This window comes from Schistocerca gregaria, chromosome 3 (assembly GCF_023897955.1).
Source record: "Schistocerca gregaria isolate iqSchGreg1 chromosome 3, iqSchGreg1.2, whole genome shotgun sequence".
NCBI lineage: Eukaryota > Metazoa > Arthropoda > Insecta > Orthoptera > Acrididae > Schistocerca > Schistocerca gregaria.
In genome coordinates, this window is record NC_064922.1 from 260,568,779 (window position 1) to 260,854,877 (window position 286,099).

The 286,099-nt window shown below is 40.1% G+C and overlaps 2 protein-coding genes across 8 annotated transcripts; one reads left to right on the plus strand and one right to left on the minus strand.

The window, feature by feature from the left end:
- The first annotated feature begins 20,092 nt into the window (after positions 1–20,092).
- On the plus strand, positions 20,093–31,592 carry LOC126356150 (AN1-type zinc finger protein 1-like). The gene is made up of 3 exons (XM_050006889.1): positions 20,093–20,609; positions 23,289–23,667; positions 31,022–31,592. Exons 2-3 carry the CDS (start codon positions 23,305–23,307, stop codon positions 31,481–31,483), a joined length of 825 nt encoding a protein of 274 aa, XP_049862846.1. The 5' UTR covers positions 20,093–20,609; positions 23,289–23,304; the 3' UTR covers positions 31,484–31,592.
- A 26,074-nt stretch (positions 31,593–57,666) lies between these two features.
- On the minus strand, positions 57,667–210,059 carry LOC126356151 (dynactin subunit 1). Of its 7 annotated transcripts, none has more exons than XM_050006890.1 (28): positions 208,831–208,982; positions 208,218–208,396; positions 204,372–204,523; positions 176,593–176,619; positions 176,431–176,487; positions 174,807–174,830; positions 164,313–164,445; positions 146,330–146,440; positions 138,489–138,672; positions 138,139–138,383; positions 133,108–133,289; positions 127,955–128,114; positions 117,210–117,416; positions 116,637–116,810; positions 107,667–107,799; positions 100,580–100,770; positions 100,342–100,479; positions 99,924–100,112; positions 99,478–99,721; positions 89,636–89,835; positions 89,443–89,544; positions 89,177–89,302; positions 85,370–85,544; positions 83,733–83,926; positions 83,493–83,609; positions 72,350–72,505; positions 71,799–71,888; positions 57,667–60,771 (listed from the first exon to the last, which is right to left on the minus strand). In XM_050006890.1, exons 1-28 carry the CDS (start codon positions 208,892–208,894, stop codon positions 60,613–60,615), a joined length of 4,113 nt encoding a protein of 1,370 aa, XP_049862847.1. In that variant the 5' UTR covers positions 208,895–208,982; the 3' UTR covers positions 57,667–60,612. The 7 variants fall into 7 exon arrangements, with proteins under 7 accessions (XP_049862847.1, XP_049862850.1, XP_049862848.1 ...); XM_050006893.1 differs by lacking the exon at positions 208,831–208,982 and adding an exon at positions 208,588–208,732; XM_050006891.1 differs by lacking the exon at positions 174,807–174,830 and having other exon boundaries at positions 208,831–208,957.
- Positions 210,060–286,099: the final 76,040 nt, after the last annotated feature.

The window sequence follows — 286,099 nt, forward strand, 5'->3', positions numbered from 1 at the left end:
CTTGAGAGTTGATGAAATCCATATTGACTTGAAAGTGTGCAAGTGTGGAGGGAACATGACATTAAAGACTGGAACTCGGCCTCCAATGAACCATCAGTACATATCGACTACATCCACTGAAATAATCAAAAAGAACTGGTAGAGTTATTACTTTTCTTGTTAACAGCAAAAATGGAGGGCAATAATGTACATGGCAATGGAAATGAACAGGAATTTTGGGAAGTGGGAATTATTGCTTGAAGTTTAAGTTGTGAGAACAAGAATGGCTCCAGAAAATGAAGTAAAAGGCTAAAATTCAGAATGGAAAATTACATATGATAACGCCCTGTCACTTGAAACTCTGTCACAAGAGGTGTGATTTGCAAATCTGAAACATATGGAAACAGTACACAAAATTATTATGTGGGATTTCACTTATCACACAGTGTGCTTAGGAACCAAGGAATAGGTAGTAAAAGACTGTATGCGACTTAAAAGCAAGTTAGAACTTATAAACAGAGACGTAGATATGGTACTACAAACCCATCACAGAAGGTAATTGTCAGGTTTTGTTTGTTGTGTCAGGAGATGTGTGCTTTGTCTAAATGTGAGTTGGCTGCTGTGTGTCTGTCTTATCTTGCCAACGATTATCAGCTGAGCTGCTCGTGGATGCATGTCGACCTGTTGCTCCAATGTGCATAGCACCAGACAATTACACAATTTTCGTCGCCATGGGATGAAAACAATGTCATTTCTCACCCTGAAAATTTAACACATTTGTGGTTATGCTTCATGATAATGTAATTATAACCTACATGTTATAGATGCATTATGAAATTGAAAATTTAAGACTTGGTTGTAAATGTATAATGAAAATGTAACTCTATCACACTATTTATGCAACGATCTTTTATGAGAATATAACGAATAACTTCCACAACATATTATGAGCTAAATATCCCAGTGCTTTGCTTGTGATCTACACCTATCACACCTACTTGAACCTACAAGGTGGACACTTACACAACTGCCATCATCACTGGAAATTATGACGTCATGACCTGCCCATCTTTACCACAGAAAGTCTTCTGATTGCCTGTTTCATCTTCCATCTGAGCTCCGATTGCGAGATCTAAATATGTCCAACATAAATGGCTAAGAAGCTCCCTGATTCTCCTCTTTTGAAGAAATTTATGTGGCTTAGAGAAGACATTGCAAATTGTTGAAATTGTTGAAATAAGTGGTTCATATAATGTTAAAACAATAGCTGATTCCTCAAACTGGGGGGCTATCAAGTACGGGGTCCCACAGGGTTCTGTCTTAGGTCCTTTGCTGTTCTTGATATACATGAATGACTTACCATTCCACATTGACGAAGATGCAAAGTTAGTTCTTTCGGCTGATGATACAAGTATAGTAATAACATCCAAAAACCAAGAACTAAGTGATGTAATTGTAAATGATGTTTTTCACAAAATTATTAAGTGGTTGTCAGCAAACGGAATCTCTTTAAAGTTTCATAAAACACAGTATATACAGTTCCGTACAGTAAATGGCACAACTCTAGTAATAAATATAGACTTTGAACAAAAGTCTGTAGCTAAGGTAGAATTTTCAAAATTTTTAGGTGTGTCCATTGATGAAAGGTTAAACTGGAAGCAACACATTGATGGTCTGCCGAAACGTCTGAGTTCAGCTACGTATGCTATTAGGGTTATTGCAAAGTTTGGTGATAAGAATCTCAGTAAATTAGCTTACCATGCCTACTTTCATTCACTGCTTTCGTATGGCATCATTTTCTGGGGTAATTCGTCATTGAGTAGAAAAGTATTCATTGCTCAAAAACATGTAATTACAATAATTACTGGAGCCCACCCACGGTCATCCTGCAGACATCTATTTAAGGATCTAGGGATCCTCACAGTAACCTCACAGTATATATATTCACTTATGAAATTTGTTGTTAATAATCCAACCCAGTTCAAAAGTAATAGCGGTGTGCATAGCTATAACACCAGGAGAAAGGGTGATCTTCACTATGCAGTGTTTGGCATAGAAAGGGGTAAATTATGCTGCCACAAAAGTCTTTGGTCACCTACCAAACAGCATCAAAAGCCTGACAGATAGCCAACTAGCATTTAAAAATAAATTAACAGAATTTCTAGATGACAACTCCTTCTACTCATTGGCTGAATTTTTACATATAAATTAAGGGGAAAAAACAACGTAAACATTAGTGTCATGCAATATCTTGTTTAATGTAATATCTTGTACGACATCTTTTATTGACCTGACACGTTACACATCATTACGAAGTGTTGTATTCATGATCTATGGAACAAGTATAAACTAATCTAATCTGTGAGTCTGTGGACTAATATACGGCAGTAAAAAGCTGAGCTGTGATTAGAGGAGCTCTCTGGCTGGCCTGTTTCCAAGAAAGGAGCATGGTTTTCAAAAGATCTGAAAAAATGTGGTTGGATAGTAAAATACTAGTTTGTTTTGGGGGAGCTACATATGTGTGCTGACTTAGATACTCTCTGATTGTCCTACTTACAAGGAAGGAGAGTGGCTTGGTAGAGAAGATGAAAGGGGAAGGGGCATGACTGAGGAGTGAGAGAGGGAGGACAGGTGATGATAGGGAGAGGAAGGCAGAAGGAAGGGGAATTGGGGGTATTTGGAAAGGTATGAGGGGTGGGAGGGGTGTTCAAGGTCATAATTTACCCAAATTAGGCTCTGTTTTCCTAATGCCCCTCTATAGCTCACATATTATTATGTTTTAGGAGACTGAAATCTCCTCTGTCCCAGTCTGCATGAATTCCTCAAACAATGAGCCTTGAGACCCAGAAGGCAATAAGTGCATGAACTTAGGTTGATGTCACATGCCTTGACTTCCATAAAGCCTTTTATACAGTTCCACACTACCACCTAATGCACAAAATATGAGGGTACAGAATATCAGACCAGCTTTCTGATTGGATTTAAGAGTTCCAAACAAAAAAGATAGAGCATATCATTCTTAATGGAGAAAAATTTTCACATGTAAAAGTAACTACAGGCTTACTGCAAGTGAGTGCAAGCCCGTGTCATGAAAGAAGGTGCTTCGGCGCTTAGAGATGGAGTGATAGAGAAGTGGAGAGGAGATGAGATCTGCACATGAGTGGCATCAGAGAGAGGGCAAACAAAATCCGCGTTACGTAACTCTGTTGGAGAGAACAACAATCAGGTTCATTCACCATATTATACGTTCCAACAAATGAGGGGAATAATACATTTGAAGACGGAATTCGATCAATTGTCTACATGAGAGAACTTGTACTTCACGTCTTGACGTTGCATCACAGCTATAGTCCTTGTGACGTCAAAAGATTAGAATGGCTGCTGCAGCATTGTGAAGACGTCAAGTACAATTTTTCTCCAAATAATCATTGGCTAATGACAAGATCATCGAAGCTGGTTGTAATATTTATCATTAACTGCGATTTGGACTGTATTATAAGTTAAAATACAATACATAACAAAGTTACCATCAAATTCAAACAGAAAACATTGTAACTGCTTGACAGCTGCTTGAACTCCATATCTTTTTAAAATATGTATGTGTGCACGTTGATGTGGTTGACTGTAGTTAAATCACAGTGTGTAAAAAAACAATTACTGGTAGCAAAGACTATCGTAAATAATTGTGAGCATATTATCACATTGTTCTCCATCAATGGGCATTATGAGTCTAAACTAACTTATTCGACATTACAGTGAGTGACCGCAGTTAAGATCCATGGAACAAGTAAACAATTAACCACTTCTGTTAATAGGTAACCCTCCATGTTATTTTAAGGCATTTTCCAATTTGTGCATTGAAAATGGCGCGGGTTTACTTGGTCGAAATACCGGATGTTTTGGCGAATTTAGAGCATACAAGGCGTTGGGAAAAGATAAACTTCTTGGGTAATATGTAGACCATAATAGTCTGCATACTTCATATAATACAAATTCCTAATCAATAAGGGCTAGGGAGTTGTCATATCCTATGTATGCAATTGATATGTCAACAAACACGGTTTTTAATCCACAAGACTTTAAAACCAAAAAGTATTAGTACTTTGCTTTGTTCCAAAGACTACATCGTAATACCACCATTACTGCTATCTGAGTCTGTGTCTCTACCATCTGATTGTAAATTTGGGATGACAGGTTCATGGTTTATATCCATCTTCATCTCTCAATAAAAGGCTTCTTTCTGCAGCTATTCAGTGTGCAGCACACAATGTGCCCTCATTGATGGAGGGATGTCGTCTATTGCCTCATGCACAAGATATTCAGGGTCTGTTTATCTTAAATGTTTTTGGTTTACCGCCAAATATTCTTTAACTTGTGCCCAGATAAATTCTATCAGATTATACTGATAGTGATGTGTGGATAAATGCAAAACTGTGTGAACACATTCACGTGCTAGAAAGCCATATTTGTACATCATGTCACATGATTTTATAATTAACAAGCCACAAGAATTTGGCACGAGTCTGACTTGTACTGCGCATAATATTTTTATTTGTAAGCCATGGTACGACATCCGCTTTTCCAGTGTTTATGCTAGGTTTCTTCTATGTAGCAGTTGAATGATAAATGGCATGATAGACCAAATTACAATGACCGACTTATATGTGAGGTATAGCAAGAACTGCTCAGTGAACCATTTCATAAAACTTATGGCGTTCATTTTCGAATGGTAGTCACAACTGGTATCTAACACCCAAATACGAGTTTATTCGTAGGAACAGAACCAGTAGACAAGCAGCATGCAAAATAATCGTCCACAAACCTTTGTCTAAGGGAACTTTAAAACAGCCAGTATCATCAATCATTTTCCATTAGTTACTCATGGAATGATTCTGATTCACCCATGTTTCAACAACGTAATACATTGTTTAACTACTTCCTTCTGTGGTATCGTAGACCCTACACCTCTAAAATTCTTTGCATGGACGAAGCGCTACGTTTGTAGCCAATTTTCTCATGTGTACTTGTAACAAGTTTTTGTAATGTTGGGTATTCGCTAGTTATACATTTCAAACATGGAACTACGTAGAACACTATTGTCAAAACCGTCAATTTGTGTTGACGGTTTCTTGCGTTTTCGATGCTTTTCAGGCGACACAAAACAAAATTTTCTTGAGCTTTCTATAGCTGTGACACTTTCGTTCACTATTCTCTGTACAGTTCTCTTGCCGACACATGTTTCTGCAGTTTGTTCATGTCTCTTCAAAATGTCAAAAACAGGAGCCCCACTTTCAGATTCACGTTCGAAAAGTTATAAATGCAGTAAATAAATCTACTGCCCTGCTTCTGAAACACTTCTTGTTAATTTCTCTCAGGTGGCATATTTATTTGTAAATCGTGCTAACACATTTGCACATACACATTCACAGTTATATTGCTAGAATAAAATAACATCAACATTTGAACGAATAATTTGGTCCTTCTGTGAATGAAACTGCATTGTCGCGAAGCACGGCACCAGCACAGCATGAGATGACTGGGTGTTGTGTGTCCTTCAGCATCATTTCATCCACATTGACTCGCAAGTCACCGAAGTGGCGTCAACTAAAAAGTACTTGCAATAGAGAGACCAAACTCCCCGAATGGGGCATCGTGGCCAACAAGGTCATACGATCATTTCATTTAGCTCAGCACGAGGGTGAGGAATTCTCGTAGTCTCGTAGTAACTCGTAGCTATCTGCTCAGAGAGAGAATGAATCTTATTGGCTGCTGGCAATTAATGGAGGGAGGGTGCGCAGTGTGGCGTAAAATTGGGGCACCTTCCTATATGATGTGAACTATAAAGAACCATTATATTTCACTATATACATAAATGGCAAATGGACAATGGTAGGGGTCCCATGTTGTGCCGCAGAGATGACACAGAGAAGCTGCAAGCTAGAAAATTATAGCAGAATGCAGAAAGACTTGCAGAAGACATATGCTTAGTGCAGAGATTGTCAGCTGACATTTAACACAAATAAATGTAACCTACTGCACATAAATAGGCTGAAAGACCCATTATTGTATGGGATTGAAGTACAAGCCCTAGAAGTGGGCACACAGCTTAAATATCAGGGAGTATGCATATGGAGCAATTTAAGACAGAGTGACCACATGATCTTAATTTCAAGTAAGGCAGATAGCAGACTGAGACTTATTGGAAAACTCTTCAGGACATGTAGTCCACCCAAGAAGTAGGTAGCTTACAAAACCTTCATCCTACCGATTCTTGAGTATCGCTTATCAATCTGGAATCTGAGCCAGCTGGAAAATATACAAGAAATAGAGAAGATTCAAAGGAGAATATCATATGTAATCTTTCTAGTGTTAAGTTCATTAAACTAATATACTTCTAAAATAGCGAAGAACGTTTTCTAATTTATTTTATGACCATTACATGGACTCATAAGAGCAAGGGTGTACATGGCAAAATTCACCACTAAAGAATCGTCCATAAAGTAAGTTATAATGCGCCTAGTATGTCTATCTTACAGAATCTAATCATACACAACAATTATATATATATATATATATATATATATATATATATATATATATATAATTATTACTAAATGTACCAGTTTAATTACAGAATCGCTAATTATGTTTGAGTGTAAATGGTACAGTCGACTTCTAACAAAAAACCATGATTACTAATCAAGAAAAAAGATTTTAATCTTATCTGTAAGAATTTCCATTAGATGTAGTAGCCCAATAATTGCTGTATTTATTGCAACAACTCTACAAAAAAATTAATCAATGTCTGAGGAAAAAACTACCATTTAAAAATGGACTTGGTCCTGAAACTACAACTCAAATAGCCTCCCTTCTGGTTCTCTTGAATTTCTGTTAAGTTTTTTCGTTTATAATAGAGAAATCACACTAATTTTATCAATGTTAATCATTATAAAAACTTCAAATAGTATAATCTATATAGTATTCAAAATATTTTAACATGGTGCTTTTAGGAATGAAATTAAGTAGTTTTGTAATGACCGAAATGATGTTGATATTAATCGATCATTTTTACACTGCATGAGAAATGAGTAAGTAGAGTCAATTTCCACATTGAAATTTCATAAATACCTTTCAAATTTTCACACTTCTGCAGTGATGTTAACTGCAACAAGTCGATACTCTCAGTTATACTACATAGTAGTATTAAAATGGTAAGCCTATCCTGTGATACCTGTAATTTTGTGTAGCATGAAATCACAGAGTGAAATAAGCTCAGAGTTAAATAACAATTGCTCTTTATTAGAAACCAAATGTGACACAGTAACAATGCAACAAGGAAACCAAAGATACATGCTAAATAATGTCTTAGCATGAGTGCATGTAAGTGCCCTCTGACATATTCCTAATCGTCAACCGAGCATTCCTGTTTGATATGAATTTGATTCTAATTATAGGGGTTTCTAAAAAATCAAATCTGCCAATTCTTTACCAGAACAAATTAAAATACTTCAGTCTTATCATTTTCAATGTATTCACATATGTGATGGTATTTAATATCTAAGATTTTTGTGCATTTTAGAGTTCTCCATTTTTAATCAAGCAAATAGCACCTTGGCCATCAATACAGAGTGTGGTTGATATTTCTAACTGAAAATCCAATTGCGCTGAGTAAATTACACAACCAAAGAACTTCATTAGCAGCATCTCAAGCCACCATATATTCAGCCTTCACTGTTGATCTGGTTACAAATTCCTGCCATTGTAAACACCATGACACAGGCCCAGCTGCTAACAAACTCGCATAGCCTGATGGATGGATTTCATTGTCACTAGCAAAACTGGCATTAGAGTAGACCACCAGTTGATTGTGTCAGCTTTGTATCTTATGACCGGATCCTTGGTCCCCTATGGATACTTCATAATTCTTTTAACAGTGTGCCAGTGTTCAAGGCATTGAATATATAAAAACCTACTCAATGTGATCACAGTCAACCTGGCATCTACCTGTGAGACAGTTGCTGCAAACATTTAGCTATTGTCTGCCTGTCAATACAGGTTATCCATCCGCTTTACTTCATTCTGAACTTCTGAAGAAGGCACTAGATTTACTCTGGCTGACTTACTTAGATTTCTTTTGCAGAATGGTTGAGTTCAATTTCCATTCCACAGAAGTATTTTCCATTGTGCACAGTAACTTCAAAAGAAGAACTTAGTGTCACTAAGTTTCCTGTATTTCTGGAGACTTGCAAATGGATTACATCTACATGACTACTCTGCAATTCACATTTAAGTGCTTGCCAGAGGGTTCATCGAACCACAATCATACTATCTCTCTACTATTCCACTCCCGAACAGCCAGCGGGAAAAACGAACACCTAAACCTTTCTCTTCGAGCTCTGATTTCTCTTATTTTATTTTGATGGTCATTCCTACCTATGTAGGTTGGCCTCAACAAAATATTTTCGCATTCGGAAGAGAAAGTTGGTGACTGAAATTTCGTAAAAAGGTCTCGCCGCGACGAAAAACGTCTATGCTGTAATGACTTCCATCCCAACTCGTGTATCATATCTGCCACACTCTCTCCCCTATAACGCGATAATACAAAACGAGCTGCCCTTTTTTGCACCCTTTCGATGTCCTCCGTCAATCCCACCTGGTAAGGATCCCACACCGCGCAGCAATATTCTAACAGAGGACGAACGAGTGTAGTGTAAGCTGTCTCTTTAGTGGACTTGTTGCATCTTCTAAGTGTCCTGCCAATGAAACGCAACCTTTGGCTCGCCTTCCCGACAATATTATCTATGTGGTCCTTCCAACTGAAGTTGTTCGTAGTCCACATAAAGTGCGAAGTAGGTGTCCAGATCATCTGTTAATACACTGAAAATCCATTTGTCTGCATCAGTTGCTCAAATCCAGACACTGTCAGAAAATGTACAAATTTTTGATTCCTGCAATGCAGTGATGTTTTAGCTTGCGTAGACTCTTCTTCAAATGACAAACAAAATTTGAGTTCTCTAAAATAAACCATTTTAGGTGCTCTGTGTAAACTACTTTCAAATTCCTATTAAGGAATGCATTCTGAACATCAAATCACCTGATGTCCATATTGCCTGAAGTTGCTACTGCTGATAAAACTGTAATTGACTCATGTGGGACTACAGGAGAAACAGTCTTTTCATAAGCGATACTTTCTCTTGGGAATACTCTTTTGTAAATAATCGTGCTTTAAATCGATCAGCTTTCTTTTAGAATCTGCTTCATATGCTAGATCCATTTATATCGAACTGCCTTTCGATTATATAGTAAAGGTCATAGATGTTCACCGAGCCTGCACTGCCCAGCTGGTACTGCAGCCATGACTGCCGGGCGAGCTTGACTCGTGCTGCCCGGTCTGCCAGTGGAGCTGCACCAAGGCCTGTCATGCCACACTGTAGCCCACCACTGCCTGGATTCTCTCAAGTGGCCTATGTGGGTTAACTGCCAGATTGCTGTGAGCACAGGCACGAAACAAAATTTCTGAGGCCCATTTGCAAGTATTTTCTAACTTCGCCCAGTATATACCAGTACAGCACTTCAGAACTGATCTCTTGTACTGTGGGAGACTATATCGAATCTTTTATTAAAAATTTTGAAGCTTTAGAAATCTGTTTAAATTCCAGTCAATTTCAGTATTTCGACGCCTTCCGTTATTTCACAGTAGAAATTCATTTTACTTTGGACGAAACTGTCAAGAACATAATTAAAGAATATTTGAAGGGACTTGGAAAACTTTCAAAGATTATTTCCCTGATTTGTCTGCACATCATCTTCTTTAAATACGACCTCTAATTCAGTTCTGGGTGTTTAATATATTTAACAAAAATTTACATTTTGGTTGTCCATAAATACATCCTTTTGCATATGTGGGAGTGCTCACCTGATCCTCTGCCACAGTCTCAGCACAGGTTCCCTATAGCTGATACACCCATGTCACAAGCAACTGTCAGCTTCCATAGTCTTAAAATACTCCAAGAAGTTAAATTAATTTGTCAGCTGCCTGCTAATCCCTGTTATCAGACAAGTTTAAGTCATATAAAATGTTATCAATTTGTTTATACTGCATGGACATGGATTTTAGCATGACCCACAAAATATACCAGCAAGTCTCAATGTGTTGCCTTATGGTAAACTGCAACTCTGAGTCTTTCACATGCTCACTACTTTTTTAATAACTTATGACGTTTTTCATTGCTTCCAACGATGCACAAACATCAGGACAAGATTTTTGCAACTGGTGTGGCGAAGAACAGTGCTAAGTGATTTGTTGTTGCAGGGAATGTGACAATAGTTCTCAAGTGCCGTTTTCACTTTTTCCCCCTGATCGGTAATGAAAGTAACCCTTACAGATGACTTGTAAATATGCCTAACTCGTTCATGTTAGCTTCAGTTTCCTGCCATATGACGGGGTTAAAGCTGAAGTGGTGTAAGTCACGCTTTTAAAATTATTGACTTAAGTGCTGCCATACAATTTTGAAATATAGATCTGTTAAATGGAAGAATGGTGTAACTCACAGTTTTGTTCTTACTCCCATAGATGGAGTTAGCAGTTTCATTTGTGAATGAAATGGCCGCTTTGTTTACAGGCATTGCGGTGCAAGTCTGACTTACATCATTATTCCTCTAAGTGCTTCTAAGGCGTGCTTTCGTACTGTGTAGTTTACGTGTTTTGGTGAAGATGGATCCTCAATTTGATGAAGACACAAGTAGTGAACCCAATATATTGCAAAATGCAGGATCTAGTAATGATTATGATCCTTCAGAGAATGAAATGTTTGGTTCTTCAGGTAAGTTTAACTCACATAGTATCATTTGGCCAATTACATAACACATTATCATGTCTTTGAAGTTTAACAATGACTGGCCTATAAACGTAATTTCACTGAAAATAATAGCAAATGTGGTGCGCGAGCTAAACGATGTAGCATAATTTCTGCAAAACAATTCATAAAAATAATAACAGTCTTGAAACACAACCTCAAAACGTCGTAGCAAAAAATTCGTAAAATAATTGTGCGTGTTTGTTTGGTTGCAGAGGAAGAAGTGGAAATAACACAACATGAATTATCAAATCGAAGTAGAAAGAGGCAAGAAAGGGGGAGTACAAAGCAGGAAAGAAAGAAAAAAATAAATTTGGGTCAGGCATATGAAACTAACGAAGGGACAAAGGTTCCTGAAAAGACGTTCTCAAACATAAATTGTAACTGCAGATTAAAATGTATAGATAAGAAATCAGAAGTGGCACGCAGAAGTTCATTCGAAGCATTTTGGAATTTAGGTTCTTTTTCCTGTCAGAATACTTTTCTATGTGGGTTAATAAAGAAAATAAGTCCTCAACACAGGCGTCCTAGAGATAGGTCAAGATTGCCAAAGTCAACCAGCAATCAACTTCATATTCAAGTTGATGGAAACAGTGATAAAGTATGCAAAAAATATTTCCTTCAGACATTCAAAATATCAGATGGGCGGATGACCAGAGCTGTACAAAAGTTGGAAATGGGAGAGCAATCAGGATCGGACAAATGAGGAAGTGGGATACCCGTGAACAAAATCTCTGATGAAAGAATGGATATTGTCCAGAAGCATATTTCATCATTCCCCTCATACCAGTCTCATTATACAAGAGCTCAAAATCCAAACAGAAAATATTTATCCCCTGACCTTAATGTACGTCTTACGTATAACTTGTACAGAGAATACTGCAAAGAGAAAAAAATCTTACCTATTAAAGAGCCCATTTATTGCAGATGTTTCAGTCATGACTTCAACTTGCACTTTCATGCTCCACGTAAAGATACTTGTGTGAAGTGTGACAAGTACAAAATACAGATGTCTACTTTAGAAGATGCAATAGAAAGAAAGAACGTGTAAGTACAACACGAACTTCATCTTCGAAAGGTGGAGGCTGCTAGAATATCTATGGAATTAGATGAAGAAAAGTCACAGAAAGATAAATTGTATTATGCTTTCACTTTTGACTTGCAGAAAGCTCTACCATTCCCCAAACTCACCACTTCTGTGGCCTATTATAAAAGAAACATGTACTTATACAATATTGGCTGTCAAGAGCTGTCAACTGATATTGGCTTTATGTACACATGGGATGAGACAATGGCCTCACGTGGGTCACAAGAAATAGGTTCTTGTGTTACAAAACATATTACTACAAGAGCTTCAGCTTCAAAACATGTTGTCATGTATAGTGACACTTGTACAGGGCAAAATAGGAATTCGAAATTTGCATTGTGTCTCATGAAATTGCATCACACCAGTGTTAACATCGACATTATGGACCATAAATTTATTGTTAGTGGCCACTCCTATCTCCCTAATGATTCAGATTTTGGATCTATAGAATCGTATACAAGAGGTAAAACAGTTTATGTTCCTGCTGATTGGTGCTCCATAATCGCAAAATCAAGAAGAAAGAAAGCTTTTATTGTTATGCAAATGTCACGTGTAGACTTCAAGTCTACGAAGAATCTTGAACAAGCTATTACAAGGAGAAAACAAAATGTTGCTAAAAAACCAGTGTCATGGCTTAATATGCAGTGGATTCGTTTACTGAAGAATGAACTTTTATGCTCTATTACAAGGAGACTCTTAATGAGAATTTTCCATTCTCCGCTCTATGTCTAAAGCCAGCCAAACCAGGAAGACCAGTTTCACTTGGACATACTGCTATGGAAAACCTATACCATGGACCAAGACCTGTAATCAAGGAAAAGAAAAGGGACATGCTAGATCTTCTACCATAAATTCCACCCATCAATCATACTTACTTCCAGGTACTTACAACTGCTGAAGCAACAGTAGATGATACAGGCCTGCTGGATGTTGTTGATACTGAATGTGACTGAACATTGTCATAGCTAAGAAAGGATATTTCGTTATACTGCTCTTAGTTATTTCTGAAATATATCATTTGTCATTGAAAATAACTTTTGGTTTTATTTAAATTTACTGCAAATACAAGATTGGTTAAAGGCAAAATGGTGTAAGTCATTTGGGCCCTTCAAAAGAGACATACTTTTGTATTAAACTGTGTTCAATTATGAACGCATTGAAACAATGACACCTTTCTGTGATGTAAAACACAAAAACGTGGTATTGATTTCTTGTGGAAATTATTATAATACTTCTCACAAAACCTTCTGTTTCTCAAAATGCATGAAACATGACTTACACCACTTTGGTTTTAACCCCCTCATATATTTGCAGCACTTTTCTCCATATCAGTCAAGAACTCTGCAACAAATGGGAGCAGATTTTTCCAGTACAGTTCTTGTAAGATTGAATATATAATCAAATAATCTATCTTTTAGCATACAAAATTGTCCATATATCAGTTTTATGTATGCACTTGCCAACTTCCATGTTCTGGAACACTTGGGCAACCATAGCCACATAGTATTTGTCTCGCATGTGCAGATTTTTACAGCAATGGGCCAGGCCCTATGTGCGAAGTCAATGGGTTTTACTGTGCTTTTCACATATCAGCAAATTATAGTTGCATTCAATTTGGTGAAGAAATGAACCACTAACCACATCAAAAAACTTATAAAATTGTACCACAAAACACCTTGCTTGAGAAAAAAAACCAGGAACATTACACAAACAACAATATAAAAACTGAGGGTACAAAGAAATGGCTGAAACATTTCTAGACGATATTCCAACTGTGGATCAAAGTGTAATATAATCTTAGCTACAAAATTTGAATTCAAGATTCAGAAAAGAGCTCAGAAATATGGAGGCCTTAGAAGGAAGCAGAGATAGGGAAGAATGAATTGTGTAAACCAATCTATAGTTTCTTGTACTCTATTCATTATTTTGTTATGTATTATTGTGTTACATCCACTATTTTACATTATGAGTTGTTTCTCTTTGCAAGAGATCAAAAATGCGCTCTCCTATCATATCAAACCTTCATGATTCTCAAAGGAGTGCTGACGATTCAGATAGCTAATTCGCCTCTGTGTTGTCTCTCATTCCTGCCTTCCCAGTGCTGTCTGTTTTCCTGTTGCACCAAACCCTGTTAATGCTCAGGTATGGCCGGATACTCGAATGAGTCATGGGCCTCAGCAATGCTTTCCAGGTCAGTCTCTCAGTACCCAGTACAGTTGAGCTCTACTACCTACAGTGCAGAATGGAGCAGTCGGCTGCAGGCAGGATTAGGTGGGTAAATGTGGTGGAATGCGCAGTTCTGGTAATGGTACCAAATCTCGAGTTTCATTCTTCTTCAAAGACACCATTTTCTCTTTCATTGTTTGCTTCCACTTTGATGACACTTGTAACAGCATTACTTCCTCAAAAGTTGAGGTTCAAAGATAATGTCAGAGTGAGCTGCATCTAGGTCTTGAAAATGTACAGGTGCTTACAGACTAAATCGATCCTTCAGGTTCATCCTTTCATTTTTGACCTGTTTACCATTATCACACTCTTCAGTTTCTTGTTGAACATCTAAAATGCCCTGATCACCCAAGTAAGGCATGGGTTTCTTCTTCACTGAAAGAAGCATTGAAGCAGATCGTAATTTTGTTTGATTCAGGATTGTACTCCTAGAAGCGATAATTGCTATTACACTAATCACAGCCAACCATGATTAACTTCTTTAATATACTATCTCATTTTGATCTAAATTGATCAGGAATGTGTACATATGCTCTTATCCAAACTTCCTCGTGTGTTTTAAAGATGGAGGTATTCCAAACCATTTTTCATACACTGTAAGATTTTGTGTGCTTTACACAATCGTTCATTTAAGATACATGCTGTACAGTTTCCTGCCTCCGCCCACAATTCATGAGACAGGTCCGTAGTCAGCAACATGCTGCATGCAGACTCAACAATAAAAACATTCTGTCGCTCAGTATGGCCTTTTGTTGTGGTGTATAGTGTTCGTTTTCTCAGGTATTATTCCATTTTACTTGAAATAGTCTTCATATATTTTATTCATGATTATTACGAGTATCAGCAAGCTACGTTGCTCTTTAAATCTTTTTTATTTTATAAATCATTCACCATGACCACATTTTGGCATATTGCCACTATCATGTGCTCTCTCAACATATAAGTATGTGATGGTCTTAATATAATGGTTTGTAACTATGATGAAAAAAGATATAACACATCGTTAGGCATATTGGTGCTGCCATGTCCTGTCTTCTCTTAGAATTATTAATTTCTTTTTCTATTGACAGCTCGGATTATAGTGAATCAGCGATATTACATGTTTAAGTAGTTACTGTTGTTTTTTAATATTTGGTTCTAATTATTTTTTGGTCTGGACTTCTTTTTAGTTTTATTCGAGATTTTTTATTATATTTTTATTTTTTCGTAATAATTTTGTAATTGTGAATGATTTACGATATTTTCATGGTGTTATGTCTTTGTTTTATACCCTTCATCCTATCGCTGTTACTATGGATATGTGTTATTTAGTGTCTCTCATTTATTACCTTCCCCATTTTCTTGATTTATAATGTGAATAAAGTTTTCTATGCATTTTTTGTGCCTAGTTCAGTTTGTTCATTCTGTGTTTTCAGACTTGAGAAAACCATTTGACTTTGTGTCACATAAAACTATGTTACAAAAATTATCTTACTATGAGGTAAGAGAGAAATCATTGAGTATATTTAGAACCTGTCTAGTGACAGGCCAGAGGCAGTATATACAAATAATCAGGCATCACAGTTGTTGAAAATAAAATATGAAATATCACAGGAGGCTCAGTTCTCTGACTTTTCCCCTTTGTTGTTTACATAAATGATTTCTCAAGTCATGTATCATACGTGAATGTGCTCTGTGCTAACACCACACTGATAGCAACAGGTGAAAACTTACAAAATGTTCTAAATTTCAACAAAGAAGAAACCGAGATGCTCAGTTACTGGTGTCCGGCCAACCAGTTATCCATTAACAAAATAAAAATAGAAGAACTATATTTCAATCTCAGAGCAATGAAGTCTGTGAGTAGGAATGTGAAATTAATTGGACTCGTGACTAATAAAAGACTGCCATGAGATGGATGCGTAAATTACTTAAGGAGTAAAGTAGTAAGAGTATTATTTTTGTTATATGAATTAAGACAAAATGTCAGTAAGAATCTACTGCCATACTTTTATTATGCATTATTCCATTCACACCAGCGATATGGAATACTGTTGTTGGGAAATGCACAAGAGTAGACCTATATTCTTCAATGGCACACGAAAGCCATTAGATATAATCTAGGTTTGCCTCTCAGAGAGACTTGTAGAAGTCAGTTCACATCACTTACGATTTACTTGTATAGTTCTCTTATTTATGCCAAAGAAAATTCAAACAATCTGAGACTACGAAATAACATTCATTTGCAAAGTAGAAGAAAAAGCTGCACGATAAATTTACTATTCTCAAGACTTTATCACACAAACAGTAGCCGTAAACACATGAGCCTGAAATTCTTCAACAAACTGCCAAACACAGCTCACTTAACTCCCTTCCACAAGTTTAAAGAAAATTTAGAAGCTTTGCTAAAAGAGTGAGTTTTTTAACTTCATGGAAACTGATTTTCAAGAATTGTGCTTTGAGTAGGTATACTTTTCAATGAAATTGGATCTAATCATTCATTTATTTACCTGTGGATAAGCATACTGTTATCTTTGCTCCAGTAGCCATTGATGATTTTAAATGTAGATAATTAATATGTAAATGTATGTAATTAATATACAATCGTAATTAAGCATTTGTATGTGTGTGCAAACAAGTGTTTCTGTAACTACACAGCGTTGTTAATAAGTGTTCTGTTGTATTAATTATATTAACTTTACCTCGCATATTGCCAAGGCCAATTGTATCAAAGTGTATTGAAAGGCTGATAATAAACGTTCTGAACGATTCACTTACTCTTTAGCAAGATCTCGCCAAACTCAACACTATCACTTGCTGGTCACTTGTAGCGCCTCAGTTGCAGTGAGTAACAAAGACAGGACGGATTGTCACGACAGTTATTTTAGAGTGTGAGAATAACATTCATTACAAGAAGCTTATTTTTACAATATGTTATTCAGTGGTTAAAGGAAATTGTTGCAGGCTGGAATGAGATTCCCATTTCAGTGTTTCAGAATATTTACCGATTTAAAAAGTATTTATTTTCGCAGCTGAAAACAAACCTCAATTAATGCATTGACCTTAACTATTCCCTTACAAAACAAACGTCTCAAGCCCTGTGCTGTTGAACGCACTATTGCAGAGTAAAGTCAGCTGCTTAAGTTTTTGGACGGTGATAGAGGAGAGTGTATCTGCCCTGTACGTTAAACAGCCTGTTGAGGATAGGCATATGCTAAGATTGTTTTCTTTGTATGTGGAAACCAAGGAAGTTAGAATATCCTTGGTGGGTGGAGGTGGGAGTGCAGCTTAAGGCCCGTCCACACGCAACGATCTGTCTGCGCAAATGTCTGTGCACATCACATCTTCTCAGAGGCATCGTTGCATGTGGTCAGACGATTTGTACCAACCTGAAGTGTGTGCAAACCTGGAAGTTGGAGGTTTGAGCGAAACCTCTCAAATCTGTGGGTTCAAACCACATCTGCGCAGACAAATTGGAGCGTGTGGACAGGAGATCGCAGCAAATCTGGCGCGAAACAGCTGTTTGCTCAGTCTAGTGTTTGTATTTGTGCGCATAGGGCATTAAAATGGCTGATACTCGTCAGTGTTCCCGAGATTTTGTAAGTGAATTCATTGAAATATATACACTCCTGGAAATTGAAATAAGAACACCGTGAATTCATTGTCCCAGGAAGGGGAAACTTTATTGACACATTCCTGGGGTCAGATACATCACATGATCACACTGACAGAACCACAGGCACATAGACACAGGCAACAGAGCATGCACAATGTCGGCACTAGTACAGTGTATATCCACCTTTCGCAGCAATGCAGGCTGCTATTCTCCCATGGAGACGATCGTAGAGATGCTGGATGTAGTCCTGTGGAACGGCTTGCCATGCCATTTCCACCTGGCGCCTCAGCTGGACTAGCGTTCCTGCTGGACGTGCAGACCGCGTGAGACGACGCTTCATCAAGTCCCAAACATGCTCAATGGGGGACAGATCCGGAGATCTTGCTGGCCAGGGTAGTTGACTTACACCTTCTAGAGCACGTTGTGTGGCACGGGATACATGTGGACGTGCATTGTCCTGTTGGAACAGCAAGTTCCCTTGCCGGTCTAGGAATGGTAGAACGATGGGTTCGATGACGGTTTGGATGTACCGTGCACTATTCAGTGTCCCCTCGACGATCACCAAAGGTGTAAGGCCAGTGCAGGAGATCGCTCCCCACACCATGATGCCAGGTGCTGGACCTGTGTGCCTCGGTCGTATGCAGTTCTGATTGTGGCGCTCACCTGCACGGCGCCAAAAACGCATACGACCATCATTGGCACCAAGGCAGAAGCGACTCTTATCGCTGAAGACGACACGTCTCCATTCGTCCCTCCATACACGCCTGTCGCGACACCACTGGAGGCGGGCTGCACGATGTTGGGGCGTGAGCGGAAGACGGCCTAACGGTGTTCGGGACCGTAGCCCAGCTTCGTGGAGACGGTTGCGAATGGTCCTCGCCGATACCCCAGGAGCAACAGTGTCCCTAATTTGCTGGGAAGTGGCGGTGCGGTCCCCTACGGTACTGCGTAGGATCCTACGGTCTTGGCGTGCATCCGTGCGTCGCTGCGGTCCGGTCCCAGGTCGACGGGCACGTGCTCCTTCCGCCGACCACTGGCGACAACATCGATGTACTGTGGAGACCTCACGCCCCACATGCTGAGCAATTCGGCGGTACGTCCACCCGGCCCACTATACGCCACGCTCAAAGTCCGTCAACTGCACATACGGTTCACGTCCACGCTGTCGCGGCATGCTACCAGTGTTAAAGACTGCGATGGAGCTCCGTATGCCACGGCAAACTGGCTGACACTGACGGCGGCGGTGCACAAATGGTGCGCAGCTAGCGCCATTCGACGGCCAACACCGCGGTTCCTGGTGTGTCCGCTGTGCCGTGCGTGTGATCATTGCTTGTACAGCCCTCTCGCAGTGTCCGGAGCAAGTATGGTGGGTCTGACACACCGGTGTCAATGTGTTCTTTTTTCCATTTCCAGGAGTGTAGAAACCACCCATGTTTGTGGAAGATTAAAAAAAAGAATATAGTTATCGAGACAAAAAGACAGCAGCATACAATGCTCTAATTGAAAAATTGCGGGCAGTTGACGCCTCGGTAAACTGAGAAGCGGTAATAAAAAATAAAAAAAAAAATTCGTTGCGAACTGACGAAATTATTTGCGGATGGATGTCGAAACTTATAATTGTCTCTTAAAGCTTGTAACACCTCATATTATGAGAAAAAAATACTTCTATGAGAAGGGCAATTTCTCTTCATGAGCGGCTGGCGGCAACATTAAGATTTCTAGCAACAGGAAGGACCTACAAGGATTTGGAATTTTCAACTGCAATATCGAAACAAGCATTGAGTAAAATAATACCCAACACATGTGAAGCTATTTACGCTGACCTGAGGGATGAGTTCATGAAGGCAAATCAAGTGAATTAAGTCTGTCAGCGAACTGTTTACCGAAAAAGGTTATCCAGAGTGCAGAAATCTAGAAGATCTGGTGTAAGTGTAGGTCAAGTATACAAGCCAACATTATGGTATTTTGATCTGCTTGGTTTTCTTAGTGATCAAGAAACGCCAAGACCAAGCAGGAGTACAATTGAAGATGAAATTGGTGTGTCAATGTGCCAGGAAATGGAACACGAGGTAATGTAAAACACAACAGGTTCGCCCTGCAACTCTCGCAGTAAATGTACGTGAGAAAACTGCTTTCGCTTTAGCAGCCACTGTCTACACCATTTTCACCGCTTTCTCTGTTTCCTGCGGTTGGTCTGAATGTTGTTTGCAGCACAAGTTGCGAACACAGACCACAAAAGAACTTCCTCCATTTCTATATTTCAAAATAACTGAATTAAATTTTTGACTTTTACGGGGAGCGTAGTCGCTTGCCACTGATATTTCTTTACTACACCGACAGATGGCGGGCGAGTAGTAGATTGAGGTTTGTGTCGTGTGAACACAACACATTTGCAGCGATCTTTTGCATGTACAGACATCTGGGCCAATGTCTGCGCAGACAGATCGTTACGTGTGGACCGGGCTTTACATGGAAGTGGTAGCTTCACGCAAATCACTACACTAAAGTCACCTTTGGTGGCATAGAGAATCTTTGGACAGTATGTTTATTATTTTCGTTCGAAATTGTGGGATAATAACAGCTGTTAATGTTGTGTTCCCGTATATGTGATAAAATTACAGTTACATTTGCCGTGTAATAATGGATAGTCAGGTATCAATTGAAGGAAGATTTTTGGATATTGTTGATGACGCATGGCGTGAAGACAAACTTCCATGTGATGACATAGAAGTTCCGCCGTTTGAATTACCTGATCCCGAAGCAGACAACGGCGATTCACATCTTACACTGAAAGAACAAGAACAGAAGTGGACCGACCTTGGACTAACTGTACCAACCGAACATAGCCAAGGATTTCCAAATTAAAGCAAGTTTTGTACAATGCAGTAGCCTTATTCGAATGAGACGTAGCAATATTATTTTATCTTCTGCTCAGTTGAGTGAGTTGTTCTTAATGTCTACTAGGATTGCCGTCGCCCATGGATCAATTCGTGACTGGTTGATGTGCACAAATTTCATAGACGTTTACATAAAGCTAATGTCTTTCTGTCTGTTGGTTGCATAAACGTCTTAGTACATAGAGTACACATCTTTGTATCTTGTTGTTGTTACATACATACGGAGTGCTCTCCATTATGCAGCGATAGTTTGATTTATGCCAAGTAACTAACTAAAAACCATAGAGAACCTGTCACAGCAAGTGCCAACTGCAATAGAAATTAATGTTATGTAACCTTAACTAAAACTTCAGAATGAGGGAAGTGGCGTCAGCACATACAAGACACGAGTGTAATAAAATGAAGCGTAAACATTTGTTAGAATAATTCCTTTCAAAATAACACTCCTGATTTCCTTACCCATTCTGATCCTTTGCCCCCAGCTGAATGAAATTGTGCTCAATAACATGTTAAACTCCTTATTTCTCATCCTTGGCAGATTGCAGTTAAGAGAGATTAATGAATGTTATGAGCTGCATATCTTGCCCATCATAAAATATCATCCTCAAAAGAGACTATTAGAGCAGCCTTCTTGATAGATTCAGATCAGAATTGGAAACACTTGACAGTAATAGGACATGACAGGGTACATTATTCATAATGTTTGCTAGTATGTGAAGGGAGGGATGTAATTGAAAAAGTTGTCTTTATTTACAGAACAAGCTAAAGACAGTTTAAAATTTAATAAACTGCGTATAATGCTTATTAAAACATTTTCACCTTATTACTGCTTCATGGATCACTGGAAAACTTAATTGAAGGTAGCATTAATGGCTAAACATTTGGCACTTGTTTCATGAGCACTGTAGCAGGTGTTCGGATGGCTTAGTTGTTAATGATCTTGTTGTTGGTTGCAGTGATGATGCCGAATGTTTGTTGAGGCAGCAGGTATGTAAAGTTAGGGGAACTGTTGTCATGAAGCCACAAAAACCATGAGAAGACAATTGCCCAGTTATTCATTACACACAGTACAGTAGTTGGGATGACACCTTGCACAGTCAGCACCCACCGGTGCATTATGGCTCCAGCCATTGGTGTGTACTTGCTCTATACGTGCCCTCAGGTTTCAGCTGGCCCATGGAGTTGCTATGCTGGATATGCATACTGAAATGACGTTGTGATGCCAGCACCTTGGCAAGTGTAGATATGTGTCACACCTGTGCAGGCAACAGGCATACAGTGACAAGTTCTGCACAGATGCAGACCAGCCTGTGCTGGGCTCAGTGTAGAGAGTATGTGTACATTCTGAGAACCAAAGATCCCAGCATAGGATACAGTAGCCTGCGGACACCAATATGTGGTGCAGGCAAGGTAGGTAGCAGCAAGGCGCATTCAGGTGCAAACCCTGGACCCCTGGTAGGCGCCCTGTGGTCACTCGAAGTCAGCTAGCAGATGGCCCATAGCTGGAAGGCTCCAGTTTGGCTTTTAGTAGTTGTAGCCTGGATGACCAATATCGGTACTACTACTGTCATTGGGCAACTCGTGGAGCTGGCAGTAAAGAATGACAGGTACTGTGTGACTGGAGTGGGTGGTATTTGTGGTTGCTCGAACCCATCCTGTTTTAGCAGAACATCATTCTCGGTCACATAGGGGCCAGAAGCAGTGCAGTGCCAGGCTTGGTTACGGAATAACCTGAGTCACCACTGTGACAGCCTGGTCCCTGTACAACAGTGTTTCAGCCGTGCCAGAACCAACTTGGGCTGAACAAGTGGTAACTAACCTTGCTCTAGGTCCAAGGATGAGGCTTCTGTCATGTCAGCACGGCCTGTCTTTAGCTTCTTTCTCAAAATGCTGTGACTACTTTGTTTGCTTGGCCACAGGTTACAGCTGCCGAGCTGAAAGGCAGTGGTGTAACTTGATGTTTATCATACCTCCTGGCTAAGAATGTCAGCCTTTAATGTTAAGTGTATTTTGGAAGTACTCAAATAAGGCTGACATAACAACCAAGTAAACAAGAATAGTCAGGAGTCAAGAGGAATGTTCGATTTGAGTCATTGGGTATGGTGAGTGATGTAATAATAATGGCTGCTGTCACATCAACCTGTGTGTGTGTGTGTGTGTGTGTGTGTGTCCCCTTGGTCAGAGCAGATGACACATATTGAACATTCCTCTGTATCTGAATATTCATAGTCTGCAGTCTTTGCCACATATATGTGTCTATGAAACTATTGATTTTCTGCTACTTCATTCAGTTGTTGAGTAACTAGGTATGCTAAGCAGTGTACATTTTTGTAGTATCTGTGTGTAATGTGTCAAAATAACATGTAAGAAATGAACAAAGATAACAGTTTGTGAGCCATTAAGATCCAAGAATGCCCTTTTTATGACAGTTGAAAAGTTTAAAATACAGTGTGAGTTCATTTGAAAGTTCTCTGTTTTTAGTGACTTACAGTTTTTCCCAAGGACTGGGGCAGAGCAAATAAAGGCCCTCAGTGTTTGAGGTGGCAATTATATTGTCATTGGGAAAACATGTGAAATGGACCTTGGAATAGTGTCTACACTATTCTGAGAAGCAGTAATTTTACTTATGCAGGCTTTCTTTGTTTTAGGTAACTGCTGTACATTATGGAGTTGCCACACATAGGGAAGCAATGTGCTCATACAGACTGCAAACAGCTCGATTTTCTTCCATTCCAGTGTGAACACTGCAAGCAAATCTTTTGCAATGATCATTACCTGCCAGATAGACACAACTGCAGTGAGCAGTGTGGCACTGAAATTTCAGCAGTGCCTGTTATCTCGTACAAGTGCTCTATATGTGACCATTCCAGTGCTGTCCAGATGAACTGCCCAGTGTGTTGCCAACATTTCTGCCTGCAGCATCGTCATCACGGTTGTTTGGATGACGATGATGGAAAGTTAAGACAGAGGGATGTAAACATATGCAAAAAACAATATGAACTGGCAAAACAAGAAGCAGACATAGAGGTATTGCAAGATTTCATGTATTAGATACGTTTTTAATTTACTTATGTTTCTCATTTTTCTTCTTCTGTTTTTTCATGTGTTACTCCTTAATTTCAGCATTACATGAAACTGTATGAATAACACAGAAACTTGTCGCTTGGACCTGTGTCAGAATAATAAAGTGATTGGTAGCTAATTGTTTACAAGACAGCTAAAAACACAACTCAGAGAATGAACTTGATCATATCCTTGGTTCTTTTCATCTTGGTTGTATTTGCTCGAAATTTGGTAGAAAATCCGAAGAAATTCTGGTCGTATGTAAAGTACACAAGCGGCAAGACGCAGTCAATACCTTCGCTGCACAGTGCCGATGGTACTGTTACCGACGACTGTGCCGCTAAAGCGGAGTTATTGAACCCAGTTTTCCGAAATTCCTTCACCAGGGATGACGAATGGAATATTCCAGAATTTGAAACACGAACAACTGCTAGCATGAGTTTCTTAGAAGTAGATACCTTAGGGGCTGCGAAACAACTCAAATTGCTTGATACGGGCAAGTCTTCAGGTCCAGATTGTATACCGATCAGGTTCCTTTCAGATAACGCTGATACTGTAGCTCCCTACTTAGCACTCATATACAACCGCTCGCTCACCGATAGATCTGTACCTACAGATTGGAAAATTGCGCAGGTCGCACCAGTGTTTAAAAAGGGTAGTAGGAGTAATCCATTTAACTACAGACATATATCATTGACGTCAGTTTGCAGTAGGGTTTTGGAGCATATACTGTATTCAAACATTATGAATCACCTCGAAGGGAACGATCTATTGACATGTAATCAGCATTGCTTCAGAAAACATCGCTCTTGTGCAACGCAGCTAGCTCTTTATTCGCACAAAGTAATGGCCGCTATCGACAGGGGATCTCAAGTTGATTCCGTATTTCTAGATTTCAGGAAAGCTTTTGACACCGTTCCTCACAAGCGACTTCTAATCAAGCTGCGGACCTATGGGGTATTGTCTCAGTTGTGCGACTGGATTCGTGATTTCCTGTCAGGAAGGTCGCAGTTCGTAGTAATAGACGGCAAATCATCGAGTAAAACTGAAGTGATATCAGGTGTTCTCCAGGGAAGCGTCCTGGGACCTCTGCTGTTCCTGATCTATATAAATGACCTGGGTGACAATCTGAGCAGTTCTCTTAGATTGTTCGCAGATGATGCTGTAATTTACCTTCTAGTAAGGTCATCCGAAGACCAGTATCAGTGGCAAAGCGATTTAGAAAAGATTGCTGTATGGTGTGTCAGGTGGCAGTTGACACTAAATAACGAAAAGTGTGAGATGATCCACATGAGTTCCAAAAGAAATCAGTTGGAATTCGATTACTCGATAAATAGTACAATTCTCAAGGCTGTCAATTCAACTAAGTACCTGGGTGTTAAAATTACGAACAACTTCAGTTGGAAGGGCCACATAGATAATATTGTGGGGAAGGCGAGCCAAAGGTTGTGTTTCATTGGCAGGACACTTAGAAGATGCAACAAGTCCACTAAAGAGACAGCTTACACTACACTCGTTCGTCCTCTGTTGGAATATTGCTGCGCGGTGTGGGATCTTTACCAGGGGGGATTGACAGAGGACATCGAAAGGGTGCAAAAAAAGGGCAGCTCGTTTTGTATTATCACGTTATAGGGGAGAGAGTGTGGCAGATATGATACACGAGTTGGGATGGAAGACATTACAGCAAAGACGTTTTTCGTCGGGGCGAGACCTTTTTACGAAATTTCAGTCACCAACTTTCTCTTCCGAGTGCGAAAATATTTTGTTGAGCCCAACCTACATAGGTAGGAATGATCATCAAAATAAAATAAGAGAAATCAGAGCTCGAACAGAAAGGTTTAGGTGTTCGTTTTTCCCGCGCGCTGTTCGGGAGTGGAATAGTAGAGAGATAGTATGATTGTGGTTCGATGAACCCTCTGGCAAGCACTTAAATGTGAATTGCAGAGTAGTCATGTAGATGTAGAGTCTGTTGCCACTGGGAGTTGCAAATGACAGTTGCAGCCACCAGTGTACCCGTTGAGATTCATTTACATTTTTCCTTTGTTATATGTCAAACATGATAGCTGTGAAAGCAAACAAACAAAAGGTTATTTAAGTCCTGCAAATCATACTCCATACTGCACTTTTCAGGATAATGTTTTAACGGAAATACGGAAGCGTTCGATCCTGCCCGTCTGCTTTGACCCATGACGTCACAAATATGGCGGGAACGACCATAAACCACGACTCCAATATGGCACATATAAAGTCGTTACTTACGCATTATGAGGACGAGAATACATCAAAAAACAAACACACACACACACACTCCACAAAAAGCCTAATGACACTAGCGGGACAAGAGCGGGAAATAGGGGTTTTTTGGGTGGGGACAAGCTAAATATAAACAAATTTGGACACCCACCCCCATACAAAACCATGCAAAATGACGAAAAAAAAACAACATCACGAAACTCCCTAAATACCACTAAACACAATTTCACCTGGAATCGAACACTTCCCTTGACATATATAGCTCAAAAACATCTCCCGATACCAATACCAACATTCACAGCCGCACATTGGGATAGAGCACTTGCCTTGACCTGTTATCCTTACGATATCTCCACATACAGCCGTCCCTGGTCCGAGATGCTGGAACTTTAAGTAAGCCTCATTTCTTCACGACATACTGAACACTTCACGACTTCATCCAAAAATCCGAATAGTTGAAGAAATTTTATTAGAGACAACGCACTGGCCCCCATCGTAGCCGACAACTGAAAACTGTGGACCCTGTCAGTCATATCCATACCTACCAAAGACATAAAGAGCAATTTACAAATATTCACATACGCAAACTAAACCAACAACATCACCTAACACACCACCAGAGAGCACCATCGATCGCAACAAAACGACCCCTACAAACATGTCTTTCTCACAAACTAAATTCCACGCTGTCGTGACTTTACACACAACAACAGCCTTGCGTCACGGGTCAAAGCCGACGGGTGGGATCGGACGCTTCGGTTGACCCGTTTTAACATATTCAGCATGATGTCACATATCTCTTATTGGTACACCGGTACTGCGCCTATGGTTCTTCGTGATTGTCCTTCAGTTACTTTATTATTCTGATCAGTCAAAAATTGAAGTTTGAAAGTAACAGTTAATAATCAGCTATACTTACTGAAAACTTTGCTCTTCGTTTCATTTAGCATCAAACCTCTAGCATATAAAAGCAGAGGCTCCTTCACTGAGAGAAGAAGGGGAAAGGGAGAGAGAAAGAGACTCTTTCACAGAGAATGGAAGGAAAAAAAAGAAGGTGTAACAAAGGACAAGGTGTCTCTGACAGCAATGAATCTGAAAAAGTGCTAGGCACTGAAAGAGGAGATGGAAGGAAGGAAGACATACAGGTTAGAGCTCAATATCCTGCTGATCTGAGTTCATTTATAGAGCCATTCACTCAGTTGGATAAGAGAATGAAAGTACTGTGGTCTTCAAAAGTAGTCATTATAACATTTAATTAAAATGATTCATGAAGTCTTAATCTGCATAGCTCAGCAGAGATCAGAATTACACTGCCCTCAATTATTATTAATTTCTGTTCAACTTCATTAGGCTCACCACAAAGAGAAATTCAGTTCAGATAGTGCATTGCAACAGAGAAGATTAAAACCCACATATTCCGTAACAGAAAACAGTTGATTGGTTGAGAGACAGGAAGGAACACATCTATTCATTAGAGTGTTCATTACAGTCATAAGAAGACAGAAAATGGTGCTCAGCAGACACGAGAAATTTGGATCAAGGAGGAAGTGGAGAGAGGAAAAAGCAGAGGAAACAAAGAGTAAAGTGAGGTGTAGGGAATTAAATAGTAATTGAATATCTTGATGAGAGGGCATGAAAGCAGTTGTAAAGGGATATGTATCCCAAAGTGAGAAATTCACATACTGTCCAGATTCTGAATAATTAAAAACCTAGTGCAGACCAAGGGCCAGTAAAGTCTTTCCAGTTTCGTGAGGAAGCATTATTAACTGATTGTATCTGTGTGCTGTATTGTTAGTGATGCAGGTAAGGTAAATCAGAATGATTTTGTCTTGTTGGTCTCATGTTTTCCTGTATCTGTAGAAATTACATGTTCGTAGCAGTGTTTCTTCTTTGGGTCATAGTGAAGGATATTGAACTATTTAAGAAAATTCCAAAGGGTGTAGTACTACACTTCGGCTTTGACCTGTAACGTCATCAAGTTGGCAACTACCCAAATTGAAACTTGTGCAGTATGGCAACCGTGACATCACACATTAAGCACGTGCACCAGCACAAACAACATGAAAAATATTTAATTGCAGAAATAACATGAAACTCACAGGACAAGTGCATGGAATTGGGGGTTATGGATGGAGACAAACTCAATGCTCGACAACTCTAATAATGAAGACTCATCAAAACAAATATTAAAGTAAAAATCAACCATACAAAAACCTTGGCTATCAACAAAACCACAATAAAAAAAAATGAGTATTGGAAATTTTACTTGACCTAAACAACTCAAACGAAGCCCATAATCGTAAAGAATCACAACTAATAGAACTATTATCAAACCCTAACCAGACCAAAATAACTACAACAAACTCCCCATGATATCCACCCAATTCCATGGGATCCGTACCAGATAGGATTAATAGAAGAGGTAGTGAAGATCCAACAGAGAGCAGCGCGCTTCGTTACAGGATCATTTATTAATCGCAAAAGCGTTACGGAGATGATAGATAAACTCCAGTGGAAGACTCTACAAGAGAGACGCTCAGTAGCTCGGTATGGGCTTTTGTTAAAGTTTCGAGAACATACCTTCACTGAAGAGTCAAGCAGTATATTGCTCCCTCCTATGTATATCTTGCGAAGAGACCATGAGGATAAAATCAGAGAGATTAGAGCCCACACAGAAGCATACCAACAATCTTTCTTTCCACGAACAATACGAGACTGGAATAGAAGGGAGAACCGGTAGAGGTACTCAGGGTACCCTCCGCCTGGCTTGCGGAGTATGGATGTAGATGTAGATAAATTTTAAATATGAACTTCAACAACCAAGCCAAACCACAAAATCACAACAACAAAAAAAACTACTCCAACACAACTTTCGATACATTTCAAAGAAAATCGTATACATTATAAAAAAAAAACCAATACACTTTGTTCATTAAAAAAGAAAAAAAATTATAAAAAATGTACTAACCACCCAAAGTCAGCTGGCAGATAAATCTGCGCTGACACACGCCTGATGCCCCCACCCCCCCACCCCCCTCTCTACACACACACACACACACACACACACACACACACACACACACTAAAAAACAAATCACACTGATAACCACTGCATGTAGACTTTCCTGATTTGACAAGCAATGGCTTCAGTTAATTTCATGAATTTACTGCACTGCCATGAGGCTATATAACTGGAGAAATGTAATTGTATTAGCCATATTCTCACCTGTAGCAGCAAATAATGAATGGCTTGTAAATTTCATCATAAGAGCTACTCATAGTATCAAACCAAAAACACAAAAATTGCATTTCAAACCATTAACAGTATAATGAACTAGCAATTCCAAAGCCAGAACAAATCAGTAGCTGTTAACTGATGACATTAAAATAAAGGACTGACAAACCAACAAAAACGAACTCCCAAAACACCGAGTAATGTACAGCACTAAGTCCAATGCTGTCCTAACATCACTTGCAAACAATTTAGAAAATAAACATCTCACACTAGAGTGTGCCACCACTTCTTTCAGCTCACATTCTGCGAACACAATCTGCTTAAAAAATGCTGCACCGCAATGACATCACACAATACAGTTATGTGTATGGTACCTTAAATTTTAGTTGATCCCTGTTTACAGAGATGACTTTCTTTTTTGGTACCTCTGGTGAAGACCGAGTAAAACTTGGCAGATTGTATGGAAGACGCAAATGTTAGAAATTCCAGGGTGGCAACAACATACAAAAATTGAGGACAGGCAACTGATTATCTGTATGTGGCACACACAAGGAGACAAGATCCTGTATTTAATTGGGAGTGGAATGGTGCTGTGGTAAAACTGCATGTACAAGGAAGATTTTGCCTTGAATTCTAGTCCATTGTTACTAGCGTATGTGTCGAACCCTGTAAAGTGAAGATTTTGGCAGGTGCACAAATTATTACATCAGCTGTGGTGATGCATTGCTGATTTTTCAGTAATGATGCAGAATTTCTAGTGATATTATCCTAGAGCCCACTTCAAAACATCAATTCTCCTGGTTTGTATGTAGAGCAGTGGCTCCATGTATATCACCATTCTGAAGAATCACAATGAAGCCTCCAATTTTGATGTGTGCATTGGTGTCCCAATATTGGTACTTGGAAGCTGGTGTTGTATCTGTAAACAGCCTGACTGACTGTACCTTTTTTTAAAAGGCAGGGCACTTACACAGAAGACATGTAGGGATGCATACCATCACTCTGTGAGCTTTTTAATTCTTGATCATTGTGTGTGTGCCATCTGCATAAAGGTTGTGTGACAGTGTTGTTGCCTTCAATCGCATATTGCTTAAAAGCATTCTTGAGTGAACCAGTTGTATTGCTCCCTCCCTCCCTCCCTCCCTCCCTCCCTCCCTCCCTCCCTCCCATTCCAGAGAACTTAGATTAAGACTCTGAAAGCATTACAAGAAATATCAGGAACTGGTACAGTTGGCTGGGGAAGTGACCACATATAAGGACAGGAGGCAAATAACATCTGTGAGCTTATGAGATCATATCTCAAACTGGAGAATCAGCACTCAGCCTATAGCATCAGTAATGAGTACTGAGTAAGTCAGTCAGTACTGAAAATTTGGGTTACATGTCTAAAGCCCCAAAAATCTCCATTTCATGTACCTACCAACCTCAGAAGATTACTTTCTGCACCTCTCTCTTGCTTTGGAATCAGAACAGAAGCATCCTCAAAATTCTAAATCTTGGAACACACATTTGATACTGCTGTGATATATCAGTTTGTTGTAGCCATTTCTCTCAGGTGTATTGAGGTATCGTTGAGTGGCATATTTTGATGCATGCTGCTTGTTGACGAGCTGTGTTATGACAACTATCAAAATACTGTCACTTCAGAACTTAACTATAACTAGCTGAAACCAGTTATGTGTGTATTATACTGTTTGATGGTGACAAAATAAAAATATTTGTAACTGTATAGACTTGGCCATAGGCTTGAATTTTGATGAGTTCATCTTTTCACATTGCTTAGTAAATTCTTTATGATGTACAACAGTTACATGTCATCTTTATTTGCAGGTTGAGTGGAGACTTTCACTTGCAAAGAAAAAGAACAACAAGACAGCATTTAAAGTTCAGCTAATGAAATTGAAGAATAAAGCAGTGGGCAACAAGGGGATTCCGTCTGCAGACAGAGTTTACTTCATGATCTATCCACCACTGACTCTTTCAAAACAATCTGTTCCTGTTTTTGTTTCCAGCCATTGGACTGTTGGAAGAGCTATTGACTCCATTTCTGATTTGTGTGGTGTTCTTAATCGAAATAATGATGCTACAGCACCAAAGTTGAGGTTGTTTCATTATGAGGGTGGACAGCTACTTTGCGTGCAGGTGGATAAGAAACTTAATGATTTAATACAAGAAAATGATCTAGTGGATGGTGAATCTTTAATTTTGGAGTATGTGGATGATGTGAGTGATCCACATAAACATTTGGAAAATACAAAACATTACAAAGTTTCATATGCTCTCGAAAAGTAATACTGTTATGTTTTACACAGATGTATGAAGAAATGCATTCACCATTTTCTAGCATTGTTAATACTGAATTTTGTACTTATTAGCAATAAATTTATAATTGCTTACAGGATGGTGTGTAGTGCTTTTGTGCCACATCCAAGACTGTTAAATTACGTACCACAGACACTTGAAAGAAAATTTGATCAAGACTTTCCCAGAGTATTGAGTAAAACTATACTCTCTGTAGAAGGCACTTCATCTAGTGCTGTACTGCTCTGAGAATTTGGATCTATGATTATATTTACTGTACAGAGTATCCCAGTGGTGTATGTATAAGCACATTGTAGGATGGTGTGTTTAACTTAGCAGTAATATGTGCATCGTGGAATTGGGATATGGCCTGGCACAGCAGAGAATTCTCCATCTCTTTGTCTAGTCAGGAATAATAATCATACTTGCAGGGCTCTCATGATCAAATATAATAGCAAGGGAATTTCCAGACTTATACCCTTGTTAACAATATATCTGACAAGTATTAACGACAGTTTCTGAGAGAGAAAGAGAGATCTAGATATCTAAATCAATTGTAGGCCCAAAGCATCCAGGCCTCAGTTATAAATTGTACTCAATTCCAAGTGAATTTTTGGGGAGCTCTAATGTATATATGATGGACGACTCTTTTTTGCGATAAATGACATTTCTCGCGATGCTTATCCTTCTGCTTTTCTTAAAAAATGTCAGATATCCACTTTCCAAAAGAGAGTTTTCTTGGCCTTATGAATCCATGAATGACATTACTTGGTCCATCTACTACCTATTTGCGTGGATGAATGTTTAGTCTACCTCCATTTCATTCCATCACATTCATAATTGTCTCCTGCTCCAGCATATTTATTTTGTTTTCCTGTCTCTCCTAATAATTGCCAACAGGCATCTTACCATTGCAAGCTGAGAAGCACCTCAGTTTTTTAAATGGTTTTTCACATTAAACATCCACCTCTCCTTTCTATTATGTCGTAAATGGTAATACAGCCTGACTGTGAACTGGCAGTTTTAGACACACTGGCAACTTAGTTTTGAAAGCCTTAATTAGTTCAACAAAAGCAATCTTTACTCTTACATGTGTGTCTTGTGTTGTCCATCCTATTCTTTCCATCAACTGCCCCATACACAAAAAATCTATGAACTTAATTCTTTCACTACATCATTAATAATTTCTTTTTGATCTGTTGATTATACGTTATTTTAGTCAGTTTATGATTGATTTTCAGGTCTATGTGATCTGTCAGTTGTTAAATGTATATTATTCAGCATATTAACATCAGTAGAATCAAGGGCCACTACTTAGTTGATACGTGTGATCTGATACTGTACAGTGTGCTGTAGCAGTCAGACAAAATGTGTTATGTTTTTGATGATTTTAGTATTTGACATTAGGCTATGGTTCAAGATATATTTCTCTGCCCAATGTTTCATATTCCAGTACTAGAAGCATCATTTAAACATTGTCTAACATTGACTTACTTTCAGTGGGCCACAATTCATGAGTGAATTGATGGCTAGGCGAACTTACTCGTGCAGTTGTAGCGAATTTTTAGTAGAAGAAACTGGAAGTTGGGAAAGAAGAAACACTCTTGTTGGTTTTGGTACGTTGCTGATACTTTTGTTATATTGCACCCACAGAATATGTAAATTTTCAGAATGATAGTAATAATGATACAAGGTTCACTATGAAAAAAGAGATAGGTCAAATTTCATTTCTGAGCATACAGGTAATTATAAAACATGGCGCAACTTTAGGGCTTTAAGTCTACAGAAAGCTCACTCACACAGATAGATAACTCCGCAGAAATTATAATCAATGTACCAAGCAGAAAAGAGGAGTGCTCAAAATGCTGGTGCACAGTACTAGGAGGACGAGCTCAGTCATTTAAAAACTGCCTTCAGAAGAAATTGCTACTCTAGAAGGAGATTAACGGACACTATAGCATAAAAGATCTGGAGCTTCTAACAAAAAAGAACCAAACACAAAGGAAAGTTTTCCTCTCATTCATAAAAACTGTCAGAAATCACAGCAACAGAGTATTTGGAAGACACAGTATTGATACAGTGTTTAAACAAGAAAGGTGCACAAATACTTGAACAGTGCAAAGACATATGATCTCTGCGTGCCACAGCAGGAGCACGAAAAATCATTTGCATGTGCTGTCGAGTGTACATAGGAACTAAATTGACAGTAGCAAATCATGCCTTGGAACCACAAGACAACCAAATTTGTTTCTCTGCATGCCACAGCAGGAGCACGAAAAATCATTTGCATGTGCTGTCGAGTGTACATAGGAACTAAATTGACAGTAGCAAATCATGCATTGGGACCACAAGACAACCAAATTTGTTTCTTAAACACTATGGTTCTGTGAAGATCTAGTCATCTAGGACATTGAAAGGCCATAGAAATTCAAAAGCACAAAAATAACTTTAACAGAAGAGGAGGAGGATTGAGAGTAGACAAGTTGTTGGCCTTGGTGCTAAATAAAACAAACAGTGCCAACTGTTACTTACTACAAGCTCCTTAACATGTAGGTGTGACTCTGCAATTTTAGGGAGCAGTTTGATGACGTCACAAACTTACTGTTGCTTAGATACATCTAAACACTTTGGCTTGCTGACCAGGTTTCACATTGTAACTGTTTTATGAGCCACTATAGCATCTGATGGTGCCTCCAGCATTGGAAAGATGAAATGGTAAGCAGAGAGTGACCTGGTGAAGATAGCATCAGCAACGAAGCATACGAGTGTGGAATTTGTGTCTTGTATTGAGACGCCATGATCGTCGTCATTTGAACTCTTCTGTAGGGAGGGTGAACTTGGAGTTGGAGTGGCTGCTTAGGATGCATATAGGGTCCCATATTGGTTTGATTCCTGTGGATGCTATTGATAGGTGGGACTACACTAGGCATGGCCTTCACCTCAATAGGAAAGGGAAGGGAAAACTGTCTGGGTTGATTGCAGAAAACTTAAGGGGAGACACTGTCACAAGTGGTAAAATACCAGTGGTCACAGGTGTCAGAGGGATGCCTTTTTTAGGATAGGAAAGAGGGATAGAAAACGAGTTTTAGGAGAGATTGGCAGACACATTCAGTTTGAGAAAACAGATGAACAGGAGTCAGGTTTCAGCATACAGCCTCTGTTTAAACAATGTTTAACAGAAAGTAATCAGAAACTGCCAGTTCATCTTCACCAAAGCAGTTATAATCCCATTAGTATGCAGTATCAGTTATCTTTATTACACCAGAACATTTCGGGACTAAGAAATAAAGTTGATGAACTACTCATTTGTATTGATGAAATGAATTCATCTAACCAAATTGACATAATCTGCCTCTCTGAACATCAAGTGACCCCTTTTATAGATATGTTAGACATTTCAGGATTTAAGCTAGCTTCCTACTTCTGCAGAGTAGATATGGATGGAGGAGGAGTTGCCACATTTATTAAAAACTGCCATAAATTCAAGAACATTGACATTAATAAATTCTGTTTAGAGCAGCATCTAGAAGCATGTGCAACAGAAGTAGAGTTCCATAACAGATCCTACATAATAGTAACTATTTACCGAGCACCTGCAGGAAATTATAATCTATTCATAAATCATCTAGAAGCCCTTTTGGGGTTATTTAACAGGAAGAAACAAAGAAATTTTGATGGCTGGTGACTTTAATACAGATTTTCTGATTCAATCTTACAGTAAACATTTACTGCTGTTAGTAATGTTGTCTTTCAATCTAACTCACACTGTAAACTTTCCAACTAGGATCACTAAATCCTCAAGGGCAGCCATTGATAACATTTTTATAGACAAATCAAAAGAACAAAATCATATCATAAAACCTGTAATAAATGGACTATTAGATCATGACATGCAGCTCCTTGTTTTAGATGTAAACTCTAAGCAGATTATCAATACTGCTAAATCTGAGTACAGGAGAGTATTCAACCAACCAAAAATTGATTGTTTTAGAAAACTGCTCAAAGATATGAAGTGGAAAGATGTTTATAGTGCTCATGACATGAATGAAAAATATAACACATTCATAAACAATGTCAGTACCATGTTTGAAAACTGTTTTCCTCTAAAAGTTACTCAAATTAAGCAGAAATCTATAATAAAACCTTGGATCACACAAGGAATAAAGATTTCCTGTAAGACAAAAAGGAAAATGTATCTGTCAACCAAGAATATCTTCAATGCTGATGATTTAGCTAAATACAAGGAATACTGTAAAATATTAAAAAAAGTAATTCAGACATCTAAGCAAATGCACTACAAGAAGATAGCAATGTCAGGGAACAAAATAAAAACAACATGGGATATAGTGAAAGAGGAGACTGGTAGAACCAGAAAGGAACAGGAGCAAATAGCACTAAGGGTAGATGACACATTAGTAACCAATGGGCATAGTGTGGCAAATCTATTTAACAAGTACTTTATAGCCGTTACTGGTAGAATGGGATTGTTAGGATCAGTAAATAATGCCCTTGAATATCTGAAACTAGCCTTTACAAATTGCTTCAGGTACATGAATAGGTCACTCACTTCACCAAAAGAAATAACTTCCATAATAAAATCTTTAAAAACAAAGCATTCTAGTGGTTATGATGAAATATCAACAAAGTTAATTAAGGCATGTTCTTGAGAGTTTAGTACAATTCTAAGTTACTTGCGTAACCAGTCAATTATAACTAGGACATTTCCTGACTGACTGAAATATGCAGATGTTAAGCCTCTATTCACGAAAGGGGATAAAGAGATGCCATCAAACTACAGACCAATTTCACTTTTGCCACCATTCTCAAAAATTTTAGAAAAAGTAATGTACAGGCAGCTTCTCAACCATCTGACCACAAATAACATATTATCAAGAACACAGTTTGGATTTCTAAAGGGTTCTGATATCGAAAAGGCTATTTACACCTACAGTGAAAATGTTCTTAATTCATTAAATAACAAGTTACAAGCAGCAGGTATTTTCTGTGATTTGTCAAAGGCATTCGATTGTGTAAACCACAACATCCTTTTAAATAAATTAGAATTCTATGGTGTCACGGGCAGTGCTGCAAAATGGTTCAAGTCATACCTCGCTAACAGGAAACAAAGGGTGTCAGTGCAAGGGACTAGTGAATTAAATCATCAGTCATCATCAGAATGGGAAGAAATTACATGTGGTGTCCCACAAGGATCCATCTTAGGGCCATTGCTTTTTCTTGTGTACATTAATGATCTCTCATTAGTTACACTGCCAGAAGCAGAGTTTGTTTTGTTTGCACATGACACAAGTATTGCAATAAATAGTATGTCGAGTGTAGTTCTAGAAAGATCTGCTAATGATGTTTTCATGGATATTAATAAATGGTTTGAAGCCAACTCACTGACATCAAAATTCGAAAAGACTCACTATATGCAGTTCAGAACCTGTAAGAGATTTCCACCCAGCATATGCATAAAGTACGAAGAAGAGCAGATAGAAGAGGTGGACAGTCTTAAATTCCTGGTATTACAACTTGATAATAAATTCAGTTGGGAGGAGCACACCACAGAACTGCAGAAACGCCTTAACAAATCTGTATTTGCAATTCAAGTGTTAGCAGACATAGGCGACATAAAAATGAAAAAGCTTGCATACTTTGCCTACTTTCATTTCATAATGTCATATGGTATAATATTCTGGGGTAACTCTTCAAGTCAAACAAAAGTTTTCAGAGTCCAAAAGCGAGTAATACATATTATTTGTGGAGTAAACTCATGGACTTCTTGTAGAAACCTCTTCAAAGAACTGGGTATACTAACTACTGCCTCTCAGTATATTTACTCCTTAATGAAATTTGTCCTAAATAATATATCTCTTTTTCCAACAAACAGCTCAGTTCATACATACAGTACCAGGAACAAAAATGATCTGCACAAGGACTTAAAAGCACTAACTTTAGTTCAAAAAGGGGTCCATTGCTCAGGAACACTCATCTTCAATAATTTACGAGCAAACATAAAAAATTTAGTTACAAATAAAGATCAGTTTAAAAGGAGCCTGAAAGACTTACTAGTGGCCAACTCCTTCTACTCCATTGACGAATTTTTTAATAGAAACAAATGATGTATTGTATATATTCATACTATTAGTATTGTTATTTCAGCTTTGTTCCACATCCACGAGGATCTCCTCAACATGGATCTATGGAACGAAAAACTAATCTAATCTAATCTAGAAATATGTGATGGGCTAATGCCCACAAAATTGAAATCACTAAATATGTAAATTCCAGCCACGAAAGCCTGCATTGTAAAACATGCTACATGTGGTACATAATGGTTTATAGTACACTGCAACAGATTTAAATAACATTTACTTCACTGAATAGTTGATGTGTTGCGCTTTAATCATAACCAGCACAATTACTGTCCAAGGTATTTTTTTATAGAGAAAAATAGTGACATAGCAAATATCATGGCTTCACAAAACAGCATATTGTCTTCAAGAGACTTTTATTCTTTTAAGGTGCTAGTGAACAAATGAACACCCATGTGGAATGCTACCATTCTATGAAGTTGTGTATTGTCATGTAACACGTACTGGTTAATTTTTTTCTAGTGTAACATTTGTGACTTTTCACTATTTTTGTCTGCATTCGGTTGGCACTATCTTATTTTTTAAGAATTTCACAGTCCCAAGAATATATAATGCAGGCAGTCTTAGGATGTGGAGCTTTCTGAAAATGGGTTCACAAGAGCCAAATTTAGTTTCCATTATTGATCCTCATGGCTCTCTTCTGGGTTCTAAAAGTGCTAAGAGCAGCTGGAGAATCACCAGAGAATGTAACACCATATCTTAGGTGAGCTTTTATGTATAGTTGAATGCACTTTTTAACCGTGTTCTGCTTAGTGTGTGCTTGCAACATTCTTAAGGCATAGCAACCAGTACTTACCATTTGTAGATGAATAATAGATGCAGCCTACTTTTAAGGCAGGAAAGACAATATTGGCTTTATTTTTGTTTTATTTACAAAAAAAAATCATTCTAATATAATGATTCAATTCATCATCACTTTTGTCGTTGTCACTAGCGGAAGAATCGTTGTTGTTGCCATCTTCCAAAGAGCGTTGGCCTCGGTCCTGTCCAGTGAATTTGTAATACCACATATTTTGAAGAATTTTTCCGACAGTGGTAGTGGAATGGAGTCCTATGCGCATTTCACTCACTCACAAATCTAGCCACTGGATTTCTCCACTCCGAGTAAACTTAAAGGCTTTTGTCAGCCATTCATTAAGTGCAGCTTCGAATGCTGTTTCGGGAAGTGAAGAAACTGCACTGCAGTTCCTTAATCTACAATTTTTTATTGTTTATACGATGCTTGCAGCAAACTCGAGGCATTGTGTATACAATAAAAGACAGTGGATTAAGCAACTGCCCTGTGGTATCTTCGTTTTTAAAATATACTTGTACAGTTACAGCTGCCCTGTTAGAAGTCTGTGTCCAGCTTCGAATGGCAGATTTATACACCTGTCTAGTGGGTGTAGGATGGATGCTAGGCCTCCAGGGATAATTACCAAGTCAGTTTTTCCTTTTTCACTTGTCTTACACTTTCTTAGTTGAATGCCCACTGAACCTGTCCAGGACTAGCATGTTGTGTAAATTCAGTGCTGCCACTTTGCATCACGACACTTGATTCCCCTTTCCAGTTCATGGTATTGTCGAGTGGCATCTCACAATAGACTTGTGTTATTGAGCAACGATAGTTTTCCTCCTGGAAGCCTAATCCATTTCCTTTGAAAAATCATGATTGCCAGCCCTGGCTAGCTTTGAAACTGGTGATGCCTAGTTCTTTGGCTAAAGCCAATGCTTTGAGTTAGCACATTTCACTTGTCACTGTGAATTCATAATGTTGCTTCTCATCCACATAATCACAGAGCTTTTTTCCGAGGTCTGGATGCTTCACTTTTGGACCGTAAAATGCCTTGTGTTTACCATTCATTTCTTAAAGCCGCATTTTTGTTTTTTCACCCGTCATGAATACAACATTTGCTCACATTTTATTGCACAATTTTCTGTTTTCTCTACTTCTTCAGTAATTTTAAGTTTTTCTTTAGCTGTGTATGAACGATAATGAGAACTTGTGGCTGTAATTAAGAAGTTAAGAAGTGGTTAATTCTTCAATTTTGATATGCTGCTGATGCATCACAGACTGAGGCTGCAACGATGCTACAGTACAATAGAATTTATAGTTGAAGGTATAGCAGTACCAACCTTATTACAACTAATCCGTGCATCCCAGTTGTTTGTTCTTAAATTCAAGATAATATATGTGCAGATTTTTCCCATATATGAGGTAGTTTAGTGTTTACCTGATCAATACGTTTATTCCATTTCAGTTTATCTTGTGCTGTAAGCCCAGACACAGGAATTTAAATTCAGTGTTTATTTCAATTCGTTGCTTGTTTGGCATTCGTGTTCTGTGTTGTGTAGGAGTTCATGGAAAAAGTATGAAAGCACTGACTAGTCTGTTGTTTGTAGCCCAAGTTGCTGAGTTGTTCAGAAGCCAAGTTCACAGCTTGGTATGACAGCTCTGGGAGCATCTACATTCAGATTAAAGTCATTGGAGAATGCACACCTTTTTTGACTGTTTTGCTTCCAGGTAGCAATTAAGTTACTGAACTGAGTTGCTTGTCTGTGTAGAGCATGCTGATCCTCTGTAAACAGTAATTTAGAAATGATGCAAGCCATTTCTTTCCCAGTCTTCTAATACAATATTTTTCTATTCTTGTCAACAATATTTTGAGATTCATTCTACAAAGCCTTTTAACAGATGAAGAAATATGCCTATAGTAGGTTGCTTTGTACCCAAAAGATATAGTCTCCAACGAATGCACTCATAAACAGCTACCGTTTTTGTTTGTACAGGCTTTGTTGATATTGAGTCAAAAGCTTTTAGAACATTAGTGAAGATGATTTACATTATGGAGAGGAGGACTGGGAGATATATTTTTTAATGTTTTATCTGCCTACTTTCTTGTAAACTACAACAGGTACAGTGTTTGGAGAGCTGTCTTCTGCGGACATTCTGTGATTTTCTTTTCCGTCATTCTGCATCCAGCTACAACCATTTTTATTGAAGTACCGTCACTTGCAGATGATTCACATCACTTCTGAAATGTCATCTTTGCTTGTTGTAAGCATGCTCATCTGTTCACGATGGGAAGGTCAGCCAATGCTTTCAGAGGTATTTGTAACAAGATTATACTTCATTTTCTGGCTCATCCTTCAAACTACTACTGTTTTGATTTACTAGCAGACTCATGAGTTGCATTTGGCAGATACTATGGGAACTGGATGTACACTCATGTTCAGAAAAAACAGAACACCTTGAACGACTAGAGAGAGGACATTCAGCTTCACAGGGCATATACATTAGTATGTTCTGCAGAAATGATTAGCATTTGAACTATATTTTTACTCAGGGGTGAGGTTAACATTCATATCACAGTGCAACACCACCTACAAATAAAATGTACCTGTGGCTCTCATCACTATAAACTGAGGATAATGGGTCATTGTCACTGGAAGAGAGGTGCAGGATGCCTCGCAGATGTATCTGCGAACCGTACCGTCAAATTGGTGGGTTTGAAAGAGGCAGCATCATTGGCATGAGAGAAAGTGATACATCCATCCGGGAAATTGGTGCTCGTGTGGGACGAAGTGCAATGGGTTTGTGCAGAATGGTTCACGACGATGTGGGTCAGGTCACACCATCCAGATGATTCCCCCCCTCCCAGAGAAAACTGACACCTCATCTGAAATGCAGTACTGGACAGATCTGCATCCTCCTGTGGTTTAACAGTGTAACACAGCACACCGTTTATTACGGCACGAGTTAAGTGCATGTCGTCCACTTCTCCGTCTACCTTTGACAAAGGTGCAGAAACAGCTAGACGGCAATGGTGTATGGAACACCATCACTGGGGACAGTAATGGTAGTAAATAGTGTTTTCGGACATATCCAGGTTCTGTTGGAAAACAATGGCCATATTTTGGTTTGCCGCAGACAGGGGGAGCAGCATCACAGTGACTGCATTTGCACAAGACACAGTGCCAGCTCAAGGCCTTATGGTGTGGACTGCTATTGAGTGCAACCACAAATCACAGTGGGTGTGTGTCCAGGGCATTGTGAGCAGTGTGACCTGTAGCTGTACTCTTTCTGCACAATGCCATTTTTCAGCAAGACAGTGTACGATCACGTCTTCTTAGTTTCACAGGACGTCAGCCTTTTGCCCTGGCCTACCAGATCACCAGACTTGTTGCCAATTGAAAATGTGTGGAATATGGTTAAATGACAGGCGCAGCATTGTGACCCAATGCCAACCATCACAGTGGACTTTGGTACAAGGTGAATGCAGCATGGATGGCTATACAACAGGATGGCATTCGCACCTTATACATGTTGGTGCCATCAAGCATAGAACAAGTTATCAGGGCCAATGGCAAACCCTGTGCTTACTAGGCAACAGGACACATGCTGAAATGAGATGACTGCAATGCTAATCATTTTTGTGAGAAAATACTAATGTCCCTGTCCTGTGAATATGAACATCCTATCTCTAGACATTCAAGGTGTTCTGGTGCTTTATTTTTTATTTTATTTATTTATTTGTTTATTTTAACATTATATTACATCCTAAAAATCTCCCCCTGCCTCTCTCTCTCTCTCTCTCTCTCTCTCTCTCTCTCTCTCTCTCTGACCCTGAAATTTGTTTGTTGTTACTCCCTAGTAAACCTTAAAAGGGAATTGAAGTCACTGAAAATGAATATGTGTGTTGGGATCATTTGTTGGTACTGGGATATGAGACAGACACCTCCAGCTTCTGGATCTGTGACGATGTTAGTATACTTTTCATCTGCGAACAGTTTTGGATGATTCACATTGTGTAGTAGTATTCTAATCATAAGCCAGTAAGTCATAAACACACCATTCCTGTTTTCTGTAAAACTGACAGCAAGAAAGAAAATGAAATAGCACATTTTCTATGTAAAATTTTTGTTTAGAATTATATATAAGGAGAAAGAACATAAATGCGTGGAACAGTTTGTCTAATGATTTACATGCTTTGCTATCGTAGTTCAAACTGACAGCAAGAAAGAAATTGAAACCACACATCTTCACAGATCAGCACAGAACAGCATTTTCTTCTTCGTAGTAGTCAGTCAGAATGTGTATTGCTGTCGATGTAAAAATTTGAAGTACAGCAGAGTCCCGCCGGTTCAATTAATCCAAACATGTAAAATGTTAGTCTAAGTATGGAAAACTGTGCGGTTAACTGCTGTACATATTTTAATTTACACAATACAGTTAACATGTATTAGAAAAATTGGCAAGAAAATATTAGGTGTAAACAATGCATAACAATGAAAGAAACGCTGTCAATCTTTCTAAAATACAGCGGACATTTTATCCCTACTTTTTAGATGACAAAAACTAAGTCATTGTTTTTTGGCATATTAAAGACAGTCTGTTATATGATGCATAGTTGTGCCATCGTCTCATAAACATCAAATCAGCAGGTGTAGCAAAGGGCTGTTGCTTCCAATAACATAGCTCAAGGTCAAGGGCTTCTGCTGTGTCACCATCTCTCCTTTGTCAGTTTCAGGCTCATTGTCACTTCCATCACAGCCGTCCACTTCTTCCTGGGCTTGAGTCACAGTAGCAACTAAATCAACATCAGTAAGGTTCTCCACACATGCCCCATCCAATGCCATCCACCCATCTATGTCTCCTTCACTAGCTTCTTCACATCCAGGGATTGCCAGTATCATCTGTAGTAGATTTTGCTCTTCAATTTCAACTAGGTTGTCCTGAAATTCAAGAGATGTCCACAGTTTTCTCAGAGTATTTTCTGAAGTATTCTGCCTTGCCTCAGCAGCCCAATGAACATCCTTCACATTAGTCTTTTTTATTTTGTCCACTAAAGGTATGCTATCATCTTGGATCAGCGTTCTTAAAAATTGTTTTCTGTAAATCAGTTTTAATGTTTGCAGTGCGTCCTGGTCCATTGGCTGTAGAAGTGGTGTAACATTCAGCAGCAAAAAGTTTGCCACAATTTCTCCAACACATAATTCCTCAGTGCTGGGGTGAGATGGCGCTTTATCAATCGGAAGGATTGCACAGGGGGACAAACTGGCCAGGAAACAGCTTACCATCTATCCATCCATACTTTTTGCTGGTTGCGATAATGTATGGGCAGGGACTTCATGTTGCAGTTTTTAAAAGCTCTGGGCCTAGCAGATTTGTCTATCAGCATTAAAGGCAGCTTGTGATTACCAGCAGTATTGCTGCATGCGAATAAAGTCACACGATCTTTGCACATTCTGCTTTTGATGCCAGGCTGTGTGTTGGCGATGCCCTAAAATTAAGGCCAGTCTCGTCAGTGTTATAAATTTGTTGGGGAGACTACTTTCCCTCTCTTATCGTTTTTTCCAACTCACCCAAGTATTTCTTCGCTGCATCACGGACAGAAGAAAGCTTCTCTCCAGTAATTGTTAGCTGACGGATTCCATGATGTTTTCTGAATCTGTCCAACCAACCCGCACTCGCACTAAAAGATTCGTCACCATTCATTAACTCACCCTTCCTGGACCAGTGCTCCACTCAAAGGAGTTCACCTTTCTCTATCCTGTGTAAACCCAAGGAAAAACAGCTCCATCCACTTTATCGTACTGGGACTGTTTCAAAGTTTTCCCCGAAGATATTGCACAGGACTATTCAAGCTTCACTCGGTTCTTCTTCCAATCACAAATGGTTGCTTTACCAACACCTAGTTCCATTGCCAGTTCGGATATAGTCTCACCATTGTCTGTCTGCTTCAAATCATTCAGTTTTTCTTTGAGAGTTATCATAGGTTGCCGTTTGCTCATGATGAAAATACGTACATCACTACACCTGAATGAATACAACTGTTACGCATGCCAGCGATTGATAACATAACCAAGTGCTTTGACCCAACTGGCAGTGCACTGACCTCAGACAGTACGTAGGTCTCAACAACGCACAACAACAAGGGCAGGAAGTGAGAGCGAGTCATTGTTCCCACACTTGTTCCCTTGGTGTACCTACTCACCTGCTTGGTATACTTCATTCTAGACACTCGTCACCGTAATTCTGACTAATCCGAACAAATCGGTGATCCGAACATGGTCTGGTCCCAATTAGTTTGATTTAACAGGACTCTACTGTAAATCGGTTAACGATTTTTCCAGGTTTTTGGTAACACTTAACAAATACCTGTAACGTAAATGTAGATGAACTTTATTCACTTTTCCAATTGAGAATTTACTCTCAAACTTCCACATGTAATAGATGTACAGTTGTAATATTTGAAGGTATATTACTGGCCATTAAAATTGCTACACCACGAAGATGACGTGCTACAGACGCGAAATTTAACCGACAGGAAGAAGATGCTGTGATATGCAAATGATTTAGCTTTTCAGAGCATTCAGACAAGGTTGGTGCCGGTGGCGACACCTACAACATGCTTACATGAGGAAAGTTTCCAACCGATTTCTCAGACACAAACAGCAGTTGACCAGCATTGCCTGGTCAAACGTTGTTGTGATGCCTCCTGTAAGGAGGAGAAATGTGTACCATCATGTTTCTGACTTTAATAAAGGTCAGATTGTAGCCTATCGTGACTGCGGTTTATCGTATCGTGACATTGCTGCTCATGTTGGTTGAGATCCAATGACTGTTAGCAGAATATGGAATCGGAGGGTTTAGGAGAGTAATATAGAACGCCATCCCAATGGCCTCGTATCACTAGCAGTCGAGATGTCAAGCATCTTATTTGCATGGCTGTAATGGATCGTGCAGCCATGTCTCGATCCCTGTGTTAACAGATGGGGACATTTGCAAGGCAACAACCATCTGCATGAACAGTTCGATGACGTTTGCAGCAGCATGGACTATCAGCTCGGAGACCATGGCTGCGATTACCCTTGATGCTGCGTCACAGACAGGAGTGCCTGCGATGGTGTACTCAAAGACGAACCTGGGTGCACAAATGGCAAAACAGTTTTTTGGATGAATCCAGGTTCTGTTTACAGCGTCATAATGGTCGCACCCGTGTTTGGCGACATCGCGGTGAACGCACATTGGAAGCGTGTATTAGTCATCGCCATACTGACGTATCACCCTGCGTGATGGCATGGGATGCCTTTGGTTACACGTCTCGGCCACCTCTTGTTCACAAGGACGGCACTTTGAACAGTGGACGTTACATTTCAGATGTGTTACGACCCGTTGCTCTACCCTTCATTCGATCCCTGCTAAACCCTACATTTCACCAGGATAATGCACGACCTCATGTTGCCTTCCTGAATACAGAAAATGTTCTACTGCTGCCCTGGCCAGCACATTCTCCAGATCTCTCACCAATTGAAAACATCTGGTCAATGGTGGCCGAGCAACTGGCTCGTCACAATATGCCAGTCACTACTCTTGATGAACTGTGGCATCGTGTTGTAGCTGCATGGGCAGGTGTACCTGTACACGCTATGCAAGCACTGTTTGACTCAATGCCCAGGCGTATCAAGGCAAGTATTACGGCCAGAGGTGGTTTGTCTGGGTACTGATTTCTCCGGATCTATGCACCCAAATTGCGTGAAAATGTAATCACATAATCACATAGCAGTTCTAGTATAATATATTTGTCCAATGAATACCCATTTATGATCTGCATTTCTTCTTGGTGTAGCAATTTTAATGGCCAGTAGTGTAATATTTGAAGCCAAGAAGCTGAACTATACTGTTGGCTGGAAACTGACCTACCTTCCTGAGTTTCTTGTTTCATGTTTTAGAAATGTCTGGAATGGCAGAGGAAAGTAATTTTGAACTTTTTTTGTTTTCTTGGCTGGATAATGTGCTAGACTGCACAGAAGAAAAATTTTATACACCTGATTACTTGACATTTGTAACAGCAAAATATCATTAGTGAAAAGTTTATCAGAATCTAATTAGGAAGAGACAATGCCTTAAATGAATTAAGACCATTTTTACTGATTCCATTATAGAAAACATTTGTGGCCTAACAAATGTCTGTATCACACAAAGACACAAAATGATGGATCACAATGAGACACAGAGTACAGCAGATGAACAATCATTGCTGGTCACAACTTGATGGGAACACATGTTTTACCTGATCCAAGATAAACCAGTCCCTTTTTATGTATTAGTGCTGTAGCACAGTTCATATCAAAGACATGATTCATTTGCATTACAGCAATAATACAGAATTTGTCTCATGAAGCACAGTTAACTTACAGAGACATCTAATGGACTTCCTGATTATGTGAATTGAAAGTGGAGGGGGGAGAAAGGAAAGGAAATGGAAGAAACTGATGATATCAGCTGCATTGAGATTATGCAGAATTGGTGGTGATGAGTGAAAATGTCTGCAAGACCGGGAATCGAACCCAGGGTCTCCTGCTTACTAGACAGTTGGATTAACCACTGTGCCATCCGATCACAGCGTTAATCGCAAATGCAAGTGCTATCTTGGCATGCTCCCCACCTGGCGCCATGTATGCTAATTCCCGTCCATATCCTGCAAGTTTGCCAATTTTAGATTCCCAGAAAAGGTCGAATGAAGTTCAATACCCGCACTGAAGGTGGTAGTTTCATTGCCCATTGAGATGAATCAATTATCTGAATGTTTGGTGTCTGTTCTTTCAGACATATTCAAAACAACAGACACCATACATTCATGTAACAGATGAGTTGATTATTAGTCGGACTGTTAACAAGCCAGTGAAGTAGCCTATTCCAGCACCAGGCAAGTGGGTGCCCGAAGGCACAGGTTGGCAGGGGTGGACAAATGGCTAGTGTTTTCACAGGTGGGCAGGCAGGAACCAATGTGATGATTCTGCAGTGGCTGAGCATATGCAGGCAGGGTTGGCCAAAAGGTTGGTGCTTGTGCAGAGTGCATGTAATAGGGCCACTGGACGAGTAGCCTATACTAACTGTTTATGTCCACGAGTGAGCTGAGGGACACTCGGCAGTGCCCACACCCTATGGAGCAGTGTTTGAACAGCCTGTGGTGAAGGACACCTACACGTAAAATTTTTCTTCTCATTTTGATATTCACACCAGTAAAATTAGAGGACAATATGATAACTTACTTTATATATATTGCTAAGATTCTGGGGGACGTAAGTGAAGTCCCGCCACCTTGTTGCCTCTGACAGTTTCCTTACTTTTTGCCAGCCAGTGCTGTTTTCTGTAAGAATTTGGGTTTTACACCGTGTGCAGTCAGGCTGAATAAAATGGGACTTTATTTATACTACTATATAAAGAAAGGATGTTGTTTAACTTTGTTACCAAAAATCCCTAAGTTCTTGTCCAGTTTACTTCAGACACTTACATAATGCTGTAATAAATATTTAAGCAGACATAAGCTGTATATTCTTTAATACATATTATCTACACATTTATACAGGGTGTTCAAATTAATACAGGAATGGAGGACATGAAAACAAATATGCATTTAGTTATGGTACATATGGTCCCTGACGGCAATGTCTGATGCTAGTGATGATTTACACAGAAAGTAGTTAACATGCTAATTACAGCAGTGGCATTCACATGAACTGCTCAAATGTGTGATCATTGGCCTGTATGCACACAGTACGTCATTGGAGCATTAACTGTCATGTCCATTCGAAGATTCCTGGCACGTTCTCAATGGTAGCAACAGCAACAGCAATTCTAGTTACGAGGTCTTCTTGTGTTTCCACAACAGTTTCATACACCATCTGCTTCATATGCCCTTATATGTAGAAATCCATACACATTAAGTCAGGTGACCTTTATGACCAGGCCGTAGGGCCATCTAGGCTGATCAATCATTCTTCACAGCAATGCTGAAATGGGCTGGTGCCCCATTGTGCTGCAAGTACCCGTACGTCCTTTTTCTAACATTCAGGGATACATTCTCCAGCAGTTCTGGACACACTTTCGACAAAGATGTGATAAATCGGTCCGTTGAGACAGAATGGAATTATGTATGGTTCAAGCAGTCTATCACTGAGCATGTAGGACTACACCAAACTGCTGTTGATGAGCACGAGGTTGAATATCTTGTGGATAAACATGTGAATTGTGGGTATCAAAAACAGCCTTCACAGGAAAAGAAAAAGGGTTGGTGTTCAGGACCTTGCCCTGAAATAAGGGGTGCAGGGCATCTGTCTGCCATGGCCTGAAGATGCAAATGAAGAACCTTATGTGCTTGTAAATGGAGTGCCTTCAATGTCTCACAGAATGTTGTCTTTCATTTCAGGAGTCCACACTGATTGATTCTGACCAGCAACACACATACTTGCAAGGAAAGTGCCCATTTCACATTGCATATATTTTTTAAATACAAAAATTGTATACACAACTTTGCTGTTTTGTTTTATTCCTCGCATTCAGTTTTAATAGAAAACAGGAAAGTTGTATTTTTGGCTTATCAACAGCTGATTAGAGTACTACTATGGAATATGAACCATGTGAAATTTGGTAATGCTATCTGTTTGCAGATTAAAACTATGCAAAGTACTGTCATTGAAGCTACTATGGTCACAGATCCAGGAACTGGAGAGGTCTCCCATATTCTGTATGCCAATGATCCCAACTGATTTACCCATTTGCTTTAATGGACTTTCAGTTCCCAATCAACGTTTCATAAGAGAGAGAGAGAGAGAGAGAGAGAGAGAGAGAGAGAGAGAGAGAGAGAGAGAGAGAGAAGGGTGGCAGAGAAGGATCTGCTAGTCTTCTTACAAATGCCATGTGTGTACCATTTTATGAGAAGCTAAAAAAAAAAAACACCATTGATAGGGAGAAGGAAAAATGAGTATTTTGTAGCCAAATTCAGAGTTATTTTCTACCAATTTTGAAATTATTTACTGCCGAGTTTGGTACTGTATTCGTTTCTGAGGGATTATTTTTTTAAGCACTATTTTTTTGGCTTGCTGTATTATGGTGAAACGCTATCTAGCAATTACTTTATAGCGCGGCTACCCCCGTTGTAGGTTCGAGTCCTTGTAAGCCTAGGGACCGATGACCTTAGCAGTTTGGTCCCACAGGAACTTGCCACAAATTTCCAAAAATTACTTTATATTTATTTACATCACAGATCATATTTACATTGAACCCATTAAATCTAATTAAAGCAAAATAACTTTACAACAGTACACTGCTGAAAGTTTTTCAAAGGAAAGTATTATCATAACTCCAAAATTTTTTTCTGGAACTTTGCACCACTCATCTTTCGACACTTCACTGCAGTGTAGTAGGGCCAGAGACTAAATTTGAACACCAAAGGCAAACTGCCTTCAGCACGCCTCCAAATATTTAATGTCCTCATATCTTCCTGACAGGGAAAGTTGCATTTCAACTAAATTATGAAGGGATTTGCATCCCTTCAGAATAATTTTGTACACCTGAAGATGAGATTTTAAAATCTTGAAAGCATTCAAGGTTTGAATAAGTATTAATACAACTGAAGTGGATCCGTCTAAATTAATTTTTCATATCTCTCAGTTGTGGATACATACTAAATCTTGCAGTATAGGTCAGAGATACAAACCTGTGTTGGTTTATGAATCTGTCACTTTTGCCTTTTGTCAAAGGTTTTATAATATGAAGGGAAAAAAAGTTTCTTAATGATTCAGAGTCCTTGGTAAGCTGTAGGTTCCCTCACAGACTGGCCAAGGAGCCCCCTTGGCAATATGGTGTGTGTGTGTGTGTGTGTGTGTGTGTGTGTGTGTGTGTGTGTGTGTGTGTGTGTGTGTGTGTGTGCGCGTGCGTGCGTGTGTCCTGAAGCAGATCACTGTAACTTTCAAAAGTTCTTGAAGAAATTGACTGAAGTTTATCAGGATCTTTAATACTCTAAAGCATGTTCTATTTTTTGGACAGGCAGTGTGGATTGTGGAAAAATGCTCGCCTGCAATGTTGGGGGGCCTGGATTTGATTCTTGGGTGACAAATTTCTTAAACAAAGGTGCCTATTCTACAAACATTTCCATGAAATGGAAAATACAGGTGGGGGAGGGAGTGGGGAATCTGTGGCTGTAAAGTTGTAACCAAAGGACTGCTGATTTGAGTCTCCATTTGGTTTCTTTTTTCATCTTTTTCGATTCATGTATTTCATTTAAAGGAATGTACACATTCCACCACATAAATGCAAGAGATACTGAGACATCATGATGTGTGGCCCCGCATGGGAACGAAAGTTACGTCATTTAAATTTAAAATTTATTTAATATGTGCTAATTAACACATACTAAGTTGTCATTTTTAAGAAAAATGATTGACGACTTATTTCTGATTAAATATTGCACACAAAAATCCAGTTTTATTGGAAATATAAATTTGATTTCACTGACCTTAAAAGATTATTAACAAAAATCAATTTTTTTGTTTTACCATCCATGGAAATGCACCTTCGTTTAAAAATTTACCATGGCTGGAAATCGAACTTTGGCCACTCGTGTAGAAGGTGACCATCTACCACAAAGCCACACTTATTTTAGTGTATTAAAAGTGTGTGGAAAACTTCAAAGTTGATTTTCTTCAGAATTTTTTTTAATTTGATCAAACTGCTTCAAGAGCTCTGAACATCACGCGGCATAAATATATAAAAATATACAAAATTCTGATTTCTGTGTGACAATCTTAAATTCAGTCAGGTCAAAACAGTGAGGAAGGCAAAAGTACTTACAACCTCCAATAGGACCAAGCCTAGTAAAGCTCTCTAGTGATCAAACCAACCATTGTATTGAAAGCAACTTTACTTAAAGTATGGAACAAACAAAACAAAAAATATTGTTTCTCTCCATTTGAAGTTGAAAATGCTGACTCCTATGGCAACATTCCCATTTTTTTTTCTCTTCCTGTTCCACCAAAAACTTTCTGAATGCGCAATGTGTGTGTTGCATAGAGTGAATATAAAATATAAATCACTATTTGGAATATATTTAACTGATGCAAATGATCAGCATATTGCTGTATTTTCCACTGATTAAGTATATTATAACTCTAAAATAAAAGTCTTATTCTATATCAAAACTCTAGAAATTGTAATTCAGATCCATGGAACAAACAAATAACCCATTAACTGAACATACTTGAAATGTCACATTAGTTTAATTACACACCATGCATTAATATTTTTTGTGTCACATTTAATTTGGTTGCCATTCAAGTCCTGAACCTTCTAAGCCAGACCTTAGTTTATTAAGACACTAAAGACATTTGTTAAAGCCACCTTTACAAACCTGTAATAGTAATTCACTAATCCTATTACTACTACTATTATTACAACTGAAATATTAAGGGCTTAATATGTCCTTGTTCAAAATGGACTCTTAAATCTGTGTGGTCAAAACCTGTTCACACTAGCTGAAAACCAACAGCATGTAGTACCTTACACTGATAATATAAAGATTCACCTCACTCCATGCATAGGAGTGCATTTCTTCTGCTTTTAATGACAAATTTATGCACAGACTTGAATAACCTTTTGAAGTTCACCAGCATTAAGTAAAGTGGTCTTGGGAAAAGGAGGTGGGGGATATCTTCATTAGGATAGCAGCACCTTGTGTACCTTTTTTTCTCATGGAACTAAAAAAAACTTTGATACATACAATTTTTACTTGTTACAAGTCATATTACTGTGAAGATACATTGAGTCATACTCTAAAGTAACAGTACCTGTTGCACATTATCTTCCAATTTTATGTTAATTATGACATTAATAAAATGCAAGGTTCTACTTTTGTCACAATCTTATTTCTTTGCCTAAAAAATCTGTAATGAAAGATGCAACACATTCGCATGTAGATGTCCTTTTCCTTCTCACCAAAAAATATATCGCTAAATAGTGAAATTGTAACGTTCCAGAATCTGTTTAAAACGAGGAAAACTGGCCTAGGTTGCAGTCACTAACTGCACTTCTTGCATATCCACAGTAAATAAACAATACTTTTCCTGCATCAGTTGCCACTGCATAATGTGACATGGTGCATTGTCATCCACAAAAATTCTATCATTGTTTGGGAAGATGATGTTCATTAATGGCTGCGAATGATCTCCAATTAGCAGATCATAAACAAGCCCATCCCATGCTAAAATAGGGTACACCATTTATTCAGAAGCTTGCATGGCGTCTTGTTGGCTGCTTTGGTCCACAGTTTTGTGGCTTTAGCATCCACAAAATTTTCAATGGTGCTAACAGAACGAAGCATACAAATACACAAATGAGTTTAACTTGAATGTAAAGCCTTTTCACACAAAAATAAAAGTCCTAAAGAGTTCTGTGTTCTTCTGTAATTTGTTTGACATTCTTTATAAAGAAAACTCCATAAAAAGGATGATAATCTCTTGGAATAACTGATTTTACAGGCAGTAAATCATATTCTTTTGTGCAGAAATTGCAACTGGTCCAGTGTACAGATATTTTTATAATCCTTATGACTGCATTGGGGCACCATCAAAGTCACATTTATCTTTCTTTGGACAGAATAAAGCAATGTGACACACTTATTTCTTTTATAGGCGAGTCTTTTCCAGCTATTGGTTCAGTATTATGGCTAATGCAGTCTGTTTTTAAAAAACTGTACAGTATATTAAATTGTGAAAAATTTGGTTTGGACTCAAGCTTGGAAGCAGATGCTTGGCAAAAATGGGCTGGAAACTTGGGAGTTTGATCTAAACATTTCATGAACATTTTCTTGCAGTTCATTACTTTCTTCTCTCCATTCACTTCCCGCTTTGAAATATTATTGTCCTCTTTACTCTGTTTAATCCAACTGCTGTTTAACCAGTCACCTAAAGTTGAAAGGAAATGTCTTTACACATGTGTAACACACGTATTGTACTTTTAAATTTTACTAAAGACTACATTTTTCCCCTCATTTCTCCTACCTCCCCCCACCCCCTTTCCAGTGAACTAGAGTAACAGCATAAATTTTCTGTTCCTAATTCATATTTGTCTATAGTTATTCTCAGATACGGATGAACAAATTCTCCTGTTCCTTGATTTGCAACAGAATTTCAGTGATCATTGTGGACCCATTTTCCTAGGTTCTTTTTTTACTTCAATTTGTTCTCCTCTTCTCATACCCACAATGTTGTTATATTCTTTGCCTTTCATTCTAGAAAATTTGGCTTAATTTCTTTTCCATATAGAAGGATCTGCCGTACCTTTCTTAGCTTGTTATTTAGTTCTCTTCATTCATAGGTTCTGGCTCCCCAACATTATTCCAAATGTTTACTTGTACAGCTTGCCTTTTCCTTTGATTCTGATTATTTAATACCACTTTATTTTCAACAGCTGCAATTGACTGTAAATTTTAATTTTTTCTTTATTTTCTAGTTTCTTATGTATTTCTTCCCTTCCCCTGTTTTCTTGTTGGTTTTGGATCACCTACTTCTGTGTCTTCATATTTCTGTGCTGTAGTACATTCGTAACTTTCCTAAAATTCTCACAAGAAACCAAAGTCTACCATTCGCCTTCCCTAAGAGAATCCTTACATGCTCATTCCATTTCATATCACTTTGTAAGTTATACTCAGATATTTAAATGGTGTGACTGTTCCATTCTGAACATTACAAGTTTGTTTTTTCCTACTCATCCTCATTAACTTTTATTTTTCTACATTTATAGCCAGCAGCTATTCATGACAACAAGAAATTTTGTCCAGTTCATCTTGTACCATCCTGCAGTAAATCACCTGCAACTTCTTCCCATGCATGAGAGCATCAACAGCAAAGAACTGCATATTGCTGCCCACCTTTTCTGCCAGATCATATATGTATACAGGAAACAGCAATGGTCCTATCACACTTTCCTGGGGCCATCCTGTTGTTACTCTGTCTCCAATGAACACTTGCCGGCGAGGACAACATATTGGTTTCTGTTAATTAAGGAAGTCTTTGAGCCACTCTCATATCTGGGAACTCACATCGTTACCAGTCTACATTGGGGTAACATGTCAAATGCTTTCCAGCAATCTAGAAATATGGAATCTGCCTGTTGCCCTTCACATACAATTCGTAATATATCATGTGAGAACAGGACTAGCTGAGTTTCACATGAGCGATGCTTTCTGCCAGATTTCTGAACATAAACTTTTTGGTCTCTAGGAAATTCATTATATTTAAACTCAGAATATATTCCACAATTCTGCAGCAAACCAATGGTAGGGATTTTGTTCTGTAATTGGCAAGTCTGTTGTTTTACCCTTTTATATACAAGAGTCACATGCACTTGTTTCCAGTCATTTGGGGCTTTGTACTGGACCCCTATTCAGACTTGGTGACTTATTTTCAACTCTATTACATGTTTCTCTACGCCAGGGACACTTATTACTATGTCATCCATATGGGACTCTGTGCAATGGTCAAATGACAGTATGTTAGTACAATTTATCTGCATGAAAATTTTCTCAAATGCAAAATTTAAAACTTCGCCTTCCATTTTGACATCTTCAACTGCTACACCATACTGGTCAACAAGTGCCTGGACAGAAGCTATAGACCCACTTAACGGTTTTACATGTTGTTGTTGTTGTGGTCTTCAGTCCAGAGACTGGTTTGATGCAGTATTTTCATAGGACCAGAATTTTCTCCGGTTCTTTGCCAAGGTATGACAGTGGCAGTTATTTTATGCTTCGCACAGGGATATTGTCACAGGCGCACTAATCTCTAGTAGCTTTTGCCTGTCATTGCTATGAAATTCGAGTGCAACTGCCTTTCCTTCCTCAGCATTTTCCAGATTTCATTGCTAAACCACAATGGTACTTATCCAGCCTTAGTCCACTTGGCTTGGTACATAATTGTCCACAGTGCGACTTTCAACCTGTTTAAATTTTACCAAAAATTTCTACATGTCCATCGCAATGGAACTAAGTGATTGTAATTCATTGTCTAAGTGAGATGCTGGCAACTGCTTGTCTGGTCTTTGCCGTAAATACACTCCTAGCCTTCTTGATTGTTTGTTAACTTTCGTAACCACAGCCACTATGATACCATGATCACTAATCAACATTTGAAGCTACTAAGTTTGAGATACTTTCATTGAGTGTGGGCTGCGAAACTACCTGCTAAAGAGTTTTCATAAAATGTGTTCAAAACAACTTGACAAGACTTTCTGTTATAGCTCCTGCAATGAATCCATAAACATCCCAGTCTATATTCAGTAGATTGAAGTAAGTCACCTCCATCTAATATTGCATCACCTGGGTATCGTCCGCCCCGGGCCCCGGGTAGCTGAATGGCCAGCGCGACAAAGTCACTCCTAAGGGCCCGGGTTCGATTCCAGGCTGGGTCGGAGATTTTCTCCACTCAGGGACTGGGTGCTATGTTGTCCTAATCATCATCATCATCATCATCATCATCCCCATCGATGCACAAGTCCCTGAAGCAGCATCAAATCGAAAGACTTGCACCCGGCGAATGGTCTACCTGACGGGTGACCCTAGTCACACAACATTTTATTTTTATCTGTGTATTTATGCAATACTGACTGCAAACTTACTTTAAATAACTTTAGAACTGTCATAGTGGAATCAGGCAGTCAGTGAAAACATCAAAAAATTAACATGGTTTGATCTAGATCTGTCATATATGACCAGATAACTTCACTGACAAACACAGTTTCAACATCAATAGACAAAACTGTAATGAACACACTCCCTCCAATGGCATCTAACTGTGTTTCTGATAAACATTCCATAACTCACTAAACATTTCAAAGCTTTATACTTTGTGTTTTAGCCAGCTCTCACTTCCAAAAATAATCTGATTGTCAGCACTTTCCTGGAGGGCAGTAAATTTGGGAACTTTGTTATGAATACTTCGACAATTCACTGATAAAATTTTGTCATTTGAAGTGTTCTTACTCTTAAAGCATTCTCATTCCCTAACTGTGTATGAACTGTCAAGTGTTCATCAGTGCACTTCAAACTACCACCTGGCCTAAAAAACCCAATGTGCACTCCAGGAAATACTCTTCTACCTGAGTAGCTGCGCCAATGACCTACCAAGGTGAGTTATATACCTCCTCACCTGAAAACGCAGGTCCACAAATCTGCAACCAAGACTGTCACAGAGTAAATGAAGTATTTGGTCAAAAACATCCACTAAGCTCCAAATCGAAGGACCTCTATCAGGTCTGGGAACAACACTGCAAGTCACAAGCTCTGCTTCCACATCACATGAGGCCAGTAGCCTTCACCATCTCTGATATCTGCCAGAAAATTCACTTACTGCCTATAAAATTTATACAATACCTACTTCTCGGCCTCTCTGTATAATAATTATAGTCCTATAGTAGTATCATGCTGTCTTCCTACACAGGTACACTAGTGTCTGCAAAACTAAAGTTAAGCTTTGTCGCAGAAACAATACCACAAATGGAATCTAAGCTAAGCTTACTTTTGTTGGTGAATTTTGATTTACAATAGGCCTGCACTTGATTGTTCTCTTACTGAAAATAACATACTTCATTTTTGTGTACTTACCATTTTTTGGATAGTGTTTTTAATCTTCTGCACACATTAACTAATCTCTAAAACACTTAATAACTTGTTGGATATAAATGCCTACACTATTCCACAGTTAAATTACACAAAGAGTGTTACCTATGTCACCAAAAAACTCTAAATAATTGTTACATTGGCAGAACTCTACACATGTCACACAGTCAAACAGAAAGGTTTTCACCAGGCAGCCAAACAACCTCAATGGGATTTCCCAGCCAATAATGCCATACAATATTTTTCAATAGCACAACAATGAAAAAGTGCAGTTAATTTCCAAATGGAAACATTCTTCGAGATACTAGATTTCACTCCTTAAGATTTGAATGCCACAAGGTTGTGACACTTTTCTGTACAAGAACTAAGCATCAAAACTTACAATTTTTGAGTAACAAGATATTGCTATCTTAACAACGATATGCAGAAACTAAGTGCAGCAATGAACTATTGAGGGGTGCGAATGTAGTGTGCTGATTATATATTGATAAAATTGTGTTGCAAAATATTTGTTTTATTATTTGACTACTGCTTAAAGCTTTTTATACAATTATCATGCTATCCATTTAATAATAAACAATGATTAGTCAAGCATATATTTATTTGACTGTATTAATACTGTGGGAAAAATCATATAAGCATATGTATACATTTAACAGTCTGAGGCACCTTTTCTTATTTTACAGAATTTACAACAGCTCTATCAGTTCCATATGACTGAAGAAAGAGGTGAATTATTGTTCAACAAATAACCATTTTTCCCAAAGCTGGGAATAATCAAAATTTTATAAGAGGGAACTTTAAATCTTAGTGGTAGGCACAAAAGTTTTAAATAAATTCTCTGTTACCAACCACATTTTTTTTATATAAAATCTTCTATTATACAAGCAATACTGCAGAATATAAAAATATAACAGAAACACATGTTATCACATACCAGAAGAGTTTTCTTTTCTGTCCAACCTATACCTTAAACAATCAGTGTTTTGTATAATTATGAAATCTAGTAAACTGATTCTTCTTGGTACAGTTTCAGTGAGCCTCCTATGTTACTCATAGAGCACTCATGTGACCAGTTTCCCAAGTTACAATTTATCACTGTCACACAGTGCCCATCAAGTAACTTCCACAACCAAGGAAACTACATGTAAAATTATGTGGCCTGTTTCCTGCAAAAGACTGTTACAAATAGCCATCTTATTTATCTCATGCAGCAAGTTAAGATGTCAATATTATTGTGTGTAAGCATGTGGTGAACATTGCAGAAGCTCACCTCCACCTGGAAGAACTGCATTCCATTCTGGAATTATTTGAGATACAATATGAGCAGTGTGACAAAATGAAAATATGAGAGAAAAGAGAACAAGTAAGAATACTGACTGACTGGTTCTACTTTGTATTAGCCTCTGAAGCACCAAATATCACATTTCTAAGCAAAAACTTACTGTGAGCTATAGTATATTGATGATGGTCTGCAAACAACTGTGTACCACCAATGTTGCTCAAATATCATTTACAATTTTCTTTCTACTGGCATTAACTTAAGTACCCAAAAATGCTACTTCTCCTCTTACATGCGTTTCACAAAAATCTAGTGTTGACAAATACCAAATTCTATACCTGCACTGTAGAGATTGTTCTACACCAGAAAAAAATTATTAAACCTATTTCCCAATTTGCATTTAGCCCTTTATTTATTTCACTAGTCTTTCCTTCATGACTTATCAGTTTTTAGCATGAAACAGGTATCTGAATTATTCACAAATATGTACATGAACAGAGTTGTTAATAATAATATCACCTGTTGCATCTTAAATGCAACTGTTTAGAAATTGTAAGTTTCTAGTTATGATCACACACAAATTCTTCATAGTCTGACCTCTGTTTTTCATGAGGAACCAGAAGTACTTCATGTCTGACAAAAACAAACCAAATTAATTTCTCAAAGACAGATACCTCCCTCCACTCCTCCTGAAAAAGCAAGTCAACTACTGAAATATACATTAAATGTGAAATCCATCCTGGATTTTCCATTGTTTGATTAAATGTGAAATATTAATATTGCTCAATACTGACATGTTTCACTTCTCAAAATTTCTCTATAAAAGTGGAAAACAGTTGAAAATATTTACACTTCTGTTGATCAGTGTGTTTTTTTTTTTGCAGTTTTCCTCCAATGTGCTTCCCTTGGTGAAAAACACTATATTATAAAGACATCTTTAAAAATATTCATATATAGATTTTGACACAGAAGATTAGGTATTCCGTTCTTAAATTCTGAAACCATAAATATTCATAGTCTGCAGCTCAATGAAACAATGAGCAATACAAATTTGTAAAAATATTTTACTAATTTTTATGCCTGTGAAAGACTTCAGATAAGAGCAGAGGTAATGATCTTTATAAAATGTGTAGCATAGTAAGCAAACAAAAGATGTAATAAAATTAACTTTTTGCTATGTACTATAATCTTTACCATCACAGTAATTGCTAAGTGGAATCAATTCCTGAAATTCTCTTCCCATCCTCAGCCCTGAATGAAAATATCTCCAATTAATTCTTTGTACACTACTACATAATCTTCAAACATTTGATTTCACTTATAAAAACAACAGACAAAAATTAATGTGTCACATCCAAATAATGTTAAAAAACTACAGTTAAAAATACACAATCCTGAGTTTCCACAAGGAAAATAGGAATATAAGGAGTTAAGTAAATGAAACCACTCGGAACAACAATACGTAAAGGACAGATTACTACTCACCATATAGAGGAATCATTCAATCACAGACAGGCACAATGAAAGAGACTGCTAAGTATCTAAGCTTTCAAACAAAGAAGTAAGTCTTCCAAAATAGGACACACACACACACACACACACACACACACACACACACACACACACACACACACACACAGTGGCCATGTGTGTGTGAGTTGTGGCCATGTGTGTGTCCTTTTTCAGACGAAGGACTTTTCACTCCAAAAGCTTAAATATTAACAGGATTTTTCATGATGTCCATACGCGCCTCAACAGCTCCTCCATATGGTGAGCAGCAATGTCCTCCTCATAGTGCTGTTATTGCTTTCTGGACTCCATATTTTTTAAAACCATTCTGAACAGTTTCACAAAGAGAAGAAAAAAGTTGTAGTCATTGAAACACAAAGTAGAAAGATACTGTATCACAGGCAACAGTGTTAAATATGTATTCTAGCTGACCTGTTCTCCCACTACAACCTTTCCACCTGCCAACTTCCCACAACATGTTCTCTCATTCTACTACTGAAATGCAGTACTCCTGAGTTTTCTGGTATCCTTGTCACAACTCACTTTAATAGATTAATCTATTTTCAATAAAGTTTCATACTTTATACTTCCACTTGTTGAACTTTTGCAATAAATGCTAGTTTAAATAAATAAGTTAAGTTATTAAATTGATAGAGGCCACAATCAATTTAAAAATCTTATTTACAGAAAGCAATAAAGCTCAGTTTACTTCCATGTAAGTACTTTGTGCTTAGTGCGCTAACAAACACCTAATGGAATTAGCAACTTCTTGTGCAGAAGCTTCAATTGATCATCACTTAAGAAAAGTGAGATCTTATCTGGGACATCTTTATCAAGCTGTTTGTCTCTGGGTAGTTTCAGTTTTCCGATTACTACTGGCCGCGTCTCCTCGAGAGCCTATGAAAAAAAATTAAAAGATAGTTACATAGTGACAACAATGATATGAACAGAAAAAGCTTTTATTTGTACTACAAGTATTCTAATGGTTGTAAATAATGTAAATAACCTTCCTTATTTACTGAGAAAGCTGATATTTGACAAGAAAAAAAATTATTTAACAACATTATACCTTATAGTAACAACATTAATTTATGGACTCATAATTCAGTCTCTCAAACAGTTTATGAAATAAAAAACTTTTAATTTATTTTCTACTTCACAAGAATTTTCCCATTCATCTCTCCATGATTGTGAGAAAACAGAACACAGTAAAACTCCACTTTTAACAGTGGGCAATGATGCAAAATTAATGCAAAAATAATTAGTGTATTTTTGCTAGGTATATAACAGTTCATCTGAAACTACTACTTTATTAATCATATTTACAGTCTGCACTGCTTTCTGCTTCTAGCATGTTACACCTACTTTGCATGTCATCTGAAACTGACTATAATACTGGCAATAAATATAAAGAACAAATACACCTGAATGTAAGAGTAAAAACTCCAGGGCTCTCAAAGATGCCAACTAAAGTTACAAAGCTATCAAATTTATGCATTATTCTCATGAATATAAAATAAACAACCACACTTACAGTTAACCCCTTGACAACTTTTTTTCCAAATCATGTTCAAAATAAAATTTTTTTATCAATTAATTTCCTACAATTAATGACATTTCATATAGACATATAAAGGTGGCTTTGAAAGCTCAAAATTATGAGTTAAAAAAATTTTTAAGATCACCAACAATAAAATCCTGAGTATACTCCTGCACCGTCTGACTTAAATATCTTGGAACTGAAAGTCATTTTTTAGTTTCTGTGTAGCTATGAAGTCTAACATGTATTTCACAACGGTTTCCCTTGAACATAAATTTTGGAGGATCTGGCTGGTGCACAGTGTATGTACTTATCTCGTACCACTGGCGAACACTGGTCACTCAACTGATGAACTGTTGGTACTTTCAGTCTCTAAAGAGGTAACATCACATTCCTCTCCACTTTGTGAGCTGCTAAATCAATGTCAAATTCAGGATCACTATAATATTACTTTTTTGAAAGCACTGCCTAAACAATAATATAGGAGAGAGTCTAAAAGTATGCATTTTGTTTTCAAGTATTCAAAGCTGCACACAGTGAAGACAATATTTAGTGACAGCAACCTCAACCAAAACACAACAGCAAGGCTACCAGATGCTCTCTAGCGGCCAAACATGCACTGATCAGCCAAACATTAGGACCACCGACCTATTGACATAAAAACCGTCCAGGAGGTAGGAGCCTCACTGGGTGAGGAACGACTGCTAGTGTCTCTCTCTCTCACACACACAAACACACACACACACACACACACTCACTCACTCACACAACACACACACACTCACTCACTCACTCACACAACACACACACACTCACTCACTCACTCACACAACACAACACAACACAACACAACACAACACAACACAACACAACACAACACAACACAACACTCACTCAACACAACACAACACTCACTCAACACAACACAACACAACACAACACAACACTCACTCACTCACTCAACACAACACAACACAACACAACACAACACACACTCACAACACAACACAACACAACACACACTCACAACACAACACAACACACACTCACAACACAACACTCACAACACAACACAACACAACACACACTCACAACACAACACAACACAACACACACTCACAACACAACACACACTCACAACACAACACAACACAACACACACTCACAACACAACACAACACAACACACACTCACAACACAACACAACACACACTCACAACACAACACAACACAACACACACTCACAACACAACACAACACAACACACACTCACAACACAACACAACACACACTCACAACACACACTCACAACACAACGCAACACACACTCACAACACAACGCAACACAACACAACACACACACTCACAACACAACACACACACTCACAACACAACACACACACACTCACAACACAACACACACACTCACAACACAACACAACACACACACTCACAACACAACACAACACACACACTCACAACACAACACACACACACACACAACACAACACACACACACACACACACTCACAACACAACACACACACACACTCACAACACAACACACACACACACTCACAACACAACACACACACACACTCACAACACAACACACACACACACACTCACAACACAACACACACACACACACTCACAACACAACACACACACACACACTCACAACACACAACACAACACACACACACACACACACACCACACACACACACACACACACACACACACACACACACACACACACACACACACACACACACACAGCTTGCTGTCCGGAAGACCCACAATCTATCCAAGTTTACATGAGGGTAGATTGTGATGGCCCGGAAGCTTGGCGTGAGCATTTCAGAAACTGTTCAAACTGTTGGGTGTTGAAGGAGTGCTGTGATAGTGTCTTCAACATGTGGCGAAACCAAGGCAAAACCACATCCAAAAGACATGGAGGTTGGGTGGACACCCCTCATTAAAGATGACAAATATCATAGGCTGAGCGGACAAGTAAAACAGTTTAGTCAGCAAACTGCGGCCAAACTAACATCATACGAACACATGATGCACCGAACACTCCAAACGACGGGCCTCAACAGCTGAGAACCCATGTATGTGCCACTGTTAATACCATGACATCGACAACTACAACAGAAATGGGCATGTGACCGTCAGCACTGGATGTTGGCACAGTGGCAGAGTGTTGCATGGTCTGATGACTCCCGATACGATCTTCATCATGCAGACGGGAAGGTGCGAATCCACGGCCTTCCAGAGGAACAAATCCTTGGCACATGTACTGTGAGATGGAGACAAGCTGGTGGTGTCTCCATTATATTCTGGGCAACATTCACCTTGGCATCCATGGGTCCAGTGGAGCTTGTGCAAGGCACACTGATGACCAACGAATATCGTACACTGCCTGCAGATCATGTATACCCCTTCACGACAATCATGTTTCCTGATGCCAATAACATGTTTTTCAACAAGATAATGCACAATGTCACAAGACTGAGAGTGTGATGGTGTGGTTCAAGAAACACAGTGACGAGTTCCAGTTGATGTGCTGGCCTCCTACTTCACCAGATCTGAACCTGATCAAATTCATCTGGGATGTGATCAAATGTGGCATCAGAGTTTATTCGCTGTGTGTAACTGTCAGTGCTGAAATGGATACAAACAGATTATTTTTTTTTTTTTTTTTTTTTTTTTTTTTTAAAGGTCTCTCCTTATGTCGCCCGAGTATGATCAGGATTTTTAAGTTTCTGTCAAAATAATAAAAATGAGATACCTCATTCAGTAACTTTACGAAAATATTCAAGCATCTTGCAGAAACACAGAATGTGCCATCAAATGCTTATGTACTTGAACCTATTCACTGGCAAGGGCATCCATACCTGGGGTCGAGCGACCCCAATCCCACCAGCTTTCAGGGAAAGGGAAAGGGAAAGGGAAAGGGAAAAAATTTAGTCTGTTCAGTGTTCCCCTTTCAAGAAAATTATTTAAAAGTCTATATTACACAGGTTTTTAGCAGGATCAGAACTGACACTTTTTATGGCTACTTAAAAGTCGCCATTTGTATATAGTGGAAAACAAAACTCCATGCCATCAACAAAGCACTATCTGTTGATTACCTTCTAGTGGATGGGAGCATAATAAATACATCCATAAACGTGATATAACCAGGTCTTGACAGTTCTTAGAAACTGCACCACTTACAGCAGTCAGTAGTCACTAGTACACCACATGGCATGGCAGGACGGGACATGAATACATGAATATCACAATCATTTTGTGTTAACCGAAGTTTATCACCCCCATATCATATTGTATTTGCTGATAGTAGAAGACTTTCTCCTTCATAAGCATAGGTATTTGTTACAGTACTCCCACTCTTGATAACTCTTATTGAACTATTTTTCAGTGAAAATGTTAAAATATTCATGAAGTGACAACTGCAAGACACTTCATAATAATAGGTAACAAAATAAATAAATAAATAAATAATAAAAATCAAGTTCTGTAAAAAGTGCTCTGCATAAAATTACTAAAACATATTAGCATCTTAATTAACTGTGAAGTTATATTAACTCTTTTTATAGATGTCATTATTAACAAAATTAACTTTACTTTCTACTGTTATTACCTAGTGCTAATCTTTGCAACACGTCAGTAAATGAATTATTCCTAAACTGTTAACTTAACAAAATTTTTAATCTCATTTCACAAAAAAACAACATATAATCAATAATGAGAGGATGTGCTACACATTATTGCGAATCTATTCATGGCATGTAGCTGAAGCCACGTCACGGCAGTCTTGAGTGAAGAGAAACCAATGCCCATCTGATTTACATCTTTTAACTGTTGTGAGTACATGAAAAAGTCTAATAAAATCATTATTTTAGGCAGAGTGCCACTACATTGTTTTCAGTCTATTCCAGCTAAAGTTCAAGCTGAAATTGTCAGCTTTACACATTTACTAAATTGCAACACATTGTTCCACTGTTGGCAGGTGTAAAGCAGTTGATGGGAGTCCATATTTTTTTTAAACTTTTCCTGAAGGTTGTTCAGCATTTTCAATACAAAGAATCAACAGTAACTAAAATACACAACACAGTGATTTTATAAAACTTTTTCATACTTTCATAAAAGTTGTATATATCAGGCTGACATAAGCTCCTCACAGCAAAAGTATGCTTCAGCCAATTACGTTAAATGTATTCACAATAAGATATGTATTTTCTCAATGCCAGTTACATGCCTTTTATGAAATAATTATAAACATTTTTTTAATTTACAGATTTAGATATGTTGCAAAGCTTTGCACTAGATAATACACTACAAATTCATTGATACTATGACACATAAATACACAAAGTTAAATTTCTTTTACAATGGCATGTATAAAAATAAAAATAAAAATTACTATGAGGTTACAGTGATTTAATAGATTCTGAAACTTTTCATCAATTTTCACGCAGAGTACTTTTTACAGAACTAATTTGCACAGTCTTACTACTGGGATTGTTTATAAACTGACAATGAAGAAATGATTTGCAGTTTTATAATTTTGTGAATTTTCTAAAAGTTCAGCCAAAAAATAGTTAAATATGAGTTATCAAGAATATAGGTGTGAGTACTGTAACAAATTTAGGCACATAAGCTGAAAGTCATCTATGATGAGCGAATAGAATACATAGTATATGTGCTGTAAACTTCTGTTGACCTGAACTATTGTGATATTGATATATCCAGAATGTGTAGTCCCATTCTTCCATGCAACAAAGACATGGAAATGCACAGATCGCAGTTTGTTCAAAGTCGAGTTAAACCAGTGTAAAACTGTGTGCCCGACCGAGACTCGAACTCGGGACCTTTGCCTTTCGTGGGCAAGTGCTCTAGCAACTGAGCTGCCAAAGCACATCTCACGCCCAGTCCTCACAGCTTTACTTCTGCCAGTATCTCGTCTCCTACCTTCCAAACTTTACAGAAGCTCTCCCGCGAACCTTGCACAAGAGCTCCTGTAAAGTTTGGAAGGTAGGAGACGAGACACTGGCAGAAGTAAAGCTGTGAGGACTGGGCGTGAGTTGTGCTTCGGTAGCTCACTTGCTACAGCACTTGCCCGCGAAAGGCAAAGGTCCCGAGTTCGAGTCTCGGTCGGGCGCACACTTTTAACCTGCCAGGAAGTTTCAAAATAGCTGATGATGGTTGAAGTAGGAAGAATATAAAATGTAGACTGGCAATGGCTCAAAAAGCATTTCTGAAGAAATAGATTTAAGTGTCAGGAAGTACTCTCTGAAAGTATTTGTATGGCGTGTAGCCATGTATGGAAGTGAAACAGAAGAGAATGGAAGCTTTTCAGACGTGGTGCTACAGAAGAAATCTGAAGATTAGATGGGTAGATCACATGACTAATGAGGAGGTACTGAAGAGAATTGGGGAGAAGAGAAATTTATGGTACAACCTGACTAGAAGAAGGGATTGGTTGGCAGGACACATTCTGAGGCATCAAGGGAACTGGAGGGAAACATGGGTGGTAAAAATCATAGGGAGACTAAGAGATGAATACAGTTACACAGATTCAGAAGGATGCAGGTTGCAGTTGTTACTCAGAGATGAAGAGGCCTGCACAGGATAGAGTAGCACGGAGAGCTGCATCAAACCAGTCTTTGGACTGAAGACCACAACAACAACAACAACAACAACAACAACAACAACAACATTTCCTTCCAGCAGAGATTGCATTGTCCAAATTACAAACATGAAGCTATATTCATTGTTTTTATTTCTCACTGCACACCTAGCACAAAGCAGTGGTCATTTTGACTGCTTAATGTTTCTTTATGCATCTATGTCACCTAAGAAATGGCAAATGAGCTGCACCTGATTGTGAAAATGTTGGAGAGTATGCCGAAGCCTTGCTAGACCTAAAAAGATTAGTTGGGTATAAGTCGTGAAACAAATATTGAAAATGACTTAAGTTATCAGACCAGCAAGCGATAGAATATTTAGAATATCTGCACCAAGTTTCAGAGCAAGAGTCCAAAGACACTGAAATAAAGACAAGAAGAAATAAGAGGTGATGATTATAATCTTATTCCCGACATTGCTGAATCAAGTAAAAGTTACGTTAATTAACAAGGTTACCCCCACAGGATAAACTTTTCTATCAAACTAGTATTTTATTCACAAACAGATGACATTCGATATAATAGAGGAAGAGGCAGGTGTGGGTTATCTTCTTCATTTTATGTGAGACATTCATAATTTGAAAAATACATGAAATTATGGGAAATTTTAGATCATATCTTGAAGGGAGATGGATGACTACGCAAGCAAAATGTTTCACACAAGACAGGACCATCAACGCCATCTGTGAAGAGAAACATGAACATTCATAGCACTGTCTGTGGATGATGCAATGCTTAACTGCATAATGCTGTGTAAAGAGGCAGAAGCACACTGACAACTTTGAAACAACAGTTCGAGTTACTGTTGATATTTGTTTTAGTGGCTTTAGACTGTGGGCCAAGACATAACTGTATGCCTAACATTTCGCTTTCCGAAGCTGGAGACACTGCCAGAGACTTTAGTGACTCCGAGTTACAATCTGAAACAAGATCAGCAACCTGAATTATTTACACATGCAACCATCAGTTCGTGACTTCATCACACCAATGCTTAATATCGTAGAGTCACGCTGACGTATATTACGGAGCTCATCATGGGGAAGAGTTGGAGGAGTTTGTTTTATTTCTCTCCCGCTACTTGCTCCAAAACATCCATTGGTGCGACTCAGCAATCTTAGGCAGCGTTCTGATGACGTCACAAACCAACTGTTGTGTAGATACACATAAATGGTTTGGCTTGTTGATACTGTTTAAGACTGCAGCTGCTTTCTGTGTCATTAAAGCCTCTGATGAGGTTGCCAGCACTGAAAGATGAAATGTTAGGTGGTGAATTATACCTTTGATCATGGGCCAACTCCATAAAACAAGTACCAGCAGTAATACAACTATTAGCCATAAATGCCAGCATTAGATTTACAGTTTTCAGTGCTTATCTTTCTGAACTAGATCCATTCAATGCACTTTTGTATGATTTTTTTACACTTTGATATCAGGTGATGTAGGTCAATAACAGATAAATCTGATTTAGTGTCAGAATTTCTTGAATGGTTGACTGAAAATTGTTCCTTGCTTTACAAACTAGGATAGGTAATCTTCAGTGATTGCTAGGTCTTTCCCACTACATCCAGATTGAGATTTACACAATACTTGGCTGGTAAGGTAGATAAATTCTGAATCAAATTTTGGTTAAAAGTAGGTAAATCAAATATTCATTCAGCATACCATAAAAAGGATAAGCATCCACCAGAGAATCAAAACTTCTTCACGTATGTTGTCCTGAAGCTTTTGGCATCATTTCTTAGAAGCAGAAGAATATAGTATGTTAAGAGGGGTGTTCAATATGTAATGCAACACTTTTTTTGGCCAATTTCAGTTAAAAATGTGGAACCTGTTGTGGGGCATTGCGGATTCAGCCCTACAGTTTCATGAAGTTCTGACAGCCTTTGAAATGGCATCTGTAATAAAGATGTGTTCCAAGCAGAGTGCTGTCATTTGAGTTTCTTTTGGCAGAAAACCAGAGCATCATAGGTGCTTGAAAATGTCTATGAAGACCTGGCAGTGAACAAAAGCACAGTGAGTCAAGGGTGAGCCATCTGTCATCGTCACAACAAAGTTGTGCAAACCTATCTGATCTCCCGCATGCTGATCAACTGCACACAGTTGCCATTCCTGCAATGTAAGAACACATTGGTTGCCACAAAAATGCAAACGAGCTTCTCCTTCCCCATGACAATGTACAGCCTTGCATAAGAACGGTCATCTGAGATGAACTCACAAAGCTCCTTATCCACCCTACAGCCCAGGTCTCACACCTTCCAACTTCCATCTGTTTGGTCCAATGAAGGATGTACTCTGTGGGAAGCAGTACACGAATTAGGGGAGGTTATTGATGCAGCAAGATGTTGGCTTCAATGTCAATCAAAATAGTGGTACCGTGCAGGTGCCTTTCACTTTTAGAGTCCTAATAGAAAAGAATGAACCAGTAACATAACTGGAAACATGAATGCTGCAGATAAATGTCCCTTCAGTGTCAAGGCCAAGAGAAATGCAGCAGAAGCTCTAACAACCAAGATTACACATATTAATAATAACTTTTGTTAAAGAATCAATAGGACATCCTGGTGAAAGCAGGCCTTTCAGATAAATATGGTCCCTGTAGCAAGCATAGTTGCAGTCCAGAGTGTTTAGTAAGAGTATGATAATGGAGAGACAAGCGCTTACCTATAGTGAACTTGTGATTGGAGCATAGAGACACACAACAGGAAACACTATTCATAGTAAATTTCAGGTTATTTTCCTTTTTCTAGAGAAAGTACAGACATAACTACACAGACACCCAAATGTACAATCCTGTAGCAACGGTGAGACTTCATTGATTATCAGTTATTGAAAGCAATTTTCTGGGCTCAAGAATATGGGGGGGGGGGGGGGGGGGTTAAGGGTAGGAAAGGCTACCAAGAAAGAGGTGTATTTCAGCAGAAGACTCTGCAGCCCTACAACAAGACAAAAGGAGTACAGAGGGTACAGCATAAAAGAAATATAGAAAGAGGGAGGGTAGTGGAAAAGGGAGAGGGAGAAGGAATCAAGATTTGGTGGGGGGGAAGAGAGAAAGCAGTACATGATGTGGATGGTGAAAGAGTGGTGTGGACAGAAGAGTTAAGGTACAATGAGACACTGTGAAACAGGTTGATGGATGTTTAGTCCAGGCAAATTGCAAGAGAGCAGGATATGCTGAAAAAGAGTTCCCACTTGCACAGTTCAGAGAAACTTGTGCTTGAAGGAAGTATCCATATGGCCTATGTAGTGAAGCAACAACATTTTCTTATCTTCCCTCTAACTTCCTACGTAGCTCTTTATATAGTACCTACAACTTTGATCATAAGTTTTCTCCTTCCATTTCACAACAGAAATAAGTTCAACAGCTGCTTCACTATGCAGCCCATTTTGATGTTCTTCCAGCACATGTTTCTCTGAAGCACACAGGTGGGAATTGTCTTTCCACCACAACCTGTGCTCGCACACTCACCCTCTCCCAAACCTCCATGAACCTGTCTGCCACCGCCTCACTTACCTTTTCCCTTCTCTCTTCTGTCCACACCACTCTTTGCCTGCCCCTGCCCCTCCCCCACCCCCCCCCCCCCCTCCCCAAATATCATGTACTGCCTTTTCCAACCAGTCCTCTCCCCTGCCCTCCACCCACACCATTTTGGCACTCCCCCCCTCCACCTCTTTTTATAGTTTTTTATGCTCTACCAACTATTCCTTTCGTCTTTGTAATAATCTATGATTCATCTCACCATGGCCATGGGAGTATGCATTTGGGTGTCTGGCTGGTTGTGTGCATACATGTTTGAAAGAAAATGTGAACAGTTTTATGTTTAATGTGAACAGTGTTTCCTGTTACATGTTTCTCAGATCTACACATCAGTCTGCTACAGATGAGTGGTTTTCTTTCACTTATTTTATGTATTGCTCCAACCAGGAATTTCCATCATTGTGTAATAAGAGTGCTGTTTTGTGGTTGTTTATCAGGCATGGTTTCACTACCAAGAGGATATGATGGTCTTTAATTTTTGAGGGTAGTAAGAGGCCTTCTGTAGATTAGGATGCACTTCGGTTAGCAAGACTGACGACTTTCCCATGCACAATGGGGTAACAACTGCATAAGATGATGTATTACTGACATATAGTTGGCTAACTATGCATAGGGGATCTTAAGGAGCCATCAGAAGGGTAGATGTCAAGGTCTAAGAAGGTGTTTTGCTGGGGAGAGGTGGTACAAGGAAATCAATTGGACTGAATATGCCACAGTTATTTAAAAACAACTTCTATGCAGGATTGAGATAAATCTGAAAACATATGAAAAACTTAACCATATATAATCCGCACACTTTTTATTTGTGCCTTTCAGAGATATGTGACTGAATGTATTAAAAAAGAAGAAGAAGAATGAAAGAAAAGAAAAGAAAGAAAGAAAGAAAAGGAAAGGAAAAAAAGGAAAAAAAAAACAAAACAAAAAGAAAAGAAAAGAAAAGAAAAAGAAAAACGATATGCAGTGCTACAAACAAAATTAGTCATTTAATAGCAACACTGCATTGTCTGATTACAGATTCTGGCAATTAAAGCATTTATGTAAGACATTTGATTTTTGCCATTTGAGGATTAGAGAGCTAGGATGTAAAGAAAGTCCAAGGACAGTAATTCAAAATTGTGCAATGATAAACATATAGGAAAACAGTAACTCACTTTCTTCATTTCAACTGTTGGAAACACCGCGAAATCTGCTTCTATTTTGCCACCTGTCTTACGCTTCACAAGGAACTTTGCAGCTTCAGACTGCAAAATAAATAAATACATGTATATTTAAAAAGTGCAGGATAATGATTATCACTTAAATTATGATGAAATGATGAAGAATGTAACTAACAATAGAACAAATCATTTGTTTTACTGTGTGAAATTTAATACTTTTACTTTGATTGCTCTTTAACAAGAAGTGAAAGATTATGATGAAACAACACAGGTCTATTTTTGCGGAATATTTACTTGGTCAATACCACAAGAATTGAAAGAAAATGTTTAATGCATTAAAAATAGTGTTTAACACTTAACAGTATGCCATCATTATGTACAAATAATTTTCTAACGTTGCACTGTCCCTCCCGCAAGCATTATGTAAGCTTCAGTCATAGGTTTGATTACTTTGAACATGTTATTACATACTAAATGTAACGGTCTATCCAGTAACTTTTTACACTTCATTACCATATTTTACAAATAGAATTATTAATATGTACCTCCAACTGTGCGACTTTTTCACGAAGATGTTTCAAACGGGCAGCTTCATTTGCCAAATGTTTAGCAGGAGCATTATGATCCAACCACTCTTTGCTGCCTGGAAATCTTTTACTGATATCCACTACTTTTGGTGTTGCTAAAGCAGTATATATCTCCTGCAAAAAATAAATTAAGTAAAATGCACAATGAGCAGTACAATAAATTACAACAAATATGCATTTCAATTGAACACACATTTTTTATCTTTTGTGGTATGTAAACTAAAATAATTATCTTACCGAAAAGTTTATCACCTCTGAATGGCATTATCTGAAGAATTATTAACAGTGGCAACACAGTGACAAATCGAGCAACCTGGTAATGAACGAGGTCTGTACGGAAAAGAGAAATGAAATCTGCCTCTGCACCACATCCATAAGATCCGTATCTGCATCTACATATATTAAAATTTTGTAAATAACCATTTTAACTTATTTGTTATGCCAGAGTTATAACAATATGACTGTCCCTAACCTAGATTTTCTTTTCCTGAATTCTGATCTCACAATTTACATTCCACTGACTAAGAACAAAGAAGCCAATCACGAGCATATTTCAGTACAACATAGCCTTTAAAATTCATGATATGTTTGCTCAGCTAAAATTTAGTCATTAATTAATGAAATGGATTTTGTGAAATTTCATATGGAATATTTCTGATGTTGGGAAGTCTCATTAAAACTGTCATCACATATTGCATACTGTTTGAAGTTAGTTATGTAGTTCATTTAGCAAATGTATATTAGGTCACCATAATGTTCCATCATATGGAGGATTCCAGTGAACTGCCCTTGAAAAACATTCAAGTCGCATTGTGGTAGCTTTCAGTAATTGCACAAGTCACCTCTATTACTGTAAACTAAATAGAAATAACTGATGTAAGGCAGCTGTTGGTATAATTGAAACAAGATGCACATTTAATTGTATGGAAAACAAGGAAGATGTGTCTTGTAGATGTCAACTATGCATGTATCCAACATTGTGCATTCAAGCCAATACAGTGCAGGTCCATCCCAAATGAATACAAATAGCAACTTAAAATAGATACCAATACTAATACTAATAGTGACTAAATTTTGTTTGTTTGCTATAGATGAGCTCTTTACATTCATCCGATTTTTAGAAAACTATTAGATGAAAATATTTAATTTTTGCGTATCTTACAGTCTGATATCTTCACTCGATAAAGAATTGAATTTGTTTTCATTATTCATCATACTTAACTGTAACTGCATCAAGTTAAGTAAAACATCACACGAAACTTTACAGAGTTGGAAAAGTCAAAAATGCACTGCATATACTTTAGATACAGTTGATTTTAGCTCGAAAGAAATGCAGGTAAGGTATCAATATTTTATTTAAAATTGAGAGCAGATAGATATCTTATTTCATTCTTGAGTTATTGGGTTTTATATACGAAGGATGGTCGTGTGTGACACTCCAGTTCACATCCTTGCACACGAATCATGTTGTCATAATGATAGTCATATACCACAAATGATTTAAGATAATGAAACAAGGTTTCCTGTAAACAACAGCACACAATCAGCCACATGTTGTATGACAAATACTAAAACACTTTTATTCATCAAGATATGGAAGTAACTCATCTGCAGCACAGAGGTCAGTCGCTCAGGAAGCATTCTGACATCCATAGTACCATAGGAAAACCCAAGCAGCATGCATGAACATGTCCACAACACCTGGGAATGGGGTAGCAGGTCAAGTCTACACATCCACAGCAGATAAAGTGTTAATACTGATACTGTCCTCCAATTGTTAATCACACAAGTTATTACTGTGGATATTCACAGATATACTTGTAGATATCCACATCAACACAGGCTTTTATCCACAAAGTAGTTATTACTGTCTAAATCCACAGATATATTCACAAATACAATAAAACTCACTCAAAATGGAATCTCATGGGACTATAATAATTTTACAAATTGGGCAAGTTTTCTGATTATGCAAAACTCAATAGGCTACATAAAATTTCTGGTATCATGCACAAAATATAAATTTGTAACTATGCACTTGTTTACATACGTTCACTCCCAAACTGTAGCAGTTAATTTACTGTATGTTGTACAACAAAACACCAGATTATTACACTAACTGATAAATAATACAGCATTTCTGTATTTTTACTCTAACTTTAAATTCATTTATTGTTGTTTGTACATAGAAGAATTCCCATGTTTATTTGCTTTACATTTCACGTTTTTCCACCACATATCAAAGAGGGTTACCCGTTTGAATTTCCTGTTCAAAATGGTTTAACATATGCAATTTTTTGCACTATACAATAGTTCCAACACCTTGGGGAATTTGTGTATGCTGAAAATTGCATAACATCTATTATGCATGCAACGGCTTCTTCAGGCGTATAAATTTTCCTACAGGCATCATTTTGCACCTTTCTGTCTTCCTTTATTTCTTCCTAATTATCATCTGTGTTGCAGATTCCTATTACATCTATTGCTGAACTAACAGTGGACCAAGTTGACACAGTCATCACTTTGAATATGGTCATCTGCACAACATAAAATTTTTCTGCATTTTAATTAATTCAGCAATTGCTGCTACATTTTCTTGAGTTTTGATTGCCACAGAAGAGTTTTATTATTGAGCTCCAAATCCTCTTTCAACAAAGCAGGATTTCAAGGTCAAGAGTTCTCTGCAAAGAGAAAGCTTTATTGAAGCAACCCTTATTGCCAAGCCAATCCAAATTAATGCACCCAGGAAGAAACTGACCATGGAAGAGCAAATGCGTCAACACTAAGAATTTGAGACAGCACTAATACATGACTATAATGGGACTTAAAAAGTGTACATAACCTCCTGATCCATGTGCAGTGTGAGGCTGGCTGAACCTGGCAGGAGCCAAGCCAGTTTCACATTTTATAACTTGACATTTGGGTGGCAAGTTTCATAGTCTAGGAAAGAGAGAACTTGGCGATTTCATTTTTTTCATTCTGACAATGAAAGGGGCCAGCTATTCTTTCATCAGACCTATCATCATCCACGCCTTTTTACTGCTTCACCCTGGGACTCGAAACTTACTGACATTATGTTTTTGGAACAATACAGTCTTGCAGCCGTTAGTCATGAGTGGCTTCCCCATTTCACCTAACATGTTTCTACACAGCACTAAAGCGAGTCCTTCCTTGGACATTTTCCTCCAGTTCACTTTTTCACCTCTGATTACTTCAGATTTTAAAGGCTGTGTGTGATAAAACAGTCCTGTTTCATTGGCACTGAATTTGTCGTATCAGTCAAAATTGATAATCGAGTTTTGTACTATAGTCTTCAATTCTGTTGCTACACTTCCCTCCACATTCTTAGCTTCCCCCACACCTTTTTCCACACAATGTTGTGGTTATCTTGAAACTGTCCAATCATCCTGTGGATGTCTTAATCACTGTATTTCCAAGCTCTTTAGAGACTTTCAGAGCTACACTCTACAACATGGATCCAGACAAGGTAAGTTTTTTACTCATGCACTTACGGATCACTCAGACAACATCTCGTTAATTTCTTCATTTCCCATTTTCTTCGTCTTTCTTTTCCTTTTCCCCCTTTCCCTTTCGCCCGTCCACCCTTTATCATAACCTTGTTTCTTAAAGTAACATAAATTTGTGTTTTACTGCATTTAAAAAGCAACATTATTTCCCACACAGAGTTTGCTTTCTCACTCACCTTGAATACCTTAATTTTTTCGTTAAGTGTTAGCGATGCACACTTTTTGTTCAACAGCATGTTATTACTTAAAGTGGTTCTAGTAAACTGAAACTGGCAGAAAATAATGCACGTAGTGCATTTCATTGGAAAGCTTGACATTGCTGGGTAAAACCACTGTTTAACGAAACAATGCCCACCTCTTTCACTGCAGAGGGTTCATATGTGCGCAACAATGTTCCAGAATGCATTCTGCGCATCAGTAATAATGGAAAATGAGAAACACCAACAAACAGAGCATTCATGAAGGAGCCATTTCTTCTGATGTACTGACACTGCACATTCTTATTCATCGTCGCACAGAGCAACATGGTTTGATGTCCACATATGCCGACAAACTTTTTTCTTGGTTTTATGCCTTTAACAGCATTTTCTGGGCTGTAAAGTCTTTTAGAGTTATGAATAATTTACTACAGCAATGCAGCAGTACTGTGTAAGCTCTTTCCCACATTACACAATGAATTATGAATTGACTCTTGAAATTTGCAATCCATTTCTGTTAGGCATGCTCCACCTTATGCAAAAAGTTAGCATATACAACTGCATTGAATGCGTTGGGACTGAAATGTGTGTACAGTTTGGGCTGATTTCCAAATTATGCACTTTCCACTTTATCAAGTTTTAATGTATTTGTATCTGCACAGATCTATACTAACGAAAGACAGTCACTTGCCAAAAGGAATGGGTATGGTCTGCAAGCAATACAGGGTAATTATAGTACACTATAATTACTGTTTAGCACAGAATCAATGGTTACTGCAGAAAGCAAGGCAATATAAAACGTTCAGTCAGGATTATCATTCACACATCACATTATGTAAATTCCATAATGAAGAAGAATCTGGAGAGGAATGGAAAAAAGTCAAGTCATACATTAACAGGCAGAATGAGCCACTGCAGGCTGCTCCTGTAAAATACATTTACAATAAATTAAAGCTAGTGCTAATCTACTTGCACTGATGAATGTAGGAATTTCTTCCACATTACTTTGGAGACATTAGGAGAAAAACAGCTACTCTGAAAAAAGCCACTGGTCTTATACTACTTAGATGCAGTTTTTTTTAATCTAACACTCCAAACAAAACATGTATCTAACATTACACACACCACTACCAGCTATCTATATACTGGCAAAGCCAATATCTGATTAGTATATACTTTGTAGTAACATTGAATTTATATTCTCAAGTCCAAATCTTGTTATCAATTTGTTGCGTGATGTGCACCAGCAACCTATTACTGACTTTTGCATCAAAGGATAAAATTACATTCTGAGTCATTGTTTATAAATGATTCATTAACAAACTTCTGGGACTGCTGTTATTCCTAGCATATAAGCAATGTCAGTGCAGTAACTAAAGTGATAGCTTGAACTACAACTGTAAACAACAGAATAAAACTACAATGAAATCCAGACCTTTAGCTGCTTACAGGCACTGATAAATATCAACGGCGACAGTTGAAAATGTGTGCCTCAATCAGGACTCGAAGCCGGGATCTCCTGCTTACATGGGAGACACTAACCGTCTGAGCCACCGAGGACACACAGGATAGTGCGACTGCGCGAACTTATCTCTGGCATGCTCCCCGTGAGACCCATATTCTTCGAGAGCTGCAAGACGCCAAGGGTATCTGTTCTTTCAGATATGTACCAAAGAACAGATACCATCTTCATATATGTGAACAACAGATGTGCATTCTACCAGCAGGTAGTAGTATGCAGTGATCGTGTAAGCACAGTATTCAGTTTTGTGATGCAAATCACAATGGAGCAACACCTCAAAATCAGATGTTCAAGACACTCTCCAGAATGTTTTGAGGAAGAGAGAGGTATGTGCAGAGTCTGCCCTGCAGACCTCAACCCCAGACAAAAATAACACACAGACAATACTCTTCTGGAAAAAGACATGTTGGTAACAAGACTTGGTCTTATCTACATGAACCTACCACAAAATGACAAATTGCAGAATGGTTTGTCAAGCCCGAAGAAAGTATGAATATGACATGTAGGGTCAACACGATTCCAAAGAGAGCTTTTTCTGACAGGTTCACATGGTTGCACGTGTGTTCTGTGTGTTGTACTCAAGTATAGGGCAGAGGGGAGGGGAGGGGAGATTACATATAACACATCGTCTTTTTTTTTATCATCTGGCCTGGAAAAGTTTTAGATTTGTGGGGCACGTAAAGTATTTTTACTTCTTGTATTGTAGTTGTGAAGTGCAGTGTTCATTTTCATTTCATTCTTGCTATTAACCACAAATACCATTAGGGGATATACATATTGATACGCAAGTGTAAGAATCTCCAGGCTCCCAAAGTGGGTTCTGCAACATGTCTGGTCATCAACTGTGCACATTATACTTACTGCTTGCTTCTGTAGAATAAATACTTTTTTCACTCTAGTTGCACTGCCCTGGAAGATTACGTCAAATGACAACACTGAGTGAAAGTATGCTAACAATCCTGCCAACACAATGGGAAAGCTTTATGTCATGTGGAAAACAGGCAGAACTGAGCTTTTTGGTTAACTTGATCATGTGAGGGTGACCCCTCAGTTTATTATCTATCTGGATGTCTAGCAACTTTACAAACATTGCCTCAAAGAGTATGCCTGGCCGAGCTCTACTGCTGGTACTTTTAAGTAATTATTTGTGTTTAGAATTTCGTGATGCAAGTTTGTGAGTTTACGTATGATTATGAGTTAAGCTGTTGGTTGTGGATCCGTTGTAATCTGTCCCACTATTCTCCTCACTGTAATTGATTTGGGCATGTTTGCACAATTCATCCATATCTGTGTCATAAGAACACACAATTTTTGATTTCATGTACTTGATACTCAGTATATAAGCCTTTTTATATATAACCCTAGCTGAACTGCTGTTACAAGGTTATTCTTAGATATGTAATAATTGATGCTAATGACTTACAAACAAATGATATGTATGCTTATTACTTACCTATTGTCAACATGAATTCAAATCCCCCAACCTCTCCAATTGTGACATCATTCCTATTTTAATAGGCAACAGTTCTTTCACTCTTTGGTAGTAAAAATCTTACATAACTGGTTACAAGTTTACGAAGTCTGTTTGCATATGCGTCTGTTTGTGTATCTACAAATTAACACCTATCACATCACAGGGCTAACAACATTATCTCTGCAATAAAGAATAATGTAAGTAACCATCTTCTATCTCACAGAATTTTTTCTGCAAAACAACAATGTGATATAAACACGTAAAACGGATTGCCGGACTGAGACTTTAATATGAGACCTTTGTCTTTCACGATCACATGGTGTATTATTCAAGCATGACTCACGACCCACCCACACAGCTTCTCTCCCAACAGTATGTCCCTCATAAATTCCAAACTTTAAGCTGCAATGCATTTCAAAAAAGATACTAACACATTTGTGCACTGTTGCACTGGCCTAGTGCTCCTGGTATCTGGCAGTCCTTAACTAGGCTGTAGCCTCCAAATCTCCCAAGTTCAATGCTTCCTTCAAAATTATTGACTGATCTGCAATATTTTACAGTTTATGGCACTGAAGCTGCCTGTATAACTGCAGGAAGAATGAACAGTGAGTAACCAGTCTTCTTCTTGTGTCCTTTGGTTGGCATGTCAAGAGAGAGACTTGGGAACCCACATAAGATGTAAATCCTGGTAATTCTCAATGTCTATCACTCACCCGCATGTAACTCAATGCGTGTCTGTTAAGCGATCTTCACTTATGCTTGTTTATATAATTCTTTATGGTGATTTACAAATTCTCATTTTTTTTTATTTGTAAGGAATCTCCAGTTCTCTTGTGGATACCTTCTCTGCTACTTTTTTATTTAACTCGTGCTACAGTGATTTCTCCTGTATTTACGATGTATACTGTTCCATTCCATATTCCAGCTCATCAAAATATGTAATGTGTGTGAAATGAATACAGCAATGAACAGTGTGGTCTGGCATTCCAATTTCTGTGGAATCACAGATACCAGTAGGCTGCCAAACTATTCTGTTTAAATGAATTGGATGAAGCTGACTGGGTAATAATAATAATAATAATAATAATAATAATAATAATAATAATAATAATAATAATAATAATAATAATAAGTGAACATATCCCTCAAGGCTAGAACATACAATGGAGTGCAGAATAGTACTGCCCCCCAAATTTTTTATGTGAAACTCTTAAAGCTTTTTTAATAAAACAAAGGTTATTGACATTCTGCATATTTGTTCTTCATGTCTACACATTTGCAACTCTCTGCCACTAGAGGGATGTGGATTATAGCACGTAACATGCCAGGGCTTAACATAACTATGGCAGCATGAGTGTAATTAAATTTTGAATTTCAAGGTTTGTCCACACGTGGAGCACTCTCTCCTTCAGCATGACAATGCCAGACTGCACATGCCGCAACATCGGCAACAATCCAAAACCTTGGGTGCACTGTCATTCATCACCCTCTATACACTTCCAACCTAACGTCATCCAATCTTCAATCTGCTCCAAAATTTCAAGAACACCTTTGAGGACTTCACTTTGATACTGATGAAGCAGTGCAAGCAGGCCTGAAATGGCTCCATCAACAAAGTTAAACACTCTACAGAGATGGTATCAACAAACCAGTCTCTCTTTGGAAGAAATGTGTTCACTGCCGGGGTGACAAAGTTAAGGAGTAAATATGTTAGTATGGAGAATAAAGATGCAGAATGTTGTTGAAACACAGGCACTGCATTAGCAAATTAGTAACACTTCTTTTATTTAAAAAGCTTTATGAGTTTTCATATTAAAAATCTGAAGGCATTAATTTTCAGAACACCTCTATATCTTATTTGAAGTTTTTCCTTCACAGTGGGAAAAAATTCCTTCACACAGTGTCCTTTTGTACCTCCTGCCCAGTTGTCCTGCCATTCTTGCATTGTGCAGATAATGTTTTCTTCTTTAGAGTTTGTTCTTTTCTCTAACACCTGTACCACATTTTTAATGTCTTTATTTCATAACTAGTATTTAGTTCTTTTTTTTCTAATTATCAGGTCCTAAGTATAATTTTCTTATGTTGTGAGAAGATCTTCTGCAGACGCGCTCTCAGTAGTATGCTCCCCTCCAACTCTGTGAATGGCTTGTTTAGTTTTAACCTGTCTTGCCCCATGTGTTCACACACTCTCTGTGTAATGTATTATGGAGGTAAATATAACATTGTTATACAATATGATGGTGCCTAGAAGTAGGGGAAACCTATTTTGACTATTCACTGCAATTTTGTTCATGAGACTAAAAGCTCACTGGTAGATAATTTCAATATGTTCGTGAAAATTTTACTTCTTTTCAATATACAACCTAAAGTATCTTGTTACTCGCCGTCTCTTGGTTGTATTCTCATTTTTCCTTATAGCGGATTTCTTGTCCATGACAATTTCCCCTTAAGCACCAAACATAATGTTTTCTTTGAAGTTATTATATGTTTATTTTCTGAACCCTGATGTCTGCAAGGTCTGTTACTATTATCATCAAATTACTGCTGCATGTTTCCTTTTGATTAGGGTAGTTCACCTATTTTCTGTATGAGACATTCCAGGAGGGGTTCTCAGAACTGTAGTTACGTTATTTTATCACTGTTTCCTGACAAATCAATTGTCTTCCTTTCTCTACATTATTCTTAGAGACTTAACTACGGGTTTCTTGGGCATCTTATTTGTCTCAGTCTTGAAACAGGCCACCATAGCTGGCCAAAAGCTCAGCCAATATTTATTGTAATGCCAAATGTATAGTTCTCCTCTAATGTGTTAATAATTTTTCAAACTTTATTTGCAATATCACCTGTGGATTCCCCTTCCTGAATCCAGGCTTAGAGTAATTCACACTGGCTAAGATACTATCTTATTTCAGCTTACTAAACAGTAGTTTCTCTATTATTCCTTTTGAAGCATTGAAGAAACGAATCATCCTTTAACAGTTTGTTTCCTTGGTGATCTCTGTCTTCTGCTTTGAGGGTAACTACCTCTGCTGTTGCCTCACAGTGGGCATTCATTTAGCACAACCATAAAGTAAAGCACTACTTGCTCAGTATTAGCAGTATCTCTGCATTTACTGAATCTAGATAAGCTGCATTCTGGTTTATTTATTTATTTATTTTATTAGAGCTGAACTACTATTTCAGCAAAGTGGTTTACCACTCTTGTTTCTGTAGGCACCTTTTGTTTCTTTATGTAGCTAGCACTACTTCCCTCTATCTCCTGCTTTGCTGTTATTGGGGAGATATGCATTTTACAACTCAGTCTCAGATTTCACTCACCAAAGTACCATGCACAGCACTCTATGATTTCCCATAGCAGACAAAGACCTATTATCTTAACAGGAGGGAATGTCTGTATCTATTGTTTGATCACATCCTATGTGAATGGACCAGGTAGGAACCATACTAACAAACTGGAATGTACACTCTCAGTGGTTTGCAGAGTATGGATGTAGATGCAGATATATATGTAGAACTATTATGGGCACCTGTTCTCTTGATATTCAATTGTAATTTGATATCGTTTTTGGTTTGTCGGTTTTTTGCATTCCTGGAAACTGATACTAGGTATTTAGCAAAGTCATTCAAATTAATTGAGTTTTTGGGTTTTGGTTGCAGGATTTGGTAACTCTAGTTTCCTAATGATAGACAAGGGCTTTCCTTCTAGGGTGGGTGTAATCTAAGGATTATACCATTCCATGCTAGATCTGTGTTTGACACTCGTCCAATGGCTGGAAAAATCTGTCACACTGTCAAGAGTTAGGATGTTCCTCACATTCCCTTAGAAATTTCTCATTCCTTGCTCTTCAACCAGGAATGTACTCTTTATGGTATTCTATAATGAAAGCAGAACTTCGGTTTACAAACCTATACTTCTAATTTGCTCAGCAATTTTCAATGGCTAATAGAGTGCATTAGTAGTGATATCACTGAACTGGTCAGGTAACATTTCTGGTAGACAACAAATCCTGAAGTCCAGGGTTCACCACACACTTAGTGCAGTGATTTTTTTCTGTCATTGCTTCTGGAAATAATGTCAAGCTCCATGATGGTTTGGAGTTTATGACAAAATGTAGTGATGGGGTAGAACTGCTGTAAGTCTGGAAGGAAGCAAGAGCACAATACTTTCCCACGGCGCCATGCCCACTAAAGTACTGTGGTATTCAAACCAGTCTTCAAGTTCAGGGCACCTTTACCTTACTCACATTTACAGTACAGCTCTGGAAAAATTGACACACAATGATGAAGTAAATGATGAATAACTGTTACAGTAATCTTATAAATGTAGAACCTATTTGTTGCCACCTTTGAATACTCAATTTAACAAAATTGTCACTATTACCTTTTGCAGCTCAACTGCCTTTTTAAGTATTGATTCAGCTGTCTTCAGTGACCAATTATCTGCTTCTTTCTCCCTCACCTTCTCCATAAGACTAGCTGTTGTTACCCTCTTAGGCACCTACAAAAAGAATACATTCAACTATCATATAACGAAAGTAGCTTGTAACAGATATCTATATCCACAGCTGTACTCCAAAACCAAGAAAACTCATGGAAGTATAAAACTTGAATAAATCAGAACCTTGAGAGGCTTCATGTCCAAAAAGCGCTTATATTTGATGGCTGCTTCTAGCTTCCACTTCTCTTCTAAGGCAACTGACAGGGCACGGCGAAGACTCTGAATCTGTTCCTGAAGAAGTAACTCGTTTCCACCAGCTCCAGCACTTGATATGATGCTAATAGGACCCATGAGTGAGTGTTCCTGAGTTGCAACTGCTGTAAGTCATATAACACAACTAGAATTAATGCCCACAAATACAGACTGTGAGTCAGATAGAACTTTACAAATTCAACAACCTATTAACTTTGCAGTCTTCACAGACTGAGCAGTAACAACTAATTAATAGTCCAACTCAAGTGAAATTCAAAATAAAAACTTCACAGTCAGTCATTCTTAAAACACGTAAAATTGTACCCTGCATTGCATTTAACAGATTCAATTACTTATGTGTAACACAGAGCACCAACTTTACTATCTTTGGACTCAGCATTTTATATTGCAGCTCTTTTACTGCTAATTTCCGATCTTAGCTACGCTTCTCATAGAAAATATGAATAGATCATTTTGGACTTTTTTCCGAAAGGCTGAAGCATCAGAAGCTTTCTGATCATATCCACGTAGCACAAGAATTTAAGCTCTGTTATATTACATGGCTGAGGAAACATTTAAGTGCTGGATTCTATTCCAACGAAATCTATGCATTATTACTAAACAGTATAAAAGTTGAACATTTATGATATATCATATGAGCTTAAGAATGTAAAACTGTTGCAACTCTATGAAGTTATTTTGAAGATCCAATTCGTACACAATGATCTACAACATATACATTTAAAAACGCTACATCACTGCTGTCTTGATGTGGGCTAGTGAGAGGAGGGGGGGGGGGGGGGCAGGGGGGGAGCAACACTGAATAAAATAACATTGCCACTGAAGTACAGCTGTGTAGCAGGCTGGAGAAGAGCATTTGTTACTGTCCAGAGCTATTCATGGCATGGCATTCAGAATAGTTAATTCTGCCATCTTCCGACATGACACTTATCTAAAGCTTCACTTTTCAACTGGGTATATTTTTTAATTAAATTAAATTCAGATGTATATATGAAAAGTTTTGACTAAATTGGCAGCAGAGAATATAATAGGAAGTCCCACAAACAATATCCTAAAAACCAATGGTCATTTCATCTAATAATAGACAGAAAAGAAAGGTGGGAATGAGATTCAACAGTGATTAGATACAGAATTCACCCATAAGTGTAAGACAAGTGAAAGATAGTAGGTCAGGATAAAAAATTACCAACAATGAAATGATAGCAACAAAGAAAACAGTAGAATGATTACCAAGACAAGTGAAAGATAGTAGGTCAGTATAAAAAATTACCAACAATGAAATGATAGCAACAAAGAAAACAGTAGAATGATTACCAAACTGATAATGCTATTTCATGTATCATAGCTGCTGCTGCATATGTGACACCCAATGCAATAGCTGCTTCCAGGAAAGGATAATGAATCGTCATGTGTTAGCAACATTTTCATAAACAATTATCAGTGCTCAATAATCTCGCTAAACATAAGTATGTAACCTAGAATTAGCAAGCAACAAAAGAGGAATTGAGATACAATATTACAATATTAACAGTGATAATAGAACGAACCTGTTTTCCTTGGAAATCCCTCATTAATAGCTTTCTTGTTCAAGCTCTTCAATTTGTCTTTTAACTCACGCCGTTCAGTCTCTAGTGAATCTATATCTGCTTGTAAATGGTCCATTGATGCTTCATGTTCCTTCTCCTTTCGTTTCAGAAGTTGTTGAAAATCATCTAATTTTCTCTGTGGAAAAGTTAATCATTACTATTAATATAACTGGTAAAAGACAGAATTTTAAAGTATAGTATTACCTTCTATACGAGAGTACAGCTTGCTTGGAAAAATTTCACAAAAAAGAAAAATTTGCTATAGGTCACTTGCAAAACACATGGCGGCCGATAATCAGGCCTCTAATGGCAACATGCTAGTTTTGGTGTATGTACTATTAACTTGAAAGGCAAACACTAAACCATGCATAATATATCAATTTTTCTCTTAGTAATCCCAAATCTTTACCATGTCATACTGTCATCTCATATATTCACAACTCTTCTTTATTCTATGTTTACTCGGTGCAATAAATTCTTGTGAAAACATTTTTCCTCCTTAATCACAAAACAAAAATCTTGGCCTCAGGTGCAATGATGTTCACTAAAACCATTTCTCTCCTACCAGTTTTTAATGATGTCCCTGGTTTGTATTTTCCACTGTTTCCAGGGTCCAGGGAAACTCGTGTTAATAATCCATATTTGGACTAACAGACTAAAGTAACTATAGACATGCATCAGGTGTTCCAAATCTCAGTCATTTGATAATTACGCCTCACTGAATCACCTCCAGACACAAGATGGCCAATATTTGCATTATTGTTGTTAAATTGCCTACCAGTCAGAACTATTATCTGTAAATAACACTTTACGCAGAGATTTTCAAGTACCAGTAGGTACCACTGCATTATCAAATATGAAATTACTTCTTTTACACCTAAAAATTTAGGTCTTATCCTTCTTCAACCAGTTTGTTCATGAACTTCTCCTAAAATGTCTTGTTACTATAGACATTTATTTGGTATATTTTGCTTTCCTATTCAGTCCTCCATCTGTTTTACTTGTGTTTCTCTAACACATGAAGAGTTTCATGAAACAAAATAATATAGTAATTAACACTGGAGCACACATCATAAGGAAGCAGGTATCAAGTTTTTCTTTCTAACAAAACACCATACATTACTCTTTCAGAGCACTGTATGGTAAAATTGCATTCACATCTAAAACACCTCAATTATCCAAAACATCAGCAACATCTGGTGACTTTGTAAACCCTTCATAGATATCTTGGCCCAGAGCTTTTTACAGCTCAATAACTGTCTCATTTATTTCCATACTGACTTCATAGTTAGGAACAACTCTCAGTACTTCGACTCCATCCTCTTAGCCATCTATTTTTTCCTCTAATGGAAATTACTTATTAAAAATGCTTTACTGGAGCATTTTAAGTAGTCAGTTACAAAGAAACAATATTTTGCCAGTGCCACAATACGCAGGACACATGACACTGTTGTTGTAGTGGTTTCAGTCCTGAGACTGGTTTGATGCAGCTCTCCATGCTACTCTATCCTGTGCAAGCTTCTTCATCTCCCAGTACCCACTGCAACTTACATCCTTCTGAATCTGCTTAGTGTATTCATCTCTTGGTCTCCCTCTACGATTTTTACCCTCCACGCTACCCTCCAATACTAAATTGGTGATCCCTTGATGCCTCAGAACATGTCCTAACAACCGATCCTTTCTTCTGGTCAAGTTGTGCCACAAACATCTCTTCTCCCCAATCCTATTCAATACTTCCTCATTAGTTATGTGATCTACCCATCTAATCTTCAGCATTCTTCTGTATCACAACATTTCCAAAGCTTCTATTCTCTTCTTGTCCAAACTATTTATCGTCCATGTTTCACTTCCATACATGGCTACACTCCATACAAATACTTTCAGAAACGACTTCCTGACCATTAAATCTATACTCTATGTTAACAAATTTCTCTTCTTCACAAACGCTTTCCTTGCCATTGCCAGTCTACATTTTATATCCTCTCTACTTCGACCGTCATCAGTTATTTTGCTCCTCGAATAGCAACACTCATTTACTACTTTAAGTGTCTCATTTCCTAATCTAATTCCCTCAGTATCACTCAACTTAATTTGACTATTTTCCATTATCCTCGTTTTGCTTTTGTTGATGTTCATCTTATATACTCCTCTCAAGACACTATCCATTCCATTCAACTGCTCTTCCAAGTCCTTTCCTGTCTCTGACAGAATTACAATGTCATCGGCGAACCTCAAATTTTTTACTTCTTCTCCATGGATTTTAATACCTACTCCGAATTTTTCTTTTGTTTCCTTTACTGCTAGCTCAATATACAGATTAAATAACATCGGGGACAGGCTACAACCCTGCCTCACTCCCTCCCCAACCACTGCTTCCCTTTCTGCCCCTCTACTCTTATAACTGACATCTGGTTTCTGTACAAAATGTAAATAGCCTTTCACTCCCATATTTTACCCCTGCCACCTTTAGAATTTGAAAGAGAGTATTCCAATCAACATTGTCAAAAGCTTTCGCTAAGTCTACAAATGCTAGAAATGTAGGTTTGCCTTTCCTTAATCTTTCTTCTAAGATAAGTCGTAAGGTCAGTATTGCCTCACGTGTTCCAGTATTTCTATGGAATCCAAACTGATCTTCCCAGAGGTAGGCTTCTACTAGTTTTTCCATTCGTCTGTAAAGAATTCGTGTTAGGATTTTGCAGCTGTGGCTTATTAAACTGATTGTTCGGTAATTTACACATCTGTCAACATCTGCTTTCTTTGGGATTGGAATTATTATATTCTTCTTGAAGTCTGAGGGTATTTCGCCTGTTTCATACATCTTGCTCACCAGATGGTAGAGTTTTGTCAAGACTGGCTCTCCCAAGGCCGTCAGTAGTTCTAATGGAATGTTGTCTACTCCTGGGGCCTTGTTTCGACTTAGGTCTTTCAGTGCTCTGCCACAGTCTTCACGCAGTATCGTATCTCCCATTTCATCTTCATCTACATCCTCTTCCATTTCCATAATATTGTCCTCAAGTACATCGCCCTTGTATAGACCCTCTATATACTCCTTCCACCTTTCTGCTTTCCCTTATTTGCTTAGAACTGGGTTTCCATCCGAGCTCTTGATGTTCATACACGTGGTTCTCTTCTCTCCAAAGGTCTCTTTAATTTTCCTGTAGGCAGTATCTATCTTACCCCTAGTGAGATAAGCCTCTACATCCTTACATTTGTCCTCTAGCCATCCCTGCTTAGCCATTTTGCACTTCCTGTCCATCTCATTTTTGAGACGTTTGTATTCCTTTTTGCCTGCTTCATGTACTGCATTTTTATATTCTCTCCTTTCATCAATTAAATTTAATATTTCTTCTGTTACCCAAGGATTTCTAGCAGCCCTCGTCTTTTTACCTAATTGATCCTCTGCTGCCTTCACTACTTCAACCCTTAAAGTGACCCATTCTTCTTCTACTGTATTTCTTTCTCCCATCCCTGTCAATTGTTCCCTTATGCTCTCCCTGAAACGTTGTACAACCGCTGGTTCTTTCAATTTATCCAGGTCCCATCTCCTTAAATTTCCACCTTTTTGCAGTTTCTTCAGTTTTAATCTACAGGTCATAACCAATAGATTGTGGTCAGAGTCCACATCTGTCCCTGGAAATGTCTTACAATTTAAAACCTGGTTCCTAAATCTCTGTCTTACCATTATATAATCTATCTGATACCTTTTAGTATCTCCAGGGTTCTTCCATGTATACAACACATGACACAACGGTCTAGAATTACACTCACCTGCAGCTTTTCAATTGTCATTTCATATTCTTTGGAAGAATTTCCTAATTTCTTCTCTGCAAATTCTTTTCGAACACTCATTTCACTAAATTCCTCTTGTTTCAGTTTTAGTGCTTTCTTCAGTTCCTGTTCAAATTAGTAAGAACTATCAGAGCTCAATTTTTTTGTGAAGGATGATATAAACTATATTTTAGACATTGTATTTCAAATAATGAAAATTCTACATTGATTAAAAAACTACCTGGATAAATAAAACTATTACATACTTTTATATCTGCATCTCTAGCCTCTAGTTTATGCTTTAGATTTTTAGTTTCCTCCAGTTCTTTTTTTATTGCTTGTGCCCTCAGTACAATAGGTGGGACAGGCTAAAATAAAATACACAAAAAGCAGTTACAAATTGGTATATCAATTTAATATTTGAATTTTACATTAGTTGTCATACTGTACTTAATATACCTTTTCTTCTGCCCCAGAACTTACTGCAAGCTCATACTCATTGTCCTGCAGAACCTTATTCAGTTTTGCTACTTCTCCTGATATTAGTCCCATAGATGCCTTCATACTCTCAATTGGCCCCCGATCATCTTCATAAACGGAATCAATTGCAACATATGCAAATTCTCTTATTTTTTCGTGTGGGACACCAAAATCAGGTTCTGCAAGAGGACGAGAGAATAATTAAATAGCAATACACCATAACAACCAAAACAAGGGAAACACTCTGTGGCAGTATTTCTCCCACTACTGTACAACTCTGAAGGGTCTAGACATTGTTTTGATGCAGAGTTAAAAGACTAAGGTATGAATAAAATCTATCTCAGTGGAAATGGGGCACATCACAAAATTTCATTATTGGTTAAAAAGCTATAAATCATCCATGAATCTAAAACATGCATCCTCTTACTTTTAGCTTTCATGATGAGCCTTCTATTGGGTTGGGGCGAGTTTTTGTTTTGCATTTTGGTATTCCAGTTGCTATGGGTTTCTTTATTGTTTATCATTTTTTATTTTTAGTCCACTGCTGCTACTTGAGTTTACATATTGTCATTTTATCATTTGGAGATAGTGAGTGGAGCTATGGACAGAAGAAAATGGAGTGCCACTTGGAGAAATGTGAACATTGACATATTCTTCTGTTTGAGTGCAATAGAGGGGGTGGGGGGAGGGGTGACAGCAGCAGAGAGAGCCTGAAACATTTGTGGCTTGTATGGGTATACTGGCACGGAACAGAGCACGGAAGAAAAATGGTTTCCTCTTTTTAAGGAGGATTGTCTTGACATTAATGACTTTTCACATACAGGGAGACCCTCAGTGTTTAATAAAGATTGTTTACATGCTTTAATCCACAATATTCCACATCAAATTACTCGAGAATTGGCAAATGAGACAAATGGTGATCTATCCACCATAGTGTAAAATATGCATGCAATAGGGAACGTTCAAAAATCAGGTATATGGGTTCCACAAGCTCTAAGCCAAAAATCATACGCGTATCTGCTTGCTCGTTGTCAACTTTGACCATTCCAAAACAAAAGAAGTTTGTTATAAAACCTGTTATTCACTTACTTATCTCTCTCTTGATTTGTCACTTGCAGAGTTTTTGTGAGTTGTAATCAGATATGTTGAGATTATAAATCAGTGTTCTGCTTGATTGACATTAAAAAGTTTACAAGAAATATTAAAATACAGAAGAATTATTGAAAATGTGGTTTGTGTGATTTCATAGATAGTCAACACAAAATATGAACTCCCTTGCAGCCTTCCACCCGCAGTAGGTGGAATGAAGTGAGCCTGAGCAATTTGTGGCCCTGTATAGCATGACCACTGCATCAAGAATTGACAAAACATCAACTGTACGAAGATATTCACGGTAATGGTCATTTCTATTAACATCAAGGTGACAGATCACTATATGGAATAGGTAATCTCATTAATGGAACTGCAGTCCAAGCAAGACGGTGACATTCCATTTTGCCACCCCAAAATGAGTAACTTTTTATGGTAAAAAGAAGAATTTTTGCATAGTATCAGAAGATAATATGATGTTGTCATGAGCAGCGTACAACAAGTAAACAAGTGAAGGAGAAATACAAGTGCACATGCTGTTGGGTTACTTCGAGTAATTACAATATTTAAGACAAAAAAAAATTTTTTGATTGCGTACCAATCAAATAAATTTGAATTGTCACAAAATGTGACAGAGGAAATCGGTTGACCACAGCAACCCGGTCAGGAACCAGGATTGTTTGTGCATTTCAATAACTTCTCTGCACATAAGTCACAAAGCACCAAGTCAATGTGATTAAAGATTTCTGCGTGTGGTTTCGAGGCTACGAGTGCAACTGCAGCTTCCTACAGCATCAATCCATCGCTACACATTTTCAGCAGTGGTGCAGCTAACTGGGGCAATGGCTACTTAGTCGCTGCATATCTGTATTGGCAGCAACCTGCAGCTATTTGAACAGCAAATTAGGTGTGCTGTACTCTGTACTGCCTACAGTTTTGTGTAGTGCATCATACTTTGTAAAGATTTGTGATAGCATTATTAAATATAATTGTGTAATGGTGCTAAAATGTTTGTGCTACATGGAAAATGCTACAGACTGTGTAGACTTTTAGATTTACTGTATGCTTATCACAACCCATAGCATGGATAGCTGCACTGTAACAGAAAAATTAGATGAAATGCTTAATTGTGTGATGACAATACTAACAATATGACTACACTTACAGCTAAGGTAATAAATTAGATTAAATTTACAATAGTATTATGATACTTCAATCCCTAGGGGAAAAGTGGGAACAATTAGGTGATAGTGTGACTAAAGTAAATAAAATTTCTAAAATGGAGGAAACCTCAGTGAATTTACCTAAGGAGTTCAAAACAGAAATAAAGAAGCACTGTGATTCAGCAAGGGAAGAAGCTGAAGAACAATTTAAAAATATAAATGAAATGATAGAACTAGAAGCGTCAACTAACTACCGAGTTGGTGCATACATTCATAGTGTTTTCCCACCAGTTTAATAAACACAACAGATACATATAATAGAGACTTTAGTCACCAACAATAGATTCTCCTTCAGTATTTACAACAGTCTGCCAACACTGGAGTAACTTTTCGATTCCATGACTGTAGAAATCATATGGTATTGAGGCAAAGAATTTATCATGCCACCTTCAGGGCTCATTTTTATCCAGAAAGCAAGTTCCTTGTAGGTTATTCAACAGAGAGCAGAGAAGGTGAAAAATCTGAAGGCTCAAGTTCAGCTGAATAAGGTGGGTGCAGAATGACTTCCCAACGAAACTACTGTATACTGCTACTACTACTACTACTGCTTTTTCTTCTTCTTCTTCTTCTTCTTCTTCTTTTTCGCATTCTGATCATGGACTAGCACCACTTCAAGCAAAAAAATAATAATTTCCAATAAATAAATAAACCGGTAACAACCAGAATACAAACATGCAAAACAAAAACACTATGAACTTTTAACCCAACTAATACAACTAATTTCAGAACTACAGGGTGAGTCACTAACTATTGCCAGCTAGAATAACTCCAAAAGTATGATAGCAGCTGAAAAGTTTGTGGCACAAAAGTTGAAGGGGACAATGGGGGCCACAATATGGCGTTGGTTTTTTAATGCTAGGTCTGGTCGCATCTGAGATACGAAGGTCAACCCTTTTTTTTTATTTATTTAAATGAGATGCTATAGTTTGGTACTTATTTTCTGATAGTGGCTTTTAACATGAATCCAATGTGATGTTTAACATTAAGGTCTTTGAAGGTCACGAATGTGGCATGAACATCCATTTACAGAAGGTGTTTGAAGTGATGACCATCGGTATCAATGCAGTGCTGTAATCTTATCACGGATTGAGTGGTGTTCCTGACCACATCAGCACTTACCGAAGCACATGCTCTGACAATTCTCTCTTGCATATCTTCAGGTGTAATTGGAATGTGTTTATAAACAATGTCTTTTATGAAGCTCCACAAGCCGTGCGTGACTTGTGTTCCTGCCATCATGTATTTTACACCCTGTTTTTAATGTACTTCCACCTCACTACATTAATTTGAATTACTACTGTCAGCGAGTTGCTGCTTTGCCTGACCGTGAGCGGCATTTGCAGCGCGTATATTGCCTCTCGTAGTATCTTTGCTTGACTGCTATTACTTCCTGGCCGTTGTCTGTCGTAGGCCAGTTCGGGTGTGAGGACGTTGTCGGCATTCTGAGGGTAGTCGGTTGGTTGCTGTGAACCAGGGAAGTTTACTCAGCACAGTGCAGTCGGCTGGGTCTGCTGGCAGTCCCTGCACAGAGTCTGAGTGTGTGTGGAGCTGTCTGATCACTACGAGCTTCATGGTTCACCGACCCAGGACGTCAAAGTTGAAGTAGTGGATTCAAGTACCCAAGCCACGTCCGTTCATGTTGTGTGGTTCGTTTCGGTGGTTTGCTGTTGGGGAGGTTTTCCTGTGAGCAACACTGAGGGTTTCTATTCCTGAAATTTAGACGCCATGCGGTGAAACTAACTATATTGGTTGATTACAATTCAAGTGCACCAGCAGAATTTTCTGCCTTGTGGCCGTTAGTGTTCCGGATACCTGCCCTGGCCACTAACGTAATTTCAGGCAGTGTCCTTTCCTCACCTGTTGTCGCTGTCCGACATGGTGTTTAGTTTTGACAGCTTAATAGATATACATAATTGATTGTGGATATTCACGCCCATAACATTGTGTGTTTGAATTCTTATGTACCAATTGGTGGCAAGTAAGTCATCGGTCGGTCTGTGGCTGTCCCTTGGTTGGGTTCTGATGGATCAAGTGTAGTTGGGCTCACCACCTTTCTCACTTAAGTGAACAAGGACAAACGGACCCCCTAGAGGCTTCTGAGTGCTGTTGTCTCTACTGTCTTTCTCATCGGTGTTTAATTGTCTGCATATAATCTATCATAGCCAACGATAAAAAAAAAATCTTGGTTTTACTGTGTTTTATGTAAGTACATTTGAATTCCGGCAAGTGGATATTTGCTGAAAGGTTATTGCCGTTGTGCTGTCTTTTCCTTTAGCCCGGTTTCAGCTACTTAAGGCTTATGGTACCATTTTTTTAAAATTATGGGCCTTCAGCCTTGGAACCTCCTTATTCTTAAAATTACCTTTCAAGCTTAAACATTGCAGCCTTCTGCCCTTGAAAGGTTATGGTAATTTATTTTAAAATCTTGAAAATTTTCTTGTTGATTTTTAAGATTTCTTGACTAGATGCCTTCGGCTGTGAAAGAATTTACACTCATAGTTGCAAAGGTTCGGCTATGTGCTGCTTTAGTTGTAAATGTGTATCAGATTACAATAAATTACAATTTTAAGATGAAACTGACCCCAACCTTATTTGTGTAGGGTGAGTATATCGAAGATATCTTTCAGCATTTAAGTCTGTAGCTCTCACTGAATTTCGTTGGCATTCTCCATAAACGAGGAGCTTATTGACTTGTTCTTCAAAGGGATACATCATTCACATTCGCTTGATTCGATGATACTGGCGTTATCGTTCCTATTGGTATTTTCTTGCAAAACCGTCAAATGGTGTTTACATGTCAATGGCACATTAGAGGGATACACCGTATTTGACAAATATTTACTATTCGCATGATATATGAGAGAGAATTGTTAGAGCATGTGCTTCAATAAGTGACGAAGTGATAAGGAATACCATTTAATCCATGATAAGAAGATTTCAGCACAGCATTGATACCAATGGTCATCACTTCAAACACCTTCTGTAAATGGATGTTCATGCCACCTTTCTGACCTACGTTGATATTCAAAGACCCTACCTGTTATACATCATTGGATTCATCTCGATAGCTGCTATCAGAAAATAAGTACCACACTATAGCACATCACATTTAAAAAAACAGCGTTTAGCTTCACATCATGGCGCCCGGTGTCCCACAAACTTTTCAGCTACTATCATACTTTCAAAGTTATTCTAGGTGGCAATAGTTAGTGACTCATCCTGTATAAGCAATCAAATCTCTGATACACAAAATCGAGTACAAGTATCATAACTAAGCAGAAGAATTACTGAAATTGCTAACGATTCAAATACTGTAATTAATTTGGAGAAGCATGTATGGGTGCAAGAGAAAGTAGTAACCATTAGTGCTACTATTAATTCTGTGGACAATACGGTTGATCATGAGAGTGAACTTCAGAAATTGTGCCAAGAATTAGAAGATACTATGCAGGAACTTAGAAATAATACAGCTGTATCTAGCCCTGGGTTATTTACTAAGCTGTTAGAAGGAAATTCAAAAGGGATTGAATTGGTCCATAAAGTTTCCGAAATTTAAGCCGGATTGTGAATGCATTCAATGTATTTTTTAAGAGTGCTTTCTAGTTCTATGCCCAAGAAATGGGAAGATTATAAGAAAATAAATTTTGCACTGGCTCATTTAGTAGTTGATGCTGCAGAATGGGAAACAGCCCATTCTGAAGAATTTAAATCATGGGAACATTTCCGGAAAAAATATAAGAGAAAATACTGGTCAGCTAGTACTCAAGAAAAATTACGATGAGAATTATTAATATTGAATGACACTAGCTACATCTAAATATTTGGACAACCCACTAGATAAAAAAGATTTAGTTCAGGTTCTTGATAGGTGATTCTTTTGTGCGAAAAGAAATGCTGTACAGTGGGCAGCCTAGTGTAGATCAGTTAGCAATTTTTACAGGTGGTTTAGTTACATTAAATAAAGAAAGAGGAGATTTCAATCCTGAAGACAATCAGAACCTAGCAAATAAGCATACAGAGAACACTGAAGGGTATCACTATAGAACAAAGTGTTGTAAGAGGAAAGAATATACTATTGTTATGTAGATAGGAGAACCAATAATGGATGCTGTAAGAAGAAAAGTAATAGGGATAAGAACATCTCACAAGTATTTGTATCTAGCAATATTCCAATGAGCATACAACAGAGGACAACGTATCTTGTTCTAAATGAAGTTCAGATACTAGTAATTATCCTCTAACAGTGATTGAAAATGGATCCAGGACGTAACAACTTTGTCATAGTCCCATGTACTGAAAGATTAATTTCTTCCACTCAATTTATACCTAAACGAGAAGAGGATAAAGTAGCAGAGGAAAAACAAACAAAACCAACATAATAGGAAACACATGGGGAAAGAGTGGTAGATATTTATATAGATTTGGAAAGCAAAATTTCATTTGTGTACCTAGAATTCCTATACACTATCAGTAATAAGAATGCTTGCCCTATATTACCTGTGACAGGAGTACACATTGTAGGAACAGCAGCAAAGAAAGAAACTCTAATTTGAGAAAAGACACAGTTACCCAAAGAAATGTGTAATTTTAAGTTTATGCAGACCATGTTGGTAGTGCCAAATGTAAAGTTACGTATGTTATTAGGCACGTATTGGTTTAGAAAGTATAAAGCCAGATTTTGATACTGGAGTATTGCACTGGAATAATGGAGGTACTAATTATGGTGCACCATTTAAGGTAAACTGCCTAGTAGATAATAATGACTACTGCACAAGTAATAAGTAAAGAGGAAGCAGTAGTAAAGCTTGAATTCAATAAGCAAATAAGGATCAAAGCCAAGGAATCTAGTATACAAACAAAACAACAACACTATTTATGTAAGATTTTATTGAACTATATAGACGTATTTTCTGATAAATCAGGAGTAATTGGTGAACACATTTGTCAGTTCAAGATAGAAGATAATGAACCATTCTTTTGCAAACCATTGGAATTCCAATAAGTATAACACCAGTCATAAGTGAGGAAATAAACAAAATGGTAGAAAATAAGGTAATAAAAAGGAGTGTAAGTGTATATAATGAACTTTTACTAGTATTTAGGAAACAATAAGAGGGAGGCACTTTGAGATACAAGGACGTTAAACTGATACACAGAAACAGGAAGAGAGAAACACCTATGAGTATTGATGACTCATTAGCCATGTTTGAGTAAGGGAAGTATTTTATCTCAATGGATCTGATGGACAGATACTGGCTGGTAAGATTATTCATGAAAAAACACTGCATGTGCATTTGATGGGAAATCTTATCAGTTTAGCGACTTGCCCTTTGGACAAGGATTAATTATTCATGTGAATGATATCTTACTTGTATCCAAAACATGGGACGAAAATCTGTTTTAGGGGTTTATTGTTTACATTTATTCAATCCTAAAACACCTATTCTTGTTCTTTATTTTCTTTCTTCTACAATAGAAATGGCGATTCCAGCCCCCCTCTTTCCACACGCAAATGTTACTATTACCCAGACTACATAATGGTAATGCAAACCTGTTTTCACAGGGCCCCATCATAAGAAACAGGTAAAACATGCGACACAAGGGCACAGATACTGCCACCTACTCCAGTCCAGTCACAACTGTCATCTATCCCATCAAATGCAGGGCTACCTGTGAAAGCAGTCATGTGATCAACAAACTAAGTTGCAATAACTGTGCTACATTCACCATGGCCCTGACAAGCAACATGCTGTCTGTCTGCATGAATGGCCACTGAGAAACTGTAGCCAATACACAGCTGGACCATCCAGTTGCTGAGCACGCTGCCGAACACAGCAATCTTCACTTCAATGGCAGTTTACAGGCTGCACAATCCTACCTACACCACCAACTTTTCTGAATTGCGCAGTTGTGAATTCTCCCTTTAATAGATCCTACTTTCTTGTAACCCTCCTGGCCTCAACTTTAGTTAGTTCCTGCCTTCACCCGCCTACCCCTTTCCCTGCTTCTATTCCAGCACTACACAGCCTTCCATTCCACCAATATACCCACAGTTTTCCTTCCCCTCCTCTACTTCTCTCCCTTACTGCTCCCTTTCCCCTCCACCTCCTCCCTTTGCCTAACCTCAACTGCACCTAGCTGCCCTTTCCTGTCTACACCATGGCCCTGCATGCTACTACAAGAAGGATTTTACTTCCCCACTCTTACTTTGTCACCCCTCTCCCTTCCCACACCAGCCTCCTGCTTACCTCCACCACCCTGATTGTTTCTCCCATCTTGCTGGTTTCGAAGAAGGTATTTCAGCCCAAAATTCACATGTTTAGCTGTCTTTTAGTTGCACCTGTCTGTGACTCAGCATTATTTGTATAGGGTGAATAACAATCTATCATGCTCATAATACTGTCATGCTCATAATACTGCCAGTGAACAATATAAATATACCGAAAAGGAAATAACATAGTTTAAATAATGGAAAATCCAGGATGGAATGTAACAATATTATGAAAAGGATAGCTGCTACTCACCATACAGTGGAGATGGTAGGTCACAGATAGGCCCAGCAGCAGGGTGGGGGTAAGGAGAAGGCTGGGGTGGGGAGGGAGAGGGATAGCAGGATGGTGGTGGGGGACAGTGAAGTGCTGCTAGTGAAAGTGTGCAGGGACGAGGTGGAGAGGGGGCAGGGCAGCTTGGTGCAATTGGGAGATTTTATGGAGAAAGGGAGGATGGGAAACGACGGGTACGATGGTGGGATAGAGGGCTATGTAATGTTGGAATCAGCACAGGGATGGAGCTAGATGGTTAAGGACAATGACTAATGAAGATTGGGGGCAGGATGGTTATGAGAACCTAGAATATATTGCAGGGAGAGTTCCCATTTGCGCAGTTTCTGTCAAAATTGTCAGAACTTTTGCAGTTTACATCAAGAATCAATATTTTAAAACAGTTGGCATGTTTATCTTTGCTTGGTTCTCATCTCTGGGATCAGTTATGCACTAAAAATGGGTTTACAAACCAAAACCTAGATCGTACAGTAATAACAAAGTTTGTGAAACAAGGCAGGTGTTTCATTTCCATTAATATAATATACAATGTTTCACCAAGAATCCACAGGTGAATCAATAACAAAGTTCTGTCATTTAATTCAGGGAAAAATCTATTAATGAATGCTTGCCAAAGCACTGCTATTCACAGAGTTAAATCACTTCATTGTAATTTATGGTATCAACATCAACATTATTACTATAGTCACATACTTATATTGTAAAGAAAATATAAATAAGCAAGAGAAAGTTTTTTCAACACTACATATTTTTTTAGATTATATTCAAACAAGTGGCTGTATTGTAACTGACAGGACAGCTGAGTCGTCATTCACTGAACATAGTGTTAATGAAGTTAATAGTCATTGTAAACTATTGTAACTATGAAATAAGCTTTCCTGATATGTCTGCAGTATGCATCAAAATTTTAAAACACACAGTATAATGTTAGTTTGGAACAGAGCATTACCTCCACTGATGGCTATTTGCTGAATTGCACCCTTCAGCACCTGCTGCAAAACCTTGCAGATACGTGTTGCGTGCTGACAACAGTGCATGAGAGTAACAGCAATTTCATCTGAGAAGCCTAGTTTTGACAAAGCATGATCCTGTGGTAAGCGTCGTCTAATCTGTTTCAAAAGTTGCAGCACATTCTCAGATGTTGAACTCAGGTGTTGCAACAGAAGATTCATTTCTCCTGTTTCTTGTCCACTCTATATATATATAAAAAAACAATTAAAAACATTTAAGAAATAAGTAATTATTCTTAATTCCTATAATGGCAATCTTACCTGCATCAACACTGCTTATTACTCAAGATTTCATTCGACTAGGTCCACCTACTTAATAATGATAAGATAAAAAGAAATCTATATTACTGATAAATGCAAACATGAAAGTTTAAGGGCATTTTACCTCCATAAGAGTTTTTATTGAAGTGGCATCTGTCAGAATTGCATCACAGGCACTTGATAAGGCTTTGCCAGCATCGGCTAGGAGATTTGTCTGGTTACTTTTCATCTCATCCCCCAAGAGCACAGGGAACATTGTGCTGAAGAATGTTACACATTTCTCAAGAGCGTCAAGCATGACATTTTCATCTAACTGCACAAGAACAGACATTCAAAGATTAATGGGCTTACACATACATGCACACTCCAAAACCAAGCACTATTTACAAATACAAAATAAATAATTTTTGGAATCAAGTCGGCAATGCATTAAGTATAAGCTAACTATGATCTGGTACTATAACTGGCAGAATTGCCATAATTATGTATGTAGACTGGAAACTACACTTTGAAGTGCTTTTTTTCTCTCTTATCAACATTACCTGATCTCGACGTAAGAGATCAACAAATGCATCTACAGCTTTTTCTTGTGCAGCCATTTCAGGATATGCTGTTCCTACTTTCAGGAATGTTTCTGGAGAGCAAGCATTGAGACTGTATGTGAACTGATGAAGTATCATCTGCAAAAATTATTAGATCTTAAACTTAAATAAAAGTGATCAACATTTAGGAAATGTAACGTAATTACAGAATTTTGTAACTGCATGTGGAAAGAAATACCTGGAGTGAATGCACGAAGTGGCTGAATCTTGATTTGAAGGAAAACTGTTCAACAGTGTGACCTTTTAGGATAGCTGCTCGATCAATCTTTTCCACATTTGGAAATTTGTCACGAACTTGAGATAGTAATATATCTGCCTTCCAAAGCATACGTGGGACAAGCAGTAGCACTAAAACTGCATCATGATCACCTATGGGGAAAACATCACATCAATGTTTTGAAGCAACAGTTATTCTGCTTTCCACACTATGATTTAATTACTTCAGTATGTGTGTACAGGAGTCAACAGTAATTTACACTGATGAGCCAAAACGTTATGACCACCTGCTTAATAGCTTGTTTGTTCATCTTTGGAAAGAAATAAGTCATTGATTCTGCATCTCATGGTCCTGACAGTTTGATAGTGGGTTTGTAGAGGTACGTGGCATTAGATGTCTATGCACAGGCCATGTAACTCATGTAAATAATGGGCTGCTGATTTGCATACACAGTTATGGCACCTGATAGCAACACAGATAGGTTCCACACGATTTATATCAGACAAATTTGGTCGCCGAGATATTAATGTGTGTTCACTATAATGTTCCTCAAGTCACTGCAGCATAGTTACAACTCTGAGACATGTACAATTATACCGCTGAAAGATGGCATCACCGTCGGGGAAGACGACAAACGTTAAAGGACACAGGTGGTTCGTGGTTGTCAGTTTGTCTCCTCTTACTACCACAGGTCCCATGCAACTACAGGAGAAGGTCTCCAGTAGCATAACAATTCTCTCTCCAACCTGCATCCATGGTGCACTGCGTGTCTGCAGCCATTGTTCACTTCAATAACAGCTTTTGTGGAGATGAACATTGACCTACTGTAGCAAAAATGTGATTAATCTGAAGAGTCTACACATTTCCATTGATCGATGGTTGAATCCTGATGGTCCCATGCCCATTGCACCTTAATTGATTATGTTGGGTCAACATGTGAACATGTAGGGGTCTGCTTGGAGCTCCATATTCAACAATGTGCAACGAACACTGTGCTCGAAAACACTTGTGCGTGCACCACCATTGTGCTTTTCTGGCAGAGATGCCACAGTTCACCATGTATCCTACTTTATAGAGCAAACAGGACTCCAAACCCCATGTCCTGTGCAATGTCATGGATGCCCAACCATTTGGCGCCTAGTGGTAGTTTCACTGTACTCATACTCCTTTCCGTAGATGTTCACAACACTCGTATGTGAACATTCAACCAGCTTTGACATTTTTGAAATGCTTGTTCACAGGCTTTGTGTAATAATAATCTGTCCTCTGACAAAATTGCTTATCTCAGTGGATTTCCCTACTTATAGCCTGTATCTTTGCCCTTATCTGTATCTCTGTTATGCTGACATACTTTCCATAGTGTGTCACATGCCCAAAATGTCAGCAGGCGGCATCCAACCTCACAGTGGGCAGTGGTCATAATGCTTTGGATTATCAGTGTATTTTTAATAACTACAACTGAGTGCTGGGAGCATACAACTAAAGAGCTTTGGTGTAAAGAATAGTTACATATTTCTTAATACTCTTCTTTATCAGCAAAAGAAGATAACTAACTTTGTATGTCGAGAAGGGATGTAATTTCATTTATCCCTTGGTATCACACTAAATGACTTCTAAGATATAATAAAAACAATTCAGCTGTCCACATTAGTCCCCTGCTTCATCAGTCTCACAGCAATAATACATTAACTACATGGTAACAAGTGTCCTTTTAACACATGGTGTTAACATCTTTTTCACGTCCTGCTGTGTCCACAATTAAATGAGGCATTATTCACTTTCCAAACCCGTGTTCATCACGCACGTGTATGTCACATAGGCCAAAATAAGTTGAGAGAAGAAGACCTGAGTAAAAAAAAAAAAAAAAAACTGTTTATTTCATATCTTTTAATTAACACTTAGTTGCACTTGACATCAAACTTTTAAAATCTGATATGATAATATAAGTACGTGCAGTCAGTCAACTAAGTAGTTAAGACAGCACGACGGTTCTCAATGAAGCACATTTGGATGCAAAGGCAGTTCAGTGATAGAAATACTGCAAAGATATTCTGTACAGAGTATTTAACAAAGTAGTGTGCAGGACTTAAGTGGGTAATTTGTGGAAAATGCTATCAAGAATTGTAAATATTTATCAATTTAAAAATGAGAGAATACTCTCACATTGCAATTAAGAGTGACTCATTAACTGTATGGTTGGACAAGATGTCCGTTCTCAAATATTAGCATTCCTTGCTAACCCAAGATGGTTTGATGACTGTTCGGTTAAATGACAAAGTCCACCAACTATCTTTCAACAGTGTATTTTACTTGTTAATATTCATTCACCTTCTTGACTCAAGATGGCAACTGAAAAGCCTACGTTTTGATATGTACAAGAAATACATGTGAATGGTGTACTGCTTCATTTAATACGAAATCAAAACATATACCAACACAGGCAATACTCTGTCCACAAAACGTAACAATAAAATAACTACTGTCACTGTTATCCGTTGTTTACAGGCACGCTGATGGAACAATGACGCAAGCCAAGTCATGATTAAACATTCAATGATCCTTAGTGAATAATTTTGGTAATACGAACAATAATGAGGCAACAGAACCACAGCAAGAATAAAAACAATCATTCATGCAAACCTGCAAAAACATGAATAATTATGCTGAATACCAAAATTCTCCAATTAAAAATAGCAAAGAAGATGGAGTGCGTTATTCTGGAGTGTATCGAAGAGTGCTAAGAAGAAAAGGCTGGTTGGGCACCAAAATTCATTCTGATTTCAGGCAGGTTTCAGCCAAATAGCAAGTAATGGTGCACTAGTTTCAGCACAAAGATTTCAGTGATGTAGCTTCTGGCCAGATCTAATACAATAAAAATGAAGCATCCAAAATATTAACACTCCCATCAGTCTGCACAAAATACAACTATAGTAAAGCTCCAAACAAACAGCCTCGATTTTCAGTGTCCAGCCCAGTTCCTTCATCACACCGAGTATCATCAGAACAGAAATTCTCTCTCTAAATTTACATCATCTCCTTTGCCCACAATCCCCATCCCTCACCTAACTTCACATTATGTTAGACAATGGAAAGGTCATGTTTATTAACCACATTGTGGAAAGGATAGACTTCTCACTGTAAATCCTTCTTCCCTACCCACCACCTTTTACATATTACAGGGATAGAATAGAGGGAGTTGTCAAAGAGACAATTTCTCAAACTTATCAAATTTTATTTTGCTGTCTGTCAGACAAGTTACATCACTGGCTAAGTGATCAAAAATTTTTGTTGCAGCAATGTGGACAACTTTTTGTACTAAAGACAACCTTAATTTGGAGTAATAAATTTCATTTTTCCTTTTGGTATTGTAATTGCACATGTACCTCATTGCTCCTTTTAACTGTAGTGGATTATTTACAACAAACTTCATGAGGGAATAAATAAACCGTGCAGCAGTAGTCAGAAGTCCTTAAACAGATGACCGGGGGTAAGCACCACATATTATTCCCACAACATAATTTTGCGCAATGAAGACTTTCTAAAAGATAGGTTACACCAGAACATTATTCCATATAACATTATTGAATGAAAATATGCAAAATATGTCAACTTACTGATTTGTCTCTCCCCAAGATTTGTAATTATCCTAAGTGCAAATCTGGCTGAACTAAGTTGTTTTAGGACTTCCAAAATGTGTTTTTCCAACTTAAATTCTCATCGATATTGGCCTCTAAGAACTTTTAAGTTTCCACCTTATTTATTATTTCTTCAGCATACATTACACTGTCATCGGTATAGTATCTCTAGATGTGCAGAACTGAATATGTTGTGTCTTTTGAAATAGAGGATGACGCCATTTGCAGAACTTTTCTGAATGTCGGTTACCATTCCTTCTGTTTCCATAAGTATACTTGGATTGATTACAATACTAGTGTCCTCTGCAAAAAGAACTATTCTACTATTCTGCTTGTTGTGTACTAGACGGAAGATCATTTACATATAGCTCATACACGATTTCTCCCCAATCACAAGTCTGTCCATGGACTATATTGCTTGGTTCACTAAGTACAATTTTCTGCATTTTTTGGTTATATATATGACATTATCAATTGTTTGGCTATGACATCAGTCCCATAAAACATCAATTTACCTAGGAGAATACTATGGTTCACACAGTCAATTGCTTTAGAAAGGTTGCAGAAAATACCAATTGGCGCTAATTTATTATTTAATGCTTGTAAAATCTGGCGAGTGAACATGTAAATGGCATTTTCAGTGGAGCAACCATTATGAAACCCAAATTGTGATTTGATAAGGATACTATTATTTCTACGGTGAGACACAATTCTAGACTAAATAATCATCTCAAAAACTTTGGAGAATGATGTCAGCAGTGAAACAGATCAGTAGTTCTTGATATCTCTCTCATTGTCTTTCCTATAGAGCGGTTTAACAACAGCATATTTTAGTCTCTCTGGAATAATACCTTGAGTTAATGATGTGTTACATATTTAAGATAAGACTGGACTTCTTATATTGAAACACATTTTAGTACTGTATCGGCAATGCCATCAAAACTAGATGAGCTTTTATTTTTAAGAGAAAGTATAATTTTCTTAATTTCAGAAGGAGAAGTTGGTGATACATTCACAATGATAAGAGTTTTATGAAAGTTACATTTGCAACACACTGCTGTGATTTTGTTCTTTAACTGTCTGTTCCTATACTTTCTACTACATTTAAGAAATGATTATTAAATGCTTTTGCTATCTGTAACTCATTGTTTATAGACCTTCCATAAATTTCAATAGTGATTATGTCTCATTCTGTGGCTTGCTTTCCCATCTCTTATGTCACTACATTCCATATAGCCTTAAGTATGATGTCTGAAACACTGATTTCTGATATTATGTGCACTTTCTTCGACTTTTTAATACCCTTTCTTAGTAATTTTGAGTATTTTTTGCAGTGTGCAACTACTGGAGGATCCCTACTTTTTCTTGCCAAAAGATACATCTTCATTTTCTTTACTGATACTTTAATCCCTCTACTGATCCATGGGTATTTCTTTTTTTACATGGCTGCTTAGTGTCATTTCTGATGAGCTTACCGAAAGCTATTTTCAAATCATGATATGAATTTATCATGGGCTAGATTAACTTTTATGTTAGCATTTGGTTCATCATAAATTATACCCTTGTCATCCCCCATAAACTATTCTTAGTAACATTTGTCCTGGAGTCATTAATTTTTCCAACTGATTTCCACTTAGGAGTATCTATACTGTAAGGTGCTGTATTATTTACCTAACTAACTGTGTATCATGACCAGAGAGACCATTTTTTACTGGGTACACAGTTATTTTCTAGGTTTGAGCTCCAGCAAAGAAAATATTATCAATTAGGGCCCTACTATCTTTATCCACCCATGTTGGAAAGATAATTACTGAGATCGAATTGTAGGATCCAAATAAGATTTCCAGATTATTTTTCCTATAAGAATCTCTTAGAATATCTACACTGATGTCACAGACTGCTTGCTGCTGCCTGACAGATAGCACAGTAAGGAATCTAGATTCCTCAAATAGCTGAAAGTTTCCCAGTGCGGATATGTATGCAGTTTCTATTAAGAGTGGACTATTTTTGAGCATTAATTCACAAGAACATACTTCCGTGCGCTTATCACAACAAAATCTGCTTGTCTCAATGTTTTTGAATTTGTGTTCTGTCTTAATACATGTAGCTACTCCTCCTCCTCCTCCTCCTCCTCCTCCTCCCATGTTGTTTCTGCACGAGTGAACTGCCATAGAGCAATCTTTTACATAATAACAAAAAAATCTGTTTGACAATATAATGTAATTTGATAGATAAAAAATCTACTCAACACACCAAGTGGCAGCAGAACACAGACATAAAAGAAGGTTATAATTAGGCAAACTTTCAGAGTCAGTGGCTCATTCTTCAGGCAGGAGGGCTGATGAGAAAGGAAGATGGTAAAGCACTGGAGGTGTCTCAGAAATACGGTAGATTTTGGAAAAGTCACCCAGAACTGCAGGTCAGAGAACACTTACTGGACAGGATGAGAAGGAAAGACTGATTGTTGTGGACTGCACCAGATGAGATTTGAAAATCTCAGAGCTTAAAGGTGGAAGAGGGTAATATGCATCTTTACACTCTCAGGTTTTCAAATCTTGTCTGGCACAGTCCCCAACAATCAGTCTTTCCTTCTCATCCCACTAGGTAAGCCTCCCGTAACCTGTGGTTCCTGTCAACTTTTCCGAAATCTATCCCCTTTCCTAGACCTCTCCAGTCCTTTTCCTTCAGCCCTCTTCCTTTCCCTGCACCCCTCCTGCCTGAAGGAGGAGCCACTGACTCCAAAAGCTTGCCTAATTATAACCTTTTCTTTGTGTGTGTGTGTGTGTGTGTGTGTGTGTGTGTGTGTGTGTGTGTGTGTTTTCTGCTGTTGCTGCTTGGTGAGTGAATTTTTATCCATCCAATCACATTGTAATCTTATTCATGTTTATCTAACCCTGTGGTTACGTGGTGTTCAGACAGGCACAAGATGTTTTCCGAGCTCTATAAATTTTTCAAACAGAGAAGAAGCTCTTCTACTTTATTACTCAAAATGTAAAACATACAAATTACACTATTTCCTTGTACAAAATTCTGAATCGGGTGAGAAAAATCTTATCCTGCATTACATTAAATACAATAATGCAGAACAGACCCTACCTCTTAGATTCTAAATAGGAAGTGTAATGCAGGAAAGAGGTGACTTACTGAACCACTAAGTATGTGTACATCTGTACTCTACAACTTATTGTTCCATATTTGGCTGCGTTTTGGTACGATACATTAATATTTCTTTCCATTCTATTCATAGAAGGAGCAGGAGTTAAAATATATAGCTTATATTTCTCTGGGTGAAATGTTGTTAGTATGTGTAAATGCTGTAAAAAGCAAATGGCAATGTTTTCATTTAATTTTTCTTCTTGTGTATCTAACATTTTTAGTTGTATAAATATGTATAGACCGTTTACTCATATTACCTCCTCGATTCATGAATGTATCGGGCATGTATGCAGCGAGATATTTGACATGCTGACTTGACTGTTGAACATCCATCTGACGAAGTTCCAGATCAATTGCTTTCGTATGAGCTTTTGTCTCTGTAAACATTTTCTGTGAACAAAACCATCAGAAAATAACAAAAAAATAAATGATGCAAATGTAATTGTCTTTCCTGGTATAAATTAAAACATCCTAGTGACATAAAACTTTAATGGCTTGGCAGGATTATACATTTCGCAAAACTTAATGGAAAAATAAATATGGTTTCCTCTCTTCGTAACCAATACCTGTCAGTGTCTGGAAATCAATAATTACTCTGTAATTAAAGGGGAGGACATTCTCATATTAAATAATGAGTAAAAAATGAACTGCAAATGTTTGTTTTGATGTTTATCACTTTTGGCTAACAAGGTTATTAGACTCTACAGTCTAGCAATTAGCACCACTGACTATTCACACAGAGGTCCTAGTTTTGTTTCCCAAAGACCACCTCAAGTATTTTTTCTTTTTCTTTTTATGAGAATGTCAAGAACAGGGACCCACCCACCTCGAAGTTAAATGGGAAGCCAATTAATATCATATGTAGCAAAACTGACAATCAGACTGTCAAAGGAGCATCAAATCAAAAGGCTTGTGGCAGGCTGGGAGGAACGCGACTTTTTTTTAATCAGATAATAAATGATTGTTGTCAAAACAATAGTGCACATGTAAACAATTCCAGCAAATATAAACTATAATAGATAATGGAAAACTTTCTCAGTGGCATTAACCTTGGAAACAAACTATAATTAAGCAGTAAACAAAAAATTGTAAGTTAAACATTATATAAAACTGAAAGATAGAACTAATCAGACTGCACATTAGAAACTGTGCTGGAACTAAAGTGCAGTTTTAGCTACCATCATGTTACCAATTTCACAACAGATATGAATGTCGGGAATAAGATAATTACAAACAATTAACACACATGAGCTGCTGAGAGTCAAAGTGGTATAACTCCATTTTTACCACTTATGAGAAATGAAAGGTTTTGCATTTCGTTTAATGTAAATTCAACCTTTACAATAATTCATGATTCATTTGATGAAATGCACAAATGAAATATTATAATTATATTTACTACAGACATTTTAGCTATTTGTACCTTAAATTCCTTTTTATGGTGCTTAAAAGTTGGAGTACCACTTTTCCCTTCAGAAATTTACTCATAGTGAAAGGCACAGTGGTATAAATTAAGAGTTTTACCACCTTTCTTATAGAGGTTTTGGTGAAGTTGAATACCTGAGAAGGCATAGGCTGTCTTTTAATCTCCACAATTGTAATTTATTTATAAACCATAAACATAAAGTTATACAGTAAATGTGAGTCAATGCTTATTGCTCCCATTATGCACTTTTCTCTCACAAACTGGGTTAAAATAATTCATTATTGTTGTTAATTACTAGAATGCTACCTAATGAAACTGTCTAATAGTACAGCAGTGCATTCATGTGTGGATTATTAATAACTTGTTTATATGTGTCAGGCTTCTCTGTTTATCTTTCCTTTGTCAAATGGTTGAAATGGCTCTTAGCACTATGGGATGTAACATCTATGGTCATCAGTCCCCTAGAACTTAGAACTACTTAAACCTAACTAACCTAAGGACAGCACACAACACCCAGTCATCACGAGGCAGAGAAAATCCCTGACCCTGCCGGGAATCGAACCCGGGAACCCGGGCATGGGAAGCGAGAATGCTACCGCACGACCACGAGCTGTAACTTGTTGTTTCTAAATTTCTCAAAATGTAATAATTGTCATTCTGCTATTTCAAGAGGCTTTATAATGGAGCATGCCTGTTTACTGATTTCACTGTCCACATCATCTTCCTCTGCCAAAGGATCACCATGTCCAGGTCAAATTCCTGAGCCAAACTTGCAGTTCTCAACTGGTTGAAGAAAGTGTGGTGCACCAGAAGGATGTACAGGAGGAATGTCATCATGTCTTTCCTTTCTGCCTCAGTGACAGGTTGCCCAGCATTGTTGAGAGAGGTGAGTTTTGTGGTTTATGTATTTAATGTGGGACATCACTGTTTGATTCGTGCAGGCTTAAACCTAGACTTTGACACTGAGTGCAAACTTCCTTATAATGACAATTTATGCTTTAAAAACATTTGGATATTACAAATCTAAAGAAAGGAAACAATGTTAATACATACTAGTGCTGTTGAGATGCCTTTTTGACTTTAGAGTGTAAATAAACACACAAAACAAGACCACATGACCTTTACACTTGTCTTATACCACTATTCCAACATATGAGCTTCACTCTGGCATGAAAGGAAGAATGCATTTGGAGCTCCCAAATGGCTCCAGTGGCAGTTACTGCCATACCACTTCTCCACAACAATTTTCTGTGCACTGTGAGTAAACAGAGTTTTACAGCTCAAAAGCTAATTTTTTTTTACTTAGACCACTCTGGTCCTCAGCAGCTCATAGATTTCAAGAAAACTTATAGACTTCTAATATGTACACATATTAAACACAGCAGTTACTTATACAAGAATATGATACTAAGAGACTTAGACAGAAGAGTGTGTAGGGCTAAGCTTTGTAGTGGGGACACAGTGACACAAAACGTATACTGAAAGAAACAGTACACAATCAACAAATTACAAATCATACAGGTATGGTGTATACTAATCAATCAATTATGAATATAAAGCAGTGTGGAACAAACAGTATGATAAGGTAAGATAAGCAGCTGAGGAGACTGGGCAAATCTCAGGAGAAAGCAGCTGCTAAATCATGACTGATCACATAAAAACAAATGAGTGTGCACCAGATGATTTGGAATTTCAACACACTCAATTAGCAGTCTTGGTTAACCAAGACTGCCTTTATTAACAGTAGCTTTCAATCTGCACATGTTCAGCAAATTTGAAGTTAGACTACAGGCATCTCAGATTCACCCAGTCTGACCACCACAGTACTGCACAATTAACCAATCTTATCACTGGACAGGAAAGTAACTCAGCACACCACAATGTTGTCCATTGGCCTCGTCATCACCAAAATAGTAACAGGCTATTGCGTCATTCATATAAAGTGAAAATTAACTGCAGCAGACTCTGAAGGTTTGTCAAAATGTTGCGATATTACAAGTGCATTGCCTGTAAGTATTGGTAGATAGCAGAGATAGCATACGGAAGGGCGAAATAGTCACGTTTTATTAAGGTATTGTCAATTAAGAAGCAGTAGCTACCATTGAGAATATAAATTCTAATATTTCTACTCCGAAAATCATTTTTAGACATGGCAACATATGTGTGAGTTTAAGCTTCTACATACAGTCTCATCTTCATTACAAATTTTCCAGCTTTGTAGCCACATCATCATGTTTTGTACACAATGTTTCACCCACTTGAAACAGTGGCCAAAATCTGCATACTAAACTTCTATCCCAGAATCCAGAACCCAGTACCAGTTGCAGGTTGTCTCTATATTAGCTTCCAGAGATAACATAAATGTGGTATTCATTATTTCACATGATTAATGACCAAATTTGATAATTTAAAATGTCATCATAATCTACTCAACAAACAAGTGTAATCTAACGTACCTGTTAGAAATTTACTTTGTTTCGAGGCAGTGTAACTGACGGTGCACAAACACCCGGACTACATTCCAATAAATTTCATATTTAATTTCTAAACTTTACAAATCTTTTTGTCCCCGACACCCTCCACAAAATGATCAAAGGAAAGAAGTTAACTGCCTACTACATTTTTGCTGTTCATACAGTCAAATGTCAGCATCACGCACGATGTTTTAAATTATTACTTCTTTATTACCCACTCTATTTGTAACATAGTTTCAAGACAGTATCGACATATACCACTGGCAAACAGTATCAACATATATCACTGAGTATACCTGTAAAATTACATCATTGTGAGACAACAGTTCAGGAGATATGATGTCAGACACCGAGATATGTGAAAAACGATAAGTCGTGCTGTTTACAATGCCCATGTTGCTAGGCGGAAGCCATATGTCAATCGTGTGTATCAGGTTTAATAATGATTATGATACATTAACTATAAATTATTTATAAATCAACCAAAACTGAGAAAGGTAATATAAATACTAAAATTTTGAGTAACCCTGATACAAAATGTACAATAAAGTTTCAGCTCTCTGTGACTGAGCGCGCGCGCGCGTGTGTGTGCGTGTGCGTGTGCGTGTGCGTGTGCGTGTGCGTGTGCGTGTGCGTGTGCGTGTGCGTGTGCGTGTGCGTGTGCGTGTGCGTGTGCGTGTTCGTGTTTTTTTTTCTTTTTTTCTAGGACTCACAACTACAATGGTCATTAGCGTCCAGACTAAATTAGGAATGGACCACGAGGCACAAGGTTAAAACAGCAACGAAAAGGGACAATACTATAAAAGACAGACAGGCAAAGGATTAAAAAAACAGCATAATCAAATGTCCTCAGAGAGGTTTGCAAATTGATAGAACAAAGAACGCGAGCAGCTGCTCCTGGGTCATCCGCTAAAATGGCATCAAGAGTACATGGCAGGCCAAGATCAACATGCAGTCTATTAAAATTAGGACAGGACGTTAAAATGTGGCGTACCAACAGCAATTGCCCACATGGGCAGAACGGTGCCGGCACAGCCGTCAGCAGATGGCGATGGCTGAACCGGCAGTGTCCAATTCGTAACCGGGCCAAAACGACCTCCTCCCGCCAAGAAGGGCGTGAAGAGGTCGTAAAAGCCGGGAGAAGAGGTTTCAAGGCCCGAAGCTTGTTGTCAGTAAGTGCAGCCCAATCGACATGCCACAGCGATAAAATGCGCTGACAAATGACCCTGCTACAATCTGATGAAGGGACACAACAAGTAGCTGTCCAAGGCCGGAGGATCGCAGCCTTGGCCGCGGCATCCGCAGCTTCGTTCCCAGGGATACCGACATGGCCAGGAACCCACATAAAGTTAACCGGAGAACCGTCATCCACCAGCTGCTGAAGAAAGCGTTGGATCCGGTGCACAAAAGGGTGAACCGGATACGGATCACTGAGGCTCTGGATGGCGCTCAGGGAATCGGAGCAGATGACATAAGCAGAATGTCAGTGGCGGCAGGTGTCAAGAACAGCCTGGTAGAGGGCAAATAGCTCAGCTGTGAAGACCGAACAATGGCCATGGAGCCGGTATTTGAAACTGTGTGTCCCGACAATAAAAGAACACCCGACACGGTCATTGGTCTTAGAGCCATCTGTATAAATGAAGATCATGTCAATGAACTTCGAACGAAGTTCGACAAAATGGGAGTGGTATACTGAACCAGGGGTAACCTCCTTTGGGAGCAAGCTGAGGTCAAAGTGAACGCAAACCTGAGCCTGGAGCCAAGGTGGAGTTTGGCTCTCGCCCAATCAAAAGGTTGCAGGGAGTGAAAAATCAAGGTGCTGAAGGAGGCGACGAAAGCGAACTCCAGGGGGTAGCAGGGCAGAGACATACAACCCGTATTGATGGTCGAGAGAGACGTCAAAAAAGGAACGGTAAGACGGGTGGTCAGGTAGGTTAGTGGCAATTCACTGGCTTCAGCATGAAGACTCTCGACGGGACTAGTATAAAACGCTCCGATCGCGAGACACAAATCCCAATGTTGTATGGAGTTGAGGTGGAGTAAGATGGACGGCCGTGCAGAGGAGTATATGAAGCTCCCATAATCCAGCTTGGAGCGGATGATCGATCGATATAGGCGAAGTAGGATGGTTCGATCGGCTCCCCACGACATACCACTGAGAATACGGAGGACATTTAGGGAACGGGTACAACAGGCAGCCAAATATGACATGTGGAGGCCAGCTAAGTTTCCTGTCAAATGTAAGACCTAAAAATTTTGTTGTCTCCACGAATGGGAGAGCAACGGGACCGAGTCGTAAGTACGGTGGGAGAAACTCTTTGCAGTGCCAGAAGTTAATACAGACCGTCTTCTCGGCAGAAAAACTGAAGCCACTGGTGACACTCCAGGAGTAAAGACGGTCAAGACAACACTGAAGACAGCGCTCCAGGAAAAAGGTACGCTGCGTGCTGCAATAGATGGTAAAATCGTCCACGAAAAGGGAGCCTGATACATCAGCTGGGAGGCAATCCATTATTGGACTGATCGCTATGGCGAAGAGAGCAACACTCAAAACTGTGCCCTGTGGCACCTCATTCTCCTGGCGAAAGGTGTCAGACAGGACAGAACCCACACGTACTCTGAACTGTCGATCCATTAAAAAGGCATGAATAAAAAGAGGGAGGTGACCGCGAAAGCCCCATGTATCCATGGTGCGGAGAATGCCCGCTCTCCGTGTGTGTGTGTGTGTGTGTGTGTGTGTGTGTGTGTGTGTGTGTGTGTGTGTGTGTGTACTTCTGACAAAGGCCTTAATGGCCGAAAGCTATGATTGTGTGAATCTCTTTATTGTGCCTATCACGATTCAGCATTTCTGCTGTATGGTGAGTAGCAACTTTTCTTCTCTGGTATTGATACATTCCATCCTGGATCTTCCTTCTTTCATATATTTTATTTCTTTCTTCATCTTACATCACACTTCCTGTACTCCTTTAATTGATCTCTGTTTTCAGTCTGGTTTGTATGTCTTGCAGTATTCTGGTTTTGTCTGTTTTGTTTTCGGTCATCTAACATAATTAAGATTTCTCTTATATCTTCCTTAATTTCTGTGATTTATTTACTGTTGCTCTACACTACTCCACAATTTTTCTGTGATTTTCGATTTAATTCTGTTTTCTGGTGTGCTCATCTCATGTCCAAAGAATGTGTTTCTTCCTGATCATTTTTTTTTAAACTGCTTCATTTGAAGCTATTCTGCAATGTCCATTTATTTGTTACTGTTTATTTATGTGTGACCAAATAATTCTTGTTCCTGACTTTAGTATTATGTCAATTTCTGCTGTATTAGTAGTTCTGAAGATGGTTTCCACTTTATGTGTCATTTCTGGTTGTGTAACTGTTTTATAATGTTTTAATTTTGCAGGTATAGATACGCTTTATTGTTGTATATGGTTTGGTAACTTAATTCTCCTTGTTAAGTTTTTTTTCCTACTTTGCCACATTGGTTTCTCATTTTGATTTTATGTAATGATTTCACCCAACTATTTAAGTTTATCAACAGTTGTGATTTCCTTTTTTTTTAAGAAAAGAATACTGTGATTCTGTTTGCAAGAGATGGATCAGTTGGCATGATCTCTTTTTTCATATGTTATTCTGTGGCCAATTTTCTGTGCTATTTCTTTTAGTCTGTGTCATCTTGTCCTATTTGTGGAATGTTGCTGGCTAGCAGAGCAAGATCAGTAAATTGCGATCAGTTTAAACTTACATCATTTTTCGCATTTCCAATTCTTACGTTCTTTGGGTTATTCATCCATTATTCTCTCATTACATATCCCAATGTACAGTTAAACAGTAATGGGGAAAGGAAGTCACTTTTTCTTTAGCCTGTGTGCAGAAGTGGTTCAGAAATTTCTCCTCGAAACTTTACTTTCAATTTGATGGTGGTTAGAGTAAGTGCCATTAGTTTATTCAGTTTTGGATAGAGCCCTGGATTCCTTAAAATTTTTAATAGTGAAAATCTATGGAAGCAGTCCTATCCCTGCTTAAACTCTACAAATGTTATTGCCAGAGGTTTGTTCTGTTTCCTATAGTATGCCACAATCAATTTTAAACTAATGATCTGCTCTGTACAGCTTCTCTGTCATCTAAAACCTCCCTGATATTCCCCTCAGTCCTCATCTATTCGTTCGTCAGTTCTTCCCAGTAGGGTCTTGGAAAAAGTCTTGTACGTACAGTCTGACAGAAAAATTCCCGTGTAGTTGTCCAGACTGCTTGTCCCCCTTCTTGTGTAATGGATGACTGTGATCCAATGTTTGGAGAAGTTTTGTTAGAGCCCTGTGTAAGGTCTTGATTGTGTCACTTGAATATTTCAACACTTTAACAAAAACCAAATCTTCTCTAAATGTATTATAACTTTTTTGTTCAAGTGTTTTTTCTACTTCTTGGAAAGTTGGAAGATCTAATTTGTTATGTTTTTTCTCTATTGGTGTATTCATTACGGTTTATAAGAGACCTTCTGGTTCTTTGCAAATCAGAAGTTTATTACATGCTTTTGGCACATTTTCATCATTTTCTTTGTTAGTGTGTGCCATTCTTCCATCTTCATTTTTCAGTATTAGATTAAAAGGTTCATACTACTGTTGTTGTTGTTATTGTCATTGTTTCATTGTTGCTGCTGTTGTTTCCCAAAGATTTTGCAGTAGTTCCTGGAATTGGTTTTGTGGTGATTACCTTTTACAGAGTTTATTCTGTGGCCATGGGGAAGATTACTGCCAGCACTGATATCTCCTCCTCACACATTAAATTATCGTGATACTCAAGTATTTTAAACTCATTAGCACTGTCCTTTCTGATAAGTTAAAAAAATTACTGTCATGTGTATACTGTAGACTGCCTTATATTCATTTAGGTTCTTGTTTTCATTTGTAAGTGTGGAAAAGCAAACACATTTAAAAATTTCCACAAGAATTTTGGATTATTTTCAATAATCGATGACTGAAAGCACGTCTACCTGCCCTAGAACTGAACAGGTTCAGAAATGGCTTTCATCAGCACTGCTGTTCAAAGTATGCATTTCAAAGAGCAAGATGTGTCAAAAAATTTAAGTCTCTGGAAAATTGTTCACAGCAGCAGTTAAACACTGCACATGCATTTCACATAGAAATTCCTACATTTCCCGTACTTTTCCAAAGCAGTCCTGACAGACAGTATGAAGTGGTACACTTCCACAAACATGTGGCAGAAGATGCAGATCAGAAATTTATTATTTTTTATAGAAAGAAAACAGAAATTGGAGAACCACTATAAAGTGCTTACAGGAGGCTTTCGAAATAGAATAAAATTAGTTTCCATACCTTAAAGTCAAGAATTTCAGGCATTGCTGTTACAGGTTTGCTGGATTCACGTTCCAGTCTTTGTTGTAATTCCACGCACTGTTCATGCTGTCGTTTTACAAGTTCCCTGAATTTAATTATTGTTTGTTCACGATCAGCAATTGTTTCAAATGCAGCCTCTTTTTCTCGAATGGCCTGAAATTCAAAGAAGTAATACTATTATAATGATGCTTCTACTGGTATACAGAATGCAAGTACCTAGCTTGTAAGAATGAATAAAAGTGATTTCAAAAAAGAAATTATGTAATAGTACATATTAATTCCAGATCTTATCTTCTAAACATACAGAGGATTTCAAGACAATCAATAATCTATGTTTACATATTGTGACACCAAGTGTAGAGCAACAGTTTAAACCATCTTAAGTATTATAAGACACAAATTAATAGCAATATTTTGTGTTTATTCGCCAGTAAAAATACTGCATTGTTCCTGTGCTTGACAGATCTGCAAATTTTAGACAAACAGCATTTGTTCCGACTTAAATTTTCATGTTTGAAATCAAATGTTTAATTTCTGTTAATATGAACGAACCTCTCGAGTTGCAGCACGAGCTAAGTCCAGTTCTTCTCTCAGTTCTACTTCCACTTCCCTGCTGTTTTCTTGCAACTGCTCATTCATGTCCTGTAACTCTTCCAAGTCAGCAACTGCTTCCTGTAGTTCCTTTACCTTTTCTTCAAGATTCATCTTTGCATCTACAAGCTGTTGCACCATTTCCTCTGCCCCCAGTGCTGCATCCACCTGACAATACAAAAAGAACAACAAAAAATTAAGTTCTGCCTCTTCCATATAAGACATGACATATACTCAATAACATAAAAATAAATATTTTAATCTGCTAAGAGAAACAAATACCAACAATATTTTTCATAAGCAGAAAGCCTTCAGAATCAGAGAGAGGGAGAGAGGAAAAAGTTGGAGGAAATCATACCAATGATGACAAATTCATCAGTAAATTTGGACAGATCTCAGCTCCAGAACAACACAGTGGGGTAATACAAAAGGAAGCTCAGTAATGGAATGACACCACCAGAAGAAATTTATAAAAGATGTAAAAAGTGACACAAAGATAGTGAAAACATCAAAACATGACAAGAAAAGAATAAAATAATCACAGTTATAGCATACAGTAACAGGCAGAGGAATACAGCCCATAGTACTGACATGGTCTATGGAAGACACAGCTGTTGTCATTCTCTCTCTCTCTCTCTCTCTCTCTCTCTCTCTCTCTCTCTCTCTCTCTCTCTCTCTCTCTCTGTGTGTGTGTGTGTGTGTGTGTGTGTGTGTGTGTGTGTGTGTGTGTGTGTGTGTGTGTGTGTGTGTGTGTGTGTGTGTGTGTGTGGGTGTGTGTCTGTGTTTTCACCCATTTCATTTGCACGAGTGGCCCAGGGTGTTCCGATATTAGTGTTCAGATTTCACAAAGACCCATAGCCAAGTGATTCTTGGAAGTTTTCCCAGCATACTGAATGTTCTATGAGGTTTTGGGATTGTTGCCAGATCATACTGACTTCTTGCCACAATATTTCAGCGGGCAACTGTCCAGTCATCTTCAGGTGAGTGTGTTTCAATGGAGACTGTTGGTTCATGATGTTGGGCTTTACAGCAAAAATTGGCACAGAAATGCATGCACATTGGCGCCTGTTACATGTGCATCCTCTATTGAAATCCGTGCCCACTGCAAATACTGTTCCATGTGTCATGTGCAGGCGCATGCATAAAGGTGAAACTACATGTCTACTCTCTGTCTGAATGCGCGCTCGTGTTGCCAAAAACAAACATAAGGTATTGGCAGACATGTCATTAGGAATAAATTTTTTTCTTTCAGAAGAAATTAGAGATATCACTGGGTCCCAAGACTTGTCCAGTTTAAATGGTTCAAATGGCTCTGAGCACTATGCGACATAACTTCTGAGGTCATCATCAGTCGCCTAGAACTTAGAACTAATTAAACCTAACTAACCTAAGGACATCACACACATCCATGCCCGAAGCAGGATTCGAACCTGCGACCGTAGCGTGTCCAGTTTAAAGCTTCTGTCACGATTTCTAAGATTTTGTGCTAGACATACTTCCACAGACTCTTAATTACTGAATCCCAAAAGGATCTCACCAGAGCCAAGATTTTTGCAGAAGAATAATTCTTTGTGTGTGCCGTGGTAATACAATGCTGAGCTCTGGCCGACTTCCTGGGCTGCGAAAAGCGAGTGTTGCCGTCATGTTCGTTCAACACACCTTCTATGTACTGTGCATATCGTCTGACCTATGTATGTTTTGCCACACTGACAAGGAATTTTGTAAATCCCAGCCATCTGCAGATCCAGATCGTCTGTTACTGAACCAAGGAGGACAATAATCTTTGCTGGTGGCTGGAAGATTACTTAAACTTTATGCTTCCTTAGGCTCCTGCCTACTTTAGACAAAAGGTTGCCGATGTCTTAAAGGAACACTCTGGACTTGAACAGCTGCTTATCTTCTTGATGTTGTTGACGGTCACGTTTCTTCCCCCTTAGTGTTGTACTAATCTGATGTGGAGAGTAACCATTATATTTAAACACCAACTGTAGTGTTCTAGCTCCTTTGTAGTGCTGCCTCCATCAGAAATAACATGAACCAGTAGTTAGTGAAAGGCGATGGCAGGTCGATGCTTGCAGATAGAGGTCCATATGTGTATGCTTATGGTAGACAGAATGCTCTAATGACCTACCCACTCTCCTAGAACCAGAATGTCCAAAAACATCCTCCTATTTGCATAAAAGCAGGGCATTCTTCTGGTTTGAATACAGATGTCGCAAGAAATGTGAGAGGAGTTCTTCACCATGGGGTCACACTACAAAAGTATCACCTACATATCGTCAGAAGACACTCGGTTTAAGTTCTGCTGAATTAAGTGCCCTTTCCTCAGTCTTCCATAAAGTTTGTTATCAGAGGAGTGAGAGGACAGCCCAAGGCAACATCATCAGTCTGCTCAAAATATTCGTTGCTAAATAAAAAGTAGGTCGAGGAAAGGACATGATTAAAATGTTGTTACATCGGCTGTGAACTTCTTGCTGAAGAGTGAAAAAGCCAGTAAGATGAACCTTATTGAAAATGAGATGACACTGAAGCTCACTTTTAAGTCAGTTTTACTGAGTTGAAGTGACTTCAGTCTGTTGATAAAGTCTGCAGAGCTGTGAATACAATGAGTGCACTTCTCTACGAAAGGTCTCAGTAGAGAGGTGAATTGTATCGGCAAATTATACGTGGGGGCATCGATATTAATGGTGATCGGCCGTAATGGAACCTCTTTTCTATGAACCTTCAGGAGACCGTGTACCCTGGGTAGCACAGAACTATGAGATCTTAAATCTTTTGGTCACTTCTTATGAAACAGAAGAATTGAGCAGAGCTGATTATTTCCTTTCCACTTTCCTTGTCAGGTCTATGTCAATCCTCCGATACATTGTTTCATTCATCAAGTTACAAATGTTCCGTTCATAGACCTTACATGGCAACAGCACGGAGGCATTTCCCTTATCCACTGGTAAGACCTCCTTGTAAGGATCTTATCATAGTTTTCGTAGTGCGGCTCTTTCCATGGCAGAAATGTAGCTCTACTGAAGTGGAGCTTTCATGAGTGCACAACAAGTTTCATGTCTTATTTCTTATGCAGCATCACTAGGAAGAGGTCTAACAGCTTCCTCAACTGCACTAATAAAATCAGTCAGAGGCGGGGCTCTCAGCATAGGGATGAAGTTCAAGCCTTTGCTTAGCGCTGAATATGAGCGCCTCGCTCGCCTTTCAGAGCCCATTAAGTCAGCCATAACTGAGCATTGTATTACAACAGGGCACTCCAGGGATTATGCTGCCACATAAACTTGGCCCCAGTGATGTCTTTTTGGTATTCAGTAATTAAAGAATCTGTAGAAATAAGCCTAGCACAAAATCTTAATCATGACTGTGGCTTTAAACTGGACAAGGCTTGGGACCCGGTGATCTCTCTAATTCCCTCCGAGAGAACACATTTGATTCATAATGACATCTGGCAACACCTGATGTTTGTTTTTAGTGATGCGAGTGTGCATTCTGCCAGAGGGCAGACATGTAGTTTCACCATTACACATATGCCTGCGCATCACACACAGAACGGTATTTGCAGAGGGTGTGGACCCACCTGTGATGGCTGCCAATGTGCATGCATTTCTTCACCAATTTTTGCTGTACAGCCAACACCATGAACCAGCAGTCTCCAGGAGAATGCTGGATGGTTGCTAGCTCAAATGTTGTGACGAGAAATCAGCATGATCTGGTTGCAATCCCAAAATCTGATAAAACACCCACAGACAAAGTCTGATGATAATGTAAGTTTCTCTCAGTTTCATGACATATTGAGGATGTGAGAAACAGCATGTTTGCTTTGATATTAAAAAATCCAAAACAATGTCACAGATTAGGAGTCAGTCTCCACCTAGTCCTGGTAATGATATTGTACAGAACTCTATGCAACAGTGTAAGATCCAAAGCACCATGACTCAATGAAATCTCTATTATATTAAGTACAGAATTTTTAGTTTGCAGCTGAGCAGGCCCCTCAATCATATTATATCATACATACATCACACAACACCAATACTCAGCAGTTGGAAGAAAACACCCATCTATATGAAGAGTAACAGAAGCAGTCCATGAAACCAAAATCCAGTATTATTTGCATCGTCATTCTTTGAATGCATCTGCAAGACATCTCAGTTGTTGGCAATAGCTGTCAGCAGTGATTATACCTCGGGGAAGCAATCCATAGTACATCACACCATTGCTGTTCAACCAGATGCATAACATTATCTTTTGTTGATGGATACAGATCTTTTTATGGGGAGTTGCTGCTTTCCTTGGGTTCAACTATCCCTTTATTTTCCTTATGCTCGCACAGTCACCATTTCTTGTCACCAGCAATAATACACAGTAGGAATCGTCAGTTTTGTTCACAAGTCAATTGATGGCGATCAAGCAGGAATGCACATATGGCCACCCATTGATTTTAGACTTAAAGTATACACTATTTTTGAACCTTCCCCGTTGCATGCAAATGATGTACGATTGTGTAATGATGATAGATCATCACATTTGTCAGTTATAGAGTATAGTGACATGGAATAATGCTTTAAACAATCTTCTTCAAACCTCAAAGGTCTTCCAGGGTGTGTAGAGTCATTAACGTCGAACTTATCCTCCTTAAAACAAGAAAACCATTTTATTGCCATGCTCTGTCAAATGGCATTATCTCCGTAGACGGTGCAAACATTTCTGGCTGTCTCTGCTTTTGTCACCCCTCTACTGAACTCAAAGAGAAGAAAATGTCAGATATGTTCAGATTTCTCCATGTGGCACTCCGTTTTCTATCATCCACAGCTCCATTCACTATGTCCAAATGAAAATATGTAAACTCAAATAGCAACAGTGAACAACAAATCAAAAATGACAATTGATGAATAAACCCATAGAAACAGGAATACAAAAATGCTACAAACTTATGCACCAACCTAATAATTCAAATCAACTTGACATGCTCTTCATGAATCTAAGATCGACTGCAACCATTGTGTCTATCCAAACTGATTTCTTCAAATGAAAACAGCTTTGTTCATCAATACCCAAATTCTGTGCTCAGATGTAATGTAACAAATACTTTTGGCCACTACACAAAATAGCTTAAAATTGTTGGCCCCTTTCCACATCAATATTTCTACTTATATTCACTTATCTTCCTTCTTATTTTTCAAGTCTTCATATTTGGTTTTGGTTTTAAAAACTACCCCAAACTTTACTAACATGTAATGGAAGTCAAAAACACCTCTTATTTGCAGTGACATAATAGTTTTTGTGGGGTATGGCTGCCCCTCAAATAACACTGCAAGGCCTGAAATTAGAATAAGACTCATTTTTGACACTCACTTGGAAAAACCTTTTGTAACAGTTAATATGCATCAATTGAAGCTGCAAGTCAAAATACCTTGATTCTGACAACTAGTTCCACTTAAAAGATGATGTTTCAATTACTATTAATTAATTAAAACACTGACAGCGATTTACCAATAACTTTCATAATATTTCATCTCAACAAAATCAAAGTTCAGTTCCATAATCCTCCTACCAAACACAATCATTTGATACACATTGCAGTAGCATTCTGTAGGATTTTTATTTTGGTATTTTTCTAGTGATTTTTGTTTTTGTATGTTTTTGCCCTTCCCACTCCTTCAGTACAGTATTATAAACACAATATCTAAGTGACTGGAACTGGTGATTTGGGATGGTTTGCCAATGTTATTTGAGTGCATTAACCTATATGTACAATTAGCCATCAATATAATGTTAAATTTAAATTATACCTAATTTAAATCATTATACATGTCATAATTCCGATGTAGGTCTGCCTGACACCATGGGAATGTCATCACTAGCCACCAGAATAAAAGCAATGACCTCAGAAGAGGGGAGGCATTTTTTGGGAGGGACATGTGGGGGCAGTAGCTGTGGTGGGGACTTTGCACACACTTTAGCAGATGTTACCACATAGCATTTGCTTAGGGTGAAGGTAGTAACACTGAGGAAGCAGGATACCAGTCCTCAGATCTCTTATTTTTGTGTATGTAAAGAACAATAATAAACAAACATTATTCAAAGTTACTGTTAGTCATTTAGGAAGTTAAAAGATCACCTCACGCATAAGTGAAGCTGTGAACCTGCAAACCTGGATAAAAAATGAATAAAAGATAAGTATATCAGTGAGAGTTGTTGATTCGGAGATCTACATTATAAGCTGGGGTTTGAATTAATACTATTAAAAATAAAACACTACATAGATCTCAATGTGAAACATAATGTGTGCTTTTCTCACATTAAATCCTGAATTGATACAATCACATGACACTATATTTCTTGAATTCTGATAAAAGCATTTGATTTGGTACCACACCAAAGCTTATTAATGACAGTACAATCATATAGAGTATCAAATGAAATCTGTGACAATCAAAATTTTCTTGGTAGGGAGACACTGTATCAGGGTATTATCTTGGATGCAAGATCACCAACAGATGTAGAAGTAACTTCATCAGACATGTTTCAGGGAATTGTGCTAGGATTCTTCCTGTTTATGGTGTCTGTGTGAATGATCTGGCAGGTATTGTTAATAGTGACCTCAGACTTTTTTCACATGATGAGGTAATCATAAAAATGTACAATTCAAAATTGTTGCACAAATGCAACGACTGCCAACTTGTATTATATGTTAGGAGATGTAAAATTATGTCCTTCATGAAGTGTAAAATTGTAATATACAAGGTCACCAATCCTTAACGCAACCATCTGGTAAGGATTTTGTTACCTGCCCAGCAGCCAGCTGGCTGTGGCACTGGCAGTGAGGCCTTTGTTTGTGTCATGTATGATTCATAAGTGCCTACATAATCAGTGGGTACAGCAAGAAGATTATTTAAACAGGAATTTCCTAATGTTCAGATTCCTAATTGTAGTATGATTCAAAGATTGATAAATACACTTTGCTAAACAGGAAGTGTTCTTGACAGGAAATATAGACAACCACATACAGCACTCACAGAAGAAACTCTGGATAACATTGGGCATGTTATGGAAACGTCTCTTAGAAAATCAGTTCAACATCTTTCAAGGCAAATGGTAACTTATTATGGCTGTGTTCACGTGGATATGAACTTACACAAGTTATGGCCCTATAAAATAACTGCAGTGGAAGAACTTTAACCAGGTGACTCTGCACAATATTTGCGTTTTGTGAATGGCTTTGGATAGGGTGAATATCAGAAAAACTGACCCTCTTTCTTTTCGGTTTAATCATGGTTCCACTTAAGTGGACATGTTTATTCACAAAATAAATGTAACTGCAGTTCAGGAAAGCCTAACATACTACATTAGGCACACCTGGCTGTTCAAAATGTAGGGGTCAGATTGTAGTGATACATCCCATTCTTTGAATGTATATCAGAAGAAAGATGTTTGTGACAGTTGGGAGGTATTTTAAATTGTAGGTGCTGATACCTGAGCTAACGATCCAGTGACTGCATGGAAGTGGGTAGCAGTCAGATGACCCTATCTGCTGGTGTGGAGACAAGAGTTCCACGGAGCAGGTGATACAGAAGAAAGAGCTCCTTGAAATCTAAGAACGAAAATGTCAAAGATAATAAATCTACTGTAAATGTTAATTATCAAGTTAAATATCAGATCAGTTATGTATGTAGTACAGAGAGCCACTATACGAGTTGGTAGCTATTCTCATTTATCATATATTGAGTTGTAATTTTGAAGATAATATACGAAGATGAATTGCAGTTCACTTCTTGTTTATGTGGTGGGGTGAATGAGAATGAGAATTTAATTTTCAGCAGTTTTATTTGCAGCCCGTAAGCAGACCAAGTCTGAGCCAAGTTGGAGGAAGAAGTCACACGGATACAGGGCACAGACTAGCTGGACCTTTATTAATAATACTTAACAGTGGCCAAATATTCAGTAAGCAACATCCATTGTATATAAAAGAAGTGTTCAGGTGGAAACTTATTTGAATGTTTGGTGCCTATGGTGAAGTATAACAAACCATCATGCACCGCAAGCCAACCTGTAACACTTAAAGATGTGCTATTTGCGGTGAGAGATTAAGAGGCCCCATTCTGTTTCCAGGAAACAGTTAACAGTGATAAATATGTGGAAAACATTTTGAGGCCTCTTTCTAGCTGATTAACAAAGAGAACATGCTTTCATAACCTTTCAGCAGGGCTCTGATGGAACACACAGCCAACTTCCCATTAATGGAAATTCGTGACGTTTCAAGATAAGAGTTATCACTAACAATACATGGCTTCCTGTGGTCCCCTGATTTAACCCCCTGTGATTCTATCTGAGGTGGTATTAAAAGGGAAAATGTAAAATCAAATCCACAAACTTTAGATGAACTTGAAACTAACATTTGTCAAGAAATTTCTACCATTTCTCAGAGGGAACTGCACAGTATAATGAGCAATTTCCAAAGCAGGTGTCAGAAATGCTCCGGGAGGCAATTCCAGCATCTCCTTGCTCAATGTAAGTGAGTAATTTAATTTTCTTTTGCAGTGTTTATGTTATGTATGTTAGAAATAAATGACACAGCATGAGTACTATATTTACTGGCGACAACATGTCACCCACACCGCAAGCACAGCAACCTGTCTCGTCAGCTGGTCGCACACTGTGAAAACTGTTGTGTTAACCATCGTTCAGTCTGGACAGTATCAAATAGTTTTAACTGGAATCAGTCAACTTGTACAAATACCTAATTGTAACAATTTCTGGGGATGTGTAATGGAAGATCAAAAAGACTCAGTCGTAGATACAAGAGGTGAAACACTTCATGTTGGTAGTGTCTCTGGGAAAATTCACTCTAGGAGCATGTATAAAAAAACTGAGTTGTTTCTTAAAAGCTATATATTTTCAAACTGTTTACATAACAATCTTATACCTTTCAAAAAGCTCTCCATTACGAATAATAAATATGTACCACTGGTGCTTCCACTGTTCAAAACATTTTTGTAGTTATATTTATAAATGGCTGACAGTTCCTCCCTGGTTTATTTCTTGACTTCTTCAATGTTGTCAAATCTGTGTCTTTTCCTGCCCCTTTTTTCATGCATGGAAATAAGAAAAAGTCACCCTGAGCCAGGTAAGGCGAGTAAGATGCGTGGGGCAGTGGAACCATGCCATTTTTAGCCAAAAACTGTCTAACAGAGATGGCTGTGTGTGCAGGTGCATTGTTATGGTGGAAGAACCAGTCTTCTGTCAGTCACAAATTGGGTCTTTTTTGATGAACACTGTTGTGCAATGTTCTTAAAACAGTCTGTGAGCACAAGCTCTCAAATTTTTTCAATATTTCCATCAATTTGCGCAGTTGATGGACACCCGAAAATAGATTTGTCATCAATCAACATGTCGCCATTTTTAAATCGATCAAACTACTCTTACACTTCAGTTCTGCCATAGTGTCATCTTGGCAAGATGTTTGCAACATTAAAACAGTTTCAGCAAAATTTTTACTAAGTAGAAAAGAAAATTTCACAGCTGCATGTTGTTCACTTAAACTTGCCACCATAAAAAACGAAACACGAATAAAACAGCACTAATAAAACCAATCATTGCAGATGAACAGAACACAGGTGGCACTGAACTGGCAACAAGTTGTGGTAGAAATGCATACTATACAAGCTTTGCCCACAGCAATGTTATACAGTTTTTTTGGGGTATCCCATCATACAAAGGAGATCAGTTACAAAACTCCCATGCGATCCACGCTGGAGCATTGGTCCAATGTATGGTACCTGTACACAATAGGAGTAATTGGGGATATTAAATGCATACAAAGAAGGGTAGGAAAAATGGTCACAGGTTTATCTGATACATGGTATAACATCATGGAAATGATGAAAAACCAGGGTTGCCAGGTGGCTGAAGAAAGAAGTAAACACTCATGAAAACCTACTCTCAAAATTTCAATTAACCAAAATTAAAGGAGGCATCTAGGAATATAATACAGTCTCATATGCATCGTTCCCACAGGGACAGCAAAGACATTAGACCAATTATAATGTCCACAGAGCACTTCATATGCAAATGGAGCAGGAAAAGAGCCTTAAATTTGGTACGATGGGAGATACCCTCTGCCAATGCACTTCAGTGATTTACAGAACAGAGATGCAGATGTAATACAGGTGTGTGTTTTGAAAAGCTCTTTATTTTAAGATTTATATTTCAAACAGTAGTGGCTAGTGACCTGCCCTGGCTGCACATGGGTAGCACCAAGTTACGGCTGGACAATTTGAATGGCACAGTGGTAATTATGTTTATGGGCCAGTGCATAAAGTTATGATTAAAATTCAGAAACCAGCATTAGGTGAATATTAACTTCAGAAGGCAATACAGAAAATGACTTAAGCAGTACAAGCCAGGGAAGTTTTCAGGAGTCACGACTTATCATCATCATCATCATCATCATAGTTCAGCCAATTTGCATAAATTTACATAAACAAACATTCCTCCCAGATCAGTCCATCTATTAGTGAAACCACATCAAAATTCTTACAGTAGTTCCTGAAATTTTTATACTTCACATACAGACATAAAAACACATTGGGGGACTTAATAATATGTAGTGATAACAGTGTTTTTAATCATTCCAAATACAGAAATATTAATTGAAATTCCAGTTTCATAACTATCTTTATTACTTTAAAATACAATAAGTTTACCTGCTCTTGAAGATCTGCAACTTGATTTTCCATTTCTTCTATTCTGGAACTCAATTTTTCTTTGGTACGAGCTAATTCTGCGACTTCCGATTTCTTTTGCTCAAATTCTTTCTGCAGCTTTTGAAATTCATGTTTTTCATGGGCAGACAGATCACGCATCCTGTGAATGAATCAATAAAAACACAAACAAAAAAAGTGGAATAAAGACAATAATGGAATTTTCAACTTAATGTAAGAATAAATGTGATAATTAAATCTCACTTTGAGAAACAAGTGTGACATAGTCCACACATGTAATCTTGCATTAAGTAAACAAGCGCAATACTATAAATCTGTTTGAATGTATTAGATTAAAGTCACATTATGGATGAGACACATTATCCTTACCATGTAAGCTTGAAAGATTTATAACTGACCAAAAAAGGCTAAAATTGTCCATGATTTCTACTAAGAAATAATTGACTCGCTTCAGAAAGGGAACCACACAAAAAATGAAGTGAGAGAATTGATGCATGGGAAGCCTTCCAGGCCAATGGAAAAGGAGAAAGTAGAATTAAATAGTGTGACTAAAGGAGACACTATACATAGCACTTACATCAACACAGATGTAAGGGAAAGAACAGGACGTCAATTAAAAATGATCATATCTGAAAGTCAGATTCAAATGAAGTGAACTTTAAAAAGAAAATTTGTTTCCAGAAAATAAAGAGGAACATAAGCAGATTTAGATGATTTTAGTGTTGCTAAATACAGAGGAGAATATCTTTGTCAGTTTCTTTATGGTAAAAGGTAAGTTATCCCACAACCTTAGGTCACTATTGATAAAACACAGTGGCTCAAGTTGTAAACTGAAACAGGATCCATTGCATTATACCATGAATGCACTGTCTCACAATAAGAAAAGATGTCTCTGATGTTGTCTAAAGAGTGAGGTCTCATGGTAAAGTTGGTACCTCAAGACAGAACCACAAGCTAAAGACAGTCACTGCCAGGCACAGCCATGAATGAAAGACATTGATGAAGATGTGTCCTCAAGAAGCTCTGTACACTGCTGTTGCATGGAAGTCTACTTACATCAGAGCACAGCACCACTAAACCACTCTGATATCAGCCTCATAATAATTCAGATCCAGCAGTGAGCTAGTGAGATTAGTCAGGAAGTGTAACAAGGGATATTTAACTCTTATGTTGGACTAACAAGATTTTTGTTTAGAACAACTGTCCAGTACAAGAACTATAAACAGTTCAGACAATTGCAGTATTATTCTTCAAAGTAAAGCACAGTTTGTCATTGAACGTGTTCTAAGATTGTATTATGTATTATAGTTCCACATGTAGACATGCTTGTTTTCTGAATGTAAGTATTTGTTGTTAATGTGTTTTACTGAAACTGATCAAATATATTTAAATCCTGAAGCTTCTTGACCTCCACTATAAGTTCGAACTGTAGAACCATCATTTAGGCTTGCTGCAACATGAAAAAATGTCAAAATGGATTAAAATCATTGTTGTTTTGTTTTAGGGCACAAAGACAACCGAGTCATATGCACCCAAGTAAAAACTATAGAACACAAAGACAGAAGGGAGTTGAAAAACGACTACACGTCAATGGCAGTCGATGTAAGAGGAGACAGCTAAAAACAGGGACATGGAGAATGGGCTATATAATACACCATAGAGAAATGGAGATAAAGAACTAAAAATTAAATGACCTTTGCCTTATTGCTACGACAGATAAAAAATAAAACACAGTTGACAATCCTTGCGACGTTCGCTAAAACGATGATAACTTGGACGGCAAACACAAACATGAAAGTAAACAGTTAAAGAAATAAGCATTCCGTTACGAAATGGTGGACAGTTAAAACTTGGGTACAATGTGCACAGTGGTGGGGGAGAGTCACTTAACAAATGGCAGGTAGAAAGGTAGTGCCCTATAAGCAACCTAGTTAAAATGACCTCCTCCCAGTGGGAGGGAAGAGAGGAGGTTGTCCAAGTTGCTGGGAGAGGCTTAATAATCTGGAGCTTATTCCCATGATGTGAGGACCAACGGTGATGCCAAAGTGACAACACCTCCTGGCAGACGACAACACAGAGATCATTGGAGGGGACATAGGAACTAGTGGGCTGAGGTACGAGAACTGCAGCCTTGGCAGCAGCGTAGAAGTCCCGTTCCCTGGCAGAGCGATGGGGACAGGAACCCACATAAACATCACAGTGGCTCATCAACAGCGAGTGACAGTTTTTCTGGATCTGCTGCACTACGGGATGGGCTGCATACAGTGCAGAAAGACAATGAAAGGCACAGAGAGTCAGAGCAGAGGACACAACTAAAAGGCCTGTGTCGCTGGATGTACTCCGTGTCCTGATACAGGGCAAAGAGCTGTGCTGTAAATATTGAGCAGTGTGCCGGAAGCCAATACCGAAAGATGTATAAAGATGGTAGGAGAAACCAACTGCGCCACCACAAATTCATACAAACTGTTTTGTCAGTGGAAAAATGAAAGCCATTGTCGATACTCCATGAGTAAGCACATTTGAGACATTGCTGAAGACACCATTAAGTGAGTGAGGTCTGTGGAGAATTGCAATAGATGGCAAAATCATCAACAAAAAGGGAGCCGGAGATGCCCAGTGAGAGTCAGGCCATTATAGGGTTAACGGCAATAAAGAGGACAACACTTAGGATGGAACCCTGAGGCACACTGTTTTCCTGGATAATGGTGTCAGACAAGGTAGAACCCACACGTATGTTAAAAACTCTGTCTTTTAAAAATGTCTCAAGGAAACAGGGCAGGCGGCCATGGACGCCCCACGTGTAGAGTGTACAGAGAATACCAGTTCTCCAGCAGGTGTAGTAGGCATTCTCCAAATCGAGAAACATGGCCATAGTCTGGGATTTCTGCAGAAAACCATTCATGACATAGGTGGACAAAGTGACGAGACGGTCAACTGCAGAACGGCACGCTCGAAATCCACACTGTGCAGTGGTCAGTAAATTGTTAGACTTGAGCCACCATATCAGATGAATATGAATCATATGTTCCATCACCTTGCAAACACAGCTGGTGAGAGAGTTGGGGCGGTAGCTAGAAGGAAGGTGTTTATCCTTACCGGGCTTTGGTATTGGTATGACGGTGGTGTCACACCAGCACCCAGGAAACGTGCACACTGCCCGTATGTGGTTGCACATGCTAAGCATAAAGTGCTTGCCTGCAAGAGAAAGGTGCTGCAACATCTGAATGTTGACAGCAGCTGGGCATGGGGCAGAAGATTGGGATGAACTAAGAGCATAATCTTGCTCCTTCATAGTAAAGGCGGTGTTGTAGCACTCTTCATTCTGAGAAGAGAAGAGTATTTCCCGAGCCTCCTCCACTTGTTTCCTATGGAGGAAGCTAGGGTGATAGTGAGAAGAGCTCAAAATTTCCACAAAATGGTGGCCCAATGTGTTGGAGATAGCAATAGGGTCCACAATGATGTTGTCTGCTACTGTTACACTGGAAACTGGTAAAGGGATATAGGTCCCACAGAACTGTTGGAGGTTGGCCCACATGACAGAGGACGGGATGGAACTGTTAAAAGAACTAGTGAATGAAACCCAGCTAGCATTTTTGCTATCCCAACAAACTCGATGACACTGTGCATGCATTTGTTAATAATGAATGCAGTTTGCCCTTGTAGGATGCTGGTAAAAAATTCAGAGAGCATGTCTCCGCACACTAATTGCATCGCGACATTCCTCAGTCCGCCAAGGGACTGGGACACGGCATAGTAAAGGGGAAGTGTGAGGAATGGAACATTCTGTAGCGGTAAAGACAATGATTTTAAGATATGGGTGGGCGCACAGGTGGGGTAGGAAGCAGCAAACGGATAGCACAAGGGGAATGGTTGCTCGAGTATGTGTCAGAAAGAACAGACCACTCAAGAGGATGGGCAAGCTGGGCAGTGCAGAAGGATAAGTAAAAACGGGAATAGGTGTGTCAGGAGTCTGAAAGGAATGTAGCTGCTCCTGTGTTAGGGCAGAAGCGGTTATGTCAATTAGGAAGGTCAGCCAAGAAGGCACCTCTCTGACAGGTTCTGGCAGAATCCCAAAGGGGATTGTGCGCATTAAAGTCACCAAGCAGCAGAAATGAGTGAGGTAACTGCCCAATAAGATGGAGCAAGTCTGCCCTGCTGACATCGGATGATGGAGGGATATAAATGGTACAAAGGAAAGAGTCAGGTAAGGGCGGAAAAAAAAACTGCAACAGCTTGAAGTTAGGTAGTCAGGGATATGGGTTAACTTTGAACGTCATCCTGTATGAGCAGCATGACTCCACCAAGAGATGGAATGCCGACCTCAAGGGAAAGCGGTCATGAGGACACAATTTTGTTTCCTGAAGGAAGAGTTACAAGGGGCCGCTGTGATTCTAAAAGCAGCTGTAAATCCTCTTTGTGGGATCAAAGACCACGAATGCTTCATTGGAGGAAAGTCATGCTGAGGAAAAAATGAAGGGGTGTCACCTGCCAGCTACCGAGAGCCAGCCTGCGGAGACTTGGTGCTGCATGGCACGCAGGCAGGAGGATCCTGCTCCATGAGATCCACAGGAGCATTGGCTTTCTTGTGATGTCTGTCTGTCTGGAGTCCAATGCAGAGAAACAGTTGGTGGTGCACATCGGCAACATTCAGGCCAGCTGGGCAAAAGTATCACGTATCGACAACGTCAATGAGGATCTTCGAGTTGGTGAAGGTGAAGACTGTTTGCCTTTCTTGGACTTCTTTGAGCCTTTTTCAGTTAGCAAAGGAAGACTCAGGTGTTGGGACGTAGGAAGTCTTTATGGGAGTACTCCTGTTCTTTCCAGCCTGCCGGATGTGTAGGTAGTGACTTCGCCTCTTGAGGCTGGAGCTGGACAAGGGGACGATCATGCTACCATAACACATCAGAGGTGAGGTAAAAGACTTTCAATGAACATAAAGCAGCAGTTCTATTTGTTGTACTGCCTGTCATCATATGCACCATGCGACAGTGAGCAGCTAGAGATATATACCCAAGAACTACATAAGCACTTATAGCATCAATAACAAGAAATAGGTGTTTCCAAGCAAGGTTGCCTCTTGAAGTTTGTGAGTAGGAATCTATCCTTTACCACAATTTACTGTATGAAATATTCACCTGACAAGTGTTTCCCTAAGCCTCAGATTCTGCTGTTCCAGCTGTTTCACTTCATAAGAGGACTTGCCACCCTCTTCACCACCAGATCTCTCTGACATCTCAGCCTTTAGTATTTCCAGATCCAGTGTCATTTCTTCTATCTTTTCTTTTGCCTGTTCCAGTTCCAACTGTAGAGTTTCAGCCTGTAAGCAAGTAATGCTTGTATCAAACATGAAAAGCCTTTGATGTTTTCTCTCAGATGGTACAGAAAGGAAAACTTACATTTCCCAAAACAAGCATAATAATGAAAAACAAAATACCACATAATTAGGGCTCATTTAAGTACTACGAGTACTATAACAACCATTTAATTAAACACTGATACTTCTGTAATCCGGAATGAACAGACTACGCAGCAACAGCATTCAAAATTTATAGAATTCTCCTCCCTCACCTCCACAACGTAAATTATCCACAAACAACTGTTTTAAAAACTGGCATGAGAAAGGGTCGCAAATTACAAATCCGTTCATGTAATGTATTTAAGTAACTGCCATAACCGTTAGTACATTTATCTCTCACTGTGAGACAAGATGGTCAATACTTCCATGGAAATATGCTTGCATTTGCCTATGGAACCATCACTGAACACAGTTGTACATCTCTTCATCCAAAGCAAATTGACAGCCATGAATGTCTTACTTCAGAGCTCCAAAAATACGGTTGCATGGGGAGAGATTGGGACCATATGAAGGTTGTGCAAGGGCTTCCCAGTGAAATTTCTGCAGCACAGTAAAAACGACCTCAGCAACATGTGGGCATGCATTATTCTGTAACAGAATGATGTCATCTGCCAACATTCCAGGGCATTTGGACTTTATGGCAAGCTTCAGTTAATACATGGCAGTACATGGACACTTTGCAAAAACTTGAGCAAACCTTCAAGTCCAAATGTCCAGGAATACTGATAGACAGCATCATTCTGTTAGAAGATAATGCCCACCCACATGTTGTCAAAGTTATTTTGACTATACTGAAAAAGGTTCACTGGAAAGCCTTTATACATTGTCCATACAGTTTTGATGTCTCCCCATAAGATATCCTTATTTTTGGAGTGCAGAAGAAACATTTGTTGCTGTCACTTTGATTTGGAGAGACGGAGGTTCGGGAGAGACGGAGGTTCGGGAGAGACGGAGGTTCGGGAGAGACGGAGGTTCGGGAGAGACGGAGGTTCGGGAGAGACGGAGGTTCGGGAGAGACGGAGGTTCGGGAGAGACGGAGGTTCGGGAGAGACGGAGGTTCGGGAGAGACGGAGGTTCGGGAGAGACGGAGGTTCGGGAGAGACGGAGGTTCGGGAGAGACGGAGGTTCGGGAGAGACGGAGGTTCGGGAGAGACGGAGGTTCGGGAGAGACGGAGGTTCGGGAGAGACGGAGGTTCGGGAGAGACGGAGGTTCGGGAGAGACGGAGGTTCGGGAGAGACGGAGGTTCGGGAGAGACGGAGGTTCGGGAGAGACGGAGGTTCGGGAGAGACGGAGGTTCGGGAGAGACGGAGGTTCGGGAGAGACGGAGGTTCGGGAGAGACGGAGGTTCGGGAGAGACGGAGGTTCGGGAGAGACGGAGGTTCGGGAGAGACGGAGGTTCGGGAGAGACGGAGGTTCGGGAGAGACGGAGGTTCGGGAGAGACGGAGGTTCGGGAGAGACGGAGGTTCGGGAGAGACGGAGGTTCGGGAGAGACGGAGGTTCGGGAGAGACGGAGGTTCGGGAGAGACGGAGGTTCGGGAGAGACGGAGGTTCGGGAGAGACGGAGGTTCGGGAGAGACGGAGGTTCGGGAGAGACGGAGGTTCGGGAGAGACGGAGGTTCGGGAGAGACGGAGGTTCGGGAGAGACGGAGGTTCGGGAGAGACGGAGGTTCGGGAGAGACGGAGGTTCGGGAGAGACGGAGGTTCGGGAGAGACGGAGGTTCGGGAGAGACGGAGGTTCGGGAGAGACGGAGGTTCGGGAGAGACGGAGGTTCGGGAGAGACGGAGGTTCGGGAGAGACGGAGGTTCGGGAGAGACGGAGGTTCGGGAGAGACGGAGGTTCGGGAGAGACGGAGGTTCGGGAGAGACGGAGGTTCGGGAGAGACGGAGGTTCGGGAGAGACGGAGGTTCGGGAGAGACGGAGGTTCGGGAGAGACGGAGGTTCGGGAGAGACGGAGGTTCGGGAGAGACGGAGGTTCGGGAGAGACGGAGGTTCGGGAGAGACGGAGGTTCGGGAGAGACGGAGGTTCGGGAGAGACGGAGGTTCGGGAGAGACGGAGGTTCGGGAGAGACGGAGGTTCGGGAGAGACGGAGGTTCGGGAGAGACGGAGGTTCGGGAGAGACGGAGGTTCGGGAGAGACGGAGGTTCGGGAGAGACGGAGGTTCGGGAGAGACGGAGGTTCGGGAGAGACGGAGGTTCGGGAGAGACGGAGGTTCGGGAGAGACGGAGGTTCGGGAGAGACGGAGGTTCGGGAGAGACGGAGGTTCGGGAGAGACGGAGGTTCGGGAGAGACGGAGGTTCGGGAGAGACGGAGGTTCGGGAGAGACGGAGGTTCGGGAGAGACGGAGGTTCGGGAGAGACGGAGGTTCGGGAGAGACGGAGGTTCGGGAGAGACGGAGGTTCGGGAGAGACGGAGGTTCGGGAGAGACGGAGGTTCGGGAGAGACGGAGGTTCGGGAGAGACGGAGGTTCGGGAGAGACGGAGGTTCGGGAGAGACGGAGGTTCGGGAGAGACGGAGGTTCGGGAGAGACGGAGGTTCGGGAGAGACGGAGGTTCGGGAGAGACGGAGGTTCGGGAGAGACGGAGGTTCGGGAGAGACGGAGGTTCGGGAGAGACGGAGGTTCGGGAGAGACGGAGGTTCGGGAGAGACGGAGGTTCGGGAGAGACGGAGGTTCGGGAGAGACGGAGGTTCGGGAGAGACGGAGGTTCGGGAGAGACGGAGGTTCGGGAGAGACGGAGGTTCGGGAGAGACGGAGGTTCGGGAGAGACGGAGGTTCGGGAGAGACGGAGGTTCGGGAGAGACGGAGGTTCGGGAGAGACGGAGGTTCGGGAGAGACGGAGGTTCGGGAGAGACGGAGGTTCGGGAGAGACGGAGGTTCGGGAGAGACGGAGGTTCGGGAGAGACGGAGGTTCGGGAGAGACGGAGGTTCGGGAGAGACGGAGGTTCGGGAGAGACGGAGGTTCGGGAGAGACGGAGGTTCGGGAGAGACGGAGGTTCGGGAGAGACGGAGGTTCGGGAGAGACGGAGGTTCGGGAGAGACGGAGGTTCGGGAGAGACGGAGGTTCGGGAGAGGGATATGGGGGGCACCTGGCAGCACATGCAGAGGGAGGGGGAAGGGCGATATGGACAGAGTGAGGGGAAGAAGATATCGAAAGAGAGAAGCGTAAGGAATAAATAAAGAGGCAGAGACGGTGTGCGTGTGCATGTGTCAACATAATGAACACCGTTCTGGTATGGCAATTTCAATTATGTTCTCACAGCTACAGGCATCAGTAACTCATCCTATCTGTTTTTCTCTTATAAATATGAGTTTTTGTGTTAAGTTATGGCAGCAGGAAGAAGATACCTCATCCTTCGTAAGGCACAGTAATTATGAAATCCACTGTCATCAACATTACATGACATGACATGAACCTTTCCTGTAAGTAGACAAAACAGCCTGTATTGCTTGTGCAAACGATAAATTATATAATCACCAATTTTGCATATTCATTAATACAGCAGCATCTCCTAGAAGCTTATTTCTCCCCCCAGCTGCCACCACCATCCAGTTACCTCCTCACCCCCACATTACAAGTACAACCAGTAAAATATGAAATTGCAGCAATCACAGCAACAAAACAACATTTTCAACACTGGTTTCTTATAATAGATTGAAAAAACTACTGGGAAAAGAGATGCTGTCAAAATGAAAGAACGTAATTACAGCATATTAGTGATCCTCTTTTTATTAATTTTCTTTGCAGCACATTTCACAATAAAGTAAAATCAATAAATAAACTTGTCTAAAACTCATTTCCATCAGCACAAATAAAAAATATTTGTTTTTATGCTGCATATATCTCTACCCTGGCTACCAAATATTCTGATTTATGAAAAATGGACCTTTAATTGTTGTTATTCAATATTGACAGTTGTTTAACACATATCTCAAGAGAGAATCTTCCTTCCAGCTGAAAACTGAACACAATGATATGTTAATAATTTTGTTAAATTGATTATTGTACATCTATTTAATGGAATTCGTCTAGTTTTAAAGCCTTTGAGGTATTTTAAAGTACTTCAATAATATTTTCGTATCTGCACAATATTTCTCAATTTATTTTCAATAATATTCTTGTAGAATATGAAACACACCTATGTTTGTGAACCTCGCATTTTTAACAGAACAAAATATAAGACTGTTAATAAACTACATGACACTATCCTAGCTTTTGGTACAATTAATTCCTTCCTCAGGGAGGTGAGAGTTATAGGTTGGTTGTTTACTGCTTTCACTTCTTCATCTTTGTTTTCCTCTCCCCCCATTTGCCCACTTTTTTTCCCCTTCCATCTTAATTACACTAGTAATTTTCCTTCCTCTTAATCTACATTTACTTCTCACTATGTCCCCCATCTCTAGACTTGACTAATGTTGGTACAGTGTCTACCAGTGTACTACCTCTGAATCATTCTCTCTCTCTCTCTCTCTCTCACACACACACACACACACACACACACACACACAAAGTGGATATTTCTCATTCTGGGACATTAATGACCTACGCTTTCTTTCTAACCTTCCCAACCCGTTCCTCTCTCCTCCCCAGAAAATGCACAAATAGTTACAAGAGGTTATGAAAGCTAAGATAGTGTCATGTACTTTAAATGATGTATGTTTATCTGCAGTACTAACTATTTCACATCCTAAAGGTAACACTAACCAGGAATTCTGTTTAATAGTTCTCATAGTTGAAATTTATTTCTCATAAAATATGAGATTCAAATTTTCATTTCTCTTCCTGAATCAACTAACATAAGAAGTCTCACCTTTTCCTCAGCCATCTCTTTGTCAAGAGTAGCCATTTCAACAGTTTCAGCAAGATCAGCCATCTCTTCTGCATGAGCTTCTCTGGCCTCAACAGCTTCTCGAGCTTCCTGTTTGGCTCTTTGCAAGTCCCTCTGCAGCATTGCCTGGGATTCCATGATACGAGCCTTGAATTCCAGTAATTGCTCTAACTGAAGTTTTACTTTCTCATGTTCCTTCAATTTCTCTGCATCTTGCAGACGTTTAACTGAAAATTACAAACAATATGCACCATCAATACATAAACAAATTAATTAATGAAAGCAATAGTTGTTAGATCAAGGAATTAATCTCATAAATTAAGCATAATTACGTTTCAAAGTCTCCAGCTTCTCCTGCAGATCACGTACTTCTGTTTGCAAATTGTCAATTTCCTGCTGCTGTTGCAAATTTGTTAAACGTTCCTCAACCGTTCCAATGGATGAGCTCATTGCCCCAGGTGAAATCATTGCTGGACCTGGCGTGTATTGCGGTTTTAAAGTCTCTACAAAACCAGTCTGTAAACACACAAAAATTTACCATTTCAATTTTCACAGCACATTGTTCCACACACTTCCAAAATGGAAATCTTTCATTAAAAAATCATTTATTATCTACACGATTATCTGTGAGAAAACTCTGAACTATTCAATCATGAAATGAGTGACTTTGCAATGATATTAACATTGAGTACAGCCATTTGTCATGCATAGTATTTTTTAACTTCATGGATACCTAAAAAGAATTGTCAAGGATTTTGAAATACATTTTTTTTATTAAAGACGAAGTTTGAACTCCACAAATAATTTTTTTTTTTTTTTCCTAGCACACTGAATCCAAGGAGGAGATAGCATTCAACTAAGTAGTATTTAAAACACATGAACAGCTGGGAGTATTTTCAGGGTCAATAAATAAACTTGAACAATGACAAGAGTCAGTAAGCAGATAGCAACTACACACCATATGAACACAAACAAATGTACACATTCCTGCAACATTCATAATCCATGCAGGAAATGTTCACCAAAAAACAAAAATGTAATGAGCTTTACAGGAATGAACAAATGTCAAAATTAAGATGCTCCGAAGTGTGGCCTCAAGCATACATGTAATTAGCCACTTCTAGCATTTACGCTACTAGTTCTATTACAGACTGTGTAAACAGATAGTCCTGAAGGAGATCTATGTAACAGCTGGAGTACTCTTGTAATGTAGTAGGAGAGTCCCTTGGATTTGTGGAATAGCAAGCAAATGAATATTTAACTATCAATAATTGGCTTAATTAACAAGCAAGTATATCAATTACTCATACAAACAGGTAACATTACAAGAGTGTTTATATACAATGAAAACAATTATTGGTTTTTAAGAATTTCAAGGCCCTCCAATAGCTGCAGCAATCCTCTACATTTTACACCACCAGTTTAATTTATGCAGAGAGAGAATGCCTTCTGTTCTCCTCTAAGAAACTATCTGGAATAATTTAACAAAAGTGTTGTTACACTGACAATTTTTTTCCCCATTATTCACGAAATTCAAGTAAATAATAATTACATGCAACACTGTCTGCATATAATCTGCAACAAATAAATAATAGCGAGATACACTATCTGCTCAAAAATGTCAGGACACCACTAACCAGAACTAGATATCAAAAGATGCAGATACACCAGTATAAAAGGAGACAGGGAGTATCGATTCATCAGTAGAGACGCAGTAACAGCAGAATGGGTACGTCAGGAGTCATCAGTAGTTTCGAACAGACTAGTCATTGGGTCTCACCTGAATAGTACGTTCATTAGAAACATTTCAGTCCTCCTAAAACTGCCCAAAAGTCTACTGTAGGTGATGAGCTTGTGAAGTGGAAACATGAAGGCACAAACAGAGCTAAACCAATACTAATACAGACCTCGTGCATTGATGGACAGAGACTGAACATTGTGGAGGGTGGTTGTAAAAAGACTGCATGTAATCAATGGAAGAACTTACACATTTCTGTAATCACTGCTCATTGATGCTTGAGGTGGTGTGAATAGCTATGGCATTGGACACTGAATGACTACTAATGAGTAACTAGGAGTGATAAATCACGTTGTACCTTATAGCAAACTGATGGAAGGGTTTTGGTATGGTGAATGCCTAGAAAAGGTTACCTGCTGTCAGGTGTAGTGTCAGCAGTGAAGTACGGAAGACGTGTTATGGTATACCATGGTATGGTATGATATGGTATAGGGGTGTTTTGTGTGGTTAGGGTGTAATCCTCTTATTGCAGTGTAAAAAAAACTGAATCCAAGATATGGACACATTTTACAACACTGTGTACTGTGAATGTTAGAAGAACAGTTCAGAGGCAATGATTGATTGCATCAGCATGAAACGCGCTGTCATTAAGCAGCATCTGTGAGGCAACGGTATGTAGGCAATAACAGTCCAGAATTGGACCGGTCTGTCTCGAGTCTTGACCTGCACCCTATGGATCATCTTCGAAATGAGTTAGAACATTGGCTACACTCCAGACTTCATCGTCCAACATCACTACTACTCTGGTTTCAGCCCTTGAGAAAGACTGAGCTGCCATTCCTTCAGACAGTCAGACACCTCATTCAAATAGTTGCTAGCTGAGGTGAAGCCATCATAGAGGGTAAGGATACACATACTCCATATTAATGTCCATTAACAGTTGTCCAGACACTTTTGATCAGATAATATATACTTTTAATAGAAGTTAGTTTTGGTTTTGATGCATCACAACTGACATACACCAAATTCATAAGAGTACAACCTCCACTAACCATAAAATAAAAATTAATTTTCCATTCTCAGTATCATGAAGGAAGAAAACTGAAGGTTATAAAGCCATTCCAAGCAAAATTAGAAGTTAGAAACAGTCACCCCAAAAGCAGTGTGTGAAAAAAAATTGTGTTTATTCTACACATTTGGTACTTACATCATAAATAATGGCAGCTCCCTAATTGCATTTAAATCTAATTGAATACATTTTCATTAATGGCACTTCCAAATGAGCCCCCAAAGGCAATATATTAATTTGAGTTATTGAGCTGTGAGAGTGATACCAAGAAATCTTTACTAGAAGCAAAAAACAAAACACATGTATGGAGAAAATGTAGTAAAACTAGAAAGCTAAAATGTGGGGTCAGCCACACACAATGCAAAAGCACTAATTTAATGCATGTCAAAGGTACATGCTTTTAAAACCTATTAAATTGGTGCTTTTGCAGTGTGTGTGTGTGTGTGTGTGTGTGTGTGGCTGAGCCTATATTTTAGCTTGGAAGTACAGCCGTGATCCCCTATCCAGTGATGGATAAATTCATAGCAAAATTTGTTACTATACACACATTAATTGATGATCAGAGGATGCTGTAGTCTCCAGCATTTTTCACTGACTGACAAACCACAAGTAGCATACACACTGTACAATGTGAGAGATTCAACATAAAAATGCTATTAAACAAATCAATATGCAGTGTTTCTGAAAACACATTTTTCCTCCCTTTATCTAGCCCTTTATCAGAATATGAGACCGGACAATAAGTCATTATGTACAGTGATACAGTAATCAACCTGAGAAACTTTTTTTTAGCAGTGACTCCTGCAAAAAATGTTGACCTTCACAAATTATATTCAGATGTTGTTGTTGTTGTGGTCTACAGTCCTGAGACTGGTTTGATGCAGCTCTCCCTGCCACTCTATCCTGTGCAAGCTTCATCTCCCAGTACCCACTGCAACCTACATCCTTCTGAATCTGCTTAGTGTATTCATCTCTTGGTCTCCCTCTATGATTTTTACCCTCCATACCGCCCTCCAATACTAAATTTGTGATCCCTTGATGCCTCAGAACATGTCCTACCAACCGATCCCTTCTTCTGGTCAAGTTGTGCCACAAACTTCTCTTCTCCCCAATCCTATTCAATACTTCCTAATTAGTTGTGTGATCTACCCATCTAATCTTCAGCATTCTTCTGTAGCACCACATTTCGAAAGCTTCTATTCTCTTCTTGTCCAAACTATTTATCATCCATGTTTCACTTCCATACATGGCTACACTCCATACAAATACTTTCAGAAACGACTTCCTGACTCTTAAATCTATACTCTATGTTAACAAATTTCCTTTCTTCAGAAATGCTTTCCTTGCCATTGCCAGTCTACATTTTATATCCTCTCTATTTCGGCCATCATCAGTTATTTTGCTCCCCAAATAGCAAAACTCATTTACTACTTTAAGTGTCTCATTTCCTAATCTAATTCCCTCAGCATCACCCGACTTCATTTGACTACATTCCATTATCCTCGTTTTGCTTTTGTTGATGTTCATGTTATATAACTCCTCTCAAGACACTGTCCATTCCATTCAACTGCTCTTCCAAGTCCTTTGCTGTCTCTGACAGAATTACAATGTCATCGGCGAGCCTCAAAGTTTTTATTTCTTCTCCATGGATTTTAATACCTACTCCGAATTTTTCTTTTGTTTCCTTTATTGCTAGCTCAATATATAGATTAAATAACATCGGGGACAGGCTACAACCCTGCCTCACTCCCTTCCCAACCACTGCTTCCCTTTCATGCACCTCTACTCTTATAACTGACATCTGGTTTCTGTACAAATTGTAAATAGCCTTTCGCTCCCTGTATTTTACCCCTGCCACCTTTAGAATTTGAAAGAGAGTATTTCAATCAACATTGTCAAAAGCTTTCTCTAAGTCTACAAATGCTAGAAACGTAGGTTTGCCTTTCCTTAATCTTTCTTCTAAGATAAGTCGTAAGGTCAGTATTGCCTCACATGTTCCAGTATTTCTATGGAATCCAAACTGATCTTCCCCGAGGTCGGCTTCTACTAGTTTTTCCATTCGTCTGTAAAGAATTCGTGTTAGTATTTTGCAGCTGTGGCTTATTAAACTGATTGTTCAGTAATTTTCACGTATGTAACCCCTGATTTCTTTGGGATTGGAATTATAATATTCTTCTTGAAGTCTGAGGGTATTTCACCTGTTTCACACATCTTGCTCACCAAATGGTAGAGTTTTGTCAGGACTGGCTCTCCCAAGGCCGTCAGTAGTTCCAATGGAATGTTGTCTACTCCGGGGGCCTTGTTTCGACTCAGGTCTTTCAGTGCTTTGTCAAACTCTTCAAGCAATATCATATCTCCCATTCCATCTTCATCTACATCCTCTTTCATTTCCATAATATTGTCCTCAAGTACATCACCCTTGTATAGACTCTCTACATACTCCTTCCACCTTTCTGCTTTCCCTTCTTTGCTTAGAACTGGGTTTCCATCTGAGCTCTTGATGTTCATACAAGTGGTTCTCTTATCTCCAAAGGTCTTTTTAATTTTCCTGTAGGCAGTATCTATCTTACCCCTAGTAAGATAAGCCTCTACATCCTTACATTTGTCCTCTAGCCATCACTGCTTAGCCATTTTGCACTTCCTGTCCATCTCATTTTTGAGATGTTTGTATTCGTTTTTGCCTGCTTCATTTATTGCATTTTTATATTTTCTCCTTTCATCAATTAAATTCAATATTTCTTCTGTTACCCAAGGATTTCTACTAGCCCTCGTCTTTTTTACCTACTTGATCCTCTGCTGCCTTCACTACTTCATCCCTCAAAGCTACCCATTCTTCTTCTACTGTATGTTCAGATAGGATTATGATATACATAAAACAAATGCCCATCATATTAGGAACTAAAGGAACCAATGTGTACAGAGTATTGAGCAATCTGGGGTTAGAACCTATATGGCACAGATGCGTTACAGGTATGTTGAAACACTGCCACAAAGAAACACCCGAATATAATGACACATTTCTAGCCACAGTATGTCGTGGTTATAAGTTTCTTTCACCTGTGAATTGTGACAAAAGATGAAATGTAGCTATGCCTTTTCAAACATGGAAGTGACAGACATGCACTGACATGTCAGAGAGAGAAAGTGAGCAGAAATTCTGGGTTTTCGGCAGCCAAGGTTCCACTTATGGAGTGTCAACGTATCACATAAAGAATGAAGTATGTAGTCAAAACACTTCAGTGGATAACAATGCCAAACTCTTCTTACCATTTTGGCCTTGTACCAAGTGACTCATACCCCCTTAGAAAACTAATAGAGCCCTTTCTTTCAATGTGGTTAGAAGATACCTGCTGAACTGTGGTCAGTGTACAACAGTACCGAGTCTTAAACCTCTCAGATCCTAGTCGTAATACAACATAAGGTAGCCAAGAACGGGAAAATTGTGTGGAGAACACATTTCATTTCTAAAGTATTCACATTATGACTAAATAACAAACACTGTTCATTTTAGTGAGAGTGGTTCTCTTACAATGAAGCATTGTCTTATTAAATACTAGGTTTCAAATCAATCATGCAAACACCAATTGCTTTTTGTAAATATTGTCATAAAACCATCTTTATGTACAGCAAGCACCATACATAGTATTCATTTCAGCTATAATAAAAAATAAAATTTTACATTTTATGTAAAATTTATACACTAAATGATAGATGATTTGCATGTCATTCTTTGATATAGTAAAGAAACTTTGATCTTCTGTAAATGTAAGGCAACTGCTGGTAGCTACCATTACATACACTACCTGTGTGGAGGTTTTTATTTGAAATAACACACATCTCTGGCCATGTGCATGAAACACTTTTTTCTTCCTACAAAGTGGTGAAATTATTTAACATTATAACAAACACAATGAAATCAGTGGCATGAAACCCATGTAATAAATAATCCTTTACGTAATGACTGAAGATCTATCTGCATCCCTGCAATAGCCTAAATAGAATTCAGACTGGTTATGAAACTGACACTATGCAGATGCATCACACAGACGTTAGATGTATTTTACAAAACACAAAATCAGTAATAATTCAAAGGCAACTTACCACTCCTGTTAAAAATGTCTGCACATTGTTTTTAAAATAAGCTTTAACTTAAGATTGAAAAGCAGCCAAGACCTCGAAGCAAGTACAGAGCACACACATGGGGAGGGCAGGGGCGAGGGAGGTGAAAGGTCAAATATTTTGTAATGGAAGCCTTTACTATTTTAATGTAAAGAAACTAGATAAACTAGTTATATCAGAAAGCACTAGTACATCTGCTTTATTCTGATTTAACTTCTGATGTTTTAGTTTTTGTGTTAGCTAAAAAGCAGTTCTTTTAGAATTATCTGGCACACCCTAACAACCTATCTAATCTACAGAATAGTGGTTTGAACAATTCCATTTCATTGACTCATTGGCATAGAAAGTAACATTTAAGAAGCAGTTTAAAAATCATAGTTATTTACTGCTGAGAAAGAAGCTATTTACTTTAATGGATGTAAAGCATCAAGTTCCTAAAAAAAATGTCAGTTGCAAGTAACTACTGTTTTAATGATATTACTTAATGTTACGTTAATCCCATTTTAAAGAATTTATAATAATCATTACTATGATGGACTGTTGAGAATTCAAACAGACAGCATCATGTAATAAGAGTGAGCAGCAACAATGCATTTTCTTCACCATTGCAATATCTCATTTTAATTGCTCCATGCCTAAAAAATGTATCTCGTTATGTATAATAATCACATAATGTGAAGTCGCAAAAAGCTGAATATCACTCCCAGAATGACAAGGGAAGTAAACATGAATAGGAAACATTTAGTAAATTACACTGACTATTAAACATGTTTAAAAAATCCTGAGTATCAATGGTGACATGTTTAACAAATTTTTTTATGTCCACACTTACTCATTTCTCTGTGAGCGCATAAAGGTAATTTATGATCAACTTACAGGGGAGTACAGAAAAGATAAGAGAGCTGAAAATATAAGTGAACAATGTTCTTCACTCACTAATACTGACTGCCAGTGGTGTGGTTACACTGTACAACCACATGAAATTTGCTTCAAACATTTCACATGTTTACACATTAATGTAAAAAAATTCATTTCCTTTCAACATATGAATATGTCACATATATTCTATGCCAATGAGCTCTAAAGCTATGAAGCTAATAATCATCAACTACAATGCATTCAGAGAGTGAGTGTTCCAACAGTATAAATGACCAAGACAAATGATGGATAATCAAAACACAATATCCTCATGTGTAACACAAATTTAGAACACAATTAGAGTTGAAGAAAAGATCTATAAAAATTACTTGATCCTCCCCAATGCTACTCCCTGCCAAGCTTCGAGGTCTTTGAGAACTCTGCTTCAAAGGTACAGATTCTGGGCTTGTGACGCCCTGTTTGGAAGATGCAGTAGGTTTCTGAAACATAAGACACGATTCATCTGTTCTTAGAATACTAATGATTGAGTTGCACCATAAATCTACAAATACAACTTAAAAAGAATCAGAAGAACATTCATAAACATCGAGGCTTTTGCTGTCTCAGTTTACTGCTTACAGCTTACTCAAACAGATCTCATTACTTTTGGCACTATCATCAAAAGTACCAGATTAATTATAGCAATCCCATGAACACTACGATTACATAAATCATTACAGTCTCATAATGAACATTTAGTAGAAATACAATTAAATTTTAGCTAACTTAAAATTCTACCAATGGTTGCTTTAAATCAGTTTTTTCATACCAATTAAACAAAATACTTCATAAATAAATTTTGCAAATGTTCCATATAGCACAGCTAATGTTCTACTCTCTATTTAGAATGTGCATGAGAGGTCTGTTTTAGAGATTCTCAATATACACTCACTCATTATTCAACAGTGAGTAAACGCAAATTCACATGCATTGTCTGCTAGCTCCTTCATGCTACAAGTAGTTATGTATGCAAAAATACTATAAGAATTCAGATGTTTAACATAAGCTCTAACATTTCCACAATCTACTTTTCCAGTGGCAACAGGAGACGGTAGAAAAACTCCACAATAGCTGTTTAATTCATTTTGCACAGTGCTGAGCAAGAGCATCCCATTAAATGAGCTATTTCTTCTGCACACATTCTGCCTGCGAAAGGTACACAAAAACCTGCACTTGTGTTTGGGTCACACTCTTCAAGCAATGAAAACAATAATATACAACAACATAATAGTTCTTTAAAGTTGTGTGTCCCTCAAGCAAACAACTATTAATAATCCAGAACATATAGGAAAAAAAAAATTCACTAATTAGTACAAACAAAACTGGAAGACGAAGTGACATTGGGATGATAAAATAAATCGTGATAAAATTTATCCACAGGAATTGTTGTGTGTTTAAATGCAGTGCTAGAGGGCAGTAATATACTCTTAAAAAGAATATACCCTGAACATTCTATAGAGTAGAGGTTTAGAGTACTTCTATCTTTGACAGAATAAAACTGCCCAATGCACAATTCTAACCCTAATACCTGTTTTTTGTAGATAATACTCCACTGACAGAGACACCTGAAATAACATTTAGATAACCACAGATTGTGAATGGGTGAGGCTACATAAACAGATTATTATTCCCTGTTATTTACAAACATGTGCAACTACCATAGTGCAGGCACTTTTACTTGCCAGTTGGCTATGACAGTAAACAACCACAAACTTCTGCTGCTGTGGGGAGAGGAGACATACAGGAGAACAAGCCCCATCTCGCTCTCACAGGACTGGCCATCTACAACTACGTCTTGTGCTTATGTGAAAGCACAACTGATCTATGACCATAGGGATCATCAATCCTATATTTTCTTGTGAATTTGTATTCTAATCTCCTAATGGACAAGGATTAGTTTCTTCACTCTTTTCAAAGTAAGGAAAGACAACAAGCAATGCACAACACACAACACAGCAAAGTAGACAAAGCATCTGGCAATGGCTACTGTGCAATTGCTTTTCCAAGTTGGCAGTGTTGTCGACTGACTAGTTCAGGTTTGACCTCTGCCTGTATCTTCACAACAATAAATCAAAACATACCCAAACTGAAACTACAACATTAAAGTGTCCACGCTGTAGTAATCAACCTGTGCATAACTTGGAATTAAAAATGGACACCAAATTCTGCTCCACCAAGGTCCTGGTACTGATATTGCAACAATGAAATACCCTTGAGCTAGGACATATTAAATGGAAAAGCTTATGACATTTGTTTAAGGTAATTACAGATAAAAGGTAATGTATGATATGGTGTGTAACAGTCACTACAGTACAGACACTTACCACCCATTATCAATGTGAAAAGACAGGTGGAGCCCAAAATTTTACTAAGGCTATACATGTTGTCAGTCAGACAAATGACAGACTTTCATGAAACGCGCGTGTGTGTGTGTGTGTGTGTGTGTGTGTGTGTGTGTGTGTGTGTGTGGGCGCGCGCGCTGCTAGTTGTAAACTGGTGTACTGCAGAAAATTCCAATCAAACTGATCTCATGTATAGAAACCTATCTGTACTCAAATCTTGTTCCTGATCTTCCCCTATCCACTATCTGCTTATTAAATTCGACATTACTTGAACAATTGAAAGCTGGAGTGATCCAACAATGATTTCTGTAACTATCTGTTAATTTTAAGCTATTAATCACACAAATTGTGTGTTTCTATTCAAGTTCATAGGCTTACATGTGTATTCCTGACAAATATACATTTGCTTTTAATGAATTCGTTGCTAAGAAACAACAGTGTTAACAACAAAAGTAGCAACAGACAGATATACTGAAGTTAAGATCATATTTCTACATCTTCAAAGAGGGCAAGTACAGTACAGTATGTGGCACAAGAGTTTTACATTATCATCGTTTTGGACCTTTTCCTATTCCATTAGAAGCACTACACAAAAAATATTTTAAGTGTCCAGGGCCTCGCTGCAATGGAGCACTTCCTTTCACGCCGATCACCTGCCACCCTACCTAAAACCTCTTTCCTCGTCACCTTAGCCAGCTTTATCCTGACCCACAACTTCTTCACTTTTGAAGGCCAGACATACCAACAATTAAAGGGAACAGCCATGGGTACCAGGATAGCCCCCTCGTATGCCAACCTATTTATGGGTCGCTTAGAGGAAGCCTTCTTGGTTACCCAAGCCTGCCAACCCAATGTTTGGTACAGATTTATTGATGACATCTTCATGATCTGGACTCACAGTGAAGAACAGCTCCAGAATTTCCTCTCCAACCTCAACTCCTTTGGTTCCATCAGATTCACCTGGTCCTACTCCAAATCCCATGCCACTTTCCTAGACGTTGACCTCCATCTGTCCAATGGCCAGCTGCACACATCCGTCCACATCAAACCCACCAACAAGCAACAGTACCTCCATTATGACAGCTGCCACCCATTGCATATCAAACGGTCCCTTCCCTACAGCCTAGGCCTTCGTGGCAAATGAATCTGCTCCAGTCCTGAATCCCTCGACCATTACACCAACAACCTGAAAACAGCTTTCGCATCCCGCAACTACCCTCCCAACCTGGTACAGAAGCAGATAACCAGAGCCACTTCCTCATCCCCTCAAACCCAGAACCTCTCACAGAAGAACCCCAAAAGTGCCCCACTTGTGACAATACTTCCCGGGACTGGATCAGACCTTGAATGTGGCTCTCCAGCAGGGATACGACTTCCTAAAATCCTGCCCCGAAATGAGATCCATCCTTCATGAAATCCTCCCCACTCCACCAAGAGTGTCTTTCCGCCGTCCACCTAACCTTCGTAACCTCTTGGTTCATCCCTATGAAATCCCCAAACCACCTTCCCTACCCTCTGGCTCCTACCCTTGCAACCGCCCCCGGTGTAAAACCTGTCCTATGCACCCTCCCACCACCACCTACTCCAGTCCTGTAACCCGGAAGGTTTACACGATCAAAGGGAGAGCCACGTGTGAAAGCACCCACGTGATTTACCAACTGACCTGCCTGCACTGTGACTCTTTCTATGTGGGAATGACCAGGAACAAACTGTCCATTCGCAAGAATGGACACAGGCAGACAGTGTTTGTTGGTAATGAGGATCACCCTGTGGCTAAACATGCCTTGATGCACGGCCAGCACATCTTGGCACAGTGTTACACCGTCCGAGTTATCTGGATACTTCCCACCAACACCAACCTATCCGAACTCCGGAGATGGGAACTCGCCCTTCAGTATATCCTCTCTTCTCGATATCCGCCAGGCCTCAGCTCCGCTAATTTCAAGTTGCCGCCGCTCATACCTCACCTGTCTTTCAACAAATTCTTTGCCTCTGTACTTCCGCCTCGACTGACATCTCTGCCCTTACTCTTTGCCTTTAAATATGTCTGCTTGTGTCTGTGTGTGTGTGTGTGTGCGCGCGCGCGCGCGCTCGCGCGCGCACACACACACACACACAGACACAAGCAGACATATTTAAAGGCAAAGAGTAAGGGCGCGAGTGTACACCTGTCCTTTTTTTCCCCTAAGGGAAGTCTTTCCGCTCCCGGGATTGGAATGACTCCTTACCCTCTCCCTTAAAACCCACATCCTTTCGTCTTTCCCTCTCCTTCCTGAAGAAGCAACCATCGGTTGCGAAAGCTAGTAATTCTGTTTGTGTGTTTTGTTCATGTGCCTGTCTGCCGGCACTTTCCCGCTTGGTAAGCCTTGGAATCTTTGTTTTTAATATATTTTTCCCATGTGGAAGTTTCTTTTCCACATGGGAAAAATATATTAAAAACAAAGATTCCAAGACTTACCAAGCGGGAAAGTGCCGGCAGACAGGCACATGAACAAAACACACAAACAGAATTACTAGCTTTCGCAACCGATGGTTGCTTCTTCAGGAAGGAGAGGGAAAGACGAAAGGATGTGGGTTTTAAGGGAGAGGGTAAGGAGTCATTCCAATCCCGGGAGCAGAAAGACTTCCCTTGGGGGAAAAAAAGGACAGATGTACACTCGCACACACACACACATATCCATCCGCACATACACAGACAGACATATTTAAAGGCAAAGAGTAAGGGCAGAGATGTCAGTCAAGGCGGAAGTACAGAGGCAAAGAAGTTGTTGAAAGACAGGTGAGGTATGAGCGGCGGCAACTTGAAATTAGCGGAGGTTGAGGCCTGGCGGATATCGAGAAGAGAGGATATACTGAAGAGCGATATATGAGAGAGAATAACATATACTTTGAACATCTTTGAAGGTAACTTTATCATCTCATGTTAAGCACTGTGACTTTTCTGATTTATACAGCTTGTTAAATTCTCCCACAATTAAGAATCTTTCCACTCCTTATTTGTTGTAATAAGGACTGTTGGCAGATTAACATCACTCAAGACAAGGTCGTATAACAGTTTTGTAAGGTCTCCTTTGGTTCACCGGATTCCCCAAACATACATTTGCTTTTCTCTATAGAAACTGTCAGACTGCCCTAAAGGAACATCCTTACAAAGGGATCGCCAGCCACATCTGCAAATCACACTTAAATGCCTTGCAGAGGGTTCATTGAACCACCTCCACAATAATTCTCTATTATTCCACTATCTAACAGTGTGTGGGAAAAAAACAATTATTCTTTTTGTGTGGGCTCCTATTTTCCCCATTTTATTATGATGATCATTTCTCTTCATGTAGGACGCTATCAACAAAATATTTTCACTTATGGAGGAGGAAGTTGGTGACAAATTTAGTGAGAAGATACCACTGCAATGGGAAGCACTTTTGTTTTGATGATTTCCACCCCAAATCTTGTACAATGTCTGTAACACTCTCTCCCATATTCCTCAATAATATAAAACTTGCTGCTCTTCTGTGAATTTTCTCGATGTACTTCATTAATCCTATCTGGTAAGGATCTCAAGCCACACAGCAGTACTCCAATTTAAGTTTTTTATTATTGTAATTCCTAGGTATTTACTTCCATTTACAGCTTTTAGATTTGACTTATCTATCATGTCACCAAAGATTAAAGGGTTCCTTTCAGCATTCATGTGGACAACCTCACACTTCATTATTTTGGATCAACTGCCAGTTTTCACACCATACAGACATCTTATCTAAATCTTTTTGCAATTGGTTTTGATATGCTGATGACTTTACTAGTAAACGACAGCATTATCTGCAAACAACTGCTCAGACTTTCTCCTAAATTGTTTATATAGATACGGAGCAGCATAGGTCCTGTGCTGACTGTGTCAATAGACCACCATCTTCACAGTATTTCATAATGTTCAAACACAATATATGTTCTAAATTCGCACTGCATATCGATGTTAACAACCTGGACCTGTAACGTAGAGGGTTATTCCTACTACCTTTCTTGAATACTGATGTGACTAGGGTCTTGCCGCTAGCATACTTGAGACGTGGAAGAGCGGCTATGTGGATAACCATTTTATACATACAGTGAACTAGTGACCAATATATGATGAACAAATTCACCTGTCTGGTAGAAAGGGGAAGAAAAGGGAAGATTAGGGTTCAGTATCTTGATGATGCGGTAGTTATCTCTCAGTGTTCAACTCATAGACAGCTGCCATCACCTAAAGCATGGATACATTCTGTGAAATCTCAGAAGTTATAACTTGTTTGTAGAAATCTGGAGCTGGAATTTTAAAACATTTTTATTCATTTTGTACTTTCTACTAGAAAAACACCAGTTATGATATAGATAGTGTTGGAACTGGATACAGAGATGCAACTTCAGCTCAGCAGTATTTATTGAAGAAAAGAAATTGGGAAAAAATTATTCAAATACATAGGAAATTGGATAATATTTTTATTTGAATTCCTTTCACAGTCAATATCTGTCGCAAACATGAAACACAAGATCATATTGAAATTTGGCATTCATAGTGCAGTGAAGTGGATGCACATGCCAGTTAACATTTTTTACACTGCTGTCCATCTTAAACAATATGCCAACTCACACACTGACAGGAATGACTCTTGTTTGGACTGTCTCCCTACACCCAGCACATAGGACTAACACCAGTTCTGGATACAGCACTGCAGGTCCAACTTCATGTAACTGCATCATAAGCACCGGCAAAAACCCTACTCGAGACATCTTACAATTTACCGGGGCACAGTAAGTGGAAGAGACATGGGACCTTCAAAACACAAACTGCCTGCCTGCTTGCATTGCTTTATCTTCCTTTATCAGCTTCCCCGGTTTCATGTTTGTGCTAGTTTAATTGACTGGTTGTCTCAGTGCTAGCTACATCACCACCTTCCCTGTGAGAGGGCAGCAGGTTTCAGACAAATACTACACTCATCAATGGAGAGAATTTCAAGACACTGATATAGAGTCCATTCCACATGTTACCTTGCCTGCCTTTTTGTGCATCGTGGTACAAGGGAATTAGTAATGGACACCCAGAGGAGAAATTCAGTGTGTGGATGCAGTTAACATACTGTAATGGACAACATAACCTTCCTATGTGCCTCCGAAAAGGTGATGAGCAGTTCTATTGTTTTCTTCTTGGGGTAACAATGGGCTATAATCTATAGGAAGCAGTTATCAGCTTGTGTTGTTGACCACAAGCGACAATTATGAGAAGGATCTTCAGTGTTTTCTCTCTCATGATAGCAACTGAATGTTCATATGTTGTCGGTTTGATGTACGTCAATTCAGTGGACAATCTCCCCTTGCTGACAACAATTCTTACCGTCAGTGACAGTGATGCACGATTTGCACTTCAAATGACACTTCAACTTCTGCTGACACACTGAAAAGTGTATGCAAGCTGTGTTGTCTCATTCACGCAATTGGAGACCCAACACTGAATGGCACTGACAATTACGTAGATTTTTACCCTCCTTAAGTAACTGTGTTTAGTGATTTCCTATGGTAGAAAAAGTAGATGAAAAGCTGTTTCCCCAGGAGGGACAGCGGAGGGGGGGGGGGATACATATGAAAACAACAAAGAGAATATAAAATGTTTTTAATCAGATTCTACACCAACATTTTATATGATTTTGTTGTTACTTCATTTAATTTACCCTTTTTTCTAAAAAAAATTGTGAACACACAGTTTTGTCTTCTACTTTGAGTCAATGACCAATTATATCAGACGTAAAAACTTTGAAGAGATAAAGAAAACATCATGGAAGGCTTTTGTATGCTTGATTACATTCCTGTTTGCCATAAGAAATCTGATTTTCCATCACTGTAGTGGGGTACTGATTTCCAAGACATCACAATAACATCATTTTCCACAAATTTTAAATTAAAAGCAAGCTTCTACTAGAAGCAAACAGTAAGCTGCAACAACAGAAACACTATTAAACAGGAATTTTTTTCACTTTTCACAGCTGATGGAGCTCTGTGAAGCCATTGAGTACAATGTTTCTCAAAATGAGGACTATCTCAGAACAGAGTCATCAAAAGCTGCCTGCTATAATTGCCACTTATTGCGATTTGGCCTGTATTATAAGAAAAAATTTAATACAAACAAAATTAACTTCAGACTCAAAACCATTATATCTGGTCAACACAACTTGTACTCCACACAATTTTTAAATATGTATAATGCATGTTTGTTGGTGTGTGTGACTTTTAGTTAACTGTAGATCACTGTGTATAAAACGAGTTACTGATAGCACAAACTAGTGTTGTCAGTATGTTATTGTATCTTTCATTGTCAACAGGCATTGTTAGTGTAAGCTAGCTCGTTTGACATTACAGTGAGAGACTGTATTTATGATCCACTGAACACACAAACAACCATCTCCTGTGAATAAATCAAGAGAATATTAATTGATAATGTCAAAAACTAACAATATTTTGACAGGTAACCCTTTCTGTCATTTTAAGGTATTTTCCAATTCATGCCTTGAAAATGACAGATGTTTTACTTGTTGAAATATCAAGAGTTTTTGACGAACTTCTTGGGCAGCATTCTCATAAAAATTAGAGCATACAATGTGCTGGGAAAAACTTACCTTCTCCTTGGACAATAGGTTTAATATGGGGTGTACCATTTATCTGATGATTGCCTGTGAGGCACAGTAGATGCTGGGCAGTGAGTGCTCCGTTGCCCAGCGATCAGATTCTGTGTTGCCATCTACTGCTGTGGCATAGCATGACTAAATGTAAAATATAAGCACATAATTTTTGTACTCACCCATGTCACACAAGAAGATGCTGGAACTGCGTGCCATTATTTTCCATACATTTCTTACACATACTCAAGAAATTATTAATCATTCAATGTAATAACCTGTGAGATATTGAATTAATTGATTCACAAAAAAATGGCTGAGCACTATGGGACTTAACATCTATGGTCATCAGTCCCCTAGAACTTAGAACTACTTAAACGTAACTAATCTAAGGACATCACACAACACCCAGCCATCACGAGGCAGAGAAAATCCCTGACCCCGCCGGGAATCGAACCCGGGAACCCAGGCATGGGAAGCGAGAATGCTACCGCATGATGGTAGCACGACCAATTGAGTCACAGATATTATCTTTGAGTTCCTCTATCGTGTGAGGATTTGTTGTTTTCACTTTGTCATTCAGTGCACCCCACAAATAAAAATCGCACAGAGTTAAATCAGGACTTCTAGCAGGCAAGATATTGTTACTAATCACTCTCACTTTCATCAAACACATCGTGAATTGCATTCAAGGAATCATTTGCCATATGAGCCCTTGCCAAATCGTGTTTAAAACACACAAAGCTTTGCTCTCTTTCACTCTGTCAGTGACAAAATGTCTTGCACATTTCTTTCACTTTTAACTGTGTGATTAAAAAAATTGGGCCTACTATTCTGTCACCACTAACTGCATACCACAACCCCTATTTTCCGAACATGAAGGGGTTCCTCATGAAGCAAGACAGGTCTATTGAGAATTAAGATACCTGTGTAAATGGAACCAAGCCTCATATGAAAACAAAATAAGGTAAGGATCCATTTCATCTTCATGCACTTGTTTCAAACCCATTAAAGCTTAACCCTGTGCACAGGATCACCAGTCAAAGTTCTTGTACTACCGATACTTTACAAGGCTTTAGCTCACGCAGCTTAACACCTCTTTGTAAAGAGCTGCACAATATTTGTGTTTACTGTGAAAGACATCTAAGAGACATTTTAGGGGAATTTTCCAGGCTGTATGAAATGTCATCAAGACAAGCTTCTGTGAGCACAGTACGAAATTTATCCACTAATTTGTGAACTTCATCATGACTCTGAACTTGAATACCTGGAAACTTCTGTTCAAACAGTGGAATGCGAGCATCATTCGTCACACATTGAATTGATAGGCAAGTTCTTCGCAAGCCCTGATTAGTGTGTGTGGAGTAATTGTTGTAACAATGCTGTTTTTGAAGTCGGGTAGATCACCTGGTAGTGGAGACGCATACCCATGATGGTTTGTGAATCTCCAAAGGTAAAAATCGCATGCAAAACAATTTGTCATCTGCCCCTTGCAGCCAATCCAGCAGTTGGGCACAACATCTTTTAACCAACTGGGTACTGGCTTATGCCAGTCAGATGGCACACCATCTTTCTGCTACAGTTGTGTGTTTCACCTTCTTCCAGTTGAGAAAAGAGCTATAGTTCATGAAGATATCAAACACCAGTTACAGTTGCTTGACTATTAACCTTCCCGCCAGGGTATGACAGTTAAAATATCCCCTGATGATTTGCTGACCCCCAGATGCACACATTATGTATGGTGATATTTCCACTTAGGTGAAATGTTAATTCATCACTGAAGACTACAGTATTCAGAAAATCATCATCATCATGCAGTAGCATTTAGTTTTCAAAGTTGGCACATGAACCGTGGTCTGTAGGATTTTGAGTCTGTAAGAACTGCAAACGATCAGGAAGTAGTTGAAAGTATCTCCTCACTGGAACTGCTTGTTCATAACTAGCCTGGCAAACTGATATCTTGGCACTACTTGTGAAAGTCTCTCACTTGCTCAACGTGTTCTCCACTCTCATGGTAGGTCCACACTCTTACATTTGTGCACTGGTATACAAACAAAACTATTTGAGCTTCTCTTTTATTTGTAATTGTAAACTCAATGTAATAAATGCTACAAAGATTTTAAACCCATATATTCATTTTGAAGCATCCCGTACTGACAGTGGTGTGTAAGTGAATGAAAAACTGTGTCATCACATTCATATGAAAAAGTCAAATCACACTCTGCAGGAGTTCTGCACAAGTCTTGCTTAAATTGTGCAGAATATTTTCATTTTTAGGTAAGGGCACAAAAATCGGCTTTCCTGGTGTTTGTACTTGGTGTTTTCTCTGTAACAGCTGAAAGATAACTGCAATCACTAACTTTCAAGCAAGGTATGGTAAACATTGTTCAGTGAACCACTTCTTGAAACTGACAGCACTCATTTCTAAATTGAAGTCACTGCTATTTTTCTTACACCTAAATACAAACTTATTCTCATGAACGAAACCAGAAGGTGAGAAAGCATGTGGAGTTACGATCTGAGAACCTTTCCCTATGTGAACTTTAAAACTACTGTACCATCATACACTTTCCAGCATGTATTCATGGAATGATTTCAAATCACCCACGTTTCATCAAAGCCATAAACTGTTGGACTACCTCCTCCTCTTGTATCACGCATCTTTATAACTGATGTGGTTTGTGCCGCACCTGTGTCGCTTCCTTTAATCAAAAACTCTCTTCTTAACATATCTGAAACCAAGTCTTACAATTCTTTGCCTCTCATAGAGCTACCTCTGAAGCAAATTTTATTATGCATAACTGTAACAAGTTCTTGTAATGATGGATATTCACTGCTTACATTCATTTCAAACATGGGCATTTTAAAATATCATTGTCAAAACCTTCCATTTGTGTTACAAGGTTTCTTATAATTTCGATTTGCTTTCCAGGTGACAGGAAATAAAATTTTCCTGAAGTTTCTACAGCTGACACTTTTTTTACTATTCTCTGTAAGTTCTGTTGCACATACATGCTTCTGTGGTTTGTTCTTGTGTTTTTAAAATGTCAGAAATGAGAGTCCCACTTTCAGATTCACATTCCAAAAAGCTATAAATGCAGTAAATAAACCTACTCATTTGCTTGTGAAGCACTTCACATTTACTGTCATCACCTGATGTATTTATTTGGAAATCCCACTCAAACATTCACATATACACATTCACCGCTACACTGCTACAAGAAAAGAACATCGATATATGAATGAACAACTCAGTCGCTCTGAATTAAGCTACACTGTCAGGATGTACAACAACAGTGCAGCATGCATGAGAGAGAATCTCTTTGTCTAGTAACAACTCGCAGCTAGCTGCGTGGAGAAAGAATGAATGTTGTTGGCTACTAACAGTTATCTAAAGGGGATGTGCTGAATGGCTAAAAACTGGGCTGCCTCCCTACAGGACGTGAACTATAACACACTGAACACGGGATACACCATAGCAATGATGTTACAAAAGGCAGCCCAAAAGTCAGTGAGTAGAACTGCACAACAAAAATTTTACTGTTGCTTTAATTTTGTACAGTGTAAAATTCATTACGTGACAAATGTATCACCACCACCACCCAAAAAGATACTACGACTGACTGAAACAGCGATATCAAAAATAATTCCCAGTGTAGTACATTCTGAATCGTGTATATCTTGAAAACAGCGAGTGCAAGTGCAAACGTAATATTAAATCTATTACAGCCTATCTGCAGACAGTCTCAATTATAAAACTTAGCTTATGTTCATACACAGACCTTTCAAAGTTGTAGGAGTGGACTACCTATTCAATAGACTGTATATCTATCCCATCATCAATAATGCTGGAATTAATTCAGAAGCTTTTAAATTAATTTTTAAAAACACACACACACACACACACACACACACACACACACACACACACACACACACACACACACACAGAGAGAGAGAGAGAGAGAGAGAGAGAGAGAGAGAGAGAGAGAGAGAGAGAGAGAGACAGCACAACAGGCATGTTGTTGTGGAAATGGTATCAGCTTGCCTTAATGACCCGCTTAACAGAGCAGCCAACACACCAGGAACAAGAAATGGTTTTTTTTTACGCCTGGCGTGTAGGCTGCCCCCACACAGCAACGTGTGCTGGAGTAGCAACAGCCTCCTTTTTGAACTGTTTTGGAGGGGCTTCAAATACAGATGGGTATGTCTCAGTTTAGGTTGACATGGAGACAAAAGGAGATGGAAAGAGAGAGGGAGGGACAGATGCTGATGGGCAGGGGTGGGAATGAAGGGTGCCAGGGAGGGAGGTGGGAGAGCACGAGTTGGACAGAGATATAGAGAAAAGAAGAGATGGAGGAGGCGTTTGTGCAATGAGTCCAATGGACATGTGGACAAAGCTGCAGGGAAAAAGCTAGTTACTAAACAAACACTCATAATCTACATTTCTGACTTTGAAGTTAAAGAAAGTTTCTTTCTAGTTGCCTACTATCCTGCGTCTCTTGTGTCGATGATCACTCAATTTGGAAAAGACGTAGGACTGTCACATCATGAACAATTTCTTTACTTCTTATAAAATTAGTCTATTTTTTTTTTTTTTACCTAGGACAAAGCTTTCAAATCCTTTAAGTGAGGAAACAAAATGAAAATATGGGTTACGAATAATAGCTGAATCACATTCATTTTACTTACAACGTTGTAGTGTTTGCTTCTAATGTATGTAATTATACTGATTAATGACTTGATGTATTAAGTTTGAAAGAATGACAGGAAAATAATCACCAAAAAATTAAAATAATTTCCAATCAACACAAAAAGAGCATACATACTACAAAGTATTATGTTGTCAAGTCTTTCTACTGTTGCGCTACGGCTCGGTTATTGGCAGTATGAATACATTGTCTAGTTTATGTTCATTGTCGTTTCGTTTGTTTTTCTTCTATTTGGATGGTTACCATCAAAAGTGACAAAATGGCTACTCCACAGCAGAAATCATTTTGTGCTCTGGCGTTTACAAAATATTATTCTGTGATTACAATGCAAAGAGGTTTTAAGTTGAGGTACCAAACTAATCCTGCACATGGGTGAACATTTGCAGATGGTATTGACAGTTTGTAAACACAGGCTGTGTATGTAAAGGAGAGTCCTTGCCACACACTTGTTTCTGATGAAAAACGCACAAATTTAAACCACTTTTTGGAGAAGTCAAACTTAATCAACTTGTTGTGCCACTTAGGAGTTACAACTGCCTACAACAACAACTTGGTAGATGCGTTTTGAGACAGTTTGGTTATGAAGCTGTGTAAGTTACATCTGTTGCAGGCTCTGCTTCATGATGACAAATGCAAATGTGTGGAATTTTCTGATGAGTTTTGAATACTATTGACAATGACAATACTTTCACACAACACATTGTGTTTAATGATGAAGTGACTTTTCACTTCAGTGGGCAAGCAAATAAACATAATGTTTGAATGATGCATACAGAACCCACCTCCACACACTGAACTTGTACAAGACTCACCCACTCAATGGATTTTGTGTGAAATCCCAATCATATGTTTGCAGCCCATTCTTCTTTGGTGGAAACACAGAAATGGTCTGCAGTATACTGTTACATTACAAAACTGGTTGTTTCTGAGGCTGAGTGTGGACAACATTTTTCAAGACAGGGCACCCCCTTACTTATAAAGTGCGTGAATATCTGAGAAACTCTACCAAGCCATTGGATTGGTCGTCAGCCGGCCAGTCTTAGCACTTCTAAGCTGACCTTCATGGCCACCGGATTTGGTGCCCTGTGACTTCTTTCTATGGGGTTTCATTAATAACAATGTCTATGTACCATCACTACCACAGAAACCTAGAAGAGTTGAAAGACCGCATCCCTAAAGTCAGTGATGCTGGACTTACACAAGTATGAGAGGGATTCAAGTATTGATGTAATATTGTTTGTGTCATTGCTGGAGGACATATTGAACATACATAATCTAAACTCGACAGGTACGTAAATGTGTGACCCAAGTTTCAAAGCTGAGTCTTAGAGTTTGATAAACAAATGCATTTGAATTGCATATATTCTTTTTGAAACACCCTGTATTTAGAGCAGTTGAAGATGGGAAGGCGAACTTGAAAAGAAATGGAAGAGTAACAATGAACTGAGGAATGTCTGGAAAATATTTTTTTTCTTCAGATCAGAGATAGCAATGAGTCTTGAACACTAAGTCTATGATGAATGTGTATTATCAGTTCTAATTTATGGCAATGAGGCATGAGCTTCTAATTCAAAAACCATTAAAAGTTAAGGGTGACCTTCTAATACAAAAACCATTAAAAATTAAGGGTAGCTAAACAAGCAATGGAGAGATGCATATTGAGAATTAGGTAGATAAACATAAGACAAATAAATTGCCCAGGGAACAGACTAAAGTGCAAAGCATAATTATGATTAATGAAAATGAAATTTTATCAGGTAGGGGATGTAGCCAGATGGTAGACAGACCAAGGCAGTTCTCTGGCAGATTCCAAGAGATAAGAAGAGATTCAGATGGTGACCAACTGGAAGGTGAATTGTGGCAACTGTCAACTGCAAGGTGGGTAGACAGTCTAGAAAACATTCGGATGCTACTTGGATGCATATACCCAAAGACTGTTATGCATGGGAAAGTAGAGAATGTTTCAAATCTATCACTGGATGGTTGGTGAACATACAAGCTACAAATGGTACTATTTACCAAATAGATATATGGTAATCCTACAGACACATTAAGAAAGAAACCCTTAGAAGCTTTTATAATCACCGGTACCTCCACCTGCTGCTAAAGTAGAAAAATGAGGTAAATATATGAAGGGAACAAAAAGGAATGCGAAAATGTACAGATCATTTGAGACTATCAATTTTGGGAAGTAAAATAGCTAAAATAAGCCGCATTAATAACAGTAAGTATGTGATGTAGGGTCACTTTACACCAGATAGAAGAGGCACTGAGCAATGCACAGGTATGCAGACAGCAAAAAAAGATTTTTAGCTTTCAAGCATAATATTTCTTCTGCATTAGGAAAGATTGCAGATTTACAGTTATACTTTTCTTTGACTGCTAACTGGTTCTTCCTGTCATGTCTCCTTGAGGATTATTTCTACCAATATATTTACAAATATTCTGTACAATCATTTTGGTACATAGTAGTTTTAATTTCTTACATTTGACACTTACACTCAAGGTGGTGATTCCACGCAGCCAAGATGCTTTTTATTAACCACTATGTTCCAAATTTATTTTAGATTTGTTCAAATTACTGGACGCGGCAGTCAGTGCTCCCCAAACAACATTCTAAATGTTTTCCAATTCTTCCATATTCTTTCTATATGTTATTCAGATAATGTGCAAGACAACCAAATGTAAGTAAGAATGCAACATACATGTGTCAAAAAATAAATAAATAAATATTTTGCTAGTGGATCTTTGACATCCATAACAACATATTGCTACTATATGGACTGCAGTGTTTTGGGAGACCACAAGCATGTGAAGTTATGTGATGTTAGTATGAGACTTTTTACAGAGCCTGCAAAAGGTCTGTGTGGGCAGTTTACCAAGCCTGCAACAGTCCATGTGGGAAGAAGACTTGAGTATGATGATTGAGAGTAGGGAAAAACAGTAGTAGGGGCACAGTCAACCACGGGGTAAGCCTTAGCTTCTGGATGGGATCTATAGCAGCACCATTGTTCTTATCCCAGGTCGAATCACGTAGGAAGAGGGCACGCCACTGCATTAGTTACTGAGGTTACTGAGAATGACACACAGAGGATGTTATATAGGTGATGCTAGGTAGTCTTTGTTCATGGCGCACATGGAGCTGCATCTTTATTGTGGGGAGCGGTGCAGGTGTCAATACACTTTTGGCTGGTTTGATGTGACCAACAGTGATAACTTCTATCAAACCTACCTCTTCATCTTGGAGTAGAACCTACACCCAATATCCTTAATTATTTAATGTATGTATTATAATTTCTATTTCCCCCTACAGTTTTTGCCTTCATGGTAATTATAACCTGATGTATTAATACATATCCTGTCATCCTATCCATTCTTCTAGCTTGTGTTTTCTCTGTGTTCCATTCCTCCCCTATTCTATGGAGATCATCATATGAGTCCACCAAATTTACTTCATCCTTCTGTAGGATCACATCTCAAACACTTCAATCCTTTTCTTGGTTTATCCCTGCGTGAGTCAATTCCATACAATGTCAGACTCCAAGACACACAAACTTTCTAAAATTAAGGCCTGCATTTGATAGTTGTAAGACTTCTTTTGGTGAAAAATTATCTAAGCTTGTCTGCTTCATAATGCTGCCTCTGTTCATCCACATTGCATGATTTAGGTTTCAAGATAGCAGCATTGCTTCAACTACTACATGATCCCTAGTTCTGATGCAATTTTTTGTGACCAATCTCATCTCTGCTATTCCTCATTACTTTTTTGGCTTTCATTCATTTTCAGTGTATATTCTGTGTAGACAGTTCATACCATTTAAAAAGTCCTGCGATTCTTGGTCAGTGCCACAGAAGAGAGCAACATCATCAGTGAAATCAGTGGATCTTATCATTGCTATTCCTTCACCATAAATTTGAAACCCTCTCGTAAAGCTTTCTTTTATTTACATAACTGCTTCTTCAATAAATATGTTGACCAGTAGATGAGTAAGACTGCATGCATGCTAAAGGCCTTTTAAATCTTAACACTTTTATTATAAACTTACTTTATTGTAGTTCCTCTTGATTCTTGGGTTATATGTAATGGATAATGGTCAGAAACAGCTTGCCTGGTGGACGACAACTTTTAACAAGAGAACACTCATTTGGAAAGCCCAGTTCACTCCCCAAAGTGAAATCTGATTGAAGATGAGAAAAAAAGGGGGAGGGGGAGGAAGGGACCAGGTGGGGGGTGGGAGGAAGAGGGAGAGAGGGAGAGAAGGGAAGGAGAGTGAGAGAAGGGAAGGAGAGTGAGAGAAGGGAAGGAGAGTGAGAGAAGGGAAGGAGAGTGAGAGAAGGGAAGGGGAGTGAGAGAAGGGAAGGGGAGTGAGAGAAGGGAAGGGGAGTGAGAGAAGGGAAGGGGAGTGAGAGAAGGGAAGGGGAGTGAGAGAAGGGAAGGGGAGTGAGAGAAGGGAAGGGGAGTGAGAGAAGGGAAGGGAAGGGGAGGAGAGAGAGAGAGAGAGAGAGAGAGAGAGAGAGAGAGAGAGAGAGAGAGAGACCAATCGATTGTCCATGGAAGGAAAGCCATCTGCACAACTATAAGAAAGTTTAGATTTTGTTCATAATACTGACCTCAATAAATGATGCCCTCTTTGAAGTAGGTTCTGATGCAGATGGCGTCCCTGTGTCCTTGCCAGAGCTCGATGGAGAGTCTTCTTTAGCAAATTCACTCTGACTGCGAGAACTCGCCAAGGACAGGCGAGAACTGTGAAAAATATAAATGACTGTCAGTAGGTATGTGCATTCTTAATGGAAAATGTAACTTAATTCCGATAAAACATTACATGGCATGTATTATTTTGGCTAATGATTGCAAAAGGTTAAAATAGAGCTCTACTGTCTCCATTAGAAAGATAAGTTGGAAGTGATATCTAGAGGCTGTAGGCTAATAGCTAAAGAAAAAGAGCATCTATAAATATTGAATAAATTTTCAACTGCCAAGATTGCTAAAATCATTTATTCATATGGATTACCACTTTGGCAATTCTCTGTTGCCATCTTTGGATCTGTGTTTACATCATTACAAAATCTTCTCCTTCAATAGATCGAAAGATGACAACAGAGAAATGCAGAAACTGGTAATCTATACGAACAAATGATTTTAGCTATATTGCCAGTTGAAAATTTATTTCGTGTTCATAGTACTACACTTCACCTCCATGCTGACAGCATCAGAAGTGTGTAAGCACCTAAAAGATCACCATCAAAAGATTCAATTTTCTTCCAAATGGTGTTATACTTTGAAGATAAGTGGGAATGATACCAATTTCCAGCTGAGTGCAAGTAAGTTACTGACAGTCTTTATTTCACCTGCCACACATCCTGACAATAACCAGCAGCATAAATTTTGAACTGAATAAAACCTGACACATCTGATTGGAAGGCTGACTGATAAATGCGACATCTTTTCAAAGATTATACTGTGTGTGTGTGTGTGTGTGTGTGTGTGTGTGTGTGTGTGTGTGTGTGTGTGTGTGTGCACCCGCACAAAGTAAAGTAATAGTACTTAACACCACAAATGGCAGAAATTTCAGTAGTGATGTAATGACACTGTGATCAAGATAGTATACATCAACACCTGAAAATTTGTGTTACAGGCAACACACCAATGCCAGAAAAGTATCAAAATGGGTGCTGCTTCTTTGTAGATGCAAATGTCTATAGAACATGAACAGTTGGTGGACAGGACAAGAAATTGCGAGGATCAAGTCAGTTGTTATGAACACATTCATTTGAGATATTTACAGAATTCTTTAATCTTTACATCACTCCATAATTAAAAGATCAGCAGTGTACAATCATAATTCTTGCATTTATTTAATAATTAGTCTGAGACGGGAAGGATGCTTCCCTCATTTTACAGTAGATCGTTTCTTCACACATTTCACACCAAAATGCCAGACAAAAAGCTCAGTGAGATTTAGATAAAGTGATCTATACCAAGGTGGCAAACAGTTTCAGACCAGTCTAACAACATAGTACAGCATCCAACAGCTGGTAAGCACTGCCACCAAGCAAGAATAGCTAGTTTTTGTCTTCTGTAGGGCTCAACAAGCAGTAAGTTAAGTTATAACAAGACATGCTAGAAAAGAAAAAGACTCAAACTTCTCATCACTGATATTAATAACTTCTAAACTGGTGACTGCTGTCCACATCAGTGCATTTTATTGCACACTATTCTTCTTGGTTCCTTAATATTGCTAGACCATATTCAGCACTCCAAGTGCCTTCTGTCAACAACAGCTCAGCCATATATAATTTTGATATTACAAAAAGATAACTGGACTCAGTACTCTACTTGCGGCGTTAGTTCAAGAACAGCCTCAAAGCTCTTTAGCTTCAGAGATTTATCTCCCATAGAACAGTAAGTGTCTGCCTATACTCTTCTTAGAATTTTTTTTCCTTTGTCAATGAACATATCAACGAGTCCTTACCGAGCAAGGTGATGCGGTGGTTAGCGCACTGGACGTGCATTCGGGACGACAACAGTTCAAAACCCACGTCCGGCCATCCTGATTTATGTTTTCTGCAATTTCCCTAAATCACTTCAGGCAAATGCTGGGACGGTTCCTTTGAAAGGGCACTGTCAATATCCTTCTCCAATCTGATGGGACTGGCAATATGGGTGCTCTAGACCAGCACCAAGATTGACAATACCCAGAAGGAAAATTAAGTTACCATACATCTTATTCATTCTTTTTATTTCTCCAGTCCTACGCCCTTTGAAAGGATTTTAAAACATTCTGACAGCTAGAGATACAGTTTGCTTTTTTGTGTTAAATTGTCATCAATGCTACTCCAACAAAGCATTTACGTTATAACTTACTTTCAAGACTGTACGCAGTTGAAATTGAAAACTGTATACTATGCCATTTTTGGCACTTATACATTCTATTTATATTCCAAAGCCATCTTCATCACAGTCTCAGCCTTTATATGTTTACAAAGAGGCAGTTTTAGGCTTGCCTGTAAGCTTTTCCATGGCATGCCATGTCAGCACCAATAGCAGAGTAATAATTGCTGACTGTCTATTCAGGCTGGTCATGCGCAATTAAAAAAGTAATTTATAGTGTAAATGTTACAGATGAGCATCACTTATACTTTGTATACTTTAACACAACACAACTAATTTTAATGAAGGAAACTGCATAGCAGTTACCGGCAAACATGATTTTCCCAGCAGCATTCTTAGAGACTTTCATATTTCATTTAGAAAGATAATCCTAAGTAAATGCAGATACAATTTTCACAGAAATGTAATAACAGTAAATATTTTTAAACAAATCCACAAACCCATAGGACATCACAATTTTATCATCATATATGTATAGAGTGTGTGTGTGTGTGTGTGGTGTGTGTGCGTGTGCGTGTGCGTGTGCGTGAGAGAGAGAGAGAGAGAGAGAGAGAGAGAGGGAGGGAGAGGGAGGGAGAGGGAGGGAGGGAGAGAGAGGGAGGGGTGGGGGCAGGGGAAGGGGGGGGGGCAAGAAAGAAGTGGAAAATGAATATAACAGGAAATAAAGGACTACGACAGGAAATAAAAAAAAGACAAGTGCCACAATGCCACTAAGGAAATACAAATAATAATAATAATAATAATAATAATAATAAATCAAGAAGAATGAAGAATATCCATTTGTGCATGTAGGGGGAGGAGGCCTGGTGGTAAAGACACATGCTTCAACATGAATACAACCCTACTGTTCTATTTTCCCCACTTTCACCAACCTTCTGTTAGTCAAGTTCCATCTTCATCTATTTGATTAAGAAACAGTTCATGATAAGTTGTCCCATGCACAGTCTCACCACTATCTGCTCGAGTTTCATTGCTGACACAGTTTACTACATCAAAGAGAAAGCACAACATGTGAAACGAGTAATACAATATACCAGATGACATGCTATTATTCTTCTGCTTTCCGTACTGCTATGGTAAGCAGATGGTCGGGATGAATTAGCACATGAAAAGTCTCCTCTCTGGTAGCCTTGTTGAGAATCTTATGTGCTTAATACCACCTACCAGGTATATCTTCAACAGCAGTACTGTTGAACTAAAATTTTGGAAATTACTCAGCAGCACACACATATCTGAAATGTCCATTTACCATCAATATACTGTAATCTCTTCAGTTGTCAACTACTTTTGTGCTTTTGTTCTCTTCCACCATTATTTTTGCATTCCAAAGTCAGATGTGCCTCTCATTCCACACTCCCAAATTCTTCTTCTGAATGCTTCCTTTTTATTCATTTACCTCCTGTTTTCTCTTCTGTGTTGTACTTTACCTGCATTATTTGTTCCAAATCTATTACTCTTGAAATGAACCTTTTGTCTCCAAACTTCAGTTTTCTTACCTCATCATCTGCTAGCATTTCTGTGTTTATTTGCCTCTCCTTTAGAACTATTTCATTCTACCTCCCGCACAGCACTTGTGCCGCAGTTCCACAAATTCACACTAATCTCTCTGGTTGATTGTCTTTCCACTGATACCATAACAGCTGGATTGTGTTGTGATTACATTTGTTAGTGATTTTTCAAAATGTTTAAGACAATCTCTGAGCACACATACTGTGAAAAGCATTTTGCAATACAGTTTTTCAATGCAAAGAATGTTATTAAGCCAACTGAAATTCATCACCAACTTTTGGAGATTTATGGTGAAAATATAATGATGGATGGACTGGTAAGAAAACGGGCAGGACAATTCAATGTTCGATGAACCAATGGAGTGGGCAGCCTTCTGTTGTCAGTGATGGTTTGGCTGAGAAAGTGAATGAGAAAATTCATGAAAACAGTTGGTCCACAATATGAATATTTTGTACTGAGTTTCCATAAATTTCAAAAACTGTTTTGCATAAGGTTTCACAAGTAGCTTAAATTTTCACAAACTGGGTTCCCGATGGATTCCAAACATGCAACAGGGAAAGGAAAACAGGGAGGGTAGCAAGGATGGAGGCATGGTTGTCAGAGGGAAGCCAAAGATATTCTACTCATATCTTTGGCTTCCCTCTGACAACCAGGCCTCCATCCTTGCTACCCTCCCTGTTTTCCTTTCCCCGTCGCTTCATAACCTGGGTTGTGAGTAACTAAATCCACTTTCCCTTCTTCCCTTTCTTTCCCCTCTCTCCTCCCTGATGAAGGAACATTTATTCCGAAAGCTAGGAACATAAATTTTCGGGTTTCTTTTTTGTGTATCTATCGGCTGTACTGAGCTGAGGTAAGTACTGGCCAGCCCCGCTATCTCTTTGTTAGTATTTGTTTCACATCTTTATATGAGATTTTCCATTAATTATTTAAATACAGTAATGAGTTAGATGAATTCCTGAACAGACCTGTGACCAGTGATTATCCTCCACCTCCACAAAAAAATTCAAAACCATGTCGTCAGTACAAAAAAAAAAAAAAAAATCATGTGCACAGTGTAACGGTGAGAAAAGTTTGGTGCAATTCAAAACAGAAAGGTGTGGAATGTTCATACTAGGTATTGTGTTGCTTCTTGACAACTCAAATCATCAACGTACTGGTAATTCAATAATTTAGTTCGGAGTAGTTCCATCACCTACCATACAGCACCAATCTCGCACCTTTTAACTAACACTTGCTCTTTAAATTTAAGCACTATTCTGGAAGGAGGCACTTTAACTGTGACAATGATGCAAAAAACAGGGTTCATCAGTGGCTGTCTTCACTGGCCACATCTTTCTATGAAGAGGGCATAGGAAAGTTGGTTTCCCCGCTACGACAAACATCTGTACGATGGTAGAGCTACATAGAAAAATAGTTTAAAAAATGCTCTTCCTTGTGAAAATAAATTTTGGTTTGAAAAAATGTTTTTATGAGTTTTTCCCAACATGATATATATTTTCCAGACATGTCCCATAACCTATCTATGTAACCAAATGTCTAAAGAGTGTGTGCTGCCACCTTGTGTAACATCTATGTGACTGACATGCACGTTTTTTAAAAAAGATTATGAAGGAAAAATACACAGAATTCTGGAAATACTCTATATCCTTTGTAGAATACAATGGACAGTTTGTACACCTGAACTGTTAATTTTTCCATCACCTAAAAAGAAGTATTTTGTGAATTAAAGTGAAAAGCAATTTTCCAGTAACAATAGCAATGGGACAGTACCTCACTGCTTCTAGTTAGATTTGGGGAAATAATCAGTATATACAAAAGTAAGTACACTTACAGGACATTAATTTTTCTGTCAAAATGCACTTCTACAAAATCAGGGAAATCATTCAAAATGTCAGACTGGTACCACATTACATGCAAGTAGGTATACTGACCTATCACAAATACCTCACTTCCTCAAACAACATTACTACTCCATACATCATTAGGATAATTAAAATGCCAAAGAATTGCACTGTAACAGTTTCTTGCATTTTTCTCACCTTGAGACTATAAATGTAATCAGAAGATGACACTTTACACATTCTTGTGTAAAATTAATTAATATAGGAAAGGATTAGATCTAAATTGGAATGAGACCATAGTAAATAATATGGCTCTATCCCCTAAATGCAACTTTAAAAATCACTTTAACAAATGATGTTCATGATACCAGTGATATTTATGACGGGTATAATGAAACATGCCACATTCCTTATGGGCATACATCAAAGCTAAAATAAGAAAACAGAATTATGTCAGTATTATAATTTACTGTTTAGTTAGAGATTCAATCATGAAAACAGAACATAGTGTTTCCAGTAACAAACAGAAAGTATTATTCATAACTTGAAAGGCAGTTGAATCATGCATAACAAGATTTTAAGTTAAGTGTACAATTACATATTATCCAACTGCAAAGTTAAAAGTACAACATACATACAGTTTCTGTAGATGTGCAAAACAAAGAAAATTTTATATAACATTAGGAGGAAATCTCATTAATAAAGAGAGGAAAACCAGAAAAAAGGAAGAAGGACTAAATGCTGCTGCAATGTCTTCACAACCATTCTCCCCCCACCCCAAAAAAAAACAACCAAATAAATAAATAAATCACGCACGCATTCTGTTGTGTGGCCAAAGTGAAACTGACTCAAAGTGTTTTTGGTATTTTTGCAACAATGTAATCTAAACAGGTAAGAGCTCAATAGATATGAGGAAAAATTAGAAATTGTAACAGACAATTTTTTTACAGTGCAAGCCAAACACATGCCTATGTATAAAACAATCTATAAAGTCCTGCAATGAATGATATGCAAAATAAAGGAAAGGCAACCATTCCCACATGTAGGAACACTAGCTTTCGAGCTGATGCTCATTCTATAGCAGAAGTACACACACACACACACACACACACACACACACACACACACACACACACAGACACAGACACACACACACAGAGACACAGACACCCAAATGCACACACCTGCAGCCATGGTTTTACTGACTGTTGATTAGCTATTATTGAGAGCAGTTGCCTGGATAGATGGTCATCTCTAAGTTTATGAGGTGCTGAGAGAAGAAAGGAGTCAACAACAGGTGTAACACACAGAAAATGCTATTGCTACCATCTCTCAGGTAGAGCTGCTAGATGTATCTCTTGGTTTGCTTAATCATGCACTTTAACACCCCCACACTTCAGTGAAACAGAGGGAGACAGATTGGTAATAATATTATTCATGGGGCACACAGTTCCATTTCGGCTGCTGCAACTCCATAGTGTGGGAAAAAGCTGTTAGCCCTCTACATTAAATACATGAATACAACAGTAACCTTGCTTCTGAGACATGGACTTTGAATTGTATGTTACTGTTCAGGACAGTTCTGGCTTTGTTTATTGGTAATGGTTTGAGCTCACATTACTTGTAGCTGTAACACTTGCCCTCTGAGTCTTTGGCCATGGCCTTAATGTTGATCTTTGTTTCCACAAACTACATGGCTGCTAGCAATAACTGGACTAGGTTTTGTCAGCTAAGGCATGAAATGCACACTGTTACTTTGACATCAGAAACAGCCATGTCCAGCAAATGCTTTTAAACGTCAGTTCATCTATTAATTAACAACAGAAATTTGTGTGTGTCACCTTATAAAAATTTTCTGGGCTAGTTTTATTTAGGTCACTAGCTGGTGCACGTATGCCTATGCTCTGCTGCATCTGCAATTGCACCCTCACATTCAGACGCTTAATGTTGTTGGAAGCTTTTAACTGTATTAAACATTCAGCCAAAAGTGGCATACTCAAAATTATAGGTTCTATGAACCAGAGTGTCTGCCCTAAGGGACGACCGACAAAAGTGTGAAAGAAGAGGAGAGTGTAAATAATAGATGCCTGCAAAGAAAAAGAGATGATGAAGGACAATTTCAGTTTTTTTATCAATGTTATCAAGATAGGCAAAGAAGTCATACAGAGGCAGCTGGATTTAATGCACCAAAATAATGCAGTGCATGAGCTTTCAGTTCCAAGTAGTCAGTCATACTCTCACCATTAAATGTAGTCACCTCCTACTAACAGACATCAAAAATTAAACATTTAACAGTAATTATGAGTAAAACAATATCAGCACGAAACACAAAATGAAAGCTAAAATAATAATAGAAAGGAGTACAAATGTCAGAAGCTCTTTCTTCAGGTGCATCGACACAACGTGTTGATCTGTTCAGCTTTGCATACAAGTTTGGCACTTTCAACAGCACAGATAAGGCATTCAATTCACACATTGCTCTGGGCACAGAATGAAAGACGTGTATTGAAGAGAATAGTCTCCAGTCCTTAGCTGGACTCTCTTACAGTAAGCATGAACTGCCTGTTTACAAAGTGTGTATTATTTAGAAGTTTTTTGACAAATGCTTTTGACCATGGCATTTATCAACAATTACTAACACATGTTGAAATTAATACAGCATTAAACACTTATTCTGCGAGATTATTTCAGAAAATTATATTAAAGATATGAGAAGGATAAATGAACAGCTCACAAACAAATATAAGTCGAGAGAGAGGGGGGGGGGGGGGGGAAAGGCGGAGGGGGGGCTAACATATTGTGATTTCTGAAATCAATTATTTACACGAAAAAGTGTATAAGTGATAAAGTGATAAATTTATTGATCATTTGTATAAACGAAGTCAGAATATTTATGATTTCAGTACAATTCTCAATAGCATATAAGTTATTATCTGAAATTATTTTATTATTTTTCACATCTAAAAATACCAATATAAAATGTTTTCATTACAAAAGAAATGTAATAAAATACAATGGTACTTTATTGTCACTTAGAACACACCTGTCACAAGTGTAACAAGAATCACTGAAATCTTTTTTTTTCCAAACCTAAAATTATTGGGTTAAACTCTGACATAACTACTACGTTTCAAGGCAATAAGTGTCAGCCTTCCTCCACACAAATTTTATTCAGCATGGCATTACCTAGCCTAGATATGCATTATCAGTTGTACAAGCAGAAGACCAAAATATTGCAGCAACGTTTGATAGCAAAGTGATTAAAGCAACTCTGGGACACTTTCGAGCATGTGTGTTAATCCCACGACTTCAACCAATTCCGTCACATACACTGATGTTTCTGTGCATCTGAACTAATCTATGGGAAATGAGGCATCATGTGGATGGTCCTTTGTGACTACTCTCATCTCATCTCACACACAAAACACAAAATGATCTCTCTCTTTTATTCTGACTTGTGCCTACTTGCAGCTCTTAGCACTTCAGTGGGTAATAATTATCTTAATGACTTCTTTCTCTTACATCATGCCATCAAATTCTCTAATTCTGAATCTTATCAGTATATGCCACAGCCAATCAGTTCCTCTGCTGGATATGACTTCTTCACACAAGGTTCTCCAGTGACCTATTTTTCCATTTTGAATCTATGCATGGCTTTGACATCAATTACAAATACGTAAATTAAAAATTACAAGCTTATAGATTCTGACAACATATTCAGAAAGGTAATAGGTAACAAAAAACATTAGAATACAATTTTACAAATCAAAAGTGATACATGGAAATGACTTATGCATTTCAAAAATTGACAAGCAAACACAATAGTCAATTATCTGAAATGAGAGTAATTAGAACAATGAGAGTATGGAAAGGGTCAAAGACTCGGGAAGAGTAATTTAGAGGAGAGTGAACATTCATAGGCCCAGAAATAATTTCAAAACATCATCTGAAACTTGAGAAGGCAGAATTTAGTTATGAGTAGCAAAAGATCACTGTCGAAAATGAAAAGGTATAAACCAGAAAACTGAAGTGTCCCAGCAAAACTAGGTTGGGTGCCACAAGGCAACAGATATTTGCCTATATGCTGAAGTAGTATAACAGATCCCGTCATAAGCCCTAATACATATTCACTATCTGCATTCAAAAATAAAGCTTCAATTTTCAAAAACACAAATATCAACAGAATTCATGGTCAGGTGAATCACATGTGGAATATCAAGTATTAACAGTGGTTTCTTCCTTTTTTCTGAATAATGGTGAGAGAGAAGAATGCATATAGGAAACATTATGCAATTGGTTCCTCTATTCTTTGTCAGTTCATTTCAGAGATCGGCTAACTAGGTGCATATCCCATAGACAAGTAAGACATTACTAGTCTCCTCTTTCAACTTTACATATAAATGAAACTAGTCTTCTATTCACTGTAGTACTAAAAATGCAGTATTAAGATAATGCAGGGAAGGACACTGTTTACATCAACGAGAAAAAATCTACACAGTTAAAGAACTACAGATTTGATAAACCAGGGCTGCTAGATAACAATTAAGAGAAATATGCAAGCTGAAGCATTATGTATAGCTAGGTCATACTCAAACTCCCCTAATGACCTGAAGAGGCAATTTACGAACAGCAAAGCTGGTTATAGCATTTTCTGGGAATTTGGCTTGGTTGGCATGTAGCAAAACTCCGTACAAAGAAAATAATTATTATTGCTATGTGTAAGCGTATATCCTTTGCTTGAAGAATAAAGTATGAAATGCTTCTCTCTCAGTGTGTATAATGAGTGCAATGGTTTTCTAGATTTTACTCTAACAACAAATTGCAACCCTGGTTTAACACATTTCTACAATGATGTCTTCCTACCTGGGTTTCCGACCAGGCACATTTCTGCCGAAGTTTACCACAGAAAATAAACAACATGAGTCAAAATAGAGAAACTGCACAACAACAATTAGTAATACACAATTTTTACAGAACATCTGAATAACTATTAGCAAGCAATACTCTACATATACTTTATCTTTTAAAATATGCACAAATCTGTTTACAATTCAGATCAAAATCAAGTCTTAAATAGAAACCAATGATGTTGCAGATATGTTATTTCTAAGTGGCCTCAACTTCTAGGCAGTAACTGGTCATCAGCATGCCGCCGCTGAACCTACCATTCCAAAATTTGATCCAAATTCATAAACAAGCTCTTTTGAAACAACATACTACAAGTATGACCATTTACTTTATTTCTCTCACCATTTTCCTCTGGTGAATCCCTCCCAGGTTAGTGAAATAACATATATACAAGTGCTTTTTTTTTTTACTGCTCTTCTATAAATTGTTGGTAACCTGTTTTTGCGTCATTATATTCAGGAAAATACATGAAAATTACCTGCCATGATTATCACTTGCTCTACAGAGCACATACTTTGTTATGTTTGCACCAAGCGTAGTGATACAGGGGTTACGAGGCTGAACACACATTTCTGAACATGGGGTGGAAATAACCATCCTGTTATCCTAATTTAAGTTTTCTACAGTTTCTCTAACCTAATTATGTAAATGCTAAGATGATTCCTTTGATAAAAGCACAGTCTATTACTTTCCCCATCCTTGTCCAACTGAGTTACTTATCTATTGCTGAAGAGATTGTTTATGAGATGTTCAAATCTTTCAGTATTTTTTACATTTTCACAGTCCTTTTGATGTGCATTTTGTGTGTGAGTGATTTAATTTTTCTGATTTTCAATGTATGTACATTCAAACAAACATACATATCTGAGTGAGCAGTGAAATTCTAAAACAATTAATTTGATATAACAAAGACATTTCTGATCTTTTCCATGAATAATAGAAATAAGTCATTTATAAAAGCTTTTAAATGAGTATCATGATGTGATTATATACCAATAATTATCATTTACTATTGATACCTCCACTGACTGATTCATATTATAAATTTATTAATTTACGCACATACTGATTACCAGTGAGATGGCATTTTGTGAGGAAACAAAATCTGAAAAGAATCATTTCATTTTGTGAAGACCTTATTTTTAATCATCTCTGAGAACTCACTGAAAACGTACCACATTAAAAATTTATCACTAGTAAGCATACTCAAATGTCTTAACTGAAACTAATAAGCTTATTAACTGACCATTATTATGAAAATTAGTTTTGAACTGCATATGAAATGTGCTTCAACTCAAAAAGAAGATACAAACTACTTATAAAAGACAACTCTTATAATAGTTATTTTATGAGAAATAACTCACTAAGTTATAAATTTACCTACATTAAGAAGCCAAGCAAACTAAGAAAAGAAGTCTGTTTTAACTGGTATTACATTTCACACAAAAGAGATAATAAGTTAATCAACACTAAAAAGTTGCAGTCAATTTTTTCCTCACACATGCATTAATGTTTTTTACATGATTATCACACAAACTAACATCTTCTGTGCTTTCAATTAAATGATGGAATAATTTACCTCGACTTATCAGAACGAGTTCGAGGAGCCTGAGCAGGAGAAGATTTTCGCCGAACACTTCAGAGAAAGCAGCAGAAACAGAGACAAACCATTACAGATGCATGGAGAAATCACAAATTGATAAAAAAAAAGATTACAAAGTCAACAATTTGGAGTACTTACGCAGTAGGTTCTGTTTTCCTTTTGACACTGTTCCAAGCAAGCCAAACAAAAAGAATTTAGAGTTGCTTAGTAACAGTATAGAATATTTCAGTAATCTCTACATCAAAAAGATAAAACTTCTCAATTTAAAAATGGTTCTTGCAACAAAAGAGTATTATGGAATAGTGTGATTATTATCGTAAGAAAGTTTTTTTCTAGGACTATGTTGTTTGCCTTGCCAATTGCACATTAAGTCAGTACATAACATAATTAAAAAGAACGTTGGATGGCCTGTACACATGTAACTACAGGAACTGAGTAGATGAAAAATTTTATGAATTTCATATGAAATTTGTGTCACAGTATGAAAATAATTTCAATGAGCTAATTAGAAATTTGATTAAAAAGGAATGGACAAACCCATGGATCACTCAAGGAAAAATATTTGCACATGGAAAAGGGAACGTCATTTAACACTTCGGAGACTGAGCTATTTGCAGTTCAAGCCACATCACTGTGTTCAAAAGAACATGCTGAAGTATTGCTCGGGCCACAATTTTCTCAACATGAGACACCTGTTGCTTGAAAACTGGAAAACTGGACTCATTTCACATGAGAATAATGTAGAGGTCTCGTTACCTGTCCCTTGACAGGTGCTGCCTTCTTCTGGCAATTTCTATAATTATTTCGAAACATTAGTGAATGGAACAGCTGCTGTCATGAATGGTTGAGCCAATATATGATCACATTGACACAATTTCGTGCATACAACTGCAAGGTTTTGCAGTAGTCACATGTCAGTAACACTTTAAAAAATGGCATATATGGCTGGTGTTCTTAAACCAATATTACTCTTTGGGCAGTCTTCAAATTGTTAAGAGCTATCCCAAATTAAAGTGTTAAAAACTGCTCTAGTACATTTAAAAAAAAGCTACACGTCAGTCCAGAAATTCACACACTAAATCAGAAGAAATAAATCAGATTGTAAATTATCTAACACCATGAATGATGATAAATAATTCTTTTGAAACTTTCTGGCAGTGTGTGTCTGACAAACCTGAACTCAGGACCTTCGTCTTTCGCAAGCAAGGTCTACCAACTGAGCTACCCAAGCTCAACTCACTATCTGTCCTCACAGCTTTCTTTCTGCCAGTACCTAATTTCCTACCTCATTATGGAAATATTTTTTTTTTTCTTGTTGTGTGTATACAGTACAGTAGGGAGAATACATGATTAATCTTGAAGGATACACAGGATTCAAAATTTAGTTCACACTGCTGCCACCTCTGGCTGCACCAATGGCTCTAATCTGGCTTGTCATTTAGTCAATCTGGTTGTGAGCTGAGATAATATATAGGTGCTTCAATTCTATCTCAGAGTTGATCAACCTTAGTGCCTAGCAAGTGGCAGGCTACCAGTCTCTCAGCAACCCATCAGCAGACATTTTCAACAGACGACTGATCTGGAGAACATGCTGGCCAGGGTTACAGACCCTCTATACTATGGTAAGCCAGGACAGCACGAGCAACATGTGATCTTGTGTTATCTTGTTAAAATGTAATGTCATAGAGGCTTCAAAGATTAGAAACAACCACTGGTCTTAATTCATCAGAAATACAGGGTGGCACAGGCAGTATCCCTCTGAAGGTTTATTTTTAAAAAAGATCATAGAACAAAACTATGCAAGGAGTGTTCAATATGTAATGCAACACATTTTGTTTCTGAAAGTGGGTTAGTTTTATTGAGGATTGCAATACATCACATTATTCCCCACTCTTTTGGATACAAAGCCCTATTTTTCAACGTAATATCTGTTCAATGCAATGGCCTCATGCCACCTTACCGGAAGGGCTTGTGTGCCTGCACAGTACCACTCTACTGGTCAACATCTGAGCCAACATCTTGCTGCATCAATAACATCCCAATCATCCAATCATCCATTGGAACAAGCAGACAGGAGACTGAAGGTGCAAGTTCTGGGCTGTAGGGTGAATCAGGAAGAACACTCAAATAAAGTTGTGTGTGCTCCTCTGTGGTGCACAGACTTGTGCGAGGTCTTGCAATGTCATGGTGAAGGAAGTTAGTTTGCGTTTTTGTAGCGACAAACATGTTGAAGTAGTTTCTTCAATTTCCTGAGGATACTACGATATACTTCAAATTTGAAGATGCACAATGAGAGAGGACATCACACAGAATAACCCACTCAGAGTCCCAGAAGACTACTGCTATGAATTTACCAACTGAGAGGTTGGTTTTAAACTTTTCCTTCAGAGGGGAGCACTGCAAGGATGGCCATTTTGTTTTGGGTTTGAAATAATGAATTCATGTTTCACTGCTTGTGATTACGTTCGACAGAAAATTGTCATGATCAGACTCTTAACATGCAAGCAATTCACACAAACTGTCCTTCGTTGCTCTCTCTGATATTCTGTTAGGCAACGGGCACATATCTTCAGCTATCCCAACCAGTGGATGGCACCACTAACAGTTGTCCAGGTGAACAACGAGATGCTTTAGTGTGGTTTAACAGATGTCCAGTTGAGCAATGAGATGTTTTAGTGTGGTCTGTTGATCACCTCAAATGAGAGTGTCAACACATTCCAACACCGCAAGAATCACAGCCATACACGGTCAGCCAGCACACAGGAGATCGACAGGTAGGAGCGATCTTGTTGCTATGACGCAGATGCCTTGTCAAAAGCTTTTTTTCGCTGCCAGGTCTCCCTAGACGTTCTGCAAGTGCATATGAATATCTTTGATGTTATGGTTTCCCACCAAAAGAAACTGAATGACAACCTTGCTTCGAGTGCACCTCCATTACAGATGCCATTTTGAAGGCCACATATAGTACCGCCATCGACTGGAACTTCATGAAACTACAGGGGCACAAACAGGAATATTCCACAAAGTTAATTTCAAGAGGTTTTAAACAACAGTTCTAGCAAGTCTTGTTCCTCACTGTTAATGCACTGCTGCAGCCATTCTGCCTAAGTTTGTGAAGCATCTGCTGCAGAATGCAGTCTACTTCAAGGTTTGTAGAGTCCTTGGTCGACTTTTATACACCTCACTCTGAAGGTATCCCCATGAGAAGTAGTCACACAGAGTTAAATCCAGTGAGTGTCCAGGACATGGAATGTCACCAAACCAGGAGATCAAGCACTGGGGGAAGATTTCCCTCAAAACAGTAACTGAATTATTAGCACTGCACTGCTAAAACCATGCTAGTGCCAAATTGATTTGCTGATGCTGTGGTCCAAAACAAATGTTGAATCATGTCGCCATATGCTCAGAATGAATGGTAAAGCCCTGGCAATTTTCAAAAAATTAATGCCTACATTAGCGATAGCACACCAAACTGTCACTATCACTGTGCATAGGTTTCTTGTGAATTGCTCCATTGTTCTCACCTGCACAATAACGCATATTCTAAATACACATCTATAGCTATACTCTGGAAACCACTGTGAGGTGCATGGCAGAGGGTACATATCATTATATCAGTTATCAGGGTTTCTGCCCATCCCATTCATGTAGTAATCTCACTTTTCCTACATGTTGAGATTCCTATCTGGAGTTTCCATTGTTTGATTTTGCCGAACAGCTTTTCTTCCATCCTACAACCCTATGACTTTTCCTTTGTTACTCTTCTCTATCACATTACTCTTCTCAGTGTCTGTTCTCTCTCTTCTTTCCTGTGTTTTTTCACCACCCTCCAAAACCGCACCTACTTCTGAGCCACACTGTATCAATGATCGACTGCATACAACACAGGCTTTGTGTCCAGGCGAGTTGTTGATGCAGCATCTGATGCGCAGATTCTTGCCTCAGATAGTTGTAATAACTTGGATCCTCGACATAACCCAACCCCCTTTCCTCTCTTCCCTTACCACAACACACACACACACACACACACACACACACACACACACACACACACACACACACACACACACAAGCCCAATTCATTCCTTTATTACACGTTTCCGTACATTTTTAATGTATTTGTGCGCATTTTTATGTGGTTTCACTCATTTTTGTGTATCTTGAGTTTTTTTATGCACCTTTTCTCTTACTCAGCTCCTCTCTCCCCCATGACGACCTATTTTGCCTTTTTACATGTCATTCCAATTTCCTTACACCATTCATGCCACAAGGGACCCCTGCTCCATCTTTCTGCACCAATTCAGAGAAGTATCCATTTCCCTGGCTAAAGCCCAGTCCCACATCCTATTTCTTGAATGCTGTCTAAACTATAGAATCCTCCCAAATGCCCCAACCATAAGAATTCCTTTCTCTGGAGCCTACCTCTCCTTTTACCTCCTTCAACTTTTCAGATTCCACCAGTCCTTGACTCTTGTAAACCTGGTACTGCAAAAACACATCTCCGTAACACAGGAATTCCAGAACCACCTCTGCTCCCTCTGCATTATACTGCTACTGTAAAGTACCTGCTTCATACATAATGTTTCTGAAACTGGATCCTTTGTCCTCCAGCATCTGGAGGCACATTCCAGACACCACCTCTGTAAGTTATGCAACCTGCTGACATCCAACTGCCACCTAAAGGCACCACTTTCCCATCCCTATCCTATCACAGTGTTCCTCCTTGTCCATCCCTCTCAGCACCTAATCCCCGTCTAACTGAACTTTTCAACTTGACACACCTCCCAAAACTCCCTACCAACACGCTACCAAATTCAGACCCAAAACATTCCTGTAACAAAGTTGTTGTTAACCTTCCAACCATATCCCTCAGCTCCACAGAAGTTTCAGTACTACCCAAAGGTCTCACCTTTGGCCCTACACCCAAATATAACCATGCTGGAATTGTCAAAGACTTATTGTCCTCCTCCCAACCCCTGCAATGGAAACACTTCTTTGCTGCCAATCACTTTGCCTAATTCCAGCAATGAACCTTGCCTCTCCCACTTCATACCACTACCCAACCACCCACTCGTCACCTTCCAGGAATTCCTTCTTCCAACTTAGCCTTATCATCCTTCCCCAGGTCCCATCCTTAGAACACCAACCTTTCAACAGAAGAAGATTAGCCGTACACAACCTCAACAATAATCCACACCTAGTCATCCTACCAGCAGACCAAGGTTCCATCACTTATGAAGTGCAGTGACTACATGGTGGAAAGCTTCCACCAATTATTTGACCCCTCCAACTATAAACTCTGTCAGAGTGATCCCATCATAGAAGTCCTACACAACCTACAATCCCTGCTTAAAGCCGTAGGCCCTTCCCAGAACCTATCTCCTAAATCCATTTTCCTCTTCACCACTATGATATCCTGCAATCACACCTGCTACATGCTCCCCGAAATCCACAAACCCAACAATCCCGGACACCTCCTTGGGGCTGGTTATCGTGCCCCCACTAAAAGAATTTTGGCCCTCATTGACCAACACCTCCAACCAATTGCTTGTAATTTAGCCTTACTACATCAAAGATACCAACCACTTCCTTCACCAACTATCCACCATCCTCAGCCCTTTACCTCCTGGATCCCTACTTGTCACTGTTGATGCCCCCTCCCTATACACCAACATCCTTCATGCCCATGGTCTTATTGCTATTAAACACTACCTTTCCCAATGTCCTTCAGACTCCAAACCACTTCCACATTCCTTATAAACCTTACTAATTTTATCCTAACACACAACTACTTCTCCTTTGAAGGGAAGGTATACAAACAAGTCTGTGGCACAGTCGTGGGTACCCACATAGCACCCTCTTAAGAGCCATCTAGAGGAGACCTACCTTGTCTCTCAAAATGCCAACCCCTAGCCTGGTTCTGGTTCATTAATGATATCTTCATGACCTGGACTCTTGGCCAAGACACCCTATCTTCATTCCTGCACCCCTCTTCCCACCTGCTTCACCTAGTCCTCTCAACCCAGTGTGCCAGCTTCCTAGATATTGACCCCCTTCTCTCTGATGGCTCGATCCACATCTCTGTCCACATTAAACCCACCAACCATCAAAAGTACCTGCATTTTGACAGCTGTCGTCCCTTCCACACCAAAAAGTCTCTCCTATACAACCTGGCCACCTGGAGGTGGTGTATCTGCAGTGGCAAGAACTCCCTTGCCCGGTATGCTGAGGTTCTCACCAAGATCTTCACAGGCAGGCATCATCCCCCACACAAACCGATCTCCAGTGCCATTTCCCCTCACACCCGCTATCCTCCCAACACCCCTACAAACCCGCCACAAAGGACTGCCTCCTTTATCAGCCAATACCAACCCAAACTGGGGTAACTGAACCATATCATTCACCTGGCTTTGATTACCTATCTTCATGTCCTGAAATGAAAGACATCCTGCTCAAGATCCTTCCCATTCCTTCTAAAGTGGCATTCCATCACCCAAACAACCTCCACAACATCCTAGTTCACCTCTATGCCACTACCAAACCCAACCCCTTGCCATAATGATCATATTGCTGCGGAAGACTCAGGTGCAAGACCTGCCAAATCCACCCACCAGCACTTCCTATTCCAGTCCTATCACAAATTTATCCTACCCTATCAGGAGCATGGCCACCTGCAAAAGCAGCTGTGTCATTTACCAACTCTGCTACAATCACTGCACAACTATTTATGCTGGTATGACTGCCATCCAGCTGTCCACCAGGATGAATGGCCACCACCAAACTGTGGCCAAGAGCATAGTAGACGACCCTGTGGAGCAACATGCAGCTGAACATAACATGTTTGATTTCAATGGGGATCCTCCCTTCCAACACCAGCTTCTCTGAACTGCACAGGTGGGAGGTACCCTTACAATACATTCTCTACTCCCATTATCCTGTCCTCAACCTATCAACTCCTCCCCATTCTCATGCTCTGTTTTCCCCACCTCCATGACCCATAACCTCCTGACTGTAGCTGTTGGTATTCTAGTCCATGCACACTCGCCAGACAGTGCTCCTCCACCAGTACACTGTTATCCCTTCTCCACCCCCTCCAATTGCTGCTTCCATCGAACGTAATAGCTGCCTTCTGGCCCAAGCTGCCAAAGGTGGCAGTCATGTGTACACAAGGTGTGCTTACTTGTGTGCATGATTGGTGTGTGTTACTCTTTTTCCCATTAAGGCTGAGGCAGATGGCTTATGCATAAGTGTCTTAATTGTGTGTGTCAGCAACTTAGCATGATATGTTTACGGCAAGTAGTTATTTATCTTTTCCTATGTTGCTGATATTCCTACCTGGAGTTTCCACTGCTTGACACTACATTTTTTCATTTTGCGAAGTGCACAATTTTACATCTCTGAACAATTAAAGAAAGTTACTAACTTTGCACCACTTTGTAATATTATCAAGATCTCACTTAATATTTATGCTGCTTCTTTCAGTCAGTACTTCATTATAGATAAAGATATCTGCAAAAAGTCTGAGGTTACTATTAATATTGCCCTTAAGGTCATTAATATACAACATGAACAGCAAGGGTTCCAACACACTTCCCTAGGCCACACCTGGTTACTTCTACATCTGATAATGACTCTCCATCCAAGATACCATACTGCATCCTTCCTACCAAAAATTCCTCAATCAAGTCACAAATTTCACTTGATACTCCATATGATCGTACTTGGGACAATAAGCATAGATGTAGTACAAAGTCAAATGCTTTCTGGAAATTGAGAAAAACTCCATCTACTTTACTGCATTGACCCAAAGCTTTCAGTATGTCATGTGGGAAAAGTACGAGTTGGGTTTCACATGATACGCTTTTTAACACATCCAGAAAAGTGGAAGTGAGAACAAAACAAATACATCTTTAGTCAAGTTATGAACCAACATTTCACATGCCTGTGGCAGATACTGCCAGTCCCAGTGGACAGTTCTTAAACAGTGACCATCTCGTATAGATGGAAGTGAAGGTCTTCCTAGAGAATTCAACACACGATACAGTTGGGAAGTGCTAGGGCAGAAATGCTTGTGAGCAGAATGCTTAGGAGACTGCATACTAGGGACCAATGACCTCAGCAGTTTGGTCCCATAAGGGGGGGGGGGGGGGGGGGGGGAAATTGCAAACGTGACATCCTTAACTGCTCTATGTTTCCTGTAGTTTGACCAGTCCTCAGTGTTCCAACTCTCTTGCACAACAGCACCACAAACACAGAAGTTCCCCACCCATAAAAAAATCTATTTCAGTTAGGATGGTGATAGTGATCATGAGTTCACAGAGACTGAACTACTGGATCATCAGTCCCTCCTTATCATACGAGAAACACACAAAAATAGGGGGCATTGGATTCCCTAATCTGTATCAGTAAGTGAAATAATTTAAAATGGTCTGACTGGTAAAAGAAAATAGAGATAACCCAAAAGCATCTTACACACCAGGGTCTAAAGGCACAACAAGGTGAGAGGGGAAGAAAGTAACCTGCAGTTGCTTGCTGAGTACCAGCCACTAGGGGAGGCTCTCACCCTACAACCACTCCTAACACTGGAAGAGGAGAGTATTACAGGTTAGAGTAAAATCTGCTCTTGCTCAGGAAATGCAAAACTATGTTAGTGGCTGTCACGTCATCCACAAGCACCTGAGGTAGTGAGATAGGCTAACCAAGACCTTGCCGCAGATTGGCCAGCAGGGCACTTTCGAGAAGACCATGCACTGTTGTCAAAAGATTACTGCAGCTGCAGTGAGGGGGATCCTCCTGACGCAGAAGGAACTCATGGGTGAGTCTCGTGTGGTTGCTGCGTAGTCAGCACAACACAATGGCATCTTTTGGAACAGCCTGTAAAGATGTCTGCCGTGTCTTAGTGGACCCTTTAATCACTCTCAACTTGTTTTGGGTTGTAGTAGCCTACCATTCCAGTTCCCAGAGCCTCAAAATATTGTGTTGAAGTTGTAATCATAAATCTGAGCCTGGCATCCCAACATTAAGTTGATCTCCCGTGGTTGCGACTTTAGCTAAGGGATTGGCAAGTTTATTTCTTGGAATGCATATGTGGCTCAGTATCCACATGAAGGCCACCGTCTTTCCAGAGCTGCAGAGGTCAGCCAGTAGGTCCTAGACATTGGCAGCCCAAATATTTTTGGGATAGCACACTGTTATGCCTTTAACTAACTGATGTCCGCCTCGTCAGCGTGACGGAATGCCATGCTAAGGAGCCCGGGTTCGATTCCCGGTTGGGTCGGAAAATTTTCTCCACTCAGGGGCAGAGTGTTGTGTTGTCTTGTCTTCATTATCATCTCATCCCCATTAAGATGCAAGTCACGGAAGTGGCGTCAAATCGAAATACTTGCGCCAGGCGACCGGTCTACCCGATAGGAGGCCCTAGCCACATGGCATTTCATTCATTTCAGTAAGTGTTACAATTGCTACAGATCAGAAAGTTTGTCAGGGCCTGGGATTTGATGTACCACAAAGCCTTAGAGACAGCTACCAATTCTGCAATGTATACACTGTAGGTACTTTGCAGAGAGTGTTTCTCGTGCAAAAGCATAATGGACCCTGTCATTAACTTTCAGTCCATCAGTGTAGATGCATACAGAATGTAGAATAATCATGGAGGATTGAAAGATACAGGTGTCGGAGAAGGGTAGAATCAGCATCCTTCTTGTGGCCACAAGAGAGGTCCATTACTATCACAGGACATGGTACAGCTCACAGGGGATGAGGGGATGCTGAGAGGGATGTCTAGCAACTAACAGAGGCTGTTGGGGGTCCTTCAGTATAATATCGAGTCAGATCCCAGCTGGTCTTCCCAGTTTTGGATGACGCGCAAACAGTCTGAACTGCTGGTTGTGAAACAGAGTTGAGTGACATGGGTGGGTAGGCATCTGACAGATTGTGATCGTGTAACTTGCCAGAAGCTGCTGCTATCCAACCTGCAGGGATGGGACACTGGCTTCCATCAGGAGGCGAGCTCATACGGAAAGCCCCCATAGCAAATTGCACACCAGTGTGGTGAACAGGGTCCAGCAAGCTCAGTACGGACCTTGCTGCCAACCCATGGGCAACACATCCATAGCCCAAGCAGGATAAAATAAGCACTTTGCAAAATACCAGAAGAACAATGTAATCTGTGCCCCATGCAGAGTGATTAAAAGAAGGAGAGCATTCAACTTCTTCACACAAGTTGCCTTAAGCCGGCAGACATGCAGCTTGCTTGTGGTCAAATAAAATACCTAAGAATTGGTGAGTTTCAATGACCAAGATAAATTTATGGGTGCAGGTGCAGTCTGGATTAGTTTTGGTTTTGTTTTGCTTTAGGGTGCAAAAAACAACTGGGGTCATACGCGCCCAAGTCTATAAAACATGGAGACAGAGAGGAGTTAAAAAACTGACTGTACATCAGTCCCAATTGACGTAAGAGACGGCAGCTAAAAACAGGGACGTGAAGAAAACACTAGAAGAGACACCATACAGAAACAGACTTCGAAAACTAAAAATTAAATGACCTTCACCATATTGCTTTGGCATATAAAAAGGAAAACGCAGTCGAGAGCCCGCATGGCATTTGCTAAAATGGACAATAACTCAGACAGCAAACCCAAGCGGGAACGTAAATGGTTAAAAAAATGTGCATTCTGTCAGGAAGTGGAGGACCGTTAAAACTTGGGTGCAAAGTGGTGGGGTAGCATCACTTATCAAATGATGATGGCTAAAAAGGCAGTGCCCAATGCGCAGTTGTTGGGAGAGGCTTAAAAGGCTGCAGCTTATTCCCGTGAAGCGAGGACCATTGGCGACACCAAAGGGACACCACCACCTGACAAGACAGAGAGATCATCGAAGGGAATATAGGAACTAACGGACTGCAGCCTTGGCAGCACCAACAGCAGCCTCGTTACATGGCAGACCGACATGACCAGGAACCCACAATCATCACAGTGGCTCCACAAACAGTGAGCAAGTGACAGTTTTCCTGGCTTCACTGCACTAAGGAATGGGTGCTGTACAGCATACATAGAGTTTGAAGGGCACTGATCGAGTCTGAGCAGAGGACACAACTGAAAAGTCTGTGTCGCCAGACATACTCTGCGGCCTGATACAGTGCAATGAGCTCTGCTGTAAATAATGAGCAGAGTGCCGGAAGCTGATTTCGATAGACATGGGTGCCGATGATGAAGGCAAACCCAACCCCACAGTCAGTTCGAGAGCCATCAGTATATACATAGGTACTATCGCTAAGTTCCACGGGAAAGGCGTGAAACTGAAGGCGATAGAGCGAGGCAGGAGTAGTGTCTTTAGGAAGTGAATGAAGGACAAGGTTAACATGGGCCACTTCATGAACCCAAGGTGGTGAAGGGCTCACACCCACTAAGAAAGTTGCAGGTAGTGTAAAGTTAAGCTGCCAAAGCAAATGCTAAAACTGCCAGGAAGTAACAGAGACAAGGGACACACCTCATACTGACGATCAAAGGAATCATCGAAGAAGGAGGCATAGGATGGGTGGCCACTCAAGGCAGACAAATGGCATGCGTACCTGCTGAGCAGAAAGTCACAGCAGTAGGAAAGTGGTAGTTCAGCAGCTTAAGCATACAGACTCTCAACCAGGCTAGTGTAAAAGGTGCCAGTGGCCAAACATGCTACGAAGGTGGATAGTGCTGAGATGGTGTAAGAGGGATGGACATCCAGACACACAAACAAATAACTCATAGTCTAGTTTCGAACGGATAAGGGACCAGTACAAGTGGAGGAGGGTAGTTTGATCATCACCCCAGGAAGTACCATTGAGGACACACAGCACATTGAGAAGACGTGTATAGTGGGCTGGCCGGTAAGAGACATGGGAGGACCAAGAGTGTTTCCTATCGAGCATGAGCCCCAGCAATTTCATAGTTTCAACGAATGGAAGGGCGATAGGCCCAAGATGTAAAGATGGTGGGAGAAACCAAATGCACCACCAGAAATTCACACAGACAGTCTTGTCAGTGGAAAAACTGTAAGCCACTGTTGACGCTCCATGAGTGAAGACGATCAAGGCATCGCTGAAGATGTCACTCAGTGGGACAGGTCCATGGAGAACTGCAATAGCTGCCAAAATCGACGACAGTTGGTATCGTATGCCTTCTTTGTGTCAAAGAATACAGCAATCAGATGTTGGCAATGTGCATAAGCGCTGTGAACTGCAAACAAACCAGATGATATGTGGCAGACCGGAAAGCCCAAAAGCCGCTTTGGAATGTCGGTATATGCCCTCTGGCTTGAAGGCACAAGCAAAGTTAGCAGTCAACCACCCGTTCATATAGCTTACATAGCCCATTCATCAGAGAGATTGGCCATAGGTAGTTAAGGTATGTGGTGTTTTTTTCGCAGTTTCAGGACAGGAATAGTAATAGTAATACTTTCCTGCCACTGAGAAGGAAATACTGCCTCCCACCAAATGTAGTATGTTTCATATTGTTGGCATGAAGTTGTTTGAGCATTTGGTTGTGAATTTTGTTTGGTGCAGGGGACGTATATTGACTCTCTGCCAAAGCTCTGCAAAGGTCCCACTCACTAAAAGGGACACTATTTGATAGACAGATGTGTGCATGGAAAGATAGCAGGTAGCACTCAATAAGGTGTCTCCAGCTCAGGAAACAAGGTGGTAATAACAGAAAGTGGACACTTCAACGAAGTGTGCGGCAAAACGTTTGGAAAGAACCATGGGATGAGTGCAGATGTTACTATTGACAAGGATTCCAAGAACTGCCTTGACTGTTGGATGGATGCAAATGCAGCAGAGTTTAGTCTATACTTGGGACAGGGGGGTGTGGGTCCGTGTGGTTGAGACACATTGCTCCCAACACTCCTGCTTCTATTTCTTTATTAAAAACTGTGCTTTCGCATGGAGTACCTTGAAAGCCATTAAATTATCCATAGAGGGATGATGCTTGTGCCATCAAAGTGCCCTGCGGCATTCCCCGATAGTTGTGGCTACATCTTCAGACCATCACGGCATCGGCAATCGTTGGGATGAGCCAGAGGATTAGGGTATCATTGCTGCTGAAGCATGATTAATAGCATCAATAGAATCCTGTACCAATTTGTTGATATGGTACATGACTGGATGCAATAGTGGCTGCAGAGGAGAAAGCCTGCCAATCAGCTTTCCGAAATGACCAAGGTGACGAATGTTCTAGATGTCTGCGAATGGATAGGCATAGAACAATAGGGAAATGGTTGCTGTCACAAAGATTGTCATGGACACACAATTGAATCAGGGTAAGATACTCGGGCTGCAAACTGTGAGATCAATAGCTGAAAATGTTCCATGGACCCCAATGAAAATAGGTTGCAGCTCCGGTGTTGAGTAGGCAGAGGTCCAATTCTGAAGGGAGATGTTCTAGTACTCAGCCTCTGCGAGACGTAGTGTCACCACCCCATAGAGGATTATGGGCATTAAAGTTCCCCCCCAATAAGAGAAAGGGGGCAGGGAGCTGCCACTAACTCAAACAGCTCATGATCACAGAACGGTCCATACAGGGCTAAACAAAAATTACATATTGTCATTCGAACTGACAGGTAGACACTAACAGCTATGGCCTTTAGTGCATATGCAAGGAGCACCTGCTCACTGAAAATATGGAGTGTGTTAGAGTACAGACTACACAGGACGCTTTTTCGACGCTAATGCAACTGGTGTAGTGGGGTTGGTAGTTTCTCAGAGCAGGGAGGAGTTCACCATAAACAGTGTTTCCAGAAGCACTATACCAATTACCGAGTAAGTAGAAATTAAATGACTGAGTTTGGTCGTATGATGATAGTAGCCATTATAGATTCTTTGGAGATGCATTGGAGTCAGGTCTGAGAAAGTGGAAAATGTGAAAGATGGATGTGATTACTTCGCTACCAGGTCATGGTACACCTGATTGCGTGATCCCTTGTGCATAGGCTCGACCACTGCAGGGTCAGGGAGCAGAACATTTGAAGCCTTGAAGCAGCTTATCATTCTGCTTATCCTTCTTACCCTTCCGAAACTTCAATTTCTGTGAAGATTTCCGCAGTGAATTTTCTAGAAGAGAAGAGGACTGAACTTTTCTTCAGCCTGCAGCCTGTGGCTGCTGGCCCTTGTCTTGAGGGGGGGGGGGGGGGGGGGGGGGGGGCACCTTGACAAGAGTCCTCAATTCCTGACACCAGAGGATGACTAGGCATCTCTGGCTGCAGAGATGGCGTGGGAACAACTGGTGCTATAGGTGTACAGGATGAGGGAGCTGATGTTCCCTCCTCCAACTGTGGGGCAGGCCCTGGGGTGCGACCAAGGCTAGGAAGTGTCACGCGAGACCCTGTTATTATGTGAAGTGTGGACTGTGACAACACAAAACTGGATACCATATTATTCGGATGAAAGCTTTCGAACTTTCCTCGCATTTTGTTAAGACAGGACAGTCAAGCATTTTATACTACTGAATTTTCTGCTTCCTATTGAATACTGTGCATTGCGGTGAATGAGAAGGGTGCAGTCCTGGTCAGCTGACACATTCAGAGGATTCATCACAAGGGCTGTCCTCATGGGACCTGTCCATGTGCCCAACAGACAGCCTCATTAGAATAGTGGGAATACATGTGTCAGAACCTTTGGCACTTTAAACATATCTTTGGAGGAGGTAAGTAAAGCGTGACATCACAGCTATAAACCATGACCTTAACCTTCTCAGGTAAAATGTTGCCAACGAAGACTAGGATAAAAACTCCAGTGTCTGTTCTATTATCCTTAGGTCCCTCCTGGATGCAGCAAACAAAATGGACTCCACGCCACACCAGATTAGTATGCAGCACTTCATCAGTTTGCATCATTAGGTCCCAAAGGAAGATAACACCTTCAATTCTACTGAGCTTGTTATGAGGAGAAATGGTAACTGGTGTATCTATGCAAGACTGAAGTGCCCATGATTGGTTGATGTGCAAAGTTTTGATGAGCAAAGATGCACTTTGCATATCCTTTATTGCCACAACCTCCCCAAACCGAATTTCAATATTCTCAGCAAAGAAACATTGGCTTTGTTAAGGTGAAAGAGCTGCTGTCAGTGCGGGAACACACCAAGAATCGGCAAACTGTCCACTTCCATTTCTCCTTGTCCGGCTCTAGTCTTAAGGCGAGGTAAATGACAAAAATGCCATAGGATTGTAAACTTCTGCATTAAAATCACAGTCCCCGACTGATGAGACGACCATGTTGGCATGGCCACCATGAAGTTTGATCTGCTTTATTTCGGATCATCTGCCCCTGATGCCACTCACTTTGATCGGAGGCCCTCCCCATGGGTGCCACCCCACCATGCAAATGCCATCTGGTACAGTAGCCGTTGCCCAGAGTCCTGGTACACTGAAGTGGACAGGCATCTGCTACTGGGCTGACAAAGGGAGGTCACGTCTCAGGCATCGGTAGTGCAATCCCTGTGTTGTCGGAGGGTGGGGGGGGGGGGGGGGGGGATACGGGGGGGGGGGGGGGGGGGGTGGTAGCCACCGAGAGGGTACATAACCCCACCAAAGTGCAATGGCTACTGCACTGGATTTCGTGTGCAAAGGTAGATTCACTTGACCGATACATGCAAAAGGTAACAGGGCACAATGGAGATGTAATTCACCACAGTAAGGCATCCTTCCCCAAATAGCCCACACTTCAGTAAAATTTAGGAAATGGAGGACAAACCCAAAAATGGAACCAGAATAAAAAGCCAAAAAATGTGAGGAGAAAAAAATGTTAAAAAATAAGGGAAAAGAGCAAAAACGTCCAGAAGTCCAAAGAACAATCAAGACCAAAGGAAAAATTTTAATCCAATAAAAAATACTCCTGTTAGTTGCCTCTTGCAACAAGCAAGGAAGGGCTGCAGGTCTATTCCAGTCCCCAACACTGCAGTTAGGAACAGTGTTTGATAATGAATATGCATTGCAAACTGTAGTAGAACAATAGACCAGTTTTGGAAAAAGTACATTTTGATAGCACAAAAGGAAACTTTCACTGCTATTGAATCATTAGAGCACATACCCACACTTCAAACACCTGCCTTCCACAAGGTCATCTTTAAAGTACGGATACTTCCCTGCACCTCCCTATATAACAGACGCTGTCTGTATTACCACACATGTACATCATAAGTTGGTTGTTTGTTCATTTATTTTGTTTTAGGGTGCAAAAACAACTACAATCATGCACGCCCATATTAAAACTGTAGAACACGAAGAGAAAGAGAGGAGTTAGAAACAGCACCATGTTAATCCCAATCAATGGAAGATAAGAGAGGAAAAAACAGGCATGTGGAGAGAGGTCTATAAAATACAAAGTAGAGAAATGAATGTCCACAACTAAAAATTACATGGACTTTGCCATACTACTATGAGGCATAAAAAAAAATTTAAAAAATAAAATAAAAACATGGTTGACAGCACATGTGTCTTTCATTAAAATGGCCAACAACACAGACAGCAAACCTGAATGAAGACAAACGGTTACAAAAAGGGCTTCGATCAGAAACTGGTGGACATTTAAAAGTTGAGCACAATTTGCACAAAGTGGTAGGGGAGCACTACTTAAATGACAATGGCTGAAAAGGCAGTGCCCAACATGCAACTCAGTTAAAATGACCCCCACATGGCAGGAAGGCAGAGAGGAGGTCGTCCAAGTCGCTGGGAGAGGCTTAATAACCCAGAGCTTATTCCTATGGAGGGAGGACCAGCGGCGATGACAAAGTGACACCATCTCCAGACAGAGATCATCAGAGGGAATATAAGAACTACTGGGTTGAGGTACGAGGAATGCAGCCTTAGCACCAGCATCAGCAACCTCATTTCCTGTCAGACCGACATGACCATGAACCCATATAAACATCACAGTGGCTCCGTCAAGAGTCACCAAGTGACAGTCCTCCTGGACCCGTTGCACTATGGGATGGATAGTGTACAGCACAGACAGATTTTGAAGGGCACTAAAAAAGTCTGAGCACATGACGCAACTGAAAAGCCCGTATCACCGGATGTACATAGTGGCCTGATACAGAGTGAAGAGCTGTGCTCTAAATACTGAGCAGTGTGCCGGAAGCCAATATTGAAAACACCGGCGTCAATGGCAAGGCACTCCCGACACCATGGTGGCTCCAAGAGGTATCAGTATACACAAAAGTACTATTGCGAAGTTTCTGTGAAGGACATGAAACAAAGTGAGAGTGAGGCCAGAACAGCATCCTTAGAGTATGAAGGACAACGTGAACATGGGTTGCCACACGAAGCCAAGGTGATGAAGGGTGCAGGTAGTGTGAAGTTAAGCCGCCAGAACAAGTGCCGAATATAGACTCCGGAAGGTAACAGAAGAGCGATGTACGCCATACTGGTGATTAAAAAAGTCATCAAAGAAGAAGGCAAGGATGGACGGCCACACATAATAGACAAATGGTATGCATACCTGCTGAGGAAAAAGTCACGGCAGTAGGACAGTGATAGTTAGCACATTCTGCATACAGACACACAACCGGGCTAGTGTACAAGGCACCAGAGGCCAAACGGATGCCAGGATGGTGGGTAGTATTGAGACCGCATAAGAGGGATGGACATGCAGATGCATAAACGAAGCACCCACTCTACTTCCAAACAGACAAGGGACCAGTACAAACAGAGGAGGGTGGTTCGATTGGCACCCCATGAAGTAGCATTGTGGACACTGAGGGACCACATACAGCAGGCTGCCAGGTAAGACATGTGGGAGGACCAAGATAGTTTCCTATTGAGCAGGAGCCCCAGGAGTTTCTTAGTTTCATCAAATGGATGAGCAACAGGCCCAAGATGGAAAGATGGTAGGAGAAACCAACTGCACCACCAAAAATTCATACAAACTGTTTTGTCAGTGGAAAAATGAAAGTCATTGTCAATGCTCCATGAGTAAAGACAACTGAAACATCACTGAAGACACCGCTCAGTAAGAAAGGTCCATAGAGAATTGCAATAGATGGCAAAATCGTCAACAAAAAGGGAGACTGATTACCAGCGGGAGACAGGCAATTATAGGGTTAATGGCAACATCAAAGAGGACAATGCTCAGCATGGAAGCATGAGGTATACCGTTTTCCTGGATAAAGGTCCCCAACAAGGAAGAACCCACATGTACCTCAAAAACTCTTGTCTTTTAAAAATTCCTTAATGAAACACAGCAGGTGACCACAGAAGCCCCATGTGTAGAGATCACAGAGGATACCAGTCCTCCAGCAGGTGTCATAAGCTTTCTCCAATCCAAAAAACATAGCCACAGTCTGGGATTTCCGCAGAAAACCAGTCATGACATGGATGGACAAAGTGACGAGATGGTCTACTGCAGAACGGCACACTCAACGTCCACAGTGTGCAGTGGTTAGTAAATTGCGAGACTCAAGCCACCATACCAGCCAGGCATGAATCATACAAGCCATCACCCTGCAAACCAGCTCGTGAGAGATGGGGCGATAGCTAGAAGGAAGATGTTTGTCCTTATCGGGCTTAGGTATGGGTATGACAATGGCTTCACACCAGCGTCTGGGAAACATACTGTATGCCCAGATGCAGTTGTACATATTAAGCAGAAAGTGCTTGCCTGCAAGAGAAAGGTGCTCCAACTTCTGAACATGAACAGCTTCTGGCCCTGGGGCAGAGGATTAGGATGCAGTTTAAGCATGGTCTAGCTCCTTATAGTAAAGGTGGCATTGTAACACTGAGGATTCTAAGAGAAGGATATCGTCTGAGTCTCCTCCACTCATTTTCAGTGGAGGAAAACAGGGTGATAGTGGGACGAGCTCGAAATTTCCGAAAAATGGTGGCCCAAGGTGTTTGAGATAGCATTAGCGTCCATGACGACCTTCTGCTACTGTCAGGTTAGAAAATGGGGAATGGATCTCGGTCCAGAGGGATATTAGAGATTGGCCCACATGATGGAAGGAGTGAAACTGTTAAAAGAACTAATGAATGAAATCCAGCTAGCTTTTTTGCTATCCCGAAAAACAGCGATTCAGAGCACGCATTTGTTTATAATTGCAGTAGCCACCAAAAATATCGAGGGAGGTGCACATCGGCACGGCGCGTCACGGACAGTAGTTGCCGCAAGTAAAGTCCCGTCCACCAGAGGGCAGGCGAGAATTCGGCCACACCCACTGCCGGCAGAACAACAACAACTTAGACAGCACGGGCTGTGCCCAGTCAGTTTACATTGGGCATGCCTAGCAGACAGTTCCCAGTCTACAAAATTTGAAGGGCGACGGACATCGTCAATCGTGTTACTACACAACTGGTGATGAGTAGGGTTGTTCTTTCAGGTGTTGCGTCGTTGTTCCGGTTTCGCAGCTTATCCACGGCATGGAGGATTTAGTGCATGTTTTGGCTGAGCAGCAGGAGGAGCAGCTCATGGCAACCACGAAACAAGCACTTCCGGCATTGTTCTCCACACGGTCTGCTCCAGCGCCGTTCCCTCCTCCCTTTCCCCCCGTATGACGAGACAGCGGCGGATTGTGACGCATATGAACATCGCCTTCGGCAGCATTTCCAGGCATCTCTTGTTGCCGATGTAGAGGTATGTCGTGCTCTTTTCTTGTGTTGCATATCTCCCTCACTGTGTCAAGTTTTGCGGCAGCTAGCGCCGTTGCAGGAACCCTCATCCTTGTCTTTTGACACATTGTGTTCATTGCTGTCTTCACATTATCGCCGCCGCATGCATGTTGTGGCGGCTAGGGTCGAGTTCTATCAATGCAAGAAACAGCCCCATCAGTCTTACCAGGCGTGGGCCGCTACCCTGCACGGTCTTAGTCGCAAGTGTCATTTTGACATGGAGCAGTCGCGAGAGTCGTATGCCCACATTATGGTGCGAGACGTCATTGTTTGTTCGGCCCCTGATAGGGAGGTCTGGCAACCGGCCCTGCAGTTGGATGACCCTTCCCTTGAGGAAGTCCTGTCCATTACTCAATCGTAAGAAGTCTCTCATGCCGCAGGTCAACAGTTGGAAGCGTGGTGCAACGTCGTGTCAGTTCAGGGCGGCGCGGCCGTGTCCACTGCATCCGAGGTGCACAATGTTCGAGTGGTTAAATCCAGCTGCTCCCGCACAGTGCGTAAACAGAGTTCTGGCTGCCGGTCCCTGTTACCGTCCTGTGCGTCGTGCTATATACATCATGATCGGTCAGAGTGCCCCCAGCATTGGGCCGTTTGTCGCAAATGTAATAAAAAAGGACACATTGCTAAAGTTTGCCGCTCAGCCTAAAAAGTATCAAAGGAAGCAGATACAAAGGACATGGACTTTGACATTCAGGAAGTTTCATCGGGCCAGGCTCCCGCCGCATCAGCAAACAAACTCTTTATCGAGGTGTCAGTTTAGTCACGCCGATTACAACTGCAAGTAGATACGGGCACAGCAGTTTCCTTGTTGAATGCACAAACTTACTCTGACCTTGGGTCACCCCTGTTGGCGCCCATTTACCGGCGTCTCCGCAGTTATCGTAAACAGTTCATTCCCCTACTGGGTCAACTCACTACTGATGTTACTTACAAATCAGTCACTCGGCCTCTTACCTTTATTGTTGTCAGTGATGCGAGCTCTGCTAACCTTTTTGGATTGGATGCCTTTCAAGCTTTTGGTTTTTCTATCGCAGACACCGTACAGTTGGTCTCTGAGGATTTTCCCTATCAATCACTGGAATCTTTCACCTCCGACTTTCAGGATGTCTTTGAGGAGGGCCTGGGGCGTGTTTTCAACTTTGAAGCTCATGTAACATTGAGGGCGTCGGCTCGCCCGCATTTTCTATGCATGAGGCAGATCCCCTTGGCTCTCCACCCTCAGGTAAAAGCAGAGCTAGACCGGCTGACAGCCCTTGGGGTCGTTCTTCCCATTTCTTCTACTGAGTGGGCTTCGCCCCTCGTTATTGTCAGGAAACCATCGGGAAAATTATGTCTTTGTGGCGATTTCAAGGCCACCATTAATTCCCAATTGGTGGCAGACACATATCCCTTGCCTCGTTCTGATGAATTGTTCTCCACCGTGGCGGCAGGCCAATATTTTTCGAAAATCGATCTTTTGGAGGCTTATCATCAGATACCACTTGATGAGGACTCCAAACGGCTGGCGGTCGTCAAAACCCCATTTGGCCTTTACAAATACCAATGGTTGGCCTTCGGAATATCCAGTGCCCCGGCAATATTTCAGCATTATCTTGAGCACGCCACATCAACAATCCCTCATTGTATTAATTACCTGGATGACATAATTGTCAGAGGCCGCAGCCCGAAGGAACACTTGCACAACCTTCAAACCCTCTTTCTCAAATTCAGGTCCGTGGGCATGCGTTGCAACCTGCTTAAGTTGAACTTCTTCCAACCGTCCATCGAGTTATGTGGGCTACACCATCTCTCAGCACGGCGTCCAGCCAGTAGGAAGTTTGGTCCAAGGTATCGTCGATCTTCCGCGGCCCACTTCGCTGAAGGAGTTACAAGCTTTTTTAGGCAAAATTACCTATTACCACCGGTTCATTCTCAGGGATTCCACCACAGCCTGCCCCCTGTACTGCCTTCTGCGCAAGGGTGTTCCTTTTCATTGGTCGCTGGCATGTGAGAGCGCATTCACCTCAATGAAGAGGCTCCTCACGTCAGCGCCTTGTTTGGCTACTTTTGACCTCAATAAGCCTTTGGTCCTGGCTATGGATGCTTCACAGTATGGGGTGGGTGCAGTCCTGGCCCATCGCAAAGCAGATGGCTCCGAACAGCCGCTGGCGTTTGCGCCTAAAACTCTTAGTCCCACGCAGGCCCATTACTCACAGGTGGAAAAGAGGCTTTGGCTATTGTCTACGCTGTTACCAAGTTTCACCCTTTCTTGTATGGCACAAAGTTTCAGTTAATCACTGACCATAAGCCATTGCTACTGCAGGACGCTCCACCATCCGCCGCACTGGATCACAATGGCTTCACCCCCCGAAAGAGGAGGAGTGCAGTAGCCACCAGAAAGATCGGGGGAGGTGCACATTGGCAACGAGCATCACGGACAGTAGTTGCCGTACATAACTCTTGTTCACCAGAGGGCACGCGAGAATTCGGCCGCGCCCTCTGCCGGTGGAACACCAACAACAACTTAGACAGTACGGGCCATGCCCAGTCAGTTTACATCAGGCATGCCTAGCAGACAGTTCCCGGTCTACAAAATATAAAGTGCGACAGACATCGTGATTCGTATTACTACAATAATAAATGAAGTTTGTCATTCTAGATGTTGGTTAGAAACACAGAGAGGATGTCTCCGCACCCAATTTGCATCGTGGCATACCTCAGTCCATCAAGGGACTGGGACACAGTGTAGTAAAGAGGAAGTGCTAGGAATGGAACATTGTGCAACAGTGAGGATAACTTTTGTAAAATAGTCCACTTGGTCATCACAACTGGGGAACTGTTGTTTGTTGAAGGTCACCAGAAGGAGTAAAGCTGCCAGTCGGCCTTAGTAAGCTGCCATTTGGGTGTGCACGCAGGTGGGGTAGGAATCAGCAAACTAATATCGCACGGGAAATGGTTGCTCGAGTAGGTGTCAGAAAGAGCAGACTACACAAGACAATGGGCAATGCTGAAGGATGAGTAAAAATGGGAATAGGTGTGTGAGGAGTCAAAGGAATGCAGGTGCTGCTGTGTTAAGGCAGAAGAGGTTAAATTTGTTAAGGTCAGCCAAGTGGGCACCTCTCTGACGGGTTCTGGGAGAGCCCCAAAGGGGATTGTGCGTATTAAAGTCACCAAGCACCAGAAATTGGCGAGGTAGCTGCCCAGTAAGCTGGAGGAAGTCTCCCTGATGACATCGAATGACAGAAGAATGTAAACGGTACCAAGGCAAAAGGTCAAGTGAGGAATGAAAAGGCGAAATGCAACAGCCTGAAGACAGGTAGGCAGGAAGATGAGTTGACTATGAACATCTTCCCATATCAGCAGCATGACTCCTCCTTGTGATAGAATGCTGACCTTGGGGAGAAGGTCAATACAGAACATGAAGAAGTGCAAAAGCTCAGTGGTCATGAGGATGCAATTTTGTTACTTGAAGGCAGAGTACAAGGGAATGATGCAATTCTAAAAGCAGCCCTAAATTCTCTTTGCAACATCAAAGGCTGCGAACGTTCCTTTGGAGGAGAGTCATGATGAGGAAAGAATGAAGGGGTGTCACCTCGGTGGCTAATGAGTGCCAGCCTGCGAAGACACACTTCTACAGGACACAGAGGCACGAGGATCCTGCTCCATGAGGTCCACAGATGCATTGCCTTTCTTTTGCTGTCAGCCTGCAGAGTCCAACACAGAAAAATGGTTGGTGGTGCACACCGGTGACACAGAGGCTGGCCGGATGATGGTATCACATGTTGACACTGTCAAAGAGGATCTTTGAGTAGGTGAAGGAGAAGACTGTTTGCCTCTGTTAAGACTTCTTTGAGCCTTTTCCGTCAGCAGAGGAAGACTCGTGTTTGGCTGGAGGGACGTATGAAGTCTGCATGAGAGAATTCCTTCTGTCCTTTCCAGCCTGCCTGTTATGTAGCTGCTGACTTCGTCCCATGCAGCGAGAGTTTGATGGCTTGTTGCACATATGGACAAGGGGCTACCATGTGACTGGGTGATAACCTCAGAGGTGAATTTGAAGTCATATGTATGCATGGCCACATCCTTCATGGAGCAAGATGTCGCAAACAGAACTGTAAGTGCCAGATGGTAGAATGCAGGGTTTGTGACTAGCCAGTAACTTTCAAGTGTCTGGGTAAGGTACTTTTTCCTTTACCCGAATCTCCTAAACAGCCCGCTCATCGAGATACACAGGGCAATCTGAAGAGGAAGTGGCATGGTCGCCATTGCAGTTGATGCAGTAGGGAGGAGGAGGCAGACAATTGCCCTCATAAGCATCCCTACCACAAGTTACACATTTGGCTGGGAGTCGACAAGACGTTAGAGTGTGGTTGAAATGACGATACTGGTAGAAGTGCATTGGGTTAGGAATGTGTGGTCAGACTGTTATAACTTCATATCCTGCTTTGATCTTGCACGGAAGCACCGCTCTATCAAAGGCGAGAGAAAGAGTGCGTGTGGGCACTAAGGAGGCGTATAACTTTTCTTACCCAAAGGATGGAAATGCACCCTGATCAGATAGGTGCGTTTGGATTTTGGCCTCTGTCTGGTTGTCAAGCAGCCTAGTGTAAATAACACTACGGGAAGAATTCAGAGTCCTATGGGCCTTGACACAAACAGGATAGCTGTGGAGAAGCGAAGCAGCAAGCTGCTGTTGTGCTTGAGAATCAGAAGTAGTCTGAAAAAGCAAAGTGCCATTCCATAAACGAGAGCAGGATTTCATAGGGTCAGCAACTGCATCAACACCTTTCTGAATAATAAATGGATTTACCCTTGCGAAGGACTGACCGTCTTCAGTAAGTGAAACCATAAGGAAGTGTGGTGCAGCTGGGAGGACGTTCTGATCGGGAGCTACAATCTGTTTACGTTTGGTAGACGGGGACTACAAAGATAATGATTCGCTCATTGTGAGGAAATACGCCATGATTGCCAGCATCTCTGGTGGCATGCTCCTTTCAACTGGGAGGGGGGAAGAACTTCACAAGGGGGAACACCTGCCTTAGGTGACTGTTCACACCTCAGGTCACAACTGCCGAACACCTGACAGAGGGACCAATCAACAAATTGGGAAGGCAGCAGCTTAGAGTATCACTCCTCCCTCGGCCTGGCCTGAACCAGGGGGTACGCATTAACCCTACCTGCCGATCCGAGGCTGGGAATTACGCATTACCCAGTCACCTGTTACGCATCAAGAGGTTAGGTTAGGTTAGTGTTGTTTAACGTTCCGTCGACAACGAGGTCATTAGAGACGGAGCGCAGGCTCGGGTTAGGGAAGGATGGGGAAGGAAATCGGCCGTGCCCTTTCAAAGGAACCATGCCGACATTTACCTGAAATGATTTAGGGAAATCATGGAAAACCTAAATTAGGATGGCCGGAGACGGGATTGAACAGTCGTCCTCCCGAATGCGAGTCCAGTGTGCTAACCACTGCGCCACCTCGCTTGGTACACATCAAGACACATGGGCCAGGAGGAAGTACAAAAAAGAGGAGCTTCAATAGCCGAAGCAGGAAGATGATAGGATAAGGTGAATGAAGAAAGAAAAAAAAGGAAGGAAAAACAGTGGTGAGACCGTTCTTATATCAGCTATGGACAGTGACGAACATTCCCCAAGACACTCTAGACTTGTTCCCCAAGGGAGGGGAAAAAGAATAGTAAGAGGACAGACATACAGCACTGAAGGGAAAAGATACTGCAAAGGCTGGGGCCTCATGGTAGCCATGCATGAATGCGCGAAAGGCTGGCAAGTCCCCTGGGGGGACATCAGAAGTGATTGTAGAGCTTTTTATATGTGATTATCTATGGCTGTTGAGTAACTTGGAAAAAATGTATTCATGCCATCAGCTGCACATTTTTGTTCATTCTCGACTGGTTTTGATTGGTACAGTCACTACTGCAATTGTGCCAAGGTGTAGTTTTACATTTGTATTGAGAATACCCCAGCCTCCGTCTAACCTCCCGACTGCTCCTAGCTACCCTACCCTCTTTCCACCTCTTATATTTATGTTCCCACAAGCAGCACTTTTACTGTCCCCTACCCCAACCCTGCTATTCCTTCCGCTACCTGCCCCAAATCACCTACTTACACCCACCACATGGTTACTTCTCTCATCATGTGCAGCTGCTCACAGTGTGGCCTCAGCAGCCAGAGACTGCAGTCACATGTGTGCGAGTTGTGTTTGCAAAAGTGTGTGCATGTTCTATCACCGACAAAGGTCTCGTTGGCTGAAAACTCATTTTCTGACAGTGTTTTTGTTGTGCCTATCTGTGATTCAGCATTTCTGCTATACGGTGAGTAGCAACCACACTTTTCACAATAAGGTTACATTTGTATGATTCATATATGACAAACGTATGGTTGATCCACTGATGTGCAGTGCTTTTCTTCTTTAAGATGGTTGTAACAATTGAAACCGGTAGAGAATAAACATAAAATTGTGCAGCTGATGGCAGGAATATGCTTTTTCCAAAAGAAGCTATTGTTTAGCACACATAACAATGACGAATGCAACCTGTCAAAGTTTATTCTCCTTGGAGCCTTTATGCAATGATAAGTTCATTGTGATGCTGGCCTTTATGCAATGATAAGTTCATTGTGATGCTGTAGGCATAAGTGGGATTCATTTGGAAGGACTACTTGGTGCTACTTAAGTGCCCAGTGTTGTCAATGGGTGCAGCATAGTCAGTTTGTCTCTCTCTTCTGCCACATCACGAGAAGCTGCAACAAAGGCGATCATGCTGGCAGTCCACAGTGGCAATGTCACACTGTCTGTGTGGATACTTGCAAAGCAGCTCAGTTCCGGCTAAAGGCATGTGATGTGGCTGTATGATCCTGCAAGGTCAAGAGAAATGTCTGTTCTCTGAAACATTAGACACTAGTGCTAATAGCTGAGATGCTACACAGTGTGAAGTATGGCCTTTCTGAACCCACTAATTCCAGATTCATGTGACAATTGTGGTATACCGACAAATGTGAGCACCAGTATTGTGGAATTGTAAATCACTGTCTTGATAGGTCTTGGTCATGCTGCTGTCACTTTCCAATGTGCTGGTTAACATTTCTCTCTCTCTTAGACAGTGCATAACACAACCATCTCACAAATTACCAAATTCAAAGGTGATTTCTGAGTGAGAAACCTGCAGTATAATATTTCCTCAAATTTAAAATGTCTATGGCATTACTCCTGCCTACTTGCTGCAGTATTGTTGTTAACAAACAAAAAATGGCATAAAACACTATGTTCTGAGAAGAGGTACAATGAAGTACAGAATAAAGAAAAAATGATTTCAACAGAAGTAAAGCTAGTACAACAGATGTTCAAAATCAGAGTAATTGCAGGTTAAAGAATGGTGTAGGGAAGGGTTTAAGCTCAATGGCAATTATGTTTAATGTCTGAGAAATGCAATGAAAGAACTAAAATCAAAACTCATAATGAGAATGTAAATGGTAAAATTTATGCCTAAAGTAAGAATGTCACAAAAGAATGTAATATACAAGCTACTTCGGAGGAACATGTCATAATAACAAGGAAAGGATACATACTAAAAACAAATGCAGAGTACTGGAAAATGGATAACTATCTGCTACACACCACAGCTGTCAGCCTCTTCTCAAATTCATGTGTACTGCCATACTGTGAACACTACAGGTTGTCTTTAGCTACCCCCTTTTTAGATGTTACCTACCAGCTCCACCAAGTGACATTTTCATAAATACAAACATGCAAGTGTCACTTAACAAACATACTATCAGATACTACGGTAAACTCTCACTCCTCACACTCTACTTACTTGGACAAACTTCTCTTTCAATCTGTTATGAATGAGATAATGGTTGTAACACTGAATTCACAACCCACAAAAATCTCCATTTATCTACACACAAATTATTTGCGCTGTTTCAATCACATGCAAGATCATAAACAACCTAAAACTATCAACTGTGATCTTCCTCTTATGATCAGACATTTGTCAGCTAGTTCTGCTGTCACTCATGATGAACCCCAATAAATCTTCTGTTACTGATCTACTTAAAAAGTAATTTTGTTCCAAGACAAACAACTGTTTACCAGTTTCACAAAAAGCTCCTCCGCAGCAAAAGTCTGCAAAAAACTGTATATTAACAATTTCTTACCTCTCAAACCAAATTTTTTACTGTTGTAGCTACAAAAGGAAGTCCACCCATTTAAAATAAATTTTTTCTGACTATAATTTTATATTTTTTTGTACATTTCACAAACTGCAGTTATTGATTTCCAATGTGGCTCTAATTACCTGCTGAGTCTCGGACGTGTCTTTGCATTATCATCTGGTGTTGTTGCAGTAGATGTACTTGATGTACTCCCATAATCTTTGACAGGTGCACCACTTTCATCCAGAAGTGTAAGCTGCGACTGCCGCACAAACATGCCATGGTTGTCCTTGCACTAAAATTAACAGTTGAAGCAGTTAGTCTTTAAGGAATCTTTTTTCAGTAATCTGTTTATACAAATGATTTTTTTAATGCAGCATACATTAACTAAAATCTTTAGGATCAGTACTTTGGAACGAAAATCAACAACTAGAATGACAGTTACATGCAAGAGGGCATATTTAATTTTTTATCCATAATGGATCAATGAAGATTAAGATATTTAATATTAGTTTTAGACTATTTCAGTGTATACTGCAAATGAAAAGCTATCACATTTACAGAGAGACGGCACTGTTAGAAAATGCTCTATGTTTCAGTGAGTATCATACACATAATCTTTTGGGGAAGTTAAACACAGGATAAAATAGGCTCATGTGTAAGTAATATATATGAGCCTCAATCACGTGACATCCACCGCAGGCAAATGGCCTCCTCTAGAATTTTCAATGTCGCTGGCTACACATATAATGCTGCTCCTATTTGTTGCAAATGTTGTCTACCTGTCTTCTATTAGCCCACTGTCAAATTGAGGTTCACTTTTCAATACACAGAAGATTTCAAAAAAATGACTCATATGATGATCGTCAAAGGGATGCCTTTCAAATTTTAATGACCTAAATATCACTGTCATTAGAAAGTAGCACTAGCTCAATTAAACAATTATGGGAAGGAGAATGGATTTTCTGAAAGAGCTAACTTAGTATTTACCTTAAATAATGCAGTCCCTCTCATAGCTGTTCTACAACCTGGGAAAGGAATAGATGGCCCCTAGCAGCTACAGATCAACTATTACTATGCCATCTTCATAAAATTCTCAGGAGGTTCAAACAAGCAATGGAGTCTCTTCTGGCCCCACAACAAGCTGGCTTAAGAACAGGCAAATGTTGCACATTGCAGTCACTAACAATGATAACACACTGAGGATGGATTCAAGGAAAGAAAGATCAGGGGGCTGTGTTCATACATTTCTCAGCTTCTTATGACACAGTCAACCATGAACTGCTATTATGGAAAGTGTACACAATAAATAAAGATTATGGCAAGTCATAAATGATTAGAAATCTCATCGGAAACAGAAGATCTTTTGTCAGCTTTTAAAGGCAAGGAAGCTGGCGCAGAACACATAACAATGACTTACTGCACAGTAGCATGCAGCTTATTGCACAGTAGCATACAGGTTCTGTTGATTTTCAATATGTATAAAAATGACTCACTGTTCCCAGAAGGCACTTGGATGTTACATTACATACCGTGCCCACTCACAGGAAACACTGCATGAACTACGCACACAACAACTGTTAGAAACAACATAGTACACAACCCAGAACAGTAAGGACTACAACTTTAACCTTGTGCTACTCAGCTACAGAGCACACGTCCGGAGTGGAGGAACTCCAGCCATGCCAAACAAGTGGGCATACCACACAAAGCATGCAGCATCATAGCAGGTTGTCTGAGACCAACATCAACTGAAAAGCTGTACTGCCGAACCCATGGTTGGTTTTGGAGAAGGAGACCAGACAGCGTGGGCATCAGTCTCATCGGATTAGTGAAGGATGGGGAAGGAAGTCGGCCGTACCCTTTCAGAGGAACCATCCTGGCATTTGCCTAGAGTGATTTAGGGAAAGCACGGAAAACCTAAATCAGGATGGCCGGACGCGGGATTGAACCGTCGTCCTTCCGAATGCGAGTCCAGTGTCTAACGAACCCATGTCGCACTCCATTTGTATCAGATGCAAAGTTCCAGCCAGGAAGGAAAAACTAAATTATTGACACCTACAGCACATCCCCATTTTGGATACCAACCACCCAGCTACAGACAATTAAAATCAAGTAGTGGTTTCCTGTTCACACATGTTTCCTGTGAACACATGTTTCCTTTGACTCATATGGTAATCTTTAAGCAGGCTATGTTCTGGAGTTGCAAGAACCAAACGCAATGTAAATACATGCGACCATCAGCCAAACCAGTACTGTGTGATTATGGACTAGAGTTGACTACTATTCATCTTATGCAGAGTGAACTATGTGCAAACTCCTGTGCTATTAATGTTACTTGTATGTTTACACACAGTTTTCAGGTTTACAAGTTTTATCTTCACAGATTCATCCATTGTTTATTGTTATATAGGATATTTAATAACTTCAGAAAAAAGTTGGACATAACTTATATCCATCTAGATCTTGATAAGATTTTCAAGTAATGCAGAGATTGCCTAATTGCTTTAAATGTTAAAGAATGTGAATGTGAGCACTTCATAAAATGCAAATGAGCAGTATCCTATGACTACAACTTCAATGACTCAGTCAGAACCAGTTACTCTGACAAACACATGAGCATAAAAATTTGTAGCAATACGAAATGGAATGATCGCATCATCAGTCATAGGCTAAGCAGGTGGGTTTGCTGGTAGGATTCAGTATGGAGAGGGGGGGGGGGGGGGGGTGTGGAGGGGGAAGCATCCCACCCAAAAGTACTGATCAGGCATGTGGTACCCATACAAATAGCAGTAACAACAGATATTGAACAGCCACAAAGGTCTCACAAATGGGTACGGATTAGGTAAAAAATACAGCCTTACGATAAAAACTTAACACTAAACCCTTGGCAGTTAACATGGTAAGTTTGCAGATTACCTAACTGACAGAGTACTCTCTATAAAACCAAACTGGGATCCCCACCTTTCCCGGTGACTTAGTTCTTTACAGTCTTTCAGTTGTTGGCACGCAATAACAAAAAACCTGGACAAGCAGCGAACTGTATGTGATGTTTCTTTAATACCATACTACTGCAAAAGACGTGTATTACGGGGGAGCATTCGCTTTAGAAGAGACTCTCGACACCATTGTTGTTCCTCCAACCCCATGTACCTCAAAAGGGTGTATTTATCTGCTTATACAAATTTCTAGTTTAATGAGCAATAATTATGAATATGGATAACTCTTCATGCTTAGCCTCACTGCCTGGTTAGATCACTTAGCCCTAGAACATTCACGAGGGGGGTGAGGGATGTTACATTGCTACTCAACCATCATAAGATTTATTATTCTACATTCTACTCAAAGGAAATCTTAATTTTTAGGTTACACATCAGTTCATTACAATGTTTGTTCTCCAATGGTATGTTACATACCAAATTAAGTGCAAAATATCCTCTTTTATATCCTACTGTAATCTTAATTTTACGAGGTTTTAGTAATCTAAGATGAAATACACTGTAGTAATTCTGTATGTACTGACAGCCAACACAATGACACATCTCAAACTATTAACAGGTTTTGGAATGTTTCGTAACTAGCTGGTTAACGCTGGTTGTTTCTTAGAGGGCCGAGGGCTACAAGCACATGAAAAATTTCATCTGTCACATCATCAATCATGCTAGTTTGTATTAAGTGAAGTAGTCTTTTTGAGTCATCCTATTGTACTTTGGCCACGTTACGTCCTTATGCACAAACCCAAGTGTGGAGTAAGGTTGTCTCTCATACTTTTGTATCTCAGAACAGAGGGTCTCGGACCTACAGTAACAGCTGATACCACAATGAGCTTCAGCTCATTGTTGCACGACGTTCCGTCCAACTAGAATTCAACACAATTCATACAATACCAACTGACGAAGGGCCACAGACCAAACTTTCGGAAGCATTCATAAAAAGAACTTACTCTGGCGCAAAATTGAAAAAGGAGTAGGCTGCAGAAAGTAAGTCACCTGGAAATACGTTCTTCCTTGCACAGTACCATTGTTCTTTCCTTTGGGTTCATCCAGTATTACACCAATCCACTTTCCACTAGAAAAAAGGGTTGTTCCGACGTATGCAACTACACCTTTCACATCTTTACCCGTTACCTCCACACGCTGCCCTTCCTTTAGAGGTCTTTCTGTCATTGCTGCAAATAAGACGGACCGCTTTTATTTTCGTTTGCTTACGATATAAAAATATTTTGGAAAAATAATTTACACTGCACATGCTGGTTAATTGTTCCATTTGAAGGTAAATAAGTTTATTAGCACAAATGTTAAAAAACTATCAATGCAGTCAACCGGTAACCATAAATATATTTGCTACAGTGGATTGTACCTTCTTAGTTTATAGAAAATGGAAAGAAATATTTAATTATTAAAAAAATTACAGTTTTTCTCATCGAATAACGAGTTTAATCATTGAATAAAAATCAATTCCTCTGTTTGCAGAGCTTGACGTAAGCCTCTGTCATTTCCCAAACAACACTGACAGCGAAGTTCAGGATCACAGAAATACCACACTACCGCTAGTAGGACAATTTTTTTATCACACTGATAATTAATTTTTAAGAAAATTTACCATTTTCTAAACTGTTGAAAAATGATAACTGTGGAAGTTTCGAAGATCTGGGTGTTAGGTACATGTTTATAACTCATATGACTCGTTACAAGCACTGTCCCAATGAGAACTGCTAATAAGCACCTGTCACGGCCCGCCGGCAAAAGCAGACTGCGGAGAAGTTGTCATTTGTCAAAGAATGAAATAACCAACGGTACTAAATCTATGGTTTCTGTTGGTTTTCGTAATTCAGCACATCCTAGGGCAAGGCTGGTGAGTTATTCACTTGTATTTACGTTAGGAGGTCTGCATCAAAAGGTAGCTATACTTTCACTTTACATTGAATTAAATTCCAGCCTGCAATTTCTCATGCAGCTCAAATTAATTTTCCTCGTTACAACATTTGCACCTACTTCCCTAGACTGATATGTGTGCTACATCTAAGCAGTACTCAGTCCTTTGCGTAAAAGACTTAGATACTGAAATAAGATGAAATTTTTACACACAAAAACCTTGTTACGTCATTAATAAAAACGACAAACTGCAAGGACGTATTCCTGACAGGAAAAGGAGGAGAGAAGATCCTATGAACTTGTGTCTAGAAATGTACGGTATCATTGCCAGAGTAGATGACGCTGACGAATGACAGTTCCTCTGACCAACTGCCGTGTATTCATTGTGTATTTCAGGGTGTATGACTGACGCAACGAACCGTAAACAGCAGAATGGTGCGGTATTCACATCGGGAACAAGCCGAAATGATGTTTGTATACGGCCAAGTGGATGCAGACAGTCGAGAGGCAGCACGGTTATATCAAAACAAGTACCCTGACATACTCCAATTTAAGTACCCTGACATACTCCAACTACCTCACACAACATTTCAAGTCCTTTTTGGGGGTTTGTGTGATCCTGGGTCCTTTTGAGAACGGACGAACGTGCAAGGAGGCGTACATCAGATTTGGAGGACCAGGTTCTACAGGATATAGAGGTGACCCTAGTACAAGCTCCATATCTGGTCTACACACAGCCCGCCGCTTCCCTGCATGTGTCTGAAAGGACCAATCTCCAAAAAAAGTTTGAAATGTTGTGTGATATGGTTGGTGTCTGTGAGGGTACTTGTTTTGCTATGGCCACACTGTTCCTCGACCATTCCCATCGGCTTGGTCATACACAAACACCATCTCAGCTTGTTCCAGGCATGAATAACGGACTATTCTTCTGCTTTGCAGTATACTGCATCAATCACTCAGCACACAAGGAACACACGGTACGTGGTCAGAGTAAGTGTGATTCTGTTGGGGATATGTGAACAAACATTTTCCAGCGTGCATAGTGGCACACAAGATATGATTTGCAGAGTGCATTAGACTCTATGGAATATACATGTTCTGTGTTTGTTGATGGGGCAATATAATATAATTTTGTATTAATATGTGTTGTGCGAATATAACATAAGTTTATTTTGTCCCTTAAATAGTTGTTACTGTCATTTAGCTGCGTTAATCTACATAAACTACAACAGGTTATGGGCCCAGCTACTGCATTAAAGCGAAATAATGACCTTTAAGGTGATGTGTATTTGGGCAAAAGGTATGCGGAAGTTCGTATAAATTTGGATTGTGTACGCTATGCGAAAAAAAAAACTGTAAAATGAGTACAAGACAGATACCGCAAATAGAGCGGCTTGTAGGGCGCAAAAATTACGCGACCTGGAAATTTTCCGTTGAGGCATATTTACACTTGGATGACTTATGACACGCCGTAAACGGTAAATTGGCACTTACAGAATCAAGTTTTGCCACTAAGGATTGGAAGGCGAAATCAAAACTAATCTTCAGATTGATCCAGTGAATTATGTTCACATAGGAAATGCTACGTCAGCAAAGGAGGAATGGGACAAGCTGAGAAACGCATCTGAAAATGGTGGTTTAACCAGAAAAGTAGGATTACTTCGTGAGCTGACAACCACAAGATTGATTAAGTGTAAAAGCGTGGATGACTATGTGAATAAAATAATTCCAATCTCCAATCGTCTGAGGAATATTGGTTTTGAAATTGCGGATGAATGGATTGGAACTTTATTGTTAGCTGGACTACTTGAGAAATATTCGCCAATGATTATGGGTCTGGAAAGTTCGGGAATATCCATTACAGCGGATGTGCTAAGATAAAGATTCTACAGGACGTGAGGAATGAACCAGATTCTAATGTGTCAGAAAAAGAAGCAGCGTCGGCTTTATACTCCAATTACAAGAAGAAGAAGCCAATAACATGTTTCAGATGCCAGAAAATTGGACATATTGTTTAAAGGTGCAAAGAAAAGTTAAGTATAAAAGAAAAGAAACATGTTAATTCTAGTAATCCTGAGAGAAAGGCTACCGATAAAAACAAGGCATTTTCTGTTGTTTACTGTTTTAATGAAGAGAGTGATGATCATGCAGAATGGTTCCTACATTCAGGAGCATCTATGTACATTATCATAGCTCTGTTAGGTTTGTATGATGTTCAATCAAGGACTGATATTGGAATTTCTACAGTTGATGGATCTAAATTAAGGTGTGAACTCGCAGGAAAAGTGGATCTTAATTTGCTTGTGAATGGGGAAAAGGAAATTGTTACTGCTCATGATGTTCATTATGTAAAGAATATTGCAACTAACTTGTTGTCAGTAAGCTAAATAGTAAAGAAGGGTAATAAAGTTTCTTCAATATAGAAGGAGCCAAAGTAATAGACTCTTATGGTGATATTATAGCTAGTGCACGTAATGTAAGAGGTATTTACAAAGTGAATATAGTTCAAACTACTGCTGAAACAGGAAATCACACTGTTTATGCTGCAAAAGGTTTATTTTGTCATAGGAGACTTGGACATTTGTATAGGAAAAGTATGACTTTACTGAAGAATGTGGCAACAAGGATGGGAAATCAAGGAATGAATAATGTTCAATGTGAGGTGTTCTTGCAAGGGAAGCAGGCTAGATTGCCATTTAAATCGAGTCAGAGCAGATTTGCCGAAGTCTTGCAACTCATACATTCAGATCTCTATAGACCTATGGAGATTGAGTCATTAGGAGGTGGCTTCTATTTCCTGACATTCATAAATGATTTTTTCTACATACATGCATATTTATTTTATAAATAGCAAGAATCAAGTGAATGATGTATTTGTTGTTTATTGCAAAATGGTGAAAAGACAGACTGGGAAGAAAATTAAAATCGTTAGATCAGACAATGGACAAGAATATGTAAACAGACGGTTTATGGAACAGTTGAATGGAATGGGTATTAGGCATCAGACTACCATTCGCTACAGATCTTCTCAAACTGGAGTTGCAGAAGGAGCCAACAGAACCATTGTAGAAAAGGCAAGAAGTATGTTAAGTGATGCTGAACTACCTAAGTATTTTTGGGCAGAGGCTGTGTCAACAGCAGTGTATTTAATTAACAGATCACCTACCAAAGCTGTGAGACACAAGCCACCTTATGAAATATGGACTGGGAAGAAATGGATCTAAAGCACTTAAAAGTCTTTGGATGTGAAGCCATGGTTCAGATTACAAAACCATTAAGAGGAAAGTGGGATGCAAAATATCAAAAATAAATTTTTGTTAGCTACTGATTCAAAAGGCTACAGATTTTATAATCCAGTGAATAAGAAGGTAATAAGTGGTAGAGATGTAGTATTTTTGGAGGATTGTAGACCTAAAATAAAGGAAAGTAGTCAAAATGGTACAGGAATGCAACCAAGCATAATATGTGATAGTGTTGAAACAGAGGTGAAAACTGAAACAGAAGAAAATGAGAATAAAGAGGAAGCTGATGTGCTACCCAAGAATCAAATTCAGGAAGAAGATTCAACAGAAGTAGTCAGTTTAAGGCAGTCTTCGCGTATAGCAAAACCAAAAGAATATCCAGATTATGAAATGTATGGTGCCCAAACAATTAGCAATGAACCGATCACAGTTGATGCAGCTTTAGCAAGTTCAAATGCTCAAGACTGGAAAAAAAGGCCATTGAAAAGGATCTGCAATCTTTTGTGGATAATGACACATATGAATGGGTTGACTTGCCTGAAAATAAAAAGTCACTAAGAACGAGATGGGTGTTTAGTATTAAAAATCCTGAGAGTGCAATATCAAAATTCAAAGCCAGATTGGTAGTTAAAGGATATTCCGAGAAAGAAGGAATAGATTACAATGAAACTTTCTCACCAGTGGAGAAGTATTCATCATTAAGATACCTTTTACCTATGGCAGTAAAGAAAGACTTATTAATTCATAAAATGGATGTGAAAACAGCCTACCTGAATGGAAGACTGGAAGAGGAAATATATGTGATTCCACTTGATGAAGTTAAGCGACCTTATCAAGGGAAAAGGAGAATTTGGAGTTTGAAGAAATGCATATATGGATTAAACCAAAGTGGCCACTGCTGGAATAAATGTTTGCATAAAAGTTTGATAAAACTTACAGCCAAAGGCAGATCCCAGTATATATCATAAAAGGAGCAATGAAGAAATTTCAGTCATGGCCATATGGATAGATGATTTTTTTATTTTAACCAATAGTGAAAGCCAGATGGACTTTTTTAAAGAACAGTTATGGTCAGAATTTAATATACAATATTTAGGGGAAATAATCAATACTTAGGCATGAAGATTCTTAGAAGTACCAACATAGAAGAATTATGGATTGTTCAATCTCTGTACACGAGGAAGATCTTAGAAAAGTTCAATATGGAAAACTGTAAACCTATTCATACTCCTATGGGAAACAATGCAAAACTGCTAATAACTGGTGATGACAAGAAATGTAAGGAAAATGTACCCTATTTGGAAGCTGTAGGAAGTCTACAGTACTTAGCACAGAGTTCCAGACCAGACATTGCATTTGGCACAAATGCAATAAGCAAGTTTTGCAGTAATCCAAGAGAAAATCACTGGGTGGCAGTCAAGAGAATATTCAGATATTTAAATGGAACTGCTGATTATAAATTAAAGTATTCTAAAACTGAACATGTAAATTTGGAAGGATACAGTGATGCAGACTGGGGAAATGAGTTGGAAAGCAGACACTCCATCACTGGAAGTTGTTTTAGACTAATGGGAGGATTGATATCATGGCCTTGTAAGAGACAAAGAACTGTTGCTTTGAGTACTGTAGAAGCTGAATATATGGTCTTGCCCTCCACTATCCAAGAAGCTCTTTGGATCTGTACACTGATGAGTGAAATAGAATTTCCTCCAACTTTAAAGCCAGCTGTAATATATTGTGACAATATGGGAGCTATTAAACTTGCAAAAAAACAAGTTACCAGTGTAAGACCCAAACATATTGACACAAGGCATCACTTTATAAGACATCATGTGGAACAGGGGAATATAATCCTCAGTTATCTATGCATGGAAGAAATGTCATCTGATCTCCTTACCAAGCCTCTCAGTAAGGATAAATTTCAGAAGATGATGAAACATTATGGTTTAACCTGGGATGTATAGTGCTGAGTATCAGAAAAACATTTGTTCAAGGGGGTATGTTGGGGATATGTGAACAAACATTTTCCAGTGTGCATAGTGGCACACAAGATATGATGTGCAGAGTGCATAGACTCGATGGAATGCACATGTACATGTTTGTTGATGGGGCAACGTAATATAATTTGGTAGTCAAATGTATTAATATGTGTTGTGCAAGTAAAGCGTAAGTCTATTTTGTCCCTTAAATAGTTGTTACCTGTCATTTAACTGCGTTAATCTGCATAAACAACAACAGATTCTTCAGTACCATCTTCAATGGCGATGATGAATTCTGGACACATGTTCATAAGACCTTTTTCCCTCTTTTCCAAGTAAGAAATCCGTCCCCACAGTTTATCAGTTATATTGATGTTCAGCATATATTGATGTTCACCAAACTTTTTGCCTCCTAAGAAAAATCAGGCACGTTTTCTCTAGTGTTTTGGCAGATATTAACAGTTTCGTTTTTGCAGCATGTAGATGATGTCAGCCTAAACAATTACACCTCATCACTTCTTTCGACGTCTGGTGTTGACAGAAAGAATCGACTTGTTTGCCGTTACACGCAAAATTATTTTTAAGCAGAATTTTATGTGGCAATTCGATAGAGCGGTCCAAACTTAGTCTAATGATATTAGTTTTATCGATATATATAAACATGGACATTAAAATATGCAGAATAAAGGCCAATTCACACTAGCCATCACACCACCTCCCGTTCTGTCCCATCCCATCAAAACCTTCTGCAGATGGCAGCATTCACATTGGCTGTTCCGTCACGTCATGGCAACATCAATGTTTCCCAGGAAGAAAGTTTTGACGTCATCCATATGTTTTTGATCATGTTCAAAATGGCTCTGAGCACTATGGGACTTAACTTCTGAGGTCAACAGTCCCCTAGAACTTAGAACTACTTAAACCTAACTAACCTAAGGACATCACACACATCCATGCCTGTGGCAGGATTCGAACCTGCGATTGTAGCGGTCGCGTGGTTCCAGACTGTAGCACCTAGAACCACTCAGCCACTTCAGCCGGCTTTTGATCATGTGACCTCATGCTCATTTTCTCTAAATACACTGTTATGTGCAGATCCCCATATTTCGTTTAGTTGTGGTTTCCTTGGTTGATATTTATTGTTTATAGTTCATTATTGGTCATAAATTGTTTTGTTTCATTATTTCTTTTGTTAAAATTTGTAATAAATGATGGAAGATTAATTGAAGCACTGAGGCGGTCTGAATTGTACAACATGAGCATACTAAATTACTTGCCCTCTACTGATTAGTAAGTGAAATTTATTTGTATGTTGTCAGGCATTTGTATTGTTTCATAAAGAAATGGATTGAAACTTTCAGCCACTACAAATTGTTTCTTTCAATATGTGTTTGTAGCATGCTTATTTATTGTTAAGTAGTTCTCTGGATTGTGTGTCACACAATTTTACAAGCCTCAATGGTCAATATTTATGTGGTTTCACTAGCTAACTCAGTACAAAAAAGGCACTTGAAGTATAAAAAGCCAAATACAAGATGTAAATAAAACCTATAAATCTTGAATACAAAAGTATTGATGGAGATATGACAGTTGTCAAAAATTTACACTGGACTTGCAACTAAACCTTAAACAAACCAATTTTTCATGGAATGTGGTTCAATTTGATGTAATAAATGGAAATAGCTGATGCTTCGACTTTCTCAAACATAAAGTGCAGATTCCTCTTTCTCGAGCTCCTTGTATATGGGTGATATTCCCATTATGTACAACATAATGGCATTTTTGAGGCCCACAGTCTTTTTCTTGTTTTTGTTTGGACTTAATCTTGTTTCTCTAATGTACGAGCTATACCTGCAAGCTACAAACCATTTGAGTCAAATAAATGTCATTTTCATACAAATGTGGACTTCAGCATCCATGTATAAGATTCCGTGTTATGAGTATGCACTTCATGCGTGAAAATCATATTGTGAAGACTGCAATTCCCACGAAAATACAACTGAGGACAGCAATGTGAAATGCGATCACATGATTTGAACTGATTTGATGTGCCATGGTGTGACAGAAAGTGTGAATAAACCTTGATGTGATGTTGCTGTAACATGACACTGCTGGCTGTAACCAGTAATCTTACTCCAGCAGTGGCTGAGTAGCTCTACTGCGCAGTAGTAGCGCGCCAGTGTAGGCGCTGCTCAGTCGCTGCAGGATGAGTGAGGCCTGTTGGTTATTCTTCATGTTTCAATTTCCCAGTTAATACATATTGATAAAACGAATATCGCACTAGACAGATTTTCGACTGTGCTATCGAATGGGTCTTTAGAAGTCCTACTTTAAAAATAATTTGTTTGTGAGAGGGAAGAAACTCAGGCTTTCCATCAGTACTGGGCATCACATGAAAGACGGTATGAGCAATATTTGTTTGGGTTGGTTTGTACATTTCTTCACTGTTTTCAATCACACATAACCGTAACTTGCTCCACTTTCCTTAAACAGTACCTCAACAGTTGCTCGATAATCCACAGAAAAGAGCTATAGTTTGGAAAAATATGGTAATAATATCTTCATGCATTCACAAATTCTAGCTGTCCTTCCTGACATTTTGTAGGAAATGTTCACCCCAGGAAAGTATTATTACTGCTAGCAGTGACAAAATTGCTGATTGTTCTCTAAATTATTTTTTCCCCTTTTAAGAGAGACAGAAAAAGAAGGAGGCAGAATAATAAGATATTAATTGTTTCTAGATTATATTAAAATTTCAACATTTAAATTTATTTCAGATATTCAGTACCACATTAAATTACTCTTCCTTAATCTGTAGAATGTGAAGAGTACAGAAATGTTTCGAAAGGAATGTGCTTGTGTCTTATGAAATGTCCAAGATAGTAAGGTACAATCTTATAACACCCACAGCATGCATATGTCGTGAGATATTGGACAACTACTGCTATATAAATATGTCCTCTAGACATTTTGACTCATTTCGTTCTTAAACCATGTTCCTACCTGTTTTATAATCCTGTTAATATACCTCTGAGTAGATAGTCATCTTGGGCTTTTCTTATTTATTGGCATCTGGCAAGGTAATTCTTTGCTGTTTATACCATCCATTCACCAGGTAACATGTCTTGGCCCGCTATTTCATTTCCATAAGTCATAATTACATCAACTGCTTCAATCTGCTCCCTGATGCTACGCTTTGCTTGTCTGTTGCTTTCCAACATACGTACATTGAGTGGTAAAAGAGCAGCCCTTAACTTTTGGATGTGTTTCACATTAAATGTGAACATCTCACTGCCATGAGTGAAAACTGGTAATATACATCAATTGTAAACTATCAATTCTTCTTTTGAAAAACTGTTTTGTTGCACATTACTTATACATATTGACTTGATTCAAATTACATATGATGCAACACACAACTTTGTTATTCTAAACAGTTCAACATATTAAAGTAGGTCCTCTATTATGCTATCTTGGAATTCTCAAACTTTATAATGTCCTGTACTTTTAATTCAACATAGTCACTGTATAACTATTTTGTTCGAGTTTACCAGTGAGGATATCGTTACAGTTATCTCAATATCAACTCAGACAGCCAAATCTATGGCCTGCAACACTACTGTTGGTGCTGCTCATCGGAGACCCTAAGATCCTAAGTAACAGTCACAGGGACCACTCAACAAGCAGTCCCTTTGGATAAAATTGCTGTCGCCTCCGTCCTCTGTCAGAGACTTGTGTGTACCTGAATGTGCTACATGTCAGCTCTACATGAAGGATCCTCCATTGTGGCTGTAGCTATGAACTTGGAAGTGATTTGGTGTTGCAATATGGCTTTTGGTAAATCCAATGTACTATGAAAACCTCACAGTAATTTTTGAATGAACTTTTGTTGAGATTATAATTGTTATTTCACAACAGATGCATCTACTTGTGGCATTTGTGTGGTTCTGTCACATGAAAAGAAAATGGAGCAGAGTATATTTCAGAGAAATTAAACTCTACTCTAATTACTATTTACAAACTGAAAATAAGACATTAGAAATTTAAACACAGTCCACAATTTACATATATGGGTCAAATTATGTCTGGTAGACCCAAATCGACCACAACCCACTAAATGCACTTTTAGACCCTACATCTTCCTTACCATATGGAGCAGCTCAACATCTGTAGAGGTGGGCACTGTTTCTCAGTTCTTGTTCATATACACCCCAATACAGGTCAACGTGATGCCATCTGAACTCTGATGCATTGTCTCACCTCGTGCAGGGCCATGACCCCTAATTTGATGTGGAACAGGTAAAGTGTTTCTGCTTCGATAAAATGATATGTCACACACTTCAAGAATTTCCAGTAAAAGCATCATAAGTTGCTTCAGAGTCCTCAAAAGATCTGATATTACTAAAGGTCCTCTGTTGGGTGCAAAATGTTTGGGTGCAGCACATCAATTGCACATGGAAAACTTATTTTTCATTTAAGCAGAGGTTTACAGTTATAAGGGAAACAGGGGGAGGAGAGGTTATCCACCTAGCTAAACAGAATGATGCACACTTCAAGCATTAACATTGTAAAATTATTCTAGGCAATTAAATTTAATTTGGTTTGTAATTTGTTTCATTTAAATTTCTTGATATTTGTGGCTGCACTTCTTTGTCCAACAGAAAAACTAGGTTCTTTTTATTTAGAGATTACCCCAGTTTAATAATCTAACTATCAGGAAGATCTAATTTATTCCTATAAAATTACCTTCTTTTTGACTTAATATGAGGTAATATGTGAATTAATATAAAGTCATTCTGCTGGTTTTGCCATTTATGTAACAGGAACCGAACAGTCTTGATGCATAAAGTAAATAGCTTACAAATCTACTCTTAACTTCCTGTCTATGTTTATGCCATTAAATATTACTGTATTTACGTGAATCTAATGCACACTTTTTCTTACCATATGCAGTATTCAAGATTGGGATGCATGCGAGATTCTATGGCACATTACATTCGAGTACAAACTTGAATCTGTTGTCACTGGAACGCCATTAAAATTTAGGTGTTGTTCCCTACACCGCAGTGCATTATTGTTATTTCTCAACTTTGTTACTTCATTGTCATCCGATTACTGCGTAGTGTGTTTGCATTAAGTAGACACAAAATGGAAGGCAAGCAGAAAAGAACATCGTATGGTGATACTTTCAAAAGTAAAGTAATTATTTATGCGGAAAAATATGGTAACAGGAGAGCAGGACGAGAGTACAGTGTAGCTGAGAGTAACAATCGCTTATGGAACAAAAGAAATCATATTATTCGCAACTACCGCTACCAGATAGAAATTTACTGTCAAAGGAAGATACCTTGACACTGAAGTAAAAGTTTTGGAATTCGTCTGCGAAAGGTGAAAGAATGGGCAACCTGTGACTAGCGACATCATAAGACACAAACCAAAAGAGGTGGTAGCAGTTCTTAATATATCGAGGCAGGACCTAACGGCTAGCTGTGGATATTTCTGCGGCGCAGTACAACAATATGCCAAAAGCTTCCTTAGGATTTTGTGAAAAAACTTGAAGAATTGACGTGGTATATCTTCACATTGCGGAAAGAGAAGAATTTTTTGATGGGCCAAATTGACGACGCTATTGAGAAGCCAGTTTGGTTTTATATGCCACCTAATCACATGACTTTTGAAAAGGGGATAAAATAAGTTACCATCAGAATGTCATGGTCTCTTAACTTTGTTAAACTTCAAGTGAAGAATATGCCCCAAGACCCCTAGAGATGAAGAGCTGTTCTGTGATGATGTCATTGTTCTAAATAAGAAGGAATGGATAACTGAAATTTTAATGCTTGACTGGTTCCAAAACGTTTGGAAACTCTGTCCTGATGGGCTTTCCAAACTACCATCAATGCTTTGTCTTGATGCATTTCGTGATCGTCTCACTGACAATGTAAAGATGATGATCCACAACCTTGCCAGTGACTTTGTTATTATTCCTGGAGGGATGACTTATTATGTTAGAATTCCTAGAAATTAGTGTAAATAAACATTTCAAATGTTATGTTCAGGAACAGCACGAAAAATGGTTTTGCGAACCACACCGTGAACTGAGTCTGACAGAAAAATTAAGCATGCTGCACCCCACATTACTGCACATTGGATTTTGGCTGCCTGGAAAAGCATCAAAGCACCAACGATCGTAAAATCGTTCAAGAAATCTCTTATTTCAAATACTCTGCACAGCAATGAAGATGATATGCTCTGTAACGAGACTGAGGATGATTGGGAAAGAGGAAATGAATCTGTTTTTGATGTAGACTCCCCCAAAGATACCAATAATGATGACATTAGACAATAATGATGAGTAACGCCTGCAACATACAGTATGCTTGTTTGTATATCATTTAGGTAATCAAGAAAGATGTTCCTTTTTAATAATGAATGTGTCTCTTAACATTGGATTGCTTACAAATTATTGTTGTTTTGATGATTCATGTATAGACTCATTGTTGTGTAAAATAAATTTAGAGTACCACTGATGTGTCAACAAATAGTTTATTATGATTTTAATTTTTAAAACTGGGATGTGCATTACATTCAACTGCGCTTAACATTAATGTAGATAAGTTAATATTCCATCACTTTCATTGTTGAGGTGCAGGTCTATAAACTTCTTGGTCAAGATTTCATTTTGTTTAGGAGAGTGATATTACAACTTTGCCGTCAATGGTTGAAGACTTATGGATGGCAGGGACCATGGACATCATAATAGAGAAGAAGTATAAATTCCTTAAATCGATAGGCATTGATGTCACTTGATATAACAACTCCAGTTCAGTATAACACATGAATAACAAATCAGGAATGTTTCTCCCACAAACCTTCTCCATGGCTGCCATTTGGTATAATGTTGAGATCAGGGTTCTTACTGAACACCACGAAGATTTAACAATTGCAGCCAACTGCTTCCTACACTTTGAAGGAAAATTTGTGAAGAAAGGATGGTGACTTTGCAACTTACACGTAATGCTTTTGTCTCCCTGTATCTGGAAAGAAGATACGAACTGAACTGTATTGAAATTGACATACAAGGAAGGCTAGAATCACACCAGTCCTTAAAACATACGTTTCCCCATCATCTTTCGATCTGGATGGTTTAGAAAATGCACAATTTATCATAACAGGATCAAGAAGTTACTACATGTGCTTTAGCACTTGCATACCACTCAAGATACTGATGGGATACTTTGAGGATATGAAACATGGTACAAAGTACAACAAATAATAACTCTTACATTCAGGGACAGTAAGGTAATCCCAAAGAGAATAAAACCGTTCTTTAGAGGTTAGCATGAAAAATGCTTCATGTCTGGATTAGAGCATTTGTAATTTTTAAGCATATTGTTGGTGGCATTCAACTGCCATTAACTTCCTGTTCATAGAAACTGTTTCAGTATCCTGTACTACAAACCACATCGAGACAGACATGGTCTATAAAATTAGCTGCTCAATTAGAAATGCCTTGATCATTATACAAGTGCTGCAGATTAACAGAAAAGGAAGCCTGAAAATGGTTTAATTCGGTTCAACTGTTGTAAACTGACTAATACTAAAGCTTACCTTAATTCACAGTTCTGTCCACATGATAATTTACAGATGGACTAAGGTAATAAAGTTTGACATGTCTGAAAGGTTTCACTCTTCTGACTATGAGGTTGATGGTGAATTCTGATGCATCCTGGGACTACAGAAATTTGAAAAAATTAGCACCCATTGGACTGATAGATTGCCAAAAGCCGAAAGAAGATCTTAAATAATGATCGCTATATACACTCCTGGAAATTGAAATAAGAACAGCGTGAATTCATTGTCCCAGGAAGGGGAAACTTTATTGACACATTCCTGGGGTCAGATACATAACATGATCACACTGACAGAACCACAGGCACATAGACACAGGCAACAGAGCATGCACAATGTCAGCACTAGTACAGTGTATATCCACCTTTCGCAGCAATGCAGGCTGCTATTCTCCCATGGAGACGATCGTAGAGATGCTGGATGTAGTCCTGTGAAACGGCTTGCCATGCCATATCCACCTGGCGCCTCAGTTGGACCAACGTTCGTGCTGGACGTGCAGACCGCGTGAGACGACGCTTCATCCAGTCCCAAACATGCTCAATGGGGGAGTGATCCGGAGATCTTGCTGGCCAGGGTAGTGAACTTACACCTTCTAGAGCACGTTGGGTGGCACGGGATACATGTGGACGTGCATTGTCCTGTTGGAACAGCAAGTTCCCTTGCCGGTCTAGGAATGGTAGAACGATGGGTTCGATGACGGTTTGGATGTACCGTGCACTATTCAGTGTCCCCTCGACGATCACCAGAGGTGTACGGCCAGTGTAGGAGATCGCTCTCCACACCATGATGCCGAGTGTTGGACCTGTGTGCCTCGGTCGTATGCAGTCCTGATTGTGGCGCTCACCTGTACGGCGCCAAACACGCATACGACCATAATTGGCACCAAGGCAGAAGCGACTCTCATCGCTGAAGACGACACGTCTCCATTCGTCCCTCCATTCACGCCTGTCGCGACACCACTGGAGGCGGGCTGCACGATGTTGGGGCGTGAGCGGAAGACGGCCTAACGGTGTGCGGGACCGTAGCCCAGCTTCATGGAGACGGTTGCGAATGGTCCTCGCCGGTACCCTAGGAGCAACAGTGTCCCTAATTTGCTGGGAAGTGGCGGTGCGGTCTCCTACGGCACTGCGTAGGATCCTTCGGTCTTGGCGTGCATCCGTGCGTCGCTGCGGTCCGGTCCCAGGTCGACGGGCACGTGCACCTTCCGCCGACCACTGGCGACAACATCGATGTACTGTGGAGACCTCACGCCCCACGTGTTGAGCAATTCGGTGGTACGTCCACCCGGCCTCCCGCATGCCCACTATACGCCCTCGCTCAAAGTCCGTCAACTGCACATACGGTTCACGTCCACGCTGTCGCGGCATGCTACCAGTGTTAAAGACTGCGATGGAGCTCCGTATGCCACGGCAAAGTGGCTGACACTGACGGCGGCGGTGCACAAATGCTGCGCAGCTAGCGCCATTCGACGGCCAACACCACGGTTCCTGGTGTGTCCGCTGTGCCGTGCGTGTGATCATTGCTTGTACAGCCCTCTCGCAGTGTCTGGAGCAAGTATGGTGGGTCTGACACACCGGTGTCAATGTGTTCTTTTTTTCCATTTCCAGGAGTGTATTTGTACATGATCAGAAAATTTCCCCATAGACATTTCAGCATTTGCATTAATACTACATAACCATATGATTAATTAGCCACCACTCACAGAAATTGTACAATGAGCTATATAGGTGAACAGGTGCTTCACCGCATCTAACTCACTCTTGATGACACCTCAGAGAGCAAACATGATTATAGATGCTGGGACTCCTACAATAAATGTGGGCAATTTATGTTTTAGGTTATTGCTTTCATACACTGAAGTGACAAAGAAACTGGTATAGGTATGGTTATTCAAGTACAGAGATATGTATACAGGCAGAGTATGGTGCTGCAGTCGACAACGCCTGTATAAACAACAAGTGTCTGGTGCAGTTGTTAGATCGGTTACTGCTTCTACAATGACAGGTTATCAAGATTTAAGTGAGTTTGAATGCGGTGTTATATTCGGTGTATGAGCGATGGTACACAGCATCTACAATGTAGCGATGAAGTGGATATTTTCCCGTATGACCATGTCATGAGCATACCACATCAGGAATCTGGTAAAACATCAAATACCCGATATTGCTGCAGCCGGAAAGAGATCCTGCTAGAACAGGTTCAACGATGACTGAAGATAATCGTTCAATATGACAGAAGTGCAACCCTTCCGCAAATTGCTGAAGAGTTCAGTGCTAGGCTATAAACATGTGTCAGCATGTGAACCACTCAACGAAACATCATTGATATGGGCTTTCGGAGCCGAAGGCCACTCGTGTTACTTGATGATGCAAAACACAAAGCTTTACACTTCACCTGGGTCTGTCAACACCGACAGTGAACTGTTGATGAATGGTAGCATGTTGCCTGGATGGTCGAGTCTCTTTTCATATTGTATCAAGCGGATGGAAACGTGCAGGCATGGAGACAACCTCATAAATCCATAGACCATGCATGTCAGCAGGGGACTGTTTTAGCCAGTTGAGGCTGTGTAATGGTGCGGCACATGTGCAGTTGGAGTGATATGGGACCCCTCATACTTCAAGATACGACTCTGATGGGTGACACATATGCAAGCATCCTGTCTGATCTCCTGTATCCATTTATGCCCATTGTGCATTCCGAGGGACAGGGGCAATTCAGATAGGACAATGCGACACCCCACACGTCCAGAATTGCTACAGAGTGGCTCCAGGAACACTCTTCTGAATTTAAACTCTTCTGCTAACCACCAAACTCCTCAGACATATCTGGATACCTTGCAACATGCTGTTCATAAGAGATCCCCACCCCCTTGTATTCCCTCCAGCACTACTTCAGACACTAGACGAGTCCATGTCACGTCGTGTTGCAGCACTTATGCATGCTTTTGGGTATCCTACACGATATTAAGTAGGTGTACCAATTTCTTTGGGTCTTGAGCGTAGTATTCACAGAGATTGGAAATGTTATCACAATGTTTCCTACAAATGTTGCATCGCTGAAAACATTCAAAGATGTAAAGTGTACCAATACACAAACAACTGCACCATGATCAATGTATAATTACCATTAGCTAATGTATATATGCTGACATCACTTCAAATTTTGATCATATGGAAACAAGTATGTTTGTGGAGGTACTGAGAAGCTTGTGGATATGTAATATTTACAGTCGTGTTGCAGTTTGGAATATGTAATCGTACAGAAGTATGAAGAGAAAGAACAAGAAGAAAATAGTGATTCAACCTTTTTTATGTGTTGAAAGCTGTGCACGTGTTTCACACTCTTTTGATAACTGATATCTTTTGTAATATTATGATGGAATGAATGTTGTTGCTCTTAATTTTCTGCATAAAAATCACACTTATACTTAAGGGAGGTTGTGATCAAGGAATTTGCTTTATTTTCCTTAAATGCAGCCATCCGTCTCATTTAGTCATTACAGTTTCCTTTATATTCGTGTCCGTTTAGTTTGAAAGCTTCGGTGAGTGATTCGACTGCTTTGTAAAATCCAAAGAAGTTAATAAGTAGCTCTAGTGACTTTGTGTTAATTCTCATTGGCTAGTGGAATGGGTGCCACCTCTTTCTGCTCAAAAGTTGAACCTCCACTTTGAGCAAAGGACAGATGTTGACTTTGTGTTAGGAAGTAGTATTCCATCCCTTGATTGGCAAGCATGTCTGTCCCTATTGGACACAAAATTAGGTTAAGTCACGATATGTTTGAGCTAGGAAATCAATAAACGTGAAAACATCAGCATTTACTTGTTTCCCTGTAAATTATTTGCGTATTTTTCTACTTACTGCATGTAAAATTCAATTAGTTCACCTTATACATGCACAACAGTTTGTTCATCAACATCACCATGGTGTTTTGGGAGGTGCTCGAGTTTGCAGCATAACACTCCACTGTGCATAATGGTAGGATACAGCAGACCAGTTACGATTTTAGGAAGCTGCCTTTCCAAAATGAGTAGATATCTGTTTAGGGAATGGGTCGGATGTGAACGCAGAATTGTCGATGTAGGAAAACGAGATCCAATAGCCAGATGCACCTCCAATCACTGATTAAGGTAAAACGGCCGTGGGGCATGCCTGACGCTTGTCAAAGCTAATAAGTTCAGCCTAGAAGCTACTAGCTGGTGGATTTGTATAATTAGCAGACGTCGATTGCCAGGAAGTGGTTACTTTGTTAGGTAGTTACATGTGTCATAGGCCATTTGAACGATTATCTTATGATGTGGAATGAGTCAGTTGACAAGATATACAAGGATGAGTTTTTTATTTCCTTAGTTACCCATGGTTTACTTGTTTTCCTTTTTTTAATGAATTTTCTGGAAAAGTGTTTAATGAAGGTATTTTCAAATACTGACATAAATTTAATGTGGAATAAATTAAATTTACCATTAGCATCTCTTTCTGTATGTGCCTTATCCCATACCCTCTCTTTTAACATACATATAAAATATTGTATACTGTTCTCATTAATGGCAAATAGCAGCAATGGATAGAATACAGTGGAGGAGGAAACTTCTAGATGCATGCGGTCCACTGGGCCTGACCACGTAGCAGTAGTAGTAGTAGTTCTCGTTAATAAGCCTCACTGTTTTGTGTGAACCTGCCTCAGGGTTGTTTGGTGCTATATCGTTTATTTCCATTACTTGTGCATTTTGATCAGGTAGTCCATTAACAATTAGGCACATATTAACTGTATCAGCCTATAAAAACGTTATCTGTCAGTGTCCTACTATCTTGCGCACAGGTTGGAAAATTGACTATTGACCTTAGATTGAAACACCCAAATAATGCTTCCAGTTCATTTCCCTGTCTGCATGTTTTAAGAAATCTCCACAAACTACTAACTGTTACTTTTTGTCTGACAGGTAGCTCAATAATGCATCTAGATTTTAATTAATATCTGATGACTACCTCGATGGGATCTGCAAACTGTTACAATTACCAGCGAAGTGTTCTGCACTAACAACTCACAAGCACACAAAAAACTATTTGTTTCAATATTTTGACTTTCTCTCCAGCTTTTACATATGCCACAACTTCTCATCTGCTTCATTTCCAACTCCCTAATGTTGTGATGAAGCGAATTAATGTTATTACTCTGGAAACTGTTACATATATTATAGTCGTGTTATGCTCTAATTTCTTTCAATACTGTCTGCATATAACATGACTTTAATAACAAAATTGGGTTCCTCTGAATCCAGTAACCACAAGAATTTTGTCATGTGTACCTGTAGACCCCTTACAAGCTGCTCAGCCAATCTTTTCTTCCACCTCCTATTCGAGAGCAGCCCATGACTTGTGTATCTCCGTCACCAAACTGCAGCAAAATGCATTTCACAGACACGAGGCTTTGTTTCAGGCAAAAGCAATCCACTCAGCTCTCTTTTTAATGCCTAACAACAATGTTAACCCAGCACAGTAAAACATCGACAAACCTCCACATGAATGTCTACTGTTGCTGCTCCTATTTCCTCCAGGTCAACTTTAATACTATATATTGCTAACCAGCTTGTTTCATGCTCCTCCTAATATACCTATCTAATCCTCTCTATCGAAAGCTCTGCACAAAACACCTATGTTCTCTGTCACCTGACTAAGCTTGGCATTATGTTCCTACACCTAACTTTTTGTGTAGCATTTGGTCTACACCCTTCCTGTGACTGTCACCTTGAAACAGTACTCTTTCCTTTCTACCTGACTTTTCCACTGGTATAGCCTTAAAGTTGTTCCTACGAGTCTGCTGAACTGTACTTTGTCCAAAACTGGTCCAGACTCTTCTCCTATGCCAGGTAATAAGTCAAACTGATTGCTAACCTACATGTGAAACTTAATTTCTTAAGCTTGAATTTTTTGTCACCTTTCCCAGCTCCCATTGTCTCTTTCCTCCTCTGACTTATCAATTCAGGATATGCCATTTCTAATTCTGCCAGAAGGGAACAAATCTTTGTTCCTTGTTCCATGATTTTCTTGTCTCGATTACATGATCTACAACTTCATGGAAGAACTTCATCTGATACTTTACTGGCTTCCACGCTACAATCACCCCAGTGTAACATCAACCCATAGCCTCCATGTGTTCCTCCCATTTTGATTAACCTACGGTAACATCCACAGTTTTCAGTCACGGTGCTGTTTTTACAGTAAACTAGAAAGCACTACAGAACACTTAACCTGTTATTTAAAGTAACAATTAGTAAAAACTTAGGTTGTGGTGTGTTGTGCAGCTAATTTCTTTGTGGCAAGCTGACATATAAATACTATAATGTAAACAACACACTGCATGTAAGTTTTAAGCAGTAGCAACAGACATGAAATAAATGAAATCTACAAAGCATGATATTCTCCAATAGCAGTTTTAAACAGACACTGCAGGAAACTATGTAAAGCACTGAAATTGATTCAGAAGACACCACAGATACTCACTGGACGTAAGTTTTACATCACACAAGACACTAAACGAATGAAAACTAGAAAAGCACGATATCTCCAACAACTCTATTAAACAGACACTATCTGGAAATTAAGAAATGCAAAACAACATGTAGTATTCTGCAACTGCTGGTGTTTGTGCCAGAGTGCATGGAGTGCAACCATCCACCACGACTGCCAACTTGTGATAGTGTTGTCAATGGCCTAGACTGAGTTGATCGTCATTTCAACCATCCAGGTTGGGGTGTATTGTGACACCGACAATCCAGGCCCGCATGATCAGGATGGTGTCGACGGTCTCAGCTGGGCTGTTGGTATAAGACCCCATCCTGACACTTCGAGCATTCCTGCAGAAAGAAAAAACGAAATAGATAATTATTGTGTGTGATGACTGAAATAGAAAAAACAAACACAATAGATAAGAAGCACACACAGTCATAAATAATTTTTGGTACTGATGTAGACAATCGTTCATATCAGAAGGGCTTCATACAGATTTCATCTTCTCATTAGTAGGCTCTAATTAAAGCACATTTCTCACTAAAGAGAACATCCCCTTATCTCCACCAGCTTTTACTTTGGCAATGCCATTTGCTGTACCATCGACTCACTCCAACATACCTATGTCATTATCCGAGATTCCTAGAACAAGAAAAACATCTGATAAGCGCTGTATGCAAGTGTAAATTATTGTTGTAGGAATAATTTTATGAATTATCACTTACATATTCGTTCGCCCATAATCAATGACCAGCCCTGGTAACTAACAGTTGAAAATGGTATCACGTGGTGTTGCCAAAATGTTGGTAATCTCACTATGTTATAATAGGGCAATATCATTTCATGAGGCATCGACCCATTGCGACATAGCTATGTCCTTATCCTAGATTCCCAAAAACAATACGTCAGATAGGTATTGTATGCAAGCATAAATTATTATTGTGGAAAATCTTTTGTGAATTACCACTTAAGTATTTGTTTATCCACAGTCTGGTTACAGTTCTGGGAACTTATGGCTGAGAATTGTGTCATACATGATATACCTAAATACTCATCTACACGATACCTGGGTGCCTCATCGTCGTCATTGGGGACCTGGCTAGCCCTCATACGTCTCCCCATTTCGTACCACCAGCCATGCAGTGTTTGTGAAGATTGGACTGGTATTTCCAAAAACCAAAAGATCAAGATATAGAAGTGTTAGGTGTAAATATATACATACACATATAGAGATCCACAGTATATCATAACTGGTGTACCACACAGCAGGCTGATCTCTGATGGTTTACCGTAAGTGTAGTGCTTGCACTCTGCGAGGATGAGGGTGATCTTGATCTTCACAACAATGTGTACCGGGCTTGGACTGGCTCTGTACATCAGCAAAAGCAAATACAACAGCAACAGATGCAATTTATGGAGCAGCTATTTTCTCTCTCTGAGGTGACTCCACCTTCCAGTAATGGGACAGAGCCACTCTGAGCCCACTCTGCATTGTTGAAAGTTTTCCCTAAGGTCAAGGTCAATTCTCCTCCCCCCACTCCATACCCTCTCCCCTCCGTCACCCGTCTAGGCCAGTTACCTTGCTAAGAAAATGGCAGACTGTTATTCTTCCCAACTCTTCTCATTACAGCCCACATTGGATTCATTCCTTTCAAACAACAACGTAAACCGAGAGAGGTGGCGCAGTGGTTAGCACACTGGACTCGCATTCGGGAGGACGACGGTTCAGTCCCGTTTCTGGCCGACCTGATTTATGTTTTCCGTGATTTCCCTAAATCGCTTCAGGCAAATGCCGGGATGGTTCCTTTGAAAGGGCATGGCCGATTTTCTTCCCCACCCTTCCCTCCCCCGAGCTTGCACTCCGTCTCTAATGACCTCGTTGTCGACGGGACGTTAAACACTAGTCTCCTCCTCCTCCTCCAACAACGTAACCAAGGAATGGAGTTCATATACAGCATGCCTGCATCATCGTCTTACAGCAGAACACGTTACAAACTGCTGTCACGGGAGACTGTGCAAGTGCTTGGGCACACAGAATTCTCTCCCTAACACCAGCACAGGCAGTTATCAGGGTGCAATGCAGAATACTTATTTGGTTGATGGAAACTTTTAGTACTGTGTCAGTTGAAGCAATGCAGGTTGCACTTGGAATATATCTGCATGGTCTCCCTTTACGAAAAAGAGTGGCAATGTGTTGGCTGAAGAAAGAATATCATCAGAAAGTGCAGAATTTAGTAGATATATGGGCAACAAGCAAGCAGCAAATTCATAATCTGGCCCTCCATCTGTGACAGAAGCATTGCAATTTTACCCAACAGCGAGGTGCACCCACGGTGTTCTCCCAAATTTAATACAGCTACTCGAAATGAGGCACCTTAATTTTCCAAGAAAGCTAACACACTGCTTGATGAGTCATGGGCCTTAAGTATCTATTGGTCAAAGAAAGACCTTCAAATGTGCTTGTGGTGTATACGCCACGTTAGAACATCGTATCTGGTGATGTCTACTGTATACCAGTATTGCTGATACTGATGGCACCAAATGAAATGGCATGGAGGTCTTTATGTCAAGGACATACTTCATTGTGAGACAGTACGGCAGTTCTTGTACAATATTGCCGATTTTGTTTCAAGAAAGGCTTCAGCAGCACTTTATCTTATAACTAAAGCTTCATATACTGCACTACGGGGGGGTTGCTACAGAAGATCGAGAAGAACATAATGAAGGTAACTGAGGTCAACAGTTGCAGAAGACGAACGTGCAACCGCATCGTTACATCAACAACACCAAGTGCAACTGTGAGCCTTGACTCGCCACCCGTAGAACCAGGGTGTTGTGGATCGGCATGTGGCTGCGAGCTCACCAACAGCAATGATGAACTGTCAGAGCTGGGAAATAGTTCCATGCAAACAGGGAGGTAACAGATTGTGGAATAGGCAGATGAATCCACAACGCCCTCCACAGTGCCAAAGGAATTGGCAGGGTGTGTCTACGGCTCAGGGAGGAATGGAGTGTGTTGTGGAGTGTGGCAGACAGGAACTGGTGCTATTACTGTTTCTAATCTGTTTCATTTAATTATAGTGTATACTAGTGACAGAGACGAGTGAAACAAGTTGTAGGACAGTGACAGTTGCAGACACATATTTGGAAATAGATTTATTTTTATCAAGAGTAGAAACAGTTATGATGATGGGAAGTAGTACTCTGCTGGGCGTAATAATGTAGACTGTTTCATTACTTCCTGATGTATAGGAAAAAGCTTGCTGTTACCAGTAATAATTTGTGTAATAATGAAGATAGCTTGTGGTTAAGTTATAAATAACAGGCTATGATGAAATAAATATACAAATCGTTAGGATATTCAAAACATATTTGGAGTGGAATTTTCCGATGTATTATTCCACACACAATTACAGACGCTATTCATGTGTTATCAGAAGTCATTCCAATAAGCTTTAAATAGGCAAAAGGGTTTTCAGCACGTATCACTCTTCCTGTCGATGCTATTCCACAATTCATACGCTGTCGTCTCATACCTTATGCCATCAGGGAGACGACAAAAAATGAACTCGATCACACTGTGGCCTGGGGCATTCACCGCTGAATTCCATCAAGCCTCTGGTCATCCCACACCATATTGATCCCTAACTGAGATGGAACTCTTCGTACCTGCAGTGGTTTCAAACTACAGCATATTTCCAAGCTGTAACACTACAGCAGCTTGAAGAATTATTTCCTCACCTTGCAGAAGGACATTACTACTCAAAGACTGAATTCTGTGCAGTATCCTTCCCACTTCTTCTTGATGCAAATCTCAAACTTTTATGGTTATCAATATACTATTTATATTATATCAAGAGTATAGGATGCTGACTGGAATAACAAGCGCCTCAGCAGTATTTAAGAACTTGGGACATACAAATATTAAAGAAAAGACAAAGCGAGATCAATAGAAACCCACCTAAAGGCCATGCTGTAACTATATGAACTGGAGAGTCTGAAAGACCTAAATCAGTACTTCACAAAATACCTATAGACGTTTCATTCGAAATATTGCCATGATAACCACATCACGGAACAGACTCCAGAAAGCTGATCTCCAGTTTGAATTTACTTTTGAATGTAAGAAAACGTTCTCTGCTCTTAAGTGCTGTCTAATTTAAGCTCTGTGTTTCTCCCAATTTTTCCCAGAATACTCTCCTGTCCTGATGACAGATGCCTTTCACTATAGGGTTTAAGCAGTATTGTCACACCATACATCTCAGTGACCAATCACATGTGTTGTTGTTGTGGTCCTCAGTCCTGAGACTGGTTTGATGCAGCTCTCCACGCTACTCTATCCTGTGCAAGCTGCTTCATCTCCCAGTACGTTCTGCAGCCTTCTGAACCTGCTTAGTGTACTTATCTCTTGGTCTCCATCTACGATTTTTACCCTCCACGCTGCCCTCCAATATTAAATTGGTGATCCCTTCATGCCTCAGAATGTGTCCTACCAACCGATCCCATCTTCTAGTCAAGTTGTGCCACAAACTCCTCTTCTCCCCAATTCTATTCAGTACCTCCTCATTAGTTATATGATCTACCTATCTAATCTTCAGCATTCTTCTGTAGCACCAAATTCCAAAATCTTCTATTCTCTTCTTGTCCAAACTATTATTCGCCCATGTTTCACTTCCATACATGGCTACACTCCATACAAATACTTTCAGAAACGACTTCCTGACACTTATATCTATGCTCGACGTTAACAAATTTTCCTTCTTCAGAAACGCTTTCCTTGCCATTGCCAGTCTACATTTTATATCCTCTCTACTTGGACCATCATCAGTTATTTTGCTCCCCAAATAGCAGAACTCCTTTAATACTTTAAGTGTCTCATTTCCTAATCTAATTCCCTCAGCATCACATGAGTTAATTCGACTACATTTTATTATCCTCGTTTTGCTTTTGTTGATGTTCGTCTTATATCCTCCTTTCAAGACACTGTCCATTCCATTCAACTGCTCTTCCAAGTCCTCTGCTGTCTCTGACAGAATTACAATGCCATCGGCGAACCTTAAAGTTTTTATTTCTTCTCCATGGATTTTAATACCTACTCCGAATTTTTCTTTTGTTTCCTTTACTGCTTGCTCAATATAGAGATTGAATAACATTGGGGAGAGGCTACAACCCTGTCTCACTCCCTTCCCATCACTGCTTCCCATTCATGTACCTCGACTCTTATAACTGCCATCTGGTTTCTGTACAAATTGTAAATAGCCTTTCGCTCCCAGAATTTTACTCATGCCACCTTCAGAATTTGAAAGAGAGTATCCCAGTCAACATTGTCAAAAGCTTTCTCTAAGTCTACAAATGCTAGAAACGTAAGTTTGCCTTTTCTTAATCTAGCTTCTGAGATAAGCCGTAGGGTCAGTATTGCCTCATGTGTTCCAACATTTATACGGAATCCAAACTGATCTTTCCCGAGGTCGGCTTTTACCAGTTTTTTCCATACCTCTGTAAAGAATTCGCGTTAGTATTTTGCAGCCGTGGCTTATTAAACTCATAGTTCGGTAATTTTTACATCTGTCAACACCTGCTTTCTTTGGGATTGGAATTATTATATTCTTCTTGAAGTCTGAGGGTATTTCGCCTGTCTCATACATTTTGCTCACCAGATGGTAGAGATTTGTCAGGACTGGCTCTCCCAAGGTTGTCAGTAGTTCTAATGGAATGTTGTCTACTCCCGGGGCCTTGTTTTGACTTAGGTCTTTCAGTGCTCTGTCAAATTCTTCATGCAGTATCATATCTCCCATTTCATCTTCATCTACATACTCTTCCATTTCCATTATATTGCCCTCAAGTACATCGCCCTTGTATAGACCCTCTATATACTCCTTCCACCTTTCTGCTTTCCCTTCTTTGCGTAGAATTGGGTTTCGATCTGAGCTCTTGATATTTATACAAGTGTTTCTCTTTTCTCCGGTCTCTTTGATTTTCCTGCAGGCAGTATCTATCTTACCCCTAGTGAGATAAGCCTCTACATTTTTACATCCTCTAGCCATCCCTGCTGTCACATATACATCGAAAACGCTGTCACCATCCCAACAAAATTACTCACAGACTGAAAATCAAGCTCGCCCTGTCATCTATGACATACAAAAATTCCATAACAATCCAGTCAGGAGAGTAACCGACGACTAGCCACTGCTGGAAAATTTGGACCTGATCAACGCATTCCAGAATGCACAACCTGATGCCTACAGTGTCGATGGCTGTTTCAGAGTAATTACCAGCATAAGATCACATGTAGATATACAACTTACCATGGAAACGCAGACTCTGTATCCCTGTTACCACTGAGTTCAGACGAGACATTTGATCCCCATCCTCCTCACTGTGCTGGAAGATAGACGATCAATCACTAGCAGCTCTAATAAATCTTCCCCTGAGAGCCAGAAAGGTATCAGATACAATGGCTGGGCCGGCCGATGTGGCCGAGTGGTTCTAGGTGCTACAGTCTGGAACCGCGCGACCGCTATGGTTGCAGGTTCGAATCCTGCCTCGGCCATGGATGTGTGTGATGTACTTAGGTTAGTTACGTTTAAGTAGTTCTAAGTTCTAGGGGACTGATGACCTTAGAAGTTAAGCCCCATAGTGCTCAGAGCCATTTGAACGATGGCTGGACCACCTTTTTCCCATTCGGAATTACACATGCGATTGATGACCATCTTGCTTTCTTGCAAACGTCAGGTAGCCAAAAGTATGCCTCACTCTGTCATAGGATTAGAGTGTGCCAAGGAGTACTCCTATTGTCAGAAGCCACAGAGGGTAACAAGGTGATAATTTCAAACGCCACAAAATCAGGGGTATTAGCACTCCTCCATCAACACATTGGGGCATATCAGAGTCAAAAAGCTAGTACATTGGTATGTATACTATAATGATGTAAATGAAAGGACCACCAAACCCATCGATCTCTGCCAGGTGTGCATCACATTCCAGACAGCACCACATAAGCAGTTCAATTCCTGGCTACCAATTTAGGGTATCTGGGACTGCTTTCACATAGCCTTTGTGGGACCATTTCTACAATTTATGTGAATGGTAGTATCTGGTGTGTATCCATATTTTTCTTATGTGGTGCAAATTCCCTACACCACAGCAGATACCACTAAACTGGCGTGTATTCAAATAGAGAGATATGTAAACAGGCAGAATACGGTGCTGCGGTCGCCAACGCCTATACAGGACGACTAGTGTCTGCTGCAGTTGTTAGATCTGTACAATGGGAGGTTATCAAGATTTCTGTCAGTTTGAGCGCGGTGTTACAGTCAGCGCACGAGCGACGGGACGCAAAATCGACGAGGTAGCGATGAAATGGGGATTTTCCCGTACAACCATTTCACGAGTGTACCATGAATGTCATGACTCCGAAAAAACGTTCAATTTCTGACATCGCTGCGGCCAGAAAAATATCCTGCAAAAACAGGATCAATGACGACTGAAGAGAATCGTTCAACGTGACAGAAGTGCAACCCTTCCGCCAATTGCTGCAGATTTCTATACTGAGCCATCAACAAGCTTTCAGAGCCGAAGGCCGACTCGAGTACCCTGTGCATGACACAAGGCTTTACGCTCCGCCTGGGCCCATCAACATCGACATTGACCTGTTGATGACTTTAAATATGTTGCCTGGTTCGATGAGTCTTGTTTCAAATTGTGTCGATTGGATGGACGTGTACGGGTATGGAGACAACCTCCTGAATCCATGAACCCAGCATGTCAGTAGGGACTGTTCATGATGCAGGAGGCTCCGTAATAGTGTGGGGCGTCATATGGGATCCCTGGCATCTCTAGATATCACTCTGACAGGTGATATGTACGTAAGCATCCTGTCTGATTACCTGCATTAATTCACGTTCATTGTGCATTTCGATTGATGTGGGCAATTCTAGCAGGACAACGCGACACCCCACACGGCGAGAAATGCTACACCGTGGTTCAAGGAGCACTCTACTGAGTTTAAACATTTTCGCTGGCCACCAAACTCCCAGAGGCGAATATTGTTGAGCATATCTGGGATGCTTTGCCATGTGCTGTTCAGAAGAGATCTCTAGCCCTTCGTATTCTTACGTATTTATGGGCAGCCCTACATGATTCATGGTGTCAATTCCCTCCAGCACTAGTTCAGACATTAGTCGAGTCCATGGCACGTCGTGTTGCGGCACTTCTACATACTCTCAGGGCCCCTACATGATATTAGGCAGGTGTACCAGTTTCTTCGGCTCTTCAGTGTATATTTAAAATAGAAAACATCACTAAAGCGATTGTTTGTGACATGGACTCCAGTCCGTTTCAAACTTCTATACCCACAATCGAGTACATCTGCCCCATTCTACTCCTCTTCCGATGGACATCTGGTGCGTATGTCCACGGCACTCACGGCCTGGAAAGTACACAAGAAGAATTTGGGGACAACATTTACCACCATTTTAACTATGTACTAAACCACACCCATCTACAGAAGAAGCATATAAGAAATTATTTCATGGTAGACACCCAAGGACAGCACCTCACCTCGAACAACTGAATGAACACCAGCCATCACCATAAGCCCAGAATACCATCAGAGAACAAAATACAGCCCATGTTGATGGGTGTTGGTGTCAACCTTATAGACTGTGGAGCACCATCATTACCCTCCAGAGTACAGCAACGGTTGCTGTAGAGTATCATGTGGGAATGGTTCACCGACACATCACCCAAATGTTCCATCGAAGAGTTTCCAAGCCTGATGAATCAATTTCGCTGTCAGCAACAATAAGAGAACCACTACCACCAGTGAGGTTATATACAGAAGCCAGCCCATTAATTCTAGCACCATGAAATTTGTTACATCCTAGACTTGGAAATGGCAGAAGCTATCGCACTAAATCCATCACCATGCCTGGCAGAAGATGAATCAACACTATCATCAAAGAAAATCCTCAATTACCACCAGCCACACCAATATTAGTACCTTCAGTCATTCAGACCACGGGCCACATCGTCCACATGCAAGACAAGGAGGAGTGTTCCAGTCTTAGAGGGCGTCTTTGTGGAAAAGTGATCTTAGATCATTGCCATCAATGTTCCAGAATTCATAACTGGCAGTGACCATGGGCACTGTAGTGGCTCCACCACAAACGGCAATAACTTTGCCATGCGATCACTGGAAACGCAAGGCGGCCACCTGGAGAACTACAAAGATTAAAACATAACTGGGCACAGAACAGGTGGAAGTCAGTTCCCTTCGAGTAGCTAACTCAAGACCACAGACAGCTACGGCACGACACCATTTTCTCACCTCCACCGGTACTGGACTCTGTTTCCTGAGACTTTGCCGAATTCGTCGTCTCGTTCTGCTGTACTGTCGCAAGACTAGCTGTGTTAGCAGTTTTCGACTACAAGTGGCAGACTTGGAAACATATCCTCTACATATCTGTGCTGCTGCGGCGTAGGTCGTGAGAAAAACCGATGAAACTTGCTCAAATTGTTATCAAATGTCAATGATTGTATCCTATTTTAGACACTGATCCACTGGAACGCCAAGTGTCAGTTCATTCTACTTCAATTAGTTTTTTGGGAACTTCTAATTTTTTCAGATACATTGATCTGGCTAGTTAAGTTTGATTAGTGTTTGATGACCCATAAATATTGCTTCTGTGAAAGTATTTATCAATTACTGTAGGTCACAGCAAGTTTTAGTTTGTAGTCTTGGTGTCGCAATATGTCCATCCTCAAAATTTGTTTTACAAGTTTCTCACTTACATCTACAATTTCATAGGTTAGATTTTCTCTAGAAAAGAGTTTAAACACTGTTTTATAAAAATGATTTTAAATCTGGAGGGGTTTCAACTACATTGATTTTGGGTGGCTACAATGGCAAATGAGGAGCAATATGTCTTCTCTCTCCTGCATTTCTAAGCACACCAACCCACTTCATGAACTAAAGTAGTGACTATTCCCTTTCCTCCACTACTTCCTTTGCTCAATGAAAGGTGAGTTGAATTTCTGGAAAACTCTCATACACATCCTGGCAAAAAAATTAAGAAATCGGAAGGGAAAGAGGAAATGAAATGAAACTTTACGGACTGAGATGGTATATGATGTTATTTCAATGATTACAAAATGATGTGAAATGTACAAAGAATATTTTTACAGTATAAATCCAATTATAGCTATGACTTTGCAACCCCTCTTACCTGGATGCTTGCGCTGATTTGGTTAAGAAGAGTGTCATTAAGCCCTTGTATCCTCTTCTGAGGCAACCTGGCCCACAACTGTTATTAATATCCTAGTATGAAGTTGTCAAGTGGTTCAAATGGCTCTGAGCACTATGGGGCTTAACTGCTGAGGTCATCAGTCCCCTAGAACTTAGAACTACTTAAACCTAACTAACCTAAGGACATCACACACATCTATGCCGGAGGCAGGATTCGAACCTGCGCCCGTAGCGGCCTGAAGTTGTCATCCAAGATGGTACCACACATGTTCTATCAAGGACAGCTCTGGGCATAATGCAGTCAATTCTCAATATATATAAATGACCTAGTAGATAGTGTCGGAAGTTCCATGTGGCTTTTCGCAGATGATGCTGTAGTATACAGAGAAGTTGCAGCATTAGAAAACTGTAGCGAAATGCGGGAAGATCTGCAGCGGATAGGCACTTGGTGCAGGGAGTGGCAACTGACCCTTAACATAGACAAATGTAATGTATTGCGAATACATAGAAAGAAGGATCCTTTATTGTATGATTATATGATGGCGGAACAAACACTGGTAGCAGTTACTTCTGTTAAATATCTGGGAGTATGCGTGCAGAATGATTTGAAGTGGAATGATCATATAAAATTAATTGTTGGTAAGGCGGGTACCAGGTTGAGATTCATTGGGAGAGTCCTTAGAAAATGTAGTCCATCAACAAAGGAGGTGGCTTACAAAACACTCATTTGACCTATACTTGAGTATTGCTCATCAGTGTGGGATCCGTACCAGATCGGGTTGACGGAGGAGACAGAGAAGATCCAAAGAAGAGCGGCGCGTTTCGTCACAGGGTTATTTGGTAACCGTGATAGCGTTACGGAGATGTTTAGCAAACTCAAGTGGCACACTCTGCAAGACAGGCGCTCTGCATCGTGGTGTAGCTTGCTCGCCAGGTTTCGAGAGGGTGCGTTTCTGGATGAGGTATCGAATATATTGCTTCCCCCTACTTATACCTCCCGAGGAGATCAGGAATGTAAAATTAGAGAGATTCGAGCGCGCATGGAGGCTTTCCGGCAGTGTTCTTCCCGCGTTCCATACGCGACTGAAACAGAAAAGGGAGGTAATGACAGTAGCACGTAAAGTGCCCTCCGCCACACACCGTTGGGTGGCTTGCGGAGTATAAATGTAGATGTAGACATGTGCCCTGTGTAGACAAGTATTATTCTGTGTAAAAATGGCAACACAATACTGTTGTATGAGAGTAACACATGATGATGCAGAATGTCTGTGACATGCTGTTGTCTCATCAGAGTTTCTTCAATCTCTACCAATAGTCATCTTAAGTCTTACCCTATGGCTTCCTACACCATGACAGCACGAGAACACTGATGTGCCTCTCCAAAACATTGGAAGAATGAAACCTCTCCACAGGTCGTTGACATACTCCCCAGCAATGCTCATCTAGAGTCACTGAACATAATGCAATGCCATCCATCAGTAGCCCATGCTTCCTGGTCATGGCACCACTCCAAAGGCATTCATTTGATTTGTAGTGTTAAAGGCCGCCTACACATGGGAAGACAAATCCCTAGTCTGGCTGCTGCTGGCCTCCGACCAGTAGTGCAGAGTTGCCACAGAATGCTATAGGGAGTGCATTACTTGTTCTAGGATGGCAGGGGTGGATGTGAAGAGGTTACAATGTGCCTGGTGCACAATACAGCGATTCTCCATTGTGGTGATTGGTCGTGATCATAAGGACAACGAGTATGCCTGTCCTCACATTTCTATGCAGCCCCACATCAGGCTCCTGTCACATCTCAATGACATGGCATGATTCGACCAGTCTGCCAAATAGGGACCTACAATGAGGCCCTTTCCAAGCTCAGAGAGATCCTTGTAATGCTCTCACACAAGTATGCTGCACCTCCGTGTCCTCCACAGTGAACTCTCAAAATCTAATGCTTTTCGCAAGCCTTATACAATCCACCATTACTGGTAACAACACCAAACATGAACATTAGTACTGCACTCTGATATCCAATCTACTCCTCACAGAGAACTGCAATTCTAATAGCATATATACCCACCAATGGTGTGTATATGTGCAAAGTTACTTGACATCTTACTATGTATTCTGTGTGTTTAATTTTTTTGTCAGTAAATATTAGAATGGATTTGTTTGTGTTTGTTCCAACATAGCCATGGAACAACTGGTGCAATATCAATTACACTGACTTAGAACCAATAGTTACTTGCCGTATGTGTAGAATAACCCTAGCACTGCTGTCTGAGAAGATTGGTAAATGGCGACATGTAGGTGTAACCCCAAAGTACCTTACGAAACTTGGAAGTTTTAGACTCACTGTCTGAAAAAAAAAACTATTTACATAAGCAAGCCACCACCATTAGGGGTAGACCATGATATATACAAGTAATAAAAAATTTCATGATGTTGCTGTCGAATGTATAGTTATCAGTTGTGACAGGCTGATTATTGTCGGTCCTAACGTTTAACTCGCACTACTGCGGGTGGGAATAGGAAAAAATAGCATGTTGGAAATAGAACTGGATTGCTTGAAGCAAATTCAATGAAATTTTGTACACATATAATTTACTATCTGGAAAACTGCTGTGTTACCGCCGTAATAGTTGCACTCTCAGGAATGGGAGTGGCGGTAAATGTATACATAGTATACATACGCGGTAGTGTACATATGCCTTATTATCCACGACACACTATTGTAGAGATCATTCTGTAACGGGTCCTAATGAGATCAGTAGTGTTCAGCCGAGTTTCTAAGCTTGCTTGATGCAGTACAACTGCCAACACATCATCCTTTTACTTAAAATGGGATATCAATTTATTTTGCTACTAAACTTCAGTCTCATAAAACTTCTTCAGTGCTACAAGACTGTATGTAAAGAAGGTCCAGCTCGGTTAAATCGGAATGACTATCTTAATAGGAAAGGGAAAAGTCGAAACAGTCTCTGACCCATGAATGACACTCATTCAAACGGATCTCTCTATTAACTTTAAGAGATTACAATTTTTAGTGAGATTGACGTCCTCAATGATTATCAATGAACCACAGGGATAGTTTAATAAGTACTGTGCAAATCACAGTACACTGTTTATTTACTTTTAAGCTTTGTGTAGCTGGCTCAGGAGAAGATTCGCCCAGGATTTAATTCATTCTTGAATCAGGAGGAAACAGTACACTGTTTCTTTCCTTTCAAGCTTTGTGTAGCTGGCTCAGGATAAGATTCGCCCAGGAGTTAATTTATTCTTGGATCAGGAGGAAACACTAAAAATTATTCACTATAGCCAACATATTCTCCCAAGAGAATAAAAAACTGTATTGATATTTAAAACTATTTGCAAAGGAGACTGAACAATAAATGAGATTAGTTGTAAACTAAAAGTAATTATTATTGATTACGTTTTGTGTTTAATTAATATTCCACTGAATTTATAAAAGAAATAAATTAGTAAGATGTGAACTATATAAAAACTTAATAAACCACGGATTAATGTAGATAGAGAGGTAAAAATTGACACACATGCTTGGAATGACATGGGGTTTTATTAGAACCAAAAAACAAAAAACAAAGTATCGCTAGACGCGTAAAAGACTCTTCCGCGCGTCGTTTGGTGATGATCGTGTGCTCAGCCGCCACTTTCGTCATGCTTGGCCTCCCAGGTCCCCAGACCTCAGTCCGTGCGATTATTGTCTTTGGGGTTACCTGAAGTCGCAAGTGTATCGTGATCGACCGACATCTCTAGGGGTGCTGAAAGACAACATCCGATTCCAATGCCTCACCATAACTCCTGACATGCTTTACAGTGCTGTTCACAACATTATTCCTCGACAACAGCTATTGCTGAGGAATGATGGTTAGACATATTGAGCATTTCCTGTAGGGAACATCATGTTTGCTTTGTCTTACTTTGTTATGCTAATTATTGCTATTTTGATCACATGAAGCGCCATCTGTCGGACATTTTTTTAACATTTGTATTTTTTTTTTGTTCTAATAAAACCCCATGTCATTCCAAGCATGAGTGTCAATTTGTACCTCTCTATCTACATTATTCCGCGATTTATTCAGTTTTCAAATTTATACTGACTTTTTGATCACCCGGTATATATGTATTTTTTCTTTTAAAAATATAAAAATAAAGTATTATTGTTTTTCTTATTGACAGTTTTAATTTAGATTCGTATCTAACATAAGGTTGCAATAAAAGAAGTTAACCAAGCAGCGCCTAGGTACGCAGAGTAGTCATGAACTTTTAATTATCATTTCGAAAAAATGAAGTTAAATAATTAACTTTTCGATTGCACATGTCGGCAGTCCTGGGTGCACTTCGTAATCCCCACGCCACAGTACCGTAGTAAGCCACTACTGGAGCCGAAACAAAATTGCGTATCCTGTTGTTAAAGTGGTGTATCATGCAGTAATTCACTTTCTTCATTTGAAAGTAAACAACGCTGCTACGATACATGATGAGCTACTGAAGTATGCGGCAACAATGCACCATCATATGAAACAGAGGTTAAGTGATGTAGACCCTTCCAGTGTGGCCAAAGAAATCTGAATGACGAAGAACGAAGTGGCACATCAGCTTCTATGAAGAACCACAATTCGCAAGAGAACTGGAAGCCCTGCTGCTCGAATACTGTCGTATCACAATAGACGCGATAGTGAAAAAAGTGAAAATCAGTCATGGATCACCTTTCAGTTCTCGCACGAAATCTGAACACAATAAAGGTCACGATCCGCTACAGTCAATGGCTGCTTACGTCCATTCATAAAGCCTACCGAACCGAGATTGCTGCGGTACAGCTGCTTTGAGGGCGATCTAGGTAACTTATCTAGTCACCTAGTCACTGTGGAAGAGTGACCGGTGCGTCATTATAATCCTACAACAAAGCAGCAAAGCAAGCAGTGGAACCTATAGATTTGCTACCACCGAGAAAGGCGAAGACCCAAAGATAGTCGGAGGAGATGATAATTGGTGTGTTTTGGGACTCCCATGGGATTGTGCTAGCAGATTATACTCATAAGGGGCACTTCACAAGAGCTTACTACTGTAACCCCCTGATGAGGTCATAGTAGTACGTAGAAATAGTTGCTGAACAGTTCAAAGAAAACTTGAGTCTCATTTCAAATAGGTACCCGACTAATAAAATTATAGCAGGTCTACCCTCGATACGCTGGAAAAATTATACTTTTAAAGCCGGCGGCAGGTATAAAACGTCATCCGAAACTGTACTAAATGCTTTCTCAGAAAATTATTCTAATTTGTTCATGAGCCCACTCGAAGCGTAAATGGTTGCGAAGGTATACTTGACCTGTTAGCAACAAATTGTCCTGGGCAAATAGGGAGTATCATGACTAATACAGGCATTAGCGACACAAGACAGTTGCTGCTAGGCTGAATACCGTACCATCCACAACCATTAAAAAGAAACGCAAAGTACATCTATTTAAAAAAGCTGATAAAAATGCTCTTAACGCCTTTTTGAGAGACAGTTTTCACTCGTTTCGGTCTGATCACTAAGCGTAGAAAAGATGTGGAATGATTTCAGAGAGATAGTATCGACGGCAATTGAGAGATGTATACCACATAAATTGATAAGTGATGGTACTGATCCCCCATGGTACACAAAACGGGTCAAATCGCTGTTGCAGAAGCAACGAAAAAAGCATGCCAGATTTAAAAGAACGCAAATCCCGAAGATTGGCAAAGTTTTGTCGGAGTACGAAATACAGAGCGTGCTTCAATGCGAGATGCTTTTAATAATTTTCACAACGAAGTTCTGTCTCGGAATTTGGCAGAAAACCCAGGGAGATTCTGATCATACATGAACTACGCAAGTGGCAAGACCCAATCAATATCTTCACTGAGCGAAGTCCCTGATGACAGTGCCACTAAAGCAGAATTATAAAACGCGGTTTTCCGAAACTTCTTCACCAAAGAAGACGGTGTAAATACTCCTGAATTCCAATCAAGAACAACTGCAAAGATGAGAAACATAGAAGTAGATATCCTCGGTGTAGCAAAGCAGCTTAAATCACTTAACAAAGGCAAGGCCTCCGGTCCAGATTGTATACCAGTTAAGCTCCTTTCAGAGTATGCTGATACAATAGCTTCATACTCATCAGTTATATACAAACGCTCGCTCACAGAAAGATCCGTACCTAAAGACTGGATGATTTTTCAAGTCGCACCGATACCCAAAAAGGGAAGTAGGAGTAATCCGCTGAATTATAGTCCCATATCACTAACGTCGATTTGCAGTAGGGTTTCGGAACATTTTCAGTGTTCGAACACTATGAAGTACCTCGAAGAAAATGATTTATTGACACATTGTCAGCACGGATTCAGAAAATAGCGTTCTTGTGAAACACATCTAGCTGTTTATACTCATGAAATAATGAGTGCTATCGACAGGTGATGTCAATTTGATTCTATATTTTTAGATTTCCTGAAGGCTTTCGACACCGTTCCTCACAAGCGTCTTCCTACCAAACTGGGTGCCTACGGAGTATCGCCTCAGTTGTGCGACTGGATTCGTGTGTTCTCCTGCCAGAAAGGTCACAGTTCATAGTAATAGACGGAAAGTCATCGAAAAAAAAGAAGTAATTTCCGGCGTTCCTCAAGGAAGTGTTATAGGCCCTCTATTGTTCCTGATCTACACTCCTGGAAATTGAAATAAGAACACCGTGAATTCATTGTCCCAGGAAGGGGAAACTTTATTGACACATTCTTGGGGTCAGATACATCACATGATCACACTGACAGAACCACAGGCACATAGACACAGGCAACAGAGCATGCACAATGTCGGCACTAGTACAGTGTATATCCACCTTTCGCAGCAATGCAGGCTGCTATTCTCCCATGGGGATGATCGTGGAGATGCTGGATGTAGTCCTGTGGAACGGCTTGCCATGCCATTTCCACCTGGCGCCTCAGTTGGACCAGCGTTCGTGCTGGACGTGCAGACCGCGTGAGACGACGCTTCATCCAGTCCCAAACATGCTCAATGGGGGACAGATCCGGAGATCTTGCTGGCCAAGGTAGTTGACTTACACTTTCTAGAGCACGTTGGGTGGCACGGGATACATGCGGACGTGCATTGTCCTGTTGGAACAGCAAGTTCCCTTGCCGGTCTAGGAATGGTAGAACAATGAGTTCGATGACGGTTTGGATGTACCGTGCACTATTCAGTGTCCCCTCGACGATCACCAGAGGTGTACGGCCAGTGTAGGAGATCGCTCCCCACACCATGATGCCGAGTGTTGGCCCTGTGTGCCTCGGTCGTATGCAGTCCTGATTGTGGCGCTCACCTGCACGGCGCCAAACACGCATACGACCATCATTGGCACCAAGGCAGAAGCCACTCTCATCGCTGAAGACGACACGTCTCCATTCGTCCCTCCATTCACGCCTGTCGCGACACCACTGGAGGCGGGCTGCACGATGTTGGGGCGTGAGCGGAAGACGGCCTAACGGTGTGCGGGACCGTAGCCCAGCTTCATGGAGACGGTTGCGAATGGTCCTCGCCGATACCACAGGAGCAACAGTGTCCCTAATTTGCTGGGAAGTGGCGGTGCGGTCCCCTACGGCACTGCGTAGGATCCTACGGTCTTGGCGTGCATCCGTGCGTCGCTGCGGTCCGGTCCCAGGTCGACGGGCACGTGCACCTTCCGCCGGCCACTGGCGACAACATCGACGTATTGTGGAGACCTCACGCCCCACGTGTTGAGCAATTCGGCGGTACGTCCATCCGGCCTCCCGCATGCCCACTATATGCCCTCGCTCAAAGTCCGTCAACTGCACATACGGTTCACGTCCACGCTGTCGCGATGGAGCTCCGTATGCCACGGCAAACTGGCTGACACTGACGGCAGCGGTGCACAAATGCTGCGCAGCTAGCGCCATTCGACGGCCAACACCGCGGTTCCTGGTGTGTCCGCTGTGTCGTGAGTGTGATCATTGCTTGTACAGCCCTCTCGCAGTGTCCGGAGCAAGTATGGTGGGTCTGACACACCGGTGTCAATGTGTTCTTTTTTCCATTTCCAGGAGTGTATATTAACAACATAGGATACAATCCGAGTAGCCCTCTTAGATTATTTGCAGATGATGCTGTCATTCACCGTCTTGTAAAGTCATCAGATGACCAAAACAAATTGCAAAAAAATTATTTAGGTAAGATATCTGTGTAGTTCGAAAAGTGGCAATTGACCCTGAATAAAGAAGCGTGTGAAGTTATTCACATGAGTACTAAAAGAAATCAGCTAAATTTCAATTACGCGATAAGTCACACAAATCTGAAGGCTGTAAATTCAACTAAATACTTAGGGAGTACAATTACAAATAACTTAAACTGGAACGATCACATAGATAATATTGTGGGTACAGCAAACCAAAGACTGCGATTCATTGACAGAACACCTAGAAGGTGCAACAGGTCTACTAAAGAGACTGCTTACACCACGCTTGTCTGCCATATTCTGGAGTATTGCTGTGCGGTGTGGGATCTGCATCAGGTGGCACTGACGGATGACATCGAAAAAGTACAAAGAAGGGCAGCTCGCTTTGTATTAGCGCCAAATAGGGGAGATAGTGTCACAGACATGATACGTGAATTGGAGTAGCAATCATTAAAACAAGGGCGTTTTTCGTTGCGACGGGATCTTCTCATGAAATTTCAATGACCAGTTTTCTCCTCCGATTGCGAAAACATTCTGTTGGCATCCACCTACATAGGGAGAAATGATCATCACGATAAAATAAGAGAAATCAGGGGTCGCTCAGAAAAATTTAAGTGCTCGTTTTTCCCGCGTGCCGTTCGAGAGTGGAACGGTAGAGAGACTTCTTGAAGGTGGTTCATTGAACACTCTGCGAGGTACTTAATTGTGAACAGCAGAGTAATCACGTAGATGTAGATGTAGATATAGATGAAGACGAAACGTCGTGAAAAACTGCCCTGGTGTTGTTTTTACCGAGCAGCAATACCCCAGCTCACTCTTCATAAGACACTGTCAAACATGCTGCTCCTTTAAGCTACGAAATTCTACCTCCCTTCCCCCTCTCTCCCTCCACCGTATTATCTTGACATGGCACTCTCTGACTTCATCCTCTTTCCTCAGATCGGATGAAGAAAGCATTGCTTGAAAGTCAATTCCTGAATTAGAAGGAGATGATTTTCAAGAGAAACGTTTCAAGAACCGTCAAAATAGAAACTTCTACAACCAAAGTCTGCGCCAAGTCAGCCATTGCTGGGAAAAATGTGTCATAACTGAAGGCTACAAGCGTGGCCAGATGAGCAACCTCCGCGCTGCCGATTCCCGTGTTGTGATGAGCAGCCGGCCACAGGCAGCAACGGTTGCTGTCTGGCGTTGGCGTACGACAAGTCTAGTGCAGGACTGCAGTTCGTAGCTACAGTTTGTAGTGGAAATCAGCCTGCGAGACGTAGGCAAGTGCAGTTGCCAATATCCCTTGCACAGCGACAAGTGTTTACTATGGTGATTGACAGTGTGGCTCCCAGGATGGACATAGTCTTGTTGACATTGCATTCAGGACACATACCTCGACAGGCTACTGCTAGTTGTACACTCCTGGAAATGGAAAAAAGAACACAGTGACACCGGTGTGTCAGACCCACCATACTTGCTCCGGACACTGCGAAAGTGCTGTACAAGCAATGATCACACGCACGGCACAGCGGACACACCAGGAACCGCGGTGTTGGCCGTCGAATGGCGCTAGCTGCGCAGCATTTGTGCACCGCCGCCGTCAGTGTCAGCCAGTTTGCCGTGGCATACGGAGCTCCATCGCAGTCTTTAACACTGGTAGCATGCCGCGACAGCGTGGACGTGAGCCGTATGTGCAGTTGACGGACTTTGAGCGAGGGCGTATAGTGGGCATGCGGGAGGCCGGATGGACGTACCGCCGAATTGCTCAACACGTGGGGCGTGAGGTCTCCACAATACATCGATGTTGTCGCCAGTGGCCGGCGGAAGGTGCACGTGCCCGTCGACCTGGGACCGGACCGCAGCGACGCACGGATGCACGCCAAGACCGTAGGATCCTACGCAGTGCCGTAGGGGACCGCACCGCCACTTCCCAGCAAATTAGGGACACTGTTGCTCCTGTGGTATCGGCGAGGACCATTCGCAACCGTCTCCATGAAGCTGGGCTACGGTCCCGCACACCGTTAGGCCGTCTTCCGCTCACGCCCCAACATCGTGCAGCCCGCCTCCAGTGGTGTCGCGACAGGCGTGAATGGAGGGACGAATGGAGACGTGTCGTCTTCAGCGATGAGAGTGGCTTCTGCCTTGGTGCCAATGATGGTCGTATGCGTGTTTGGCGCCGTGCAGGTGAGCGCCACAATCAGGACTGCATACGACCGAGGCACACAGGGCCAACACTCGGCATCATGGTGTGGGGAGCGATCTCCTACACTGGCCGTACACCTCTGGTGATCGTCGAGGGGACACTGAATAGTGCACGGTACATCCAAACCGTCATCGAACTCATTGTTCTACCATTCCTAGACCGGCAAGGGAACTTGCTGTTCCAACAGGACAATGCACGTCCGCATGTATCCCGTGCCACCCAACGTGCTCTAGAAAGTGTAAGTCAACTACCTTGGCCAGCAAGATCTCCGGATCTGTCCCCCATTGAGCATGTTTGGGACTGGATGAAGCGTCGTCTCACGCGGTCTGCACGTCCAGCACGAACGCTGGTCCAACTGAGGCGCCAGGTGGAAATGGCATGGCAAGCCGTTCCACAGGACTACATCCAGCATCTCCACGATCATCCCCATGGGAGAATAGCAGCCTGCATTGCTGCGAAAGGTGGATATACACTGTACTAGTGCCGACATTGTGCATGCTCTGTTGCCTGTGTCTATGTGCCTGTGGTTCTGTCAGTGTGATCATGTGATGTATCTGACCCCAGGAATGTGTCAATAAAGTTTCCCCTTCCTGGGACAATGAATTCACAGTGTTCTTATTTCAATTTCCAGGAGTGTATTTGTCTATCGGCACACCCAACGAATTGCTGTACAACTTAAGTATCACAGCGCATTAAAGTGTATATTTGTGTGTCACTAATTTGTTTACATTAACACAGTTCCTCCATCCATCTTGGAGCATTTAAACCTAATACGAAACGTGCGAGTTGTCCTACCCAGACGACCCGTACAAATCACCTGGTGATGAAAATTCCGAACTGACTGTACTGAATTACTTTCTTTGTTACTTTGCTGTTCCTTGCTTGCTTGTTCGTTAACTTTTCGTGCTTTCGGAAATTTTCAGCTACAGGCTGGTGCTCTTCGTTTTTGTTATTTGATTGCTGTGCCGCCATAGTTCATAAGTTATCTTTAGGATTTACACTACTGGCCATTAAAATTGCTACACCAAGAAGAAACGCGTATGTTACACGGGCATTCATTGGACGAATATATTATACTAGAACAGATATGTGAATACATTTTCACGCAGTTTGGGTGCATAGATCCTGAGAAATCAGTACCCAGAACAACCACCTCTGGCCGTAATAACGGCCTTGATACGCCTGGCCATTGAGCCAAACAGAGCTTGGATGGCTTGTACAGGTACAACTGCCCATGCAGCTTCAACGCGATACCACAGTTCATCAAGAGCAGTGACTGGCGTATTGTGACGAGCCAGTTGCTCGACCACCATTGACCAGATGTTTTCAATTGGTGAGAGATCTGGAGAATGTGCTGGCCATGGCAGGAGTCGAACATTTTATGTATCCAGAAAAGCCCGTACAGGAACTGTAACATTCGGTCGTGCATTATCCTGCTGAAATTTAGGGTTTCGCAGAGATCGAATGAAGGGTAGAGCCACAGGTTGTAACACATCTGAAATGTAACGTCCACTGTTCAAAGTGCCGTGAATGCGAACAAGAGGTGACCGAGAGGTGTAACCAATGGCAACCCATACCATCACGCCTGGTGATACGCCAGTATGGCGATGAAGAATACACGCTTCCACTGTGCGTTCACCTCGATGACGCCAAACACGCATCCGACCATCATGATGCTGCAAACAGAACCGGTATTCATCCGAAAAAATGTCGTTTTGCCATTCGTGCACCCAGGTTCGTGGTTGAGTATACCATCGCAGGCGCTCCTGTCTGTAATGCAGCGTCAAGGGTAACCGCAGCCTTGGTCTCCGAGCTGATAGTCCATGATGCTGCAAACGTCGGCGAACTGTTCATGCAGATGGTTGTTGCCTTGCAAACGTCCCCGTCTGTTGACTCAGGAATCGAGACGTGGCTACACGATCCATTACAGCCATGCGGATAAGATGCCTGTCATCTCCACTGCTAGTGATACAAGGCCGTTGGGATCCAGCACGGCGTTCCGTATTACCCTCCTGAACCCACCGATTCCATATTCTGCTAACAGTCATTGGATCTCGACCAGCGCGAGCAGCAATGTCGCGATACGATAAACCGCAATCGCGATAGGCTACAATCCGACCTTTATCGAAGTGGGAAACGTGATGGTACGCATTTCTCCTTCTTACACGAGGCATCAGAACAACGTGTCACCAGGCAACGCCGGTCAACTGCTGTTTGTGTATGAGAAATCGGTTGGAAACTTTCCTCATGTCAGCACATTGTAGTTGTCGCCACCTGCGCCAACCTTGTGTGAATGCTCTGAAAACCTAATCATTTGCATATCACAGCATCTTCTTCCTGCCAGTTAAATATCGCGTCTGTAGCACGTCATCTTCGTGGTGTAGCAATTTTAATGGCCAGTAGTGTAATCTCTGATACGACTGCCTCATAATCAGTGGTACCACAAATGCAAAAGCCTGCGCCACCACCGCTCGATGTAAATCAGTTTCTTCAGTTACAGATGCTTAGGACTTAGGGCTTAGCTAAAGCTACCAGTTTTGTTGATCGTGTGACGATGAAAGACATTGCGCAGCCCCACTTCTGCAGAGCTCGCGCAGTACCACATGCCCTCCGTAAACATGTTGCGGAGGAATTTGCACACTGGTTGGAAACAGGCGTCATTGCACCCACCACAGTCAGTTTGTGGGCATACCCGTTAGTTTTCGTGAAGAAACCTCCAGGAAAATTGAGAATCTGCGCAGAGTAAGGCGACAGTGAATCCTCAGACAGTAGTTGATTCATTCCCACTGCCGCGACTTGATGAGCTTGATGAGCTTATGGATCGCTTAGGAGCGGGGCGCTGCTTCTCCAAAATCGATTTGTGCGATGCCTTCCTATAGACTGCATTAGATGAACAGTTACAGGTATTGTGATTAATACACACACGGCCCCTACAAATTTCTTCGCTTGCCTTCTGGTAGCGCATCTACACCAGCGATCTTTCAACGCTATCTGGAACAATTAACTGCATGTGTGCCCGAGCATCACTCAGATGACATTATGGTATCAGGCCGCACAGCAGGAGAACACCACAGTAATTTGCGTTCTCTGTTCAGGGTGTTGTCAGAGGCAGGCCTCAAATGTAACAAAAAAAGTGTTTTCTTCCAGACTGAAATTGAGTATTTAGGTCTTGTGTTCAATTCCCCTGACGCAGTCGCACTTGCAGGCTATTCGTCGCCTCAAACCTCCGAGAACTCTCTCATGAATTGCGTTCAGTACTACGTAAGCTGACCTACTACATCAGCTTCATTCCTTATGCAGCTCAAATAGCAGAGCCCTTACATCACCTTCGACATAAGAATGTACCTTTCACGTCGTCCCAAGAATGTGACATTGAATTTCAGAAGCTGAAAGATGCTTTGCTTAGAGATCGTTGTCTGGTCCATCTCGATCCTGGCAAACCAGTTGTCTTGGCCATAGGTACATCCTCATATGGCATTGGCGTGGTACTTTCTCACAGATGTGGTTCTGCAGACAGACCAGTAGCTTTTATCTCCAAACTTCTGAATAAGGCTCAGAGCAATTATCCGCAGATTCGGGGAAGGAGGCACTTGCAATCTTTTATGGACTGAACTTCACCAAAACTTACATGGAAGGAAATTTCACTCAGTCACTTAGCACAAACCGGTGCAGTCACTTTTCATTCTGGCCGCGCCTATTCCAAACTGCACTGCAAAAAATTGCAACGATGGGTTGTTATTCTCTCGCATTATCAATGTGAGGTAATCTACAGCCCCACATACAAGGATGCCAATACAGATACGCTCTTGTGTCTTCCCATGGGACTGGATGCGATATTTGATATATCGGATTCATTATATTGTCAGATTGATGCACGGGAGTTAGAAGGTGTGGACCAATTCCCCTTAGATCACAGAAACGTCGTCCAGGCAACGACAGTGGACCTGGACTTGCAGATTTTGTTGCGCTATATCCGCACAGATTGGCCTTGCTCAGTGAAATAAATCTGTCAGTACTTTGTACGTCGGCAAGGCTTGTCAGTGCTTCAAGATGTTATTTTGCTATGCACTGAATCAGAACAATCGCGTGTGATGACCCCAAAGGCTCTCCAGAGACATGCACTCAGCTTGCTCCACCAGGGTCACTGGGGCACAGTCCGTACGCAACAATTAACTTGCATAGACTGCACTTGGTTCAGCATGGAAGCTCAAATAGAACAGATAACCGCACAGTGCCATGCTTTTGTGGAACAGCAGGCAGCGTCTCCTCAACGTTTCTTTGATTGGCCAAAACCAGAAGCGCCTTAGCAGCCCATTCGTGTGAACTTTCCTGGAGCCTATTGGAACATTCGTTGGCTGATTGTCGTCGACGCATACAGCAAGTTTCCTTTTGTTATGCCCATGTATTCAACACCGACTCATTGCCTGCTCCCATCTTTGTATCCATATTTTGCTTTGAAGATCTTTCAAAGTTACTTGGGACTGATAATGGACTTCAGTTTGTCGACATAATTTGAGGACTTTTCTACAACCTCACATCACCAGTTGGCCTTTTCACCCCCAATCAAATGGAGAAGTGCAGCACTTTGTGCACACCCTCAAAGAGCATGCAGACAACCTAGGCGCCCACCGCATGTGGGAAGAAGCTTTTCTGCTCTTCCTCTCGTCATACCACACTCAGCGTGCAAAAAATATTCAAATGTGTGTGAAATCTTATGGGACTTAACTGCTAAGTTCATCAGTCCCCAAGCTTGCATACTACTTAACCTAAATTATCCTGAGGGCAAACACGCACATCCATGCCCGGGGGAGGACTCGAACCTCCGCCGGGACCAGCTGCACAGTCCATGACAGCAGCGCCTGAGACCGCTCGGCTAAACCCGCGCGGCACACTCAGCGTGCAGCAGCCCTTTACCAGTGGAGTCGCTCCATGGACAGTGCCACTGCGGATGCTTCAGCTGCTGCACCCACCACAGCGGCTGGGGCCTGCTCTGCCCACTCTGACAATGTGCAAAGCTAATCAACAAACTTTTTTCACGTTATACGGCAGATGGAAGAACTGGGAGTGAGACAGTACTGTAAAATCATTAGATGCATCCATATTTCTCGTACAGGTATAGGAGATTCTCAATAACGGCACCAGAACCAACGTAATTTGCGTGATCTTGACACCAAGTCTTTGTTTACAGGTTCGTTGCCTGCCCAGATGATGCAGCCTACACTCTCTCCAGTGATCTGGGGTACTATGTGGTCACTTCTAACATTCTGCGTGGTGTCTATTTCTTCTAAGTCGTGTCTCCCTACCACTTTCGCGCAACGACGCTCTGAGCGTGTTTTTTTAGGGAATTGACTAGTTTGAACCTGGGACCTGTTGCTGGTAAGGAGACGCCAGACCACACATGACATGTAGAATTCAGAAGAGTACTAGCGATGATATAATCAAATACTTAATTATTTCGGGACGTTAAACACTAACCACCACCACCACTTAATTATTTCAGCGTCAGCTCCACTGCACTCCCTGTAAAAGAATCTTAATACTAACTAAATTTAGTGGAAGGGGTTCAAGGCTTTCCTATTTTTAGTTGTAAGAGGTCCATAATTAAAGAATTTGTTGCTAGCGCTCTCGAGCTGATGTAATTTCGATGTATTGCTCACGCGCTGCCTGCGATATGTAAGCTAGAAGAGAATATGAGACCAAAGAGCAGTATTGACTGCAGTAAGAACTGTGTGTCAGTAGGAGTAAGTTGTTGCTAGCGATCAGTCGTGTCTGGTGTATCGTGTTGGCTGGGCCGGTCGTGTGCAGCGATGGCGGAGCCTGAGCGTTGTAGGATAAGGTAAAAGCAGCCTCGCGCATATGTACTATTGTTACATCAAGTCCCATGTAAATGTTTCAAAAAAATCTGTTAATAATAATCTTTCTCATAAAAAGTAACTTTTGACATTCATCTCAATTTAAAGAATTCACTAATTTCTCTAATCCTTGGCCATCCCGATTATTGAAAACAAAAATCAGTTCTTTCCTTTTATATAAGACAAATCTATCGGCCAGCATTGCACTTAGCTGCGCCAGAAAAATTTCTGATAGGAGCAGATATATACGCGTTATCCGGCGACCTAATTAAGGTAAGATTTTTCAGTTTATTCAGAATGATGTATGAGGGCCATGACGCAGCATTGCTGATGTCCAAAATTTACCAGGTTAAATTGACTGTCAATTATTGAAAGGCTATAAGTGACCCACATTTTTTATTGAGAGATTAGTCACATTTTATTATTGATACGTTAAGCAATTTTCCTGTTGGTAGGTTGTACTGAGTGTGAACGACATAACTATATTTTTTTTACTGTTGAGAGGTTGAGGAATTTTTCTGTTTTGAGGTTACACTAAATGAGAATATTATTCATATTATTTTATTTTGTGGGGAGGTTACATAGTTAGCTGGTAAAATAACGTCGAAAAACCAGTTAAATTTACCATTGGAAATTTTATTCTACTCACAAAACATTGTTTATAAATTGCACTATTGGTAAAAGGAAATGTTTTAAAACAGGATGATAAAAACCAACTGCGTTCAACAAAAATGTGAATGAATATTCCCTGAGTGGGTTTCCAAGTTCTACCATGGATCGAAGGATGACCTATGCCATATCACATCTATGATCTAGGTTTAAATTAAGTTTCACAAAAGAGAAAACTATCAAAATGGTCTACACTGACCCTCAGTTATCTTTAATTACTTATCTAACTTGTCATAAATTACAGTGGCTGATGTGGCTTCTCAATAACTACATAACAGAAAAATCATCGCATTTCAGATTTTTACTTCAAGTGGCAAATGTGAACACCATGAGTTTTAATTGACGATCGACGCTGGTATTACGCAAAAAGGGGTGTAACAGATGAGACTACTGCAGGTCTGAGTAAAGCTTTATGCGCTATTATGCGACATCACGTGCGTTCATTACCTTGTCGGTGTTCGTCGGGGGCGGCGGGCAGCACAGCTCAGCTCACCTCCCCGTCTCAGAAGCAACTCTCTCCTAACTTCTAACTACAGTTTACCGAAGTTGGTTTAAAAACACTATCTGGCTGTGTTTTTATCTGACCAATCAGGGTCTCAATGTTAACCTTAGGCTCCACCTACAAAAATTCTGTCTATCAAATGAGAAACGTTATACTTTTTGTGGTGGGGCAATGTTTTTAAAGTTTGCAACGTAACAGACGCGAAAAAGTCTCACGCTAAAACTTGCAGCAGATGTGGTCCTTTAGTGTTATCGTAAGATCTATACTGTTCTTCTGTAGGGCTCTATCTTTTAGCATGGGCTGGGGGATGGTGCTAACGTAACAGAGACGCGAAAAGGTCTTACGCTAAAACTTGCGGTTGGGGTGGTCCTAGTGGTTAGCTGGTGACATAGGTGTCCAGTCCGTCCCTTATTGTAGGGCCTTCTAGCTTAACACGGTTCTGCTCTCGGCTTCTGTTCTCGTTTCTCCCCTCGGAACTGCGTCTGTCTCACAGTGGGAAGGTGTGACATGCATTTAAGCATTCTTGTGTTAGTCTGTGGTATTCCATTTGCTCACTCGTTACTCGTATTACTTTGGTTAATTTAATGTCACGATTTATTCGGAGCTATGTGACATACTACTGAATTTGCTTATGTCAGGGTTTTCATGGAAGGTGTTGGATTTGCCTGACACCTTACACACTTTCAGGCTCTGAACCCACAGACTTACACTGGACGCCTCATCCAGCACTGAGTGGAGAACAGGTCTTCCAGGGATACTTCACTCCATGGCATGGCCTACCAAAGAGCCGCCATCCCACATCAAGACACCATTATGGGTCAACCTCATGAAGATTGCACTCCGTTATCAGACGCTGGTGTGTGTCCTTCGCCTCGGTTTCCAGTTGGTGTTCAGGGACGGTCACAAGGCGAAAGCTGGGGCGTGAGCAGAGGCTTGGCACCAGATACAGACTCTGCTCCCCTCATTGCTTGCTGCATCCACACCTCCCACTGCCATCGTAGCAGCAACCGACACTACATGTTTATGGTGAGGAGGTTCGAGGGAGGGAGAGGGGGGAGGGGTGTTCTGTGCTCGCCAATGGATACAACTGCTGAAGCTGGCCGCTGAGACGGTTTCCGACTGGCACCATGGTCGGCGGTATGAAGTTCGCCACCAACCACAAACGTAGCCCAATCAGCAACCTCCTGGCTGCCGCCAATGAGATGGACTTCCACATTGTGATAAGTGGTGGCCATAGGCACCAACGGATCATGTTTGGCGTTGGCATACTCAGTTCTAGTACAGAGTTCTAGGATTGCAGTTCGTATGTACAGTTCGTAGTGGAGCTCAGCCTGTGAGAATTAGTCTACAAGTAGAGTCGCCCATAACCTTCATACAGGGACAAGTGTTTACTACAGTGATTTACAGTGTGGCGCCCAGGACGGACAAAGTATTGTTGACATTGTATTCTGAACACACGCCTTGGCAGGCCACTGCTAGTTGTGTCTATCTATCGGCACATCCAGTGAGTTGCTGTCTAATTTTAGTATCTCAGCGCAGTAAAGTACGTATTTGTGTGTGACTAATTTGTTTGCACTGTCACAGTTCCTCCGTCCACCTAGGAACATCTAAACCCATCACGACCTGTACAAGCTGTTCTACCCACATTACCCACACACATAAGTTCCCACAGGTGCACACGATCCCACATTTTCTCACGTTACGAGATTGTCTTTTGGAATTGCTACTTCTACAGTGTATCACAGCCCTTCGGAGTACATGGTGACAGTACTGTTCCGGAAATTACGAGTGATAATTTATTTCGATTTTCTGACAATTATTTCGTTAGCCATTACTGCCGATTTCGTGAAGGGTCGAGTTTATTCAGGTAACGTAGCGTGAAAGCAGGGGCTGTCACCCTGCCGAAAGTGAAAAGTCAGTTGGGATGGGGTGTGGAGACAAGGAGAATATATAAAACATCGACTGGTCGAACAGCCGGTAGACGTCAGACGGAAACGGAATCCGTAAAAACTGGTGGCTTTTAGCGGTCGAAGCTACTGGTGTAGACGAATCAAAATGGGTCATACATAAACGCGAAATTGAATGAACATTTGAACCCAAATCGATTATAGAATCTATAGCGCTCAGACAATAAGCCCATTACGTCTCCACACATCCTATAACTATTTTCTTGACAAGGCGGAAAGTGTGCTGGATCTTGGCTGATTTGCACCATTGTGCCCAGTCAATGATAAACTAGTTGCACAGTCATCTATCAATTGTTTATTAAGACAATGGTCATGAATCGACTAACTTTTCGTCAAATGAATTCGGGAGAGTCGTCAAATACAACAGAAGGGATGATACACTATGTGATCAAAACCTGGCTGAAAATGACTTACAAGTTCGTGGCGCCCTCCATCGGTAATGCTGGAATTCAATACTGTGTAGGTCCACCCTTAGCCATGATGACAGCTCCCACTCTCGCAGGCATACATTCAGTCAGGTGCTGGGAGGTTTCTTGGGGAATGGCAGCCCATTCTTCACGGCGTGCAGAACTGACGAGAGGTATCGATGTCGGTCGATGAGGCTTGGCACGAAGTCGGCGTTCCAAAATATCCCAGAGGTGTTCTGTGGACTTGAGGTCAGGACTCTGGACAGGCCAGTGCATTACAGGGATGCTATTGTCGTGTAACCACTCCGACACAGACCGTGCATTATGAACAGGTGCTCGATCGTGTTGAAAGATGCAATCACCATCCCCGTATTGCTCTTCAACAGTAGAAAACAAGAAGGTGCTTAAAACATCAATATAGGGCTGTGCTCTGATACTGTGGTAGTGCCACGCAAAACAAGGGGTACGAGTCCCCTCCATGAAAAACATGACCACACCACAACACCACCGCCTCCGAATTTTACTGTTGGCACTACACACGCTAGCTGATGACGTTCACCGGGCATTCGCCATACCCACACCCTGCCATCGGATAGCGAAATTGAGTTCCGTGATTCGCCACTCCATACAACGACTTTTCCACTGTTCAATCGTCCAATGTTTACGCTCCTTACACCAAGCGAGGCATCGTTTGGCATTTACCGGCGTTCAGAATGGTTCAAATGGCTCTGAGCACTATGGGACTTAACATCTGAGGTCATCAGCCCCTAGAACTTAGAACTACTTAAATCTAACATAAGGACATCACACACATCCATGGCCGAGGCAGTATTGGAACCTGCGACCGTAGTTGTCGCGCGGTTCCAGACTGAAGCGCCTAGAACCGCTCGGCCACACCGGCCGGCTTTACCGGCGTGATGTGTGGCTTCTAGTCTGGAGCCGAGCTACGGTCGCAGGTTCGAATCCTGCCTCGGGCATGGATGTGTGTGATGTCCTTAGGTAAGTTAGGTTTAATTAGTTCTAAGTTCTAGGCGACTGATGACCTCAGAAGGTAAGTCGCATAGTGCTTAGAGCCATTTGAAGCTTTTTTTTTTTTTGGAACTGCACATTAATGGTTTGTGAGCAATGAGAATATACTTATTACATGAGTGAAATTTGAATTAGAGATGGAAATAGCTTTTGGGGACAAGCAACAAAAATCTTCATAGCAAAAGAAGAATTGAAGCATAGATGGGAGTATCAGCACCTACATGACAAAAGATGGCAGTAATTATTCAGTAAGAGAGTCATCAATATTTCACACCAGTGACAGTGCACCATGTCACCAGGTCACAATTGGTCGTGACTGTTCTGAAGAGCATTCTGGACAATTCGAGAGAATGATATGAATCCTATCGAACATTTGTGGCATACAATCGAGAGGTCAGTGTGTGCACAAAATCCTCCACCAGCAATACTTTCACAATTGTAGACGGCTACAGAGGCAGCATGGTTCAATATTTCTGCAGTGGGCTTCCAACGACTTGTTCAGTCCAAGTCACGTCGTGTTGCTGCATTGCACCGGGCGAAAGGAGGTTTGTCACGGTGTTACGAGGTATCCTATGACTTTTGTCATTACAGTATAATCCTAACGTCCAAACTGCGCTGAAGTAGCGCTAATTGTGGCTCTGTGGCCCTACAGGGAATTTACATGTAATCAAACAGTACTGGAAACGGCTTGAGGACCTCAAAAGCTTTAATAAATGGATAATGAATAAATACTGTGGCGACAAAACATTAAAATTCCTTGGCCCCTTTGGCCTTAACAAATAGTTTATTAATTTACCAAACAATTACACTATGACGCTGCGCTGCGCACTATGCCCCTTACGAGAGCTTCTAATTGTAAACCACTTACGTGAATGCCGTACAAATGATGGCTCTGTGGTCTCAAAACAATTTACATCAAACTAAGCACTGAGGTTCTTACGCCTGTAAATATGACTTTATCTAAGTTATGTACCAATATGAGTTGGGATCCATTACCCAAAAAATTCTGTTATAAGTTCAGATTCCTGTACTTGAATTACCAAGACAAATAAATCCTGAAAGATTAAAATCAATTAAAATTTATGTTGTTGTTCAGTGGGAGAGGAAGTCGTAGGTAGGGATGGTTCAGTTAGTAGACACGCTAGCAGTGGTGACAAGCATGTAATTTCATTCAGCTGTTATTGGCGCACCCTACGGTCAACTACTGTGATAATATTGAGTGCTTATATTCCCTGATTTACTTGGTGGGTCGACATCTCGATCTTTCTTTGTCTTTTCGCCTTGTTATACAACTCAAAACACACCTTTTTAATTTACAAATAATTTTCGACTTCAGTCCTGAAACATACAATGATCACGAACGTAATATAAGTTCAATTACTGCACAAAGAACAGATTTTCCTAGTTGCACACTACAAGATCCAAGAGTTTAATATATATACTTCCTTGTCATACCTGTATTGGACTCAACACTATCTTTGTTTCTGCTATTAAGCATTTTTCGCTTGTGGACGGTATTATTACTGTAAGAATTTTTAATCATTGTGGGGCAAACTTCCATCGGATGGACATCGCAAACACTGCGAACAGTATATTCAAATAACAGACATCCATCCATTTTCTTATTCCTTGGACATATGTACTTTTACGTGTGGTGGCGCGTTACATATCTATTTTTCCTAAAAAATGTTGCTCAATGCATTTCGCTGCTGAAGTACAAAAGCTTGGCGCTTTTCCTCGCCCGACGACCAGACTGCGGCGCTCTCTGGCTACAATCAATGCATCCCACTAAACATCAGCAGAAACACACAAGGCCTCCCTGTCGGGCAAATAAATCCAACTTCTCGTGCAATGCCCTCATTACTGCAGTCCTTTCAATACTGTCTAAAGCGGCTTAAATCTCCCGGAAACTCGCCCACATCATTATTCCTCACTTCTGCCTTCCCCCACGGCTATAAATATGGTTATATATTGAACAAATCTCCTAAAGTCCAAAATGTGTCGTCTACCTTAAGATTTTCGACTTCTGGTTGTCTCAGTTGCCACAACGTTAGTGTGCATAATTTTCCCGACTCGGTAAGGCACAGTCATGCACAGAAAAATTTGTGGCTGATAAATTCGTTTTCTCGTGACCTCCTTCTTGTTTACAGTAACATTTTATCGTTCAGAAACGCTTTCCATTTCGTCGCTCTCTTCGGTTATCTCATGACGGCTCATCACCTCAAACAAATATTTATATTATGCATACACAAATATGTCCTCCTAATAATGATTCGCATCTCGTCATCTCCTTTACAGCGCTTCCAGCGAACATTATATTTTCAGATTTTTCTGGCGTCTCATCAAATCAAACAAATCTCCATTTTCTGCACCCGCTCAGGTGTTCAAATACTAATTTTTCATTGATCACGACTTCTTCTATTGCACATTCAGTATTCAAAATACCTTTTATCTTCTCTTATCACACTTCCAGTTCACACAAAATATTTCCAACCTACTTAATTTCCGAACTTACGTTAGCTAAACCTTATCAATTTACAAAGAAAATTCCTGCGACAGAATTTCGTATAACGGCAAAGTCGAGCAATCGGCTGTCGGCCAGTTTCGCTTTATCACACTATAGTTACATGCTGAGATTCGCAGCGATCTCAGTGTAAGTATTGCCATCTTTGTGTCGAATTTTCTTGAGGTTGTAGCCTGCTGCACTTCAGTGGCTGATTTCGACAAATGAAACAACAGGGAGGCGCGTGGAAACACTTGTCAGTAATTCGCTAACCTTCCTGTACACTAAAACGCTACAGTTCTTCGTATTTTCATTACCAAATAATCCGTTCACTTCCACAGTCACCCGATATTATGTCTAACTTCTTGCGGCAGGCTACCAATCCGTTTGCAACATTTACATGAAACACTAATACTGGTTCTAACCGACGTATAAGCGCTACAGGTCCCACTGCTATTCCTGGTAACTGAATTGGGTTTGCAACAAGCACAACCCCTACGATTTCGTTAATTCTTTCTGTATCATTACTGTCCCGAGCCTCTCTTAATACAACCAGCTGATTCAGATCTGCAGTAGGTGTAATCTTGTCTGCTTCATGAACCGTTTCTCTATCATTGTTTTCCCGGCCTGCTTCTAAAACAACGACGCTTGGTAAATTTTATTCAGCATTAATTACTTTAAATGGAATTAGTCATCTATATCGTGGCTAACTCACGCCGTATATTCATCACATACATCAACAGTCTCCTCTTAAACAACTTGAACCTCCTGCGCTTCAGTGCGCTCTTTAATTTGATTTGCAGGTTCCTGAACATCTGTGACCTTATGTTCTGCTTCAGTCTGTTCTCCTCTATTATAATTAGATTCCTGTTCCTTCGCTACATCTGAACTCTTTTCCAGCAATTCTGATTCCACATTTGCATTTTCAACTTCTTGCATTGCTCTACCTGACTTAGCTTTGCCATTAATGATCCAGTCCTGAATGATTAATTCCGTTCACTCCTAAGAATTCTTAACTTCTTCCCCGTTATTTTTGTATAGTTTTTCCATTCACTCGTTACACGCTTGTGCAAGACCGGTGACCTGTTGTTCTAGTCTCTTAAGACGATCATTCTGTTCTTTAAATTCATCTGCAATACTCATGAAACGCGACTCGTTTTTCTCTTCTCCCTTCTTAAAATGTTCACCTGCCCTTTTAATTCCTTCTTCCAACTTTTTGTCCGGCTCTTTCGCCTTTATGTCTCTTTCCTCCTCCTTTTTTGACTGTTGTTACGCCCATTTGGACTTTTGTTGGATAGTTGGCAACACTTTTTATGGTGACAGTGTAGCATCATTTGAAACTGTAGAACACGTAGCGGTATCAGCAACACACCGTGTTGCGTTTTCGCGGCCAGCGGTTGCTGAATCATCCGTTGCTTGTGAAACTGTCACGTTCTCTTTCACGTAATCGCTCTGTTTCTGCTTGTTCTACGTTATTTTTTAAGTTAACGGATTCACGATTAGTCAATAACGACTCGTTAATATTACATCCCATTACCTCAGAACTTGGTGAACTGTCTTGTTAGATCTCCATATTAAGTTCGCGATTTACAGAATAAGTCGTTTCCTGCACTCTACCGTCGTCACCCTCTCTAAACTACATGCATTCACACGGGTTATCCTCGGCTCTACCAAATACTGATATTAAAATCACGCATTTTTCCACAAATAACTAAACTCCTTTTCTACACGCCACGAAACCCAATGAAGTTCCTAACCCTATACATAAACATATAAAAATTATTTCCCCAAAAATTACAATGACGAAAATTCAGGACAATGAATTCGTGGTTGACCCATCAGCTTCATGGTGGGTAATGCTTTCGGCATGGTTCTTCCATTCCTGAGCTCTGTCTCCATGGCCAAACGCAGCCAGTTGGCTGTGTAGTGTCCAGTTCACTCTGCTGAGCCTAAATTTTGAGACTCTTCTGCCTTCTTTCTGACACTGCCCTTTGTGAAAGGTGAATCCATTTGCAAAAATTGTCATTAAATTGTAATTCATCAACCACTTCTCACTGGGTAGTGTCTGCAATGTTAGAACGTGACACATATCTTTATTTACATATACCAGTACATTACGAGAGGTACTGCATCTGTGCTCCTTTCAAAGATACACTTCATCTGAAGCATTTGGATGAGGCCATATTTTATCTCATCAAACTCGTATTTGGTGTGTTTTATATTATGACCACATTATAACTCAAGTCATGCACATACGTAAATGCTGTTCCAAAACACTAGCACATTGAGGAACTGTCAGATAATGAGTTATCGGCGTTAAAGTTTTCACGAGGCATATAACACAGGCAAAATTATAAGTTGCACGTCGTTACTGTGGTGTAGTGGATAATGTCCTCAGTAGTGGATGAAAATGTGGGTTTGCAAATGTGGAAATTTTGATTCACGTCTTGCCATCTGCAAAAATTTTATTATTCACATTCAGTTTCTGAGAGCTTCTGAGACTTGTCATTGTCAACAATTTATAAATTAAGCATGAAACACTGACATGTGAGTGAATGTTCGAAACACGTTGATTATCTGGTAAAAAAATACCACTCATCCTCAGAACAAAAAGCATACAGACTGATACATGTGGCAAAGAATTTAAAGGTGACTTAGTCTCACTGTGAGCTACCTATAAAGTACATGTAAAATAAGACTTACAACCCAGTTGCTTCATGAGGATTCTGTTCCAAACAAGAACATATTCAAATTAAGCAGACAAAATATATTCTGGTACTGGTGCAGGCATATTTCTAGTGGCATTTTTTTCTAATTCTTTCGGTTACGTGGCACCCCCCGTCAGAGGTCCGAGTCCTCGCTCGGGCATGGGTGTCTGTGTTGTCCTTAGCGTAAGTTAGTTTTAAGTTGGATAAAGTAGTGCGTAAGCTTAGGGACCAATGACCTCAGCAGTTTGGTGCCAGAAGACCTCACCACAAATTTCCAAAAAGAGCTGAAATCGCGGGCCGCGGTGGCAAAGCGGTTCTAAGCGCTTCAGTCTGGAACCGCGCGACTGCTACGGTCACAGATTCGAATCCAGCCTCGGGCATGGATGCGTGTGTTGTCGTTAGGTTTGTCAAGTTTAAGTAGTTATAAGTTCTAGAGAACTGATGACCTCATGTGTTAAGTCCAAAAGTGCTCAGAGCCATTTTTTAGAGCTGAAATTTCTAATTTTTCGCGCAAGTTAGAACATACTTCACACAATAGCACATTTATTTAGCAGTGACGGAACTTCTCCTTAAGTATATCTGTGATATAGTCCACTGTGTAAATAAATGGTATGTAGTTCACAGGTTCTCACTTTCAAAGAAAGAAAATAGTTGTAATTTTTCACACAAATTGGAGAACAAGCTTCACACAACAGCACCCTTATTTAACGTTGGAGCTTCTTAAGTAGGCTACTTTTCGTGCTACGTGCTGCTATGTAAATAACAGTAATAGGGAGATGGGGGATGGTATGACACTTTTGATATCAAATTGATATGCAAATTAACTAAATTGATCAATTAACTACCCCCCAAATACCCCCATCCCCATCATGTGTTCTTCTCAGTCTGCACGTGGGTCCCAGACCTGTCCCCCTCCCTCCCCGTCTCCCCGTCTCCCCCCTCCCCCACCAACCCTACTGGCGCGAATATCGAATGTTGGTGGGAATTACCTTGTCCCATGGCTGTGCTGACGTCCCACCCCATCCCACTACTCGGGAATTGGCGAGAAGTGAAAAATGGCGGTCCCCCTCCCTCAACTAGAGGTGACTGGAATTTGCGGGAAATTAAAAATGGCAGTGCCCATTCCGGGGCTCATACCCTGGTCCTTCTGGACGGAAAGCCTAAGTGTGCCCCTCAAAACATGGGAGACAGCTCACATACAGGGGAGGTTAGTGTGCTTTATTTATTTCGGTTGGGATACTGAAGTAAAAATCGGTTGTAATTACGTAATTGATCATAAAGATTGGTTCTAATTATACAGCTATATTCATAACGCTACATAAGGAATGCCTAAAATCGCAATATAGTTCAAAAATTGACGACGCCATACAACTGATGTAATCCTGCTAGGAGAAAATTTCATAATACCACTCAAAACAAGTGACGGACACACCCAAACTCTACCCTTCACTTTCAAGCTGGCGGGAAAAAAGCTGGGGTGTAAAGAAGTATCTTTATTCTTTTTGGTGGGAAATATGTTCAACTGACGAGATGCTAGTGTTGGACAGAGTGGAGTTTAATATGTGTCTTACCTGAAGGCATACAGCTGAGGACTGTGTCTATCGCTGTTTGACGTGAGAGTCCGCTACAGACACTTGCTCGACAATCACCCTGCAGCCCAGGTTATCGAAGCTAACACACGCACCCACAACTGATGCAAAAAAAATGCATCACTGTTTTAATTACACTTCGAAATTGTCGTGAAAAAACCGGCACTCGTAATGAATGGGTCATACTGAAACGCACGTACTGGGGAAAATCGTGGTTCCAAAAGACTGCAGAGGGTGGTAGTTTTCCTCGATGGACGCCCACGAACTAACCAACTTGCAGGCAGTCTTACCCCCATTCCACCCCTCATTCCTTCCTCCCTCCCTCTCCTCACCGTAGATAGGGATAGATGCCTATTCTGTCTTGCCACTGGTGGTTCACAAGAGTTCCTTCTAGTGGCATTGATATACTTTTGTGCAATCTATTAAATGTATTTCTCGTAAAGACTACACCTCTCTGAAACAACGAAATTTCGGAGAACGCTCCAGATCGAGTTTTCAAACGGTCAGCAGTTCTGCCAATTGCCCCGCGGCTTTTCTGAGGCCCGAGTTTGGCGCACTCGCTGACCGCCTTGAGCCGACGGTCCTTCGCCAACATAAAAGCATGTGTAGTCAACTAAACAATAGGAGATAAAAGGACCGCCGCCCAGAGTGCAACTTGTTCGCCTAAAATATAGCGACACAGCCACATCCCCACACGTCACACCCATGGTCAGGGGACGCACGTGTGTTGGCAACCGCATACAGACTATGCGTGCCCTCAATGCCTCCAACACGTCTGTCATTCTGCAATGGAGAACACTTTTATTTAACTTCAACGCAAGTCTTCCTTGCAGTCTGCTAAACGTATTTCTCGGAAAGTCTGGACCCCTCTGGAACAACAACGAAATTCCGGAGAACGCTTCAGATGGCTTTTTCAAAAGTCGGCTACTTGGAAAACAGGAAGCCCTCCGCCTAAAGCGACCGCAGACCCCAGAACAGAATCACACAGCAGTGTCTTCAGTACAATGCATCCCCGCGAGCATGTGGCTGGGCGGACAGCGTTATCGATTCCGTCAAAGCTACACATAGTGTTTACGTTCAACTGCATGTTGCAATTCGTATCCCATTACTTTGCGACATTCAGCGAAGTGCACCGCCCCCGATTACAGATGATGAAGAGAGACACGTCCACCCAGCAAAGTCTTCCACTATTTTGATGCGAAAATTACCGATCACCGCAGAACGTCCTCGTTATTTCGAAACCATCGTCGGAGTAAAGAAAAGGGGAGAATTTAAACTCTGTAGAGAAAACGTCTATGTTAAGCAATTTCTTTCACCTTCATGGACAAATTACCCGACCTGAGAGTGTCTCTCAAGTGCAAATCAGTGTCTGTAAAGGAACTGCCATGCCCGTGTGTTTTATAAACATTTCAGGCACTTGAAATAACATTAGAGAATACAGTCGTTCACGCCATTGGCTCATATGTCGGAAAAACCTCAATCAGTTTACTTTCGACAACAAAAAGCTATAATTCAAGAGGACGTAGCTGTTTTGTACACAATGGCAGGTCCCATTTTACCAATGCGATGCCACATCATACTAGCATTTGCGAAACAAATCGTGAGAGTCTGTCTCGCCCTGTGTCTGTGGGAGATTGAAGTTTTGTTAAAAGATTTCGACACAACGAAAAAAAAACCGCCAGTCAAGAATCATTCTGTGGCTCCCTAGCCATCTCTTCCACCCACCAGGCAGTTAGTCATTGACGTCAAATTGATAGGCTAATCAATTAAAGTGATAATGAGAGTCACTTTGCATGCCGAGTAATTTTGTTTTCAACAGTCGTATTACACTCACTGGGTAGGTCAAATGGATATCATTGGAAGGAAGACGGTATTCTTTCCGAGAAACGCTATTGGGAACCGACATTTGAAGCTGATGACAGAAGGATTGTACAGCCCACAACGTACATTTCGTTTAAGGACCGCGCTATTGAAAACACACGACCGTAGCGGCTATGTTACCGTCACCCCGCGTAAAAAGCAGTCTTGGGTCTACAGGCACACACAAGAGTCGCTGACTGCGTTACTCTTCCTGGTAGAAGTGCTGCCTGTGCTTTGGAATCAAGTTTATCCAAGACCCGGACTAGACCCAAGTTAGTGTTCGAGTGTGGATCCGCCATGAGTTATATATGAAGCAATGTGGATGCACAGTATGCCATGTCTGGGATAGGGTTAGCAAGTGGTCACCACGTGTTGTATCCAAAGCGATATTCAGAGATAGGTCTACAATGTGTCACATCTGGCACAGGGTTCAAAGGTGAATCCATCATGTGTTACGTCCGGAGTTGTGTCGTATGTCCAAAGTTGGATCCACCAGCTGGAGGAGTGGGTCACTGGATCCATCTGCGACACAGACATCCAGAAAATAGAGCAAACGCACTGCAGCCGAAGAACATGGGTTGGTGGTGATTGGATGCATTCGAGAACAGTGTTATACTGTGTTCTCGGATCAGAAAACTCGTGCATTTGCACTAGGTGTTGACAACTGTACCACATTTACAAGCAATTTTAGAATACGTGGCAAGAGGCGATGTCATGATCCTCTGTGCAGAAGGGACAGAAAATCGATGAAAAACACGTATAAGTTGAGGGAAAAAAACCAAAAATGCGGGGGAATTGAGAGGACTGGGTGGGTACTTGCATGTCTTCTACTTGGAGGAGGAAAATTCTTGTCCATGGGAGCTAGTACGTGACAGAAAGAGGAATACGATAAAAAGTTGACATGAAAGCACCTGAAACAAGGGAAACAGTCATCTTTTCGTCGACAGCGATAAGGCGGTGTGGGATAGAATGTTTAACGTGGATAACCACCAGATGTAGAGTAATAGATTTATGTATGTTGGGTCTCAAGCCCATGTGTGACTCTGAAGTTCTTGGCAACCGCCTTACAAATTTTTACGAGGGTAATGCCAAAAGAAAGGTCTATTATTTTTTTATAAATACAGAACTCCGTTTGCGTGGCAGTTGGTCACATTGTTATGAAGAGTGCTTCACGCGCTGTGTGTAAACATGCGCACGCCGCGGCAGCCGTTGAGAATGGAGCACCCGTTGGATGTTACCGCCAAATGCGACCTGCGCGCAGTTATTCGGTTTTTAAACGCAAAGGGCACTTCGCCGATTGAAATCCACCGCCAATTGATGGAAGTGTATGGTGAGTCGTGCATGGATGTCAAAAATGTTCGTGAGTGGTGTAGAGAGTTTGCACGACGAACAAAGGAGCGGGAGACCATCAATTTCTGAGGAGACAGTGTTGAAGGTTGAGCAAAGCATGCGTGTAGATCGGCGGATCATCCTAGATGATCTCTGCACGTTGGTTCCTGAGGTTTCCCGAAACACCGCTCACAGAATTTTAACGGAAACATTGAACTACCGGACGGTGTGCGCAAGATGGGTGCCACGCATGCTGACTGAGGACCACATGCGGCAACGAGTTGATGCTTCCCGCGCATTTCTCCACCGCCTTGCAGCCGAACAGGACAACTTTCTGGAATAAATTGGCACGGATGATGAAACCTGGGCATACCACTTTAGATCTGAGACCAGGCATCAATCACGCCAGTGTCGGCATCCTTCTTCGCCAAAGCCGCAGGAATTCAAACAAACGCAGTCTGTCCTAAAGTCATGTCAACCGTTTTTTGGAATCGGAAAGCGGGTATTGTTGGTCGACTTAAACTAAAACGGGCAATTCAGAACCGGAGAAGAGGAATGTTGAGCAAGGGCGTACACATCCTCCGTGACAACGCTCGCCCACACTTCACCCGGCAAACCGTTGCTCTCCTGCAACAGTTTCAGTGGAACATAATCACCCACCCACCCTATAGTCCTGACTTGGCGCCCAGTGACTGTCACCTGTTCCCTAGGTTAAAAGAACATTTGGCCGGAAAGCGATTCAGCTCCGACGACGAGGTGGAAGAAGAGGTTCATAACTTTCTGAAGAGCATGGCGGCGAGTCGGTATGACACGGGCATACAAAAATTGCCACAGCGTCTACAAAAATGCATCGACAGAAATGGTGGTTATGTCGAAAAATAGCTAAGTGCTCAAGCTGTAAACTGATGTAAACCATTGTAGAAATAAACAGGTCTATGTACTTATAAAAAATAGGAGACCTTGTATAATGTGTCCTTAGCTAAAGAGCACTGTATTACCAGCTGGCTTGATTACAATATACAACTACAGCATGGATCACATGCTTGACCCCGTGGAGGCCTGTTTAGGTGTTTTAAACCATAACAAACAGTATTTGGAATGTGCTTCTCTATTATATCCACTAGTCACAGCCCTGCGGTGTAAGCAAACAGTCGGCCGCTGTGGAAGAGCGGTTCTAGGCGCTTTGCCGCGCGGGATTAGCCGAGCGGTCTAAGGGGCTGCAGTCATGGACTGTGCGGCTGGTCCCGGCGGAGGTTCGAGTCCTCCCTCGGGCATGGATGTGTGTGTTTGTCATTAGGATAATTTAGGTTAATTAATGTATAAGCTTAGGGACTGATGACCTTAGCAGTTAAGTCCCATAAGATTTCACACACATTTGAACATTTTTCTAGGCGCTTCAGTCCGGAACCGCGCTGCTGCTACGGTCACAGGTTCGAATCTTGCCACGGGCATGGATGCGTGTGATGTCCTTAGATTAGTTAGGTTTAAGTAGTTCTAAGTCTAGGGGACTGATGACCTCAGATGTTAGGCCTATGTCCCATAGTGCTTAGAACCATTTGAGCCATTTTGTAAGCAAACAAAAACCTTACAAACAATTGCTGTATTGCTTTTTTAACATTCTACTATATGTCTATTGTGGTAATAGTGATAAATGGAAGTTAACTGATATCTTTGATGCTTTCCTGGAAAAAAGAGCCATCTGCTTCTAAATTGCAATGGATCTGCGTCAAAGGATGATACGAAGTGGATGGAGTGATATGTCGAGAGGAGTTGTAGTGAGGTATGATTTAACGGTAAGCTGATGTTGCATTCTAGGGAAAGGGAGATGTTGCTGCATGCCATTTATCACGCATTTAACCATTTTTTCCGTTGTGCTCTCGAGGTGTATCAGTTGTGTGGTATAGCCTGCGACTGACTAGTCTGCAACTGTGTGTTCTGTGTGAGTGAGTAGAGCACTTAACGATCGTTAACAGCAAGCGTCTCCAGACCACAGTCATCAGAGGGCTTCCAAAGCATGTTTGATGATGAAACGTATATATCAATGGAAAACCTGTTTCGGCCCCCTATCTAGACAAACGAAGATATGTGCGAAGGGCTCCATTTTTCTGTCACATCTTGCACATAAACCGAATCTTCAGTTTCATATAGGTATGGGGCGGCTGTTACTATACTTTTTATGTTCGTCCTATCCAAAATGCATTCACGTGGATCATCATGGAGGAGGCAGGACTTTTTAGTAGGTTGGTGTATAAAATGCGCAAATATTATCGTAGAAAATCAAACAGCACGTGGGTATGTCAGCAATATGACCACATACATACGGAAAATTGTGGAAAAAATATGGAAATGACATAAAATTGCTAAAATTCGAGGAAAACTTGGTATAATCACGAAAAATTGACGTGATCTACGTAAAAATTGAGAATATCGCATGACATATGTAAAATCGCGAAAACCTAGTAACATTATGGAAACTAACTGAGAATACATAAAATTAGAGACAAGTACCATGATAAAAGTACTTAGCAAAATCAATAGAATTGCGTGTTCTGGAGGAGGAGAAGAGACTGATGCTACATTTACACACCTTAACAATGGAGAGAGGAGGAATTCTAGAGACGTGGCGTCAAGGCGAAACGGCAATATTATCCTGCACATGAGCAATACAACCTAACATCGGGCCATGACTCCTGTGTGCAAGAGGAAGGTACCAGGGGTGGTGGTATCCTATAGTAAAACTATAACACTTCCTCTGGCAACAGATTGTGGTGTTTATTTCTTCATATGGAATTTCAGCTGCTGAAGATCATTTTATAGGGTTGTTGTCAGCTCTAGCATTGCAGTGTGTTTTAAGTGAAGATCCGTGTAGCCTTAGGGATGTATGTGTTCATGTATCACAAACAGTTCTGTCTTACTAGTACCTTCTCGGTACTGACCTCAGACACTAGAACACTGGTTCATATTGTGTAAGCGTAAAACGTGCAAGATGGAAACCATTATGTGCTTATGAGAGTTGATGGCAGCAGACCGTATTGTTCGTTTCGGACCTCTTGATAAGTATGGAAGTGTGATTACGCATATCAATCACATCGCGATTACGTGCAGCATGGGGTTCACGCCTGAGCCTCAGGACGTGCGCTAGCAGCGCATGTCGGGTGTTTCAAGCGTCAACTTCGCGTCTTAATATCTCGGGATGTAATGGGAATATTGCGATGCAATCAACGCCATTGTGTATGTGCTTTGTCATGCTATGGGGTGCTGAAGAAAAAATATAGGAGGTCCATTTAAAAAAACATAAGTTTGTGTTAAATAACACATATGCTTTCGTTTTAGAATGTTTCCAAATATGTACATTCATGGTCCCCAGCCCTACATTGATACCGGTGAAAGTAGTTTTGCAATAGCTGTTATTGTTGCAAAGATATTTTGGGTGGACAAGATAGCTGGGATATCCTGTATATGTTCGAGAATTAACCATAAATGGACATACTGGACAGTCATCTATCCATATTCGCAATCTTGTATATTATACTCGAAAAGTAATAGAGGAGTGGTTTAGCGATGACAGAAATTTGGAAGCACGCTGGCGCCTCATTGGTCGATGCTGAAATTATAGAAAAACTTGTAGAATTGCTAAAATTGATCGTACTATCAACTGTGGTGCTTATTACAATAAATCGACAGCGCCTTCTCCACTCCACCTGTCCACTGGTATGCTGTTGATTACTATATGATAATTGACTGACATAACTTGCTTGATAGAGACAGAGTCTTAGTGGTAGCAACACACTCCTGGGATGGATTGCACCGAAACAGTGGTCGCATACATGGCTGCAATACGACTGTGGTGCTTATTACAATAAATCGACAGCGCCTTCTCCACTCCACCTGTCCACTGGTATGCTGTTGATTACTATATGATAATTGACTGACATAACTTGCTTGAGATAGAGAGAGAGTCTTAGTGGTAGCAACACACTCCTGGGATGGATTGCACCGAAACAGTGATCGCATACATGGCTGCAATACGACGGATCAGTCGAAACAGGGCGCGTAGACATCTACTAGCACGTCACTGTAAAAGAAGACTTTAAATGAAGAGGTCATCAATCACTATTGGACAGCTGTTTGGAAACGCTCCTCAACGTCGAAAACTCTACCAGTTTCCGTATGTCACGGTGTCTTCCACATTTTGTCTGTTAATAAGAAACACAGCCACTGTCTTTTATTTCAATCATTCTGTGTGTATCATGCAAGTAGCAGCAACATAATTTACACCATGTGACGTCTGGCTTTCGGTGAGATCCAATGGATTGAGACATGTTAACGTCAGTTTAGCATCTGTCAGAGACCTCCAAGTCGTGGTGGGAAAGACAAAATGATGGTGGTGTTTGTAGTTGTATTCATGCACTGCTTGGATTTGTTACAGCAGGAAAAAATGTATCAATCAACAACAAAGGCAACCTCTCTTCCGATTGATAGTCTGTGGTATATGGTCCTCCTAAGGCACAAGTGACGATACTTTACACTGATATGTGGAAACGACTACTGCAATAAACCAATACCTGTATATTTAATAGGCTTGCTACATATGGTCAATGCCGGCGTGCAGACTGCATTTGTTTTCGATATATCAGAAGACAGGGCTGCATTAATATGTTATCGAGTTCTCTAACGGATGACAGTAGCAGAGTTTTTATAGCTCGTAGCTTTTCTCTGTTGGATGTTATGAAATAACAAGGTGGGAGAAAAATTTTAGGTGACGGACATGAATGCACAGTGAGAGTCGCAGATCTCTTTCGGACTGCAGTATCTGTATGTAGTTTCGAGAGGTACCGCAATGCAGTAGCAAAATCCTCATCCTTCTTCCGTGCTCCGTATGATGTGCAGTCTTCCTCATTTTCCCAACAGGAAACACCACCATAATTGCACGTACTACCTTTTCTACTACCCCATGTTGCAGGGAAAAGCTTTGTTTGGCTCCTGCCTTACAAACTGTACACAGTTGGCAGAGCTATCAAAAAATTTTCCCATTTCCACGAAGGGGTCCAAACGCGGTCCTGTCGCATAGACTCAGCTCCCCCCATTTCTCCGCGGGGTACTGAAGGTCTTAGATATAACGCTTTCTGACTAGTGCACAGCTCTGGCTTAAACTGGGACGATCACATGGACAAAGCAGCAAATAGGGCGGGGCAAAGTCTGAGGAACAGCTGCAAGATGCAGAGGGACTGTCTAAAAAACAGCACTGGAATTTTTGCTGTATGGGATCCTGAGGAGGTAAGTTTGGAAAAGGTGAATCGTTTGGGATTACGAGAGTGGCACGAATATGATCCACCAGTGGCTTTAATCATTAAAAGACGTCTCTACTGGATCCAACACAAGAATGTGGTTGAATAGATAAGACTTGATTCCAAATTGTAGACAGGATTTCTACCAGAAAGCGTAACACTATCAGCAAGCCTTGTGTGTGATTCTAGACCCAAGACCGCTTTATATGCAGGGTGACGGCTACATAGTCGCTAAGATCGTGTTTTCAATAGCGCGATCCTTACACGAAATATATGTTGTGGGCTGTACAGCCTCTCTGTCATCAGCTTCAAATGTCGGTTCTCAACACTGTTCCCCGAAAATGACAACGTCTTCCCTCCACGGATCCGCATTTGACCTAGCTGGTGAGTATAATCCGGCTGCTGAAAAAAAAAAAAAAATACTCAGCATGCAAAGTGACTCTCATGATTAATTTAACTGATTAGTCTATCAATTTGATATCAATGGCAGACCACCTGGCGAGTGGAAGAGATGGCTAGGACATCACGGAATGATTCTCACAGCCTTTTTTTTTTTCATTGCAGCGATATCTTTTAACGAAATTTCAATCTCCCACCTACACAGGGCTATACAGGCTCTCATGATCGTTTCGTAAATGCTAGTATGATATAGCATCGCATTAGTAAAACGGGGCCTACCATAGTGTACAAACAGCTACGTTCTCTTGAATTACAGCTTGTTGTTGTCGAACGCAAAATGATTGTGTTTTTTCCGACATGTGAATCAATGACGTGAAAGATTGTATTCTCTAATGTTATTTCACGTGTTTGAAATGTTTATAATACACACGTGAATGACAGTTTATTTGCAGACACTGATTTGAATGCAAGAGACGCCCTCAGATCGTTTAATTATCCATAAAATGAAAGAAATTATTCAACATAGACCTTTTTTTCTTCAGAGTTTAAATTCTGTGTTTTTTTTTGTTTTTTTGTTTTTTTTTTTTACTCTGATAATGGTTTCGAAATAACGAGGACATTCTTCGGTAACCGGTAATTTTCGCATCAAAATAGTGGAGAAATTTTTTATGACTGCTCCTATTTCGTGGAAAGAGGATATTTATCATCGTTGCAGTTGTGTTTTCCTTTTTTAATAGATTCTAGATTACAGGAGACGCGGTGATATTAAATACAAATGTTACAGTGCAGTGCTCAGAATGGCGTGGTGGCCAAGTTCCGTAGGATATTGTGGCTGTCCTTTTAGACAAACAACCCGCGGTCAGAGTAGCCCACATTATCGCGGTTTTGTTCTGAGGGATGCCAGCGTGCACTATATTGCACATGCTGCGGGGGATCAATTGTACTGAAGACACTGCAGTGTGATTCTGCTCTGGGGTCTGCTATCACTTTAGGCGGAAAGCTTCCTGTTTTCCAAGCAGCCGACTTTTTAAAAAGCCATCTCCAGCGTTCTCTGGAATTTCGTTCTTGTTCCAGAGGGGTCCACTCTTTCAGAGAAATACGTTTAACAGATTGTAAGAAAGAGTTGCATATGTGTTAAGTGAAACTCTGCTCCACTGCAGAATGAGGCATTGGGGGCGTGCCTACTCTGTGAGGTCAGCCGGCCGGTGTGGCCGCGCGGTTCTAGGCGCTACAGCCTGGAAGCGCGCTACCGCTCCGGTCGCAGGTTCGAATCCTGCCTCGGGCATGGGTGTGTGTGATGTCCTTATGTTAGTTAGGTTTAAGTAGTTCTAAGTTCTAGGGAGCTGATAACCTCAGAAATCAAGTACCATAGTGCTCAGAGCCACTCTTGAACCACTCTGTGAGGTCGTGGTCGCAGGTGCGCCCTCTGACCATGGGTGTGGTGTGTGGGGGTGGGACTGTGTCGTTATATTCTGGACAAACAAGTTGCACTTTGGGCGGCCGTCCTTTTATCTCGTACTGTTTAGTTGACTATACATGCTTTTGTGTTGGCCAAGGACCATCGCCTCAAGGTGGTCAACCTTGCAGAAAAGCCGCAAGGCTCTCAGCAGAACTGCTGGCATTTTGAAAAAGCGATCTGGAGCATTCTACGGAATTTCGTTGTTGTTACAGAAAGGTGCAGTCTTTCCGAGAAATACGTTTAACAGATTGCACAAAGGTATATCAATACCACTAGAAGGAGCTCGTTCCACCAGCGGCAAGATAGAACGGGCCTCTGTCCCTCTCTATGGTGAGGAAAGGAAGGAATGAGTGGTGGAAGGATGGGGGAAGAGGTAAGACTGTCTCCAAGTTGGTTCCCACCGAGGAAAATTCCAACTACCGCCCTCTCTGCAGTCTTTCGAACCGACGACTTTCCTCGGTACATGTGTTGCATTATGACCCATTCATTACGAGTGCTTGTTTTTTAACAATTTCGAAGTGTAATTAAAACAGCTATACATATTTTCCATCAGTTGTGGTAGCATATATCGGCTTCAATTACCTTGGCTTCTGGGTGATTGTCGAGCAAGTGTCTGTAGCAAACTCTCACGTCAAACAGCGATAGATACTGTCCTCAGCTGTATGCTTATAGATAATACAGTTATTAAAGTCCTCTGTGTCCAATACACGCATCTTGTCAACTGGACATGTTTCCCGTCAAAAAGAATAAAGATAGTTCTTCACGTCCCAGCCGTTTTCCCATCAGTTTGTAGGTGAAGAGTAGAGCTTGAGTGTGTCTGCCATTAGTTTCGAATGGTATTGTGAAATTTGTTGTACGACATCATCAATTTTTGAGCTGTATCGCGATTTTAGGCATTCCTTGTGTAGTACTATGCATATAGTTGTGTAATTAGGCTCAATATTTGTGATTAATTACATAATTATGACCGATCTTTACTTCAGTTTCCCGACTGAAATAAATTAAGTACTTTAACCTAACCTTCCCCTCCTGCATCTGGGCAGTTTCCATGCTGGGACCCACGTGAAGGCTGAAAAAAAAAACATATGGTGTCATCTGTCAGTGAGGGTGGGCTTGGTGGGGCTAATTAACTGGTCAATTTCATTAACATGCATATCAATCTGATATCAATAGTGTCCCAGCATCCCCATCTCCCTACTACCAATAACATGTGTGAAGAAGAAAGAAAAAACAGAAATAGTTTCCAAATTTGCAATGACTTAACCTGCTGGACATATAAAGAGCTTCTGTTTTAATTTGTCTGGAAGAATGGCTATCGCAGCCACGATGATGTCTTGGAAACAGAGACATCTATTGTTGCCTTCGAGCAAGCTAATGTATATCTTTGAAAGCAGCACTGCCACAGTACCTCTCGTGATGTGTATACAAATAAAGGCAAATTAACAGGACCCTACCACTGGGAATTAATATTTATGTTTGGTTAAAATTATGACTCACCTGTTTATCATTTAACTTACCAGTTAGATGGTGGAGCAATATCTGGGCAGTATCGATCACTGTTTGTCTATGGATACCTACACACCACTGTATTAAGTTTGCCACTCCTTACAGACAGCTGAAAATATTAACAGCATAGAACATTAGACTTGTTTCAGATATGTGCTTATTTTTAATTATCTCAGCCTCCACGAATTTGAAATAAAGTTCTAGAAAATATATTTACTATTAACACTGAATTTTAAAATCCGCAGTTGTTCCTCACACGAAAAATAAATAGTCTACTGAACACTGTTGGATTATTTCAAAATCTTTGCAGAGAATCTGAGAGAAACGTTGTCCACCTGAAATATTACAATTTGCATTGCCATTCCACTACCCAGAATTTTAAAACTCTGCATGTTCACACTGGCTCACTCTCCAAACTAACATAGACTCTGTGTTGTTTCATGCACAAATTCATTATTCCAGATCAATCAGTCTACAGAACTGCTGTGGTATTTTCTCTGTTCCAGCTATATTTAAACAAATCAAGACAAACCTAAGAATTAAGCATAGATTATGACTCTCATCATAGTTTCCGATTTTTCTCATCCTTCTTAATGGCTGCTGGTAAACATACTTCAGATGTGCGGCTAGTGTTCCCTATACTGATCGCCTGCTGCATTTTATATAGATGCCACATTCCACTGTTTTGGAAATGACCTATGAGAACCACCTAAACAAAATAAAATGGCTAGGAGTTACTGGTTTTGATTTACAGTGCTCATCAATAACAGAAAAAAATGTTTTGGTTCTGCCATTCTTACAGTAAATTTTGAATCTTGCGTCGACAATTAACAGTCATGGAATATAGCTGAGCAAACGAATTGTGTTTTGTAAAAATCTTCAGATAATAGGTAAGAAGTGCATCTTCTTGTTCCCATGGTGCATTGAGTGAGCCAGTATATTTTGGGTTTGCAGCTGCATAAACTCCATTCATTCAACTCAAATTTCGGCCGGATATTTTTTGGTCACCCCATGTTAGTGAGCCAAATTCCATACTATTTTCACGCTGAAACGGCTATCTCTATTGATTAAATCGTTCGCCAAATGAATTTCCATTGCTTTCTTCATCACTGAGCCCCACAACAATCAAGTTGATGCTAAAATTTCAACTTCGTCATACTGAATAGAGTAGTCAATGTGAATGCCTTAGCTAATTTATCGGGTTGTGAGACTACAATGCAACTTCAGCGTTCCGTGCATCTCTCATAGACTTAGTGTGTTGCCTCAAGGGATCTGGTAAACTGGAGCATACCAGAGCAGCAACTCATCCTTGTCAGAACACATTAGCACTGCCATCGTCTGTGGAGGAGGAAAGTTCACTTTATCTTTGTGCTTATTGAGTATCTGACATAATTATGATGACAGTCTTCACACATTAGTCAGGAAACATATGGATTTAATTCTTTCTACCTCATCTTATGCATTCGTTCTGCAGACTGATTTTGCAGCTAATACCACTGGGTGTTCAGAAAGTAACTATGCAGTGCCATGTTGTGGTGTGCTAAGTAATGACTGATATGATTGTCAATTATTAATTCAACATTTCCCATTGTGAAACATTTTTAAAACATATTTGACCAGATATTTGTATATGTTTGCAGGTCCGGTTTCATTGAACACCAACGTCTTGTGTGACATCATTGTGATCCTGGTCATCATAGAGACGATTGAACAAAGAGTGTTTCTTGTGGAGCATGTGTTCCACAATGGAGAAAAGTTTACCTCAGCAGTAGAAGCTACATTTGCAGCAAAGTTCCTTGGAGTGAAGATGCCTAACCACAATACTGTACGGACCCTCATCACCAAGTTTCAAAAGACCTGAAGCGTTCATAATGCTTCGATATCAGGCTTTCAATCCACGTCCACATCAAAGGAGGAGGTGACGGAGGTGCAAGACATGATGCTTCAAAGTCCAAAGAAGTCAGATAGACATCTAGCTCAGCAGGTCCACTTGTCTGTGGGTTCTGCTAACAATATTCCCTGGATGTCACTATTCATGTATCTGTACAAAATGACGATTGTGTATCAACTGAGAGACACCGATCGTCCAGCATGGGTGAACTTTTGCAACTGGTTTCTGTCCTCCCTGCAGGACAATGGTGAGGAGATTCTTGACACAATGTTTTTCATGGATGTGGCAAGGTTTCACCTCTCAGGTTACGTGAGTATCCAGAACAGTCGACTATGGAGAACCCATATGAATTTAAAATGTCCCCACTGTATGATCAAAAGGTTGATATTTGGTGCACCGTTCAAATGGCTCTGAGCACTGCGGGACTTAAGAGATGAGGCCATCAGTCCCTTAGAACTTAGAACTACTTAAACCTAACTAACCTAAGGACATCACACACATCCATGCCCGAGGCAGGATTCGAACCTGCGACCATAGCAGCGACTGCGGTTCCAGACTGAGGAGCCTAGAACCGCTTTGCCACCCTGGCCAGATGGTGCACCATGACTCATAAACACATTATTGGTTCGATCTTCTTTCAGGTCACCATAAATGGAGAATGGTACTGCACCTGCATTGTGGAGCCTTTCCTAGGTGGACTGAATGAGGACGAAATGCCTGGTTCCAACAGGAATGCACATATCGCCCACATGGCAATGAATTTTTTAAAGGATACCTTTGGTGACCATATCATCTCTCAGGGACTCTTGCCTCTGCATTCACCTGACTTGGCTCACTCAGATTACTTTTTATGGAGTACATTGAAGGGAAAGGCCTATGAAGGCAATCCACACACCATACTAGAACTCCAAGCTGCACTGACACATCTTATTCAGAACATCACTCCCGATGTTCTGCACAATGTATTCAAGAACGAGCAGAAAGGCTTGCAACTGTGTCTTCAAGTTCAATGGGATCACTTGCAGCATCTCTTATAACTTCTATGACTTTAATATGGCAAGTTATGAACTCCATAGTTATTTATTGAACACCCTGTATAATAGATCATATGAACCAAAATTTTAAGAACACCCATCACCTGTAGTAATACATCCCATTCCTTGAATGAGAGGAAATTTGTAAATTTGTGGTAAGTTCCTATGGGACCAAATTGCTGAGGTCATCGCTCCCTAGGCTTACATACTACTTAATCTAACTTAAACTAACTTACGCTAAGGCCAGCACACACGCCCATGCCCAAGGAAGGACTCCAACCTCTGATCTGGAGAGCCGCACGAACTGTAGCAAGGCGCCCTAGACCGCGTGGCTACCCCATGTGGCTACCCCCTGTGGCTGAATGAGAGGTAACATGTCCTTAAATACATCTCAGAGAAAAGATGTTTACGACAGAGCAGTTGATAAGTGGTGAACAATCCACTATTGGGAGGTGCTTTAAATCGGAAATGGATAGCAGTCAGATGACTCTACCTGCTGAGTGGGAGAGAGGAGTTCTATGCAGCGGGCAGTGCAGAGGAAAGAGCTCTATGAAACCTAAAAACGTGCAATGTCACAGATAATAAATGTATTGTAATTGTTAACTATTAAATTGAATATCAGATCTGTTATTAGGTAGTACAGAGAGCCAATATATGAGTTGGTGGCTGTGCTCATTTAACATGTTTTGAGTTGTAATTGGTACAAGTACATTTTATTTTTGCAATCTTCATTTTCTTTTTAATGCACAAAATATTTGTTTGGATACTGAATGTAGCTCTTTTGGCATGTAATAAGGGACACCAACATATTAAAAAGTGAGCTGACAATCCAATCACAATTCAAACGTGTTAGAGAGGTTACGTGGAGGGAATATCGATTTTGAGAGCAGAAATTCATCAGCCAAATCCACATTTCCAGAATCGATATCCATTTATAAAGCACTTTAGAGAAATTGGCTAACTGGAGCCTATGCAGATATATATGTTAGGTGAAGGAAACCCAGAAAACCTTCAGTACAATATGACACACGATATCTACAACTACAATAAGCTTAAAATGTAACCCAGAGCATTTATTATGAAAACACGATACAGCTCTACAGAAGTAACAATGAAAGTGATTTATACATTGCTTGTTGAAGATAAGTAATTGCCTCTGGGAAAGTATATAGCAAAAATTTATTATCTTATGTCTATATATTATCTTATCCCTATATAAAGTTATTTTTTCTTTTATGTGGTAGTTTCATCTGTATGGAAGTGATCGAATATATAACTGAAGCACATGTACTGGCAATTATGACAGTCACTTACCAGTATGTTTCAAGTCATGCAAATTTCCAAGTAATGTAAAATACAAATCAAACTAGTTACTGTTAAGTCAATGTTTGTATTGTGCTCCTGTATTTCTGAAAAGGAAATTACAATTTTCCAAAAATTCTCTGAGGTTTCTCAACACACATTCATTCTGAATCTAACAGTTGTGATCTTTTATATGATATGCCTCTCAGTAAACGCTAAAAGTAATATTTTCCAGCACTGTTACATGTATCACTACAATCAGAAATAATGTTTGTTTTTTTGATAATTATACAGGGATGAATGATGTATTGTTAGATAGGCTTTTTACCTGGCTTCTGATATTGCATATCGATTTTGCGCTAAACTTACTGTTTGTGGAAAATTTTAACAAAAAAGAAAATTTTAACTTTCACAGGCAAAAGGGTTTAATGGGAGCCCAGCTTCACGCCTACATTTTATGAAGCTAACTTATTAATCACAAATAAAGGTTTCCCTTTCCATATTATGTTATTACAAATACCATTTTATTTGTTTTAAAGGACTTATTAACTGGATAATTAGTATACAGCATTGGCTGTAGGGCTCAAGCCTATCCACATCAACAGTTCTTCACAGAAGCAACTGAAAAGTATCATGTATTAAAATAACTTCTAATTTCTTGGGTTGCATACCATTTCTGAGATTCTTAATTTTAATGCTAGTTTATTCTCCAAAATGCGAGGGAGCAAGTGTGTTTGACGTTTAGTAATAGATGCAAGTTAGCACTGAGAGCATAAGAGCATGGGCTTTGCCTCACCACCTGTTCCATCACTGATGTTGCTAGACCAAGTGCAAGCATTGCCTGTCCATGCTTATGATTGTGCAACAGCATATTAAAAATTTCGATCATTTAAAAAACATGCAGCTGGGTACGAAAATGATTCAGTTATTAATCCACAGATTCAACAAAACATTAATTACTACAAAAATCTATGGCTTTTCAAAATTATATCCATCGAAATTTGATGCTCCAAAGTTGAAATTCTAATAGAAAATTTGTTTTGGTATATAAACATAGTATGGAAGTCTCTGTAGAGGTGTGTTCAATATATTTCACATTTTACAAGGAATAGAGAACTTTGGCCTAGAATGTGGTAAAATTTCACATATTATCTTCGCATTAGTTGTAACTTTGGTTCTAGATATTTCAGCACCATATTCTGGCTATGAAACGATAAAAGTGTATCAAATTCCATGGGCTTTAATATATTTTTAAATGGTTCAGTGACAACAGAAAGTACATTGCAGAGAACAGTGAAAGCTCAAAGTTCTACTTGACAAAAATGTGCTAATGTTATTTGCAAAACAAAATTGAAACAGCATATTCTTACAAATTCGTCTACTGTAGAAAAAATCAAGTAGATTTACTCCTAATTTGGAGTATTATTAGATATTTAGTGGAGCAAGGGGATACTTTTTAAGTGCAGAGTTTGGTACACTGACGGTAAAGACTGGAGTATTCCAATTGTCATCTGTACTGAAGTTATATATGTAACCTTAGTTTTGGGGTCAATGTCAGTCAGTCTGCAGTTGGTATTCGATCAGTCTGTTAGAGCTTTGCGATGTATTGGCTTGTGATGACAGCTCAGCTGTGAGTGGAAGCCTTAGATGGCTATGTGGAACAATCTTGGAGTTATTGGGAGTCAGATTATGGTCAGAATTGATGTGCATTGTCTAAATTTGAAGTTTTATATGAACATTAGACTACTATATGGTTCAGTTGTTCTAATTTCATGAGTTTTTGTGTGTCGCCCATATTCAAAACTCATACGATGAGTACAGCATTAGACTTTACATGTTTTGGCATGTATGACTGTCTCCTACTTCACTGTCCAATGTGTAATATAGATATAATCTGACATGTGCCTGGTGCTGGGGAAAGAATACCAATTACGTAAAATGTTAATAAGGAAATTGGGAAATATGAATTTGCTCTCAAAAAGTGCTTAAATAATTCCAGGAACTATTTTCTTATTAGCTTCAAATTACCTAGCAAGTTTCTTTTTTCAGCTGTTGAGACGTGGAAATATCAGCAAATGGGATGTAGGCTATAGGTAGGATGTTCACAACTGTCTTCAGGCGACTTGTCTCAGTAGTTTACAGTCCCTTCTTGTGTGGGAGGGCAACATATTTGGACATAAAACGAATAATTATTTAAACCAATGGACTGCCCTCCCCGAATGTTAGCTGAGAAATTTAGAAATCGATAACTGTAAAAATATATCACTTTTACTGATAAGTTTCTTGCGTGTCATGACCCCCATGGCATACTCATTTTGGATACACAACTTTCAGATGTGTATTTTACAAAAAGACTGACAGCCGCTAAAAATGGGGTGTTCACCCATTCCTTCACAACCCATACAGCTTTACTTCATTATGTTAATACATCCCATAACATATTACAGATATTTAATGATGAGCTTATGTGAGGGAGAATAAAAATTAAATGGATTGCAATTATTTTGTAGCTGAAGTAGTTTCATCTACATGCACAAATAAGACAAGACTGTATTTCTGAGAGTGTTATGAATATAGCTGTGATAAGCAGCTAAATAAATTAGATCAGAAGCTACTTGTATATAATCTGAACTTTTCACTTTGTTTTCATTATTTAACAAAATATTAACATGTCCACTAATGTAACTACATTCAAATTAAATATATATAGGGTGTCACAAAAAGGTACGCCCAAACTTTCAGGAACATTCCTCACACACAAATAGAGAAAAGATGTTATGTGAACATGTTTCCGGAAATGCTTAATTTCCATGTTAGAGCTCATTTTAGTTTCATTCCAACGTGATCAAATTGTAAATTTTCACAATCAACATGTGTGGGCTGATGAGAATTGCACACAGTTGTGCAATCACGTCATCAACACAGATTTGGGCAGGCACTGTTGACGATGTCTTCATTGGGCCCCATGTTCTTCCACCTACACTCAACGGAGCACGTTATCATGATTTCACACAGGATACTCTACCTGTGGTGCTAAAACATGTGCCTTTACAAGTACGACACAACATGTGGTTCATGCACAATGGAGCTCCTGCACATTTTAGTCGAAGTGTTCGTAGGCTTCTCAACAACCGTGCAGGTGAGCGCCACAATCAGGACTGCATACGACCGAGGCACACAGGGCCAACACCCGGCATCATGGTGTGGGGGGCGATCTCCTACATTGGCCGTACACCTCTGGTGATCGTCGAGGGACACTGAATAGTGCATGGTACATAACCGTCATCGAACCCATCGTTCTACCATTCCTAGACCGGCAAGGGAACTTGCTGTTCCAACAGGACAATGCACGTCCGCATGTATGTTTGGGACTGGATGAAGCGTCGTCTCACGAGGTCTGCACGTCCAGCACGAACGCTGGTCCAACTGAGGCGCCAGGTGGAAATGGCATGGCAAGCCGTTCCACAGGACTACATCCAGCATCTCTACGATCGTCTCCATGGGAGAATAGCAGCCTGCATTTCTGCGAAAGGTGGATATACACTGTACTAGTGCCGACATTGTGCATGCTCTGTTGCATGTGTCTATGTGCCTGTGGTTCTGTCAGTGTGATTATGTGATATATCTGACCCCAGGAATGTGTCAATAAAGTTTCCCCTTCCTGGGACAATGAATTCACGGTGTTCTTATTTCAATTTTCAGGAG

Bases quoted from the DNA above. Each gene is read 5' to 3' on its own strand.
- LOC126356151 (XM_050006890.1), bottom strand. From the start codon at position 208,894: ATGTACCTAACACCCAGATCTTCGAAACTTCCACAGTTATCATTTTTC. The intron at 208,397-208,830 runs GTAAATTTTCTT...TCTTATTTGCAG, and splicing joins TTTCAACAGTTTAGAAAATG to CAATGACAGAAAGACCTCTA. The intron at 164,446-174,806 runs GTAGGAAGACAT...TATTTTTCACAG, and splicing joins GTGCCTGGTCGGAAACCCAG to TTCTCGCCTGTCCTTGGCGA.
- LOC126356150 (XM_050006889.1), top strand. From the start codon at position 23,305: ATGGAGTTGCCACACATAGGGAAGCAATGTGCTCATACAGACTGCAAA. The intron at 23,668-31,021 runs GTATTGCAAGAT...CTTTATTTGCAG, and splicing joins AACAAGAAGCAGACATAGAG to GTTGAGTGGAGACTTTCACT.